The sequence below is a fragment of the Ruditapes philippinarum genome, unplaced genomic scaffold (genome assembly GCF_026571515.1).
Source record: "Ruditapes philippinarum isolate M1 unplaced genomic scaffold, ASM2657151v2 ctg836_1_1_1_1, whole genome shotgun sequence".
NCBI lineage: Eukaryota > Metazoa > Mollusca > Bivalvia > Venerida > Veneridae > Ruditapes > Ruditapes philippinarum.
This window is the reverse complement of record NW_026858646.1, coordinates 544-288,901: the sequence shown is the minus strand read 5'-3', so window position 1 is coordinate 288,901 and position 288,358 is coordinate 544. Positions and strand designations below refer to the sequence as shown.

The 288,358-nt window shown below is 32.4% G+C and overlaps 8 protein-coding genes across 11 annotated transcripts; 4 read left to right on the top strand and 4 right to left on the bottom strand.

Annotated features, from left to right (window-relative positions):
• Positions 1 to 80,116: 80,116 nt before the first annotated feature.
• Positions 80,117 to 98,721, bottom strand: LOC132753832 (zinc finger protein ZIC 4-like). Its single transcript, XM_060744371.1, has 2 exons — positions 97,340 to 98,721; positions 80,117 to 83,029 (listed from the first exon to the last, which is right to left on the bottom strand). Exons 1-2 carry the CDS (start codon positions 98,199 to 98,201, stop codon positions 82,476 to 82,478), a joined length of 1,416 nt encoding a protein of 471 aa, XP_060600354.1. The 5' UTR covers positions 98,202 to 98,721; the 3' UTR covers positions 80,117 to 82,475.
• Positions 98,722 to 114,560: 15,839 nt separating this feature from the next.
• LOC132753835 (Na(+)/H(+) exchanger protein 7-like) lies at positions 114,561 to 156,765 on the top strand. Its single transcript, XM_060744373.1, has 22 exons — positions 114,561 to 114,647; positions 121,849 to 122,171; positions 122,960 to 123,001; positions 123,639 to 123,707; positions 125,196 to 125,277; positions 126,135 to 126,162; positions 143,297 to 143,406; positions 143,792 to 143,867; positions 144,322 to 144,392; positions 144,984 to 145,095; positions 145,982 to 146,159; positions 146,608 to 146,729; positions 147,505 to 147,587; positions 148,055 to 148,183; positions 148,506 to 148,598; positions 148,923 to 148,991; positions 149,893 to 150,002; positions 150,503 to 150,562; positions 150,860 to 150,945; positions 154,099 to 154,202; positions 154,704 to 154,916; positions 155,287 to 156,765. Exons 1-22 carry the CDS (start codon positions 114,627 to 114,629, stop codon positions 155,401 to 155,403), a joined length of 2,298 nt encoding a protein of 765 aa, XP_060600356.1. The 5' UTR covers positions 114,561 to 114,626; the 3' UTR covers positions 155,404 to 156,765.
• A 3,258-nt stretch (positions 156,766 to 160,023) lies between these two features.
• LOC132753830 (Na(+)/H(+) exchanger protein 7-like) lies at positions 160,024 to 188,677 on the top strand. Of its 4 annotated transcripts, none has more exons than XM_060744368.1 (22): positions 160,024 to 160,131; positions 170,495 to 170,988; positions 171,995 to 172,036; positions 172,676 to 172,744; positions 173,327 to 173,408; positions 173,909 to 173,936; positions 174,334 to 174,443; positions 174,993 to 175,068; positions 176,901 to 176,971; positions 177,455 to 177,566; positions 178,269 to 178,446; positions 179,018 to 179,139; positions 179,723 to 179,805; positions 180,267 to 180,395; positions 181,534 to 181,626; positions 182,501 to 182,569; positions 183,372 to 183,481; positions 184,598 to 184,660; positions 185,240 to 185,325; positions 185,688 to 185,791; positions 186,542 to 186,772; positions 187,189 to 188,677. In XM_060744368.1, exons 2-22 carry the CDS (start codon positions 170,495 to 170,497, stop codon positions 187,309 to 187,311), a joined length of 2,475 nt encoding a protein of 824 aa, XP_060600351.1. In that variant the 5' UTR covers positions 160,024 to 160,131; the 3' UTR covers positions 187,312 to 188,677. The 4 variants fall into 4 exon arrangements, with proteins under 4 accessions (XP_060600351.1, XP_060600350.1, XP_060600352.1 ...); XM_060744367.1 differs by lacking the exon at positions 160,024 to 160,131 and adding an exon at positions 167,983 to 168,108; XM_060744366.1 differs by lacking the exon at positions 160,024 to 160,131 and adding an exon at positions 168,001 to 168,289.
• A 147-nt stretch (positions 188,678 to 188,824) lies between these two features.
• Positions 188,825 to 194,051, bottom strand: LOC132753831 (uncharacterized). The gene is made up of 2 exons (XM_060744370.1): positions 193,894 to 194,051; positions 188,825 to 191,939 (listed from the first exon to the last, which is right to left on the bottom strand). The coding sequence occupies exon 2, from the start codon at positions 191,930 to 191,932 to the stop codon at positions 190,703 to 190,705; it is 1,230 nt and encodes a 409-aa protein (XP_060600353.1). The 5' UTR covers positions 191,933 to 191,939; positions 193,894 to 194,051; the 3' UTR covers positions 188,825 to 190,702.
• A 2,030-nt stretch (positions 194,052 to 196,081) lies between these two features.
• LOC132753829 (zinc finger B-box domain-containing protein 1-like) lies at positions 196,082 to 214,855 on the top strand. Its single transcript, XM_060744365.1, has 21 exons — positions 196,082 to 196,207; positions 197,694 to 197,774; positions 199,832 to 199,945; positions 200,434 to 200,524; positions 201,195 to 201,240; positions 202,116 to 202,240; positions 202,836 to 202,931; positions 203,374 to 203,426; positions 203,725 to 203,794; positions 204,456 to 204,681; positions 205,338 to 205,613; positions 206,234 to 206,352; positions 207,047 to 207,126; positions 207,664 to 208,434; positions 209,449 to 209,639; positions 210,455 to 210,584; positions 211,453 to 211,596; positions 211,927 to 212,183; positions 212,674 to 212,799; positions 213,557 to 213,689; positions 214,635 to 214,855. The coding sequence occupies exons 2-21, from the start codon at positions 197,701 to 197,703 to the stop codon at positions 214,699 to 214,701; spliced, it is 3,189 nt and encodes a 1,062-aa protein (XP_060600348.1). The 5' UTR covers positions 196,082 to 196,207; positions 197,694 to 197,700; the 3' UTR covers positions 214,702 to 214,855.
• A 2,760-nt stretch (positions 214,856 to 217,615) lies between these two features.
• Positions 217,616 to 274,653, top strand: LOC132753828 (4'-phosphopantetheine phosphatase-like). Its single transcript, XM_060744364.1, has 17 exons — positions 217,616 to 217,764; positions 243,082 to 243,197; positions 243,591 to 243,670; positions 245,337 to 245,551; positions 247,921 to 248,104; positions 249,451 to 249,543; positions 251,264 to 251,432; positions 252,312 to 252,502; positions 253,027 to 253,108; positions 253,675 to 253,772; positions 255,236 to 255,391; positions 264,255 to 264,373; positions 265,212 to 265,299; positions 266,583 to 266,790; positions 267,539 to 267,696; positions 268,426 to 268,595; positions 269,436 to 274,653. The coding sequence occupies exons 2-17, from the start codon at positions 243,104 to 243,106 to the stop codon at positions 269,668 to 269,670; spliced, it is 2,340 nt and encodes a 779-aa protein (XP_060600347.1). The 5' UTR covers positions 217,616 to 217,764; positions 243,082 to 243,103; the 3' UTR covers positions 269,671 to 274,653.
• On the bottom strand, positions 218,396 to 220,585 carry LOC132753834 (uncharacterized). The gene is made up of 2 exons (XM_060744372.1): positions 219,011 to 220,585; positions 218,396 to 218,443 (listed from the first exon to the last, which is right to left on the bottom strand). Exons 1-2 carry the CDS (start codon positions 220,583 to 220,585, stop codon positions 218,396 to 218,398), a joined length of 1,623 nt encoding a protein of 540 aa, XP_060600355.1.
• Positions 274,654 to 277,160: 2,507 nt separating the features above from the next.
• LOC132753827 (ankyrin-3-like) lies at positions 277,161 to 287,391 on the bottom strand. The gene is made up of 3 exons (XM_060744362.1): positions 287,318 to 287,391; positions 283,845 to 285,167; positions 277,161 to 279,833 (listed from the first exon to the last, which is right to left on the bottom strand). The coding sequence occupies exons 2-3, from the start codon at positions 285,118 to 285,120 to the stop codon at positions 278,599 to 278,601; spliced, it is 2,511 nt and encodes an 836-aa protein (XP_060600345.1). The 5' UTR covers positions 285,121 to 285,167; positions 287,318 to 287,391; the 3' UTR covers positions 277,161 to 278,598.
• Positions 287,392 to 288,358: the final 967 nt, after the last annotated feature.

Sequence of the window (288,358 nt, the reverse complement as noted above, 5' to 3'; positions counted from 1 at the left end):
TAAATTCTAGACATGCCTGTGAACGTCATCAGTTTTTTACCTTCTATAAATACATAAAGACATTGCCATTAAGATAAATACTTCATTTTTCCCGTAATCGATAAACAACAACCAAAATATCAAAATGTATTATTTGACTAACAGCTACCTGATATTTTTGTACTCGTTAATTTTTAATGGAAAAATGTGTATTTTTGTATGTTTACGTTGTAATCATGAGATTTAGAGCAGGATACAAGTGGAACCTTCAATTAAAATATATTATATTATATATATATTCAATTAAATATAATATTTTATTTGACTTTAACTTACAGTAGCATGTAACCAAGAATACATATATGTACATAATGCATCTAGGTGTTGTATATAAATATGTTTACAATCAGTTGCTTATTTAAAATTATAGAAATCTACTACCAATATTATTATTATTATTTTTATTATTACGACATAAAAACAAAGTTTTCATTTTTCTGAAAATTTGGTCGCTGCAAAAAGGAATATTTCGAAAATAGTTTATTGGTTATATTATATTTTGGACAGACCAGTAAAAAAATGGAATTCATTTTCAATTACATTCACATAACATTGTTGGCATTTTCTTTTTTCTCTTAAACTTGCTCCATTACACCTACCAAACTCAACTGAATATCTAAACATCGAGTTCATTTGCATAAATCTTATATTCTATTCCTGGGTTGATATATTTATTAAGTGTTATTTAGCTAGAACGCCAAGTCATCCTCCCCCTAAACAAACAAAATAACAATATTCAAGCTCCACATTGCACTGTATTGCACAATAGATTAGTCAACCTGTTGCGCTTATTATCAAAATTGTAAATGTTAAAGATTGCTTGTACCCGGCTGAGCTGGCGAAAAAACCCTAAAATATTCTTAATTCCGGAGTGAGTCTATTCCAAATTGCTGTAGAATGTCGGCTCAATGTTCACAGTCATAAATTGAATTAGCTTCTTTTAAATCCACCAGATTCCTTGCTCTGTCACACTTAGAACTAAACAACAGAGGGCGTATTTGTTCACAGATGGGTGGCTGAAGAAAGTAAACACTTGCAGCACCGTGACAAATTATCATCCTTTAGAACGTATAATTCCCTTTCATTTTCTTTTCTTTTTTCCCCTAAGAATTCCTTACCTTTTGACAATAATAGAAAGGTCCAGGACAGTAAAAAGGGAGTTCTATCATTAGTTTGATAGGGGAAGCTGGTGGAATAAATACTGGTCATATTTTTTTTCTAAATCGTCTTAAACGCTATGGCCGTCTAAAGACCTCTTGTCTCTAAGCTCAAGATGGAGGCGGATTGTTGAAAGGTACTTCAGCATCTTTCACGAGGATCTGGAAATGTGGGTAAAATCTCGTGAAGATATCTTCATCCCTAATCAACCAATGGTTAAAGAGTTTTATAAAGAAAAAAGACAATATCTTTTGTTGTTATGTATGAGGAATTATATCTATGGAACGCCGGATCCGCTTTCTTTACTCGGGGAGGTATATTTGTCATGAAATATTCCTCCAGTCTCACTCAAAGAATTGATCATACCTTTTAAACTATTACACGAATGATGAATAGTATGACATAGTATACATGTATACGTCTGGTGTAACAATTTCTCTTTTTTATAAGAGAATAAATAGTGCACATCTCAGCAACAGTTTGAGTGATCAAATATCTATATGTTATTGTTTAATATATTGAGGATATTTGCTTGTTTTTAAAGAAAATTGGTCATATCTGCGATTATCGTGTTTTTGTTTGCTTGTTTTGAGAGGATGTGAAAAATGGTAAAACACAAAAATACGACAAAGTCCAACTTCTTGTTTTCGTATTTTCATGACCAGAAAGCAAAAATACAGCATGGCGTTAATCAGCCACTATATGAATCACTGTGCATTACATTGTTCTTTACAAATTAATTCAAACTGTGTGATATGACTTATATTTCACTGATATTTTTCAATATCTCACCGAAAAACGTAAGATAAATAGAAAATATTTCATTTTTTCTACATAATGTCATATTTGCTTCATTCTACAGAAGAAAATTGTATCTTTAATTAACAACATGCCAGTTGCAAATTTTGTAAAGGAAATATGCCTTTAACGCGCATCATGCTTCGGCTAACACTTTTGGCATAAAATTTTGGATATTTTATGTTTTATTTCCTTTCTTTCTTAAAGTTTAAATTGAAGTCTGGTTAAAAGTAACATATTGTAACCTTTTATTACAAGAGCATGAATTCACGTGCATTGTTTGACAAATTGCGTATTGTTTAACTAACACAGGGTTGATTTTGTTCCAAAAGTCAAAATTTAAGTTTTATAATTGCACGTGTTCTATGTAAGGTTATGAGTATCACTGCTGCGTGACATTACGGCGCGTGCGCAGTGTAAACCACACGAAAACCACGTGAGCCTTTGAGACGCCTTCCTTAAGAAGTTCATTAATAGATAAAATTTTCTGTTGAAGATATATCAAATTGCGAGAAATGCTGTAAAAATATCCAACCCTCATTGTTATACCAGTGTCGACAATTACAACAAATAGCCGGCACTATTTTGCCTGCACGTGCGCAGAGTTAAACTTCTTGTGTGTGAACCGGTTCACGTGCTGAGTTAAATATACCCCTACGTGTTGTCGTAGAAATAAACATTAGCACCACCCGTGTCCCCTGCGTTCCAGTTGACAACTGAGCCTGGGCGGATTATTTAAAATTACCGCTCGACAATTAGTTGGGAAATAGAACCAATTATTCTGTTATTATCATAATTTTTCATTGTTTGGTAACATGTTATTTCCTGCTATCTCTTTTCTTTCCTAACTTGCCTTCCCAACGTTACCCATCACTTCTTCTTGATGATCAGGAAAATTAATGTTTAAAAATTCATTAAACCGCATGCATTAACCATTGACTTCTTAAACAAGCCGGTCGGATACGGGTATCGAATTTCGTCAAATTACGGGTTTGTTAATTTAGTAAACCCAGTTACGATCATAGACTCGAGGTTTCAAAAAGTTTTCCCAAATTTGTTATAAATCAAGACTGGCGAAAAAAGGGAAAAAATAGCCAAAAAACATGGGATGAAAATTATTTCTTTGAATTGAGAAATTAGCGGCATACATCAAAGATATCTGTCATCGGTGAATTATCTACGACCAATATAGGGTCTGTTATTCTAATTCAAGGATCTCAATCAAATATTAATGATTGGTAAATTGCTTATTTCTCCTAATTTCTTTGAGATGTCTTTTCCATGGTCTCCGTAATTGAAAGTAATATTTTCTTATGATTTTCAGATGAGATTTTGTCTTCGTCTGCTATTTGTTATTCATTTAATAACGTGTATTGGAAAACAAGTGAAAATTGGGAATACTTTGAAATATCAGCAGTTCCACGTACTTTAAGCTACTACATTGGTTGTTTCAATGATTTTTAGTGTATTGCGGCTTGTACGTTTGTCCGTCAGTGTGCACTAGAATTATCTAAAAGATTTGCTAGACGTAAAGGAGAAAAAAGTCCTGTCCTAAGTTAGATTCGAACTTTCGCCAGTAGCATCAAGTGACACAAATATCCCTACAGTATCAAGTCAAGTGTCATTAAAGACGTATGCAATGTTTACAACTCGAAGCGAGGTCGGTGATTCCCAATTATCTATCTATCTACCAATGTAGACCAAGATCAGTCGCTACACCCGTGCCGCCTGGTCATGATCAAGATATGCGGTGTTCGTACCTAGTCTGTACTTACTTTGAAAATTTCCCCCTAAAGAATGAGTGGTTTCGTCGTATGAAAAAGACAAGCATATTTAATAAATTTAGCGTGGTGAGTGTTAATGACTAATTTTAATGTGATTACCTCAAACCTCAATCGTACAAGCCAGATCGTGCAAGAATTCATATATATATTCAAGGTAGATTAATTCTAAAAAATCAGGGAAATATACCGATTGTTTACATTCAATGTGATTAAACTAAATAATATGATAAAGAGTATTGTATTGTATTGTATTGTATTGTATTGTATAACTAGCATTTTTGGTAATCAAAAGCAATTTTAATTAGTTTTGTAACTTTAACTGTTAAAATTTCTTTGTCTTTAAAACATACCCAGAGATATCAACATTGTTTTATATACAAGTCTTTTGTTCTATCCAAAATTGTCCACTTTGCAGCTGTGATACAAAACCGTACAGAGCGCTATCGTCGTGTGTGGATTTTTTCTTGCTGTACAACTGGGGGAAATATTTGAAGATCATTTGTTATCCGGGAGATATGGTGATAATAATTTTCCAGTATTACAGTAATATTTTGGAAATAAAGCCAGATGAACCCTAATATTTAGTCGATTTCAAACTGAGACCCGCGGAGAAAACAGCGCGCGTTATGAGACGAGTGCGCAGTAAATAACGTATCAGGTGCTTTCTGGCGAGATTAAACGAGACTCCTGGATAGCGCGTGCTGCGCGCGAGGTTGACTGCGCAGTTGGTGAAACTGATGTATTTTCGAGCATTTTTCAAGAATGAAACAAAAATGACTGAAGTATGCGAAAACCCATTGTTGTTTGAATAAAAAATAACTTTCGTACACAAAACAAAAATGCACTTTATTTTGAAGGTTCCGTAATTGGGGTAGATAAGTTTCAATAAGCCACCTTCAGGGCTGCATCTATTTTATATATTGATTACAGATTTGATGTGGGGAAAATGGCCGAGATAAGGTTAAATATTTATCAGTTTAGGACTTACTTAATTAATGCAAGAAGAGTCTAGAAGTTCATGTTGCGAAGAAAACGCACATTTGTCAGATTCTTTCTCTGTATTCAAACTATGTTAAAAATGTGTCGTTTATTTTTCACTCTTTTCATGGATTAATACATTAATGTATCGCATATCTGTATTTCGCAGGTGCTTGATACTCGCATTATTGGGGAAACGTCTCCAATTAAATGTCCTGTACTGCCCTCTACTCAAATACGTCCTAAATAAAACGCCTACTAACAAAATACGCGACCTCTTAATTTACATATTTTCGGATAGAACCAAAATGGCGTATCCGACAGAACGCTGGTGCGCAATATAGCTTCGGTGTGAATTAAATCAGCTCTTAAATTCCTAAGAATAATAACGATAGTATGATTTATAGCTGTAGAAACAACACTATATGGTTTATTTTCAGGTTAATATTCATGCGGTATGGACCGAAATATAAAATGGGTGTATCCGGCAGTCAATAAAAAGCTCATCAAAGACAAATTATAACCATGAAAGGCCGAACAAAATAAATGACGAGAGGGCTATAACAAAGTGTGTATGGGCAAAAATAAATTAAATTCCAATTCCGTTTCAAGTTGAAAATAATAGACGAAACGTTGCTCTCTTTGTATGTTAGCGTTTGATTTGATTGCTCTATTCGGAATACCTCTGTTTTAATAAAACGCGCCTCATCAATTGGATGGGTGATTATTTTCTCGCGTTTTTTATACGCGAATAACTAAATGGGTGACAAATGTGGTGAAATTATTTGTAAGCCGAGTCCATAATTTTATTGTTACCAGGTTTACTGCAGAGATTTGATATATCGGTAAGCAGGTGGGAATTGGGTAGGGTTCACTAGAATAATTTATGACCTTTTTTGCATTTTAAACATCTTTATTACTGACTGTTGAAAAAGTAATACATCTTTGTGACTTTAAACTAAATGAGCATGAACCTTTAAAGAAACGGTTAAAATTTTCCTCTCCATTTTTCTGTAAGTAAGCTGATACCATTTTTACACCTTCAATTTTCATTTGAGGTTGACTATCTAATGAGAGGTGACTGTAGTGAGGTGTACGCGGTCGAGTGGTTAAGATTGTTGACTGAAAACCACTTGCCTATCACCGCTGTGGGTTCGAATCCAGACATGAATTTTACAAATCTACTAGGGTGTCTGTTCGTGCCTGAAAATGCACGGATGGACACCTGAGGTTTTCCTCCACAGTAAAGCTGGAATGTCGCCCAACGTTCTGGTACGACAAATAAATGTTTAAAAGGTGACTTTGGTTGTCTCGGAAAAAAAAACAGGAAAAAAATCACCTTTCATCATCAGTATTCAGTATATATTATTACCATCATTTGCACATCATCACAATCAGCATCATTTTAATTTACGTGTATATCAAATATAGCTAAATTTCGCTTATGTCTTTGCGCCTTGCAAAATATAACTGCACAACCTTGCAAAGTATTTTTATAGTTTCTATTCATTCATTTATCTTTTTTTTGTTATTTTTTAATAAAACCATTTGCAATAAAATTGCCTGTAAGGCTTAAAAGAGAATCAGTTTAGGATTGTCCAAATAATTTACAAGTCTGTCGATGACGTCATGTTTTACATAAGATTTCAGCTTAAATAAAGAATAATGTTAGCGGCCAAACGGTCAATCTATCGTAGCTGTCTCGGACCACCGTAGTTTCGCTCCGCGGTCGGTACAAATACCGTGAAATTCCGGTATGTAATTTAACACATATCTCTGAAAAGTGTAAATTGCTACACAAATAGAATTATTCCTGACATTGATACAACCAAACAAACAAAAACTATTGTGTGGGGAACTTGTTTCTATTTTTGACAGGCTCGCATTTACAATGTACATGTTTTTAACATTTTTTGTTGTAACCTGTTATATAAGCCTTTGTCATAGGGGTTGGTCTTTTAAAATTCAGAGAAGCACGTCATTTTGCTATAATTGCTATAATATAAATTACAGAACTTTTAATAAATACATACGTATAATCTGTATTAAAGCTGTAAACTATTTTTATTAAAAGATCAAACTTGAGAATATGTTTTAACATGGCAAGAAAAGTAAAGCGATTCAAGCTCCAAATAAAATTTACATGTTATGTGCCATTAATGATTTAATTTTGCAGAAATTATCATCCTATATTTACTGCATGGACTATTTTTTATATTTTGACCTTTTTGGTTATTTACGTGGATTTGCAGTGTGTAAATTACTTTCTTTGTTCACTTAACAATATTTTACATGTACTTTGAAATAAATTTTCAAAACCTACATGAAAATTAGCATTAATCTGGAGGTATTCGACATAAATAACAACAGGTGTATTTTGCCATTAAAAAATGTTTGTTTTTATGTATAACTAAAACACACAATAGAAATACAATTGAAACAATGTATATAATGATTAAGTAGAACAAATGAATATGTTTTGTTTTATAAAACACCTATAATTTCAAGAGTATGATGTATTTATGCAGTAGCTCACATACTTTCTTCACATAGTTTGATAGTAGAAGAAATGTTGATATGTTACATAATTTCAAGAGTATGATGTATTTATGCAGTAGCTATCATACTTTCTTCACATATTTCGATAGTAGAAGAAATGTTGACAGAAATATACATAATAAAGCATATTAACAGGTACATTTGTACAAAGTCATCATATATAGTTTTAGGTTATGTTTCTTGTTTACGGATATGATGAAAAATAAGGAAGCCCTGTCTGATCGATTAAGATATCCCAAAGATTGATATTGTAATAAATAGCCTCCGTTTATTAGGCTCATTTGCTGCAAGATTTTGCAGGAAATATCATGCCGACTTTTGTGATTTGAACATCTTATATGACGGGAACCAGATATCATTTTATAGAATGTTAAAATCGCCACTTGTCAATTATAATTTCAACGAGCTGGTACCCCGTCACAGTAACACTGTTTCAAACTTTACAGCACCGACATCAAAGAGACGAATGGTGAAGTTTTGACATTAACTAAATTAGCAATTAGAAAATCCACCTCATGGACCGAACGCAGAGATACAATATTGTTAAACTCTATGGGAAATTTCGGAAACAACATGTTTTAATATCCATTTCAACAAAAAATTTAAAACCTAAATGTCAGACTTGATTTTCAACTTAAAACGCAGATGCTCGATTACGATGTTTAGTGTACTCGTAGGAATATGTTCCTGTGGCGTTTTGAGACGGAACTTGATGAAAATGGCGACCAGATCAGTGATGACGTAGGAGATGGCGTTAACTTGAGACCATTTATCTTTAATTTAACATACATCTAATCTGTATAATATCTTCTGTAATACACTGTGTGTCTTGCGCTAACATTTATGATTTTGTAGACCACACTTTGTCATTTAGTAGAATTCCAAATGGAAAATGGGATGAAAAATATGTCGTATAAAAAGTTTTGGCCATCTGCAAATTTTGTTACAGCATAATATAGCTAGGAAGACGCCCTTTTTCTAAGATGAAAGTGTATTTATCTATCTGCTCGAAATAAACATTGTAATAATGATATTCTTTTTTGCAAATGCAATCGGAATGAAAATGTATAACAACTTAGAAAGGTTTTCTTAATTATTTTCTTAACGCCCTCAAAATCATTCTTGCTTAATTGTATCTTTAATGGCGTCCCATAATAGATGTTGTCACATTCAGGATTTCCAAGTACTTCAATTTGGTTAATTGTTATACAAATTCGCTATTAACAATTGGTAATGTATAATTGAATAGAATCCGCGTTTGTACTTGAAAATAATTGACTTTACTCTGCATAAGCCAGAGGGTCTTGTTCGGGAACAAACTGAAATAAAATCACTTAAAACTACTTAATTACCAAAAAAAGAAAGAATGAACTTTTTAAATAATTGTGTTGAAAAAGAATGAAAACAACTGTCTTCCAGATAAGGAAACGTCTGGTTACGACACTGACTTTTAATTGGTTTCCTGGAAAATCATTAAAGATCGTACACAAAACTGGCTGACGCATTCTTGAAATGGAACCAAACGCACGATAATATGGTTATGTTGGATTGTGAAATATATTTAGTTATTTTTGTACGTTTTAGTTAAATACATTCGCATTTTTTCCTAAAGAAAAAAAAATGTGCCACGACAATCATCAGTATTCCGCTCGGGAAAGCATTCATTATTGTACGGACTCATTAATTTTCTGCGGCGCTATTTGGTTCCGCAGATTGATTGCTGGTCCGGCCCCTAATCCGACAATAAGCGATTTAATAGTATCTCAAATACGCAAAGGCGTATAAATGCATTCAAGAGGCAATATTTGCTATTTTATTTAACTTCCCCGGCAATTGAATACAAATAATGGCGAACAATTTAACGTTTGTTTCCAAGATTGCACATTTGCCAGTTTTAAGGGTTTAATTCAGAAATGCGCTTCTTTTTAATGAAGTAATTCATTCATTATAACCAACAAAACAGGTGGGGTTATTTAGAAACTTAAATTGCAAATGTGTATTTTACTTGAATACGTAATGAAGAAACAAATTTAAGACGTGTGAGAAAAACATAATAATGAAAAGAATAAAAAGACAACATAGAAAAATAAATGTCTTTTAACGCCTTTTTTTTTGACAAATCGAGGTCAGTGGGTGCATCTGTCATGTAATACACGTTGAATTGATATAGTGAAACTGTTAAAGGGACTCAACTGTGATGTTAGTCTAGACCAACAAATTGTGTGCAAATTTTCGATCATCCGTTCACTTCCTTTTTTTTCAGAATATTTATTGTAATTGTGAAAAAAAAACTCAAAAATGAAAAGCGTTGCAACGCTTTTCACTCAAATCGGACTTAGAATATCATAAGAATGCGCTTTTCAATTTATTTCTGAGTATATTTTATCTTGTAACTTATCTGTTGCATATCTTCCTGTTGTATGTGCCAAATTGATGACTGTAAGAAATACTTTTATTTTATTTTTTATTTTTTTTTGGGGGGGGGCGGGGAGGGGGGGGGGGCTATGTTCCTTTAAAAGAGACATCACCAGAATAAATCAGAACATTAAAAAAACATGTTACAAAGCCGACCCAAACTCACACGAGCTTATTTTAACACTAACCATTTTGACGTGCATTGCTCATACACGTGTATTATTCGATGTTAAGACGCAACATGTTGGAGAAAAAATACCTGTTCCATTACACGTAATGCAAGCTTTCTTTCGATCACTTGGACTTTGGACCTATTTTTTCATGAACTACTTTTACTGATAAAGCCATTGTTTTGCGGGAATCGTGTTCAATTTCCTGTGGTCCAAATTATTTATATATTGAGTGAAAAGTAATGAAAACAGCGTTATTTATAGTGTACTATACAACTAAAATTGTATCTTTCTTGATGGTATACTGGAGGGTGGAAAACAATTAGCACACTTACGAAGGGAAAAGATATCTCATAGAAACATACAGAATCTAATTGAGCTGTCTAACACAGATTTGCTAGATGCATGAATTTACCGCCTTTATTGTAATAGTTTATTTCTCAAATTCCCCCAAAAGCAACTTAACGTAGTGTGCATTTGACACGTTTGTAAGATGTCGGACTGGTAATACGCGTTATGAGTCGAAACCGACAGCGCACGTTGAATACAAGTCACTGATTTTGATAGAAAAATTCAACTTTCAAACAGCGCTCGTGCAGGGTTCGTGCCGAGCTGGGACGGAAGATGTATGGTACTCGCCCTGGGAGGGGAAGTTTGATTTGTATAAATAAATCTGAGAAATCTCGAGTCTTGTTATTCTTAACTTTTGTGTCAATATTGAGTGATGAAACGAAACGTTTGTAAAGGGTTTTTTCATTAAAATTTTAGTTATAGAATCTTTCCGATGTATTTTCCTTACATAATGGATGTGTAAATACGTTTAAATTGGCTTGCAAATACGAAATTGAATTATGTGATATTTTGTTACAGTTTGTTACTAGTGAAAGGAGAGAAAAATTAAAATCTAGGTCGAGTGGATTTTTAAAAAAAAAAATATATGGCATTTTTTTCTGTAAGTGTATTATGTTAAATGTTACATTTTTCTAAAGGATATTAAAAAAATCATCTTTGAAGAATCAAGTGTTTGTTGAATACCGAATTAAACATTGAGCTGAATAGTGAATTGTGAATGAGTCATACTAGTGGAGAAAAATGAATAACTGGTTATTTCCGGTTTGGTGATCTGCGACAACATACATATTCTTTCCTCATAATTGGATTTATTGAATAAATATGAAAGACAAATATGTTATAAAAACAACATTTGATTTGTACAAATTTCAGTCTAAATAAAAGATATAAAGACAATTTTTTAAATTGCTTTTATTAATTTCGCTTGTACTTATTATATAGATGGTTGTAAAAAAGTGACGATTCACAAAGCCAATGGAATTAAGCGCAGGTACCGGAGATCGAAGATCGATATTTGGTCCATTATTGAATTTCAATTTCACTTCCGATTTTGCTTCAACAATCAAATTACTCATTTTGTGTCAACACAGTTATTTCTCTTTTTTTAATTATCTGTTATCTAAGACTGCAAAAAACATCAAAATTAAAGTATATAGTATCAATTTAGTTTGGGGTTTGCACATATATATTATTTATTTTATTTCTTTATGATAGACTATTTGTTTCGCCGCATGGCCTTATAAAAAAATTTCAACTAATAAAGCTAAGCTATAAATTTTACCTGCATTTCTCCTTTTCCATTTTTCCAAATATTAATTACTTATAGTAGTTCAATATATTATATAATTATAATATATTTTTTATATATGCATAAGAATTATTAGTTTTAAAAAATTAAAGGAGAAAGGGGACATGAAAATGTATGTGAAAAAAATAATTATAGTTTATATACCATACATGAAATAAATTGGCAATATAATTATTTGATATATGATACATGTACATGGAAATAAGTGCAAAAGTACATGTTACCGAATAAATAAAATGAAAAAAAGTGAAATTTGTGACTGCAAAAGTTTTTATTATGCTTGAAATAATTTCATTTATCAAACCCTAGATTTGTCTAATTGACATCGTTAAGTTGCATTTAAATAAAATAATTTAAAATGTGAAATTAAAGGCACATTATGTCTCAGAAACGAATGCATTTTCACTTCTTTAGGAAATGGCAAACATAAAAAAAATACTGTTTAAATATTTGTGTTAGAGCATGTTAGATGCATATTACCCAAAGAAAGAAATACTTTGTCTTTAAAGTAGAAAATATTAATAAAGAAGTGTTTTAACTTCCATACAAAATACTAAATCAATATAGCTAAACATCAACAGAAGAAAAGCTGGTTCAGGTAATTGGCCAATGAGAAACTATCTGGAACCTTTAAAAGAGCACCAAAAATAAAAAGCTTGTGAGAAATAAATAATAAAAACATTTTTGGACATTCTGGTCTTTAAGATAAAAAAGTTTTTGGACATGATATTTTTCACCTTTTCCTGAATGATATCAAAATAACATAAAACAATGCAATTATATATTCCAATCACTCATTTAAAAATTGACATAAATGATAAACTTTGAACTATTTAATACAATTGCTGCTATCTAAATGAATGAAATTAAAATAGAATATAACAACCATTCATATATATGTATATTTTATTGTAAAATAAAATCACTTATTTTTTTTAAAAAACATTTACAAATATATAAATGATAATTTGACAAATAATAGGTTCTTAAAATATTCAATGAAAATGCACATCTTTTGAAGAACTCTAAATCATAGGAAAAGCCAATTAGCCTATACCAAAAAAAAAATGTAAAGTAAATTTATACATCATTTTCTTTAGTAATTAATACCATTTATTGTATCCATTTTATGAATATACAAACCATATATTTTGCTATGAAATATGTTGAAAATCATACAAAAAGACATATTAAAGTGCAATGTGCAACATAAAAAATATATGTTATTTTTTTCATTTTTCCCAATATATTTCGCCTATACCAAAACAAGTATTATGTATAACAAGTTCTTAGAAATATTGATTACAAATTAAGAAGACGACAACGTCTCTTGAATATTCGCAAATAATTAAAAGACCGCTGCGCCGAGGAAACTAGCTTCTGCGTGGATAATTGGCTTAAATTGCATAAAAAATACAAAATTCACTAAACATCACACCGGCAATGTAAATATCATTTATCATCATGTATAATACTATGAGATGACAATGAAAAACATAAATTTTGATAAAATTTTCCCAATTAATAGTGTTGTAGTTTTTATTATGGTTAACTTGTATTAATTGTGAGGAAGGAACATGCAATTTCAATTCCTTATTGTAAATAAATCTGTTCTGTTCATTAGAATTCTAAGCACGTGTTTCTAAACAAAACTTTTAAACTTTAGCATAATAATTGGAACCAAAATAGCCTTTACAATGTATTATATTTTGTATTTAATGGTAATTTAGTATATATATTTTTTACAAAAAAAAATCAACAAAAACATGAATTTAATATACCATATTAATATGGTAGTAACATCTCGGTTCCAATGAGTCTGGCTGGAGATAGGTGATAGGTTAAATATACATGTACAAATATAACTTAAGTCAGTTCAAACAGGCAGTAGTAGGATTGCAGTATTAGTCTTGCTCCCAGTGTTTTTAGTTGTTTTATCCTTTGTCTTTTTCTTTCGCTATTAACATTTTAACCATGACTAAAATACCTTTCCAGTCTCACATTCCTGGCATACATTTATAATGCATGGACTATTTTGCTTTTATTCACCTTTTACTAACAATCGGACGTGCATTCAATTCCTGTCTGGAACACTAGCAAATATAAGATAAAAGCAATATGAGTGTACATGTATGTATGACAGTGTCATTTAAATATTCATTACTGATTTTATTGTTCTGCTATAACAAGCGGCGCTTCTTTTCTTAAAACGTCATTTATCTGTTCTAGATATTCCGTATTTTGTTTTCAACTTACGTGTGGCGGCCTAGAACTACTCTCTCCCTCTATATTTCATTCCGCGGAATAATTAATGACCCCTATTTTCAAACGGACAATTTATCTTTTTCTCAATATGAAATTATTAGTGTATAACAGTATAAATACATCAAAACTCTGGTTATCTCACAAACAACGTCATTTTTCACGAGACTCTAAATTGTTTCGGACATCGGACATGGGGGATGTAAAGATTTTTCCACTCGTATATCATATTTTTATCACTCCAAGTCCGTTGATCAAATGGTCTTCAAGCAATGTAGGAAGATAAAACTATAAACACTTGATAAAAATACCCGTCTAGTTCAATATGCTAGAAACATTTATTTGAAACAAGCAACATTTGAAGTGAGTTGTTGTGAACTGTTGATGAATGTCCTCCTCCAAAGTTATCGGAACTTTATTGAAAATTTATTTCCGAACTCTTCAAATATCATATCCATACAGATGTTAATATTAAACTCGGCGTTTATCAATCGCAGCTGTGTTGGTTCATATAATATAAAAAGTTTTTTTAATATTTAGAAATATTTACAAATTCGCCCGAGACTTCCATATCTTTAAGGTGGTCTCGTGATTTCAAATCATTAACCCGTTACTGCCTAAGTTCTAGTCACGCCAAGGACTGTGGATATCGTGACGTCATGGATTTATCTAGCTGACCTTTGCAAGCCCAAAGGTTCCTACTCAAGTGATGGGAATAAAGTATAAAAGGACATTTGAAGTGTACTTTCACTAGTAAAGCTGGATAATGGCCATATAACCTTTACAGTGCCAGTTTGACTTAACACCCAAAAATACAACAACCATGTCATCGCTTCCACGAACATTTCTAATGAATTCAAATCCTAAGTGTGTCAATTTACTTAAAAGATCGGCTCTTGAATATAAATTATTTAAGTATTGGAGAAGACCTACCGACGACATTCACAGTTTTTTCTGCTTCTTGTTCTGTTTTTTTTTTCTCCAACTCGCCTCCTTGTTTGAATTTCTTTCGTTTCTTGCTATTTAAATATTACATTAAATTTCATGTTGAGAATTTTGTTTGAAATGCCACAATCATTACTTACGAATAAAATCGACGTTTCGCTTGTGGTTCGTATGTATTCACCGTATTTCTCGTGGTGCCGTAATGACACACTTTTTGTCTACACCACTGATTGATTGTAACGAAGATTCCCATTGGCCAATCGTAGCATTTATATAATCTATATTTCACGTCAGCTGCAAATATGTATAGTATGTTTTATTCAAGTTAAAGAAAGCAATAGATATGGACTATGAATTCGTTATCAGGTTATATGGCTGTGTATTACCATTGCATGGTTTTGTCATATAACCACCACTTAGCCGATCTGGTTATATAACCAGTAGACCATTTATACTGAGTCATATGACCTTTTACATCTTATGATATGCATGTCTATTCAGAGAAAAAAAAAATTTATACATACAAATTACGACAGTGTTTTTTGCAAATTTCAATTCTGCAGCAACCTGGAGCCTTGAGTGCATTTCGCTTAATAAATATTAGATGGGAGAAACATTTTTTGACTTCAATCCGAACAAGAAAAAAACACATATCTGAATATATGGTATCTGAACATAACTTTCCGTGATCGTTTAAAACTAAATCTTAACAACGTTTTCATGATTTCGTAATGACTGACGCTACAGGAATAGCAAAATAAAAGACTATTTAGTTACGCAAAAAATATCTATGAATTTATCTGTTAAATGTTTCAGGTTTTTTTTATGACAAAATCCATTTATCCGGCATAATTCTCCAATCGTAGTATAATAACGAATGTATAGTATTTTTTCGCAAACCAGATCGTTATCGTAATTTTTATCCTTTATATTTTCAGGATATTTGAGTATGAAATACGTAATAAATCAAACAAATACTATGTTTTTCAGTGGATTAAATGTTTCTTCTCTGCGGGTCTAACAGCTTACTCGATTATTTTTTATAAAACTGGCGCCGATTTTACAGGGGTACGCGGCAGGTTACCAGCGGTGCTCCACGGAGATACGGAATTGAGTTCCGAAACAATTTCTTCGACAATGATTGCCTTTAATAAATGTTAGATTAAACAGAGAAATTGAGAAAAGAATTGAAATTATTGAAGCTGAGAAAAAAAATTTTCCACTCGATTAAACTGTAATTGTTATTAAAGAGATACTAGTTGATGTGGTTCTGAAAAGACATGTGTATATCGCTTATATACATGTATGTATACTATCTTCTTGAAAACTCCACCCCCAGCAGCGGCCTTTAAATATAACAAAAGAATAACTGAATAATTGAAAATATATCAATTTGCTCTTTCCGTTTATTTTTGTTCCATTGTATAAGTAATCTAAATGAACAGTGTACATAATTATGCTCACGAAAGGACGGTAAACGCTGAATTACGTTCTAAGCAGATATCGCAGCAAGAAAGTGTACCTTATGGAATTTATCGATGCTGTGGCGGACTCGTTATTTTGTTAGCAAATCCAACTTGTCACCTTGTCTTTTTAAAACAAACTAAAAATTCATCCTACATACGACACCAGCATTTGTCTCATGAGAATGGAGTTGATACCCTCATAAACTCATGACAGTTCATGTCATCAAACATTATTAAAACAAACCTGAATCATTGTTTATTTTGTTCTTTGTATACATTAAATTTCGGTGAAAATAAAGTAAAAATAATTCATGAACTATGTGCCTTTATCTTCAAAGCCAACAGAAGTACAAACAGAGCGAATAAGTCCGCGAGAATTATTTGGAATAGCCACTTACAACGTGGAACCTCGGTATTCGATCAATTTTAGATAAGAACTTATCTGAAAAATCGCAAAATTGCAAAATTCATGGTTCTTTTACTAATTTAGACTTATCTTAATCAACGCTGAAATGGGAAAACGTATATCAAATGATAGTTTTGTTATCAATAAACATATGGTCGTCATAGCAACGATATACTTGTCGAATTTGATCTAATACCCCGTGGTTACGTTCGCTGTGAGGGCAAGACTGATAAACATTCTCGAAGTTTTAATTAAGATCTCGCGTTATTAAACGAGAAGAGAAAAGAATAAAAGAATGATATAGATAGGCAAAGCTCTCAAACTGTGCAGTTTAATGGGGGTAGGGACTTACTCTTTATCTGCGCAGCAAGAAAACAAATCTTTTCATCGATACATACGATTTTGTCAGCAGGATTTGCTGTGGATAGCAATATATTCTAGAGTCAAGCTTGTTTTTGATACATGAGCCGGCGGAATAGTTGTAAAATCATCGCAGGAAACAGCCTATAAATCAACCTGCCAAATCATTTTTACAGAATTATTCAAAATTTGCCAATCATGTTATGAAATTGGTATAGGAGGAGAAATCCATTTATTGGAATTATTTATGAAGCATTTTTTCCTGTATTAAAATCTTTTTAATAATCTGCTTCCTCAAAGTACTTGATTGTGTCATTAATCAAATTTCATATTTATAAATCTATTTTCATTTAAAGAGAATCTAAATGCCTCGTCACTCTTGTAAATAAAGAAAAAAAAGATAATGCAGTAATCGGGGAAAAATGGACGATGATTTAATTAATAAAGTAATTTGATGGTTTACTTTAACAATAATTGAACTAGGTCTTGTCGTTCTATGTGCTTTCAGTATCATTTTCATTTTGTGACGTTGACGTTGGAAAAGTTAGTATTTTTATATCATAATTGTACACATTTATTTCTGACTCATTTGTAACATTTGTAAATATCTTTCTATTGGCAACACTTTTTGTAAATTTGGGAGTTCAAACCATTTCCAATCATCGATTTTATTTTGTTTTATTTATTTGTTTTTTGTATTTTTTAGTATGTTAGTATGATTACAAAACAAGATTTAAATATGTTTGACCACGCCCGTCCTTCACTGTTTAAAACCAAGGTTTTCAAGTTTATCTTAGTTTGGTTTTACGACACACCACACCTTCTCTATAAAGACCAAAAATGGCCACTTTCTAACTTTACTGTTAGAAGAAGACATCGAATGCTTTTCCGGGCGTTTTGAAGACCAAAATAGAATAGAATATACTGAGCACAGAATTCCAAATGTTTGTTAAAGAGATTGATCTAAAACGAGGTATTATTATTTCCATATTTCTAAATAATAATTATGAATCTAACTAAAACGATATTTAGCTCAGATAAAGTTTGGTTTTTATAGAAGATGAAGATTCGAAGGCATTTGTCCGAAACCTGAACGTGCACCTGGTATCAAAGAGATTGGTGCTTGTATCCATGTTAATGCAAAACATCTGTTTAAAAGTTTGCGTAAATATCATTTTAATACAAGCTCAGTCTAGAAATTTACCTCCTTCGGAATGACATGAAAACGGCGTTTTATTGCATTTATGCGTAAGTGTTCTTTCAATATAAATTACCGAAACATAATATTCCGCATTAATTAATGATATATTTAATGGTTTTTAAAGCCAAAGAATATAACACCATATTTTCCCATTAGGAACTTGGTTTAGGCGGATATTTGGGGCATTATGGGTATTTAAAATTACTGCCGTTCAAATGGTAAAATGTTTTGGGGGATATAGCTAGTTAAAGTATACTGGTTATAAACTTAAGTCGTAACATGTTGCATGTAATTCCTCGCATGTTGTGGTTATTATCAGAAGTCATCCGAACATGCTGTGACGTCACTGGGTACGTGCAATAAAGCAGCTGGTAAAAACTAGTTATGAAGCCTCCATTGAGAAGGTATCAATTATGTCACCACTTACCACCCTATCAATAATAGATCAAATTTAAAGAAATACCTTCACACCCCAAGGTATTTGTATGTTGATATCATGCAGTTCATTGCACGTTATTCACGCGTAAATACTTAATGTTTAGCTACAAGGATTTACAAAGCGATTAGACCAGAAAGATGTGTGGCACACCGTTTCGTTTCTGTAAAATGGTAACAAACCAATACATGATAATTTAAAGTATTGTAAAATAACTAAATTTGCATTCTGAAAAGCGATGTAAACAAACACATGTAAATCATATAATGGAACGTGTTTATGTGTATGTAAACTAACTAAGTTTGTTTACATCTCAAAACATTTGTTTTAAAACAACATTTTTATTGAATGAACGTAGTGTAAACTAACACGCTTGTTATATGAAAGGTTTTGTAATCGAACACCTGTATTGCATTTTAATAGTATAAACAAGTCAATTATTATAAAAAAAGGAAATGACAACAAACATGTTTATCACATAATTTCATAGACATAGTGAGTACTGGAAAATTTCCTTCATGAGGAAAATGAAGGGGTTTCTGCCACAATAAGAAGCATAAAACCCCACATGTCAAGAAATTTACACACGGTGTCATCCAACACGTTTCTTATAACTGATACATGACTCAAAAGACAACACGTTTCATAGAAAACGTGTTAAGTGGGTCCTAGACATTTTGAACAGTATTTCAAACAATTGGCAAAGAAAGTTGGATTTTGCAAATCTACTGCTCTGGCAGAGTTCTGACATATATAACTGCGTCTTTTTCATTTTAACAGAAGATTTAAACGTAATCCAGACTTTTATTTTTTCTCGTTTTTCATGCCAACGAAACAATATAGACAATTTTAATTGCATATTTCCCACTGGAGGCTGTAATTCAAAACTGTGCAAAAATTGAATTGTCTACAATTTTATGAGCAATTCTCATTAAACAGCTTTTGTCTGCGACTTTTAACCATAAAGATAATTTTACTTTGGAAAAAATGTCTATATTTGACAAGTAAAAAAATGAAATATCACCCATCACCCGGTAATTGAAGGTAAAACAAAAGGAAAGCCGGAGGTTAAACGTAAATTTCCGAAGTTGTCTGGAAAGCTGGCAAGGATAATAAATATATATACTTACAAAATGATGTTGTTTATATCACTGGAGAAAAATTAGAAGGTAACGAATGGTGATAAACTATATTTCATTAATAACCAAAAAGGGCAACAAAAGGCAGGTGATATAATAGTCCGAGTTTTCGTCTCTTCCCTAGCATAACCAGTAATATCCCAAACACAGGCGCTGAGAATCTCGGAAACGCAGCGGGGAGGGGGCAAAATATTAGACAATGCCAATAAATAATTCAATAGTGATCAGACTTTATTTCTAATAAAATCCGCTCGTATTTTACGCTAATTTTCTGCAAATGAGACAATTTCCGCTGAAAAGGGAGGTTCGAAGACTAATGACAATAGCAGGCGACACTGGTTTCCCATAAAAGCCATAGAAAAAAGTATCTATAAATTATACATATCTAAGTGGAGAAGGAAATATCCGGATTGCTTAGAACCGGTATTGAAAATTAAAACAGTTTCACTATTAAGAAGAAAGTGAACAATGAAATAATTAATGTTTTTTGCGCTACGATTGATTGATCGTGAAAATTGAATTTGCACTTGTGCACATCGCGTTTATCAGATGAGATGAGCTTATAGACTTTTATTTTTTTATGTACATATTTGTTGATTTTTTTAGAAATTAATAAAGTATTTTCTGGGTTTAAATATTTAAAAGCTTTAGATATGTTTGGTAGCAATTTGAATAATAATGAATTTTGTTGTTGTTGTCTTATAGATATGACATAGTTAAGAGAATGTATGTCATTTCATGTGTGGTGTCACGGAAATAGAAGTTAAATGAAACATGTGGAAAAGAGAGTTGCTTTACTTATTCTTCTAGTAGTATTTCATTTTTAAGGCTAAGTAAAAGTTTGATTAACATTGATTGCTTGGAAAACCACTTGCTAATTATGACTTTTTTCTTGCTTTTTGTTTATTTTATTTATTTTTTACATTTTGTCATTCATAATTATTTGTTTTGTTAAATTGTTTTCAAAGCACTGTTGGATTATATGGTCTGCGAAACGTGGCTTCGGTATTTTTAGACCAATCAAACCTTCTTTTCATGTAATCTAATGAGTTTTCCTGGAATTATTTTTGACGTTTTTCACGACAAATATTTCTGTCTTTTGTCTTACGCAGATGGCGCATGCGCGGGACAATAAAAAATATTGTCCGCCATATTTATATAAAGCAAACGGTAGCATTTTACTAATAAGGTATTTTCAATAAACTTACATATCATATGATTCAAGTTCCATAAACTTTCTTTATAAGATTGGACAGTTCTGAACTCAAAGGAGAACAAAGACTAATAATCATCTTATGAGCGCAAGCGCTTTCACACATGCATACATTTCTAATTACTTAAATATGGTCGTTTTCTTATTTTTTCTGACGACAAAATTAAATTTATATTATTCACTTTTGCATTTGTGTGTGTGTATTCTATGCTTAATGAGGGTCTACCCGCCCTTTCAGGCACCGAGAGAACGGACACATTTGTTATAGATATCCAACTTGAATATAAATCGTTTACCGCCCAGCGCCGTGGGCTTGAATCCTGCGTGGAAGTCTGGGAGGTCGGTGATTCTAAAAAAAAAATCGCAGGTAATTGGGGCGCCTGATTTCTTCCTCCAGTTTAGCAAGAAAGCCAGTATGACCTTTACGGTGTCGGTAAGACTTAAAAACCCTGAAAAAATAAATATGTATATTGAAATTTAATTGCATAAAGAGAATTAAATGATACGTTGGAGAATATGTTTAGTATATAAATCGTTTTGCGCTCACGCATGAATTTGCCAACTCATTCTATCTCACAGTATATAAACGATTTGTACCCCAACCGGATCTTGTGAGAAGATCTCAACATCAGTTCAGTACAAATAAGCGGGGTGACCAATAAAACTTTTTAAGACGTCTTGCATTTAATCTGTGACGGTATGTAAACATTTGAATCATATTATGAAATAATTTTTCTTTGCTTATAGATGCATCTATAACCAGCTTCTTTAAATTTATGCGCATAAAACGTTGTGCTCTTCGCTTCGTGTTTTGTTTATGTCAACACACGCCGATTACACAAGCAAATTTATGCCTAAAATTGTTTTATTTCACTATAACTCATATCTGAATCTTAACTTTATTGTCTTACCTTGTCTTACCGCACAGACACTTGTGTGGATATCTTTAAATATTGATAAATACATAGTAAATAATAGAGGCTTACATTCTGATAACTGTACCCGTCTTGCTAAAATAATTTTAATGATCTGTACCCTACTTGTGTTTTCACTGAACCATAACTTGCGAGTCACTTTTGATGATTTTTATTGTTTTTGTCTTATGTTCCAAATTATATCTTGCAGAATATGAAGTTATTGTGTCACAAGAGCATGACACATCTTTTAGTTCTATATTTAAGTAACTAATACTGCACATGAATGGACCTTCCTCATGTTTTCACTTTCCATTGAAATACCATCATGAAGTAGCTGGTAATACGAATTAGAAAGAAAATTATTTCTTGACTGGAACCAACAAATCTTATACTCATTTACCATTCATTTTTCTTTGAAAAGATACACAGCTAAGATATAACATAAGTACTATAAACGTTTCTACTATCAAGTTTAACGGCATTGTTGTTAGTTTTGACGTGACCGTTATATAACGTCACATATCAATCCATCCTCCTCGAAAGATCATCACAGGATTTTTTGGCAGATTACTTATTTCAACATGTTGAAAGCTTAACACCTACCGTTGATTTCATTATGCTTTTTGAAACAAGGTTTTATATTCTCATAAATGCCTTGAATTTCTATTTCTGACATGCGCGTCTAGGATCACTCTTAATAAATCATTTTTAGGAGTTTCCTGCATATTGTTAAATGTCTAAAAGGTAGTTTTCACTCTTGCAAGTTTATTTCCACTTATTTTTAAATAGTTTACAGTCTTGCCAGTGTCTAAGACAACCTGTTAGTTTTCTTTTTACACAACTTGAAAAGTTTATCATTGGCTATCATAAGTGATCTTAAGTCAAGAGATATATATAAATCCAGTTCCTTTCTATAAATTGCCATATACATGTATTTCAGATGGATTTGGATGAATCATTTGTAGTTGAGGGTCTTGACAGTAGCTTTCGTGTAACAAACATTCCCCTGAAAACACAACTTAAATGTGGGATCTGTGGAATAAGTTGACACCAAGTTTAAACTTAAACTCTTCGTCATCTGTACTAAAAACCTATCTTTTGTCGATGTGTGAACATCTTTAACAGACGTTTTGATCTTTTTTTGACATTTCTTGATTGGACATTATTTTTCAAGTCCTTCTTGTCTTAAAACTTTTACTGTTTTTGTAATATCATTTGCTTTTAAAGTCCTTTTTTATTATTTTTCAGTTCTTTTGGAATAATTCTTACGTCTTTGGAGTATGATTTTAATGTTTCTGTTATTGTTGTCAAACTGAGAAATTGTTATTTTAAGCTTTTGTTCTTATGTCAAAATTGTGAACAATGGTGTTTCCCATTTTTTTTAAGAGAAAGGGAGCAATGAAGACAACTGAATTCTTCCATTTTGCCTGTCAATAAACAAATAAATACGTTAAATAATAAACGTTCTCTCCATTAAATCTTTAACAATACTCACAAGTTAGGGTACAGATAAAATTCGTAAACTCACAAGTAGGGTTCACAATCACCAGCAAGTAACGTTCAGATTACGGAATTGACCTCCTTGGTTAAACTCTATTTTAATGTTCAAAATACAGCAATATTGTTTGCAGATGACTAAATTATCGTTTGTTATTGATTATTTTAGTAGTTCGATATCACAATTCAATGTTTAACAAAATAAACCTTGAAATAAGACGGATATTTGTTCGTGTTCAGTGTTGATCACCTGAAAGCAGTTCGTGAGTTTCGATTATTTTATAGCTTTAATGCTAACATTTATATTTTGCATAACTTAAACGATTAATAAAGTTTCTTTTCTACGATATAAATAAAGATTTACTAACCTTACGTCCATAAGAATCAATATAAATACCAATATATTAAATAAGTCAAGCGTCAGAAAATGGCTGACACTGACATCTTCTCACAAGATCCGGTTGGGGTTCAAATCGTTTATATACTGTGTATCTGTTGCTAAGGTATCAAAAACCAGTTAATATCAAATTGAAATATCAGAGCACACTTTTTATATGTATATATTTTGATGTATCATGGTTCGCATTAATAAATGATCGACTACAAAAATATAACGAGAACGCTTTTTGATGTATCTGTTGATTAACTATGCAATAAATAATGGATTTATTCTTAAATTAATATATTACATAAATGCTATTGAATGATATGATATTAGCATTTTAATATTTTCCCCTTTTTTTATATAAAAAACCGCCCCTTGAAAACTGACTTCATCACCGTCTTCATAGACCCAGCGGTACCCAGGACGCCTGGTGGGCATTAAAATGCAAAATTTTATGTGTAATTTGAATTCGAAAATTAAATTAAATCGCTCCCTATACATTAACACGAGAGATTGTGAAAGCATATCTGTAAGTAACTGACAGTTGGCTTTATAATTCATTCATGAATTTGATTTTGATATATTCAAGGTATAGAAAAAAAATGAAATCATCTCACAACATCATTTATGCAAACTATTTTAATCCGCTGTGCGTAAATACGCGTAACTGGCTTGCAAATTTCTAATAAACAGAATAAAACATTTTAGAAAGCAATGAGACACCCTGGCGTCAGAATTGTTTAAAATCACGACGAATTCACTGGGATTTATAATCGAATAAAATATTTCTTCATCGAATATTGTGTTTTAACGCGCGTGGTAAAATAGATCGGCGAAGTGTCATCAATCTTCGAGGATTATGCGGTGTAATTTCTATACGTACAAAGTAGTGCCTTTCTGTATTTATTTTGAGCCGTTCGCTTTATTTCATGTATGTATTAAATCGCTTTTAGGTCGATTACGTTTCATCAATGAAGTTTTAAACTGTGCTGAAAAAGTGCTAGATTAAATTCACACAAACTGATAATAGCACTCATGCGCACATAATCCTCAAATCTAACCATGTCTGCGCATAAACCGGAAGTGGACATAATTAATCAGTAATATCATCATATTTTAATTTTTATCTCCTTATGTTGTTAATTTCTTACAAACACGAACATATTCAAATCCAGTTTCTTTTCCCATATATTTGTCGCAACATTACATGATTTCTTAATGTTATACATGATATTTATATACATGCAAAGGAAACAATTAAAATCTTTAGATGCGTGTCTAGCCGATCAAGACTAGGGTCTTTCAAATTTGAAGACACTGTCAAGACATAATAAGAAAGGATACAAACATATCACTGGCAATCCTTACGTAAGAACAAGTGACATTACGTAACGTAAAATTTATGACATGCAAAATTGCATAAATATAGTTTATGCATAAGAAACAAGTAATAATAGTCGAAAACAGAGCGTCAAAGGCGCATAGCATGAGTTGTTATATTGTGAAATATAATTAGCAAATATCTGAAACAACGCTAATGGTTTGAAAGACATGTGTGAATTAAACTAGCTCTGTTTCTAACTCCATAGCAACCTTGGAGGCGCCAAAACGCAAGAGCACAGGATGCGGTCTTCCGAGCACGCGCGGTACCCGGTGCGTCAGTAAAAATATACCCAGCATTTAATAATGCCTCCGCGTAAATCGTGACTGTTTCAACTCTACGGTTGTCAGGCAATATTTCCAATTTTGACTTTGTAATATAAGGAGTACAAACAGGTTTAATTAAGATACATTAAGGTAAATGGAAAAGACGAACGCTAGCTTCCGACAGTTTCGAGACAGCGTTTCCGAAGGAGGCCTTTAAAATGGAAGTGGCGCGGTAGTCTTGATTATTTGGTGTTAACAAATCTAATATACGAGAATATGATTGTCGTAATAGCTTGAAATACGTGCTAGTTTGTATTAGTAACGTCCCATTTGCTACCAGAAATTAGCATCAATAGCGCTTTTAACATCTCACTAAGGACAAGATAATTTGTTCTGTAAAATGCGATTGTTAGGGGAAAAAAGGACGAGTTTGAAATGAAGAAACAAAGATGACAGGATAAATATACTGTACTCGTTCGATTGTTTTATATATGTTCCTATTTTCTTTTCTTTTTTTCTCTTTTTATGGCACTTCAAGTGGCGTTGTTGTCGTCATTTTGTTGCTGTTTTTTATTAATTTATTTCATTTTTTATTTAAATACTTGATAATGATACATTCCAACTTAATTTTTACTTTTTTCTTTTTTCATTCATTCATCATTTTTATTAGAAAATTCATTCAGTTATTTTATTTCTAATTCAATCTAATTTTTCTTTGCCTTCGTGACCTGTTTTAGAGTAGAAGGTACTTGAATCAAAAGATCTCACAATTAGAGGTACTCTAATTCCGCCTGAAAATATCTATAAAATAATTAACTAACACTTCGTGATTATGGCGCCACCGTTTAAGAACGTTACGGCACTCTCCTGTACTTGCGCAGACGCTGGTGGGTTCATCGGATGACGTAATCATTAAATGACCAATCAGCGGCTACTTTATACCTGTTCATGGCGTCTAATTAGCCATGTGACCTGGCAAATAAAGATTTTATCTAATTTCGGCGAGACTTCTTTGGAAATTTGAGATGCTAATTTCAAAGTGAGATATTAAATGATAAAATGATTTTATCAGCGTATAGCGCAGAGTTGTCCGATTTTTAAATGTAGTATGGCCGATGAAAGAAAGGTTTTTTTCGTCTCTAATTGATATATACATGTATTTATATGTTTTTTTATATTCGCTTTAATACCTTATCTGCGTTCTAGTACCGAACCACTAATCGTGCTTGTATTAATGCATTTGTCTTATCTCATGTTATAATGCATTCAAAACAGTACAGTACGTCATCAAATGTTATATCATAAAATTACAATGTGATTAATACGATACATTAAGGTAAGAAAGCATTCACGTATAATGAATTTCCTTCCATACATGTGGGGATTAATTAATTTGTACATTTTTTTTATGAAAAAATATCAAAATTTCCATCTAGATATGAGTTAGGCTTATTTGCATGCACGTCGGGTTTATAAGCAGTTAGTCGATTTTGTAATTCTTAGTTTTGCTTTGAATTGCTGTGTGTTTTGCATTGCTTATTGCTTTGTAATGCTTAGTATTGCTTGTTTTGCCTAGTTATGCTTTGTATTGCTAATTATTGCTTTGAATTTCTTAATTTTGCTTAGAATTGCTAAATTTTACTTTGTATTACTTTGTATGTATTTACATTGATTGGCATCGCTTAGTAAGGTTTGGTATATATAATACAAAATGTCAATGTTCGGCTCTTACTTGTAACTGATTGGTTTTCATTGTTATTGCTTTGTTCTAAATGGTATTTAAACAATGATATTTAAAAAAAACAATGCCCTTTCATGTTTTAATAGCGTATCATGATATACTTTATAATATATTTACATTATTAGTCACTGGTTGTTATCACATATTTTATCGACATAACGTTCCTTGGTCTCGAGATACCATATTTTAACAAAGTCCCCCACGTTGACGCGGCAAATATCTCGTACCTTTGGCAGATGTGTGAGACGCAGTACCGTACAATTTCCTTTCCGTCAATCACTTGCCTATGTCAGATAACGTTTTTGACTGTCCCGTTCAAAAAACAAGATAAAATTTTGGTGAAGTGGATGTAACGAATTCAAACTTTGCCATTTTTATCAGTCTCGATCGGAAAAAGGTCAAATATCGAGTTGAGCACGTGTGCAAAGTTGATGTCTTGATGTTCGGTGTTTTCGGTGTTCTGTTTTATCGTATTTGCTGTGAGAATTACAAAGTAAAATTTGAAGAAAAAAAATTGTAATGCTAAAACTCCGCTACTAACATATATACCTAAATAGCTAATAATGTTATTTTAAAGGCACATTATGCCTCAGAAACAAACAGATTTTACTTCTTAAGAAAGGGCAAACATGGATTTTATAATAAGTAAGAAATGATAAATATGACATAATTTGTCATAAAGTAGCCAAATGTAAACAGTGTAGTATTTTGACTTCAATACAAAATAATTATTCACTATAACTGTACTTATTGCCAACAAGCCACAGAGAAAAAGACAGTTCTGAGTAACTTTTTGGATACTGTAAGAGTACACCAAAATAAAAAAAAAAAGCTTAATGGGCATTTAAGGTGCATTTTAGGTATATTTAGATAAATTTTTGTATGTTTAGCATAAAATGTGTAATACCATGTATTTATACATTTGTACAAAGACATTTATTTCCAACAAAGGCCTGTTTTAAAGACAATGAAAATGTGATTCGAAACATCACTATTTATATATGAAAATACTGTATCTTATAATTATGCAATATCAGACCATATTTATTCTTTTCTTCTGTATATGTACATTAAAGGGGCTCCTCTGAGGTCTATTTGTCAGAAATAAATTGAAAATCGTATTGTGTGCCATTCTTATCCCGATTTGAGTGAAAAGCGTTGCAACGCTTTTCAATTTAGGGCCCTTCTTCATAATTAGAATAATCATTCTGCGAAAAAAGGAGTGTGCAAATAATCTGAATTATTGCACACAAGGTATGGGTCTAGACCTACATCGAACAGAAGATTAATCTCGAAAATTATTTCACGTCCCGTCATGTCAAAAAAAACTCAGTCAGTGGAGTCCCTTTAAGAAAACTCCCGACGTTCGAGTAAACTATCTTCATAATTAATCAGGACGATTTAAACCTTTTATTTATTAACCAAGTGTCTTTAATCCTACCACTGAAAACTGCAATATTCCCGTCTCATAATTCACGTGCACATCTTCATAAACTGCCAGCCTAATGGGCTTATCAGGTGATCCTTGCTGATGATGGGCCTTAATGATCCCTTAATCTGTTAACAGCCCTTAAAACTGATCTAAAGAGACCCACAGGGGCCTGGTGATTTGTTCAGTTCTCGAGATAGTACGAAGTGGCATCTGTAAGCAATTGAGATACAGATACGAATGATAAAATTATTATCAGGAATGACAAGACAAAAATTTGTTGAAACAAAACGATATTTCAAACCTTGCAGTCAGGTGATAGCTCTTAGTAATTGTCAAGTAACAACGTCTGGAGGGGGGACGTTTAAGAGTGTAATTGATAATTCGTGTAGTTCGTACACAGTTGCTCAGTGTAGTTAAGGAGTCCTTCCGTTTGTTACATTAAGAAAGTGTTTGCCGATGAACACCTGATTAAATTACCAGGTATTTAGAAATATAATCTTTCGAGGGTTTTCGGTACAATTAGGTCAAAAGCTTTTGTGAAGCACTCCGGAATTAATTATGATAACTCACGTGACCATTATCATTACAATTAGCAATAATGATAATAATATTGATGCATTTGCAGCTCCCTTTTATCTAGCATTACTCGTGTATAAGCAAAATCATTTTCTTCAAAATGGATCTACGAAGCTATTATTTTTTTCATTTTTATTTATTTATTTTAGCCATTTTTAATAAAGTAGTTTATCTATTTATTTTTTAATTCATTTTTTCATTTGATTTATTTATTTTTTTATTTTTATATATTTATTTATTTATTCATTCGTTCGTTCGTTCGTTCGTTCGTTCGTTCGTTCATTCATTGATTCATTCATTCATCCATTAATTCATTCGTTCATTTATTCGTTCGTTTTCTGTTCATGAACGCAATTTTCAATTAATCTGTTATAACAGGGTTTTGATTACAATTAATTGTAATTTAAGAACATTACTAACTAAAAAAGAACATTACTAATATTGCTATTATAACTAACAAACTAGCAATGTTAGTAATGTTCTTTTTATTACGTCATAGTTTACGAAATATCCCTACAACAGTAACGGTATTACATTTATATACTACAATATATAGCAGATATAGAAACAATAATTTATTATGCAAAATTGCGTGCTCCCTAAACTTCGTTCTTTTACTTAATTTTTCATTTTTGATTTCTGAAACCTCCCAGGAGAGAACACGTATTTAATTGAGGTTCACAGAATTTGTATTTTCCTATTAACAGTGGCCTTTTCTTCCTGACTTTCCGCAATGACATTAAAAGATAACAACGTTCTTACATTTGCAAAATTTACTCTTTAACGGAACCGACTTCAAAGATTTCAGTGCTTTTCCTAAAAGAAAAAGATACTTTTCCACATTTGAAGATTTAAAACACAGATAAGGGCGCCACCTGTGGGGTTTATCCGCTGATAGATGGCGCTATCAATTTTCGAATCATCGTGATCTTCAAGGCGCATTTGCGAGCGTTTGATGATAGTGATAGTATGCGATATTACTAAAAGTAAGTTTAACCTATCTATATGACTAGTCATAAAGATATAGTAGGGTCATTATGCGCCTGAATAAAAGACATGGAAGAAATGGACGAGAAATAAAGAGAACTTTGATATTGATAAAGATTCGGTTCAAAACTTGGAATATTTTGCATTGCATCTTTTCGAAAGACCCTGATTGCATACAGCAAATTTTGCCTAACGACAACGAACGAAGTACCAGTGACACCAGTCAAAGCTATATAAAACAATATGGTCAAATCTGTCATAATCAAGAACACTCATGCAAGAACAAATTAAGACTTTCATGAAAATTTAAACTCAAAGGTAGACCAAATTAAGATCGGCTGTTCATGATATGTGCACATTTGATTTTTTTATATTTCTTTTGTATATTTTTATTACTTTATCTGTACAATACTATTTATTATTGATACACTAATAAAAACAAATATTTAAAAAGTCCAAAATTTAAACATTAGTTGGAGAATTAAATATTGTCCAGGAATTATTCATCTGACCTTTGGTTGATAATAATGGTTTTTTCTGAAGCACTCTTCTATTAAATGTATTTTTGAATAAATATGCGTTTGTTTCACATGTAAATGAGCTTGGAATATGTTTCGAAGTTTTCATGTATATGTAATAGGGACGTGACCGCCTCATACCGGTATTTGATAATCTAGATTTTTTTTGTCATATATTTTTCATCGTGCAGGTTTTCTTTTACAACTATTTATGTACTCATTAAGGGCATTACTTCCCATTTGTTGCAAATAAAAAGATAAAATAAATACCCATAAAAACCCCGGTAGATGCAATCCTGCACATGTCCGAGATCTTGATCACAGAAACGCTTGATAACGCAAGATAAAGCCTCTATCTGATATTCTAAATGTCTTTTTGTGCTTATCGCATCTATGAAATTTTAATACAGAATTTTTAGGATGAAACACGTACTTGTAATAGATGTATGAAATTATATAACTCACACGTGTTCTTGTTTGTCATTTTTTTCGTATACAAGAAAATAAAACAAAGCGCGAAAAAAAAAACAAAGCGCGGAAAAAACTATCTTAAGTACCACAGCCGTCTGCTCTCCACCTGACAGTGCTTTTGTACTCATGTTTATGAAGCCGGTTATATTGTCACGTAACAGGTTACAATATCATTCTGGTACTTCTTTTTTTCGTTTCAGAAAAGCCACCTGCTTTGTTATCGTAAAAGACAAAGAGGTACTGGCTGTGTTGTAATTGTTCTACTGTTAGTGTAACAAACATTTTTCGATACCATATGATTTTATTTTGAGCAAATAATTTCTAAAGCGTACCTTAGCAATATTAGAAAGGTACAATGGTAATACAAAATAAAAAAAAGATAAGCAAAAACTTCACGCAACCCAAACAGTACCCGACCACATCGGGCCATCAGTAAGTCACCTATGATGGTAACTTAAGGACTATAGAAAAGACAAAGCAAAGTGTTCGCCCAACGATTGCAATCCAGCTGGTAGATTACGTTTAACTAATTGTTGAAGTGCATGGAAGTTACGGATGTTTTGGTCATCTTAGGAAGTATTGTTGAAGAACAATGTAGAAACGAGAGATCACACCAATTAAATTGGCCCGACAAAATTGAAATTTTGTTACAGGCTCGGTTTTTTTTAAGCCTGTTCAATTGCGGTTTTGTATATGCCGGCCTGCAAAGGCTTAGCACCTTCACGAGACTGTAAACAAAATTGTCAAATTGTTACCTCTAAAATTGGGTCTGATGTTAAAATGAAGCTCAATTAGCGCACTTGCAAAAGGAATAATTGGTCAATCAATGTTAGATGTTTCACCCATTTACTTTATAATTTGTTGTTTTATTTTTTTTTTGTTTGGTGACATGCTGGACACCTTGCCGGTAGCCCTGTGTAGCAGGGTCGTGTGGGAAAGCGTTGGATGTCACACTTCATTGTTGGTCTTATTTTAAATGTTATTATATTTTACGAAAACGAACGATCTCCCAAAACGAAATACGCTCTTTGGAAAATAATAAACACATTGCCGATTCCAAATATAAGTACATTTTTGTGGCAGCGTTTATGGTGGATTTGGCATTTGTATTACAGAACCACAAGCCTTAATAAACACGTGATAAATGTCATCAAATATATCAGCTATCGTCTGCTACACACTTTAAAGGTATCCATTTCTTGTCTGTTAATTGAAGACAGATTTAACGAATATCTAGTTTGATAAATTATTTTATAAGCCAAAAAAATATTGACGGATAATTGTTAACATTTAACATCATATTTCGGACAGTGCCGTCAAGCGCATATCAATGTCAGAAAATTCCATGCCAAGAAAAACAGAAACACATAAATCATATTTATCTGCACTTGACACGTATATCAATATTAAAACGAACACTTCAGAAAATGTCTTTCAAGCCCTTGAACTAATTACAATTCACGAAAAATGGCGGCGCCATGGTGCGGATTTTGTTAACTTGAACCTGATCCAAGATGGCGGCCGCACTTTGAAGTGATGGGTTAAGAAGATAGATGGTTGATATGGCGAAAGAAGGTCTTTATCGTTCTCATTAAGATTTACCCTTCACAAATATGTTTCTTTTTGATTGAAATTAACTCACTAAACTATCAGTCATAGGAAAATACTGTAGCAATTCATGTTTTAAGCTTATTGAATGAAGGTTTGTTATTTAAAGAATTGTTTGTCTGCAACGGATGCCTTTGATTTCTTTTTACATTTGCAGAAAGATTTTTTTTGAAAGAAAGTAACTATTTTAAAGGAGCGTGCGTAAGGTATACATTTGTATGAAATAAAGAATCACTGTTGAATTCAAGAAGAAATATCAAGTGCAAATGAATAAAATAAACACAAAGATAGATGTTATCAGGCGATCAATGAAACGTTCGTCATAGTATTTCCATTCATTACTTTTCTTTCTGTGATTTTAGTTACACAAATGTTTAAAGATTTTTAGCCAATTTATGTCTGAAAATAGTTCCTACGGTAAAAGTACAACCTTCCGGTAAAGCATTTTCCGTTTTTAAGAGCAAATCACAAAAGTATGACCCTCAATTAATAACTTTGACATTTACAATTAGTTGGTACAAACTTAACGGACTTGTATTAATATGAAATGCAGTGACTCATAATTATTTGTTGTAGAAAAGTGTACTTGTTAAATCAAAGGAATGTATAATGTAAAAAGTAGACCAAGAAACTTGGGAGAGGGCAAAAAAGCGAAAAGGTAATAAGCCGGGCACGAAATATTATGAATTGTTCTTTAACGTCGCACTCGTTAGAGTATCATTCTGCATTGTTCCACTTGTCGAGACGTACAATTTGTATATACTTTCCGGCCAAGGATGGTAAAAACGTCTCATTTTTGATATTTTACCATAGACAAACATCTTTTCTTCATCAAATAATCACTTTTGACGTGCAGATACATCTATTTCCTTGGTGATTTATGACCTCCACTGTCAGAATATTAACGTCCCATGTGTTTTAAACTCCCAGAATTCACCAGCTCAGCGACGTCACGTCACGTTCGCAGCACGCGCGCCATGGAAATACCCATAATCCTTTGTGGGAAGCATCTCAGAAACGCGCACCTGCTGAAAGCTTAATTAGATTTTACCATTGAGTAATTATAGAAATGCGAATGGTACTTCTTAGTAAATAGGAACAATATGAAATATAAGATTAAAATAATGGCGTTATTCGTCAGCTTTGATGTTAATAGGTGGGTATTATGTTGTATTTGGGGGAGTCAAAAGCCAGCACATTGTTTGCCTTAGGGGGATATGTAATAAAGCAGAGCATTGATACACTGAATTCCGAATAAACATCTGACTTCTCAGCTCATAAAACTTAACTCTTTTATTATACATAAATATTTCCGGGTGGTATAAAATGAAGTCAAAAAGTACTTGTTTTGAGTAATGTCCCTTTTATTGCATTGTGACACAACCCGTAGGGTTCTATCCGACATGAAAGTTTGTAAAGCAAATTGCGATTGTGAAACTTCCAAGAAAATGTAATAAACAATATATAGATATATGCTTATTATCCGAATACAGGCCGAATCAAATGAATTCGTCTAACAATATCAACGTTTTGAAGTTCAATCAACCTGCAACATTTACGAACGATTTATGAATCCCCGCCATTTGCCGCCATCCGCCCACTCTTCACCGGAATGAATTCACAAATTATATGTCCGTAGGCACGACACTCATGACGTGGTGCACAGGTTTGATGTATTGTATGTGTACAAGACACACATATCTTTGCTGTCTCCGTTGTTTTCTAATCAGACGAGTGATTTTCAAAGTTTTTCTTTAAATCAATCGTACAAAGGAAGTGCCAAAGTCTTGAAAGATAAAATATAACATATATTTACTTGATAAGATTTTCAGATTAGATTTGGAGTCGGTAATTTGGTAGACGGTATAATAAGATAAAGACAAACTATGCAATATGATGCAAGCATGGCATATATTTATCGACAGTGTTCGCCAGAAAATTGTAAAAACTGAAGTTAAAATGACAGCAAACCGACTATAATATATCGGTTATGAAACATGGAATCTTAACAAAGTTGAATGCATATATCCTATATTCCAACCAGCTTAATATATTTTAGATCTGTTGTCGGCGAATATTATATTCACAACTTACTTATTCGATCAATTATATGTTTTCTTTGAGTTCCTTGTCGGTTACAAATTATTTATCATTTTAGTGAGTGGCCTGTCCGTGCTCTGCCTTGTGCCCTGTCCTGTTTTTGTTTGGTGTCCGCCTGGGCTTCTTGCCGCTGGTTCTTGTTGCTAGGTCGTGTGGGGGTTGCGTTCATTAAACGCCGCCTTTCCTTGTTGATCTTGTTTATCATATTTTTACAGTATTAGCAGGTATGTAGCCGATATAAATAATTGCACATTCCTTCATCTTAATATTGTTATATTTGTCTGACCCTTGTGATCATTAAATTCGATACTTTCCTGTGGAAGATAAATGTCTGCTAAAACCGGTTCTGGGTGTGAGTGGACACGATACCTTCTTTTATCTCTTATCGACTAAACCTGCATTGTTGACACCATTTTTGTTTTGTTTTTGCCATTGCTCCTGAGGGATTCCTCAGAAATTTCCAAAATGTTCATATATTATACATGTATTCATCACAAAGATCAACAAGGAAGGGTTGCATTCAATGAACACGTTCCCCAAACACAACCAAGCAACACAGGGCCACCGGCAAACAGAACACCAAGCATATCCGATATTGGTTGGATAGAATCCTATTGAAAATCAAACATGTCTAAAAGTGGCTCATAACAGGATCAGAAAATTCAGGGAAAACCAAGTTAAGTGTATCTTTTAAGTTTGGGAACTAACTAGTATTTAAAATATGTTTGTTTTCGTTTCGTTGAATTACCATCACACCAGGTAAAATATGAAGAACAAGATGAACAAGGAAGGGCAGCATTTAGTGAACGCAGATAAGTCATCAGTCTTCATCAACAATGTAATCTTCTTTCAATCAAACGCGACCTTTTCCACGCAAGGATTATCCTTCATTTCTATTGATATAGTACGAATGATTCCAAATTATTATTTTATGTGCTAATATCAAACATTGAAGAAGATAGGTTGAATATGTCGGCGGACTTCAATGGCGATACAATATGGCTCACGTCACACAGCAAAAGCTTGTGATCTGTCCTGACTTTGTTTGTGTCCTGATGGAGCATTTCCGGTAGTCCCGAATTGCTTGGTCGTGTAGGGGGATGCGTCCATTGAATGCCATCCTTCCTTGTGGATTTTGTTTTTCATATTGTGTAGGTTATTCAATATTATAATCAGAAATATATTTCCAGAAATTGATAAAGCATTTCTGAAATTTGCTAAGAAACGGCTTTGTTTCTATACATTTCAAAAGGTACAGAACAGAGCAAAGTTCATTTAGACTGCCGCCATCAGCTAAATGACATATAAACGATTCTTAATTAATGTTTATAAAATCCACGATTATTTTAATTTTTGCAATATCCCACAAATGTCACAAATACTCTTAGATAATAGAAAAATGATAACCATAGAATCACAACAGTGTTGAGGCACACAATTGATGTATAATGCCGGAGATAAACCTTTCATTATATTTCAAACTGAAATGGAAAAGATTATATATATCAACGACAGAAAATATGGTATTTAAAAAGTATTAGTATCCCGTTGAGAAAATGCATAATGCAAAAGAAACGAAATTAGAGCGCCATTATTTTCCTATTAATACCGATAGGCGGGGATGTTGAAGATATTTTAAGTGATACATGAAAATGTTGAGACCTTTTCTTTGACTGGTAAGATATCTGGTTCAGCGGGTCGCATTCTTTAATTTCGCGTTTCTTATGAGCAGATATGTGGAGCGTATCATTTTAAATATTATCAGAAAAACATATTTGTTTCTGCTGCGAAAGATACATATAAACTTTGGCGAAAAATGATTACGGTATTTTGCACTTGACAGTACCGTCCACGTCCATGAACAGGCTCAATCTAACGGAGCCTGAACATTTTCAATTTTGCCGTTTTGGACTTTCTTAAGGGTTTCTTATTTTGTTTATTTGAAATAAATAGGTGTTTTGGTAAAAACGGCTTTTGGAAGAACAGAGAAATGAGAAATTCCTAAAAAATGACTAAAGCGACAACATTGAAGTTTGATTGAGTCTGTTCATGGACGGTACTGGAAATTGCAAGTTATCTTCCACGCCCCAAAGCACCGGCTAAAGCAGAATTAAAAATGGTGACTCTTTAATTTAGAAACATACGCAGATGTGTTCAAACGGCAGTTGTCATAGAACCTTCAACGTGACACTTTTGTGCCATTCCATGAAAAGTGGCGTATGGTCCCCAAGTAAAACACATATTTGTCTCAGCTGCTAAAGATGCATATAAATTATGGCGGAAAATGACTATTGAAAGAAATAGATCTATGTTTTAGTAGAAACAGCTTATGGTTGTCTATTAATCGATGTAAGAAGATTTTAGTGTTGTTTAGTGCATGCAACTAAAAGGTTTCATCGTGTTCGGTATGTAACACTGAAATGGTGTACCTGCATTCCTGAAGCGTTTTTGAATTACCAACACACGTATTAACGACGAAATCATTTCCATTGCACTTTGCAACAGTTACACTTTAAAGAAATTGTTTGGAAAGAAATCGACCTTAAAAAAGTGGTGATGAACAATACAAAATTTGAAATTGCACTTTTATATCATCATGTTTTTTCTAAATTCAAATGTTCACCATTTTCATGTTTAAACGTCTAATTCTGCTTAAGCCGGTGGTAATAGGCGTGAAAGGCAACTTGCAATTTGCAGTACTGTCATTGAACAGACTCAATCAAACAGAGCCTGCAATTATTTAGATTTTACCGTTTTGGACTTCGTTTAGGAATTCTGCCCCTCCCCACCCCTATTTAATTTAAGGAACAATAAGAAAAATGTACTTTTAAATCAGTTGGCCTTTAGTTTTCACTGTTACTGTTTATTATTGCATAGTAGTTTTCAATCAATGAAATGGAACAAAATTGATATATTTTGTAAACCCGACCATCCCATCCAACTGAATACATTTTTTATATATTTACAAAATATTAAGATGGACATAACCTGTGGGACCCCCGCGTTCCTGACCGTCATATAGTAGTCATATTTCTGATAATGGGAGCTACCCCGGGGTGATAACTCATTTGATATACGGTTTAACGGGCTGAAACAGGTCTTACACTTGAGTTTAATAGCTTTTTGGCCCATTGATAGCCCTACTTTAGCAATGTTTGAGAAAACCGTGGATAGGGGGGGAGTGCAAAGTGAAATGTGAATGAAAAACCGCAAAATGGAAGCATAGAATCACCATGTCTCTACGGGATTATGATAAAAACCCAGTTTGTCTGAAAAATGATGTTGTTTGTTATTTCAGAGAATGGGGTTTTGATATATCATCATCATTTTACTTTTGTAGTACGAATACAAAAGAAGAAAAATCATCAGACATAAGGGATAGGTATGTCAGGACGGATAAACTTATATGTTGGTTTGATTAATAGGTCTATGGTTTTGGTTTTCAGTGTTGTTTATTCAAATTAGACTGATTCTATATTTTGTCCCCAGTTTTGTGCTACAATCTCATGTACAAGAAAATTAGGGGAATTGGTAAATTCGTCATTTTCACATTGTTTAAAAATCCGGAGAAAGGGTGATCCCTCGGAGGCATTAATCAAAACAAAATTGCATGAAAATTAAAGACGCATTAAGCCTCGAAATGAGGAAACATTTATTTAACAATATTATAATAATGGATTAAGAACATGTGAGATTCTTATTACCTAAAGAAAATAGCGTTGAATGTGCAATAATTTGTGAAAAATGTAACAATATATAAATAAAGTACATGTAGTATTTTGACTTCAATTCAAAATACTAAATGACTTTAAGTTTACTAATTGTCAAAAGACAACAGAAGCAAAAATGTTACAGCTATATTTGGAAACTGTAATAAAACAAACAAACAAAAAATATGAAAAATAATACATTTTTTGAAAAATAAATAATGACGTTCAAGAATTTATATTGTGTATTAGTACAATGTTCCTACAATTATTTTGAATTGTCATTTACTTGTAAGGATACTTAGTAACCCCATGTCTTCATCCACCATGTCTTCACCCTGTCCTGTTTTTGTTTGGGATCCGCCTGGGCTCCTTGCCACTGGTTCTTGTTGCTAGGTCGTGTGGAGTTGCGTTCATTGAACGCCGCATTTCCTTGTTGATCTTGTTTATCATATTTTAACCTAAAACGTCGCCATATGACGTTTTGTTAAAATAAAATTATAAATACAGTAGAACTTCTATGAGTCGGACTTCGATTAGTCGACTTTCTCGATGTGTCGAAGTAAAATGAAAGTCCCGATTTTTTCTCTTATATATTCCATATAAAAACCTATTTATATGTCGAGATTTTTTTTGTGTCGAATTTTTCGATGTGTCGAAGTTTTTTCATGGTCCGTATAGAATAAATCTAGTACAATTTACCACAAATAAGTCGAAATCCTTCGACTATTTTGACACCTTCGATCTCGAGACATTTTTCACACCTTTTCTTGCCGCCAAGACGATTTCCGATCAACTTAAGTGACACGTGTTAATTACACAGCCAAGTGTTCAAACAACCTTTGAATGCGTTTAAATGTGTGAAAAAATGCTTTAATCGTTACTAATTTAATTGCCGTAGCGGTAATTGAAAGAACATGTAAACAGTAAGAACAAACATACTTCGTGACTCGGTGTCGCGTGTTAATCGCACGCTAAAATATTTACTATAAGCTGGTTAAGTTATTGCCCTTTCGAATTGTTACGCCTTTTGTAACTTCATTGTATACGTCAACAGGTAGTTCAAATCATTAGTCGTGAAAAAGTAATTAACATGTCATATTTATCATTGCATAAAGTAAAATATCAGATTAATAAATGAAAGAAAACATGAAATAGGTTACGTTATATATCTTATAATTAGGGCTACTAAGTCACAGATTGAAATTTTGTCATGGAATTCAGAACGATTCATGAGTCGAAGTCCCGATGTGTCGAAGTTTTTACGCAAGTCCCTCCAACTTCGACTTACCGAAGTTCTACTGTATTTTAATTCAAATGAAGTTGCTTGCAAAATTCATATGCTTCTTAAATGGGCAAAATCGAGTTTATTAATAAGCCAAATTCATTAACTTTTGTTGTTTACAGTATAGAAGACAAGCTATTCAATTATGTCCTTTAAACTTTTACAATTTCCAGGAATTATGAAAAAACAAAGTTGTCATTCTTAGAAGGTCTCCAAAATACAACCGTTCTAGTATTCCTTTGCGGATTAAAAACTTTGGGCCTCAAAACCAAACTAGTTTTTATCACTCTCAATTACTTCTTTCTGTAATTACAACATGCAATGATAAGGTAAAATAGCACCCCGGCACCGTATAATGCTATTGAAGCGATAACATGCATTTCCTCTGTGATCTAAGTAATTAGTTGCAATTTTCTTGCTCTATAAGAAATTAATGGTGTTACACTCAAGCTGTGATATGTATATTTATTTCATTACCAATGTGTTTAGACACTTACCTATGAAAATGAACACCCCATGCAAGATTAAATGCAAAATAAAATACTATTACATGCGAAGAACAAACAGTTCTTAATGACTGTTATGTGCCAAACTGGTAGTAAATTATATTGAAATAGATACGAAGAGATACGGCCAATTTTGCGACATTATTTTTTTTGAAATCACGGTACAGATTTTGGGAATTGTATAGGGATATTTCTTTAAGATTGTCTTTATCTTCTCTTAATGTCATTGAAATGATGTATACATCATATACGGTCTTGCGGAAATATTGAGCTGAGAGAGTAGCTCAGACCGCTGATTATGTGGCATGGAAGAAATCACCAACTTGGTGAGAACAACAAAGCTCAAAGATTAAATGTTATTATAAAATGTCTACAAGTCTTAAAAGCTGCGTCCTGTGAACGTTGCATTTTGTCTTGTTGATGTTTGTTATCTTTTTTTAACTGTGTTTTAATTACACTAGGATTGTGCTTTGTTTTACGTCCCTTTGTAACAGTCTCTACTTATATTAAAAAACATTAAATTGATTATGCTCCTGCAGAACAGATTGGTCTTCGCAAGTTCGTGTATGACCGTTACGTTTTGCATGTCCATAAAATAGCTTTGGCTTTTTAATAAAAGTTTTTAGTTTTTATCTTCTGTAAAAGAATGGTATTTAAGTTCTGCTTGTTTCGAATAACATTCAGAGAAGACTTCTGTGTCCTGCTGGACTCATTGATGATGGTCATGTGTTGGAGCATGCGTTCATGGAATACCACCCTTCCTTGTTGATCTTGTTCTTCATATTTTGAACATACCTGAATAAATAAAATAGTAAAAGATCCTTAACTGTAGTTCCACCGTTTACAGCCAATTGAAAATGTCTGAAGACTAGGTTTTCATTGAACCTATCTGGACGGCAGTTGCGTTCATGCCCCCTAACACCGTCTTAATCAGAATTCAACATGCAAAGGGAATGATGTATAAATTTGAATATAATAACAACCGCAGAAATGTTATACAGCGTTGATTATGAACACATTCATGCCATTCCTTGAAAAATTACTTATGGCCCTCATGCAAGTTAAAGAATGTGTGTATGCACAAGTAGAAAAAATATAGGCGGGTCTGAAAAAATGGAACTTTGAAAGAGACTAAGAAATAGATAATTATGTTCTACAAATCGTTCGTATTTTAAAAAACTATTTTATAATATTTTAGTGCGTAAATATCATGATGATCATATTGTTATCCGGACTATGCCAGTATCCGAAATATGGTACACAATGTACCATACGACAAACACCATTGCAAAACGCTTGTTTGTGATGAAATTTAAGTACAAAAGTCCATAAATAAATACAAGGAGCGTTATTAAACATAATCTACATCTTGCTGGAAGCTAGGTCAAAACGAAAATGATATAAATATAACCCCTGCTTTGTGAATTCCCACGAATAAATGGCCATTAAAGAAATGTTTCCAGAAAAATGGGCACCTTTCATAATTACAGTAAATCGAGGGTTAATCTTTATAGACGATTTACCTTTCAATGTCCCAGGCTACTTGAAAGTGAAAACTAGATGATAAATTTCTTTTTAATGATATCAGATATAAATACCCTCACTCACTGGTGGCCAAGAAAAGCAGTCAATTTATTTTGTGAACAAGTACATTAATTTTTCCATTGGATAAGCAGTATGTTTGAATACTAGATCACTTTCCTTTTGTCTTTTGTCTTTTCTTTCTATTTTTTATGTTTGATGTTTCATTGTGAACACACATACAGCAACAACATCAACAATACAAATCATGTTTTTTTGTGTATAGCGAAAAACCACGTTTTATATATTATTTAATCAATCAATGTTGAGCCAATCAAAACATATATATAAATAGCAATAATGTAACCATTACGTAAGCATACATCCATAAGAGTCAATAATTTTTAGCATTCCTTATTTAGTCCTATTTTAGTCTACATTTTCATTACTCGTAAAGATTGCAAGACACCTTGCAAATGCGTGACCTTAACGGCGTCATTTTTAAAAGTATGGAATTCCTTAAGGTATCAATTTTAATGGTTGATCATGTAGGAAATTCATCCGAACATCCAACACATGTATAAACAAATTACGTAACATATGATCACCCCATGTACATTTAATAACGGTTGAATGCTATTAAATTATCTAATAAATTTTCTACTTATTTTCAGTAGTTTTCTATAAATATGGAAAGTAATCGATCTTTTAATGAAGAGTTATTGCGATTAATTTTGTTTTCTTCAGTCTACAAATAAGCAGATAAATAAATCGCTCATTGTATCGTTTATTCGGTCCTTGTCTGTCGTTATTCACTTCCCGTAGTCGGGTTTTAATTTCCTTTCCCGCGGAGAGTTGCAATAAGCTAAAGTTTTGTGTCACAGTCTAAAACATGTTATTGCTTTTACGAAAACAAGATATTACTTTTGTTGAGTAAATCTTTCTACCCCTGCTGTTTGAAATAATGTGAAAAAGCCACCATTATAACGTATGATTTTTACGGCTTTTTCTAAACTCGGTGGGATAAATGATATTGCTGAATAAAATAGATTAGAAAGATAATGGAGAAATTTAGTGGCGTATTAATTGCAGTACGCTTTTCTCGGCGCAATATAATGTTTATGTATAGTTCTGTGAATGTCCTATGGAATCGGGGATTGATTGGGGTTGGCAAGCCTTTTTATTTCCCAGAAAGTTTTCACCGCATCATTAAATGTCTCTTTAAATTACCTAACAGAACAAATGTTTACATTTATAGATAATGAAAAAAGAAAACCGATGCAGTTTTAAAAGACGATATCCGTCGGTTATGGCAACAAATTAGTAATATAATTCTCACAAAACAGGGGATTTTAAAAGCATTCGAAAGGTCAAAAACGTATTAGAAGTATCGGCGTAGTAAACACAATTATATAACGCGTGTTTGCAATAAGACTAGTACGTATTAGTTTTGGTATTCTAAGACAAGTATTGTTTCTATTTTAGTGCATATCCCATATTATTACAATAGTAGCATGCCCCATTTTATTTATATTATTTCACTCTTAATGTGTCCGTTCTTTTCCCATATTATTTTAATATTCGTACGTCCCAAATTATTTTGAAATTAGCCTGTCCGTTCTTATCTTATATTATAAGAATATAAAACTGACCGTTGTTGTTCCATATCATTTTAATATTAGCCTGTTCGTTCTTTGACCATACTATTATAATAAAAGCCTTCCTTTCTTTTATCATATTGTTTTTAATATTCCATGTCCGTTCGTTTCCCATACAATTTTGATATTCGCATGACTGTTCTTTTCCCATTTATTTCAACATTAAAATGACCGATTTTCCCATATCATTATTTCAATATTCGCATGTCCGTTCTTAAACCATATGATTCTTATGTTCGACTTCTCGTTCTTTTACCATATTATTTTAATATCCGTATTACCGTTCCTTTTCCATTTTATTTTAACATTACCTTGTCCATTCTTTTGTTATCTTATTTGAATCAAAACTTGTCCTTTCTTTTTCCATATTATTTTAATATTGACCTGTTCTTTAACCTTATTATTTAAACATTATATCTGTTTTTTCTCGTATTAATTTAAAATTAGCCTGTCTGTTCTTTAATAATATTATTTGAATAAAATGCTCAACTTTCTTCTACAACGTTTTATTTTATATAAAAAAACTTTTAACATAAATGTTTTAGGCTTACTTTGAAGCATTTACATTTGGTACCCTTGAACTTCTAGGAACGGCAACACAAAAATATAATTTAAGTATATAAAATGGCTTTCCATTACTGGTTAACCTATTTTACAGAAATATAAATACTGAGTCTGTAAAAACATTACCTATAAGTTTTTTGACATTAAAACAACAAAAACAAAATTGTATGTACACATGTATATTATAATGTGTTATATGACTTGGTTAACTCAAAGTTGGATTCCAGACTAAAACTATAAACACAAAGGAGATAATGAAATCACGGAAAGTTACGTTCTGTTTCATTTCGAATTACATATAATGCTATGGATAACAATGATTTTGTTTTTGTTATGTTATCGTGATTATCCAATATTTTATTTCCACGCTTACTCTCATTTTTTCAGTTGTATGCAGCTTATGAAATTAAATCAAGTAGATTTGATAATAAATTCTATGTGCTTGAAGTTGATTGTTTCATTGTATTTCGTTATCATAATTATTATTATTATTAAATATATTATTTTTATCATCATCATCATCATCATCATCATCATCATCATCATCATCATCATCATCATCATTATTATTATTATTATTATTATTATTATTATTATTATAATTGTTATTATTATTATTATTTTTATTATTATTTTATTATTTTCTTTTTTTCTTATACTGTTTTATTTATTTATTTATTCATTTTGCCGTTGCAGCAAAATAAATCTTATTAGCATAATTATATATATATATTATTTTCATACGGATTCTGACATATTATCTGCAGGTTTCTTTCAGTATCAAATACGTTAGAAGGAAAACTACAAAACTACAACTCTTGAAGTGAGCGTAGTATTCCCACCTTGCTTACACTTGTACATCCGTGCTTGTAAGGCACTCAACTTTCCAAGTGTATCTGATACAATTTCAATCGTTCTCTGCCTAAATTCTCAAGACTCCTTCTCTCGAGATAATTCCCGTCTGCTATTGGTTGATTCGTTTGTTAGACAGTTTTCTGTTTATTCGTGATTACTGTCAGACTAATCGTTTGTTATGAATACAAATATCTTATTGTTGTCACTATTCGCTCCTTTGGGTTCGATTTCAAGTGCAGAGTGACTGGTTCTCGTCTTATATGAAAACGATATTATTTTAAATTTAATAGCGTTATTCCTTATTTTGATAGGGATTTATTCGAAGCAGATTTAATAATATTGCTTTTGTTTAAAAATAATTTTTAAAATATATACATGTTTTTTTGTTTGTTTTTTTTTGGAAATTATTTAATCCGTTTTGGTTTATATTTAAGATGTTTTATATATGCTTGCATATAGGTGATGTATTTCATTCTTTAAATGAGCGCTATAGTTTGGGTAGTAATGAAATTGTTACTTGTTGTTATACTTCTTGTCCTTTTATTTAAAAAAATCAAGTACATGTACATCTTATGCCAGATTCGTTCTTTTTCGCATTTCTTGAACATTTTTTTTTCTTCTTTAAAAGTTAATATCCACTGAGCTAAAGAAAAGTGTTTCAAAGGCACACCCAAACTTATGGAAAACTTAAAAAGCACTCATACAATTAGGACCGAGGTTTTAATTAGAATTCTCCTAATTAGATTACTTTCTTATGATGATGCCTGATTTCTTTATGCTCAAACTTTAGACGCCTTAAATGTGAATGAGATAAAAATTGATACACACTTTTTTTCCATTTTCATTTCCTTCCATATTACCCATAATGCGTCATAAATTATTTAACTCGAAGAAGCGCCATTGTTCATTTACTTGGTGTAAGAAGCTAATTGTCAAGTCTCGCGAGAATTAAGTCGCACAGATTATTAATTATCATAATGAGTGAAAGTGTGATGCAGTTTTAACCGAAATAATTCACGAGACGCTATATATAGAAATTGCGGGGAATTGGTGAGTTTTTTGCGCCATCTATTTCAATGTAATTCATCTTTTCTCTCATAATCAACACGATATTACTTTCCGCGAAAAGCTTCTCTTTGGACACATTTTCTTAATAATTAATTAAAATTGTTACTTTTTTCTCTAATTTAGTTTGTAATTAATTAAATTAGCTGATAGATGCTCTAATTATGACGTCATCGGGGATTAGAACGAGAAGTTATGCCGGAAATTTGTTGGCATTTTTTTGGATGTCGTAAAAGACCATGGATAAATGTTGTTTGCAAAATACTCTAGATAAATGAAGAAAATTGGTTTAATTGAGAAATGTGTTTGAAAAGGTTTGTTTGGATAAAAAACTATAAAGAAATATTAAAATAAATATAACGAAATGTTAGGGATTACGATTAAAAAGGAGCTTTTACTAGATTATACTATTTTTGAATAAGATGCTTAAAATATAAATTACTTTAATTTCATGTTTGTTTTGTGAATATTTAAAGAAAATACAAGTTTTTTTCTATAAATATGGAATTTATTTTATCGTGTAGTATAACAATAAATATTGCAAGATTGCGGTAGCCACGAGTGATATATGATAAGTATATATTACAAAATAATATATATATATACATGTATATATTTTCAAAAAAAAAAAACCATTATGTATCTAAGTATCTCTATTTTACACACGTTTGATTAAATCCAGCGGTGTTTTTTTTGTCATTTTCAGGTTTTCTAGGTTGGAAATAAATCTTAAATTCACTGTCATTTGATTTATTTTTAACGTTTTCGTAATGGGTTATAAAGCTCGCTGCCGGTTCAATAAATTACAGTTTCGTACACTCGTTCATTATCTTAAGTCTTTTGTGAAGATCTAACTATATGATCCACTCGGCTTTTGGAACAAACTAGTACTGGTGCGACATGAGGAAGCATGATCGTAACCCAACCAGTAGGACTTGAACCCATGATATATATACTACATGTCGTAAAAGTACACTAAAATTTCAAAAACCAATATGTTACCAATTAATGGCTCATTACTATAGATGTTCATTTTCCACCATAGGGCTCGAGCCCATGATATATACTAGTAATAAGTACCAACCAACATTTTACCACGTAATGGCCCATTACTAAAGGGATCATGTCTTGCGGCATTCCAATTGAGCAGCACTGTTGTCATAAGGAATCACGGTCCAAGAAAGCTCGAACCCACGCTTCCTGGAATGTGAGGTAGACACCTTAACCACTAGACCAACGCCATCACCCTTTCCCTCTATCCCTAAAACAGCTTAAAGTCCTGTCCCGCCATTTTATTTCTAGTCACGCCTCATCATTTCATTGTTAATTTCTTTTAAACCTTTATATGATTTCTGTTCCTATCGTTGTCATGGTAATCAACACATTATCTCTTATCTTGACAGGAACAATTCCCTATTTTCACGGGGTTATCTTAATGCTGGTTTGATTGGTTACATTTGACCTCGTGACACCTACAACAACAACAAATTAACGCTGATAAATTACTAATTAATTTCCGATCGGACCATATATTCCTCAGTCAATTATTACCTATTATAATCAAATCATGCGCTAAATCGCTGCAGCTTCTGACATAGACAAGCGTTCTACGTCAGACTAATTTAAGGAAGACCTTGACCTTCTAAAGGTAACAAAAGGCTTTCAGATGAATTCAAGTTCAAATTTTATTTGCAAATCGGCAAATCCCTGCCTTTGTCAATACATACAAAACATATACATATATAGATCTTGAAATATCGCACACATAAGTACAAGATACATTATATAAACATTTCAAATATCAGTATTCGTTTTTAAATTAACAAATAACAAAGTAGTAATAATAATATATCATTAATTTCGTCTATTTACCATTTGTTCCATGGTATTAGATTGTAAATCAAAAGCTTTGTGCAAGTATTTATTTATCAGTAATAATCTATGTTTATTATTAGATGACATGATATAATAAAACTTATTCAGTGTGGGAAAAGATGCATTATGAATAAAAAGTTTTCTTAATTCTGATAAAATGGACAACAAAGATACTCATTTTGTCCCTTTACATATGATTTAACCTTCGCGTATTTCTTTCTTTGTATTTCTTTATTATCACATACCTTCGATGTCTTTCCGAGTCTGTAGAAAAACGATATGGCACCGCCGTGCATATATTTTAACATGACGTCATATGCGTTGTACAAACAGCGTAAGCACACTATATATGTTAAAAGTGTTACGATATAAGAGCACCAATAAAAACAATGATGATAAATCCGCTAAATTTACATTAATGAATTATATGTTAGGAAAAGACCTTTATATGCATTATATGCTTTCGGATATGGTCCTTTTTCATCATTGTATATTATGTAAATAATCATATTATGTATTATATGTGTTTGTGCAAATGTTTGAAATAAAATATGTTTAAACTAGTTACTGGATTTTTCAAATTTCACTTACATTTTTGAAACAAACGAAAAGCATGAAGTCTAAACACGCAGTCGTACTATTTATTAAAACTAAGCTTATACATGTATATTTGAGATTACACCTTTAAAAGAAAACCGATGTAAGTTTCTTTAATATACATGTATAGGAGCATTTAAGAAAGAATCTGATATATTTTTTTATTAAATTCGTCAAAAACTTTATATCTTGCAACATTTCTAAAAGATTCATGTATTTCATAAAAGTAAACATTAAATATAGTAGTCATTATTATTTTGGTAACAAAAAAATATTATTATATTTTTACTTTGTCTTTTTAAGTATTAAAATATTTCAGAACGTCTGCTGCACGCTGTTTATAATGACGTCATAAACACAAATGTCACTCATGAATTACTCCTGACAAGCACTGTGTCATAATCAATTTCTATAGCGTCTAATTGGACACAAGTCAAGATGGTTTTAGTTTCCAACAATTATCACCGCCATTTTGAAATGGAACCCATGTGGTCAATTTCATCGGATTTATTATAAATGCACAATCAGTGCATTCAAAACTGATAAATTCCACACAAAGTCCAGGTTTTCTTGTCCAGCTCCCCGCGGTGACCCAATATATTTATGATGACATTAGCGTTGACGTAAATTTTGGCGCAATGTTTGAAAAACCCCGATGTGAATGAATTTTTCGGCAGACGGGTGTCATGCGCACTAGAAATGATTTACAGACGTAAGTTAGACGGATTTATTTTGTCATAGATATGATGTATTGATGACAAATCTCGGATAATGCGGCATTTTGACTACCTAGATTGACTGACAATAGTAGAAACACACTGATTGAATTATTGGAAGAATTATCGATCAACGATAATCAATTTTTTACGTCATAAATCTTTCGTTATCTTTCCACAATTTTTTTACCAATGGATTAAGTACGTAATAAATAAGGGTGGAAGGTGTTTACTACGTTGAAAAAAAATAGACGGGCGAGATTGTTAAAAGATTAAGACAGTTCCTAATCAAAGTTTTTTTCTCTCTCCCCCCCCCCCTCCATAATGATTCTTAATAGTTAATTACGAGGGAATATAAAGATAATTAGGGGACGTCATCTTCTGCTTCAGAAGTGGCGATATTTGATATTATTTACTTGATAATGTACAAATTATTGCTAATGCGTTATACACTTTTTATCTTTTGGTGCAGTAAAGAAAATTCATAATGTAAAAGCATTATCAGGTTTCGAAATAAATTGATAGATTATGTTGTACAAACAGTTTTGTATGTTGTAGGTCTAATACGTGCTGTTTATTTTCTTCTTCCTCTTTGTTGTTGTTGTTGTTGTTGTCGTTGTCGTCGTCGTCGTCGTCGTATGTAATCTATGTTTAATGACGGACTGCTGGTGTCAAGCAAAGGGCCTGCCATACAAGCCGTCATTCGTACTGCCGATGCCATGTGCCTTCTCAACGACGTGCACGTACCAAGGCTTGTCGTCGTCATAGATTTTAGATTTTTAGGTTAAACAGTAAAATCCCTTAATTAAGACCAACATCCTGACTGTTCCAAAGTGGTCTTAATAGCGAGGTGGTCTCGTTAGTGGATATTATCATCGAGGCATATATATTTTGTGACTATATTATGTATGAACATGTTCAAACAATGTTTTTTTATCATTTAAATGTTTTATAATCAAATACTACAATAAATAAAGATTTTATAAGAGTGCTGAACAAAATTCCTGAGAATTTGACATTCAAGCTAAATGCTCATAGATCTTGTTTTAATGTTAAAAGATATCTATGATTTTTATTTGAAAAATGAATAAACTAATGGGAATTGGGTCAAGAAAATACTCAAGAAATGAAGAAAATGGAAAGAAAAAATAGGAAAAGGTAAGATTTCATTAATGAGGAGAAAAGAGAGATAACCAAAAAACAAGATATTTAAACATGTAAAATGGACACAAGACATAGAAAAGGCCCTGCAAAATACTTCAGAAAGAGATGGTGGGACATGGACCTAGACATAGAAAAAGTCAAGAAAAGACTCCTTATAAAGAGGCAACAACACATAAAGGATAGAAAAATATTTTGAAACGAAGCAGAAAATTGAAACATCACATAATTAAGTCGAGAAATAAAAAATACTTTAGAAAAGGATGAAAAACGAAACTTGACATAGCAAAGGTAAAAGTAATTCAAATAAGTTAAGGACAAAAAAATGAAAATCAGACACAGAAAAGGTCAAGAAAGTACAATGAAATCCTAATGAATGAACAAGCAATCTACACGACTTGCTTATTCGCGCAAATAACACTGGTAATATTTCACCCGAGCACGTCTTATGTTTCCTGTACGCTGTCACGTGGAAATGTTCCAGTAATGACATGTGTCAAAATATTATAAGAAAAATCATCACTCAAAAACATTTTATTACATTTTTTCTAGAATTATGCTTAATTCAAAGCAGATACCTTTTAACATCGGCTAATGCGTCAAAAGTTGATAAAATGATAAACATGTAGATAAAAACTTGATAAAGTATCGCAGGAAAAATAAAGATAATATAAATTCATTCAACGGGTAAATAAAGCAATTATTATGTAAGATTTTATGCTCTGAAATCTCGTGAACACGGAAAAAGTGTCGTAAAATGTATGGTCTTATCGCATTCGTTAAATAATTTCATATGCGAAATAAAGTCTAATAAAATCTTGAAGGGAGCGAGGCCGCCACGGATTATTCTCAGAACAAATAGCCACATTGCTAAATAATTCAAACTGGTTCATTTTCAAGCATTATATTACAATAAAACAAAGAAAAATTACTTTACATTTTGGTAGAAGATGTTTAGATAAAAAATGTAACATAACAACATAAATTAAATTAACACTTTTGATCAACTTGAAACTTGTACCACGTATTTTGTTTGACAAAGACTCTTTCTGGATTTGTCTATGGATATGTCTATTTTTAGGATATTTCTAAACAAAACTGCTTAAATTAAGAATTCAACAGTAGAAGTGTATAAAGCCTTGCCAAGATTGCCCGGATGTTCAGGATGCTCTAAAAGTTTGGCATGCGCAACATAACTTTCGCTTGCACTCATTACACTCAAAGAGTTATAATGCACGCGTTTTTTTTACTTTGTAATTGATATTTTTATTTTGTGATGTTGATAAATCTTTGAAGAATCTGTAGAAGAATGAAATAATCCGTTTCATGATATGAGACCTTTGTAACATTTAATTACTTCACAATATCAAGTATTCGAATAAGCGGGAACGAATGAAATATGAACAATTTCTTTACTCTCTAATATAGCATCCAGGAAATTTTATGATATACTTTGATTCTCATTGATATATATCAAAGAAAATGTCATCAAAACGTTATTTAAAGGTACTTGCCTTCGACATGCACCAAAAAAGGTACATGCCTCCGAGATGAGCCAAAATATTTCAAGAAAAAATCAAACTTGAAAAAAAATGTACTTAGATTTTAAGACAGGTTCAAGATTCGGGTTTTCCAAAAGTCAATAACTATACAGGGATCGTCATACCGGGCTTAAATATATATATATTAAATGTAAAAGTAAGCATTGTAACAGAATTAAAATCCCTTAACAAATAACCACGAAGCCCCCAAGTAGAAATCACGACAATTGTTTCTCACGGGAGGTTGTCGTTAGTAAGAGGTGTCATTAAGGAAAGGTCATGTTGTAATAGTTTAACTGTAATTAGCGCTATTAAGAAAATGTAACCAATGCTCTGGTAGACCTTCATCTTATATTTGTACCGCCTTTTTTTAAACAAACGCATGTCAGTGTCTTTGACAAAGTATCTTTCGGTATGCATGGACCTTGCTAATGATTTCACGAGAAGGTTTCACATTCACAAAATTTCTTTCAGGCCCCTTTAACATCCATTTTCAATCATAGACATGACATGTGGAATTTGTTTATTGCCTTATTTCTCATCCTTGTTCGTTCTGATTTGACAGAAGGTAGATTCCACGGCAAAGGTTTGATGGTTAAGTAATAATTAAAGATGAGATGTGAGTTTGGGGGTTGTAGGGAAGCTATGTAACGGTTTTAGACGACTAAATAAATGCTGGCATTCCGATGGTCCATCAGTTTCCCTGCATCATTTACAATGGCGCCCTGAACATCGCTGGTACCCGATAATATGTTGCGTTTATAAAACGATCCTTAATAATGTCGTCAATGTTCGTGATCACGTAATATCATAATTATAAGTCTTTAAAATATTATCTTAAAGGCCCATTAAGCCTCAGAGATAATTTATAACACTCAGAAACATTTTTTTTAATTTTTGGTATCAGTTTCCAAAAATGCCACAGTGTTAAACAATCTGTTGTTACTTTTGCTCTATTTAAAGTTGGTTTTATTATAGTATGTATACTTTGTATGGAAGTAAATATACTATTTTTTTTATATATTTTCTTATATTTTGCTACAAATTTCTTTAGGTGATAAGCACGTAACAGGCCCAAAAGTCATTATGTAAGTATTATAAGTCATGTTTGTCCTTTCTAAAGAATGAAAAGAGTATTCGTTTCTGGGGCATAATGTGCCTTTAAAAGAAATATGCGACAAAATGGAAACCTGAAAACCTAGACGGGACATAATTATGATATTCCGTCGTCCATAATAATAAAACTCTAAAGGAAACCTCAAAACCATCGGTAAAAGTGAAATATTTTCACTGTTTTAGTTTATAAATGTTACAAAAAAGTTCTAAGACAAAGTCCAGAAATTCCAAATGTTGGTACGTCCGTTTGTCTGTCTGATTTTCCTACTCCCATTTATTCAGAACAGCTTTTTCATTCATTGTCACTGAGTTATTTTATAATCGTTCTGAAAAAAAATACGTGAAATAAAGCATGGTTTTATAAATTTGGTTTACTTTATAATTTTCACATATAAACAAGTTTTGATTGCACTAATACAATTGAAATACAACGTGCATTTCTTTTTAACAACGGTGATAAAAGGAAGAATTTTCGTTATTTAAACGTCATGAACTCCTGCCGCTAATTCTTTTTTTTCATGTCATTCAGTTCGTACATTTCACTCATAACTTAAATAGGAATATCTTGTTAATGAAAAATAAAGGAATTCATCAGATACATCTAACGGCAGGGCTTATCAGAGGATTTTTACTCCATTACGACTGTACGATATACAAATTCATACAACATTTAATTTCAGATTGAACGCATGAATCCAATTTGTTCAAATGTAAAAGCATTACTAGTAAATGGTTTTGGAATTACGCGGTTTCGCGCACTTGAAAACAAATACTCGAAAATTATGGATAGACGCCAGGAATTCTTTTTTTCAAATAAAGTGATTAGTACTTGTCATATTTCCACGAGAAATGAAAATTTTACAATAACTTATACAATATTTAAAACCATGTTTCCCGCAGACCTACTTATGATTTCACGTGGTGCACGGGAACACGAGGTTAAGCGCTTACAGCGTTATACGAAGAAACCGCAGGCGAAAAATTCAAACGATTTTGATTTGAAAATGTTCAATAAACTATCAACAATTTATCTGAAGAGTTCGTTTTAGAATAATATGTTTAACTTCATTTCTATCAAACGGGTGGTAAATCTAGATTTTTGCACTAAATATCTTGTTAGTGTGGTATCTAAGAATATCAGCACCCACGAATAAAACTCTCAAAATCTCAAAAACTCAGAAAATTATCGCTTTCCTGGAGAGGACCCCATCGATTTAAGAGCATTAGCTTTGCTGTCCCATTGCGTTCTTTACTGAGAACGCACTCTTACAAGTTACTAAAGCAATTAGGCAAAACTCCGGGAATAAGATTTTCACGCTATATTTCTATGTTTTTCTACATTTTATGCACCGCATGAGGTTCCAATATCTAAATATTCTTTGATAGGCATAAAAACGTTTCTAATGAAGTTGTTATATACTTTTTTCCCTATCAGAACATTTCCATTTTTCTTACTGTTGGGAATTATCTCCCCGGGAATTTGGGTAACAGAATGTACAAACAAAAGAAAACACAGCGGGAATTTGTTTTACTTTTGACAACTGTAGATCTTGAATAATTCCATCCGTCAAAGAAACAAAGCAGAATCGTATTTGAGCAATGAAAGATAGGTCGGAAATGAAAGGTTTGAGTGCATGAATGGCGGTATATTATACAAATTAAAAACAATACAATACAGTTTCTGCAAATTATGCCATTGAAGTTCTTAAAATACAAAGTTAACAATACAATATAGTGATTGCAATAATGTCATATAAGTCTTAGTGCTTGCAAAAATGTCATATAACGTGGGGAAAAGCAATATAGAGTACAATAATGGCATTATAGTTAAATTACCATACCATATTGCGGAATGTGACCGGAAGTCGGCGTTTCCAGCGTTCTAGGGGCTGCAAGGAATGGCCAACATGTCTTATAATTTCATACGTATCAGCTCGTTGATAAATTTACATATTTCTGGATTCGTACGTTCATCTTCGGTCATTTTCGTGTCTCAAACGAAACCTTGTTAATAGCAGAATTTACAAGAACATTTCTTTGTTTTATAGGGACAGGAAATAATGAATAATTTTCTTATTAAAACCAGGTGCTTATTCTAGTCATTAAACTTTAAAGGCACTAATTTGCATCAGTTTAGATGGTATTAAAACCAAGGTGTTCGGTGCTGTAATGATTTCAAATTTCTACCAACGTGTCATCTATTATATTTGAGCCGCGTCACGACAAAACCAACATAATGGGTTTGCGACCAGCATGGATCCAGACCAGCCTGCGCATCCGCGCAGTCTGATCAGGATCCATGCTGCTCGCTTACCAACTCTATTACAAGTAGAGAAACTAATAGCGAACAGCATGGATCCTGATCAGACTGCGCGGATGCGCAGGCTGGTCTGGATCCATGCTGGTCGCAAACCCACTATGTTGGTTTTGTCGTGACGCGGCTCATTTCATTTCTGTACACCAAGACATATCTTTTCAGTTTTATTCATTATATTCTAGCGATATATTAAAAAATATTGTTTCGAATAATTTTATATCATTATTTTCTGGGGAACTCCTCTTTTATAGGCCGGGATTTCAGTTTTCGCCATCTGTAAGCTACGGAACACATGGTAATGATATAAAAACACCAAACATTTCATCAAATTTCTCGGCTATAGTTTGATATCTCGGCACATTAATGAGTCATAAATTCACATCTACACATGTTTTGATAATTTCTATGTCATAATATTACTTCTGCTTCAATCTACAGCGTACGCACTTAATTAAATAGGCAGGAATTGTTCATTAAAAAATTTTCATAAAGATTTTTTTAAAAGTCAGTTATTCGAATTAAAGGCATCTTTGAACAGGCTGGGTGACCTTAAATTCAGTTTGTCTGTAAATTTATTTCCGTTCGATTTAAACGTGATGTGAACTGCGGATGAGCACTGAATTTTAAGGTATGAAACCAGTTTATTAAGTTAATAAGCTTTTACATTTTTTGCATATTGAAATTATATATTTTTTTTATATTGACGCTGTCCATGTAAAGAACAAGGGAAAGTTGACGTCATATGACCCTTCGGACTTTGTTGCAGGCACGGGCGGGCTTTTGGGAAGATCATGTTCAATCGATTGTGCTAGCTGGATAACTTCCATTCAATTAATAATCTTGACGTTTTGGCGAGATTCAAACCAAAAACGTTAATAAGAAAAATAATTGGCAGTCCTTTACATTCAGCAACACAGAACTCCTTTGTTTTATGGAACGGAAATCTCAATATATTAAGCAACGGAGGTCGAGGGCCTCTTAATATTGAGGGAGAGCCTTTATATATTTTATATTTTGCAACCGAGAGACTCTTTATATTTAGCAACCGAGAGCTTCTTTATATTGAGCAACCTAGGGTTTCTCTATATTGAGCAACTGAGGGCCTGTTTATATTGAGAAACCGATGGTCTCTTTTATTGAGCAACCGCGCTTCTCTTTAAATTCAGCAACAGAGGGCCTCTTGATATTGAACAATGGTTGTGCAATGAGGTTGTTTTACTTATTAAGAAACGGAGGACACATTTATATCTATCAACGGAGGGTCTGTACGTATATATTGAGTAAATGAGGGCCTCTTGATATATGCAAAAAAACTTCACTCGATTCAATAAACAAAAAACGAAATCGAGTTGTACACCTTTAATACTCATTGTGTTATTAGTAAACAGTGTTTCTAATTACAAAATATTCCTTTATGACATTATTGGGCGGGGAGAAAAGATATTATTAGAATTGTAAGGAAATTGCTGCCATAGGATGATAGATGTGGTCTCCTATAATATATCTTTCATTCATTTGATGCCTTGATTTTATTGTGAACTCGAGATTGAAACCTGCACTTAAACGTCTATTAAAAACAGCGAAAAGGGTAAAACAATAAACGAACTTATATAAGCAAGTACTTGCCGTATACATTTGAAACCTGATTCCGGTTATGCTCCATATTTGTATCTTGTTAAAAGTAAACGTATAAGATTTGTTGTTGTATAATATGGAACGTATGCTCAATGTCTTTATATATAGACTCATCATAAACTTAGAAGACGTGAAAGGAAGTGTGAAATGTGCAATGCTGGTGATATTGAAGATGAATATCACTTGATCTTCTATCTTGTGTTGTTATTTGAACAAAACCCGAAGAAAGCAATGCATATCAGGACAATAATACACAGCACCTAATATTGTAAACTTGTAAAGCTATTAACCCATAAAATAAAGTGTAAAATATAAAATATTATGTTGTTGAATATAAAGTATATTTTGTTTACTGTGCAATGATTTTTTAATAAACTGTCAGTAAAGTCTATTATTTTAGCATGTTAACAAAATCGTGCCAATTTTGAATAGTCATTTGATAATATATATACTAGATGTACAAGTATTCTTTTAAAATCATAAATCATAAAGTAATATTATATCCATATTTGTGTTTTATTTCATTCTTTTCTTCCTTATTTATTTCTTCCTTTTTTCAGGTGTCAGGGGTTAAGGGTGGGTTGGTGGAGGTTGGTAGGGAGTCATCTTAGATGCTGGCACATGCTTTATTTCAGGCATGGGCGCGTCATATAGGCAGTTGTTTTAACCGAAAGCTCGATTTTCTGCAACTTAGCTAGACGTTTCCTCCATTACTAATGTTCCTGATGCACGTACATGTATTTCCCGTGATGGACGACAAGCAAATTACGATGGTTAGGAAACTACCCGCCTATATGACTGAAATACTGTTGGGAAAAGGCGTAAAAATGAAGCAAACAAACAAACACGCAAATTATGGAAATATCGGCCTTTAAAAAGTATAAATGGTTTGCCCACTAAGACATGTCTCACTAATGTAAAATTTATTTAAATTTCATAATAAATTTTCCTTATATGAGTCATTATTGTTTTTGTTATTCGTGTAATAATATGCTAACATGTGTATTACATGATTTGGAAAATTGAATAGTCCGGACGTCACGTGCGATATAGCCTGACATTTCCGTTGACAGATGGCGCCAAAAACTCAATCACATCCGACAGTTGCAGAACATTTCTTCTATTAATACGACTTTTTAATCTTTAAAAAATGTCTGCATATATCAAGGGAGTTAATCACTTTAACAAATTATGATGTAATTGCGACTTTTCGGTAGACGTCACGTAAAACGGCGTTGCCAATACGTCCGTCCTATTATGCAATTACTAAAAGCTGTGTTTTTGTTGCTGTTGACATCCTGCTATCTTTTCATGTAGTACACAGAGTAATTCATACATTGTATTCTAATCTAACTGATTTTTCAATGTATATTTTGTAAAAATCTTGAAAAATTGGGTATAAGTTATTCCCCCTTAATTAAGCAACACCATTTTTACCTAATTATTGCCTTAAGCATTGAACTGCCCAGTAATGCAATAAAAACATAACACGTTAATTCCTTTATAAAGGAATCGTTCATTTATGCATGCTCTGGTTTGCAATAGAGCACTGTGCCTGTGGTTCTTGCTACTGTTCGTTTTTGTCAGTACATTGTCTCCAAACAAAACATTCAAAGAACTGCCATTCCATGGAAAAAAACATATCGGAGACATGTTCTTCTAACATTTCTATTTTTACCCAAGGAAATGTGATTTTTGTACAACACATCACAAAGCAGTTTTCATACCATACTGGTAACCATATTGGCAACTTGGAAATCAACTTCATTTCTAGAAATACCCGTATTCATTGGTTGGGGGCAAATAGGTCCCTCAAACCCAACCCCAACACTTTGTGCTTCATGGGTTTTCGGTTCCTCTAGGATCCGGACCTGAGCAATAGGACTCGTGTTCGTGATAAACACGTGTAATTTACATTTTACATTTTATGATACAATTGACTGACAATATACTCCATAAAGCACAGAATGAATAAAAATCAACAAATACACAACCGCACTATATACACAAACACTCATCACTTTTGCCACAAATAAATTACCAATTTTAACTTCTACTCTATATTTAAATAATGTTATTAACCACTTCAAAAGAAGCCGTCTTACACGTGTATTGTTATAACACGGCTGCACTTTATTCTTTAACGCTCTGTCTAAACAGGTGGACCCCCGTTTGTAATTGTAACTTAAAAGCCTCGAGGTATAGCACTATAAAGCAAGTGCTTACAAATTATTTTGAATGGAAAATCACTTTATTGAGGACTTGTAACAACTTTAGAAGAATGATAGTTATCTTACGTTACTAGAAGATGTAAAAAGAAAATGAGGTAATAGAAACAACAATTGTCGGCTTTGAAGTAGAGCTGCCGTTTATTGTAATTGATGTTAAACCGTATACACAATGTGTGTTCAAATTTCAATAAAATAAATCAAGTTTAGCTTAAGAGATGCAATTGAACGTTTAATTTTCATTGCCCTCCTTCAAGCTGGAGTGAGAGCAATTATTCATTGACTGACAGCAAAATCTTGAGAAAAAAAAAAGAAATATTCTGCTATTTTACGACATACAAATACAAATTTTGCTAAACATAACAACATAATCATTGTTTTATTTGTACAGTTTATATTCAATTAAGTATTTAGTATTATGTTACAGTGACAGTATCGTCTCATGGAACAGTATTGAACGAGGACAATCCAGTTTGTGATTGGAAATTATCCTTAACCAGAGATCGTTAGCACTTCAGACTCTTGGGTGTTTTGGTCGGTGCTAGGGAGGGTTGGGGAATGGACTTGAGAGATGCTTGATTTTGCATTAGGTGTCTAGAACAGACTCAATAAAACCGAGTCTACGACTTTTACATACTAAGTTCTGTTTCCTCTCTATACTTTGGGCATTTCAAAACTAGTACGATTTAATGCAGTTAAGTGCATTTCAGGCACCTGAGAAGTACATACCAGGCGACACAACCCGGGCTGTATGGATTTGATATTCACGAGCCCATTGCTGTTATTAGGTCATTGCTATAAAAGGAGTAGAACATGTTTTTGTTTTTCTTTTTTTTAATGTAAAGCCAAGGCAATCAAATCTATGGTATTTTTGATAGTATTACAGGTTGTTTGCGATCTATGATTTGAGCTAATTAAAATCAGATTCAACAATGTTTCCTTGGGTATTCATTTTCCGTGTCATTTGATGACAATGGCAAGAGAATCTGCTCCCTGAAGGGCTCGAAGCCACTATCGGACGGTTATGATTCACCTACGTTAACCATAATGCCATAGTTGATTTTTTCTTGATGGCGTTAAAATCTCGAAAAGATTTTTGTCCTCTAGGTTGTACAGCAAACAGTCAGGAATGTGGCCAATGTCCAATGTTTTTGACCCATTAAGTCAATGGACTCGGAAAGGACACTTATAAAGAAAAATGAATTAAGACATTATATGCATTGATGTACAAATGTATTGCCTTTTTTTCATGATTCTCAAAATACATTATAGATTCGTACGAAATTTTCTGCTCGACTTTTCCCAGGTGACAATCTCATCAATCTCGTTATTTCTCCCCGTCATCTTCCGCCTTTAATCCAAAAAGAACTGGAGAAATGCTCATTATATTAATAACCGAGTGTTGTATTTCAAATAGGTGTAAAGGAAATATGAAAATGGACCAAAATAGCTTTCACCTTTCCTTACAAATTAAATAAATTGCCTCAGTACCGTTGAATTCATCACAAAATTTATAAATCTCGTGTTACTGCCGCTTTACGCAGAGAAATTCCATAGACTGATTAAAAATTGTGACGTACACGGTTCACTTGTTTCCATCAACGTTAAACCTCAATCTCAGGAACTATTTTCGTCGCGCATGAATTCCCCGATGTCACATCTATCTTCCTCGGTAGATGGCGCTATTTGAAAACACATCAGGCGGCGCAGTGATTGAAAATATGCCGACTGCGCACATGCAGGGATCGAGCGTTTGATGCTGTGGCTTACAATGCGACAACATAATGTAGATTGCGGATCCCTACGCGACACGTCGATCAATCACGAGGCTAATTTACGTACCTGTCAAAATGTGAACATTACTTCACGTTCCTGACAATGAATCTACACCATTTCAATGCATTAGCAATAAAAGGGAAAGTTGATGATGTTGTTTTGAATGGATTTAGAAAATTGAAAATCCTTTGACAAGCATCCCTGGTAGACTATAACACAGTAGTATTCTGGGCAAAACTTCAGGATATTGTGTCATAAATCAAGTAAAACGCTCGATTACTGAATGAGTTTTCATACATATAATTTGCATCCATAATTCAACATGATTATAGCGACTCATTTTCCGCTTTTATATTAAATACTGGACGACGGGGGAGTGAATATTATAAACGAGTTAATATGGTAAATGTAACTGTACTTCGCATCTGCTGTGCAATCTTTTGAGACCAGATAAAATGGATTAAGCTACCTATTGTAACAAATTACACGTGCTACCTGGAATGAAATGTTGAATCTATGTGTCCCGAAAGAAAAATGCATATACAAATAGCATAAATTCATGATATTTTAACGGGGCTTATTTACAACCAGGGATTGATAGCAGAGTATTCTTTGCTACACCATTTGTCGTCTTCATGTCACTATAGCATTTCTCGTGCTCAAGAAACAACCCACGTGTTCGAACTCATGACAAAAGACATAATTTGGTTTTTGCATTAGGTCGATAATAATAGGGACTCCTCGGCAATTATTCATAATTATCCTTGTCCAAAGTTTGACGGAAAGGGCCGAGAAGATGCGATTGGGTCGATTATAGATTCGGTGCACGATCATACAACTATTGTTCTTTTTCTGCACCTGAACCTAATGTTACACGTGTAACACGTGTTACACGTGACACGTGATCCCTTAACGCATTGAATGTCAGTTTTCACCTCATGTCAGTTGTATATTATGGCTGAAAGCATTGTAAATAAATGTTGTTGTTGTTTTTGTTGTTGTTGTTGTTGTTGTTGTTGTTATTGAATGAACATGCTCAAAAATTTGCTTTGTACAATGGTACCATAGTAAATATTACGAGTGTTAATCATAGCAGCAAATAGATGAAGACTTATCAAAAACGAGAAAACAATCCCAAAGTACAACTTCGGCCTTTGGTATACCCATTTTTATGGTAGAGTTTAGAATCTTAATAACTTATGTATTGTTATAAAGTTATTACGAAGCTGTTAGAGGTGTTTTTGTGTTTGTGTGCTAGTGGTTGATTTTCCTTTTGTTGTTGTTGTTTTTTGTTGTTTTTTTTGTTTGTTTGTTTTGTATTATATATTTGTTTTGCTGCTGCTGTTGTTGTTTTATTGTTATTGTTGTTTTTGTTGTTGTTTTTCCCCGTTTATGTTGATGTTTTAATTGTAAGACATTTTCTCACGTGCAATTGCGTTCTTAAATGTCGTCTGGCCCGGTATGCCATCTTGTTTCATGTCTGTTATTAATTTCTTTAACTTAAACTAACTTAACGACACAAAACAAAGGGCTATAGTAATAAAATGATCACTGTTTAGATATCATATAACTTAATAATTAGATTTATTGCCATGACAAAAACAATCCGAATGTTTTGCAATAACATTAGCGAGTATTCTAAAGGCTTCGAAAGCTCACGTGCGAATTGCCAAGACAATCGGATAACTTCGTTTATCTTCGCAGCATGAATTGTAACATAATCGGATCTCCCCGGTGGTTATCACCTAACTTCACACATGGTTCTCGGCTTTTGTTGACATTCTCCTATCATTAAAAGTCATAACATGTGATGTAATATGTTAGTTAGAAAAATACAACAAGTAAGTGTTGACTCGGAGCGTGATAATGAACTTGTTAACAGATATAAACAAATCGTCAACCCTCCTCTCTCCCTATTCCGAAAAAAAACAGTTAAAAATGCGATAAAGTGTTTGAAAAATTAAACGAATGAACGGACAATCAAATGAATGAATAATGAATGAATGAGTGAGTGAATGAGTGAATGAATGAATGAATGAATGAATGAATGAATGAATGAATGAATAAATAAGTAAATGAATGAATGAACGAACGAACTAACGGACGGACGAACGAACGAACGAACGGACGGACGGACGGACGGACGGACAAATGAATATAAAATATAAAATTAAAAGCGCAAAATTAAGATAAAAACCAGCACACACACATTTTTTTCAGTTTGAAAGAAAAAAAATATATATTTTTATAGAGTTTATACATTATATCAGCAAGCTCTAAAATAATGTTATAAAGTTCTTGTTATGATCTACTATCTCTCTAAAGTCATATACAAAAATATTCAAGATTGATACCAGCCCAACCTTCGGAGAAGAAATTAATAAGATAACCAAAAAAAATCTTTAAAAAATCTCACTTCTTTAACTATTTATTAATAAAGTGAAAAAAGAACGTATAATGCTTTAAGATTTGGCTTTAAAAGAAATGCAGGAAATATCACCTTTGTATTTGTGTTGCAATTCTAAGAAAACTAAAGAAGGAAGTTACATCATCACATGGGAGATGTGAGAAAAAGATTGAGGCTGAAAAAATGGATAAGATATCTTATTACCATTTAACTGATATGAATTATATTTCACTATCATCTGCAAAGAATAGATCAAGCGTCATATATATATTTCTAAACTTCTAAATTTGACAACCTTGCTGATAATGGCTACTGACGTACATGCGGTTTATTAGGACCGACATGTTTCAAGATAGTCCCTGCGCAATCAAAACGTCTGACGGGATTTTTTACACTTGCATGACATTGTTACTTGCATTTAATATATTTTGACATGTATTCCTAAAATCAAGACTATCATTTCGAGAATCAAATACTTATTATCTATTTATCTTATCAAGAAAAAAACTAAACCTTTTTGTGATACGTCCATCTTAATTTTTCACGAAACACTCATCTTGTAGAAAGAGAATGTCATAGAAAGTTGCCAGTAGTTTGTTGATATATTAAGCGATTTATTTGAGGAATTAAAAAACGATATGGGTCTACAGATTGTTTTTGGCCTTGTGTCTAATTCCCGTGAAGTCCTGTGCATTCAACAACAATATTTCTTTCCCTAACCTGTTTCTTTCTGAAGATACTCTGGTTAAAACAAAATACTTTTTCACTTACTGTAATTACGAAATTAACAACTGAGTTTCTCCTAATTTCTCTGTTTAATTTTAGCTATGTTAGTTTCTCTGGTTAATGCAGTGTCTGTCTGTTTGCAAACTCCAAAGCCCCGTATGTTTCTCTCATATGTACATCTTGTCCGTCAAGCTATTAATCTGTTACATTGGGTCTTCTTTGGGGGTGTTGCCCATTCATAGATTTATACATGTATTTTTGTGTACATGGGTTCAAACAAAAACAGAAATTTTGCCTCATATTTGGCGGACATTGCTATTCTGAAGCAACATTTTTTTAAATGTTAGGTTTTACTGGTAGACCATCTGTGAACATAGTTCATAGATGTTCGATAAAATTTGACGCAAATTACATGGTAGAAATGGCGCGTGCAAGTTGTCCTCTTTGCAATATCAAAAGAGAAAAATGGCATAGGAAAAGGTGTAAAAGAATGGAAAAATACTTAGGCTATAAAGTTTGTAGCGAATGTGACCTCTAGGAATCCAATTATCCTGTGCTTTAAGTTCTGATATATATATAAATCTCTGCGGTTTCTATTGACCTACAAGGTTACCCAGATTCAGCGCAATCCGGTTATGGTTGGAGGACGAGCCATCTTCCTTCTAAAGTACTTGACCTTCGTAAAAGTCTCATGTTGTAGCACTTGGTTTAGAATTGTCACAGTATAGAAACATAAAGGTCGTAAGCAATACTAATTATGAACATTAAAACATACAATTTTATTCCCACTAGATGATCAAAATGTAAGTGTTCACAGTGGAAATTCAGCCCACTGTATATAATGTTCTGTTAATTTCTCTTTCGCACGCAATTTTTAGACTCACGGCTTTAGCTTTAAAGACAAAACTGGAATGAAAGACAGGTTATAGTTTTACTAATTGACCATTTATATTTTATGTTTTACGTTTAATGGGATGTAGGGAAAATTAAAATGGATTTATGTTAATTGAAATGGTGTAGCGTTACGAACCTGTTAGGCCATATACTAGTAGGTCATTGCAAGGTTGACGATGGCTGACGAGGTTGTAAACTTATGTACTTTGTTCTTGTCGTATTGTGTTGCGTTAACCCGCAGGTGGCTCTGTGGTTTCCCCCAAGAACATGTAGCATTTTGACCTCTGATGGAATTTTCCAAAGTATTCGAATTAGAACTTTCACAGAATTTGCGGTTTTGATCGTATGAAAAAACGTTACTTTTTGGCTCATTGCGACTGAATTTCTAGGAAAATTTAATTCATCATACAGGTGCTTTGGGCAAGGAGTTCCGTCAATTCACTTCTGTGTTGTTTTATTATTATTATTATTATTATTTAGTTTTTGCATTCTTATATCCACATGGCTTATTTAAATGTATGCATTTATTATGCTGTTTCTCTTTTTATGATTTTACATATAGCATTTTTTTTATACAATTCCACTCTTTTGACTCAAAATATGTTTATGATGTACCTTAAATTGGACATGATTTAACAAGATTTATCATGCTAAATCAAACAGTTAAGATTTTTTTTCAATTCGTTCATGTTAACATACCGGTACTATACAGATAAACCAAAAATATTTAATCATATATTTTTTATCGGCTTTTTGCCTCGCCTATCAAAACAGTAACAACGCTTTTTCCGGACAGGTCAATGTTCGGACAAAGATTATGCAGTGCGGTCGCTCATAAATGCATTTTGTAATACTTATTTTTTTTTCTTTTTTTTTTCTTTGCATGAACTCGATTGAATTGTTATCTTACATAAAAATTTGACAACTGATCATTTCATATTGAAATAAAAATAACCAAGTTGTACACCAGTCCAATCAAAAACAGCTGTTCGTATGATTTATAGATACTTGAATTACCAAAGTTATCAATTTATCACGGTTAATACAAACTAGAGAGGTTGTTAAAGATATGCTATCTACATTGATTGTTTACTAAAGAACAGAATATCATTCCTTTAATATTACTCATAATAACCAAAGTAAAGACACAAATACTAAATAAAGACCATGTTATATTTAGATAGGCTTAGTGTCAGAGCGGTTTTTGATCCGCGGATGAGTACAAATAACACGTTCCCGTATTTATGTATCTGCCAATTTTCATACGTATGTCAAGCGCCTTGGTGCTTTACAATAATTGAAGGGTCATGGAATTTCTAGAAATCTATCAAAGACGCCGTTTGTATTGTTTGAATAAATATACGCATGGTTTTCAGGAAATCGTAAATGTTCGGTTCTTCCGTCATTCTTCGATTGCCTCGAATAGACAGACCGGATATGGTACTTTGGTTTTAATCTACGCTACAAAAAATAAATATGTAAAATGAAATAAGGGATAACATGTTCTTACACAATGTATTATGTTTTGTCGACTTAAATTGTTTAAATTAAAAGATACAACGTAAAGCAAAATGTGGATTTTTTTTACTTTGCTGACTATTCAGTTTTGAAATAGAACTACTTTTATTTTTATTGTTACTGTGTATATTATGAGAAATCGGAAAGGGTTTCCAAATGGGAGTTCGGTATATGTGTTTGATACATTTAAATATTCTTAACATAGACATTATGAGCCGCGTCACGACAAAACCAACATGATGCGTTTGCGACCAGCATGGATCCAGACCAGCATGTGCATCCGCGAATTCTGATCAGGATCCATGCTGTCCGCTTACCAACTCTAATACAAGTAAAGAAACTGATAGCGAACAGCATGGATCCTGATCAGACTGCGCGGATGCGCAGGCTTGTCTGGATTAATGCTGGTCGCAAACGCACTGTGTTGGTTTTGTCGTGACGCGGCTCTAATATTAAATTCATCATGTTCTGCTGTGGCTGATGACGCAATGTAGACTACATGTATACAACAATAATCAAATGAACGGGAAAACAACAATATGGAAAGAAAGAAAAAACTTATACAATGTATATACAATTTTTTTATTTTTATAGAAAAAAAACATACATTGTATTGCTTCATTTTCATCTTTTTATATTTAAGTCATAGCGTTACGTGGGGAGACTAATAAAAAAATGCTTGTGAGAAAATAATATTGTTTTTCTAAAGCGTTCGTCACGGTATTACTTTCTGCTTGTCAATAACAGTTGATACCCACAATTCGGATTATATAATGGCTTAACATCAACTATTCATCTGAAAATTTGCATTTTCTTTAAACAATGCTTTCCTAAATTATTAAGAGTTAGTTGATCTTAGAGAAAGGTGAGTGTCACGTGACAAGTACCTTACGAACACCTGATCGTGATGATTTGATAAGATTCGAAGTTTTCGACCCCACTCACTGTAATCACGGCCGTATCGTGTCGGAAACAAATTAAACTCTAAGAGGTAAAAGTTATTTTCATGTATTTTAATTTATGGTCCCTAAGATGTTGAAATTGGAGGGGATGCCAGCAGTGTCCCTGCATTTCCGTATCTAAATCGTGTAGATAAGTCCTTCATCGTTTAATATTATCAAGATAATTTACCTAATTTTCAGTTTTATCGCATCGAAAGCTGTCGAAAAAACTAGAAACCGGAAGTTTGTAAGCATCGCTGCATTATAACGATACATTAATACACAGCTGGCCATAAAGCCTGGGAGCTCGAACTTATTATGTTATCGAGTGTTTTGTTTAATTAAAATCTTCGGGAAACAATAAACAACATCATTTTCCGCCATCCGTATCACTGCGACGCTCTCAGTTTATAATCCATAAAGCGCTGACACGACTTGACCTGAGCAGCGATTTGACAGATCAAAACATTCCTATGCATGATATTGTCGAATTGAAGTGTTGTAAATATCGTTATCGTCTACTGATTGAGTGGTTAGTTTATATCTATCACATCATCCTCACACCTGCGGGGTATCCAATGTTTACTTTCCTACCGTCACAGCGACACTTGATCTCTATGACGTGCTTTAAACGTGGTTACCGTCCCCCACCCACGGAATTCTGCTGGCGAAAAATCGATTTCGAATTCGTAGTTACAGAATTATCTTTTCGGAAATACTCCAACATTATACCGTGCATTGCGGACGGAAATGTTTGACAACTGAGTTAATTCTATTTAGGCAATAGCTTATCAAATTAAGATACCGTTGATATCTTAATAAAGCAACGGGACTTTGGAATCATAATGTAAGAGCTACCATGTTCATACAGGTCATTACAATGTAGCAAATAACACAGTCACATAACTCAAAGTCACATATTTTAACACATCTTCGGAAGGCTTTTGCTACATGATACAAGCAGCCACATATATTTTAACTTTTCTTTTGAAGGCTTTTGCTATAGGATAAAAGCAGCCACACGCACCGTTGCAACGCAGTTAAATGTATCGTAAGAATGGCGTGGCCGAGTGGTTAACGCGTTGGACTAGTTACCTAAGGATTGCTGGCCGTGTGGGTTCAAACCCCGCCACGACTAAGACGTTGTTTCCGCGAGCAAGAAACTTTACGCTCATTGGTTAGTACTGGTTGGTTTCATGAACGGATTCGAAAGTGTTTCAACAAGCTTATACCTTCCAACACAATCGAACTAAAAGTAATTTGGATAAACTAAAGGCATCGTTAAATGTTCTGCAAGGCTATCGTCACGTGCATAAAGAACTTTATTTAAAAGTCTCGCAGATGAACAGTTTTCCTTATAACAAAATACATATAATCATTGATTACGATATCGATGCACTTTTATGAATATTTATTCATAATGAAACAATTAATAACAAAGAGATGAGAAAAATACACAAAAAAAGTCCACTGAAACGTTCTTTTAAAATAATTATAACAAACAGATAAACATTGAAATATTTGTTACTCAAATGTAGTTGTTTTTATTATCATTGTTGTTGTTGTTGTTTTTGTTGTTGTTATTATTATTATTATTGTTATTATTAAAAATATTATTATTATTATTATTACATGTTTTATCATCATTATCATCATCATCGTCGTCGTCGTTGTTTCTGCTGCTGCTTCTGCAGCTTTCGAGAGTTCTGCATCGAGTCTAGCATTCATCTCATTTACTTCTTACATCGATCTTGTGCGTTTTACTAAAGATATACTATGCTTATCTTTGAGTAAAATAATTTTATCACAAATGTCTTTTATTTGAATCAAAGAATGTACAAACTGTGTATGGGAAGCTGCATTCCCTATTACAGGCGAAGAAAAGTTGGTCTTTCCTTTAAAACAAAACCAGCCAGATTTTTTAATGACACAGTATATTCATATTGTGGCCACCTTTAGCGTTTAGAGTTTAAAACCTAACATACCTACTTTGTGTGAAGTCAAAACATGTTTATCTTACATTACAAAGAGACTGTGTAGCAAATTTTTATATTTTCAAATATCAAATTTGAGCATAATATATCTTAAAACGTTAATAGTGAAATTCTAGAAATATGAAGACATTTGTTAATGTTTACCATAAGTGTTTTATATATTGATTAACGGCACATTTTTACATGTAGATTTATATTTCTCCACGTGAATTATTGTGCCATTATTAAGAAACAATATTACCAAAATGTGTAAAAACATATCAGTTCTGGTTATCAACATCACTAGTTTTTGCTAGTTGCAACTTGGAACCATGCTATGTAACACAGCACTAAATGTATTATTTCTTCCAATTCCATTCAAACATTAAAACGGACTATTTTTCTGATTTATTATTTTTTGTAAATTCCTGCGCTGTTGAAAATTATCATGAACATTGCTTAATCAGAGTGTCACTTATCCTTTAATGGGTTCCTTTCCCTGGGCGCTTGACCAGTGTCCAAGAAGGGTCAACTTAAACTAATTGGATATTTCTCCTAATCCGTACCGCTTACTAAAGGGTACGTTACGCCCGCTGACCCAGGCAATTGGACACACTATGGGCTAATCTAAGTATGTTTTTTACTTTAATGAGCTGAAGGTTTTGTCCGACTGTTAGAAGTAATTGTGTAAAAACGTCGTGCAATTAGTGTAGTGATTTTACAGATTTTAATCACATTGTAAGAGGGTATCTACATCCAATAGTGTTCAAGGTTATGTCGATGATTGACATAATGATTTGGACAGATGAAGAGGACAGAGAACTTCAATTTTTTGTATGTTTTTGTTGTTGTTGTTGTTGTTGTTGTTTGTGTGGGGGTGTTATTACATTTTTTTCTTATTTTTTTCATAATTATAATTTTTTTATCACTTAAAGCAATACAAAGAAATTTTATAAATCATAGCTGTACCATTTTTTTTGTTTGTTTCGTTGTTGTTTTTGGTTGTTGTTGTTTTGTTGTTGTTGTTTTTTTTGTTGTTGTGTTTTTTTTGGGGGGGGGGGGGGCGTGGGTCATTTTTGTGTTTTTTTTTTATTTTGTTTTTATTTTTATGTTGTTGTTTTATTTTTTATTTTATTTTATTTTTTCTTTCTTTCTTTCTTTCTTTCTTTTCTTTCTTTCTTTCTTTCTTTCTTTCTTTCTTTCTTTCTTTCTTTCTTTCTTTTTCTTTCTTTCTTTCTTTCTTTCTTTCTTTTTATTGGTTGATTTTGTTGGTGGTGGTGTTTTTTGTAAAATTCATCAGCATATCAATAATTTGACGGTATTATGTAAGTGTTAACCCTAGCCCCCTTTCTAAATCAAACGACTCACATAGACGCACGAATGGCCGAAAAATTAACTGAACACTTAATTATGTCATTTGGTTTAACTCTAGAAGCATAATTTTTAAAAATAAAAATAAATATTTTCGATGTCAGTTGCACATTTTTTACATACCGTATCTATTTATTACTCAAACAGTTTTATAAATTCGTTTAAAGATATCAAATTGCTCTTTCGAATGATTATAATATTATCAAATTAAGTCAATAGAATAACTTTCTACGATCCTGAGCCGTTGAAAATCTGTCTTGATATCTTGTCAATGTTTATAATTAGTTTTAAGGATAATACCCGCCCGCCGATTGAAAACCTGCGTTATGTAAGGAAGTGGCGAATCTTCAGCAGGGGCTTAGTTGGACGCCATTGTCAATACCCAGGTAACCATTATTTCGGACTAATCTAGTGTTCGGACATGCTGAGCTACCGGAGTTTTAATGAGGTCGCAGATATTTGACAAGTGTTCTTCGGTCACCGTCTTATTGAACGTATTCATATGTCAAATTACGGGGTTTTGTTCAGGCCAGATTAAATGAACTTCCCAAAAATGAACTCCTTTTAATCCTATTGTGATGGTCGAAAGGTGACCATGTTCGGGAATTGTGTCGGAATTTCTCCATTTTCTCACATTGACAGTAACAACAATTGCCCGTCCATCCTAACATGGATGATTGTAGACGATTTGTAAAGGGCCAGTGGATGAGGTTTCACAGTTTTCGGTTGGAGAATTTTTATCCGTTTTGCGGTTTTGATTTGTTACCTTTAAGTCGTGATAAAGTTTTGCTATGACAATACTAAATGCTAATTTATAAAGGAAGAAAAGTGCTAGTAGTTTCGTAATATTAGTTGGATGAGCGTAGATAACAGTACGATAAAAATAACTTAGACTATTGTACATTTTTAAGGCTATACTTTACAATGATAATAGCTTAGCGACCAATCTCCTTAATTTTGCAATGGCTTTAATATTTTTAGACATGGCCCAGTATATAGCTTCTATTGTACTTTTGTAATTTTAAAATAAATAAATTTATTATTACCACTTTCCTCACAAGAAAATTGAAATATTGATACCTCTTAAGGGATTGATATATGTTTTGCGCACATGTTATTACAAAATGTAACCTTGTAATCTGTGATTCTTCAATAAAGATTCTGTTCTATTCTGTTCTTATATTTTATCCATACCCCGCTAAATATCTTAAAGTGGATTGGTCTACATTTCCCATAAATATTTCAAATATTGATAAAAACAATAGAAATGTATCATTTGGATATTTTTTATATAAAATATTGTCTAAAATTAGGTTGATAAAGATGTAAGTGTTTTTTGTAAATAATGATATTTTGTTCTAAAACTTTTTATTATCTGCTATATGAATATAATTATATAATATCGGATCGTATATATCACACTTGCTAACAACTTCCATATATAATTCTTTTGCTTTGTTTTGTTGTTATGTCTGATATTAAATACTATCAACTTAATTATTTATTGTATTACAGTACTTCCTTTATAGACATTAAATTTAAATTGATTTGCTTATCATTCATTCTGGATAAAAACAATCATCATCATTTGATTTTTCCCCCAAATATTAAAAGTACTGGCTGAATAGTGACCAATGCAGATCATGATAAGACAGTACTGTACACTGGTCGCATGAATCGTAATTGTAATATTGAATGTTTTAAAACATACATGACTGAATAAACTAATAAACTTGCATGGCAATAATAAGAAAATTTGCATGACAGGCAAACAATATTTTATTTCATATTATTCTAATTTTTAAGTAAACACAATCTCTTCCATGAGAAAATTTCCGGTATTTAATTATGTATTGATACGAAACAGAGAAAGAATCAAGCCTCTCGTTTATGACATTTGTCTTTGGCACTTCTTTTTTCTAAGTAACTCTCACATGAATTAAGAATTTTTTTCATTTCTTTTTGTATCTTCTGTTTTATCATTTATGCACCATAAGAGTGACCAGAAGTACCAAAATCCATGTTTAGCTAAGAACCTAAAAGAGCTACTTTGCACATACAAGGTGTCTTGAAGATTTGGTATTTAGCGGCGGGGGACTAGCTTACACGCGCTCGTAGCGTTGATCTCAAGTACTTCGGTTTGTCCGCCTTTAAACTCACACAGCGCGACTAACCCTATTTTTGTGAAGATCTTAATACTCAATGGATATCTAAACAGCCAGAATAACTTGAATTTTCCCATTTTGCTTCTTTATGCACGTTTCAATACCCCATGAGGTAAAAGATTCTATTTTCAATGGTCCCTTTTAATTGAATAGCGAAAGTCAATGAAAAATAACCGAATCAGTCAGGCAGTCGCCAATGCTTGTGTGAATTAAAGGTAGTGTGTGGATATTTAAAAAATATATAATTATTTCTACTTTTTGAAAAGGGCAAGTTAAATATTACTTAAAAAGGACCTACTTCCAGGTTATTTGGTTGTAAGCTTATATTACCAGAACGCTGAGGTTATATAACAAATAACCAAGTCTACTCGATCATATAAATCTGTCTTTAGTCTTTCTAACTTTATAGATATGCAGGAGCCGTGATCCTAGATAATATAAACGTTATGATTGTCAAATGAAAAACGATCTTACAAACGTACAGTAATTCGGCGCATAAATACTAGTCTACATTTACAATTTTACAATCAGCAAACCCTTTGGCTACAAAGTAGTTGTTATACTTAAAATGCTCATTATACAAAATAAAATGAGCCACAAATATATGTTCTGAACTGTTCAAGTCTTTTTTATTGACTGTGTACTATCGACCCGTTTTTACTGAGCTTTGCCTGATTTGACTGAGCCTGCTTGTCATACATGCATTATACAATGTTTATCTACTTTAAGGAACTGTATTGTGCCAATCTTTAATATATGCAACACTATTGCACACAGCTCAAAACCTGTAAAACTATTTTAACGCTACGATTATCCAATGGAAAGCGACATTACAAACGTGCAGTATTATAAAAGCAATTATCAAATAAATAAAAGCAACGTTACAAACGTACAATATATTATAAATGGGTTTTATCATGTATTACATTTACGGCCCGAAATATTGCGGTTTCTACCTTTAAAGTGTCAACAGCAAATATTGAGCAAGCGGAATTGTTCAAATATTGATGAATTAAAAGTATCTCTAATTCTCTGTATAAAAATTTCAAGTAGCTACTTAAAAGATAATTTAATTTCGAAAACATGCATAGAAAACTTATTCCATTCAATTCATTTATCCCACCTTATTTGCGAACTAGTTAGGGTAGGGCCGACCAGTTCGATTTACACGTATTTAGTGGCCGCCAGGTAATCAAATTAGCATGTTACAGTTAAACAATTAATATAGTAAACAAATTAATTTTGACTCTGAAATAAATTGATACTTTTTGTTTGAGTACATTGATTTGTCAAGATAGATAATTAAAGAGCAAAATATAATTAAAACCATAATCATGACGGATAAAGTGTTTCAAAAAGAAGTGATTGTGACATGCTTAATGCGTATTTCTGTACTCATTCGAAATGTTGACTAAAACATGAATGCGAAATTCAATGAAGAGCAAAAAAAAAATGGACATAATAGCATAGAATACAATATATCTTCGTTGAAACTGATTTGAACTGCATTTTTCTATTGACATTGTCAACAGACCATTGCAGATGCCATATTGCCCGTGCATTTTTCTTCTGCAGCATGTTTATGCGATTATTTCACATAAAGGAAAAAAAGATATACATGTATAATTATAAATAGAACAGAACAAGCAATTCAGTCGAAACTTAATTTAACTGACATTGCCTGTTGAAAAGTATTCATTGCAGATGTGCAGGTATAATTCTTCTTTTCAAATACATGCACTAGCTTTTTTAAAATGGTAATGACAAATCACCACATTATAATTACAGATATGTTAAATGATATAGAATTATTACAAATTATAAAAACAATAACATATAAAGACATACTGACATTAAAACATCATTTGTTATTTTTATTAGAAACTCAATTATAAAAGTATTTTCAAATAATGTCTATAGAATATTTAAAGAGCTAGTCAAAGAACACTGAAAACACCGGCTAGCGCCATTCATTTATATATTGATGGCTATTATTTTCTTATTTTGGAAATTAATACACGACATGTTAAGAAGTCTTAAAACAGTTGAAGAGTTAAATGACTATTTCCACAATCATACATTCGTACCAGGCACACCAATGTCATGACCAATTGGAATTCATAAGACTCAAGCAAGCTTTGTGATATAGTAAAACTCTAAGTCTATTTCTAATGAACAACATGTTTAAATTATCAACACATGTACTGATAAATATATTATCACCACTGGAAAATAAATATAAAGATCTTATTTCCTCACACCATCTTGTTAAAATGTACAATAATGTTTCTTGCAAAGGCATATTCACAATCGCCCGTTGTCCAACTTCTCGAAGGTTCAAACGGACAAAATGTTGTTGTTGTTGTTGTTGTTTTGTTCAATGGAAATGCATGTACAGATAAATATAAATTACACCACTGGAAAATGAAAATACTATTTCCTCACACCATGTTGTTATGTACAATGTACAATAATGTTTCTTGCAAAGGTAAATGCACAATCACCCGTTGTCCAGCATCTCATAGCTTTAAACTGACAAATTGTTGTTCTGGTTGTTGTTGTTTTGTTCATAGGGCGTGCATTTGATATATGTAATATAGGGAATTAACATAAATAAAAATGACATGGTATGTTGCACTTTTGTTCCTGTAATTAGGTCAATGTCCCATTCATTCAATTAGACACAGGGAGAAAGTTTGATTTTAAGCATAACTAATATGTAAATCGTTAGCTCAGGGAACAATCTCATTCTTCTACATGTATACACACATACGACGAAGCTGTTTCGCCTATTGTTTCTTGCTAATATGTTAAAACATGACACTTTCCATTAAACTGAAAGCACAGTTTTGATTATGTATCAATCCTGGATCGTGTCTGATTCGCTGACAATAAAGGTTCATTATAAAAATGGAGTCAGCCGTTGGACACCGTGGTAACATTTGGCGGTAACAGTTCTCGTGCCTGATTAACTGTCGTCTGCCGTGTAAGTATGGTACCAATTTTGTAACCCCCTTCTTTATATTTGCAATCATTCATTAACATATGTAGATATTGTTGATATTTGATTAATACATTGCATACAAATATGCCAATTATATTACTTGTAAGCATTTGAAATGTCTGTTATACGTCTTTTATAAATGTACTCTCTTTCGAAAAATATGCATAACATTATATGAAATTATAAAAATAAAATTCGTTTGGATAGAAACAAAACTTCTGTATTTCTATTGGTTATCAGAAGTACTTAAAAGAAAATTGTCTGGTTATTTCTCAAAAGTTGGCTACCATTTATGGTTATTAAAATTGCAATGATTGCAAATATTTATTAAAGCAATACTTGTTTACTATATTAAAAGCTTCAATTTTCTTATGCACATTTCGGAATAATTTTCCTTATGCGGCACTTATTGGGTTCCCGTGCATGCTCGTATAGTACATAAGTGTGCTTATTTGAATATGACAACATTTTCTACTTTGCAACGTGTGTTTTTTTCCCTTTTGTCAAGGCTTTGTCCTTGCTTAAGTAGGCTTGTATGAGAAGGTATCAATACGGCCGGGGACATTTTTGTTTTGTTAAATTATTCAAAGTATCTTTCATTAGCTTTTTTTTACATAATGAAATATATTTGTATCGCCATATGCGTTATTATTTAGAAAAATATTTCCCCTTTTATCATTTGTCCGCAGAAAATAATGTTAATAAAACCACACAAATTATTGTTTGTTTTTATCAACAGGTTATATAATCTACTCCAATACCCTGCGAAGCAAGAAAATATAAGAATTAACTACGTATGATGCATTTCGTGATTTAATTAACTCGTAGTAAAGTATACCACTGGGTTCCTTATTTGATAGTATAATTGAAATACTGGCGCTTTCATGAAGAATTCTGCTCAATTGACTCTGGCTTCGCGTAGTGAAAAGTGGTAAAATCACTTACAATTACCAATGATTAATCGTGAAACGTGAATGGCTGATCCGCAATATTGGAAATGGGGAGTAAAGAATCACTATACCAACACTGCAACGCTGAAAGCGGCGCCCAGGAGGTTACAATAAATGGAATATGAATATTAGGGGCGGAGAAAAAACAGTTTATTAAATATCTTGAATAGCTGTTATGTTTATATATACAGGAAAACTATGGTGAATTTTATTTGGAGAAAAACTTCTAACAATGGTTTTGTTTCAAAATTCTCGGTGAATGCACGTGTTGAGTTTATTACCATGATTGTGCATTCTGTGACTATCTTTTCATTTCCTTATGATGGAATATGCTACAGGAGAAATCATGACTTAAATACTGTAATGAAATAATAGCATTAAGATAGACAAACTAATTTTTATGCAGGCGGAGTGAAAATTTTCAGCACGTGCTTAGAATGTAGCATATTTGGATACCAGACGAATAAAGAATTTATAAATGTACCAGTGACATATTTGCACAATACAGGTTGTCGGAAAAACCGTGCATGACATTGTTTTTCTGTCCTTCTTGCTGCATTGATAAGAGGTCAATGCATGACTTACCATTATACTTCGAATATTGATAAACTAATACATGTACTTTTATTAATACAAAACAAAAGTTTAAAAAACACCATCAAATTTCAGTGTTGTATTTCAGTCACGGTCTGAACTACCGGTCACCTATAAAGAACGTTACCCTGTCTGTAACGGTCATATTTGAGTCCAACAAAAAGAAATTTCATTATGTATACCCTGTTTAGACCTTGGCCATGTTTTACAAACTCAGAGGTCAATATAACACAAACCTATGTTGATAATTTAACGGTCAGAGGCAGAAAAATTACAAAATCTATTAAAATACACGACATGTTAGCATTACGGCATCTAGCAGGAAACGTCGAAGGGCTGATATACGCATTTACTGCTTATTTAGGAGACATCATTACAGCTTGCACTACAGTTTTTACTGATCATTTTAAGGAAGAAAATAAGTCATATTCGCTAAGGAAACGAAGTATATGTTACAACACAGTGATTTTCAAGTTTCCGCTACCCGGTCTGCGGTTATTAGGCCGATCTATGTCTGAATCCATTCATCTCTCGCGAGATTTAATCGATATATTGATAAATATACATTTACTATTCTTCATAAATATCAATACCGACGGTGAAATGTTGTAGCAGATATGTTTTTTTTCTCTCTCGTAATTTCAAACGTTGATAGAATGAAACAGCCAGGTTTTCATTGTTCTAAATTTGATTCTTTCTCTCTGCTAATAGCATTTATTTCAAATATATGAATGAATGTATTATTTGATAATTTATTGATAATTCTATTTTTATTTAGCGTCAATGTTTATTATCGTGGTTAGATTAATTCTGAATCACTTGCATATACATTGAAGTTTTGTGTCGTTGTCTTTATTTTTGCGCATTTAATTATCAGAACGTGGGTACAAACGTATGATGTCATTGTTTAATTAATTTATAGATGCTTTATAAATTTCGTCTTGTAAAATATTGTTTACTAGACATAATATACTATTTTTTGTGATCATGATTTCAAACTTTATAAGAATACTCCTCTTCAAGAACTGTCCTACTCGATGGCAAGGCAAAGCCACGTCAGTGGTCAACGGTCAGGTGAAATGGACACATCGTAAAGGTAGTATTTATCTTATGTATGAACCGCACTTTAACTTGTATACATTCATATGCTTAATATAACATATATAATATTTTACAGGTACAATGTACATGTATAATGCTGAATAAAAGAGCAAAGACGTGAGGGAAGAAAATAATTCGGTAAGAACGCCGGCTATAAAAAAATATCCACACAACTGGGTTTTTTTCTTCTGTATAAACGAATTTATAAAACTGCTCTTTTTGAAAGTTCATAAACATCGCCTTGATAAAATCAAATACATTTTACAGTTCTTAAAACATTTCTTCAAGCACCTAAAGATCTAATCGTTCGATTCAGTAAGTTTGTATGATATTTCTATGCACGATTTACAAGTAAAGCACGACAATCCCGAACAAAAGTTAATCCGCGAAAGATGGGGCGATATATTATATAACCGTAGAAGAATTATTACGCCATGAAATGAACAAAAAACAGTAGTAATTTTGTAAACGACGTTCCGTAATCTACGTTTTACACTGGCTTCCCATACCAAACCCTGTCATAAAACAGTTGTTTTGAGGTCAAGGTCGCAATTTACAAGCATATATCATTTCTATATCTAAGCTTTACCCGGCTGGATATGATAAAAGAATTATGGGGGATGTCGCCAGACGCTGGGTACAGTAAGCCTGCTCTGTTGATAACATTCCAAGAAATGACGTGTCTAGAGCTTAAACATTTTATACAATTCTTGAGAGAGAAAAAAAACAAAACATATGATTTAGGCAGAACTCACGTTTACAACTTTTCTTAGAAATATTTCCTTTGTTTATTCATTCATTCATTCGGTATGTCATTATTATGGTATTATTTTGATCACTATTTAGTGTTGTTGTCAGTTGTAATCATCATCACCATTATCATCATCGTAATCAACATCATCATCATCAACAACAACAACAACATCATCATCATCATCATCATCAACAACAACAACATCATCATCATTATTATCTGCAACAACAACTAACAGCTTACTAACGCCATCACAATCATTACCAGTACCATTATAACGATCATAAATCATTTATCATCAAAATCAACACCATCTCTAAGAATATACATGTATAAAATAAAAAATTACAAAACAAACGGATTTATTTTCATTTTTTTTATTTTTAATTATCACTTTTAAATATACAAGATCAGTTTCACAAGATAACTCTACAGACATACGTTGCGCAGTGCACCAATGACTTATGTCTGATAATAAATATTTATACATGGGATACTCTACAGTTTAAAGACAAAATAGTAACCATAAAACATATCTGTACTTTTCAAAAAACTCGCCACTTATAATTTACAATAACAAACTTCTCATTTGAAGCAAATGAAACAAAAAAATACAGAATGGTTTTATAATGCAGTTCTTTAAATATATGTGTTTATGTGTTTAAATTATATAGAAAAATTGTGTAATGAAAACCAAAACCCCTCTAATTTTATTTTTTTATTATTATGATGATGCAGACTTGTTTAAAAGGAAAAACAGCAACGAAGTGTTGCATATCTTGCGTAGAACTTTAAAATAAAGTTAAATGTATATATGAATTGTGTAATTTATTTTTTTTGCCGTGTATTCCTTTAAAGCTTTCTTATAAAAGCCAACATTCTTTTAAAATATGAAATTGATTTTAAGAGACGTAGTTCAAGATTAATGTCACCATTTTTCTTTGAAATGCAAAAGGCAAAAAAGGTACGTGGAGAACAATTCATAAACTATATTTTTTACTTGTGTGTATGTTACATAGCACATTAATTCCACCTACAATATTAATCATATAAATGGCAAGATATAGCGACATTTGCATGACCGGTAATATATATTCATCACTATGAGACGCCAAACAAAAAGGGACCATACAAAAAGTAATGTTGGGCTGTACATTTTCATATTAATACCTACAAAAAATCATATTGTATCGTGGGTTGAATATTATTGCTTTTATTACTTTGTTAGAAAGTTATTGTTTATAAAACTATTGCACTAGTAAACTTTTTACTAGTATTTAGGTCCCATTTCGTCTGACGTCTCACATAAACAATGGATATTGTTTCAAAGCAAACAATAAACATAATTTGCTACTTAACAAACTTAACAGAACTAAAAGAACAAAAGACATATTTTACTATCGCTATGAAATAACTTCAATACAAATATCTAACAACAAAAATAAAATTCTCCTTTCATTTGTTTCTTTTAATTAAAAAACAACATGTTTTGTTTTAATTTCATAAAACAAGGTATCTAGAGCTGACGATTATTTAGTGAATGTAATTTGTTCATCTTGAAAGATATTTCTTGTCTGCTAATTAGATATGCATTTATATATTGTTTCTTTCCATTAAAAAGTATATTTATTTTCAATTAACTTTATGAGCATTGTTGGGGTTAACTTAAGTAGACTTTTATGGTTAAGATACGGTTCAACAAAACAATGGTGTTTAATTCTTTATCTATCACATCTGTTACAATACTTAACTATTAATATAAAGCGAAAATGTATAAAGTACTAAACAATTTATAAATTTACATTTTTTGTTAGTTAATGACAAAATCATGGATAGAATTTTTATCAGGGATTAGGAAAACATCACGCCTACAGTAGTACGATAAATTATCCGAAAATGAAATGAATTATTACCATGACAAGTAAAAAGCTGGGTATCGGTGCATACCCGTGGAGCCCAAACGGCATATCTTATACATAGAAACATCAGGGGGCCCAAAACTCATTCAAAATAGATATCATCTCATTAAAAGAGACCATATGGATTTCAGAAGTCAATGAATAATCTAGAAAACACTCTATATATATTATATATATCATTCAAATAAATTTAAGGGAGAAAAATGGTATTCTTTTACAATATTTAAAAAATGTCCCCAAGTAAACAACAAAATATTTTTTTTTTCTTAAAGCAAAAACCGGAACAAGATATTCAATTTTAGAATACTGGCCTTGAAAATCAACCTATTTAAGTCGCGTGCATCTACATATTCTAGTAACATACAATATATTTACTTTCAAAAAAAAATAGTCAAGAAATCAGAACTTATTCTGCCTATATTCCTCTACATAAAAAAGAAAACAACCAAGCGTCTGCCTTATATATTATTCTCATAAGTGTAATTAAATAATCAAGCACAACCTGGCAGACAAATTGAAACGTTTCTCTTTATCAAATATTATATAATTGCACACTTAAATTCTCAGTTTATTAGCAGAGAGTGAAATTGTGACTGCATCAAAGAACTTGAACATAAATACACTCAAATGTACAGACTTACGACAATCATTTCACCACATTGTTCTCTATTTTCTTCATTATTTCCATAGAAACGTAACGAAGGACACAAAATTGAAGATACTTAACTTCCAAGCTAATGTTTGTATAACCAATTATGGTCCAATTTAGCGTCAAGTTTCGCCCTGCTTTTTACGACAACTACGTCTTTGTGACGTTTTACAGTCAGTACATTGTAATACACAGTCACGTGGTCTATCACGTGACCACAAAATTGTCAAATGTCTACAACTAAGCGAGGTTATTGACTGGTACTGAAAATTGTTTTAATGCATTTTCGCTATTAAAACAAATTATATTGAACACAAAATATGACTTGGTTTTATCAAATGTATGTCATTTGACTTCACTACTATTAACTTTGGATTTTATTGAGCACTTATGACGTCAGACGCTCCACCAATGTTCGTCATTTCCGGTGTTCTCGTGACCTACTTTAAACTGAACACGACTAAAATGTGTATAATATTCCTTCCTGTCATAACGAATGCATTATTTGCGCACATTTATCACGAGTACTGGACTAAAGATGGCGGATGCAATGCGGAGAGGTGAGAATGCATGTGATGCGAATGCGAACCAAGTCCTAACCCACCTATCGGTGAATGCTCGTTGCTGGGTGGTGTCGGCATACCGGCGGCACTCTGGCATACATACCACTCACTGAATTTAGTCTGTGGCTGGGTATCAACTAAACTAGAATGGGGATTTATTGTCAAAGGAGGGCTAGATGCAATAGATTGGTTAGAGGTTTGAGTGTTTGTGTTCACTGGCGTCGGGGTTTCAGACGAGATAGGTTTGATATCTGTTGGGCTTGACATTGACTCCTCATTACTATGGCAATCGTCATCCGAATCGTAATCTTCCGGAACTGGCGATGTTTTTCCGTGAACTTTCATGTGTTTCCGTAACGAACTCGGGTGAGTATAACTTTTGTCGCAGCCACGGATCTTACAGTTGTATGGTTTATCGCTCGTGTGCACGTGACTGTGCTTCTTCCGGTCGGAGCTGTTGGCGAATCGTCTGTCGCAACCCTCGAACTCGCATTTGAATGGTTTCTCACCTATAAATATATATAAAGAATATTTTAGTCTAGAATATTTATACAAAAGTATGCTCAAAACCTGGCAAGTAGCAAAACCATTATCATACAACAGCATTTTATGATAATAAAGTAACAAAAAGCAATCTTATGCAAGTAAGGCAAGGCAGTTTCAAAAATCTATATATGAAATGTCATTAAAAGGAAACATATTTGTACGTGTGTTAGCTAGAAATTTATATTTTATTTTTGTGTTTATTCGAACAGATAAGATTTATTTTGCAAGTTTTTTGTTTCGTTTTAAACGATTGAATTATTCTTACTTTTTGCTCTAGGATTTGAAAATAGAAACAGTTATTTATTTCCTCCGTGTTCCTTTTTATTTACAATATTGGATCGATGTGTGGAGTCATAAGTCAGACTTAATATGGATCTTTTTCTTTGAATTTTTACTTGTTTAATAACTTCTCTTAAACACCCATTAATATTTCTATAGAATAAGCATTAAATATTAATTGATATCGAAGATTTTTATACATTTTAAAACAGTGTCGGCGACAGTTATACTGAAATTCCTTGCGATAACAAAAGCTCGCAAAACAATGCCTCGCAAAAAAGGTAAATAGTAAGAGGAATTTATCCGTTTATTTATTTGATCAAAAACAAGCGCTCCGGTATTATTTTATTTACAGTATACCGGTTATATTCACCAGTGTGGGCTTAACAATGTGTCGCAAAGTCTACTATATCGCCCCTTCTGAAGTCTCCTCTGAAATTGTATGAATTTGTCTTCAAGCCATGTAACGTAAACATTTCCCATTCACAAGACCCCAAACATTTTCGACCAGAGGTTAATATAAGATACCCGGTGTTCGGTATTGTAATAAAGTTTCAATTATGTTATAGAATGAATAAATAAAGGCCCATTGTCCCGATGGGACGCCTATGCAAAACTATCGAAATTCCTCCGCTCAAGTTTTTATTCAGCATTTCGGTGTTTTTAATGTAAACTGAAAGGCGTATATTGTGACTCTGTCTGTTTGCATTTGAGAACCATTACAAATTTGATATAAGCAGAATAAAACGCTGCGGGTAACATTGAATTTAAGTATTTTTTGAAGTTTTGACACTTATAAATTACAATTGCTGAACATTTGAACAAGTGACATGGCATAGTGTTTAGTGTATTTTAATAATTTTCTGAAATAATTCCTGCAGAGAGGGTGAAAAATCGCCTAACAATTGACTTAATATCGAAATAAGTAATGCAGTATCAAATTGCCTGTGTTTAGATAGCGCGCACTCTAACATATATTGTAATTATTCATTCGTAGTGTGTAGTTTTTCAGGGTCGACACTGTCTTTTCGTGAAATAAACACACTTCGTTTGTTAAATAAGCATATTCACATGTATACAGTATTGATTAATATTCAAATTGATAAATCACGAAACAGTAACAAATATCGGAAAGTGTATTAGGCGAATTGATTGAAATCATAAATCGAAATATTTATTTATTCAGAAATTTATTCTGGAAAATTCTTCAGACAATGTTTCTGTAAATACGAAAGTTTGTTCCCATTAAGCGATAATTCATTGAGTTAATTAGATTTATCTCTGATATATGATTCACATTTTATAAATGATATAAGCGATTCCCTTCCCGATATGCATCACTCAAAGTGGACAGTATCATTCACTGAATCTAAGAATCCGCGAAATCAGTAATTAATTACCTAAATTAACACATGACCAAATTGTATCCCGAAACTGGCTACATTTTATCAAGATATAGAAATGATAAAAGAATTCACTAGCGTCAAATTGCACGTGCAAAAGAAATGACGGGTCAGTTCGGGCTTTTAAAGAATATTAAAATTAATTGTAAAAAAATATAACAAGATATGAAGAAAATGATATAACTGCTGAATTCCTTACATTTTCAAATTAAATATAAAAAAAATATTATTTTAGTGATATTTGTAAAAGAAATTTATTGAACACATAGAAGAGCTTTCTTAATTAATGTTTCTGAACACGTTTTTGAATTTTAATGGATTAATGATAAATCATTCGATGAATTTCATGTTGTTGTTGTTGTTTTTTGCATAATATTTAATCATAATTATTAGTTATTCATGAAAAGTTTGCACATTTCTGTCATAAATTATTATTTATGCGCTATTACATTACATAGTTTAAAACGTTATATATCCGATAAACAGAACATATACAATAATAATGAGATTTTTTAACAAAGAAAGACTTGATATGGATATTAGTTAAAATACTTATGTACATAATTATATTTTTCTTCAGACTTTTTTTTCGTTATTGAACTTGACTAGAGGGCATAAATAAATATGATACATTCTGGAAATAAATTTGATATAATATTTTCATTTATTTTCCTTTTTCCTTTCTTTGTTTGTAAGTATAATAGTATTTTTAGTTTAGTTCCCCTTTTCTTTCTACATTACCAACTGGGTCCAGTATCACATGGAACTGATTATCACGACGTGTCAAAATTATGGGCACTTAGAATCATAAAGTACTTGGCAAAACTGACATCTAAATTAATACCGTTTTGTCCATCTATATCAACACTAAGTGTCGGCTTCTCGAAAACGGAAATGTGCTACATGAAAGATGACCGGATATTTCTTGAACTTAAATATTTAATGTTAAAATTTCATTAAAATGGTTATATATTATTTTGAATATAAAAAGATACATTTTAAAATGGTTAATAACTTTTTAAAAAATATAGAAAAAACATATTGTGCAAGAAATACTAAGTAATTGAATGTAAAATAATCATGATATAAAAATTTGTTATTTTTTCTGTAATAACCAAAATAAATTGCCTAAACTTCATACAACAAACTAGAAAGAAAAAAATCAGTTTATTTTCTTCGTGTATTTTTATTATTATTAACATTATTTTTAAAAACTTTGTACAAACTATTAACTTTTAAACAGATAATTTTTACAGGAAAGAAACCTTTTTATTTACAAACTTTAACTTTCAGTAATATTTAACAGGAAATTATTTCAAGATATATTTTTAATGAAAATTTGTGCTAGCGTGCACATTTTCAACGTGGTCCGTGGCAAAACCTCATTTGCAACGCATTATTATAAACGTGTCAGATTGTAACATTCTGCAAACATTTCTCTCACAGAGTATTACAATAATTAAATTTTATATTCATAAAACTCATAAACATGGAACAATAAAATCCATGTTGTGTGTCAAATTTCATTTTCCCGCCATTTAGAAATACATCCGAATCGTTTATGTATATTTTTATACCCACTCGTTCGCCACTTACAATTGGCACATAATGCACGATGGGTTGTTAAGGAGTATTTCCATCCATCATTCTTCAAGAATGAGCCACGAAACTCTTGCTAATTCATTACTGTATACATTAAATGGTGTTTATTTTCAAGAGCTTTTAGGGTTCATGTGTATACATTTGTGTTGAGTGTTAACTATAAAAATGACAGACAGAAATGGTAAGAATCGGTACACATGTCAGCACGTGAAATTTCCCGCGTAAATACGAGTATGTAATTAAGCAGTTATTATATGACGTGCTCTTTCAGTGATCTGCCATACGTTAATGTGCCGAACTTAAGTGACATTTATTCTAAATCTAAAGATACATACAAAAGTGCTGGCCACCACATTCATGAAATTAATAAATGCACAATTCATTTGTTATTATAGCTCAGATACATATATAATTTTTAACTTTACACGTATTGTTTACATGTATCGTTAGAAATGTATTGTTTAATATATATCAATATAATTATATCTTTAAATGTACACACACATACTGTTTACACTTTTAAGTAGTAGCATTTTATTTGTATTTTATTTTAATAATTATATTTTAAAACCGAAAATTTTATTGTTGTCAGGAACGCAATATTTTGATCATGTTAATATATTAATATTTTATTTATCTATCTTTCTGTTGCTCTAAATGGTCATATTTACACACTTTAAATATATATGTGAAAAAACAAGCGTAATATTCATCCACAACATTCATTTCAAATTTGTAATACCATAAAATATACATGTATGATTAAAAAACCTCTTGATAGGAAAATATGTCTTAAATAAAAAATAATTCTAGATATTTGCCACCTTAATAAAAATTCTGTTTGTAAAATATTGATGTTACATTCTTAAAAGAACGGAGACATTTTTCTCTCTTATGTTGTTTGGAATATGTAATTCACATTTCTTTTTGGTTCTGCACATATTAGTTTCAATTATCAGGGCGGAATTCACAACAACAAAAAAACAACTTCAGAAAACAACTTGCTAGAAAATGCAGGCAGTCAAAGGAAGTTTTGGATCAAGAAGGAAAAGAAGAAGAAGAAAAGTTAATTAAAACATTTAGAGTATGTAAAATCGTAATTGTTCCGGCAGAGGTTGGTCAATTTTTTCACAGCATACTTCAAAGTGTTGCACGTTATGGGAGAGCCGAAATAAGACGAAAGCGGTGAAAGACAGCTTCATTGGATTTGGCAGCGTTAAGAGCTTACAAAGTGCTGTTTGTCAGTGTATTTCTCATGAAACATAAATAAAACGCGCGCGTAATGGAGGCTCTACAAACAGGTGCTTTCTTAATTCGTGGCTTTTATGATTTCCACTCAAATCATTATGTTATATAGTTGTTTTGAAGATATTATTAACAGAAACGGAATGTTATTATGTTCTTAAAAAATACTCAATTTCTGAGTTATACAAGATTTTGTAATTAATATATTTATTTATTATTTTACGTATCCCTTTTGCAATAGAAGTGAATTTATTAATAATATTGAAATAAAACAAAGATAATTTTAGTAATAACTTTTATAATAGCGTCATGTAATCTCATATCAGAAATTTATTACTATACAAGTTTCTAATTAACAGTACAGAATAGAACAGAAGTTCTACATGTTGTAATATTGAGTTAAATAATTAAAAGACACACAATTCTATTCATACTACATAAACAAACATAATCATAATAATTCATTATTCTACAGTTATCACTTAAGTGTTTCATCATTTATATACTATAGTTTATATCAGATTGAATATAAGGAAAAAGAAGTATTCAAACATGTAAATTTATCAGCAGTATAGTGCATATATAAAAATTTATAGATTTATTGAATTCAAAAATTTATCTTTGGATAATATAAAATTATTGTAAGACAATTTCTTGGCATTTTTATATATATTCTAAGAGTTATCACACATTTAAAGCTATTTTAAGTACAGTGTCATTTATTTTACACACTAAGAATTAGTATGGCCGTAAGATACAGTATATACATGCAATCTTGTTTATAAATAAAAAATATAATATATCCTGTAAGTGTTGCTTTTGTTGTCGTTCTTATATATTTCTCATTCATTATGACTTTTTATGGGGGTAGGGTGAGGGGTGTTTCGATATTTAAATAGTTTTACTTTACTAAAATTACTATGCCATTATATGTATCTTCTCCTTTTAATCAAATTAAACCAAATAAATATGATTGGCGTGCAGCCGTGTAGCTTAAATGTTTGAATAAAAAAAAATAGCATCCTTAAAACTGTATAATGATTACCCTGGACACAGAAACATATGTCCGCCAACGAAATATCTAATTTACTAGTTGCGAAAAAAAAAATTATTCGGACAACTGCCAATTGACCCTGATCTTTCACTTCCAGATTCAATCATCTGGTTGACATGGATTATTAGCTGCAGACGACAACTCAATCCATATCGAAATATTTCGACATTCCCTCAAGGTATTTCTGCGAGTGACAGATCGCCAAGTTCCGTCTGCAAATTATTTTGTTATCTCGTTTTCATGACATCTAAGCATCGACTTGAGGACCGAAGACGATCGTAACTCGTCGTCAGAAGTAGCGTCACGGAAGTTAAGGCTCGCGGCGAATTTTCATGGCGGAAAATTTACCGATACAAATTAGACTTAATTATCAGATTATTTGAAGGCTATAACTTGAAACAAGATAAGTGTAGTTCACAAGTCGATTCCTGTAAGTCAATTAAAGAGGTACAATCAACCAATTGTGACTGAAGTAATCTAAAGCTATTAATGGAATTGGCTTAATAAACTTCTTTAATTTGGCGGGAAACGAGTTTATTGTTCACAAAAAAAGACTTCATTGTTGTGCTGTTATACAATGTTTTAAATATACTTAATTTAAGGTCTTTATTTGATAAAATATTACGCATGAAGAATAAAAATTTCTTATTCATCACTTTAATTCTCCGGGAGTTGCTTTTTAATTGCAGGGGTCTCGTGTATTTTCCCATATTTTAATTGTTTTTTTTGGAATAGATTGTTGCTAATTTCATTATGATCTTTTATCATATTCCTTAGCAATAAATGGTCACATGTTTCGTTTTTGACGTTTTCAAATTCCATTCGTCCGAGTCGTGTGTAACTTTCAATGACCTTTAATTCAATCAACGAGCTATCGTCTGCCCTTTAATCTGTACACATGTCAACCTTACATTCAATTATTTTGCTATTGTAATATTCAATATGCACAAAAATCTATTTAGAAATTCATTGAACGGATTAAAACTTTCTTTTCGAAAATACGAATATTCCAAAATGTCGTCCAACCTCGTTTTCATTCAAATGAGAGAATCTCTTTCACACAGGCGCTTGACACCTTTTGTAAACATTTATAGCTCTTAAATGTAACAACAGGCCTTTTGTAGGATTTCGAGTATTAACATTTTCATTCTAGTTGATAGAGCTATAGACATTTTTCAACTTAATAACGCGGAGAACAAGAAAAAGTATCTTTTAATTTTATTTGTGGTTAAATTATGCAGTCACTCTCAGTTGAACAAATTATATTTGTAGTGAAAAATAAACACTGGATTATTTGAATTGAACCATTGGTTACATTTATGGTTTCTGAAAAGCAGCATAAGAAATAAAGAAATGAATTCATGGTGTCGTCTGCTTTTGCCTTGAAAATTAAGTACATGTATATGGTAAATTCTAATACTTTAGCAGTCTCGCCAATTGCAATTGTGTGCGCCAATTTTAAATTATAACAAAATAGAATAGATAGATAGATAAAATAGATTTTATAATAAAATAGGTTCAATGCCAATATGATTAAAACATATATGCATGTGTGCGTAAAAAGCAATGATCAAATTAACTTTTCTGAAACTTCCCTTGAAATAATCTTGGAAATTGCTATGCTTCTCCCTGAGTTGAGAAAAATTCTACATTGAGTAATATTTTGCTCAAATTTAATCGGACAAACAGTTGATGCGTGCCAAATTTGTTTCGGCAGTTTTGCAGCAAATTTAATGAATTAACGATTAAAAATGACCCCTGTGGACCCCGTAATGACCCCGCAGTGCAAGTCATCGTTTCCCACCGAGGAGTTTTGCCAGGTTGTTAGCCTAAATTGATGTCTTCATCAAAATTCTTAAATCCTCTTTTTAGCTTTAATTCCAGATTGAGCCGACATCCCTCTCCACATAAAATAAGTTATGGTCTTTTAGGTGTTACACAATGAATTACAAACTTTATCTCTACCAATCTGATTAGATGCAGATTTGGGAAGAGCTGGTTTGAGAGTTTAGCGTGAACTGTTCAAGCATACGAGAGGAAGTCGTCCAAAACTATTTTAAATCCTTAAGCTTTTAATTCTGTTACAACAGAAAAAAAGAGAGATGTATTTTTAAAAATTAGAATTCACCAAATGATTAGAATTTACCAAAAAGGTATATCAACTGCCTTCATTTGTATTTACAATTGAATATACAAAAAATGATATTTCAAAAGTTAAAGTAATAAAATAAGATACAAGAGGTTATTTATGTTTGATATTGAAAATGTCAGCGTCATGAAGATATGATGCATTTAATCTTTTATTGAAAAAGTAAAAGTAACTTTCAAAATATTTAGTTAGATGACAAAATTTAATTTGATATTGATTGATACTAGCTAAATGCACTAGTTCTTAGGATATTCAGCTGAGTGTACGTGTTTGAAATGGCCTCCAGAGAAAATGCGCAAAACACGACAAAAGAGCTATAAAATGATATAACGTGAATATGCATTTTACTGAATGCCCATTCAGCTGTATCCACAGATTTTACAGTTTCATTGTATAACTGAAATCCTATTAATTCGAACCAGAAAGTACATTTAGAAAAATACTTCTATTTGCCAAGAAGTCAGACTTCAGGCTCCAGAATATCTACTTCAAACCTTCTTAAAGACTGGTTTAGTTTTTTAAACAAACAGATCAATGAGTTAATACCCTTAAATGGACATAAAACAGAATGTTTTCACACTAGCTAGCCTGGTTTTACCGCCCTCGTCTGAGGAATTTCCAACCATTTTACGACTTAATTCCAATATATGGCAAATCATTTAACAATCTAACATCCCACCCTCATTATAACTCTATTCTGGGGAATATTGTCAGATTAGCGTTTTATTATCAGATCTCGCGTTTCCTAAATGACGGGTTAACGCAATGAAAGGAAAGTAAAAGTGCCAAATCGCATTTCATTGCCTTTCCATGTATAATGGATTACCAAACGCATTGTAAACTAATCATGGTTTTGCAAACGTTTTGAAAAGGCGGTGTTCGCAGGTAAAATACAATTGCGTGAAAATCGCACCCATTGTAAACATTTCGTTAAAATGATGTAATGTCTCTTTTTCCCTGGTGCCAAGAAAAAAGAAGTGTATTACAGTAATAAAACCGTAAATTTTCAACAATTTTAACGCAGGAAAGAAAAAATGTTATTTATGTAAACGATGCTTTATGAAAATTTACAATTACCTTCCGAAATTTATTCATTTAACTGTTAGGCAAGGAAACAAGGAAAGTGTTCATCAAAATTTGTCAGCCGAAAAAAAATATCTTGAAAGGAATACCTTTCTGTTTATCTAAATGAAAGTTCTTTTGATGATGGGCTTATATTAATGCGATGGGAATAGAGTTCTGTTTAATCTACCAAATGTAAAATAATGCATGAAAAACTATATAATGCAGATAATATCGCAAACAAATAAAATGCAACAATCGTAAAAATCGTAATTTCAATACAAGCTGTGTACTTTATTGGCCGTATCCGAAATATATACAACATGTTTTATAAAGTGCGAGTAACACGAAGAAATAGATAGCAGAATTATTCCCAAATGATTTCTTATTAAGACATCAAAGGGCTTTTCGTCGGTTCGGGTTGAAGAAAAAAGATCAAGAAAATATATGTTGAATTCATCAGGGAATGGAAAAGTAATCAAGTACTACTACATGTGAAGTCGCGAAAATCGGTTAAGCAGACGACATCACTCGTACATCAAAAGCTAATAGGGATGTCTAAATAATATCAGTTCATTTACAAACTATTTTTTTCGGAAATAAATATATTTATAAAGAATGACGATGGTGATAAATGAATTTTCAATATTGAATATCTTTTTTCCGGCGTTTATCGTCTGCTGTTTCAAACACGAAACCCCAAATCGTCAGTACTTCAAACATTATTATATATCTATACATTATATTCTTATATATGTATTATTCTTATGAATCATTTTTATGTTATACCGTTATCAAGTTATTTAGATTATTTATATGTTGCCTTAGTAACAAAAATGTCTCAAGAACTTGATTCATGAAAATTACTTATTATGCATGTACGTCATTGCAAATGCAAAATAAACTTTATTCGTAACAATAATACATAGGGAAAAATGTTCTATTCTTTTACAAGAATTTTTGTAACATATTTCTTAATTCTAAATTCAAAACGCTTTATATTTATTTTCTTTGGTATTCTTTTCACACAAAATGACAATACTTTTCGGTTATTATACCTCCGTTCGTTCTATTTTACAATCCCCTGCAGAGAAAATAGAAAGCTGAATTATTAACCACTGAGAAATGCATCATGAAAATTTATATTCTTGGTGGAACAACTTGAAAAGTTTTATGGCAAATATTTCAAACTGATGATGTAAGTTTTTTCGATTACCCATAACTTTCCTTTAATGATTCTCTTTACATCTGGTGGCTGATATAAATTCCAGTTACCGTCCCGTTTACCGTGAAGTGCGACCACTGGGAAAAAGCAAACCTCTTTTATCTAAATGTCACTCGAAACATGCAGAAAATTGCACAATATTATTTTTGTCATGTTTAACTGCGTTTTCATTTTCACAAACCAAAATATGATAGTTAAGAATAGTTTTTTTATACACACAGAAATTTCTTATACTTTTTCCTGGTTTAAGACGTCTTAATGTCATATTTTATAAGCGTTTTCAAAATTGTTTAAAAAAGATTTGTTGTTTTCCTAATATTAATCAGGAATTCATGCATAAGTGATGGCTTTTTTAAAATTATATATGTGTGCTTTCCACGTTCAATGCCACCTTTATTGTCTTTATTATTCAGACCATTATAATATGTTGCAACATTATTTTTTTTTAATGCGGGAATCTCTATAGCTTATGTTTTTTATATCCTTTACTGAATTTAAAATCTTCATATTCTGATCTCATATAATTAATATTCATGATATTATAATTCATATTTTGTATATAAAACTAGTAAAATAATGCATAATATATAAAAGATACATATGCATAAGTAATGAACAAGAAATGAGATGTGAAATAACCTGTGGTCATTTTATGTCCAGGGATTTATTTAACTTCACAGACTTCTAACATATCACTGAAAAACAGGTAACTTATAGATGTCACGTTTTCCACCAAGAAAAAAAACATATCTCATAGCGTATGGACAATACTTTTGAGTTTTGCACCATTTATACCGTACTGCTACGGTAAAACGTTTAAGAAATCATGAATGAAAATTAGAATGCGTTCACCAGAAAACGCTTCCTTGAAAAACACGTGTTCTCATCTATGATGTTGGTCCACCAAAAAGTTTTTCCTGGTGATAATTACAACATCTGAAGATTCCCAACACATGTAAATCTGGGTATGAAAAATTAATGGCTAACAAACGCGACTTTTACCCCACCCACAAAAAGCTTTTAACAAATTAAGTTAACATAATGTGTAACACTGTATACATCATTTTCAATTTTCTCTGACAGATATAGTTATCGTCTCCTCGTTATTTTAGTTTTACTTAGTTAAAAGTTATTAGTTAGATGGTTCCTAAAAAGAGGTCTTCCTACCTTAAGAATTACATGTATGTTTTTACATTTATTATACGAACAATGTTAATTTTTCCCTACAGATTTTATGTATCAAATATATATCTATTCAAAGAACAAATATGGTTTCAAATCAATTTATTTTATTCTTCTTTGATAGGTTCTCCGAAACCTTATTTTCAATATCATGCATGTATTCAAAAGTGTTTTTTTGTTGTTAATCAATTAATACATGTATAAGAAAAAGAAACATGGCCGATGGTTCATAGTTAACGATTCTTTCGCTTTTTTTAGTTTAATCAATCTGAGGATCTAGTTTTAAATAATCAAATATTTTGCAGACGCTTGGATCACTGAGAATTTTGAACTGACTGTATCAACGAAATTATTTCCTTATTAAATGACCGTTTCTTTTCGCATATTGTAATAAGAACAGGAAGGAGAAAATATTGGGTGAAAAACGCGGAAATATGTGTTATCAGTAGCGATACTTGCCCTTGCTAATAAATGGTCAGATAAATGGTGCGAACAACAAGGAAGATAAGGGTCCTTGGGGAGTCGTACAGCCACTGTAAAGATGCAGCACTTGTTGTAATTATTGTTGTTCTCGTATGCATAACATGTCAGAAATAATCGGCTTTCCGAGCTTATTAAAATCATCTGGGTTAGATTTACACGTCCATCAAAATTTTCTACGTTCCGTTTGCGTGTCACACTGGAGTATTTAGTTATGATTTGCCAGTAACTTATAGCAGTCTTTATTACTTCGGTATAATTCAAAACCTTTTAGTTGGGTCTTGGTTAAACACACAATTCTCACACGGTTATATAGCATTTAGCATGTCACTGTAGTACTGAATTAGGGTAATGGATGGAAAGCAAAATATGCGCAATTTGAAAAAAAAAGAATCCACATTAGTTAAGTTTCAGTTTATTTTCATAGCGGTTTTCATATGGACTGAATGACGGTATGCAATTATAACATACGTTTTTAATTTCGGTTTGCTAAGACGAAATATTTGAGAAGAAACATTCTAAGCATTTTGATACCGTAGTTTGCTTTTTTATGTTTCTGTGTGTGTGAGAAAGTAATACAGTTTAAGAACGTAGAAAATAGTGTACAGAAGCATGGATTGCAATATATCATTTTTATGCATATTTTACAAGCAATTAGGGAACCTGTCTTTCGTCAGTTTTGAATGCCTATAAATCAATGTTTTATTCATAGCGCTGTGAAAATGTGTCATTTAGGTTTTCATTCTTTACAATACTCTTAGAATGAAGTTATTCCCTTAAGTGTCAAAAGTACATCCCTTAGTAAGTAAATAAGAATAGTGACTAAGTTATCATTTAACAAAGTGTTACTTTCTTTTCTTGATAGAAAGTCAGTAAGAATACATACTTTAATTTAGGTCAATTTATTTTCAATTCAAAACAAACCATTAAACTGAAATTTATTCTGTACAACCTAAATGTTTTCACTGCTTCAATTTTCATATAATTGTTAATGATCAAATCTAAGAAGATTTTCAAATGTGTGTAATTTAAGGCGAGTGCTTTGTGTTATTCTATTGAATTTTTCATCTTCGCTTGTTGTATGAACAGTGTAGTAATTTCAATTATTTTCAAATCTTATTCTCCTTTTAGAGAATTGAATTTGTCAGTCTGAACAAAATATATTGAAACATTTGTAGCTCATTTGTGAAAGAAATAGATTAGATTTCAAAAAATAAAATTTAAATCATGGTTACCGTTTTTACTGTATTTTAACACTTGATTTAGTTGAAAGTTTTTTAACACTTAATTTACAAGTTTGATTATCAATAATTTATAAATATTAAGCGAAAGTTTGCTCTGTATTTAAACAAAAATAAACATTTTAAAATTAACTTTAAACTAGAATTAAAGAAATTTAAACAGTATTCTACCAAACAGAATTAAGATATACATTATGAAATTTTGTTTTTAAGTAGATGAAACATCAGACATTTTCAAAAACATTGGTTAACCAACAAGAGAATATGAGCATTTTCTTGCTCTGATCTAAACTTAAATTATTCAAATTATATATTAACCGTCACCGCATAACTTTGCATAAGTCCAGAAGAAAACAAGCAAAACAAAAATCCTTAACATTCAAAAAATTTAAAACTATTTAAAAAAATAAATATTTTACCCATATTTAACCAGGCTTTGTATTTTAAACTCAAAAATGGTTTTATAATGCACGAGATAATAAGGATGTCCTAACGTTACAGGTAAATCTATACAGTGAGCGAATAGTTTATAATTCCAATGTAAACATTAGATGCTAAGTAAATATACAAGATAATGCAAAAATGTGTAAACACCGATACAGGGTTCACAATAAAATCTAAATCAAATAAAACAAATACATGAGCTATCTATATTTTTGACACAAAATGTGTGAAAAAGAATTTTCAAAAATTAGAATTTTATATTTTGCTTTTTTGAAATATTAGAAATAACAATACATTTTGGATGAAAATTTGGACTACATTGTTTGTTGAATTTATTTTCCTACACCACAATAAAACTCTTTACTGTTTATTTGTTTAAAAGTATCATTTAACCAATTAAGGAAATTCATTTTTTTAAATTATTCTTAAAAGACATAAAATTTGCAAGCTTAAAATCTATGAATGTTTTGTATGTATAATCATTAAAAATACTTTTAATGAAAATTAACAAATTGTGAACGATATTATTATTTAGAGGGCATATTAATTTTGAAAAATATATATTAAACGAAATGATATAGCCACATATATTTTAAAACATTATGATAGAACTATATCACTGACTAATATATTTAGTCCGTTTATCTGCCGCGACCGAACTGATTACCAAGTAGCCTGTGGTACCAGTATAGAGCCAGGCCAGCCTGCACTTCCGTGTAGTCTGACCAGGATCTATACTGTTTGTAGCTCATATTTTTTTTTGCATTTTGTTACTGACATCCCTTAGAATTTAAATTTATTCTTGCAATTTCAAAGCAGGGGAAATCAATTTACTTCTGTAAAATGGTTAAATGGGTCAAAGATGGGAAGTTGTAGTTTTAAAGGTATAAAAAGTTTTGTTACATACCGGTATGGGTTCTTTTGTGTATCTTGAGGTTTTCACTGCGGGCAAACACTTTACCACACCCAGGGAACGGGCATGGGAAGGGCTTCTCTCCCGTATGTACACGAATATGATTCACCAACTTATATTTGGCCTTGAAAGGTCGTCCGTCCCTTGGACAGTTCTGCCAGTAACAGGCGTGATCAGTTTGCTCGGGCCCACCAACATGTTCAACTGTAATATGTGTAACAATCTCGTGCATTGTAGTGAATGTCTTATTGCACGGTTTTTTGGGTTCAGGTTGATCTTTGTCTAGCCATAAGCACGTATGTTCCTGTTTTATTGGAGGTCTCATGTATCTAAAGAAGGCCCCCGGGCCGTGGGGTCCCATGCTCATATGATTCATAGCGTTCATCGGGTTCATAGAATTAAAATGTGACTGATGGGCGAAGTGATCCGTACGAGGCGCTGACATTTGATTAAAGTGGTCCCTTGAGTACATATCAGCACCCGTGAGTCCGAGCCTCATCTGGCTGTTCAATTGGCTACCCGGGTGAGATGTAGCGTCGTGAATCCCTGGAAATAACATATGACTGCTACCTGTGTCGTGGTGTGGGGTGTGGTAGCTACCCGACGACGGTATAAACATGCTATTCGATTCGTGACTCTGCAACCCCATATCCCTGCGTAGAAGATAATCCCGGGATGCGTAACTTGAGAGATGTGATGGTGGAACACCGACACTGTATCCGTTTGTTTGTGGCACATACTGGTTCAACTGGTTGTGAATACTTCCTCCATCCGACATATGATGCGGTGGGCTTAATTTCATTGCACCCGGCGGCAAGTGAGGAGTATGCGGTGTTTCCATGAATGGATTAATCATTTTGAAAGTTTTTTTGTAGTCCTAATTCAACACACAAATCCACAGAGATACGAACACTAACCACATTAAAGATGTCTTAGAGTAAAAAAACAAACCTCTATTACCACTTAATATACATAAAAATCCGTCTCTGATAAATAACATATAAGTAATGCACACGAATTTATATTTCCAAGTCAGTGTTCACTATTTTATTTCGGTGAAATATCTCTTAAGCTGTGATCTCCCGAATAATGGTGTAACACGCAGCTAGTGCTCAGTGGTGCCCCGTCCGTATCATAACATCATGCAGGGTCCGTGTTTTTGGAGAATCCTTTAGCGTTGTCGTCGCATACACGGAGAAACGTCAAATAATACGGTGTCTCACCGTGTCCGCTGTTTTTTCAGTTCTTCGATAAAGTTCTTTCAACACGTTTAATAAACTTGAAACATTTTAATTCACTCCCATTCTCAGCGGTTTTTAGCTTTTGAACAGTTTTGAGTCAGTAAAACTTCTGTATTTTTGAAACATAAACAGTTCGACAGTTAATTTTCACAGTAGGTTGTCGGACCTTAATGCTCTCGCATAATCTCGCGACGTGCCCCTACTGCGCGCGGATTGGCTCGCGGCGATTTGATTGACAGATTATCAATAAACAAACACTACGGGGTGCGCGTGATTCGCTGCGTGATCATTGGTAGGCGTAAACCTTTTAGAATAGGTGTATTCGTGCGCCGATTGAATAGAAAATTCGTCTGACTAGGCGGGGAGGCCTAAATCACTGATTTGTTGTATGATTTTATCAAATGAAGGAAAATATTGGGAAATCTTCTCATAAACTCTGTTGAGCAGATATATTCTAGCCCCTGCCATTTCAGTAGCGTAAACATTAAAACAATACGGCAATTATTCACGATAATAAAGATAATCTATTCATATTCACGCTGTTCTGATTAAATTTTATTAAGTTTTGTTGCTCCAATATTAATCTGGATTTTGATATTTTAAAGATAATTTAAGGTAATTTTTCACATTTAAAAATTAAATATTGTAATAGAATGACACAGGAAAAGTTTATAAAATTATTTATTTTTTATCATAAGTCAAGTTTTGTTAATTTGATTATGATTTTAAAATGGGATTTAATTTTTAAATATCTATTTAAAAGTAATATTCTCCTGTAGATAAATAGCTGTCAGTTAGAAAGTTTCAAGACAGAATAAAAATATACAAAATTTTTGTATAAATATAATAAACAACGCAGTTATAACTTTTCATTTTATGACAATGTTCACAATATAAGATATATTTAATTTTCATTAATGTACATATTAATTTTTATGAAGAGGATAGATGAAATCTTTGAATATATTATTTCTTATTATATGTATTAATATTTTTGTAAATATACAGAAAAAATATACAGAAAAATAAAAGAACAATACTTTGGAAATATGTATTTAATCAATTTTGCAGTTTTATATAGAATGGGAATCAATAAATTCATCAGGAGTTGTACATATATAATTATACAATATATGATTGATATAAACATGATATCTTTATCTGTGACACGGATTCAGCTGCATCCCCACCCCTACACCTTTCCTTTACCCAGTCCCTAAAAATTACAATATCTCGAAAATTTTGGAATTTCGAATGGCACATACGCATTCCTTACCTCTTATGTTATCAAGAAATACTACTTAAAGGTATCATTATTTGAAGATTATTATTGTTCGTTGAAAATATAAATTTTCATATTATCTAAAATTATTGGACAACTCATTTAACTATACATTTGAATTATCTAAATCACTAACTTTCATGATTAAGCTAAAGGGTTAAAGAACATTTCTGCAAATCAAAGCTCTAATATTTCTAATATTTACACGGTTCAACTGAAAAACGTCAGACCGCCTAGATGACTTTTTATGTATTTCATTCCAGTCCGGAATAAAATTGTTAAAACATCTGGAAATATTTCTCACTTCGTATGGTAGAAACATGTTTCATACTTACACATTAAACCGTTATATAAATACAGCAGCATCTTAAAAATGACACGGTATAGTCTTGTATCATGCTGTCAAAGTAAATATTTATTTATTTACATATACATGTACTTGAGATCTGCCCTTCCGAGACACGCGAACTATGAAAATGACAATTTCCCTTTTTTTCTGGAAATGTTCGATATTTATTACTTTTTTCCCAAATATTATTGCTTACTTAATGTCGACTGACAAATATTAATTCCTGAAATTTAGGGCGAAATGATGATGTTGTTTTGTATTGAAACACTATCACTATTTATAATTTTGATTATAGCTAATGATGATAATAAATAACTGGGAAATGATGAAGCCTTGATGTAAATTTGAAACGAACTTTCTTCCTCAAAAATGAGATCATATGCTTTTCAGTTATTTTATTTTCAACATCATATGGTAAAAACTTATTACAAATAACAACGTTAATATAAACCCATTATTTAATAGAATGAAACAAATAATTAGCAAATCTCAACACTAACTGGCTCATATGAAAATACAAAATTTAACAATCTAGTTAGAATCGTTTTAAACATAAAACTGAACCAGCAGTTGTTGTTGTTTCTGTCTATGCTTAATGAGGGTCCATCCGCCCTTTCAGGCACTGAGAGTGCGGACCCCGGGCATGTCACAGTTCATAGCCTTAAATGTTATTATTTACCTAAATTTTGATTTCAGTAATCCACTGAAAGATACTAAATATGTGTATGCAAGTCGATTTTTATGACGGAACTATCATGCTGCACGGAAGGCCGATGAGACCAATATATGCCACTATATCATGGAGAAAAAAAAATAAGGTGTTGCTGCCATGTTACCAGTCATGCCCTCAAATAGTATTTATCGTCCTAAGTGATGAACTTATTTGAACCGACATTTTCCCTAATTATTTGATATACTATATTTTTCACTTAAGACCTGTGCCTTGAATTGTCTTTGGGTGAAAAAGATCTCTCGTAAAAAGAGAAGAAATTTGATTTATAATAATCAGTACGCAAAATATATTCGAACTTGTTGTTTTTTATAAAGTACTGAAACGTTCAACTAAAATATGACTTAGTCAAACTAAAACCTTTTTAATTTCTTTATATTTGTTTTACCAATTTTCCTTTTAGTTATTGTGTAAATATGCCGGTGTAATAAAGGTTGCAATTTATTCGGCATAAAATTATATATTATTATAATAAATATGATACATATGTAGTGTTCTTATACAAAATAAAGCACAAAATCAAAATATGTTATTTGTTGTCGTAAATGACCCTCGTTACAAATGATGTGTCAACCATGCGTTGTTAATTAATCCAAGATTTTTAGGATATGCGAAGTGGTCAGTTGTGAATTTGCAGCAGTAGCAAATATCTGAAGTGACACTTATGTGTTTTGGTATATTAGTCAGTGTATATTGAAGAGGTTTGGATGTACATAGCACATGTCATAAAAGATGGTCCGTTAAAGACATACAGCGTGGTAACAAGTAGCTGTCAGATTACGTAATATTACGTCATATCCGCTACTGGTTTGCAGCATATTGCCACCATGTTATGTTATTAAAATATGTTCATATTTTAATTCAATTGTTAAGAATTGCAACTTTTAATTACATATTCGTTGATATTACACATATTACAAAGACTTAATTGAAGTTCTTGTAGATTTTATGAAAAATTGAAAATATATTCCTAACACTTTTAAATATTTTTAGATATTCTGAAAATATCTTAATATTTGGAAAGAATTTTTCAGTCATATAATGCATTGAAATAGATTATTTCATGCTTGTAGAAAAAAACGTAGAAAAATGGCATATAAACGGCTACAATAACAAGAAAAGGCAAACACATAATATATTTTATTGTCGTATACATAAAATTTATTAACAGAACAGAACATACGTTTTATTTGGAAGACAAAATATTAGATTCTGCAATAACACGTGTGGAAATTTATAAACAAAATTATAGACATACATTAAAATAATGTACATGGTCGTAAATATGAAACATATTATTGTACACGGTAGATAAACTGTCAATTTTATTACAAAACATTTTTACAAGGTTTTTTTTTAAATATATCTATCTGAAAGACCCTGATTTTATCAAAAATATACTAGGGGTTAAATACATGACAATTTTATATAACGGTAAATGTGATTTTGTTTGTTTTGTGGATATAAAAGCAGAGTTTGATAAGAAGAACAATAATATCTGTGTATTGCATGATTTAGCAACTAAATTGAGAATGTTTGGTAATTAAGCTGCTAAGACAGTGCAAGAATATAAACCATAAAGTAATAATCACTAAGCAAAATCTCTTGTTGTTGTATTTTTTAAATAAAATGAAAAAAAAAACAACAGAAAACAAAAAAAACAACATACAACAAAACTTATGTTTATATGGAACAGACACATATATCGCCTTTTCCAAGAACCCTCATCTCCCTAGAGTCAAAAAACGTACCACTGACAATCACCCCCCAACCCCCCACCCACCATCGCCCATCCACCTGCGTTCCCCTTTTTCACCATCATTTTTTCTTTGTCCATATTAATGATAATTGATAAGTTTTACACATCATTAAATTTTAACTATACTCCATTTTCTACTCCTCTCCAAGGATTATTCAATCATGTTGAAAATTCATAAATAAATTAAAAACGGAATCACTTTCATCAATAAATTATAAATTGATGGATAACTTCCTATGTGATCATCATCATCATGATCGATGATATATCAGTCATCTATTTAAAGAATTGTGAAGCTATATGACCCGGAAGGTTCATGGATATCAAAATGAAAAAGGAATATTAAAAAAAGAATTATTGTGTTGAAGTGTTAGAACCTCCCACAATCCACAATAAACCGTATCTACATATAATAATGATGACTTTCTGTAAAAAAGGGAGGAAAAAACATACGGGCAAAACAAATATAATAAATGTAGTGGCTTTATAAAGCGTAATAATTTCTAAATAAGGAAGGAAAGAAGAAAGAAAGAAAGAAAGAAAGAAAGAAAGAAGAAAGAAAGAAAGAAAGAAAGAAAGAAAGAAAGAAAGAAAGAAAGAAAGAAAGAAAGAAAGAAGGAAATAATGAATGAAGGAAGGAATGAAGGAATGAATGAAGGAAGGAAAGAAAGAAAGAAAGAAAGAAAGAAAGAAAGAAAGAAAGAAAGAAAGAAGGAAGGAAGGAAGGAAGGAAGGAAGGAAGGAAAGAAAGAAAGAAAGAAAGAAAGAAAGAAAGAAAGAAAGAAAGAATGAATGAATGAATGAATGAATGAATGAATGAATGAATGAATGAAATGAAATGAAATGAAATGAAATGAAATGAAATGAAATGAAATGAAAGAATGAAATGAAAGAATGAAATGAAATGAAATGAAATGAAATGATTGAATGAAAGTGCATTTTCTCATGTTGCTTTAGTCTGTTATAAACAGAATGAAAGACGAAAATAAACTGAAAATTATTCCGTATTTCCTATCCTTGAGTTAGTTTAATTCTACGGATATATAGATAGCACGCATAGAAAATTAAATTATTTTTTCATTTGATGTCACAGACGTAATTGGTAAATAAAAAAAATGTCGAACAAATTGTTAAACACGGAAGGACGGTTTACTTCTTAAAAGTTGGGAAGCTGTTATCTTCTATATATTTTACCGTAATAACATATAAAATGGATGAATGTGTCTTTACAGAAAAGCGAAGGACTAAAAGACTAAAAGGCTAAAAGACCGAACTTACAAAAAAGAATATATATATGTTGTAACTAGACCTAATAGTTATGTTCCATTTGTTACTTAGCATTATGGTCCTCGGAAAAAAGATATTAGTACGTTTCTAAATAAATCAGTATTCGGACAAATCTTTTCCGGACGTAAGGAAGGCTTTAAGCTTTAGATTATTAAAAATCTGTTCTACGAGGAAAAAGAACAACAACAACGATCAACGTCGTGGGAAAAAACTAACAATCAACAGACATACTAGATCACTCATGGACGAACACATTACGGTTCTCTGATTTTTACATCTTCCGTTTTAAGAACAACATTAAGGTTAAAGCTACAGTAACAACGGTAATAAATTGTCGCTATTGTTGCGAAAAATCGCGTCTGAAATTGAAAGGTGGGGTAATAGAAACTGAAAATAAACATTTAACAATAAAATTCTCATTTAATGTGCGATTTTCGGCGAGTTACATTATCAAAAGGTGAAAAGCTATAGAAGTAACCATACATAAAGGACTTTAGTATACAAAGAAGTCAATATTTTAAAAGCAACTAACTTGTAAACCTAATTGAAACATTTAATTCAGCGTGGTGGGTAATACAATCTACTGGGCGTGGATACAATTGTATAAATTAGGGAGGGGGTAATAATACCCCCTGGGGATGGAGACAGGGAAATAAAAGGGTTTAAGGTAGGATATAATAGGTAAATAGTCTACTTAATGTCAACATGTACTGCGTGTTGAAATAATTACGGGATAATTATTTGGCGCTGCATTTTGTGCGCAATTTTTAAAAGTGGTTACAGAGGTTCTCTTATTTGATTTTTTTTAAAATCGCTTTACAGTGTACCTTTTAAATGATACACGGACCCAGGAAACTGGATAAAAAAATATAAAGCAATTTTGATAATTATTTTATATGTTTCCTCTTTTACAGATTTTATTGTTTTTTATTTTCTTGTTTCAAAAACAACAAATTTAATCCCCAGCCCTGTATCGGATTCCAATTGCTTTCAGATCGTCCCTTTGTCGGTGCAAATACATACATTGTATATTCTCACGTCGGAAAAAAAAATCGCGGAATTCTTCAAAATAAATATATATATATATAGTATACACACATTTATTTATTATTTATTATCACCTATTTCCAGCTAAACTTCAATTTAAAGGAGGCGGTCATTAGCTTGTACCCTATTTTCGGTTGTTGTTGATTTTTGATAATTTACGTATATATGTTATCGAAAATAGATTGTTCTCAATAGGTATTAATTTGAATTAATCAGCACATCGGCAGGATCAAACGCGGTAACAGCTACGCTGCAAATCTTCGAGAAATTGTTGTTGATATTCAACAGTATCGTGACAATAAGGTGTAATACACTTTGTATTTAAATCGGCGAACCCGCAAATTATAAAAAGGCGCGACGTTCCTTTATTTTCATTTGCAGTTTTGTCATGTATACGCAGAAACTGCGAAATTCACGCATAGTGATATCATTGGTGTTGATAATTTATATGATAGATGCGCATACTTTGTTTATAATAGACCCACGCTTTTTATCAACTTTTGTCCAGCCATTTTATTGAATTTTAAATTTCATACAATTTGTTATTGTATGATAATATCAACGGATAGAAATATTTATCAATTTCATTTACATTATTTTGTAGTGTACCTTTATTATTTCCAAAAAGTTGCACATTGGCCAATTAAGTACACCATCTTTATATTCCGTTGATTTTAAGCAATTAGTACAGTTATAGCGATTTAGCTTTTTGTATGGAAGTTCAAAATATTTATTTGTTTACATTTTGCTACTATCGTGACAAAGAATTTCACATTTAGCGCTACTTTCTTCAGATAATAAGCATCTAATATGCTCTATAACCAATATTTAGAAGGGCTTAATCTTATGTTGCTAGAACCTGTTGCACAACTCATTTGCTTCTTGTTATATACTCATCATTTTTAGTCTAATATTTGACATGTATTTGATGCTATAAAATATGTTTTAACTTAACTCTAAAATCAATATTTAAAGAGTGTAAAATTTAAGTTTGTCTTTTCTAAAGAAGCGAAAATGCATTCGTTTCTGAGGCATAATGTGCCTTTAATGTTTCCGGGATGACTTTAATGGTATAAAGCTACATAGTATGAAACATTTTTTTTATAAAATTTATCTATACAGTAAAATTATATTGGTTCCATAATCTTATTGTCGATTCTCGAAAGACTTGTAACAATACATAGAATGTCTCACACGTGAATATTGTACGTAAACAGAATAATTTTCCGGATCTGCTATTTAAATTCAGGTTTACCCGCTTAGAAGTGATTTAATGCACGAGATTTCATGCACGTGCCATTCGCTTTTAAGGAAATTTACTACCACATATTTCATTCAAGCAATTTTGAAGTATTCTATTTTGAAATTCAAAAAATATTTATTGCAAGCAGCAGACATACAATACAGTATTACATTCTACACTTTAATATAAGTATACATTGTACAAATAAAATGAGGATGCCTCTAAGTTCTTCTTTATGTTTGATGCTATAAATTCAGAAAACACCGATAACCTTGAGAGTGATATATTGTATATATTTAAAGGCACATAATGCTTCAGAAATAAATATAATTTTACTTATTAAGAAAGGGAAAACATGAATATAATAGTGTTTATATAATGGTTTTAACTTTTACAAAGTGCTACGATTTGATATGACAGAGTTCTTCTTCTTCTTCTTCGATGCTTATTACATGAAGAATGTAGCGATACATGTGAAAGTATTTGTCATAAAGGTTGCAAATTGTAAACAAAGCAGTATTTTGTCTTCCATACACTTGAGGTACTTATGGACTGTAAGTGTACTTTTAGTCAAAAAGCAATAGATGAAAAAGATAGTTTATGTTATTGGCTAATGAGTAACTGTTTTGATAATATAAAAGTACATGTACATCAAAATTAAAAAGTTTTGGAGAAATGGAAATAAAAAAAAACTTTCTGTGGCATAATGGGCCTTTAATGCGTGTTATGAATAGAATAGGTATTTTATAAGTATTGTATGATAAATTACGTGAACAATCCACGCCGTGTAATAAAAGTGCACATTTGGGCGATACACCTGTATTTGTATTATAATAATATTTGTAAAAAATAGGTATTGTTAGAAACTCGCTGAGAATATTCCTTTGAGTCCACGTGATAATAATTCTTTCGTACCCTTATCAACAACCAAGGTGGAGCCAAAGGTTACGCAAAGTTTCTATTGCAGGTGCGACAATCTTAAAATACACCTTCAAACACAATTCCTGCAACTGTCTTGTCAAACTATGCATAAACTTGTCTGTTCTGTACCTAACAAACACATCACATAAAAGACCTAAGTTTGATAAATTGAAACAAGTCAACGCTTTACTGACAGGCATTTTATCACAAAAGTCCTGACAGATTTTTATTAATTTTAGCATGAATTTCATAAGTGTCAAAAAGCCCTCTTATAGGTTTGACCAATGACACTGAATTCCAGAAATTACCAAACGTATCTGTAATGATGTCAAAGTTTACATTCTACCCGCAAGTAACGAAATACCCAAAATCGGCGATAAGTCACGAAATGCGTATCAAACTCTCTCGTATTGTTTAACTACTGATAAAAGTCAGTGAAAAATTACACATGATCTATCAATTTCGAATCAGATTGCTGAAAAGTAAAGTAAATTATAATGTGAAAAAATATTTCAAATGCTTATTTTCCCACAGAGGGGTATGTAAGTGGTTTTCTGTCAAATATTTTGGATTTAAAGTGCAACCGTTTGAAGACGTTTAAACATCAAACACTTTACGTTTGACCTCTATTTTTTTATATTTTTTTTGTAATTGTTAAAAGACACCTGTTTAATGTACTTTGCATACTGAAAATAATCTTAAAATTGTCTTTTAGATATATTTTTTAATTTTTTCTTTTTCTTACATGGAACCTGAGATAAAAAATACCTTTTGTCCCAGACGGAACATATTAATATGAACGTATGTGACGAGGAGGCACTTTATTCGTAAATCAAAGGGAAACAATTCAGTGTAAATGGCCTGTTTTATCTCAGTCCGAGTTGTCTACCGTAATACGCTTTTTGTCTACCGTTAAACGCTTTTACTACAACTTACATCTAATTACCGTTATCATATGAAACAACCGGAAGTTTCTAAAATTCCATTTTTTAAATAAAATACATTTAAATGTTTTCTATCAAATATAGCATCAAATATTTAAGATAAATTGTAATAATTCAAGTTTCTATATTTAGAAATGACATACAGTCTAATTAAAACCGCCGAAAGGCCACGTTTCTTTATTACGTACTGTATGGAGAGACGTCCACGTGTAAATCAAAGATGCATAAATAAGCTTACTTCGTTGTTCGTTTGCCTATATACTTCGTCTTCAAAATCATCGTTTAAATATTGTGCATTTGTCCATTTTATGATAAAAATAACGCTATTTGTATAATTATAAAGCAAGGATTTGATAGTACTTTGAATGTAAAAACTAGAAGCTGGACTTGCTTAATTTCAAAGCTATAGAAATTTAATGTAAGTATACCTTTGGTTTAACAAATGAATTTTGTTTTGATATGAATTATTTATTTTATAAACCAATTATGATTAATTTTTCTTAAAAAATATCTTATCTAAGGGAAACTACTCTTACATAGTGCATTTGATTTGTTATGCCAGAGTTCTTCTTCTTGTCAAAGTTTAGTTGAGATCGGTGAATATTTTTAAATAGCCCCTGGTAAAATATGCAGTAATAGATTTGGAGTTTAATTAAATTGTATCCCGATAAAAAAGCAAACTCTGTCACATTATTTACAAAACTAGAAAGCTTATTTTGGTATTTATGGAATGAGCTTATGTAACAATTATATACCCGTTTTTTGTTTGTTTGTTTATTTTCTGGGAAGGGGTGATTGGGAGGGGGGGGGGGTCGGTAGGTGGACAAGGGCTCCTTGTAGATGCGACATCATGCGTGCGGCTTAAACGCTCAATTTCAAATCTTTTTTTCTTTTTAACTCAAAATGATTGTTTTTATTCAATTACTTTAGATGAGCCGGATGAAGTCTGACGAACTCTTAGGTGGCAATTCTACAAAATCACAAACAGAAATGGACCGATCTACGAAAAGGTACACGTGTTGTGACGTATTATTTGTCGTTGCCTTGGTAATAATCGGACAAGGCATCTGCTTCCTGGGAGTGTCTATGCTTTTAGATGACGTCACTGTCTTGCCGCATGACCCTATGACACTGATCGGGTCAATGTATTTGACTACGGGGATAGCTTTTATATTAATTTCAAAAGTGTTTAGACGGACTTATATGCCATCCGAAAATATATCCACTAAAGGAAACTCTTTTGAAAGTGGAAATGGCACTTGCAAGTCACGTGTTGCCTTGAAAAATAACCAAGAAGAAAACTGCAAAAACAATGTAAATATCAGCGGAAGTGAAGCTATCAATTTGAATTCTGACGTAAAATCTGATCAAAGCTGCGCAGACGAGAAAGAATTAAGTGAACGGAAGTTGGAAGAGTCGTCAGATCAGCAATGGGATATCGTAGGTACTTCCGGTGACGTCACGGATGAGGCGGATTCAGTTATAAATAAAGACACAATAACTCTCGGCTGTGACTCTGCAGTTATTCTGACATCTAAATAAAGATGATTTGAACTTACTACGTAACTTAATTGTGTTCATTCTTTAAGTTTGTATATTAAGCTTTGTTTATTATTTGTATATTATTCTTTAGCCATGCAATGCCCGAAATATGCATAATTAATATTATAGATGTTTTGTATTTTCTTTACTTTTATTGTACAATTTTAAACGGTTTTATAAAAAATAAAAATTGATATGAATCTTTTGTTAATCTTGTGGTAAATCATATGTTAAACATTTCTAGCGATCGTTTGTCATATATGTAATGTAGAAATCTAAAGCAATAGCATGTAGTCCGAGTTTAAATAAAAAAATGTTCAGAAAGAACAGGTAGTATCTACCGAAACATTACTGACATAATTAGTTCATTCCTGTTTTTTTTCTAAAGCAATAATATGAAAAAGGCAAAGCCTCAAAGCGAGCTCGATGTACTTTTTACGTGAAATAGTATGAAATAATCGCTCATTTTTATTTCACATGCAGTGACGAGTGCGTGTGACGTCACACGTACTGTGTTAAATATGGCTCCGCCCCTGTCGTGAAATGAATAACGAGTTTTGAAAACGTTTATAAAACTATGTTTATTTTATTTCACTCTATAATTATTAAGCGTAATAAAGATTATTTAAAGTGAAATAAATGTAAAACTTAAAACGTTTGCGACATGAAAATAGCGAACTTGATTTGTTTGTTTTGCACGCGCTGTTTGGCGCTACATCGTGACGTCACGTAAACAATACTTTGAATCCGAACACCAATATCTTTTATTCAGTCGTTAATTCAGTCGTTAACGCTGTACAGACGTTTATTTTCTTAGTTAGACCATTTTCTTTCATTCTAGATAGTTTTCACAACAAAATTCGACAAAAAAATTGTTTTTATTTATCAGATTTCAAACAAAATGGCGCCTTCGATTTTCATTTTTTATACACAGCTTCCGTTATTCTGGTTCCCTGTCCAATTATGGTTCCCATAGACGTGCGCGGGTGACCAGTCTACACATCCGTTTTCAGTCAGAATTCCTCAGTTTTTATCGTTATCTTTAAATTCGAAAGGTTGCGATGTGTCCAAATTCGGTACTTTGGACGAAAAAAACGTTAAAACGTTTGCGACATTAAAAGAGCGTACTTGATTTGTTGGTTTAGCACGTGCTGTTTGGCGCTACATTGTGACGTCACGTAAACAATACTTTAAACGTCTGTACAGCGTTAACGACTGAATAAAAGATATTGGTGTTCGGATTCATTTTCTTAGTTAGACCATTTTCTTTCATTCTAGATAGTTTTCACAACAAAATTCGACAAAAAATTGTTTTTATTTTTCAGATTTTTCAAACAAAATGACGCCTTCAATTTTCATTTTACATTTCCGTTTTAAAACTCTCATTCGATATTTTATCGACAGCTTCCGTCATCTGGTTCCCTGTCCAATTATGGTTCCCATAGACCAATCTCCACGCAGTGATCTCCCCTTAATTCTTCGGCATAGATCTCTGCCACCAAGGTCCCGATATATCAGAATTTCTGATATACTATATTTTTTTCAAAAATTGTTTTATTTACTGCTTTTATCTATCAGTAAAGTTTTTTCTCATTGATTAAACAATGTTTATGGATAAATAAATAAATAATATGAATATTTAGAAATAATTTTAAAATTATGAGAATATTTTCTACCGAGACAATATTTTGATATTTTATATTTTTTAGCTTTTGAATTTATTTTTCGTTATTTTGTACACTTTTTGTTAATTTTTTGATAAACTATATCGAACGTAGGCACTAAAAGTTAAAAATAAAACAGAAAGAGAAAAATGACGTTAGATTTTCTATGTAACGGTTGAATTTACATTTGAATTTCGACGTTACGTCATGTGACTTTCATCATCATGTGACGTCTTTGAAGGCAGTGATTACAATTCTGCCAAGGGAGGTAATCACTGTGAGGAGTTTGCCCATAGACGTGCGCGGATGACCAGTCTACACATCCGTTTTCAGTCAGAATTCCTCAGTTTTTATGGTTATCTTTATATTCGAAAAGTTGCGATGTGTCCAATTCGGTACTTCGGACGAAAGTTTTCAAAACCATCACTTAGCAGGTACTCGCGTTACCGTAAAGCTCGCTTTGCGAGCAGGCCCTTCGGGCCAGCTCGTCGAGCTCGCTATTACGAGGTGTAATTGCAATACATGTAAAGATCTTAACAATAATACAAGTTTGTGAAATGTTTAAAATGGATACGCCCACAAAACATCCGGTTCGAGCCCCCCCCCCCCCTCCGGTTGTAACGTATACAGCTTACGACGTGTATAGCTTACGTCTGAGCTGTACACGTTGACTGTAACACCGTATACAGCCTACCAGGAATACAGCCTACCGTTAGCTGTATACGCTCAGATGCTGCATTTAGCCATATTTAGCTCATTGCCGTATGATTACCAAGATGGCGATGATCATCATGGTGTTCGTCCGGACTACGACCACGACGACTACGATAACTACGTCAACGCCGATTACCACGATTATGACTATGGTCATGACCAATACTACGACTTTTTTACGACTACGAAATCGGCTTCGACCATGACGACGAATGTGTCACAAAAACGTCTTCTAAGACTTAAATGACATTAAGGATAGCAACGACTACGACAACGACTGTTACGACTACGCCGACGACTTCGACAACGACCATCATAACTTCTACCATAACAATGGCATTAGCGACAACGATCATGACGATATCGACGACTTCGACCCCAAATACGACCTCTACGACTTACATGACTTTAAGTACAGCTACGACGACTCCCTCAACTACGACTTTGTACGTGAACAGCAAATACTACGGCGACATATTCGTATTTTATGTCTCCGTCGATGACTACGGCCACAACCTCGACCAGACTTTTACGACTAAAATATAACGACGGCGACTAAGATCACGAATACGACTTATATTACTTCTACAAAAACTTATACAGCTACACAAACTACAATTTCTACGAGTAAGGTAGCAATTCGACTTTTTTCGACTACGAAAAAGAAAACAACTGTAGCATCTCTGAATTTAAACACATAAACAACCACCAATGTCACCAAAAAAACGGCATTTAATTTCACTGTCTGGTCAATGATTACTTTTTAACGGGGTTTGAAAGGAAAGCGGTGTCCTTGTTGGTACGGAGCCTGCCTCTCTCAACCAAACGATTTTGGGTTTGAGCCCCATTGTGGTCACGATGTTCCCTCATTTGACGCAGTACAGGGTAGTTCAAGGGACGGACGCGAGTGTGGCAAAATAAGCTACAGGCTTAATTCACAATCGAGCTAGATAAACAATGTTTAAACTAAATGCATTTATCAGTTTTGATCCTGTAATCCGTTATCCAAAGAGAAATCACTCTGGTTTATTAAGGTCAAGGTTTCCAATACAGTTATCTTTCTTGTTAAAAAAATCAGAAAGCTTTAGCTTAGGTATACCGAGTTCTTCCCCTTGCTTAAGTTGTCTCAGTATTTTGATTGATATATTATAATTTTTTGTATGGAAATGTAAAACAGTTTCTGGCCAATATCAAAAGAAAGTACTGAAATATCAAAGAGATTTAAAAAAAAATTATTGTTCCATAGAAATTAAACTAAGACTTAGAGGTGTTGCTCTGGAGGGTTTAACCTATACATGAGGGTACATGAGTAGAACCACGGACATTGTGTAAGCTAGTTGGAAACCTTCCTCACATGAAAATGAAATAATCCAAAGGACCTGTCGGGCTTCGAACCTAGAGCTATGAGGGGCAAATGGAAGTGGTTTGAAGTCAACGACCTTGACCACTCGGCCAGAATTTGAAACGATCGTTGTAAAGAGGTAGATGCTGTACAGATGGCTGTTCTGTGAAGTTGCACTGTATAACCTTTGAATTAGCGTTCAATACGTTCATACATAAAGTTGGGTCTGTCTGCAAAAAAAAAGAAGAAAGAAACTTCACAAGAAAAATGTTATCTTCTTATCATGCTCGTTTCATTCATTCATTTTGTCGGCCATTATTCATTATCAATCAATCGATAGATACGTTATCCTTATCAGTTGGATAGACTAATTATAGGCAAAAATGCTATAAAGACTCTCAATTTTATTCTGTATACGATTTAGGAGTTTCAGTTACCTTGTAAAAACAAACAAATCAATTCTGCTTGTCAAAAACTTGGGTCTGTATAATATATATCTACTACATGTACATAATTATATACATGTAAATGTAATTACAAAACCATGATGAAATATACATTTTTGAAGAGCAATTTCGTCCGTCCGTTCATTCATCCGTCCGTCCGTTCGTCCATCCGGGCGGTCCATCCATCCATCAATAAACAACATTTGCAAGCAAGGGCCGTATATGTTTGATAATTTTAGACTCAATACTTTAAGCAATTAAACAAAATTCAAATTTAGTCAAAATGATATTGAAAAGGAACTTATTACACGCACAAGAACATATATATCTTTACTGTACCTACAAAATGTATCAACTTTTAAATAATCGTTTAAACTTTAAAATATTTAGACAACAAAAAGACAACACTTTAAAGCTTTATCATTTTAGGTAGATGTTTTGTAAGCTGCGGTTATCTTAAGTTAATAAAGAACTTCTTTATTGCCAAAAAAGCACAATGTACCCCCATAAACGGTATTTGAAAATAAACACTGAAATTTAACACGGTGTCATGAGTATATAGTTTAATTTTATGTTTTGTGCGCGAATTGACTTCGGTACAAAAATGTTATTCAAAGAGGATCTGAGTACCGGTGAAAAAGGGGACATAAAATAAAAAATTCATGACTTCGATATATATCAAGGAATAAAAGAATTGAGATTATTAAAATTTTATATTTATAAATTAGTATACACGTATTGCAATTGTGTAAATCTGATGGATTAAATTAATGACAATCTACTACACAATGGTAAGAATTGATTTCATTTTCATACTTTAAAGGGACTCCACTGGCGTTTTTCTGACAGGCAGGAACTGATTGTTTTCTCTCTCAAGATTCGTGTACCATTTGATGTAGGTCTGGGCTAATAATTTGTGTGCAAAATTGTAGATCATTCTTCCGGAATAATCATTTTTATTCTGCAAAAAGGCGCAAAAATGAAAAGCGTTGCAACGCTTTTTCTTAAAGCGGACTAAAGCATCTCATTTAGAATAAAGTTTCAATTAAACTCTTAAAGGTATATGAGCCGTGTCACGACAAAACCAACATAATGGGTTTGCGACCAGCATGGATCCAGACCAGCCTGCGCATCCGCGCAGTCTGATCAGGATCCATGCTGTTCGCTTACAAACCCTATAACAAGTAGAAAAACTGATAGCGAACAGCATGGCTCCTGATCAGACTGCGCGGATGCGCAGGCTGGTCTGGATCCATGCTGGTCGCAAACCCATTATGTTGGTTTGGTCGTGACGCGGCTCATATGCCTTCAGATTTTTCAATTTTAAGTACATCATGATCTACGTAAGAATTATAATTTTTTATGTTTTTAGACTTTTTGACGTCGGTGGAGTTCCTTTAAAGTTCAGAGAACTTTGTGAAAGTCAGAAAAGAAACGATAGCATCATGCCATTAATTATTTGTTTGATTCCATGGCTAGTTTTACATGTATATATGATATTTTAGTAACACATTGCAGTTAGACTACTTGCTTTTTTACGCAACATAAAAAATGAATAATTAAACAAATGTGCCAAACTCCTCACAGTGATTCGATTGGCTTCGCTCAAATATCTGCCTCTTCGCAAGTTTCACGTTACCATAGAATGTGGCACGTAACTTCAAAATTGAGGATTTCAAAACTACGCCAACGAAAATGTTTTAGTCGAAAAACGTCTTTTTTTGTGACAAAAAAAAACAACAATCATTACGTTAATTTGTGGAAAGAAGCGAATGAAACCAAACTTATTCATGAACTGACAAAAGTATATGCAAGTATCCTACTTTCACTTTACTTAGAATAACACTTTTGCGTACAGAACCGAAAGTATCCGCATAATAATACATATATCAATATTTTTTATTTTTCTTATTCAATTTAAGCAATCTATCAGCGAAAAGTTAACAATAAATAACATATACAACAAAATAAACCACAATCAAAATAATTATTCTATATTGCACCCTATCAAAAATTTGATAAAAAAAAACGTGTGATGACAGTGGCCTGTGCATTCGGAACTGCCTCGGCTATTATCTATAATAACCTTATTCGAAGACTGACGGAAAGGGCCGAGTAGTTGCGATTGTGGTGTGTGTAGCGAAGCAAAGGGGGACCACTGTGTAGGAATTTATAAATGTGCTACAAATGCGCTACGACTATTAAAGATAATTGCCGGGCTAAAGTAAAATCAAATAAGTATAAAATATTAGACATTTTGGCTCTTTTCCATTGATAATACTTTGGATTTTAATTAAAGGCCTATTAGTACCTGATATAATGCACGAACTTTCTCGGCCATGCAGTAGAGCTGGGAATTCGCCATATGACCATTTCAATTGTCAATGTCACTTGAAACCCAAAAGATAAATGTTATGAAATAATCATTTAACTGTTGTACATGTTTTATATACGATACATAATGCACAACGGCATTGTAATGTTAGCGTAACAATCCAGTTTTAAATTTTATATTTTGAAGAAAGGGAAAAACAACAATCATTTTAAACATACAAAATTAAGCACTAAATCAAGTTTCTGCACAATGGTGGCGCCAAATAGCGATTAAATTAAACATCTGAGCCGCGTCACGACACAACCAATGGGTTTGCGACCAGCATGGATCCAGACCTGCCTGAGCATCCGCGCAGTGAGATCAGGATCCATGCTGTTCGCTTGCAAACTCTATAATACGTAGAGAAACTGATAGCGAACAGCATGGATCCTGATCAGACTGCGCGGATGCGCAGGCTGGTCTGGATCCATGCTGGTCGCAACCCCATTATGTTGGTTTGGTCGTGACGCGGCTCATTTACCCTTAAGAGAGATCGTCTATTAGAGGTAGTCGCACATTGCCAAATTTAGATGAACAGAACAGAACATTATTGTATTTTTGACTTGTACATAGTACATAATGATACATAATGTGGTAATTTATTGATCAAAATGCATTTAAACAATACATTTTCAATACTAATTTTCAATTAATTATAGCACAATTTAATTACGTTTATATATCATTAGTAATTATTCTAGAACGTTATTTCAAATCAACAAAAAATGATATCATAGTGTTGAGGATAAAAATCAAAGTACATTGACCTACTTAAATTGTTGTTTCTATTCTAATGGTCACCTTTAAAATTCCAAAGGTTTCGCTCTCTTGTATATTTCGTTAAAAATGAACAAACGCAATGAAATATAATATGCGTGTTCACGCATGACATTGTATGCCCCTTGTAAACTTTAAACAATACCTATATCATTATAATTGTCCATCTGTTATTTTAAAGGCCCATGATGTATGTTGTTACACTTTCAACAAAAAGCAGAAAATAATATTCATTAATTTTGAAATACAGATAAACTTTATTTTGCTTCTTTTGGTTTTACTTCTTTTTTAGCATTTCTATGATTAAAGTGGATTTTTAAGTGAAATATTTAGTATCAAAGTCAAAATCCTACTTTGTTTACATTTTGCTACCTTTACGACACATTACTGCAAGTTCAACGCTACTTTCTTCAGCTGTTGAACATTTAACTTGCTTGAAATCATATTTTAGAAAACATGAATTTGTCATTTCTAAACATATATATATTTTTGAGGAAGAATGGGCCTTTAAAGGGTCAAATAATACAAGATGGGATATATGATTACATTTGATTGTACTTGAAATGAATGGACATAGAAATAAACACACAGGAGATATTTAGCCCCATATGTATCAATTACAAAATTGCCAAGGTCGGGGAATGACCTTTGTACACAAAGTTGAACTATATATTTTTTATTATTAATGACGCTCTGTAAAATAAAGTATTGCGTTGCGGATAGATTTTAACGCCCCATTACACCGAGAAAAACTAATAGAACAAATGTCTGAGTACAGGCGTGACTTGACATCATTGATTTCATTTTAATTGTTTTGTTCCTGCTGCTGCTGTTGCTGCTGCTGCTGCTGTCGTCGTCGTTGTTGTTGTTGTTGTTGTTGTTGTTATTGTTATTATTATTATTATTATTATTATCATTATTATTTTTATTTTTATTGTTGTTGTTGTTGTTGTTGTTGTTGTTGTTGTTGTTGCTGCTGCTGCTGCTGCTGCTGCCAACATTGCTGTTGTGTAGTCCTTAGCAATAGATACTCAGGAATAGCATAAGCGGTTTGTTTAATGTCTGTTTCACTGACTTCGTGGCTGCCAATCCGTCCGTCTGTTCGTTCGTCGTGCGATTAAAACAGAGTGAGGTTATATAACTCCCTCGACTGTATTGTATTAAACTCAGCATAGCTCCAAATATAGGATTAAAATGGTTTATTTCTTACTAGTGTATATATATCTCAAGTTATCCGGGTATTTATGAGGAAAAATAAGGTAAAAAATACCCAGTGCGTTTTCATATTATTTTCTTTTTCAATGAATAGTTACGCAAACCGGATATATAAATTTCTTTAAATATAATCTTATTAAAAAAAACCTAGGACATAAGAGCTATACAAATGAGTTCTCCCATAACTGTTATGATAATGCACGGACGCACGTGTTAATGAGTTTTGAAATTTAAACGCCTTGAATAGATAGATGCACTTAAATACACCAGCTCAATTTTACTGTCTGTATCGTTATACTCGATTTAAAGGTAAAATGCTTAAATGTAGAAATAAAATAAGGATATATCTAAATGAAAAGTATTACATAACATTTATTTTTGCAAGTACACTTGACCATTATTTGTCAATAAAACAAAAACACAAAACATAAATGTATGCGTCCTGCAAACGTATTTATTTACACGATTTATGTACACATGTAATTTCATATTTTACAATATACATGTATGGTAAATGCATGTCGATATCAAAGTGCAGATGAACCATAAAACGTAAATTGGCCGTGACATACAAACAATTTTTATTTGTATCATATATAAAATATTTTCTTTTAAAAGTAGCTAATTTCTGGTACATCTTCTGGTACATCTTATAAGTTCTGTAAGCAAATATCTTATGTAAAACAGAATAGGATGGGGGTTTTATGTAATCAAAAATAGATTTTACTATAGGATAATATTAAACTGCTGATTTTTTGCGTTGTTTTTAATCAAGGTTATCCAGGATTAATCGATCACGTTTTTTGGAACACAAACGTAATGTAAACGTGCCCGTGCCACGTGAATATGAATAATTTGAATAACAGAATGTACAAACGATGTACAGGAAGCTACATTCCATTTTATGGATCAGGTAAAATTGGCTTTTTAAAAAAAACAGTTTTTTGAATGACACTATATATTAATTTTGTGCGCACCTATAGTATGTAGGGTTTAAAACAAAACATAACATATCTACTTTGTATGAAGTCAAAACACGTTTATTTTATATTTATAAAGAGACTGTGTTAGCAATTATCAATGTTTTCTAATATCAAATTTGAGCATAGTATATATCTTTAAGAACTACTAATGTAGTATGAATTTTCTCTTTACAAGAAAAAAAACAACAACAAACGAACAAACAAACAAACTTTCAAGCTAACATTGTCATTTGAATCTTTGATGATGTGTGTATATTTTGTTACAATGATATTGTACACAATAAAAGTAAACCCTAGTACACCATGATTCGCAAGCCGGATAGCCTTATTTATATTTGAATTCACAAATGCATCTCGGGTAAATAAAATCAAATATCAACAGTAAAAGAAATGTGTTCGGATAAAAAAATAAATATCCGCCAACGAATGCATGCACGTGCTTTGTTAAAATATCGTTAAGGACAATGTTAAGCAGTATATAGTTTTTATAATATATAAAATTTCAACGGATTTGGTTTATTATCACATATTGTTCAAACCAGGATGTATTTTTTACTAATTTGGTAATATGGTATGTTTAAGTCACGGAAAATACTGAAAATTTAGTCTTTCATACATTCGTTGTTTATTATACAGTTATAGATATACTAATTAATGGACGAATGTGATATTAAAAGGAGGATTAAATATGGTAAGGACGTATTATACGTGTGCATATCGATATATTTATTATGTTGATTATTATCTGACTATTACATACAATTTGTAATGTTCATTAAAAGTTTAAATCTGAGAAGTTTCACTTTCTGGCGACTTTCACAATTTTGACTGGCACAGAAAGGATTTATTGACATTTTCCATAAAGGATTACGAACCATTATGAATCGGTGAATTTCGGGCAATATCGTAATATCACGATGCTGCTTTCGTCTATTTTTTCGGCATTTTTCAAAATACAAATATACCTATTTTTTATATGTCACGTGAGAGGGTGTTTTCCAACGTGACGTCACTGTTTAAGATAAAACCAAACTATGGCGACTCTATAAATACAATTAGGTACAATTACACTCCATTCGGGATATCACTCTTCTCACCCCCTATCCCCCCGTCGGACCGTGCACGTCGCTGAGATGCCACAAAGCATCGACAGATTTGAAGACTTGGAATCTTGGAATGGCGAAAATAGACCAGGACTTACTGCTGACCAGCTCATGTGTCCTGACTGATGCTGGGGTGGGGTTGGGGGGGGGGGAACAAAGTAGGTAGATTCGCAAGAATGGTGTACAAGGGTGTGTGAGCCCCTAGTGTCTATGTCCTGGTTAAAGCACATACATATCATATGTAGAAATTATTCATTATCGTAAGACTCTTCATAAGAATAAAATGTTCAGGATTCTGGCAGTTTGAGAAGCAGACGACTTCCAGCGTTTGTATCGGAAATCGACAAGCACGTTCGCGGCGCATGTATCGGAACAATCCTCGTACACCCAACAACCTTTGCTGTAGATGTTTTTTCTCTTCACTTAGACTTTTCTATTACCTGATTAAAACTATGCTTTCTTATAATTCAAATACTCGATGGGGGTTTCCCTTGCCTGATAAGACAACAACAAAAAATGGAAAATATGTGGTTAGCGAACATTATTGTAAGATGTCGTTTAAGAAAGGGAAATATTTAATCGAACACAATTACATGGTTACGCCCAATCCTATATCAAGTTACAATTATTTTGATTAGCCGAAATCGTGTTCTTCCTAATGTTAAAAATTTGTCTTTATTTGAAATTTAAAAATTACAAGAAGTGTTTAAACAATAACAACAACAACAACAACAATTAAACAACAACAACAATAAGACACCACCACCAACAACAAAACAAACTTAAAAAACACGGTATTTTAGTAGTAAGCAGTGCTAATACTATATGTTTAGCAGTTATACACATGTGCTTTTATGTTATTTCTTTTTAATTTAAATTAAAGGGCCTTAGAATTAAAGGAATAAAAAAAACAATGTTTGAATTTCAATGCGAATTTAAACTAAACTTAAAATATTAATTATTTTAATTGATGGGTAAAAGTATAGGATTTTAATTTTATAATATTTGAACAGATTTATCGAAATTGGCCGGTAAGAATATGTACGGTAACGTTAGCATATTGATCGATAATATGTGCTGATTATTACACTCTAAACCTATAGGATTGGTTATTCCACTTCCTGTTTTTATCTAGAGTATATTCTAATGTGAAGGGCAGTTTTCTGAGACAGAAATTTCTCCTATGACGTCATTGAGAGCATGATTTACATCCAGCGTTCTTTTAATTCAGAAATGATGCACATCTCACCGAGAGAATAAAAATAGAATCGATCATGGCTCTCTTCAAAATCAGCAGTAGATTGTATTACGCTACGATACGCTATAGTTACTCGTATAACAGGGTGGATAAAAGTTACAGTACTGAGTATATAGTTATTATACAGGGTGGAATAAAGTGGATAAAAATGAATAGGATATTATAGAGCATCTAGTAGTAATTTAAGGTGAACTATATCAGTGGGAGAATAGGAAATAAATTAAAATGATATAGATCTAATTAGTAATGTGTAAGAGAATCTTTTGTAAATTTATTTTTCAGAAACCTTCAACTTTACCGGTCACGCTTTTAATTTTGATATCACAGTGTCTAACCGTTCAAAGTCAAACATCATCCATTGCGCCAGAATTTACTACCCTGCATAATGGCACACACAAAAACGAGACAGGAAATCTACATGACAATCAGTCTTCGAACATTCATGAGGAGGAAGGGCACGGGCACAAGGGAATTATTCTTATACCCCTGCACTTTTCGCACGTGGAATATCCTCTTATATTCTCCCTGGTAGTGATATTTGCGGGATTAAGTAAACTCGGATTTCATTACTCACACTTCTTGTCCTCAAAAGTTCCGGAATCATGGTGAGTAAAATGCGCACATGATATAAAATGATATTTTTATTAAATTCAATTTTATAATACTGCACGTTTGTGACGTAAGCCTAGCGGCTCGGGTTATATTTCAAAAACAACCGTTTGTTAATTGTGATACATGGGTTTGATAATTTAATACCTACAATTAATGAATTGTTACATGAATTTACAGAATAAAGTAAGACAATTCCATGAATTGTAGTTATTAAAATGACGTCAAATCCTGACATCCATGTATCACAATTTATTGATTAAAATATTACGCACGATCATAGATTCCAAAGTATGCTTTTACATTTTTAATCTTTAGATGGATATCTTTTCTGAATATCAATAACCACATTATCAGCAAAAATAGCAAGGAATTTAGTACATTTCGGTGGGAACATTTCATTTTCTTGAATTCCCGATTTCATCTTCGTAAACTGACAATTTCAACTTCGTGAATTCGTGAGGTTGAATTCGTAAATTCATGAAGTTGAATTCCCGAATTCGCGAAATTGAAATCGTGAAGTTGAAATCGTGAATTCGTGAAGTTGAAATTGTGAATTCGTGAAGTTGAATTCCTGAATTCGTGAAATTTAAATTTCTGAATTCATAAAATTGAAATCGTGAATTCGTAAAATTGAAATCGTGAATTCATGAAGTTGAAATACCGAGTTCCGTATGTTAAAAATGTAAATTCACGAAGATGAATTCGGGAATTAACGAGGTTGAAATGTCTTTCGTAATTTCATCTGATATAGTATACACGTAATTGAATGTCTTTTTTACAGTGTGTTGATAATTCTGGGTCTCATCTTTGGAGTTATCTTGCAGTAAGTATTTTATTTATTTATTTATTTATTTATTTATTTATTTATTTATTTATTTATTTATTTATTTATTTATTTATTTATTTATTTATTTATTTATTTATTTATTTTTTTTTTATTTATTTATTTTTTTTTTTATTTATTTCGATTTCGCTTTCAAGTTGCAAAGGCATTGTAACTTTAGGAACATGGCAACATTGTAGAACAATTGGTTAAGGAAGATCTCATGCCCTCGTCCGTGCATTATTTTAGGACAACCGACTGTCCGGGATCAAGAAACGTTGCTTCTTGCAGGATTCGAACCCACTGCGATGAGGAGAAGTGATCCAAATTTAGCTACCCACGGAGACCGATAATCTTATAAGCAGTGATGTAATAAAATTATCATGTCCATAATGTCTCAGTGCTCTAGGTGCATTTTAACTTTCCAACTTCGATACGGGTTCAAATCCGACACTGGAAAGCTGCCATACCCGTGTCGGTGTCACTTACAACCAATACATTTTCAAATTTAACAAAATTATGCATTGTCCTTTATATACTAGAAGAATGCCTGTTAAATATGATAACGATGCAGACGGGGGATGTTATAAGTCTGCAAATGAAGGGAAGTAATTGAATTATTTTGGTGTATTTGCAGCTACTCTGGTGAGGCAGATAATGTAAAACTGTACGCTCCACATGAATTCTTCCTGTTTCTTCTACCACCGTAAGTAATTGGAAATACTGACGTTAGGAAATCATAAAAATGTCTGTCTTAATACAAAAACAGAATACAGTATATCAAGAAAAAAAGATTTCTAAATATTTTCATTTTTTTCTAATTGTGTTTTATATACACTATAAAGTAATTATAGAAGGCGGGCGGTGACCTACTGGTTATGGTATCTGCCTCTCAACCCAGGGATCGTGGGTTCGGGCTAATCAGATCACGACCATGTTTCTTCATCTGACACCAGTACAGGTTGGTTCCAGGAAGCGGACTCGAAAGTGATTAATATAAGTTGCAAGAACTTGTTTCGCAATCGAGCTTAAATAAATTAGTTTAAACCAAAGTAATTATAAAGAAGTAACTGTTGTAATTCGTAGGACTTCTGCTGTTTTTTTTATTTTCGTTTGCTTTATAACGATTTCATTGATTTAGAAAATTTCTTATTTTCCTGTTTGAATAAATAAAATTCATTAAAGTGAATTGGTCTTCAATGGCCACATTTTCTGTAAGTATTTTCAAATATTGATGAAGAAACACAACAGAAATATGGCATTTTAGAAAGAAAAATGTTGTTAGAGTTCAAAAGTGATTAAAGGCGCAATGTGCATAAGATTGTTCATTTAAATGGCAAATGAATCATGATTTCAAAAATGAAAAGTTTTTGGGATATAAAATTGATAGCATTTCTGAGGCGACATGAGCCTTTAAGTACGAACATTTATATGATGAATAATCATATTTTGTTCTATCTGCTATATATTGATATCATATGACATTTTGTATCATGTATCTGACACAAACAGTATGAATATACAATTCTTTGGTAGTTTGTCCAAATTCAATCATGAATTGCGGCCTGACCGACTGGTTAACGCGTCGGACTAGTAATAGCAGGATTGTTGGCCGCGTGGGTTTTGTTTTCGTGCGCAAGAAACTTTACACTCATTGCTTAGTACTGGTTGATTCCAGGACCAGATTCGAGAGTGTTTTAATAAGCTTATAGCTTCCAACACAATCGGACAAAAATAAACTAGTATGAACTAAACTAAATAATTATCAACAATTAACATATTAATCAATCATTCAGGTATTACCGACCTTACGTTATAGACCAGTCCACTTTAAGCTATCTTTTGTGAGGCAATAAAACCTGATTGTGACGCAACAAGATTTCTTCGTGTATGAATAGAGTAGGACACTGAAATCTCATCATTTTGACTCAGAATTATCTTTCGTCTTTTTCCAAAATAGGTATAATAGGTATAAAATACTGAAATTAACATGTACAGCAATATTATATAAACAGGTTTAGAATTGGGAAATCCAATGATTTTCGTTTTCAACCTACGCTATTAATAGTATACGCTTAATCAAAGAGGAAAATATATGTGTGTGGAGGGAGGTAGGGTATCACTACAGTAATGGCGGGAAAGTAATTGAAAAAAACAACATAAAATTTATAATTTTGATAAATTTTTATTTCAGAATTATATTAGAGTCTGCATTTAGCCTTCATGATCGTACGTTTGCAGAAAACATAGGTGGGGTGCTACTATTTGCGGTGCTGGTGAGTATTATTATGAAGTTTAAACATTTATAGAAAATAACCACATATCCTTGATATTTAAGCCAGATGTAGTATTAAACTCTTACCACGCTATGTTTCCCTTCTGGCTGAGGGATGGCCTTTAGGGGTTGAGTCATCACAATTGCAGCCACCGTTTATCCCTGCGTGAACGTTTAAGAGCCTTCTAATTTCGAACTAGTTCGAATTACTGGAGTCTATACATCTCAAGCAGGTGATGTGGTTTTGAACCTTGGTGTTGCTTTAAGTTTGTAACACCCGAGATTTCTAAAAAAAATCATCTTTCTTGTTTCAGCATCATATGACTTTAATTGTTTTGGTGCGCCGTGAAACCAAACAAAACATCACGCTTAATATCTAAAATGGACTTGTACCATCTTTCAATCTGTACTGAACTATTCATCTTCTTTTGGGTTTTTTTTTTAAATATGTACTACCTGAATAACGAGCAGCGACGGCAATAATGTGCCGGCGGATCTCGGTCTGCACTTGTCGCATTGGTAGAATCAGTTGCCTTTAGCTGGCTAAAAGTTCAAATGTTCTGCTATTATCCAAAGGCACTGTCTACATATTATCACGTGTTATCACGCACTTACAGTTTATTTTAACGCTGTTAATATCCTAAATGACCGGGAAAAAGATATATTATGACGTCATTGAACCAAAAGATGTCAGATAAATAACTTCTCTGCTGAATTTATCATCTAAATATTTAAATTAAAACTAAAATAGAAACGATTCAGATTGTTTTGTTAGTTTATGAATATATTGCTGTATAATTTCCCACTTATATGGCAAATGATGAATTATTAACAATTTTCTCATTTCTCTATTTCCAGGGAACAATCCTCAATTGTTTTCTTATTGGTAAGTAACAAAAACATGCTAAGTCTTTTGATTTAGATTCAATGGTTTTGTGTATTAGTTTTCGTAGATATAATTATAAATTATAAAATTTAATAAGGATCTTTCGTAAAACGTTATTCCTATTAATATCAATTTGGGACTGAATTTAGTTGGGATTTAGTTTGTTTGCATGTGCGGTGAAAATGCAGTGTCTGAATGTAAAATGTAATAACGGATGAAATAGTCAAATTCTATAAAAAAAAATAACCAAGGCCGAGCAACTATAACAATTATAAAATACTTTACTAATAACATTTACTGAATTTACATAGAATTGAATTTCTTGCTATTAGTAAATATTAGGGCTGAAAACCCGTTCTGGCGGAAAGTCTTATGTATTTTTTACAAATTCTCTTTGTCCAGGCATAAGAATTTAAAATTCTGGATAAGGAACCATATACAATGTAAGCCCACATAAATGATAAAAATATATTAAAGGGTAGAGGACTCATATATATTATAATTCTTACAAAATATAAGACTAAAAAGGTCAAATATACAGTGAAAGCCTAAATGGAAACACATAACAAAGTCAAAGTTTGATACTTTTCATGTATAGCATAGAAAAATTAAAGTAAAATGGTCTATAATGAAAAAGTACCACTCAAGCCAGTGCTAGGGATGTTACACCTTTTTATTATTCCTAATGTACAGACTCAATCAAACAAAGTCTGTAATTTTTATACAATTTTGTTGTGATTAATGCTTCGGAGGCACCATCTTTCTTTCATATATTTGTAATACAATAAATAAATACGTTGACGATGTTAAACATCAAACAACAAACCGCAAAATAATTATATATGGACCTTTGCTGGCAAGTGTAAGATACAGAAAACAAAACATTATTCATCATATAAATGTTCATATTAAATCATCTAAAACTTTATCAAGATTTTTTTTTCGAGTAATATTTTATAAGTATATCCCAATGATACATTTCTATTGTTTTCATCAACATTTGAAATACGTATGAAAAAAGTGCCCATTGTAGACCAATCCACTTTAATTATATATATTGGTAATATCTACATATATTTATTCGCCTACTAGTATATCCCTTGACAGTGACAAATTGATTGAATGCTTTGAACACTTTAAACATTATTATAGTTAATGGTTCCAGGGTGTAGCCGTCTCCAGGGAAAATATCCACTTATTATCTACAGGCTACTCTCAATGTTACATGTTATGAAAATTTTCATTTCTATAATTAAATCTCTAATACATTACCATACACGCAATTCAATTATATATAAAGGAGTTCAGTGCTTTTTGGACCTAATAATACAAGGCTTGTGAACATTGCCTTTTCCTTGTTTATCTTGTGGACGTTGCTTTTGCCTTTGCTTTTTGTTCTCATTTTTTTTCTTTCATTTTTCAAATTGACAAAAATGTTTAAAGTGAGAATCTCCCGGAAAATTGAGAAAAGTTCTTCAAATTGGTTCAACTCATTAGTTTACGTTTTTATATCTAAAAAGGGAATGATTTAACATGTTTAACAAATTCTCATATTTTCTTACTATAAAATTTTAGAATTCAAGTTGTTGCAAACATAGGTACTAATATGTAAAAGATTACCAATAATACTGAAAGCATCACCAAGAAAAGTGGTCTGGAACAAAATCTAATGTAAAGTAATATGCAAATGCACATATATTAGTTACGTCATTTTTTCGGATGTTTTAAAATTAATAAGTTGCCCTAATCAAAGTCAGTTAATACATGTATACTTGTATATTTTCAAGCGAATGTACATTTCACGTCTTACATATCCATTTTATTTGACAATCCATAAGTACAAAACAGTAACAAATGTGCCGTAAAAGAGGAGGGGCACATTGTCGTGCTTTAATGGATCATTTATTTAGCATAATGAGTGACTGATCACTATTTTGTCCCCAGAAATGAAGTCTTTGAGAAATGAATTGTGATGAACACTTTGTCAATAGTTCATGATTACAGTCAATCGGAACATCTCAGCTATTATCAATAATAACTTAGCGGAAAATTGAAGGAAAGGGCCGAGCAGATGCGGTTGAACTACAGTATGCAAATAGTCTACTTCGACATTTGTTACACATAAGAATGCTCCTAGAGAGAACAAGAAAAAAATCTGACATTAAGAAAGAAATAAAAATAATATTACAGTTATAAATATTCTAGGAGGAATCAAATAGCAAATTTCCCAGCATGTCCCACTTGCTAGACACGACTTTAGGTGATTTCAGCATTGATTTCCGATGTAACTGATCCAGTTACAGGACACCTGCATCACAAATAGTAACTTTTCACTATGTCGATTAGCAGTGGCATTGGTTTGCCCTCTAAGACGTTTTAAAGACATAATTAGTGTTTCCTATTTTGTTTAGAAGATTTTTAGAAGAAAATGACACGAAACATTTTAATGCATTTCCTAAAGTTGTTGACTATCATTAATTTTGCTCTGAAAGTTTTTAATATTTTCCCATTGATTCTAATACGTTTTAAGATTAAGTTTGAACTCTGCTAAAGTCGGTGCCAGAGGGGCTGTTAGAGATGCCGCACATTTGGAAAGACTTGATCAAACGGTGTCACTGATCTCCACATAATCATTTATGTTTTCATCACTCTAGAGGGGATTTCCTTTTAATTTCATATCTTACATGGACACATGAAACATAGTCAATGTTTGAGTCAATGTTTGATACATTTATGAACTTTAAGCTGACCTTTAGATTATATCTATAGGGCGTCCGTGGCCTAGTGGTTAAGGTCGTTGACTTCAAATCACTTGCCCCTCACCGCTGTGGGTTCGAATCCCGACAGGAACTTTGGATTCTTTCATGTGAGGAAGCTATCCAGGTAGCTTACGGAACGTCAGTGGTTCTACTCAGGTGCCCGTTCGTGCCTGAAATAATGCACGGAAGGGCACCTGAGGTCTTCCTCCACCAGTAAAGCTGGAACGTCGCGATATGACCTATACTGAGTCGATGTGACGTAAAACCCAAAACAAACAAAAGATTATATCTATTGTCAATATCTATATTTATTCATCTATATCTCTGAGGTTGGCAAATTAATTGAATGCTTTGAAATTGTTGAACGAGATACTACATGTGACACTGTCTCCTGGGTGAAATATCCATTTATTATCACTGTTACATCTTATCAAAATGGTCATTAATGTTTTTAACATATCAATAATTTATTTTGTTATATATTCCGCTGATGTCTTTATACGTGCAATTCAATTACACATTTATACATCACCCGTGATATGTGGACCGAATATGCGTCTTTTTAAAATTGACAAAAATATAAAAAATCTCAAATCTTATAAGAGAGTTTCTGAAATTAAATCAGCGCCACTGTCAGGAGTTTTGTTTTAATCAGGTAAATGCTTGAAGGCTTCGACTTATGAAACGCAACATTTTTATGAGTGTTTTTATGATTTAAAATGGTATATATGCTTTAACACATTCTTTTACGTTTCCTTTTATTGTTAAAATGTTACCTGATGTGGTTTATGCCACAGGGGGGATTCTGTCATTTTTTTTCCTTTCCCACTATATATATATATATATATATATATATATATATATATATATATATATATATATATATATATATATATATATAAGCAAAAACGCTATTTAAATTTGCCGTAGCTTTCGGCCTTGCTGCCTTCTTCAGCAGCATTTATTTCACATACAAATATATCAAACAAAACAATGGAAGTGACGTAACGTCAATGAACGACGCCCGCCGTGGCGTTGGTTGCCGCCTGCCGCGTTATTCTTTTGTATTAACTCCATACGGTCTATAGGTTCTTAATTTATTTTTCCACAAATTTTCTATTGTTTTTCTGTATTGGTCATTCCCGTATAGCTTTTCCAGCCCCATTATCGAAAAATCTTTAAACAACCACTTCCGGCAGGAACAATTCTTTTCTGTTTAGACGTGAAAGCTCTGTACCCAAGTGTCCCACGGGCAGAGGCACGAGATGCGGTTGCACGTGCATTAAATCAACGTGCCAACCCTAACATACCCACAGAAGATGTTCTTAATATGATGGACACTGTCCTTGAAAATAACACTATTTCATTTGATGGAAGAAAATTTACGCAGACAGAAGGAACAGCGATTGGCTCACGATTAGGGATGAATTACGCATCTACATATCTTGGATCATTGGAATCACAGCTGATGACGATAACAGATAAACTTCCGCTTGAGTATTTCCGGTATGTTGATGACGTTTGGGGCCTTTGGACTCACGGTATCGAGTCGTTAAAAACATTCCATGAGCTTGGGAATAACCTTCATCCAAGAATAAAATTAGAATTAAGATATTCAGCTGAAAAACTTGAGTTTCTCGACGTAATGACGAAGATTCAGAATGGCATTTTAATAACAGACCTATACACTAAACCCACAGATAAACACCTGTACTTGCATAAAAATTCGTCTCATCCGGAATCGACAAAAAAATCAATACCATATGGACTTGCCCTCCGTGCTAAGCGAATATGTACTAATGAATCGACTTGCAAACAACATAGAGAAAATATTAAAACTCAGTTACAGAAACGAGGCTATGAAGATCGACATATTGAAACAGAATTAAATAAAGTAGATAGTAAGAAAAGAAGTGACCTATTACAGTATAATGAAGATAAAGAAAACACTTTAGAGGTACGGACAATCATGGAGGTATTTTGATTTATGTTAAAAACACTATCCCTGCAATTCGAAGATACGACCTAGAGATTCAAGGTGTGGAATGTATTTGGTTGGAGATTTTTCTTAAAAATAAGAAACTTCTTTTTGGTACTTTCTATCGTCCTCCGAATTCTTCCCCTTCTGTGCTCTCTCAGATAGAAATGTCAATCGGTCTCGCTTTTGACACAACTATATCTGATATAGTTATAACTGGAGATTTCAACTTAGACATGCAAAAACATACATCGGCAGCAAAAATCAATAGCATTGCAACACAATACAATTTGACTCAAGTTATACAACAACCAACACATTATACTGTTTCTTCAAACTCCCTTATAGATCTATTTTTAGTCTCGATGAATTGCAGAGTTTCTGTATCTGGCGTCGCTGACCCCTTTCTTGATCAAGTCTGTAGATATCACTGCCCTATTTTCTGTATTCTTGACTCCTCCAAACCATCTTCGCAAAATTTCAAAAGAAAAGTATGGCTATATGATAAAGGTGATTATGTAGGATTGAGAAGGGAGATTTCTTCTTTCCAATGGGATACAATTCATAATGATGACATAGACATCTATACACAGCAATTAACAGACACAATCAATCTCATTGCAGCTAAATATATACCTAACAAAATAGTGACAATACGCCAATCATCACCACCATGGATGCATAATGAATTAAGGAAACAAATCAGAAAACGTAAACGCGCATATGATAAAGCACAAAAAACACAAACTCCACATCACTGGCATCTTTACAGACAGATCAGAATAAAACAACCACGTTACTCAGACAAGCAAAGCAGCAACAAACACAGAAACTTGCAGACAAACTTAAAAATGAAAATTTATCACCTTCAGATTTCTGGAAAATTCTAAAACAACATATATCAACTTCGACAAGAAATAAGGGTATACAAATATTAGAAGATAATGGAAACATTTTAACTTCCGAATATGATAAAGCCAACCTTCTTAATAAATTCTTTCATTCACAGACATTACTAAATGATTCCAATAAAATAATTCCCAACATGCATTTACATTCAAATAAACCACAGTTAGAAAAAATAGTTATCACACAGCAGGAAGTAATAGATACATTAAAGTCATTAACATTAGGAAAGGCAGCAGGTCCCGACATGATCAACAACAGAATACTTAAAGAACTATCTCAAGAATTGGCACATCCACTTTCTCATCTTTTTAATAAATCAATAGAAACTGGTAAGGTCCCATCTCAATGCAAACTGGCAAATGTCTGTGCTATTTTTAAGAAGAACGATCCCACTATTGCCTCTAATTATAGGCCGATCTCTTTACTAAGTACAATCAGCAAAGTGCTAGAACGTTTATTCACAAACACGTCTTTAATTTCTTCATATCTAATAACTGCATAACACCTTTGCAATCTGGATTTATAAAGAACGATTCAACAAACCAATCAACTAGTTTCTATCTATCACACATTTTTGTCAAGCTCTAGACGAAGGAAAAGAAGTCCGTGCTATCTTTTGCGATATTTCCAAAGCATTTGACCGCGTCTGGCACCGTGGTCTCATTCATAAACTTAAAGTAAATGGCTTATCTGGTGTTCTTCTTAACTGGTTTCAGGATTATCTTTCTGGACGCTCTCAGCGTGTTGTACTTTCCGGTACGTATTCCGAAGTCCTACCAATATGTTCCGGTGTTCCACAGGGTTCTATTCTTGGTCCTCTGCTGTTTCTTGTATATATTAATGACATTGTTGAGGATATAAATTCAACCATTCGACTCTTTGCTGATGATACTAGTCTCTACATTATTGTCGATGAGCCACACGCATCTGCTAATATCTTAAATTCTGACCTCTGTAAAGTTTCGAAATGGGCTAATGACTGGCTTGTCGATTTCAAACCCAGCAAAAACTGAGTCTCTTCTTATTTTCTCGTAAGGTAAACAAACCGTTTCATCCACCACTATATATGAACAATGTCCAATCCAAGAAGTAAAATGTCATAAGCATTTGGGTGTAACCTTTTCAAGTGATGGATCTTGGCATGAGCATGTGGAAAATATAAAAACTAAATCTTGGCAGAGAATAAGTATCATGAGAGGTCTCAAATTTGTGCTTGATCGAAAATCCTTGGAGATCATTTACACTGCCTTTATAAGACCCTTACTTGAATATTCGGATGTTGTCTGGGACAATTTGTCTTATCACGACGAACAAGAACTCGAAAAAAAATCCAACTTGAAGCTCTTCGTATTATCTCTGGTTGTACTAAACTTGTGTCTATCCAAAATCTGTATGAAGAAACCTGCTTCCAACCTCTTAAGGAACGACGAAAGAAGCACAGATTAACTCTTTTTCTATAAAATGTCAAAATTACCTATCACCCTCTTTTCTTACAACATTAGTTCCAAACCATGTCGGAAGTACCACAGCCTACAACCTAAGAAATGCAGACAACCTAAGAAACTTTCAATGTAATACTCGCCTATTTTTCTTCTTCATTTGTTCCTCAAACAGTTTACTGATTGGAACCTTTTATCTCTTGAAGAGCGAAATGCACCGACTCTTAACAATTTTAAATCCAAACTTCACAAGGATATAAGGAAGGTTCCAGTTCATTTTACTATGGAGATAGAAAATTACAAATCCACCACACACGCCTTAGAAATCACTGCAGTTCATTAAACGAGCACCTATTCTCAAAAAAACATCATAAATAGTCCCTTTGCACATGTGGTGAAATCGAAACTACATATCACTACTTTTTTTAAATGTTTACTATTTGAAACTCAAAAAACACAGCTAATTGACAATATCAATGCACTTGAAAATGCAACCCCTACACTTTCTCTTGTCTTATATGGTGATAGTGACAACCCACAAATTAACAAATTTGTCTTTGAATATGTTCACTATTATATTCAACAGACAAAGAGATTCTCATAAAGAGGCCCACACAATCCAATACCGTAAGCAACCTTAAACTCTCTCTCTCCCTCTCTCTCTCTCTCTCTCTCTCATCTATAACTTATTCTATACCGATTTTATTATTCCCCCCCCCCCCTTTTTTTTCATAAAATAAAAAAAAAAACTATTTGCTAAATTTTCTTTTAATGTATATCAATGTCTTAATGTTCATCTTAATTTATTTAGTTTCATTTTCATAATTTTTGTACTTGGATTATTATTGAACTCTTAGAATTACAAGCATACAATATTTTGTTTATATATGAATGTTATCATTAATAACTACTGTTTCATTTCAAGGAGAGAGTTTCTAAAAAAGCTTCTAGCTTTCTACTCAATCCTTTTTGCATTTTATTGTAATATATTGTGTGTATATATATATATTATATATATATATATATATATATATATATATATATATATATATTTGCTGAAATAAAATATTGTTTAAACCAAAGAAAACACTGAAAAGAATCCCCTTGGTACTGACATTTTCCAGAGCGCTCCCGAATGTAGGACAAATAGTACGAAAACACCTACCTGAATTACACACCTCAGATAGAATGAAGGAAATATTCCCGAATCCACCAATTGCGGCATTTAGAAGAGATAATAATCTACAAGACATTCTCGTTCATAAGAAACACAATAAACTATTTTTTCAACAGCCGAATTCCTGTGCTCCTTGCAGATCCAAAAAGTGTGCGATTTGTCCGTACGTTATTGAAGCAGACACATTCATTGGTGTGAACGGGGCCTCGTATAAGGTTCGAAATCAGATCACGTGCAAATCTACGAATGTTGTGTATGCAGTTTATTGTAAGCGTTGCGAACGTTATATTTATGTTGGAGAAACAGGGGATACGTTGTACCAAAGACACCTTCTAAATTTATCCAGAAAACGAACCAAGTACAACGATCCGTTAGCGGCGCATTTTTACACGAATGACCACACAGTTAAAGAATTTTTCGATAATGGGGCTGGAAAAGCTATACGGGAATGACCAATACAGAAAAACAATAGAAAATTTGTGGAAAAATAAATTAAGAACCTATAGACCGTATGGAGTTAATACAAAAGAATAACGCGGCAGACGGCAACCAACGCCACGGCGGGCGTCGTTCATTGACGTTACGTCACTTCCATTGTTTTGTTTGATATATTTGTATGTGAAATAAATGCTGCTGAAGAAGGCCGCAAGGCCGAAAGCTACGGCAAATTTAAATAGCGGTTTTGCTTATATACGGCAAGTTAGAGATTTTACTTATATATATATATATATATAATATAACAAGGGATACAACTCAACATTGCTCAATTCATGAAAAAGTAAATACAACGCAGTATACAACAGTTTTTTTCTTTTGATTGTTGGACATTGATGAAAGAATCGATACTTTCAAAAAAATGACTCACTTTGTTACATGGACAAGACATTATTAAAAATAACCTTTCATGTTTCATTTTTACACACGTTCGTAAAATTTCGGTTTGTAAAATAACACGTGTAAAACGATATCTAATGCAAACGTATGCTCATATAAGAAAGTTTAATCATGTAATCGGTAAAATATCAATTATCCACCACCATCAATGATGCAATCATTAACATCTGGTACAAATTAATGTAACAATTTTTGTTTGTTTTGATAATTTCTATCCTCGGCTTCCATTTTGATGTTGCCCGTATGTTCCATGCGTAAATCCAACTTCTGTTAGTGACTGTCAATTTCATTGGCTAATGAATAATAATAATGCGGATAATAACGGCATATAGCCGCGACGAATAGCGGTTTTTTCATCAGCCAATAAAAATACTCAGAACATAAACACACCTGCAAAATGGACGACAACTTGACAGCCAATGTAAATATTGAAATGTTAGCTATTTCCTGCTATGTTACAGGTTTTAATGAAGTGTTTGTAGTAGAACTTGGGTAATGACTCGTTCATATATTAACTTCTACAATAACTGTAATGGAATAGAGGATATTTTATACAGTTTACAAGTGTGAATGCATATTATGAACCCATGTTGGTAGTGTGAGGCCACTACTTGTATCCCTTGTTTATATTATATATATAGATTTAATAAAATAATGACAGATTTCCTTGTGGTTTATGCAATAGGTTAAGATGTCACATATAATAATTAATCAAAGTGATCTGTAGTATCAAGAATGATCAGAATATAAATGTTCATATACATATTTGTTCAATGGTAATCAATGATTTGTCACAATTACAGTGAGTAAATATACATATATATTTCAATCAAATACATTACACGTTACTTTTGCTTGTTCATGTCATTCGAAAAGCAATAAATAGATAACTGTAGAAACGAGACGTATTGCCACAAATAGTGACTTATCAAAGAAATACGTTTATTGTTTGATGAATTGTGATGAACAGATTGTCAAATTATGTCAATTTTTCAGAATTATATACACGGTCTATTTCAACGTCAGTTACGCACCATAATGCTTCTAGGCTTGTACGGAGAAAAAAATATAATATTTTGGTAAATATTTGGCATTAAGAATGCAAATGTTGAATGTACTTTATATAAAAACTAAAATGTATAAATCTTCTAACAATGAGGCCGCCGAGTTGAATATAACACAATTATGAAATAAATTCGTTATAAATTTAAAATGAATTTTATGTCTGAGAGAGTAAATTCTATAAAGAGAAACAAAAAGTAACAAGTTGTTTAACGGAAATTTGTTAAAGGAAATTTGTTATTTCTCTTTATCCTCGTAATTTTTATTACAAGACGGCGTTTTTGAGTTATAAAGGCAGAATCCAACAGTAAATTTCCTTGCATGGCCCACTTGCAAGACAAGCTTTTTAATAGGTGATTCCAGTATTGATTCCCGATGGAACTGATCCACTTATAGGACATCCACACTACAGACATTATAATTTCTCTATGTCGATTAGTAGTGTCATTGGTTTGTCCTCTAGGCCATAATAAAGAAATATTTAGAAATATTTATGTTTCCCATTTTGTAAAGATGGTTTTAGAAGGTAATGAGAGCCGAAAGTTGAGAAAAGAAATTCTCCAGCGTTATTACATGTATATTTCCTAATTGTAACAGAGTTGTGATATTTTTGGATCTGTTAAGATCAATTATTCACAAATAAAAAGAATAAAGCCCTAATTGTCATCAAACTATATTGAAAATGTTGCAGATTGTTGCAAGCTTTCCCAGGCATAATTTATATAAGAAAGTAAGACTTTAGAAACATTAGCAGGCTTGTTAATTCCCCTATGATAGGAAATAATTATTAAAAGTGGCAACGGTCTAAGATCAGCAGCTCAGAGTAAAACCGGTATTTGAAATCATGGTCCTTCCTTCACAAGAGGCTTTATCAAACGAAGTCCGCAATATGTGTTCATTGATCTTGAGGAAACTTCATTGTACAAAATTTTGATATGTAATGCAGACCAATAAATGTTAACAACACGAACTCTATTCTAACAAGAAGACGCTCAGAAAAACCAAACTGCCGTGTCCGCCGCCTGCAACATTTCAATCTTGCCGTTTAGGGCGTTCTGTAGAGATTCCATTTTAAGAAATGGATGTGAACGATGCTACCTGTTACACGTCATATCTCTTCTCATCACTATTATATGCTAAGTGGTACGTTTGATTGATATTTAAACGTTCTAAAGAACATATTCGTGACATCTAAATGGAAGTAATGATATACCTTAATAAACAGTCTGAGAGAGTTAATCGATTAAAGTTTAAGAAGACGTTTTTAACTACACTTAATCTTGTACGTCACTTCCTGTCTCGGTCTAAGCAAAGTGGTATGCTTGATTGATATTTGAAAGTTCAAAAATGTTTTTGGTACTTTTATTTTCATATGAAGTAAGATCTTAATTGATGGTCTTGCAGTCTTGAAATCGGCAAAAGTTCAACATATCCAGGAATACAGTTTTGATAACACAAAAATAGTATGTTTATGACCAAATCTTTTATATAGAGAAACGGAATCCCTAAATAACGCTGGACAACTGGATGCCAACTGGAACAAGTCATTAAATGGTTAAGTGTGATAGTCAAAAGAATTTGTTCAAATATGTGTTGTTTTATATACAATGGTACTTTTTCTATGTTTTCGTTCATTTATCAAAAGTAATATTAAGTAGTGGCATACACATATGTCATTTAATAGAATTGATTTGTTGATATCTATGGGCAAGTCATGAATTTATTTTTGATTGAATTTGTAGTCTGATCATGAAGGTAATTTTGTCATCAATTGATTGTAAAGTAACCGGTTACATAATGTCCTGTATAATCACACAGCAAAATGAAAGAAGTTAATCTGAAATAATACCATAGCTTCATAGCATTTTATAGCAATGAAGCATATAACAAGTATAACCGAACATTAAGCTGCACTTCTTATCAACATTTCATTTGCATTTGATATTTAGACGAATCAGAACTTTAAAATTATTAGCAAGTCATTTATTTCTTTGAGGACAAAAAATATACTAACTTTTCTTAATTTTTGAGGGGAATTGGCCTAATGAAGGTATCTGCCTCTCAACCAAATGCTCATTGGTTAGGCCTTACATAATCATGGCCATGTTTCCTCAAATGACACCAATACTTATTATTCTCGAAAACGGACCTTGTTGCAAATCCATGGGACTTTCCAGTTGTCCTGTGATACTGACGTTATCGGGGACTGCTTTCCATGAACAGTTTTCTTCCCTGCTGATTTTAATATTTAAGTTTTAACTTGTTCAAGAAACCTACAAGTTTTCATTACAATCGAGTCCCACTCGGGTCTCCACCATGTTAACCTATTTTACACCAGTACAAGTCTCAAGTTTTGGTTTACAAAAGAGATAACAGCCTTATTTTGTAAAATTATTTTTATCATATACATTTCATTTATTACGGTATTTTATTACAGTGAAAGCGACACGCATTGCATGCTGTAATGGATCTTTTATTGAGCACAGGGAGTGACTGATCACTTTTTTGTTGTTCCTAGAAATGCATTCTTTATGTGATGAATTGGATAATGTTTGTTCATTGCCCACATATATACTTGTATATACAGTCTAGCTAGACATAAGGTTCTTACATAAAGAACAGTTCATAAGAAAACAAGAAAGAAATTTATTATATATTTGACATTAAGAAAAGCGAGTTGGAATTATTTAGACAATCTTATTGGGTTATGCATAACACAAGGAATTTCTATTTAGCTTTTATGCCCGCCCCGCCCCCTTGTGGCTGAGGGGTTGCCTTAAAGAGTTGAGGCATCAGAATTGCAGCCACCGTTTATTGCTGCGTGATCATAAGAGGCGAATAAATGTGTTCGAATTGCTAGAGTTCATGCATCTTTTAGCTCCAGCAGGTGAGGTGTTTTTGACCCCTGGTATAGCACCCGAGCTTAGCCAAAATCATATTTCCTGTTTCGGCATCATATGATATAAATTGTGTTGCAGCGCCGTAAAACCAAACATAAAAAGGATATAAAGAAAAATAAAATAGATGCTTATGTAATTTATTCTACCAAAGGAAATAAAAGATAGGATTTGTTGTAAAATCCAAATTTGTTATTTCTTTCTTCTTCGAAATTTGATTGTAAGTCGTCAAGGAATAATAATAAATATGAATGATAGGAGTAGAACACTGATTATGTCCTTACCAAGCATGCCACTTTCAGACTCGCTTTAAAAAGGTGATCATGGTATTGATTTTTCCGACGAAACAGATCCAGATATAAGCCAACTGCAACAAAGAGCTTGACTTTTTCTCTAAGTTGATTAGAAGAGCAATTGGTTTGTCCTTGCAGGCGTAATAAAGAAATATTTAGAGTTTTTAATTTGTTGTTTGCATAATTCTAGACGGCGGACTATTCCCCCTCACCCGTCGATTTGTAGATTCTATGAATTCCCACAAATGTTGGTGTCAAAAATATGAAAAACAAGATCAACAAGGTAAGGCGGAGCTCAATAAACGCAACATCTACACTATTCAGCAACATAGGACCACCGACAAGAAGCCCAGCAGGACACCAAACCCAAACAGTCCTGTGTGGCAGTTGTAAATTTTGCCCAATTCTTCATTATATATTTTATGGGCTCTTTTGAGGTCATGTATTCCAGTAGAGAATAAAATCCAATAGCTTGGTGTTGAAATTGAATATGGCGTCCGGGAATACCTATGTGTCTTGTACTATTTGAACTCCTTACTGGTAGTCCCATGTTAGGGGATGTGTTTGTTGAATGCCATCCTTTCATTGTTAATCATGTTTTTCATATTTCAATATGTTCTAGGCGACCGGCTCTTATTGTCCTCTATAAGCATATTCAATCAATTCAAGCCTGCAAAATTCACAGAATTATTTTTGTTTTAAAATTCTACAGATATCTTTAAAATGTTAATAAGATCACGAAAAACATTTGATTCTGACAAGCTTAGAATTAATTGTTTCAACACTAAGAGACTCTGAAAACATTAAACTGACATGTGCGCCTTAAAGAAATCGTTGTTAACGATGGTGTAGGTAACATGATTTTATCTCATCTCACTCTTTGCTAAGTGGTGCATTTGAATGATATTAAAAAGTTATAAAGAAAGTATTTTTTATCACCTTTATTATAACGTTTTAATAAAACAGTCTGAGAGTCTATAAATCGGCTGTTGTACGTCATTTCCATTTCTTACTTTTCTCCTTCTCTGTAAAGTGATGTGCTTGATTGATATTGGAAAAAATGGCAGTGATTTTATTATCTTTACTTATATCTAACTTACACTTTTGTTTGCTTTTATTCAAACGTATTCATTCAAATGTAGTTTTGTAGAAATGGTAAATATAGTTTGTCAATGTTTATATTTTATTGATTTATCAAAGGTTATATTTCAGTGTTTACTTGAATTCAGTTTGTAATCTGATAATGAATATAAATCAATCATTTATTACTATAAAATTAATTAATGAAAGAATAACTTTGTGATCAGACTGTAAGCTTGAAGTGGAACTCAAAGTGCCCGCAACATATACATTCCTTGTTTAAGCAATCATTACATTTCGAAAGACACACAACATATTTATCATGTTTACAATGTTCGCAACGTATAGAAATATGGACTAAGACAACGTTACATTTCTCGGGACCAGCAACTTATAATTATGTTGGTTGTGTGAACATTTTATTTGTAAATGCTCGCATTTAGTGTAAATATTTCAATATCTTAGAAACAATGCATTAGTCTGCAGAGATGGATAATGTCCTTTAGTTCGATTGCTTCATTTGCATCGTAAAACAATGTATTTATAGGATATCTGCTTAATATGTATTTGTTATGTTGAAGACGAATGGATAATTTGCATTTGCTTCGATTTTTTATCATGTCCAAACAAACATGAATTCTTAGGCATTTTTTTATCCGTTTTGTTTCCAACTTTACATTATAAATGTATATTCTTATATATTTTATAAAATATCTTTCAGATATGCGACTGCCGTTCTCATATATTAGTACTACTGATTATATATTATTTGATATACTTGGAAAGTTTTGTAGACCTTATTTACTTTCTTAGTTTCTAATAGATTATATATACATAGTTTCTAATAATTATATAAAATTCAGCAGGCATGGAGTTGTTTATGAAAATATTAAATTATTTAAGACCGATACAATTGTATCACAAGAAAACTTGCATAGATAAAATTACGTTTTACATAATATTCAAAGATATCCTTTAAAGTGTCCTTCCTTTTACTAACCCGACGCGTTAAGCACTCGGCCAAATCGCCACTTCTGCTTTTTGGGGCCATTAGGTCAAATATAGTGAATTTGTATACCAAAAATACCAACTTTGTATAAGATTTGCTACTTTAATGACAAATAATTTCGCATTCAACAGTGTTCTTTAGGCGTGGTCAGCATCTTACATGCCATAAATCAATTCATAAAACATTCACCGTATTCATCTCTGTGTCTTTGTGGCTTCAAGTATGTATAAGGATCGTATATCTGACAAATTGGCTGTAGTTTTTTAGTTATCTTTTGAAATTGAATAAACTTTATAAAAGACGAATGAAAGCCATTAAACTGCATTGAATTGGGGAGATGAGTTTGCGAAAATTCCGGGAGCTGTTAACTTTACATTAAGCAATATTTAATGGCAAATTTCTGGCTTTCACTCATAAAATTATTTCTGATACAAGTAAATGTAATGCACTGATTGTCACTCGTTGAAATTGGTTAAAATGAAAAAAGTCAAACGCAGTTTAGAAACCGTTTAATTATATACAGTAGGCAAACAATTTAAACCGTTTAATTAGATAGGTAAGGCATTTTCATACACGTTTATTTCTATTATTTAAAATAGCTAAATGCTAAAATTCTGGAAAAGGGGTAATCCCTCGGAAGCATTAATCATAACAAATTCACATGAACATTGCAGACTCGTTTGGTTGAGACTGCAAATTAATACTTGCATTTTCTTAAAAGTGAAATATCAAAATTCTAGAAAAACATAAATTCATTTGTAACATTTGAAACTAAAAAGGTATAAAAACATTAATACTATGTAAATGTGTATAATTACGGAAGCTTATCAGTGCCTCCACTTATCTAAAGGTTTCACGTCATGTCAACTTGTTTCTTCTCGTTTTGACCAAAAACATTCCATGAAGACGTTATAATTAATACGTAATACATAAAACATTCCATGAAGACGTTATGATAAAATACGTAATAAGTACAAGTTTTTAATCATTGCAAAAAAACTTTGTTGAATTACGTGAGCTATTTGTCAATACGAGTAACGTCTTTGCGTCTTACTAAATATTTCAGCAAAGTCGTGAAATCGAGAAGTTTCGACAGTTTTTTTGTCGAAGAGACAAAAGCTTCAAGCATATTGAGAAAAAATCAGTTGCAATGCCTAAAAGCTTCGCATCTTTGTCAGTAAATTTTATTGAGAAATGCAAAAACGTCTTATCAATGCGAATAAAAATTAGTCGACTTAGCGCAAAACATCTCACCAACTGTAGGCCCTGATACGCTTCCGTATATAATTTATCAAAACAAAATGTTCGAAATTAATTAGTATTGTTATGATATTGTATATTACATATCTGAATTAAAATGCTGACAGAAAAGTAAATAATGAAAAACAGCAAGTCATGAAAGCTTACTGTTTCAATCTTCTGGAAGGAAATAAAATAATTATTACTGTCCTCTTAAATAGTGCATTGATTGTTCTTGTATCAAATGCATTTTGAAGAAATTCATCAAATCAAACACGCTTATACATATATCATGAGATGATAACAAATGTCAAAATAATTGAATCCAAGACTTTAAAAAAGATAATTTTAAAAAACAAGATAACCTTTTATCTAGAAAAATTGTTAATATTTTACAGGATTGAGTATGTATGGACTGTATAAAGCCGGTGCCATGGAGGACGTTAATACCTCACTTGTACAGATGTTAGTGTTTAGTGCCTTAATTGTAGCAGTAGATCCAGTTGCGGTAAGAAATAAATATGTAAACTCTTAATGACCTTTCAAAATGGTTGATAATGATTTATGCATTTGTATTCTGTATTTTCTGGAAGATGTTGGTATTTCATAAATAAGTTCGTATTTTGGGAATGAGGTTGTCATATCATATTATATTCAATTTGTTTTCCTTATTGCTTTCTTTATTGACCTGAATTATTGTCACACCAGATAAAGGATCCAAGTTAACCTGATTGATGTGTACATTGAAATGAGAGATGTTAAAACCTTCTTAGGGCACTGGCCATCACTCAATGCTATCGTTCCGATTTTCATTTCCCTCTTGAGGTTTTCAGTAGTGTTTCTGATTAGTCTAGACATTTGAACGACATTGGTTTTCGTCTCTGTGTTTTCAGGTTCTGGCCGTTTTCCAAGAAGTTGGCGTTAACAATACATTATACTTCTTGGTCTTTGGAGAATCTTTGCTGAACGGTAAGTTGATAAAAAAAGTATCAAAAATGATTCATATATTACGTAGGGAATCTTTGTGTTATTTGTTTTATTTACATAAAAACTCCATTTGTTTATATTGTTCCACAACATGATTATTCAGAATAAGAGATAAATAAATTCCCTTGGCTTTATTTGTCTATGTTTATTCAATATGTTATTGATATAAGTTGTATCAAATGTTGACTCAGTTCATTCTTCTTGACAGTTTTGTTCGCACATTCTGTCTTGCCATTTCTTTATGGTCTGCTGATAGAAAAATGTTATAAAGCTTTGAGAAAATGATATTTTAACTTTTTGAAAAAGGACATATGCTTTCATAATTTTCTACAATTTTCACTGCAATATGAACTGACGAGTTGATCAGAATCCTCGGTTATTAAAAAAAAAACATTTACAGTTCATACATACATGCATATAACTTAATTTGTTTCAGATGGAGTAACCGTAGTTTTGTACAATGTTATGCAAATATTCAATACCATGCCTACCATCACTGTTGATCAGGTAAGGAAGTTTGCAAATGAAAAGATTATAGATAATCCATACCTCACTATTTAATCAGATTTATTAATACTACAGTTTGTTCATTCCCTTTTACCTAGATAATTTAATCGCTTGATATGTTAGTAGTTGCATTTAATCCAAATCGATTTGTATAGAAAGCAAATGACCCGTAAACGTATTGATACTAGCTCATCGTTTTTGCTCAGATAGTTTATGTTTACTTCCGGGAGTCATGGTGCGGCAGTTAGGTACTATGATTTTAATGAGACTATAAGTTCCTATAGACAACTTTTGAATAGAATAATCCAAACCATTAGTGTACCTTTTTGGACTCAGATACATATCCATAAAGATGCAATATTAAACAATCAGCACAGGTAAATGTAAAACCAGCAATGAAATGAGCATAGAGAAGGACGGACGTAGATCGGACAGTTGTAGAATAAAAATGTTTGATCATATGACTGAACGTTTTAAGGAAACTGATAGTTGAACCAATCAAGATATCATATTCTAATGTACTGTTTATATTAATCAGTATTACTTTTGTCTTACAAAGTTACCTACGTTTACTTATGTCTTTTCTTTCAGATTTTTCTAGGTATTGCCAAATTCTTCATTGTGGTATTCTTCGGGCTGGCAATAGGTATAATTTGTGGCCTGTTGTCGTCATTTATCACCAAATATACCAATTCAGTTAAAGGTAGGCCCAATTGCTAAGTGTACACATTTTATAAATAATTTATCGATTCTGACATTCAATTATTGAAAAATTAAAGTGATAAACACAAGAGCTACATCCGTGGTTGCATGTAATTTATAAAGTACATGTAAATGTTTCGACATTGGCGGAAGATGCTTATCTTTGTCATTATATAAAATTTGTCATAAGCTTTCTTACAATGTCTAGACTAATAATACATTGAACAATTTATATTTCAGCATAACGACATAAGTAGAAGCACTTATATGTGAAACATTTGTTTATATTTCCCGACGGGACCATCAATATGGCTTTCTCGCGAATTATTGCATTGATTGACCTTATGTATTTCTAATTTATAAAATGTTTTGTCACCCCTTCATTTCTTGTCCGTGATTAATATATGTCTGACATTTTCTTTACTGTTATGTGTTAGTCAACTTACATTAATTTCATCTGCTTTGGCAGTTCCTGGCAGTAACTTTTTTTACCTATTTCACGTAGGGCTCAAAATAGGCGCAATCAATTTATAAACAATGTACCCCATCTCACTGGTTTGAGTCTTAATGATTTAATTAGAAAGGGGTCTAGTCTTTATCATTTACGTTGGAAAGGGTCAAGTCTTTATACTTTAAGGTAGTGATCGAGTCTCTATGCTTTACTTAGGAAGGGGTCGAGTCTTTGTGTTTTACTTTGGAAGGGGTTAAGTCTCTATTTAGACATTAATGTTATTTCAATTAAATTTGTTTATATTTGTTTGTTAAAAAGAAAACACTTGTTTTTAGTTTTTCTCATTGGTTTACTGTAGTGAAACAGGATTTTTCTTTAAGGATTTAATTTCACTCTATTCTGCCATTGTAATGTAACATGTTTACTTTCTTTTCAGTGGTTGAGCCGCTCATTGTGTTTGGTTTTGCCTACCTCTCATATATTCTGTCCGAACTTTTTGAATTCTCTGGAATAGTCAGTATAATAGCGTGTGGCATTATCCAAGTCCATTACGCTTTCCATAATGTCACCAACAAGTCCCGCCTTGCCATCAAGTTCTTTGCTAAAGTCATGGCGTAAGTATTGAATAGAACATTCGTTTCATTTTAAAATTGTTTAAGATTTCAATTTTTTTAGTCTAGTATGTATCTTTTTTAATTCATACGTGGAAAATCTGTAAGTTTTCCTAATTCAAATAATTTGCTAACGAGTTTAACATACAATGACATATAAAGCACGCTTACCAGAACGTGTTCTTAGCTCAGATTACAGCAAATACTTCCCGCAACAATATACTTTCAATCAAATCGATGTTGCTTAATATGTATGCCAACTTTTGTTGTTCATATTTTATCATCATTTTGTTTTGTAAAATGCAAAAGATTTGCCTTTTGCTTATGTTAAGACATATGATATTCTTTTACAACTTCGTATTTGTTAAGAATTTGTAGTATTTATAGAATAGTCATTCAGTTTCAGTAATGAAATATGATTGGAAGGTATTTGACTTGACTTTATTTTCAGCACCGCTAGCGAAATCATCATATTCCTGTTCTTGGGTATCGTCACCATCAAACAAACACATGACTGGAAAACCGGGTTTACCTTGTGGGCACTGTTCTTTTGCATTTTGTACAGGTTTGCAGGTAATTATTGATTTACTGATAACATCTATAAATTTGAAAACCAATATTTTTCAAAGATTACGTAAGTAACAAAATACATTGTATCATATTTTGGTGAACAAATCGGTTACAACTTTTTGGTACTTTTCCTATTTTCAAGTAACCATTATGGCGGCATGACCGAGTTGTTAACGCATGGGTTCAAACCCTGTCAAGGGCAAGTCGTTGTTTCATGGAGCAAGAGGCTTTACACTCATTGCTTAGTATTGGTTGGTTCCAGGTGTGTCTATAAGCTTATAGCTTCCTACACAATCGAGCTAAAATAAATTCTGTATAAAGCAAGTAACCATATACATTTTTTTTCAGGCCCACATTTATTCGCTCCGTTACATCACCATTTGTGGGTCGGAGCACATCCAAAAGTGGTTTAACAAATCATTTTTGACGTTAAATGTAACATACATATTGATAATATAACTTCTACCTCTTAGCTTCTTTGGCAAAGATGTGGTTCCGTTTTAGTGATTTTATAATCGTAGTTATATTTGTATGTGCTGCAACTTACATTAGGAAACAACATTTTGAATATCAATGACGAAGATTTGGTTGCTTCTGGTTCGTCAGTTTTATTGCCTTCAATGTTTGCCGTTCGATTTCTAATATTCCCGCTTAGCATTGAAATGTACAGGGCTTTGAGATTTATTATTTCATTGAAAATTTTGATGTTTGATTCAGGTCTTTAGAATGTATCTATATGTATCATGTTATGCTATGTAGGATTTTTACTTGTTTTCAGTGACGTATGGTCTGTCACTTTGTATCAATAAGTTTTCTACGGGCAGAATACGAAAAATCCGTCTAGACGAAATGTTTATGATTGTAAGTTTTTTTGTTTCATTTACATTGTATTAAAATAATTAATGTGTTTAAAACTTAATTTAACTTGAATATATTAAGAACGATATAAGAATAGAATTGTACCTGTCGATCGATACATTGTTTAATTTGAACATGAAACTTGAATATTTAATATATGAGGTTAATATATGAAGAAATGCGACGATTTTGAGCAAAAAAAGTAACACTTGGTATATATTTAGATCAAATATTGCTGTAGAAATATACACATATATTTTTAGAAATTAATTTAATTGGGTTTACATAGCAAGAACAATTTAGTTTTCCATGACACAGACAGTGTACAAGTCATAAGACAATTTTCTTGATATACTTGTAAAGTAAGATCAAATGTGCACGAGTTTAAATCCAACAAAACACATGCTGAGCGAAAATATCTATATTCTTATATAAATTGGCGGTGTACAACAAACGTTTTCTTGCCTCAGAGTTATGGTGGATTGCGAGGAGCAGTTTGTTTCTCATTGGTGGCATTGGTGGACGAAAACGAGATACCAATGAAGAACATGTTTGTTACTACAACTCTGTTTGTTATATTTTTCACCGTGTTTGTACAGGTAATAATTTTATTGTTGAACACTATAATTTACACATATTCATTTATTCAATGTAAATCAGTTTATATAGCGTATGAGCATATCTTCAGAATTTCTGATTCTATGAATGTAGCATTTACTAATTTCAATGTTGAATTTGTCATAAACCGGCGCAAGAGGACACGGACGACTGTTTGCATTAACAACTTCCGTCTATGACAGACCCAAACAAACGTTCAATTTTGACATGTTAGGTGACTTTTTTACCATGTTTTACATGAATTTGTTTAACATGAACTGTTACATTGAGCTTTAGTCTGAAAATTTGTTTTTATGCTAATAGGGTGGCACTATTAAATGGCTAGTAAGAAAACTGCGGGTGAAGTTAGCTGAAAGTACACCAGACATGCAAATAACAGAAGAACTGTCCAATCATGTGAGTATCCTGTTATTTTTGTTTATACATCTTGGAAAATGCCAGCAAAATCCCTTTAATGTTTCATCTGTGAAGAAAATGTGTCACCATTTCAATAATGACAGAAATCTATTCAGTAAATCATCCTTTTTGATTAATCCAAATACATATATTAGTTCAAATTGTTACTCAGTAGGATCACGGATTTGTGGTAGGATTTATATCATATAACGGAACGTTATTGGCTTCAATTTCCGTCTTAAAAACTAATATTGCGAAGACTTATAGTTTAACTTCCTTCAGTATATTTGTATTTTATAATTTCATATTTCTATTTATTGACAGGTATTTGATCATATTATGGCTGGTATCGAAGAAATTGTAGGATACACAACTGGTGAACATCATATTAAAGTAAGTTTGTTGAGTTACCTTTCCGTCATCGTCTTGTAGTATAATCTGTATTTCAAACAGCCCAATTTTGTTTCTCATTGCCATAGAATAGTCTTCATGACTTTATGAGGTTTTCATATGTTTCCGTATTATACAAATTTAGGAAAAGGCCTTTATAAGCATTTGATGCATTGGATCTGATCCTTTTTCAGCATCGTATTGTGTGATTCATTATTGTATTTAAATTTTGTGTGTGCAAAATGTTTGAAAAAATGTTTATACTAAACAAATCGATTATAACTGATTTACATATATAGTTTAACTAAAGTACAATTTTATCACCTTGTACATACATGTATGCTGTTATTATGTATGTTTGTTTTGTTGATTTTTAACGACACTGTGAAAGTCATATGGCAGTTTCCCTGGATGATATCATGTGCCTTAGAAGGAGAACCACTGACCATACGTAAGCTAGCCAGATAATATCCTCACACGAGACAATTACCCACAGTGGTGAAGGGCCAGCGACTTTTAAGTCAATGACTTTAACTATTCGGCCTAGGAAGCCCCACTGTCATCATTCTTATCATATTTTTATACAATATTTGGTTACTGAAATAAATTATTTATTTCTATATTTGTATCTTTTAACTTTCTGCGACATAGTTTTAAAGAACTCAACTGAGGTCATAATTTTGAACAATACAATTTGAAATAAGAGAAACACTTCTTGTAAATACGGGGTGAGGGAATGTTCTGAAAATGTGCACACAAGTTATTGATCCAGACCTTCATAACCTGGTTCACATATATCGGACAAATATTTCCAGTCCCATCGAGTCAAAATACATGAGTTGAGTCCCTTTAGTTGATGTCAGTACATAATAAGGAAGACATCATTAAATTATTGTTTTTACAGGAGAAACTTGATCATATAGACGATACAGTAATGAGACCAAAACTTCTGAGAAACGCTACAAAGTCGGACCTCGACGATATTTCACATTTTTACGAGAAACTTGTTATGAAGTAAGTACTGATTTTAGTTATTTCTGACGGGGATATCTCTACTCACTTTTTAACACATTGAAAGTCATGACATTTTGTTTGCTTAAATTGTAGTCATGAGATTTTGTTTTCTATGTAAAGTTTATTTCTGCTTATACTGTAATGGAAATGTTGTCTTCAATTAATTGTATAATTTGTAAAATTCATATTTTGTTGAAAGAATAAAAATAAATGATTTACTTTAACCTTAAACTGAATACTGGTGATGTATTTAGAATGTAAGATGGATTAGAAAGTATCATTGTCATTATTGTTAACAGTGTTGTGTTCACATTGATTACTTTTATTATTATTTGTTGAATGAAGTTCATATTATAATGATTGCTTAGGACAGCTTCGCCTTTCAGAAACTGGAAAATTTGGGTGATATGACACACTCACAGGACAACTTTGGCGTTCTTTTACATGTCAAATAGAAAAAAGGAGGAAACTTTAACCTTACTCACTTTATTTCGTTTCAGAGAGCATTATAAAAATCTCCAGTTATGTGGAGCTAAACTCCCACGAGTGAAGACAGAAATGTAAGTTAGATTAGTGTTCATGCTTAAATGTTTTCAATTCATGAGAAAAAAACCTTGAAATGTACTTGACCTTTTTCATAGTCAGAGAATTAATGTTTCCTTGTGTACATGTATGAATGTAATTTCTTGAAAAAATTGTACTTATGTTCGGAAGTAACCTAAGAAAAGATCTGCAGATGCTTTTACATTCTAAACCTACCACTTTTTCAAAGTTACTATTTCTTCGACTGCGTAAAGTACGAAATTATTTCGTCTGGCAGATGATTTATATATTTATTACTATTTCCGTACTTGCAGACGACATTTAGACAGTGAACTAGCGCTAGACAAGCTAGACAAGCTAGGTCACGATACAGATGAACACGAGGCTCATCAAACACACGGTATGCTTATATAGTATTCTTTGACTACGTAACTAGAAAATAATTAATACAATAGTATGCATAAATATTCACTTCATAGAAAGTAATTCTTATACATTCTCATTCAATCATCACTTGTAAGTACATTGATTTTGTCTCTTTTTAAAAACTCATTTTGATATATCAAGCTCGCTAATATAGATATACTTATTGAACAGAAAATGTTTTACTACAATACAATTTGTAATCTGTTGCATCCACACTGTTCCGCTTAATCTGATTCTTCAGATTCATTTAAGAAATATTTGCAATGTTGTACTGTTATTTCAGCAATCTAATCAGTGCATTATTCATTGGGGATGTTGTTACGGTGTTTTTATATTCAAGGTTGCTTCTGAGTTACACCTATCTCTTTCAAATATTGATTTGAATTGGAGTTTGTGTTATAGCTCTTAAGGCTGTAGTATGAGTATTAAGATGATCTGACAATAAACTAGCTGAACCAAAAATTATATCAGGTTATTCTATGAGTGCCATCTTGGAAAACCTTTAGTGTAAGAAAATGTCAAAGTTTGTTCCAAGCCAAACCGAGTTCAAAAGTTTGTGTGATTGCTGTATTAGAACCGAGTCCAATGGTGTGCATGGTTGCTGTATTGCATAACCCATTTTGTAAAAATACCATAGTTTGTACCATGCCAAACTGATTCCAATAATTTGTATGATTGCTGTATTGGACAAGCCATAGGGTACTAATACTATAGTTTGTTCCAAGCCAAACCGAGTCCGATAATTTGTATGATTGCTATATTAATGAAGCCAAAGTAAGTTGTAACATTGTGCGCATGCTTTTTTGGATTATCTATAGGGTTATCATATCTTTGCATTATCTATTTTACGGTTAATGATTTTACAGAAAAGGGTATTGAGAGAGAAGACAGTTGTGCCACTTTTTCGTCGGATATTGAAACTTCTTCCCTTGGAAATGGAATTCAAATAAATATCAGTAATCACTATAAGTGTCAGTTTATTTCAAAGCATCTTTAATTTGCTTTGTCACACCCGTGTTTTTATTCCTGCATATTTCTTGTCGCTAATAGTGTCCTTGATATAAATGACATATTAGAAATGGTTTAGAATGATTAAATGTTATATGATTTTGCACAACGCATTAGTATTTTTACTTTTTACTTTTTAATCTTGCACACTCTGTAAAGTGCATATCGGTTTCTTTCTTTTTCTGTTTTTCGATTGATACATGGTTGACACAACATACGAATAATTGGTTCACATTTTGCTAGTTACTTCATGTATTTCTTGTATTTGACGTTGGGAGAGTAATAATTATTTTGTCATATAACATGGAAACAAGCTTTGCGTTGTCATGAACCAGTGTCTTATCGGCATGTTGTTTTCGTTTACATTTCTATACCTTGTTGATTATGCCCCCACAAAGTGGGGGGCATATAGCGTTGCACTTGTCCGTCCGTCCGTCTGTACGTCTGTCTGTCCGAGCAAACATTTTGGGTTTAGGGGCTATATAACAGTAAAGAGAACAAAAGAGAACAATAGGTTCATTCCGTGATCAAAGGGTTTAGGGGCTAGTAGCCCTTAAGAAAACAAAGAAAATAACAAAGAAAATAGCCCCTAAAGCCAAAATGTTGGAACGTCCGTACGTCCCGAAATCTTGTGAACGCAACTCCTCTTAAACCGGATGGCAGATTTTGCTTAAACTTCCAGGGATGAACAACCTTAATGTGTAGATGGTAGTAAAGGAAGGAATTTTCGCTGCGACCAAATTTAACAGAATTATGGCCCTTTGTTGATTTTTTCACTATATACTATGTAGAAATTTTGTGAACGCAACTCCTCTTAAACCGGATGGCAGATTTTGCTTAAACTTCCAGGGATGAACAACCTTAATGTGTAGATGGAAGTAAAGGAAGGAATTTTTGCTGCGACCAAATTTAACAGAATTATGGCCCTTTGTTGATTTTTTCACTATATACTATGTAGAAATTTTGTGAACGCAACTCCTCTTAAACCGGATGGCAGATTTTGCTTAAACTTCCAGGGATGAACAACCTTAATGTGTAGATGGAAGTAAAGGAAGGAATTTTTGCTGCGACCGAATTTAACAGAATTATGGCCCTTTGTTGATTTTTTCACTATATACAATATAAACGTTGTCAGTGGGGGCATCCGTGTCCTTTGGACACAGTTCTAGTTTTTGTTTTATGTTCTACTGTTACATTTTGTTTGTTTGGATTGTACAATTTAGGTCATATGAAAGGAAATTTAATCTTGACTTTCCTCGGGTGTTACAAACTTACAACACCAGGAGCCCAAACCACCCCCACTTTCTGAAGCTAAGCGATGCATAGACTTTAGTAATTCGAACACATTTAGTCGCCTCTCACGATCACGCTGGGATAAACTGTGGCTGCAATTCTTATGCCTCAACCCTTAAAGGCAACACCTTTGCCACAAGGGGTTTCTACTTATATAAATATCATTCTATTTGATTTAACAAATAACAAGTACATTGTTTTCTTCACTTATGTCATCTCACTAACGTAACTCTTACACATTACTTTCCCTTCCAGTGAATAAATTTGCACTTTGTTTTGTTCTCAATGAAAAGCTTGATGTATGATTATCTGTAAGAATGATTTTTGCATGATTTTGTCTATTGCAACAATACGCAAACTTATTTTGTGACTTCGTTTCTTTGATGAACAAATATCTTTTTTCCTAAATCAAATTTTAGAAAGGTATCAATAGTGGAAGAAATTAAATAACTGACAGGCTTACCGAAAGGAGCTTTTTATTAGTGTTTTTAGTTCACATAAGCACGGGAAATCTGTTTTGATTGAATATGACCAATCAATACAGTTGTTCATAAGTAAATTTTATATCCTTTTTTGAAATATCTAAATATGCTACATACTTGAGATTATTTAAAGATGAATTAATTTTAGTAAATTCGACAATTACATATTGCTTACTCATAATATTAGAGAAAATACAAAGAACAGTATATAGGCAAGTGTTTCAAGCATATTTTAGCACATTATCAGACTGCAAAAAGGTAGCTGATTCAATTTTGACAACAAATAGTTCATTTCAAGCATTGTTTTGTTTTCAAAGAAGTAAAATATGTTGATTTTTATACAGATGATATAGTATCAAGAAGGGACCAAGAAAACATGGACGAAAACAAGTCGCATGGTGATAATGTACATAAGTTCTTCGCAAATACATTACATTCTGTGCGAAGCGTAAGTATTTGAAATTATATATTTGAACTTTGAATTAATACTGCATTGCTTGAAATGTTATTTTTAAAAGGTATAAATGCTATAAAACTGTATCTTATGAAATATTATCAAATCTAAAATCAGTAAAATAATGTTGCTTCCAGGAGCTACATGATCGATTATTGTAACAGATATAACATGGACGGTTTTTGCTATTTAAAACACATGATTTATGAATGTAAACAGAATAAAAGTGAACATATTATTATGCTACTTTTGTATGGCTGTTACAATTTTTCAATGATTATGTGCATGTACCATTCGCTGTTAAAGATATAATTATTTCTTTCATACATGCATAAAATATATAAATATACGTGAAATACAGTATTTGGTTTCAAAATACAAACAATAATATTTAAGCAGATATATAGCTATATACACTTTCAAGACTTGAAATGAAATTTTAAAAACACATCATTAACGTATATAACTTTATAATAAATTTTATTTTCTCATCAGCGGCTTCATCTAAAAGTGCATGACAAAAACTTGGTGCACGACCACAAACATCATTTGATTTCACATCTGCGTCGGAAACATCGGCAGAACAAAGTGCTTCGTGACATGCGCACAAAGGTGGAAGAAGGCGAAATGTCACCGAAATTACCCCCGAAGAGTCTATCGTTTAATCTAGATGGGACCCGTGCTTTTGAAGAGCGGAAACCCAGTCAGGTATAACATAAAGTTAAAGTCTCCAGAAACTTTTTATATATGATATTCATTTGATTCCAATCGATTTCAAATGTAACATCTTCTAAATCTTTAAATTCACTTTACTAACTTACCATAATAATTTTTTCATCATTAGATTCATCCAAACGAATGATTCCAAATAACTTAAGACATGTTATTTAACATATGTCCAGCTCATTCTTGAAATCTAAGTAAAGTAGCTGCAGGCTTGGTTATATTTTATTGAATATTCCTTCTATTTTTAGATATTCATATCAATTTCCTTTTGACAATGTAAAAACACATTTCATGCTTTATATTTTGATTGAATTGTACCTTTCTAATACGGTAATTGTTGGTAAATTTGTAGGTACAGTTTACTCTTGAAGATACGGTGATTGAAGAAGATGAAACGGGACACGCGAGTGGTGAAGACGAGGAAAACTCAGATGATGTAAAGAACGGCAAGGTTACATTCACGTTGTGATGGAATATGTGCAAATCAAAATTGAAAAATTATAATGTATTGCTGTGACAAAATGCTAAATGTTTTCAACATTGTTCAAATGGTTCAAATACAAAAATAAGATCCCAGACATGAGGGTAGATGCACAATCATGTTAACATTACAATCCGAATTACAAGACGAGAAAAACACGAGCATAAAATAGAAAGAAATAAAGACTCCTTAGAACATCCTAAACGGCAAAATTGAAAATATTGCTGGCTCGGATTGATTTGGCCTGTTTATGGAGGATGCTCGAAGTGAAAGCTACTGTCCCAGCCCCTTAGCACCGGGTTTAGCAGAATTCAACATTCAATATGAAAATTTAGAAACATTCAACAGATGTGCACGGCCGTAGGGTAACCATCTCATTGGTAGACAAATATGTGTATAAACTGTATTTTAATCATGGTGTGTGTCTTTAATTTTAAATGGAATCAAGCAAAAGTAAAAAAATCTCTTTAAAATGAACCGATGTCATACGAAAGAAAGTATTGAAGTTGAGAACAACTGACGAGAAATAAGGACAGAATAGGAATTTGAATCACACATGAAGGATAGAAGATAGAGAAGCAGACGACGAATTTAGTATTGGTTTGGTATTAGAAGTGTTATATCTATATTCCAAAGACAGAGCAGTGTATGCTCAAACTAAGAGGGAGAAGTGTGAGACCGACCATACTACCTACATTTTCATGTCATTTTTGTAAAAGTACATGAATCGTAAAAATAAACTTTTTGAGAATAGAAATGTTATTTTTATATGGTTGTGATAAATGATTTGTAGATTCGACAATCATTATAAAATCAATTTTAATTTTAGACATTGCATTTTGTTTTTTTGTTTTATACATAAATTTGTTTTAAATTTCCATTGTCAAAAACAATTCACTGAACTAAACTCATCACTATGTACAGAGAAACGTCTATGGACCAAGTCGACACATGAACTTTCACTGTCTCTTCTTGGTTTTGTTGCTTTATGTTGGTAAAGATATAACTTTTATCATCTTATCAGTGAACTATATAAAGAATCCTGATGTAACCTGTTTGAAGCAAGTAACTAGATGTATTATAATCTAGGTACGCATGATATATAATCTTGTACAGATACAACTCCAACATTTCAAGTGTTTAACATTTGGGTAAGGGGAATTACTGGTATATTTGGTAGGGTTTTTTGTTAACTTTGCCAAACGTAAATAGGATATAAAAAAAAAGTTTTAAAGATAACACATATTAGTTTTTATGATGTACGTATTTGTATGTTTGTTAATAAATTACTAGAATCATAATGTTTATGATATAACATGAAGCGTTAATAAAATCTACAATAAATACGTATTTCAAGAATATTGTGTACTGATGACAAGGTCCTTTTACTAATTATACAAGGAGATTAGAAATAATAACCCTCTTGCAGAATAAAATGAAAGCGTGTGCATGACAAAGTTTACGCACTCTCATAGCATAACCTTTCTTAATATTTTCAAAGAATCGAAAATAGTTAAAGAAGTTGATTTTTTTTGTAAATTTTGCGTAACTTATCAAATATTATTATCGGTACTTTGACTTATAGAGAACAATATGACTTTCTACACCGCAGAACATGTAAAATTAAATAGTATAAATATCTAATAATGCACAGTTTACATTCCATAAATAAGTAGTAGGCCAAATTTATCAATTACATGTACCTTTCTAATCAATGCCTGTTAAAATAGGTGTTATCTGGTTCTCGATTGTCTGCATTCGTGCACTTTTGGCTACAACCAATCAGCAATCAGGTTACTATTCAACGATCACAACGGTTATCAATCAAATCCGTCCTGATTTTGGACGATTTATATCTGTGAATATTGGATTTAACGAAAGAGATCAGATATGAATAAGATTTCGAAAAGAAAGGAGAAAATTATAGGGCATATTCCTACTTACAATGAAACACTTTATTGCCTCATAGATTATCAAATTAATTTACAAGTTACCTGTTATGTTATATATATTAATTAAGAACAGATAAATATCTGATTAATTATAAATATATTTTCTGTAAAACAATGTTTAATGACGAGTAAATATTTTATATAAAAAGTAAAAAGTGCCTAAAACTGCCAGCACTTACAAAGTAAGCACATCATTTTTATCTATTCATTTACATGTTATTGTTTTCTAATTAATATTAATATTAAGTGCTTATCGGCTAGCAAAAGTATGCCATTATATTTATGGACCAAACTTTAAAACAAAACAACTAGTACATGTAAAACATTTACTGGTTGAAAAAGAAATTTCCATCGAACAAATTAATATATTCGTACCAAATAATGTACAAGTATATAAGTATCTGTGAAAAAGTGATCCCTCTGAAGCATTAAAGACAGCAAAATTACATGAAAATTGCAGACTCGGTTTGATTGAGTCTGCACATGAGGGAAAATGAAACAGTGCAACATCACCCACGCCCCCTTGCACCGACTTGAACGGTACTCATTTCTCAATACTTAAAAGTGCTGGCCTCAATGATCCCGAAGGACCAGAGAAATACAGAAATACAACTACACTGAAGTGAGGTACAGGGCAACTTTTTTTAGGTTGCCATACATTTGGAAATTGTCATTCTTTAATTGTTTTCTGATGATATTTGTCAACGTAAACATTCAATATAAGAAATAAACAGGCATTTAAACGGTGTGCGTAGGAATACTGAGCGTATACAAAACTGTATACACGACAAAAAATTGATACGAGAGCTGTTCGAAAAGAATTGCTTATTGTCCTCTATCTCGTGATCCACGTGGCACAAGATAAAAACTAATACATACCTGTATAGGGTAATTCAATACCTACACAACGGTGTATAAATGTACATGTTAGACTAAGTGTAAGACATACAATTTGCCATTTAAATACACGCAGTCATTGACCACTGTTGTAATAATGGTTGGTAGAAGCTTCGACAAAAAAGATACAACACGGGCCTACATCAAAGCTCGCTCAAAACTGGGTTGCTCTTTGAAGCAGTTGATAACTGAACTCTCTACTGCTTATGGGCCTTCTTATGTGTCTTATGACACAGTTAGGCGATGGAAAAAGAAATTTGAGTCTGGTGTAGAGTGCATCAAAAATGCACCAAAATCAGGTAGGCCAAAATCTGCATCTCGTAACGAAATCGTTTCCAAAATAAAGGATATCATTGAAGGAGATGCCAGATTTACAGTTCGTGATATTGCACGAAAGGTAGGCATATCACTATCAACGGTTCACTTTATTTTGAAGAAGCATTTGAAAGTCAGAAAGATTTCTGCTAGATGGGTGCCACATCTGTTGACCGATGAGCAAAAGAGGCAACGGGTTAAGGTGGCCAAAAAGCTGCTTCAAATGTTTCCAAAATATGACAAAAAACAGTTTGCCAATGTCGTCACAGGTGATGAAACTTGGGTCCATTATTTTGAGCCCGTCAGAAAAGTTAGCAACAAAATCTGGGCCACTAAACACAACAAACGCCCAATAATTGCCAAAATTGTTAATCTTGTTTATCATATGTGTATGCAATTTTCTTCTCTGGTGAAGGAGTCGCAAAAAAGTGCCGGTGAAAAAGGGCAAAAGTATCATTGGGAAGTACTACAAAGACGTAGTACTTAAGAAACTGAAAACGTATTATAAGAAACGACGCCCTGACACTGGTTTTAAGCATATCCGTCTTCTACATGACAATGCCCCCGCTCATACCTCCGCAATAGTTTCGGCGTTTTTGAAAAAAGAAAAAGTAACTGTTTTGCCTCACCCCCCGTATTCTCCAGACCTTTCCCCATGTGATATCTTTTTGTTTCCGCAATTGAAATCCTTCCTTGCTGGGCGTAAATACAAGTCCCGACAGGCACTTGGATCTGCCATTCATCAGTACCTTATTACTGTGCCCAAATCAGCGTACCGTGACGCTTTCAAGAAGTGGATACATCGGCTGAAACTTTGCATTTCTAGCCATGGGGAGTACTTCAAGGGCATGAGGGGCGTCCGTGGCCGAGTGGTTAAGGTCGTTTACTTCAAACCACTTGCCCCTCACCGCTGTGGGTTCGAATCCCGACAGGGACTTTGGATTATTTCATGTGAGGAAGCTATCCAGCTAGCTTACGGAACGTCGGTGGTTCTACTCAGGTGCCCGTTCGTGCCTGAAATAATGCACGGAAGGGCACCTGAGGTCTTCCTCCACCAGTAAAGCTGGAACGTCGCGATATGACCTATACTGTGTCGATGTGACGTAAAACCCAAAACAAAACAAAACAAAAATCAAGGGCATGAAATGAACACTTTTGAGCTAACTTGAAATTTGAAGTCTCCAGATAGAAATAAGCAATACATTTCGAACATCCCTCGTACATGTATTGTACCAGTATTTTACACCAATAACTCCTAAGTTCATGTATAGTAAAATATGTACCTTCTTATCGGCATCTTTCTACCTGATCTAATCATCTAAGTTCAATTATTTTCTAAAGTTACAGGCCAAGCGTGCAACACGCTTACTTCGTGCATTTTACACGGAATAAAAGATCATATTGTCGCAAATATGGCTTTATATTTTTGTTCAGTCCGGTAAATTCTCTGCATAGTAGTTGAATAGGTTTGCTTAAATAGCGTAGGATATTAAAATTTCAGTTTCTTTTTTACCAAGACACACATTAAGAGGATTATCAACTGTATCACAATGTAAGTCTCTATTTTTGGTTTTTGTAATTTCAAAGTGTAGAGCGGATGGATAAACTGGATAGAAAAGTGCGTTGCAGTCTATATTTACCCTTTAAAACATACGTTTTTAATCGTAATTGTTGAAGTGCAATTTGTGATTTAGCTGGGCGTCTATAGTTTCGTTTTTTAAGTAACTATAGTAGAACACTCACAGAACGGCACAGAACTGTGTGCAGTTCTCATTAAACATCCATTAATGTTTAAGTTATACATTTTTGTGCCAAATATGCTCGAAAAGGAGGACTCGCCTTGGCCGTTTGGTTAATGTTACTTGCCTTGAACTAGTTGCGCCATAGCAAATTATGTAATCAGAGGTTTAATCAAACTATCAGATTGTTTAGAGCCCATCCTGCTAGGGAAAGGACATATTCATGTGCAGTGTTGTTTCTTATCCGTTCAGCAAAACTTGAGAATCGTCAGCCACTTGTAGATTGAGTAATCCGTAAACCGGTAATATGGAGCGTTGTTCTATTGTCCACGTTTTCACTTGAACAGATTTAATCATCCCGAGTTTTGCGATTTCTGCCTATTGATTGTTACATTATACTCCTTGCATCTGGTGGATTCCCTTTTTTCAGGATATGGTATTTTTATTTTAAGTCCATAAGAAAACCCTCCAAAGAGAATGTGGTGTTCGATTGAAATGATTTGCCGTTCGGTTCCTGTAAATAACACATCCAGGGAAAGGAACATCTTCATTTAAAGAATATATAGCTCACTTGAACGTATGTTTAAAGTTTCCTCATACTACAAACAATCGCAAACTCAGCTCAGATTATTAAAGTAGAGTATTTGTTGTAAAATAGTTTTAGCATTATAATAACTGGCCCTGCTGGTAGCCAAATTATTTACCTTTGCGACCAATATCGTGCTAGGCAAGTCTGTACGTCTGTGCAATCTGACCAGACTATTTAATGTTGGCTGACCAATTTTCTCTATGATATCCCAAAAACAGATATAATTTTTTCCAAAACTTTTAGTGAGACAAAACCATTAAAGAAAGAGTAAAGTACAGTATTCAAATAAAATTTACGTTTCCGTTAAAACACTGTACACGTAGCCTTTTGACTATATATATTCTACAGAGAGATAATTACAATTTTAAAACAAGATGCCAAAACTTACCAATTTGTATATTGATGAAGTTTAAGCAAGGCGGCATCTTGTTCAAGCTTTGACTTATTGACGGAGATTGTATCAGTATAACTGTTGACAGATTTGCCATACTAAAATCTTACAAACTGATTTCACAATCAACATATTAATAGTTATAAATAATGATAGCAAATGAAGTCTGAAGTGTTATAAAAAGTCAGTTAATAAATCAAAGCTTGCTAAAACTACATCATTATTTTACTTTTAAACGTTAACATACAAATTAACACACAATTGCGTCAGGTTAGTAATAGGATATAATTCAAATTAAGTTAGGTGTATTTCATTTTCTGTTGCGACTTTGTTGTTTACGAAGGACAAAGTATAAATCAAAATTACATTTGCACATGTTTTAAACCAGGAAGAGGAAGTTAGTATTGTTAAAAGTACGGCGGTGCTGATTGGCTGATGTCCTGAACTATAAATAGATAATCACTGATTTAATATTCATATCTACGAGCGTGTTTGTATTCATAATATACGGTTCAAACTTGTGTTTATTGCGACAGCTATCGGCGCGGTTTAGGTGATTTGGGTTTAAAAGTCATTTTTATTTATACATTGCACTAATAATATAAACTTACGTGTCAGACCTTTTTACGCTACAAATCTCATTAAATATTCGAGTCACGAAAACTCTCTTTACATTTATGAAAAATATGGTCAGGTAGTTTTAATTGATTTTTTTTTTGCTCGTGGACCATGCTTTCCTAGAATTTTATTATTTAACGTTTTCGGAAATCACTTGCACTTTTATTATGCTCCCCGAAAAATTTCGGGGGAGCATATAGTCGCCGCCTTGTCCGTCCGTCCATCCGTCCGTCCGTCCGACTTTCCGTCCGTCCGTCCGTCCCCTTTTCTTGTCCGGGACATAACTTTGAAACAACAAGAGGTATCAACATGAAACTTTGTAGGTAGATAGATCTCATTGAGTAGGTGTGCAGTGCACGAGAACTGTAACTCTGCCTTGCCTAATTTTTGAATTATTCCCCTTTGTTTATTTTTACACTTTGAACTTTGTCCGGGACATAACTCTAAAAGTATAAGAGGTATCAACATGAAACTTTGTAGGTAGATAGATCTCATTGAGTAGGTGTGCAGTGAACAAGAACCGTAACTCTGCCTTGCCTAATTTTTGAAGTATCCCCCTTTGTTTATTTTACACTTTGAACTTCGTCCAGGACATAACTCTTAAACTATAAGAGGTATCAACATGAAACTTTGTAGGTAGATAGATCTCATTAAATAGGTTTGCAGTGCACAAGAACTGTAACACTGTCTTGCCTACTTTTGGAGTTATTGCCCTTTGTTCATTTTGACACTTTGAACTTTGTCCGGGACATTACTCTAAAATTATAAGAGATATCAACATGAAACTTTGTAGATAGATAGGTCTCATTAGGTGGAAGTGCAGTGTTTAAGAATCATTACTCTGCCTTGCCTTATTTTGAAGTTATTGCCCTTTGGTTTTTTTTTTTACTTTTTGACTTTTGTCCGGGACATAACTTTAAAACTATTAGAGATATCAACATGAAACTTTGTAGGTAGCTAGATATAATTGGATAGAACTGCAATGCTTAAAGAACCTTAACAAAGCCTGGTCTAATTTTGGAGTTATTGTCCTTTGTTCATTTTTACACTTTGAATTTTACACGGGACATAACTCTGATATCATCAGGAAACTTTATAGATAGATAGATCTCATTGAATGGAAGTGCAGTGCAAAAAACATAACTACGCCTTGCCTAATTTTGGAATTTTTGCCCTTTGTTCATTTTTTTTTATACTTTCCTGTGTCCAGAACCTTCTCGGGGAGCATCATCCGGTTCAACCGGTTCTTGTTCAAGGCCGTTTGCGAAACATGCATTTCCCACTCCCCGGTTTTTATGTAAAAGGTGTTTAATCTTTAAAAGCATGCAGTTCCAAGGCCATTACGTAGTTCATTCTGTGCATTACGTGCCGATTCTAAAATAAAAGAAAATAAGTTTTTGTGAAATTTAAATGATTTACGATAAAACATTTAAAATTCTTATCTGAAGTTTTGATAATGTGCGCTTTTTCGCATGATCGTTTAATGTCTATGTATTTCATGTGCATATCTTTTTTGTAGCATTTTGATTTGACTAAACTTTAATTGAAGATTGATAACCTGCCCTGCTATAATTTGCTGATCCATTTCGTTCTTAGTCTTCGTCGTTCTTTTTCATCCAATGACAAGACCTAAATTAAAGAATTTCAGACAGTCTATTCCGCAAAACTGTTACCAATAGCGTTTATTTTAACCGTCTATTTAAAAGTCGCGTCTATCTTTTCAAACAAAGCGGGTACATAACTACATACGAACTAAATTAGTTAGACGCTTATAATGAAAAAAATAAACGGGTTAAACAGCTACAATCGCTCCTACGCCGATTCTTTTGATCTGTTTAAATTAGTTTTTTTACTTATTATTACATTTTGTAAGGTTTACAGGCACAGCTATGAATGAATGGGTTATGCTTCTCGGCAGGTTCTTCAAAAGTGTCTCTGCTAATCGATTATTATTTTTTACAAGGCTAAGATACTGCATTAAAGGCACAATTTTAAATAATAAGCTAGTTTCTAAATGTATCTTCATATAATAAAATGTTTCAAAATATATTGCCTTACATTTTATCAAAATCAAACATTGATTCAGTCTAAGATTTAAATTGGTATACAATGGAGGGTCTGTAATTCTATAGATAATTATGTTGAAAGTATTTTCTGTCATACATTACAACATGTATGGATATGGATTTTGTTGGTAAATGCGAGATACTACATATCTTTTGTTAGCAAATAATAAATTGTTCTAGAACAAAGCATTATTATTTGTCATTCATATAAATGTTTATACTAAATCACCAACAAGTCTTACGAACTTTTTTTAATATAAATTTTATAACAATAAACAAATGATACATTTCAATTGTTTTGATCATTATCTGAAATACATAATGGAACATTTGCTCATTGTAGACCATTCCACGTTAACAGGATCACATTATTGTTCATGAGCTGTAGTCGCTTAAGGTAAGATTAAATTAATTTTGGTATAATGTACGTACATACATGGTATTATAACATATAGAGTGAGACATAACATAAACATGAGCACAAAAAACCTTGACATGCACACCAGTAGAAGGAATAACACAAAAAGCGTAAACCCTTAATTCAATTGCGATCCATAAGGCAGCACGACGCCAGATTCGTGGGTTTTTTATTCATTAAAAAAACTATTCTAAGGAATACTTATGTTGCAAAAATGTTTTAATCAGGTTATTAAGTGATTTAGCATTTAACTTAGCCTACGTCATTTACTTTCACTCAAAAGAAAATACTTAGTATTCGCCTAAGTGTATAGACATTTCTCACATTTCTCTGGCCCCGATAGTAACAAGGTAACACTTTGAATATAAAAAATAGTAAGTTATGATTACATTTTTCATAAAACAGTTTTTAAGTTACACATGTTCTGTTTATTTTGATATATTCTTTATATAAGTATAAATATATTTTTAATCAAGCTTGGTTATTTTCATTCATTCTATTTCAGTTATTTATATTCATTTTGATGCATGTCGCTTTAGATACACTCCATCAATTGACAACATTTGTAGCTATTTATAGATATGCGTAATACAAACATGTTAAATATTTTGTTTATTATTGATGCAACATTGATAACTTTAATGCGTGTTATATTTGGCTATAAAAAGAGATGTTTTTAAACATTTCCCGGTCTTTTATCACAACATCTCGATCATAACATATTGCGGTGACGCATTTTATTAATTTTCTAAAAACTGAACATGACAACAAAGTATTTTCATAAAAACGCCCACGAATTGAAAATGAATGAAGTTATTCAGTTTTCAAAAAAACATGTTCAGGCCTTTTCCTAGTGTCACCACGTGTCAGAATATCAGAGCCATTCCCAATGGCAAATCAAGCTGAAATTCCAAATATCCAACCAGAGTTCCTGATGTTCATTCCGGTATCTAACAACAGATGTTTCCTCACATTTTATCTTCAAATATTATTGTTTGTATAATGCTTTGATGGATATTTATGTTTTTAGAATAAACATTGTCGTACAATTCAAATACTGTGCCAAAAGAGCCTGAAAGGAGGTTTCAAATGGTACCAAAAGAGGGTACCAAATAGTTTTCCATAAAAAAAAAACAATTTTACAACGCAAAATTTCCTAAACTGGGCCAGGTACTTTTCTTTTTTTAAAAAGCTAGGAAAAGGCCTGATTTTAAAGTATTTGGATGGAATCCTATTCATTTGGAAATGCGTCTTGAGATAATAAAAATTAAAAATTTTAAAGGAAAAATATTGTGTTTTTCATGTAAGAATCTTAACCCTATCTTTGATAATGTTCTTTATTTAATAACAAAACTGAAAATAAGCGGAAAGCAAACACAAAGACATAGTTTTTTTGCCTTAGAATTGTTTAAGTAAATGAAAGATTGTAGAAACAAAAAATGACATATTTAATAGTTTGCCCCTTTTTATTTTCCGTATTTAAGCCATCAAAACGCTTATCAATAAGCGCAACAAGATTTAATTTTGCTAGGCTGTTAAACTTTATTGTACAAGTTAAGTGCACTTGAAAAACACGAGTTTGAATTTATACGGGTTTGAGATCTGGTTCATTTTGTAAGTCATAAATCAACACGTAATGACGAAAACATATTTCCTATGAAATGTCATTCTGTTTCTAACAGTCAATGAGTAACAACTAAATTCGGTGAGGCGGTAGGCATACTTAAACGTAATAAATTGTGAATGATTTCAAGGTTGGGAGTGGGTGTTATTAGTATTTTCAAAATTGAAACTTCAGTAAGCTACATTAAGTAATCCTTTACGCAAAGACATAATGATCCTAATAACTGTCTTGTTAGTAATATGTTTATATATACATGTATAAGTAAAGGGTAGTTTTTGTTGTGCAATTTAGAGAAGCGGACAGTGCATTCTGATCTTTGGTCTGCGCTGGTCACACGAGTAGATTTTTTGCCGCCAAGTAGCAATGGGTAAACGCAAGTCAAGAGCGCTTCGACAATTATTCTGTGAAATGCAATTTAAGGAATATATTGCATCGCAAGATGCCCTATACTTTACTTTAAAAAGCTTGTTTTAAACCTTCAATTTTTAGCTTGAATTCAAACTGACTCAAAGTTCAGTATTTCTCAACACCAAATAAGTGTTCGAAAACCCTTGTGTTTTTCATGGTGTTTCTTTTGTTCTGTGTGCTTACTTATTTATTTCATTTTATTTAATTTTATTGTTGTTATTGTTTGGTGGGTATACTTTATTCCTTTGTTTGTTTTTGGTATTCTTGGGTTGGGGGTTGTTGTATCGATGGTTTGTTTCAAAAAAAATATAGTTATTTCTAAAAGTTTAAAACTTAATGTTCAAAAATAAACAAAACAAACGGTGAAACGAAAGTACAAATATTAAACACGTTTCTCTATAGCGTGAACACATATATATTGATATAGATCGTTTATTTTTTATATCATGCATTTGGGTATTCCATACTAACTATATATTTAAACCCATGTACAGTATTAACGTATTTTTAATATGCAATTATACCTGCAAAATATTGGCTTTTTGCATTACTGTAGATATATCCACAGTCAATGTATGTGAGTAAAATAATTATATATGTGCTTTGAATCATATTTCGTTATTATTTATTGCATAGTACATGTATATATGAAATATATTATAATTTTGTGTTTCTCTTTGCTGTCCAAGGTGCTTATTGTATATTATGTAAATTCGCATGTATGGTCTCTTTTATTTGTATGTATGCATACAGAGAACATGTTAATAAAACTAGAAACTTGAAAACTTAAAATATAATCATCAATAAATGTAACACGGTCAGTAATATGCCATTGCAATCATCTATTGAAATAATTGTTAAACATTTGAAAATGGTACGCAAGTGCATTTAGTTTAAAGTGAATTTATTTTAGTTCGATTTGTTTGGACGCTATAAGCTCTATTCAGCTACTCGACAGATTGTGTTATTCTGCCACATTGGCACTCACATTTGTTTGAAATAATACAATAAAGGGCTTCAAAAGTCTTTTTCTACTACAATAAAGCAAGATTTACACACATGACCTCCGAAATGTGGCTCTTAAAACCGGGCAAAATAAACGAATGAATAGATTTAAAATGGCAATATATATTATAAGTTCGACATGGTTAAACTATTATAAAACTGTGTTTGTTTTGTATTTCTAAATCAAACGTTGAAATATTTAAATGTAATGTTATTAAAATAATAAAATTACAAAATCTTAATTTCTTAATATTTAGTACTATTGTACGTTAGAAAATCGTGTACGCATTTTTAAATATAGTTGAGTTAAATGCATGATTTATTTATAAACATATAGCCAAAAAAATAATATATTTCCGATACTTTCGAAACAGGTAATTGTTTTGTTTTTGTTTACAAGTAATATATTCATTAGTGTAACCACATCCTAGAAACTAGTTTTATTTGCACCTTCCTAAATAAGAAATTAAGTGATTTGTGACTGCTATTAACCAATGGAGAACATCCACAGCATGCATGTCATGTCTTTTCAAATTTAAATACTTAAGTCATTCAGTTTTGAAAACATATTTGCCGAATTTTAGTCAATATCAGGGTATTAACAAAATAAATGCATGATGCGTGTGCATGATACAATTGTGTAAGGAAAACCGATACGCGCTTTAAATACGGTGAGTTACGGGTAGTTACGGCGTATGAAATATAACCCAAACTTCAAAATTTATTACAGCTAGATACAATATTTCAAGGGGCTTTCGGTTTTCAAAGATATTTTCAAAGATATTGTGATGACACTTCTAAAGGATTTTGTACTTTAATTAACATTAAAGGCAGTTTCAATACGTGTAAAATGTGAGTAAAATTAAATAGTTACAAATCAATAAATATAAATGTCAATGGTTAAAAATGTGTGTTATTATGTTTCTAAATTTAAAACATATTGTATTTTATTATGGTTATGTACATTTAACATTGCATTTGCTAAATATAGTAAACTAAACAAATGTATCATTTTGTGAATAATCGAAATAAATTGAACAAAGGCTTAATCGGATACTTGTGACGTTCAGAAACTTTGTTTAATTAATATCGGTATAATATATATCCTAATCTAAAACATGTATCTAAGTTTATCTTAGTGCATTTTAATTTTGATTCCAGAATAACTTGAATGGCGTTAACAAAAGCGAGGTACAAAAGGTTGAAAGCGAACCCGTGCATTCGACTTTAGTCATACAATTAAAACAAAAAAGAACTGCTAAGATTTTAGGGATATCTGTGTTAATTTAAATGAAATTAAGATAAAGGTGCATTGATATGATAATGCAATTGATTTTTAAATAGATTTATGTGGACATATGTGTTAACGGGATATCCAATAAACTTGTTTGTAAATGTTGATTGTTTGAACAAGCACAAATATATGGAATTAGATAAACATAGCTGGATAGCTCATCAATGTGTTGTTAAAAAATAATCCTGAATGCTAGAAATGCACATTATACATTTAAATTAAAGTTGAGGATAATTTTTCTCAAAATTTATTGATGTTAACTTGGAATTTTATCTCGAAGACGGTGATAATTGTCCAAAGACAAAACTGCTGTCGTCTAAGAAAATGTAGTTTAAGCAATGATTATTATAGTGTAACGTATTGTGCAATAAGTAAGGGGTATGGGCATAATTCTGATATTAACAAGGACATTGTTATATTAATACTAGATATTTTTCATATAGCATGTATAAATAATATCCAGTGGCCGCCATTTATGGAGGTCGTTTACTAAATATTTCATGCGTAAGATTCCATGATAAATCTCTTACAAAATATAAAATATTGATGCTTTAATAATAAAATAAAAATAATAATAATAATAATAAAAACGATAATTATAATAATAATTATAATACTAATAATAAATGAATAAATAAATAATAATAATATAAATAATAATAATAATAAGAGCAATAATAATACATGTAATAATAATAATAATAAAGATGATAATAATGATAGTAATAAGAATAATAATCATAATAACAATAATAATAATAATAACAATAATGATACTATTAATGATATTGATGATAATTATGATAATAATAATGATAATAATTTCCTTCATTTGAAAACATAATTTGACAAAAATGATTTAATCAAATATTTATATTGCCTTTTGCACATTACGTTTTAAACCCAGAATATTGAACACCAAAATGGCTGCCATTTTTTGACAAGGGAAGTAAATATTGTAAAATCAATCTATTCCAAAACAATGCACCTACTCAATGCAAACTGATGACCACTCCAAACCATACTGAGATTGCATAACAAAGGGATAAGATACTGGACCTAGACATTATTTGAACAACTTTATTTTAAGACCTATATGCATAGTGAAATAAATAGAATAACCATACATTGGAATATCTTATTTTTGTACTATTCAATTGTCACCTATAAACCAAAGAAATGATGTCAGCAAAGTTGAATTATGAAATGCATCACAACAAAAGTAAACATGATTGAATAAATTATAGCATTTGAAAGATTAAAAAAAAATATAATAATTACACAGAACTGAATCTTAACACTGCAGCTCAATATTTTAAAAAAAAATACTAGTAATTATTAATTTTTTCATCTTATCTCTTTTTCATCTCAACAGCACCACAAGAATATTACATTTATTGTTGTTTAGTTGTGTTCTGTTAAGTTGTTGTTGTTTGTGTTTGGTCTTTTTCTTTTGTTTTGGTTATTTTAGTTTCTTCTTTACTACACCTTAATTAGCATAGTCATAGTTAATCGAATATTATCTATCTATATATTTATTTTTATAATTATTTTCTCTGTCAGCACAACCATCCGATTGTGAACACAGATTACATTGTGAATCACATAAAACTACTTAGTGGTAAAAAAATCTTTTTGTTCCATATAATCGTTTCATTTTTTCAATTCCTTTGGTTCATTTATTTTTTAAATTGGCACCAGTTCTTTGTTAAATACTGTTCCTTTAAATTAGAGATGATAAGGATGTGTATTTTATTTCTTAGATGAATGCGAGTATTCTAACAACTAGCATAGTTTTGCTGGCTGCCTTAGTGTATCGGGATGTCGTTGTCGCAAGGGTTACTTCTACACAAGCACCAAATTCAACAAATATACTCAACACTACAGGCCAGGGCATTATTACCACTTCTCAACCATTAGCTAACAACTCAACAACTGATCTACCTCGTGTTAACACTACAATTTTCGATGAAGCATATCCAAACGCAACAGAAAGTACAAAAGCAAACCAAGGCACTGACAGTTCACAAGCATTGCCAGGAAATAGTTCGACTTTAGAAAACGCAACAGATAACGGTGTTGAAGAAAGAGGTAAAGAAGAGTGGGACCATGAACATCCAGGGGTTGAGCTTATTGTTTTAAATTGGAAAGATGTGGAATATCCCTTCATAGTCACCCTCGTGCTGATATTTGCTGGTTTAAGCAAACTTGTTTTCCACTTCTCACATTTTCTGTCGTCGAAGGTACCAGAATCTTGGTGAGTCTTAAAATACTGATATTTTTTGTTCTTGTTATTTTGTTTTAATGTATAGGAATAATGGAATATTTAAACTTTTACGAATTTCAGATTCACATTTAAAGCATATTGGTTTATGTTCTAGAACAAAATATTATTTTTCAGTATACATCTTGGTCATCATAAATAACTTAGAACTTTATGAACATTTTTATGGAAAATGTACAGCGAATTGATCTACAGTGCGCAAATTTCAAATATTGATAAAAATAAAAAGTGGTATCTATTTGATTTTCTTATAAAATATTGCTTAAAAATTGTTATTGAAAAAAAGTTATATAGAATGGCCAAGTTATATGATGAAACATGATATTCTGTTTTCGAACATTTTACCTGCTGTATGTAGCATCGAATCATATTAATTAACACACATATACTTTTCTTTCATGTCTGATATAAAATACTGTCAAGGTACTTATTAGTTGTGCTACAGACCTTACATTATAGATCAGTTCACTTGAAGTAGGTTTGAAAGACACTTTAAGGATAAGGTTCCTTTTTTTATTCTCACTTATGTTTTTGGTTGAATTCCATATTTTGCTGTTGCAGTCAAAATCATTTTAGTATGATGCAAAATTTAATGTTAAAATGCAATTTGGTAATTTTTTATTCAGTACATAGACTGATTGAATCGAGCATGAAGCAAAATAAATTTTCTGAGTGATAGTTACGAATTGCATGTATAATGTATTTGTTTTATTCTACCCACTGTTTCAAAATTTGAAGAAAAAATAGTTACTTTGCCATTCTTTCTTATAATATATAAATACGACAATAAAATTGTGTTTTGTTCAATGAACTTGAAACTATTTAAATAATTATTATTGTTTTTATAACCAAAATATTGATTCTTTATTGCTTTTAAATCAACAGTGTTTTAGGTTTTTGTTGTTGTTGTTGTTTATGTTGTTTTAATATTAAGGGTTCTATTTAATAGTTAATATTAGATAATCTTGTTGGTTTACAGCGTTCTGATTGTACTTGGCGTCATTTCCGGACTAATTCTTTAGTAAGTATTTCAATCTCCTTATCTTTTTACATCTCTGATCTACTGCTAAACTTTTGATAACGATTTCTCTGTTTAGCCGTTTCAGTTTGGATATCTCAAAATCAAAAAAATTCTCTTTTGCAACACATTTCTTACTTCAATGACAAGTTTTCTAGTTTTCACAAATCTCTAAGTGAATTCGGATACAAAGTGGAAATGTTGCTTCATACTCTATCACACTTTTGTCCAATGCTTCAAGCTAGTCATGTAAAAATAAATGATGTGAAAGTTAACTGAAATATGTTATATACTAATCTTTAGGTAAAATGTTTTGTTTTTTAAGAAATTTATTGAAATCTATGAAATTCATATTGAATATGTCTAATTTGAATAAGAAGTTGCACAAACTTTTATTTGGAAACTGCACCCTCTTTTACTAGACAATTTAACTTGACCAGTAAGAGCGAATGCAGTTTCAGTAAAAATATACTAGATTTCAAAAAATTTCGGCAATAACAAAATTTTACCAAAACATGAGCATAATATTTCTTTATCAATGCACATTCTCCTGTAAAAAAATGGATAAAATCATTACTTTATATGTTATATGATATTTTTAAGTCTTTTTATTAATTTTTTATATCTTGCTTTGTATTATAGTTATACTGGTGTTACAAAAGACGTTAAGCTGTACGAACCTAACCTATTCTTTATGTACCTTTTACCTCCGTAAGTTTTGCATTTTCACCAAAAATTCAAATATTTCAAATTTCTTTTCATGTTTACTTTCAAAACAAACATTCATTTAAATTAACATAATTCTAATTTGGTAAGAAATACACTTAAAAAAAGCAAAGATTTTTTACACAATTAATGTTTTTACACCATGGTAAGGCAAAATTATTATGTAATAAAATCAACAAACATTTTACGGCAATTCAACTTGCACGTTTCTTTTTTTCTTTCAATGGCTTTGGATTTTAATACAAATATTCTTCATTATTTGTCCTGATTACTGTAATGTACGTATTTGAAGATTATCATGTTGTATTATACAATGCTAGTTTTAAACAATATTCATGACAAAAATACAATGAATAATTATGTAACAAATTTTAGCCTTTCAATATTTATAATTTTTCTTAGGCTTATTCATATTCAAAATTCACAAACTTTTATTCATATATTAACAAATTAGAATTTTAAGACTTTGAATAAATGCTATTCACATTAGTCTTTTTGTACAGTGACCATTATGAATGGTCATATAACACAATGGTAATATAATATGTCTGAGATCTTTGCTTGTAGAATTATCTTGGAAGCAGCATACAGTCTGTATGATCGTACGTTTGCGGAGAACATTGGTGGGGTTATCCTCTTTGCTGTACTGGTGAGGAACAAATGTATTTAGAAAACAGATATATCATTTAAAATATGCGCTTGTTTGATTGTTTAAAGCAACACTAGGGCATCAAAACCACTATACCTGCTGGAGAGAGATGCATAGACTGCAGTTATTCGGAGCCATTTAAACGATTCTAAGATCACGCAGGGATAAACGGTGACTGCAAATCTTATGCCTCTACCGTTAAGGGCAACCCCTCAGCCACGAGGGGCTTAAACATGCGTATTTTATACTAAGATTTAAGTTCCTGTATGACGATTTGCAATAGAGCGTGTATTTATCATGCATTTTTTCTTTTGGGTAATTGATCAATGGCATTAATATTGAATTTGGTTTGGTAACAATTGTACACTTAGGTCTTTAATTCTGTACAGAATAAGTTTCAAAAGAGGTATATAGAAATCTATATCTGGTATAAATACTGTTAAATGTTTAATTTTTACTACTGTGAACAATTTATTCATTTCATTGATATCTTCTTTCAGGGAACAGTTCTTAATTGTTTCTTAATTGGTAAGTATGCACTTAACTTATCAACTTGAATATCAAAATTATTTCTCCATTGCCTTGAACAAAATACTCGTACATCTGTACTAAGAATGGTAGATTATTCAATATGGTCTTGCAGTTATAGTTTGAGATATTAATGTTGCATAAAGTCAAATGATCTTTCCTATTCTGTACTATTTAAATACACACCCGATCTGTGCTGTGCCTTGTTGTCTGTCCTGCTTTTGTTTGGTGTCTTACTAGGCTCCTTGCCGATGGTCCTTCTGGTTTGTATGGTGGATGCGTTCCATGAACGCCACCTTCCTTGTTGATCTTGCTCTTTTTCAAATTTTGCGCTTTTAGATTTATTCTTAGCCTTTGCCTTGCTATTGTAGTTCAGACTGAGTTTATTATGTTCTAGGTTTAAGCATGTATGGACTATATATGGTAGGGGCAATGGAAGACGTGCACACTTCTTTTGTACAGATGCTCCTGTTTGCTGCCTTAATTGTTGCCGTTGACCCTGTAGCAGTACGTACTTGTTGACATTGACATTTTTCGTTAATTTATACTAAAAATTACACTTAATCTTGACACAGACAAAAGCAAAGATAATAAATTAAAGTGATAGAAAAAAAACTTATCTAAAATTTATGACCAGTTATATCCTGTTGCATGGGTTTAATGGTTATATATCGTTACAAATATTCAGTACGCATGGCTAACATTTTTTTTTTACATTTGTCATTTGTCATTTTTTTCTACAAAGCTAACATATTTTTTGGACTTATTGATAAATGATCAAATTATGTGTATCAAATTTGTCATTAATTAAAATGCCAATCAGTTAAGCAGTTAGTAAAAATGCAAATTATCGCGGTTTTTTTTATTTCTTAATAAAAACAATCAATATTTACAACAACCTTGTCTATTTTTTCTCTGTTTCTTCAGAAAGGTTTTTTTCTCTCTCATCTCACCATTTGATTTATTTCTTTTTTTCAATTTCAATTTTCTCTCACCATTTCAATATCAATCTATTTTTCATATAAAATCAAATATTTATATTTTATTTTATTCTAGGTATTAGCTGTGTTCCAAGAGGTCGGTGTTAACAACATGTTGTACTTCCTGGTTTTTGGTGAATCACTTCTCAACGGTGATTATTTATTAAATTCAATAAATTACTAAAGTTTGAACGAACTCAAATAAATTAAATGAATGAGAAGATTTCGCATGTTTAAATCGACAAGAAAGGTCCTTTCATAAGATGGGCTTTCACAAAACATGCTGATTACATAACATGATCTAAGCTTAACAAAACTTATTCTAGATTATGCTATAATAACAAAGTCTTCTAAAGGATTATTTGCATATGCATTTTCAACAAAACGCCAATGAATAACGATGACTTTAAAGAGAACTGAGAAAAAAATCTGGGTTCACGCGTGAATATATCACGCTATCATGAAGCTATCATGTGTGAATTATAGTCATGTATGTCAAGTAAGATGGAAAAAAAAATCGCAGACGCTTCTGCATTCACGTATTTGAAAAGTAAATACACAAGTATATAGTATATTTTAACTTTTCAAGGTAATTTTTTTTTGTCCACTGTTTGATAGCCCATGTTTAAAGCGATGAAAATATCTTCAAAATTATACACGCCCTAATTTCCCCTTTTTACCTTTTCAATCTTCTTATCTTTACTATTTTCTAAATACACTATGACTTATTTTTAACTACATAAAAAAATTTACTCTAAAACAAAAATAAAATACCATGTCATGTTTATTTGTATATAAAATAGTTGCATTGTATACTCATGTACTTGCAAAAAGTTTTGAGTTTGTAAAAGATATGATCAGTTCTCAAAAACATACAGACATCGTGGTTTTCATGGTGTATATATTTTATATATCTGCAGTTATTATCACTATGTTCTGTTCAAACACTTCCTTTTTCCATTTATTTATGGCTTTTAGTAGTTATATTCCTGCGCGCCTGAACTCGTTTATTTGCATTTTTAGTAGATGATTAAAATCTAATAAATCACTCCACTAAGGTTGTTTTATATGACGAGACTGGCAATAGTTTTTTTTCGAGATTAATGTTACATTACGTCTGGACAATTTATTTTATATACAAAGATTTAAGATCATTCCCTGACAATTTAATTGTGGAAACAAGAAAGGCAAAAGGCATATAGATGTTTTGAGTTCCGATCGGTCTTTTGAACATGATTTTCAATTTAATTCTGAGTATATTTCTTTTTAACTTTTGCATACCTGTTCTTGTTTCGATCGGAATGGTAAATTTCGTGCAAAATGATAAAATTCGGTTCTTATAATAAATTTCGATCCCAATAATAAGTTTCTGGTCTGTTTTATTTAGATTTAGTCAAAATTTAATCATAATATTTTATTCAAAAACCCGTCTCAGATAAGAAAATAATGATTGAATACATGAATACTGTATATATTTATATAGGATATTGTAGCTGTTATCTCGGCCAATTAGAAATAAAATATATATAGTATTTCACGTTTATAACCTCGATTTTTATTGGAAAATAATGATGTTTATATCATCTATATAAACCGCCAGTGCAAGGTTGTATTTTTTTATCAAACCAAATAAAACAATAGTGCAATATTATGAATTCGATATTAGGAATACGATATGTTATATGGTCGTGTTTTTTTTAAATATTAGTACCTAATCATTGTGACATTATTACCGGTCATTTTATTATATTATTTCTTGAAACAATAAGGTACTTTATGCACACAATTTAGAAATAAACTTTTCTTCTTCTTCTTCTTCTTCTTCTTCTTCTTTTATAAACGGCTGCTTGCCATATAATCCTTGCCTGTGTGCTCGTGGTATATAAGCTTACAAAAGTTAAATTTGGCCATATAATCTGTCAAAATTCATTTTGGCTTTAATAGTATTTATAAACTAGTTTGAAATATTTTTCTATTGTTTCAGATGGTGTGACTGTTGTACTTTATGACGTGATGCAAATATTTATAACAATGCCTGAAATAACAGTTGGTCAGGTAAAAATGCTTTTATTGCTTTGATTTTGTTTTTTTATACAAAAACAAAGGGTATTCGGGAATGATTTTATTATCTCTTGGTTATGAGAAAACCTTGTTTTGGTGTTGACATTATTCTTGATTTTATGCCATTTTTAGCCTAGTATATTCACTGTTTAATAGCCATTATGCCTCAGAAATGCTTTCATTTTTATTTCTCAAAAGCTTTATAATTTTGGTGTACTATAGTATTCTTAAGTTACTGATTGGCCAATTTTACTTGAATCCTGTTTTTCTTATGTTGCTTTCTTTGGAAAAAGGCTTTAAGTGCCTTTAAGATATCTTATTCAAATACCATTACTATTTTAAATGAAAAAAAAACAACAAACTGTTAACTAGAATCATACATTATTCTCTGAAACAGCAAACTTAATTTAATGTACGAAACTGTTATTATTTGAAATAGCTAACTTCATTTAATGAACACTACAATTATTATTTCAGATATTCCTAGGAATCGCCAAGTTTTTTGTTGTTGTGATATTTGGGGTGCTAATTGGTGTTGTATGTGGAATGATGTCATCATTTATTACAAAGTTTACAAACTCAGTGAAGGGTATGTATTTTCAGATACATCATGTATTGAAAATTGATTGGATGTCAAGAATTTAGATTATTAAAAAAGGTCAATAGTGTAAAGTGTTTTGTTTTATTTAGTTCATAAATAGACTAAAATATACATTATTTTATTATTGGTATTATTATTAAAGGTTTTTTGAAAACAAAAATTAAATAAAAAAATCTAATAAATAATTAGTTTTTAAAATAATTTAAAATATTTAATTACAATTGTTAACGTTTAAGTATACTCTTTAAGAGTATATGTATATACATGAATGAACATTTGGTAATTGTTTACATTCTTTCACACACAAAAAAAGTACCTTTGAAAAAAAAATCTCAACAATTTTAATTGATAAAAGTGCATTGAATTTTCCAGTATTTATCACCATATCTCTACTGCGTAATTAAGCAGTAGGGGCTATTTTTGCATATGTTGACTTTTTCTGGTATTTTCTTTATGTCATTTTTGGTGACGTATGTAATTTGTGAATTGTTTTCTTTGTTAACTTCAAAATAATAAAATTTTCATGAAAAGCATGAATTCTGAGGCAAGCCTTCTTATATGGCTTAGCTGATAGTTGAATGAGATTAAAATTTTATGTTTGCAGACTTTTGGACCTCACTGGAGGTGTTTCTTTTGTATTTTCGTATAAATAGAGTTGATTTATTTCAATATGTTCTCTGATGTTTTCAGTTGTTGAGCCCCTAATCGTATTCGGGTTTGCCTACATGTCATACGTGTTGTCTGATATGTTCGAGTTTTCTGGCATCATAAGTATTATAACTTGTGGAATTGTACAGGCCCATTACACGTTCCATAATGTCACCAAGAAATCAAGGCTTGCAATCAAATTTCTATCCAAAGTAATGGCGTAGGTATTTTATAGTTATTTGCTAGTGGAGTTGGATTGTTTATATTAGTAGGGCTGGAATGTCTACATAAAATGTTTGTATACATCAAAAGCTAGAACATTGTATGATTAATGGTTTTAATTATTTTAAGTTTGACAACTTTTATTCATTTAAGTTTTGGTACATGAAGATTTCTGTTCTTTTGTTTTCTAACACACTTGCGACAATAATTCAATTCATATACGTAAAGTCAACTACTCCGAATTTCTAAACATAGTAAACGAACAAAAACCACGAACAAGAACTAAAAAATGAAAGTGACACAGAGGAACGCTACCTTAAAGCAGAAAATGGCTAAAGTAACTATCGGGAGAAATACAAGGGACATTATGTTTATTTATATTTAACTAAACTCCAAAGGCTATACACGGTAAAAACTTCCTAGCGTTGCCAATGGTACTGTCGTGAGGTATGTCGACCAATTTTAACAGTTGATAACACTTTTGAATTAATAACACACTGTTTAAATGTCTCTAATGGACAAGACCTCACAATTACTTGTAATAATTGACTGTTTCCAATACATTCCAGGAATGCAAGTGAGATAATCGTTTTCCTGGACCTTGGAATTGTAACTATCAACCTTGACTATGACTGGAAGACAGGGTTTTCTCTTTGGGCTCTCCTCTTCTGTATTGTTTACAGATTTATAGGTATCTACACATTTTTATATAGGAGTGAATCTTTATATAGAAAACATAAAAATTGTAACAAAGCAAATCTAAGTTTAATAATGTTTTATTGCTCTTTGAATACAATTAAAGAACATTATTTTACATATAACAACAATTTTAACGAAGGACATAGGATTGAACAATATTAGCAACTGTCCGTCCCTTAAGTATTGTAAGATATAGAAACGAAAACATGTTTAAACAAGCAAATATAAGAAAAGTTTTTTTAAAAAAAACACTACACATAAATACATTAATTCATGGGCATTAAGTATGAAAACAAGATCAACAAGGAAGGACGGCGTTCAATGAACGCAACCCACATACGACCCAGCAACAGAAGACCACTGGCAAGGAGCCCAGCAGGACCCAAAATAAGTTCGTGATTTTGCCCATAAAAGACATTGTAATGTTTGAGAGCTATTGTGTGGAATACAAGGCATCCAACAGAAACGATTTAAAATATCACTTTTAATAATAAGCCTGTTCAATATGTCATTATCTTCATACATGTAATATGGATTATGTGCATGTAAAATACATTCTACTTACTTACTTACAGTGACCTACAGCCTGTCCGCTTGCCTCAATAAATTTTCAGCTGGAAGAGTTCGGAAAATAAGACTCGACGAAATGTTTATGATTGTAAGTGTGGTTCTTTTTGTAGTTGACTTTGCACACATCTTATACTTAATTAAACTATATGCACATATAATGTTAGATTCTGCTTAAGTCGGTGCTAGGGGGTGAACAGCAGACTGCGTTTACCACTATAGTCCGTTAACAGACTCATTCAAATCAAACAGGCAACATTTACAATCATTCTTTAGTCGTCCCATTTTATTTATATAACATGCATTTGACTATTTATACAAATCCATCATTGAGTTAGAAATGTTAGTAAATTTTAAAGAAATGTACGACGTACATAAATATACTCTGAAGGTTTTAGACTTAGTCATACATAAAATGTACATTTGTCAATTACTTTATAAGGAATTTTTACGTATTTTGGTAACACTAACTGGCGCCATATGACCTTAACTGTGTTTGAATGCCGTAAAACCAAACAACCAAACACTAACTGGTATCTTTAACGTTTGTAGAGTTATGGAGGACTAAGAGGGGCAGTTTGTTTCTCGCTGGTGGCTCTGATAGACGAGTCTCACGTTCCTATGAAGAACTTGTTTGTCACCACTACACTCTTCATAATATTCTTTACTGTATTTGTGCAGGTAAATTTATACATATAATTTATTGTGTATGTAATAAGCATTTTTTAAAGGAACTCCACTGAGGCCTAAAATCATAACATTTGAATTTCTTACATAGATCAGCTGTGGAATTTTAGATAGAAAGATGTTCCAAAAGATATTGTAGAAATATAATCAGAAATAAATTGAAAATCGCATTTTTGTGCTATACATATCTCGATTTGAGGTAGGGGCGTTTCCGTGGCCGAGTGGTTAAGGTCGTTGACTTCAAACCACTTGCTCTTCACCGCTGTGGGTTCGAATCCCGTCGGGACTTTGGATTCTGTCATGTGAGGAAGCTATCCAGCTAGCTTACGGAACGTCGGTGGTTCTACTCAGGTGCCCATTCGTGCCTGAAATAATGCACGGAAGGGCACCTGAGGTCTTCCTCAACCAGTAAAGCTGGAACGTCGCCAAATGACCTATACTGTGTCGGTGTGACGTAAAACGCAAAACAAACAAACAAATCTCGATTTGATTGAAAAGCGTTAGAACGCTTTTCAATTTTGGGTCATTTCTTACATCAAATAGAATATTTATCTGAAAAATAATTTCCATTCCCATCCCATCATGTCAAAAAAACTCAGTGGAGTCCCTTTAAATGTTTGTACTTTTCATGTAATTCGCTTGACAACAGTTTTAATCAATTTTGTCGATTTAGGAAAACGAAAATAATTTATCAATGTATAATTTATCAATGCATTACTTTTGTGAGGATGAATTACTGCGTACGCATACATATATTTGTCTGGTATTTAATTATTTGATTGATATGTTAAATATTTTGGTCATTTTGGAAAATAAACTGGTGTCATTTTCTCTTCATTTCAATTAAATTTTCAGAAAAATGAAACTTACATCAAATCTGTTTGTTTATATAAATCAACAATTAAACCTGACATGGTGATTATTAAACCAATATCTTTAAAATAAAAAAGAAAAAGAAAAAATCTTTAGAACATCACTATAGTCAGACGAAGAAAGACCACCAGTGTCCTTCCATGTATTACTTCGGGCACATAAGTAAAATAAAACATATCTTTATCTGTATAAAACTTTGTTTTAAAAATGACTGAATTTTGTAATGTATTGAATGGTGTTTGATATTTTTTATGTACAGGGTGGTACTATAAAATGGCTTGTGAAGAAACTACGTGTGAAACTTGCAGAAGGTGACCCGGAAATGAATCTCAATAGAGAGCTAGCATCCCATGTAAGAATCTTATATTTATGCATGTAAATGGTCGAACTAAGGGGCCATACACCGCTATTCATGAAATAGCAGAAAATGTGTCGTTATCACGTATATAATTACTTTTAAAACGTACATAGATTTTCAGTATATCAAAATACAACTATCGAGCTACCAGTCGTGCAATGTCTGAACGGATGTACAGGCCTGCCTAGCTCTGTACTTGTGGCAAAGGCTAATATTTCTTTCGGCTTTTCCAGGATAAGGACTATAAGTTGGTTGCTGAAAATGTGTTACGGTTTTGCTGAAACAACATATAATAGAATTGTTTATATAAGATAGCAAAGTGGTAAAATTAAGCACATTTAGGGTACCATAATTTTCTCCAGTCAACCAATCGGTTTCTCATTTAGGATTGGAAAAAAAGAAAGACGACAAATATGTTAATTAACAATGCATGTTTAAGTTTATTCATATTGACATTTTATTGAAATACAGAATGTCCAATGCATTCAAATAATATAATACTATTTACCGTATACATTAGACATTGGAATCTAATAGGTTTGGTCACATATATTGTATGAAGGAGTATAAACGGTTCTGAATATGGCTTCGTAGAATATTTTCAACACATATTTATTTGGCTTTCTTCCTAGGATGTATGTACAGAAGTTATCAGTTCCTTGCGAAAGTGAAGGCAACTTGTACAGGTAAAATGCTTTACAGCATGCCCAGGATGGCTAAACTGTGCTCTGGTAAATTCAATGAGCTTACTTCCGTCATTCGCAGTGAAAACTTCCGTGATCCAGAGTAAAAACTGCCACTGCCACCACCACTGGTCAGGTGTCTGTATTAACTATATTAATTTACAATAAAAACATTTTTATTACAGGTATTTGATTACATCCTAGCCGGTGTTGAACAAATTGTTGGTTATACAACAGGAGACCATCATATAAAAGTAATTAACCGTTTTCTTATTCTCATTATTCGTCTTATTCTCATCCATTTTCTTATTCTCATTAATTTTCTTATCCTCATCCGTTTATGATATTTTCCTCTGTTTAATACATGTATTTTTATTTTATGGAATATCGGGGAAAATCGACCAATTCAGAACAAAAATAACCGACGCAACGATTAAAACTTAAAAGTCCACCAAACTATCTTTTTACTGTTACCTTCATAGATTTATTAGTATGAGAACAAATCCCCTTTAATTCCAAAATGATAATTTTGTATGGGAAAGGGATGAACATTAAAATGCAAATAAGACTGAATAACATGAACTGTTGCTTTCTGTGGCTCCTTATTGCCGTCCGTTCTGTTCTGAACGGCGACATTGTCGATTTCTAGCCATATAACGCCTGTCATAAGCCAATCAAAATGGAATCAAAATTTAATACCGCATGATAACAAAATGGAGGACATTCTTACGAAGCTCGAAACCAGTGTGTAGGCTCCAAAGGGGTGAACAATTCACGGAAATTTCTCTTAAAAGAAAAGCATTAGCTTTATTGTTCAGGAAGGAGTCTATTACACGAAAAGAAAAATTGAGGACCCGGCTGAACGACAACTCGTAGGATGTTTTGAAAATTCGGGATCATGAGAAATGTACGGTTTACTGAGGAATCCGGATAAGTGGAGACCCGGTTTTGAGGGTTTCTGTTGTATATGCATACTTAAGCTGAATCTTGGCTTATGTATAACACTATGTAAGTATACCCATACATACTAACTGATTTAGATATTTATAATTGCAGAAGAAACTGGATAAACTGGATGATAAATTGATCAAACCAAAACTTCTTAAACATGCAACTAGAACAGAATTAAGTGATATATCAAGATGCTATGAGAAAGTTGTCATGAAGTGAGTATACATGCTTCATTATTACTCATCAAATATTTATTCTGTATTAACATTTGATGGTTAACTCACCTTTCACGAAAAAAATATTCATAAATAATTAAAAACTATTCTTGCATAAAAGTATACATAGGGACTGCGTTTCGAAGAAAGTCTTTTAATGTATCCTAAGTCATAGGACATAAAATCAACTTTAGGTCTAACATAAGACCGTTTCAATAAATGATTTTACATTAAGACTAAAATCAAATACAATGACAGACCATTTTATTTGCAATGTGTTATTGGTTATCTTTATTGCAATTCAAAATTTAAAACAGGAATCACTATTTAAGACGTTTTCTTTGATATGAAAATTGTATCAGTTTTGCAGACCTGGGACTTTCTATGAAACACAGATTTGGTAATTCCGCGTTTCGTGTAAAGAAACCGGTTTTGGCATGCTTTTCTCGTGCGAGTGCTATGTTATTTGACAGTTATTGTTTTGATAATGAAAAATACTTGGGTTGTCATTGCAATCAGCTATCGCTTATGGCGCCCTAAGTAATGTATATTAAAAATACGTGCTCGCATGATTTTTTTTCCGTAAATGGATGTTTTCTTCTCCGAAATGTATAGCTACATTACATGCAAGGTCATGTGTACATATTTGTTTACCATGGTTATTCATTACTATTAATAAACATTCGTTTCTAATCGTTTATTTTTACTACACTGTCTATGCTTATTAAAGCGCAACGCCCATAATTTTTTGGCCAACTTTTCATTCACATTCATTTGTACATCAATAGACTTATATTGTAGCAAATATTGAAAGTAGCAAATATTGAAATCGAAATCAACCTTCTTCTTAATCTTATTACTTTGAAAAGCTAATCCTTTCTTTTTTTAATAGCGCTTTACAAACTATATAAACATGTAACTTATTTAGCTTTAGATGACAAGATTACCTTTTTTACTTATAAAATAGGAAATAGGAGTCCGAACTCGTGTTAATATGTCTTTTTTTCTTTTTCTTTTTTTTCATTTGTGTTTTTCTTTTTGTGTGGGGTAGGGGTGTTGTTTTTTTGTTGTTGTTGGTAATTAACATTGATTTGTTGGTGTTTTTCATCTTTTCAGGGAGCATTATAAGAATTTGCATTGTTCTGGTGCCAAACTTCCAAAGGTCGATTCCGACATGCTGTAAGATTTCTTGGTTACTTGTAAAGTATTATTGTAGATAATAGAGATGTAATCGATATTGAATAAAGTATTATTGAAAGATTGTATATAATTTATCTATAGTTTAAAGGCACATTTAGTCTCAGAAATGAATACATTTTTCTTTCTGTACAAACCATGAATCGATAATATGTAAGATGCTTATCACTTGAAGAAAAATATCCTAAAATGTAAAGATTTTAATAATTTTTGTTAAAGCTATCAAATAGTAAAGAAAATAGTTTTTTGACTCCATTCAAAATACTTAATCATTATGATAACAATTTCGTTTAATTGTACGATTTGCCAAAATGCAAAAGATAGCCCAGCTTTATGTCTAAAGTGTTATGTTTGTTTTTTTTCTCAATCAATTTAATTAACTGCACGTGTGATCGGAAAATAACTTTTCTAAAAGTATATGTAACAACAAACGATATCTATATATATTTTTGTATACATGTATATAATAAGTATTGCTTTTAGCGAGTGGATAATATGACAATATAAAACAAAGGCCAATGTAAAAAGAAAGCCTTTAATTACAACATTTGAAACTTTCAGGCATAAACTGGAACATGTACTGAATCCGAACAGACAGAGTGACGACGATTTCTCCAGCAGTGGTACAGGAACCTGTGATAGCTACCGTACGTACTATTTATAGATTTACATATATTTTTCTATAATCACCTTATTCCTGATTTTAAAGAATTGGAGATTTGAGCAGAATGTCTTCAGAGCGGTACTATTTTTGTGAAAAATGAATATTTATTCTGTTGAGTAAAAGGAATATATATTTCTAGCTCTCTGATGAATATGAGTGCCTTGTCCGTTGTACTAGTTTTTCTGACTCCCTGGCATACATGTACTTCCTGTTGTGTAACTCTCTTAAATTACTGTAAAATACACCGGTTACTCGGTTACTTGTTACTTTTATCATTAGTACAGGTATTTGCAACAAATGTGTTTATTGTGTTCAACCATTTTTTTCCCAACTTATTATTTGCAGAGAGTTTAGTTTCTAGATTTGAAAAGCAGCTCGCTGAGGATAATCTTGCCTATGGTGATGACGTTCACAAGTTTTTCAAGTACACCCTGGAGAACGTTAAAGACGTAAGTATCTTTATTCAGCTTGTAGAAAATAAGGTATATAGACGTTTTACTACATGTATTTAAAATTAGTATAGGCCGTTTCCAGATTTTAGATTAGCAAAACCATGATAATAATAATATAGTGGCAATGTTATAGTTTTTAATATTTAGTGTGCAAATCAGTATCTTTTGCCTTTTTTATATATAGATATAATAAGTAGCATGTTACCGAATAGACTTGTTTGTATTTCGTCCACATAATGCAAGTTTAGTAAAAAATATACCAAAATTGAATTTATGGCGTTTGAAACAGTCATCAGGCGGAGTACCCGAGCCTTATTGCAACTATAGTGTGACCCCCTGCAGAGCGACCCTTTGTAGAGGAATTACCACTTTACAATTACAGGAACCTTTTATTTTTCAAACTAATGCTTCAAATACATTAGATTCATCCGGAGAAACACCTCTAAGCTAAACCAAAGTCATTATCCCCCGGCGGGTGTTGTGTTGCAAAGATTGTACTCCATGAGTGAGGGTGGTAGAGGGATGTGTCGAGAAAAGGCTCGTCCTAGGAAATTTCGTACACAGTACACAAAATAGTGCTGGGGCGGGTTGGGGTCGGGAAAAGGCTCGTCCTAGAAATTTTCGTATACCATGCATAAAACAGTGCAATTTTTGACGTATGAACCTTTTGATAATAATCATAATATACATTATTATGTAGAGGAGCTTAGCAAACTTTAGTATTTTAGTATTTAACTTTGCTTGTAGAATTTGCATGTTAAAATTCATGACAAAAATCTGGTGCACGATCACGACGAGCACACGATGACTCAATATCGTCGTCAACAAAGAAACAATGGTATCGCCGGCATGCGTCGGAGTCAGACATTTGATGTAGTAAGAGACTATTCTAGGCTACAACCAAGTCTTGAGAGGGTGTCTCCTAAAGACATTAAAGTACGAATAAATCAAGATAGTCAAGGCACAACTCCAAACAAGGTTGTCTTTCTTTTTAAACATGAAGAGTAATTTATAAGATATATATGTTCATGCTTACGTAACGTCGATGGTCGTACTCAGGTGTCCGTTCGTGCCTTAAGACAATGCACGGAGGGCACCTGCATGATGTCCTCCTCCGCCAATTAAGCGTGATAGTCGCCGTATGACGTCTACTGTGTTGGTGCGACGTAAACCTCAACTAAGAATATGTTCATGGTCTTTGATATTTTATATATATCTGCCGGAAAAGCAACTACACTAATGCAAATAACACTTGCTTAATGCTTAAATTGTTGTTAAAGGAAAATTGTTTTTCTATTGCACATTTTAATTTGTTTGTAACATTAATTAAGCATGACCACAACATTTTACTCCACTTAATTGATATAGAATTAAGTGTACATTGTATTTTCCAGAAAATATTGTCGACAGACGCCCATGTACACGATGAGCACGAGAGAGAGCGTGTAAATAAAGGCAGGACGATAAACGAGGAGGGCGTGGAAACTGAGACTGGAACTATAGTGTTCACATTATAATAATTTATGTTAAAATGACACTGGGAAAGCTGCAAAGAACTTTGGAAATACATGTATTGTTATAATATATGTCTCAAATGTACATTAATATATTGCTCACGTCAGAAGGAGAAAAGCACACGTGTCTTTCCGGAGAAGCTCGAAGTCCAGTGCTTACGAAAAACTTGAAGCTCGAAGTCCAGTGCTTACGAAAAACTTCTATATTTTTTTTAATCAATCTTGCTATTTTTAAAGGGATGCGCTCGTGATACCCCCATGAGCAATGTACAAGTGACAATCTTTTTATTGTCTTATTTATTCTATTGTGGTTATTCATTAGTGCTATTTTGAACTGTTAACAATGAACCTTCTGAATTTGGACAGTACCTTTACCAGCTTTGAATTTGGAACTTTCAGATCGAATTTTAAGATTTTTCAAAATTCAAATATTGAGTGACGACAATATGCAGTACGGTCATAGTTCTTTACAATCGCATCTTGTCGGCTCTTTCCGTCAAACTCGAGAAAGGAATAATCGCCGATGTGTTCCGATTGGGTTCTTTACTGGTGGCAAAGTTTAATAACTTCCGGTTTCGGGAGCAGTTTGAGCTTTAAAGGGACTCCACTGAGATTTTTTGACTTGGCGGATCTGGAAGAACTTTTTCTAGATTTGTGTACAATATGATGAAGGTCTTGACCAAAAAAATGTGTGTGCAAAATTTCAGATCATACGCTTTGACACCAAATCACACATTTTTTGCAATAATTTAATTTTTTTTTGTATATTTAAAATTTTAACTCACCGAAACAAAGTTCGGTTCAAATACTTTATGTCACACTACAAGAATTATTTATGGAAATAGAATCTGGTACTTCTTTAAGGCCCTGATTGGGGTATCCAAAACATGGTCTTTTACCTCCCAGCAGTAGATAAGATCTTACGTCAAAAATAGCAGGAAGATCAGCAGCAATCATTTATTTTTCATTTTATTTGTTTGATATATCTTTTGTTGATACTTCAATTGTTTTTCAAACTTGTTACCCAAGTCGGCGGTCTGTGAACAAGACAATTCTAACTACAATGTACCTTATTGTAATTTAGTAAAAAAAACGTTTAGGGACAGTTTGTGTGTACAAACGGTTTAATGTTATTTGTTACACACTAAAAGGTTTACTAACTTTAAAATTATCAACATATTATGTCCTGCTTATATAATTCTAGGTGATCTAGCTTGTTTCTTGAAAAACAAAGTTAAAACAAAAATATTTATCAATGGTCGGTGTTATCTATGCGTCGGAGTTATCTCCCCAACCAGTATATATTTCTTTATATCATATTTTGCTCATTGTTTTAGTTTAAAGTGTCCTGGTTGATGTTTTTTTTTTTTTTTAAAAAAAGGGTTTTAGACTTCTTCGCCTCGGCGGAGTTCCTTTAGCATGTTTATTTAAAAAGAAAAGAACAACAACAAAAACACAGGACCTGTGGCGTTGTGTTGTCTTTGTAAAGGACATGACAATAAAGAAAAAGGAAATAGAAGCATTGATATTATATGTGATGCGATGTTCCATGTAAAATTGTCTTAATTTTTATTGTGTAATTTTGATTATATTGTATTTTGCAAAGACAATGTGATAATGAAATACATAAAATTATTTCTTTTAGGAAATAATTATAAGCATGTAAAATTAAAAGATCCTACACAAAATGTGTAATGTTAGTGGTCATAATGAAGTACGTATATATACATCAAGAAACGCATTTTTTATCTAACTTATACATATATATGTGCTTTTAATTCTCTATACTTCGTCAAAACTAATACAATTAATCGTTTAAATATGGTTGGTATTTAATATAACAACAAGAGCACCGCTAGGCGGAGCATTATATACCCGAAAGTGATTTTTTTTAGTAAAGATGAAGCATTTGTAAGACTTTGGAATTAAATAAAGTAGTACCTCCTTCAAATAACAATCCTCCTATATGAATATTGTGGTCCAAATGGAACTTAAGTTATTCCCCGGAAACTCTTTTCAGTTTTAAGGTAATAGTGACCTTGACCTTGTGACCCCAACATCAATAGGGGTCTTCTACCTATCAAAAAACGAAGCGGGGAACCAATTTTTGTAGTGCGTTTTCGCTGTTTAATACTAACTGATCCCTTTCGGTGCAGACGTAAAAATCACCTCATGGAAAAGATCCGATCTAACATCTTGATACTCTGCCTTGAAAAAAGCTGTTACTAGCTCTATATATAACAACAACGAACATGTTCTCTCTTGCACAATGAGCAACTGTCATTTTTATTTTTTAAATCAACTCATTTTTGAAGATCTTTCAGAAAAAGTATGCATGTGGCATACTGTATGCGGCGGATTTTGAGATATTTTGCCTCAAACTTGGCCTTTTTACTATACGTTATATATTGGGGGAATATTTGGTAGTCATTAACCTCCACATGATCGGATTAGTTTTCGTAGTATCAGATTTGTGAACACCGGTCAGGGAGCGGTTATTATTTTAACATTTTTACCAGTTATTCCCCGTTGATTAAAAGGGCCAATTCTAGCGCTTTAAAATAACCTTATTAATTTTGAATTATACTTCGAAACTCTTAGTGTGCTATGCAAACTGCTGTTTCGAATACATGATACACAATGTCAGCATGGGACTAAAATTACCATGATGTTTGTAAAATAAATACTGAAACACTGTAAGAATAAAATGTGTGTCAAATTAATTTTAGAAAGCAAATTCAAATAAGGGAACAATATTTGAAAGCCAGCAAATTAAATATCTAATTATAGTTTGCATGTTTACAGCCTTAGAACTGAAGTGTAAATTGAATATTCGCATATTTCAATAAGAATTCGAGTTACGTCAGCAAGTACAACATCTTAATATTGCATAATGATTACAACGTATTAATAATAATGTCTTCATATTAATAATAATGTTTTCATAATAATAATAATGTCTTCCTATCAATAAGAATGTCTTCAAAATAATAAGAATGTCTTCATATTAATTACAATGTATTCATATTAATTAGAGTGGCGGATAATCCCTTCCATAAAACTGTCCTTTCTTTAAAGTTTTACGTGTACTGTAGGCCTACTTGAGAAGGGTTTTTTTTCTTTTATTCTTTAAGCAAGTGATGATATCTACCAGTTATAAACATAAAATAAGCTGTGTTTTATTTAGAAAACAAAACACTAATCCATTTATACGGTTATGATCTGTGAAATCTAATCCTTCTGTATCCAGAATATTCTTCGCAAAATATATGCACGACCGTGCAATACCATTTGTACGGAGTCGCAAAAGCGATAAACAATGATTATAATGAATTATAAAGATCAATGGGTATCACAGAAATAGATTAGCTGGTCAAACTTTGTTTCAATAGTGCTACCTAGCATGGTCTTTGTTGTTATTGTCGTTGTTACCATGGTTACAGTTGTTATTAATACTATGTCGAATAGCTTCATCGTAACTGGGAGGCGCATCGGAAAAGCCTGCAGAACTTGTTGCTTGTACTTCGTCGTAACTTGGAGGGCTTAATTGCAAGTGGAAGTTCGGATTTGTAAATGCATTAGTACTACCGTCTTCATTACCAGAAACAGTGAATATTCTTGATTCCCGTCTTTCCCTTTCTCTGTTACGTTTACGCGCAAATTTCAATATAACACACGTGAATAAAGAGCCAATAAGAAACGGTAACACACCGAATATTAGAATATACATATATACTCTTGGTTTGCACATGCTTATAACAGATATATCGGCCATCTCCTCATTGTCTGGCACGTAGTAAACAATGGTCTCCTTAGATTCAGGGGCTAAAGACACTGTGCATTCCCTAGAAGCTAAACACTTTATCGTTGACACATTTGGAAAAATGCCGTAGTACTTCCTTTGTAACATAAAGTCAACGTTGATATTAGTTAATTGCTCGTTGCTTAGTAACGAATTATAGAAAAGCAAGTAATATTGCGCTGATTCAGTTGCTGTAATTTCTATAACTGTTGGACTATACATGTCTGACGTACACTCATTCACAACACGGGAACCATCATAACTTTTCCTATCAGATCCGGCTATCCATTTGTCTAGTTTATCCTTTCCAACAATTTTATAAAGATATGCACGACCACATACATGTACACGAGCAGTCATTGTTGACCCCTTTAAAAGATAGAAACCCCAGTACTGGTATTCATCCAAATTATTCAAAGAAGTTGAAACTCTATGATATTTTACTTCGGATAACTTCTTTATTTTAGGCGTTTTAAAGAATTTTATTATATTTACAGGCGCGGAAGATTTAACCGTCACTGTTTCACAAAAGGATGCGGAGACCATGTCGATTTTTCTCATGTCTCCAGGAGACGCGGTCAGTTCGTTCCTATAGTGATACTTCGCAACTAGACCACCAGAAACGCATGCGCAAATTATTACGTAAAACCATGTCAATGTAATTCTGGTTCTCGTTTTCATCTTTGTAAGGCATAGTAAAAAGCAGACGATATAACATGGGGCACACAATGCTCTTCCGTCGTGTCCAGCTCCATCTCGCCGTCGGCTACCATGGTTACGCTGCCGAATACGCAAATCGATGTCGTCTTCACTGGAGAGCATTATCAATCTGAAATAATAAAAAAAACTAGAACTGTATCCAAAGGACACGGATGCCCCCACTGTGCAGATGTGCTCGTAAACAAGAGCATGCATATCTGTATGTAAGATTTTTATGTGGAACTTTTTCATTCCACTGTTTCATTTCTGTACATATACCTCAAATGATCTACAGGTAACCTTATGTACATGTAAATTAAATTGCAAATGTAAAATTTATATGTTCAATTATTTATATCGTATATAGTGAAAAAATCAACAAAGGGCCATAATTCTGTTAAATTTGGTCACAGCAAAATTCCTTCCTTTACTACCATCTACACATTAAAGCTGTTCATCCCTGGAAGTTAAGCAAAATCTGCCATCCGGTTTAAGAGGAGTTGCGTTCACAAAATTTCTATATTGTATATAGTGAAAAAATCAACAAAGGGCCATAATCTTTTAAATTTGGTCGCAGCGAAAATTCCTTCCTTTTCTACCATCTACACATTAAGGTTGTTCATCCCTGTAAGTTTAAGCAAAATCTGCCAACGAACTAACTAACTTACTACCTAACTAGTAAACGCCTTATTATGTCATAATAAGTAAAAAATTAACCGACAAATTGCTAAATGTGTGGCACTAAATTAAAACAAAGAAGAAAATAAATATTTCTTGAGACATATATCATAATGAATTTAAAAATTGTCATTTCTAGATTTTATAGCTTTTTATAACGGCAAAACAATAAATGTTGCATTTTAAACAGAATTATCACCGAAAACTATAATCATACAGTGTTGCTTAGGTAATAAATACTGTCATGGATGCAATTGTCACCGCCTCCTAACTACCACCAATGAATAATGAGATTGTACATGTATAAAAAAACAAGAAGTACCTTTATAAAGATATTTGGCCGAAGTAAAACAGGTTAACATGCAAAATTATATGTTATTTCTAAGTTTTAAATACAAAAAGAAATGTTAGCAATGTTTGCATAACAATATCATAATAACTATTTCTTGTAGCTAAGAAAAACCCATTTGTAAACATTGAAATTAAATTATAACATATTGATATTGATTATTTTTCAAAGTAGGACAACTTCTATTTAAGGTGTCCCTTTTACTTTTTTTAAGTTTGACTTTATAAATTTTGTTATCATGTACAAGTTAATCTAAAAGTTGAAGAACTATCCTCATTCCTGTACAATTTATTTTAGAACTATCCTTTACATTTTTTTACAGTGGCAAAACTATCACTTACATTTTATCTTAGAGCTATCCTTAATATTTCATTTTAGAATGGTTCGAACTATCATTTACATTTTATTTTAGAATGGTTAGAACTGTCCTTTACATTTTATTTAAGATTGACCAATGAGATTCACCGTTTTCAGATTATGATTTTTAAATTACCAATGAAATTTTTTCTTATATTCAGCCCTTCCCTTTTAATTTTACAGGAAGTCAAACTTATGACAGACGGACTTTGTCCGAAAAAGGCAGCATGACACTTCTTCACCGCTGATGAAGATATGAACACAGGACCAGCAAGTGCTCTAATATTCTGGCCCATATGGTTAATTCCTGTCGCAAGTTTAAAATAGAAACATGCTGGATCAATATACATTAACCTGCCAAACTCTATAAACTTTGCACTATAGACTACAAGTATATTTATCTGAAAGCCTGGTGAATGAGTCGTGTGTAAGAAATATTATCTAAAATGTTAAACATTAATAACCCTTACTTCATCAAATATCTTAAACAGTCTGTTTATCTTTTAATCTAGGCAAAACCATTAATCAATTTTAGGAGAAAAAAATTAAAATAATTAATTGAATAGCGAAGAGTGCAGACCATGTTCAAACTGGACGGACAAGTCGGCTGACCATGATCTGCGCTGGTCGCATGCCGACAATAGACTTAAATTTAAGGAAATTAAATGTAAGTAAATTGATCGATATAATTGTATAATACCTTTTTGTTTAATATTCCTCATTTGTAAACATTTTTTTCTTCTAAATAACTATTACTATTCCAATATTTTCAAATGAGATCGTAACAAAATTATATTGAAGTAGGTCACATTCAAAGTTAGTGTTCGTCGAGTGTCAACAATCCACACATTTTTATCAGTAGCGTCGTGATAACACAAGGGCGATCAAAGTATTTCAATTCATATCAGGACCAAAAAAAATCATAAGGACTCGTGCATCTGCAAGTAGATACTTTATGTATAGGTCCGTGTTGATGAAATTAATATTAACGTGATAGTTGTTGCAGATTTTTAAAAAAAACTACACGTACCTACAGAATTTAAAATGGAACTGTCCTATTAGTCAAAATATAATTTCAACCACTTAAGACGAACAATGTAGTATATATATATAGTTTATTTAAAGCAGCATTAAATAAATTTTATAAAAGATAGAAATAGTAACATTCCTTAAATAAAAGGCGTTTCTTAGCGACATATTTTGTTGTTCAGATGATGAAACTATATTTTATTCTCATCCAGTACATGTACCTTTTATACAAATACACATTCAATAAAACTTAAAATACATGTAAATGGTCATGCTTATAAAGACTTTTAGGACAAAAATATAACTTACCCTGCTAGATTATTAACTCCGTAAACATCGTTGTTGTGTGTCAATTGAATATTTCTTAGTGGCACATTAAGTTTAAATCATATCAAGTTCGGTTTATAGCATTAAATGACATCATCTTATTTATTTCAATATTTGTGATATAACAATTGCAAATTTATATTTATACTAAACGTGTTAAACAAGGGTCTTTCAAATCTGAAAGACCTTGCTTAAACTATACTGATCAACGGAAAAAACTGCTGCAAGGCGTTTTGGAAAAACTGTATCTTTTACCAAAAATAAGATAATCTACATTATACATGTGTATATATATATAGTCAAAAAATATATATTCTAACAAACTTTGGTAATTTAAAGACACTATACAAGAATGACTTAAACAAACTATTTCATTAAAGGGCAAATATACAGATGGCAAGACGTGGATGCCGTTTGAACATTAGAAAGTGGGGTGTAAACCCGTGCTTTAATGAAGAAATACGCTGTTTTACAAATCATAACAATCTACTTTAAGATAAACACATTTTGAACGTTCTTCATGGGATGAACTGTATATATGTATCACATGTAATATCATATTTATCTACATCCGTGATGTCACTATAGTGTATACCTGTCACCAACTGTATTTACATGAAATATATCAATAATAGTTATCACCAGATGACGTTTGAAATAGGACAATTTTGAAATAATGTTATCATATACATTATTTAACTTAAATGATTATATAAACACACAAAATAGTCAAACAGTAATACATATATTGCTGAACGTTGGAAATGACTACATTGTAAATAATTATGAATAATGAATAGTTAACGCGTCGAAGTCTGTTCCCTACCTACTATTCTGTGAGTGTTAAATAACGTAGAAACAGGGGCAGGTAATCCAGAATAGGAACGAATTTGAGAATGCGACTAAAATACATTTCGTAAAATTGAACTATGAATAATTTCCGGTAATCTGCCCATTAAATACATGTAATATTCAAAAGGCATGGTGTTATTGTGTATTATAAAGGTGCATAGATCTACTTAAAAATGCAATTGTCTATATTTTTACATAAAAATGAGAACATCCAAGCTTTAGGGCCTTAAAGTCTAGTTAATCTTTTAAGAAAATCTATGTACATTTTAAATGCATTTTCCCGTACTGTACACAATTTAAAATTCTCGTTTCTGCTGATCATGTCTGAAAAAAAGCTTTCTGTACTTAAAGGTTGTGGGGTTATTAAACAATTAATTAAAATGATATAAAATGGTACATGCATTTTTCTCATAGATATTTAAAGTTTCACTTCTTTGGCTGTTGAAATTCAATTTATATTTGCCAAATGTGTACAGTATCGTTACAATAATTTTGATGAACACGAGAAGTAGAAGAAGTAGTTGGGTCTATGTAGTGTAAAATAACTTTTTTATTTCCTTTAATTGTTAAAAAAAGTCATGAAGTCATTTTCAAGTACACGTATATTTCCTCGCGTGTAATTTATCAATAAAACCTTTTCGTTTAGAAAGAATATTTCGTTTTAATACTATTTTTCGCATATTAAGTAACAGGTACGTCTCGGAGATCCTCGTTAACTTACGAGGTTACCAAAGTTGTTTACCTTGGATGCTTAAGACGCTGATTTTGTTTTCTGCCGGTTTTAACTTTTGAAATTGATGTCTTGAGTGAGTGAAATGTTTATACAATTATATAAACTCCATGTAGATTTTTTACTATGTAATGTACACGATAAAACGAGAGTCTATCAACATTTTCTAACACTAGATAGCAAAATTTTACCAAAAAACATGCCGAACTAGACATTTCACATCGGTCATAATATTGTTATCGGAATGTAGACTCCACCTATGAACAACGGTTTTGACCATATTTTTTTTACATTCTTTATTATTATGTTATAGGGTGCCTATGTTATACAATGGTACCGTTCCTAAAGACGCCTTGAATCTAAATCAGAAATGCTATCATTACATCTTGAAATAAATCAATCACTGAACACAAATATACTATTTCAATAAACAGGGTTTGACCCTTGAAATGACTCTTTGACCCTTCAAATTTCCAAAAGGCCTGATTTGACCGTCATGGTTTCAATTGGAGGGTTAAATTTTGTTAAAATCATGGGGATTTTGCCTTGTAGTCGGTAAAACTTAGTCAAAATGACCCTCAGGATTTCCTGGCTGCTGAACACCTAGTCCAAATTTTTAGACGTAACCGCAGATTTGAAGCTACTTTTTACATGGGTCAAATCCGCTTTAACATCTTAATATATCTATTTAAAAGTCCATAGCAAAATGAAAAACAATAAACATGCACAATCATTCAAACTTCCCATGTAAAATGTTACAAATAATCATAATCCTACCACAAATGTGTATTTTCCTTCTGAAAAACAACTTTTTCAAATTTTAAACAAATCCCGTGTAAAAATCGTGTAAACAGCCTCCATATTCATTATTGGTGTCTACTACGCAATGCGGTGATTACTGGAACAAATTTTTTAGACAAAATTTTTACTGTGAGCACTGTCAGCGTCTTAAATCACACCAGAAATTTTTTTTGTTCAGACTAATTTCCTACTATTGTTTTTTGAGTGACGTCACAGCATGACCGGGAATTTCCAATATGGGGGCAACACAAAATGTCTTTTATGTGTCTTCTTAAATATATGGATAAATAAACTACTTATCGTGAGTAATTTTTGCATATTTTTACAGTTTTTTTTTGGAAAATATGCTTCCGTCTTTTATGCAATCAATTGCTTTTTTTTGATAAATAGCATTTAAGTTGTGATTTACCGGTAAATTCAAATCGACTCGTGAAGCGTGTCGATTTGTGCTATGGGAAATTAGCCAGTTATGGAAAGACTTCACATTTTCCTGTAAAAAAAGAAAATGCAAGGTCTTTCAATGAAGGACTACTGAACACCCTGATGAAACTTAAAATTCCAGGATAAAAACATTGTTGTAGACCCATTCATCATTAGAATTGCCATGTGCATACTGGCTATGCTTAACACAAAGTATTTAGCTGAATGACCTGGCTCCCATAATTACTTACAAACTTGATGCTTGTATAATAATAAATATAAGTCAAATTTAATCTGTTAATTAGATTTTTCATATGTTTAAATTTTTCACAATTTTACAGATCAAGGATGAACACATCCACAGGTCCATTATTTAATCTGTCAACGAAGAAAGAAGATGTCTCGACCAGACTTAAAACACAGTAAGTTCTTGACCTTCCTTTATTCTTGATTTCATACCCTTAGGCTTGATTTGATAATTATACTTATCCTATAATATACATGTATGTATTATAGTCATACCAAGTGAATGTTAATGATGATGAATAATGATGGAATGCTAGATGAAATTTTTGGCATGGTTAAAACTAAATTTGTATGTACGATACAGCAATTTCTCTTTACCAACCTTGAACTTCAACTTGAAATTTTCAAGCATCTCCTAAAATTTATGCATGTATTTGTAATTTCAAGTGAATAGTTTTACATAAAATCTATCCGTTGAAAGGGTCAAAGATTCATGTTTCAAAACTTATTTAAAAAAAAAATAATTCATGAAAAAATGCAAACTTTGATTATATATCATTTTGTTCATTCTACTTAAAATTAAGTTTTTAATTTCAAGATTTACATGAAAGATACACAAAAAATGCAAAACCCGATAAATTGTATTTGTTTCACATAATAAAAATGCTGTTACAATTTTAAATGAAATTTTAGTGAATTAAAAAAACACTCACTATTTTTAAAAAAATAATCCTTTCTTACTTTTTATTATACATGTATAAAATGATTTTAGGAATTTTGTAGCGTGAGTAAGCACATAATTATGATCATAAAATAAAAGTAAAAATATACACTATGTTGATAGCAATATTTCACCAGTCTATTTTACTGCCCCATGCATGCCATTTTCCATTTATTTCAATTTATTTGTAAACACATATACATGTTGATGTATACATAATAAGTTCGGGTTTGCACATGGTTGAAATATCTTGTAACATATCTTTTGATAAAGCTTCACTCTTTTTACAGAGTTTGGTAAAATGATGTCATTATCTATTTATCTAGTACATTCTACTGAAATACAAGAGTTCATAAAATGATACACATAATATTAAAAAGTATTTTGATACTAATTTGTTTATATTTTGCTACTTTTATGACTAATATAATTTCACATTTGGCGCTTCTTCAGTTAATAAGCATCTTACATGCTCAAAAACTGAGCATTGAAAAGTGATAAAACTCATGTTTGCTATTTATAAAAGAAGGGAAAAAAATATTTTTCTGAGGCATGACATGCCTTTAAGCAATTATAACCTAGAAAGAAGATATTAAGCATCTTGTCTAAGAGTGATTTTTGAACCAGTTAATGATAATCATAAAGTATTGTTACAAGGCAAACATATTATTTACAGTTAAGTCTTCAGTCCTAAATTCTATTTTCTTTAGACACTAGATATACACATATAAAGTAAGTTAAGTGAGCATGACATATATGTAACTTTCTGCCTTTTAATGATTTTTACAAACTTATTTTTAAAAAATTGTATATCAATATTTTGGATCCACTTTTTTGAATATACATATTTGTAAAATATTCACCTTTATTTTAGTTTTGCATGCGTTAAAAAAAAATATTTCAAAGCCTCGCAGCCTCATTATGTTGCGACATTCAGTATTGTTATACACTACTGTATTCCACATTTTTACTTTGTTTGCAATAACAGTACTCTGAATATTTTGCATTAAATGTTTTGTAAAAATTAAAACAGTTTAATTATTAATTAAGATGTATTATTCATCAAATAAACATTATTGTGAATGTCTCTTATTGAAATTGAATTTGCATCATATTTAACAATGCAATGCCATAAAAATTTGATTTGTTAGTCAAAATCGTGTTTTGAAATTGTATTGAATAAGGTAAAGTTCTTCCCATTGTTGTCATAATGCCACTAGATTTGGCACAGTTTTGTGTAAAATTAAGTCTGTTATATATATTTCAAAATTTTGATAGCTAGAACTTTAATTATAATAAGTTCGGGTTAGCACATGATTGAAATTTACTAGAATAAAACTGAGGCTTATTAATAAACAGATTTCATGATCTTAATCAAATTGAAGTAATTTCCCATTCATTATTATGTAACTTGGCTGCATAGTTTTTGTAATTATAAGAATTGGATACAGTGTACCTAATTTTGTTTAATCAACACCATTTTTTAAATGATTTCGGATTTTTTCTGAACAGAAATTTAAAAAGAGCGAAACATGAGACGAAGAAGTTGGAGGAAGAAGGGAGGAAGATGGAAGAGCGACTTATTGAGCTTAAGATGGCTATGAATAGAGAAAAGGAAGAAAGAGAGTAAGTTTTAACCCTCTATCTGCTGAATATCTTAAATGGATCTGCTCAGCTTCAATATTTAAAGCCCAGGATTTCATAGAATTGCCTGGTTTTATAGATGGGTTATTACAAGAATAGGCTAGAAATGGAAGAAATCAGGTAGTTAATCATATATTTTTATTAGCTCGACTATTCCGAGAACAGGGTCCAGTGTTATTGTACTTAACCATGCATGGATGTCTGAATAGGCTCACACTTTGTTATGTTTTTGTGTGCAAGTTGGTATCTCCAAGACTTTTATAGAGAATGGGTTGAAAATTCACACATTTTTTGAAAACATAAAAGGAGGTCATTGTCCATTAACATAGATTTTAGTAGAATTATGGCAATTTTTTAACTTAAAAAATTCTATATTACACAGACTTTTGTTTTACTATCAAGCACTTGGAATAGTCAAGCACATTTACCTACAGATAGGTCTTGTTTATATTTGTGTTTTAATGTTACAGAAGACAAGGCGGCGGTTTCTGGAAGAAAGGTCAAACAGGTACACTTAATAACTATGCTGAAGAAGTGCTGTCCAAGAAAAAGAACAAAAGTGTAAGAGTATTGATATATAGTGTCAAACTCTTTTTTAAAAGCTTTTCGTCTATTTGTGACAATAATGTACATGTATATTGCATATAATTTTGTACTGATGATGCACATATTACAAATTCAAAATAAAATTCTGCGAAATTCTGCTTAAATTATGAAAATATGCACACTTTCAGATTTATTTTTAATATTTTCAAAACGAAATATTTTTACTGACTGGCTAAAATTGACAAAAATATTCTTTTTTGTTTTGATGGAATTACACTGTTTAGAATATTATTATTAAAAAAGGTCTGAAAACTTAAAATGGGCAGCAAACAGCATAGAGTCTTGTCTGATACCAAATGTGCACCAGGCAACATTGAAAAGTTATTTCCCTGTACCCAGTAAATGTTGAAATAGTTGACTTGATTTTCCTAAAAATTTAATAGCATTGGATTTTATTTTCCATTCTTATTATTGGATTTTATTTTCCATTCATTGTTATTATTGGATTTTATTTTCCATTCTCATTATTGAATTTTATTTTCCATTGTAATTATTAGAATGCTTATAACACTATAGTGTTTAGTTAAATTGCATAGATATGCATTGCCTTGTTCATATTTCTTTAAGCTTTTTAAGAGTTAATTTGCTTTACCAAAAATTGACCGTTGAAAATTTTAATTTTCAGGCTTCATCTAAAGGCAAGGTGAAAATATTGCGAGACAAACCATTAGGTGAGTTAATGATGTCATTATTGATATTAACATAAATGTCATTATACTGTACATGTTTATGTATATGTATTTTGTTTTATTAAGTTTTTTTTTATATTTTTCGTGATTTTATCATTTTAGTAACATAATAAATGTATGTCACAGTCTTGTTATGATAAGAATTATAAGGATAACTTATGTAGCTATAAAAATACCCTGGCTAAACCAATGATATCTAGGCAATGGATACATAGCAATAATAAATAATTGAAAGATTTTTAGTGCTTCAAATTGTTGTTAGTTGAAAATTTCCTAATAAAGTATCTAGTAATAAATTTTCAATATTTTTAACATTTTTCTTTGCTGAAAATACGTCATCTAAAAATTGTTACATAGTATTACAAATAAATGTGGTTATGTTGCCCAGTTCTTAACATAAAAGACTAGTTATTTATGGGTGGCAGGCTGCATGGGTTCAAACCCAGTCAGGGGCAAGCAGACTTGTTTCCACAAGCAAGAAACTTTACACTCATAGCTTTGAACTGGTTTGTTCCAGGAACAGGTTGCAGAGTGTGACTATAACCTCATAACTTCCTACACAATGAAACTTAAATAAGTTCTGTATATAGTAAATATATACGTGTTAATGGTCAGTGACTGCACCACTTAACCCCCACCACTGTGCCAGAGATATGGTATATTCCTCCATGTTATGAAGCTATTTGGCTAACCTATGGAAGGTAGGTGGTTCTACTCAAGTGACCACATGTGCCTGAAATAATGTCCAGTATAACACATGATGTCTTCCTGTACTAGTAAAGCTGGAAAGTTGTCTTATTTTCTGACAATTGTTGGTGTATTTATAAACCTAAACAAATAATGTTTATATATTTCAGAATTACCAGAGAGAAGTAACCAGCCCGGTACAATGGCTTACATTGCCCAGAAAGGGGCACATACACCTAGAGATAAACCTAAAGGTCCTAAATGTGGCCAATGTGAGGAAAGAACTGCAGCCGTGGTTAGTATTCAAAATTTGTTGTCAGTACATGTACATTTGTTGTTGCCCAAAAACGGCAAGTAAATACACTGGTCATGCTTTTAAATTAATTTTGTATTAAGGGCACTGATAATATTTTAAATGTGATTGTCTGTTTGAATGAAAGGTTTTCATGTGGAAACAGAATAATTTGCTTGTGAAGTCATTAACAGTGTGCTTCACATATATAAGTCAATGAGATGAGGAGACGACAAAGTTATGTGTATGTCAGCACTAGGACAGAATTGCTGTCGTTTAACTGAATCTGGTTGCGTTGAAAATACCGGAAATATACTGGAAATACATGTGGAGAATCTTCTGAATTGTAGTCAGGACTTTTGGTGGTTGGGTTATCAAGTCAATAATCCAACATAATTATATATCAGTTTTGTTGTCATGATTGATATATGATTTACAATAAGAAACAATAAAGGAATAAATGTTTTATGTTTTTATTGCACTGGGCAGGTACAAATGGAGTTGATTAAGTTAAGGGGGATAACTTTTACCCAATTTTACAAGATTTTTACAGAAGGGAGACTACTTTTACTTACAATATATATGTAACTTATTTCAGTCATGTGTCCAATGTTCAGAGGATTATTGTGCTGGATGTTTTGCTGCCTTCCATCTGAAAGGAAATCTCAAGAAGCATAGATCTGTACCTCTTACTGTATGTTATCTTAACCCATGTTTTATGAACTTGTATTATTAACTGATCCTGCTTTGATGTTTATTTTTAGAAATTTCAACTGTATTGCAGACATCAAAGTATTGAAATTGAGCAGTTAACAATATAGAGTCATTCTTGTCAATAGTGAACATATTTGCAGAAAATGCGAAGTGAAATAGGTTTATAATAACTACTGGTAGCATTGAAAGTGGTTTCAATTATCAGTTCATTCAAGATTAATATTAAGTATCTTTCCAATAATGAAAATCCTACGGTCAGAAAAAAAAACTAATAGAAATCAATAAATTTGAGTGAAAAAGATGTGCTCAATAATAACCTCTTTTTTGAGGTAAAAAATGCTGTATAAATTATATTTATGGTATTTTAATTAAACCCTTACAAGTTAGTGGAGCAATGATGTTAGTGTTTTTCTACATTACAGGCGACACCAAGACAGTGCTTTGCCTCTCCTAGAGTTTCTCAAAGTTATAGCCAGTAAGTATTTTGTTTTGTTATGATTTCATGTTTTTGTTATCCAAGCCTTTTTCCATAAATTTGTATTCTGTTATCATGATTTCAGTAACATTTTGCATCTTTAAGTCAGTCTCACACAGTTATACTCACTCAGTAAATGTTACTATTGTTAAATTAATACTTTACTTTAATTGTAGGGAATCAAAATGTAAGCTCAACTTTTGCTTTTAACATCAAAGCTTTTTAACTATTTAATTGTTTCCAATTGTTTTTTTCTACTTTTTTACATATAGTCTGATATTGTTTTTTATTATTTCAGTTCTTACGACTTTGATCATGGAGACGGGGATGGTGCCACTGAATTATATGTACCAGAAAGTGCTAGAAAGGTAGGGTCGATTTTATAGAGAAAATTTATATTGCACAAGTTTTGAAGGCATAAGACAAATCTCAATTTTGTTGTTGATATGGATTCACGAAATACTAAATTTATTTATAATCAGGAATACAATGTCCATAGGGATTGTAATAAAAATTTAAATTCTGAACATATCTTGATGACTGCAGGAGGTGTTAACATAGCACTTTTATATGTGGATAGATCTCATTTAAGAAAAGTGCAGTGTCAAAGAGCAAAAGTGTTCTTCTGCTTCTTTGAGTGCCTTCCCTTGGTAAATTTTATTTTTGCACAATGCTTGAGTTATTGTCCTTTGTAAATTTTACTTCTGCATCTTTGCGTGACTTCCCTTGGTTATTTTTTCTTCTGCGTCATGTCTGAATTACTGCCCTTGGTAATTTTTACTTCTGCATAACACTTGAGTAACTACCTCGGTAATTTTACTTTCTGTATGTTTGAGTGACTTCTCCTTGAAATTTTTAATCGTGCATAATATTTGGATTACTGTCCTTGATCATTTCTACTTCTGCATGTTTGAGTTACTGCCCTTGACAATGTTTATTTTTTAAAATCCTACCAACAAAGTTGCATGTGAGAGATCTTGGCTATGCCAGTGGCAAGACTACATGTGAATCTTTATTATATCATTACAGAAGGATAGAAATAGTCCTGAGGGTGCTAGTGGTAATTATGAGAACAGTTTGTTACAAGGGTCGTACAATGAAGCAGAACAGGCCGCGTCCTTCCAGGATGCTCTCATTGCATGGAGGACTGGGGGCAAACCAGCTGACCATAACTCAAACAGTGGAGGTAGTAGACCATCCACAGACAGGTCCAGCAAACGTGGTGGGGTACCATATTCTCCTGTACAAACTCCAAGTAAGTTTGATTTGTTAAATTATTTATACATTAATAAACATAGCCTTTTAAACTTGATGTTTGTTAGTAGGACCTCAATGGCTTATTGGGTAAAGTTCCTGAAATTAAATCACTGACTCTCACTGCTGTTAGTTTGAATCCCACCCAAGACTTTGAAGTCTGTCATGTGAGGAAGCTATCCAGCTAGCCTACAGCATGTCATTTGTTTCAAAATTAGTTCATGAAGGCTGTTTCAGGTCTTCTTTTACAAAGTAAGGCTTGAAAATCCTGGTATCATATGTGACAGTGGGCCCAATAAAAAAAAAATAATAATGATAAGTAATTAGTGTTAAAAAAAAGACGAAATGTTTGTTACATCATTGAAATGAAATGAAACGAACCAATATATTGAAAAGACCAGTTTTTAATAAAAATTCAAGTATAAAATGAATTTGTTGTTGCAATAAACATATAAAATTTAATCAGAAGCGATATAAAAGCTGATGTGTTCAATGGCTGGCAAATAACTTCATTTTCTAGTGTAGTAGATATACTTTTAATAATTTAATCAAAGATTTCAATTTAATTTTGAAATTCTATTTTGAAGTAGTATTTAAAGGTGTACTGTACATTTTATAATGAATTTACAAAATGTGATTTTGTTTTTCTCATTTCAGCTGTTAATGTAGACACCTCCACCGGTACTGCTGACTCTTCACAAGAAGTGGAGATTAAATTTAACACAGCCTCAATGACATATGCTGAGAGACTTATGCTGAAGAAGCACAGACGGACAGACGTTGACAGAATTTTCACACCCAGGGAGAATGGGGATGTGAATGCCAGCCCTACACCACGAAGAACACCAAGAGAAAGGCCACCATCTTACAAACCTCAACGTGAATTATCCAATATCTCGTTGAAAATTGTAGACTTTAGTGATGGGGATTTTGGTAAAAAAATTTTTTTTATCAACAATGTATATCTATTTGAGATCAGAATGAATCATCCCATTTCCAATTAAAGTGGAATGCCTCCATATGAGCCAAAAAAATTCAAGAAAATCAATATTGAGAAAAATGTACTAAAATTTAAAGAAGGTAAAAGCATTCAAGATCCAAGTTATATTTTCCATGTAATGTGCCGTTTAAAACTGATTTTTTTACCATATTTCTACTGCGTTACCAAAGCAGTAATGGCTATTTTTGCATATGTAGACAACCTTTTGGTAATTTTCTTGGACTGTAAGTGCCGATTGCAATGCGTAAATTACTTAATTTGTTCAATTGTACAATATTTTACTTTAAATTACATTACCAAAATGTTCATGAAAATAAACATCAATCTGGCGTGCTGCCCCAAGCTTTTCACAGAAGGTGCACAATTACTTCACTGATTTCTTTGACTAGTTCAGAATCTTCCACCACAATGAAGATTGGGAATATTTTTTTGACTCCATTAGAATGGACTTTTCTCAAAAGTTTTATCAGAATCAACACAAACTATAATTTGTGATTAGACATGTAGTTATTTTATAAATTGATTTTACTTGTTATTTTTCTCACTTTACTAGATGCTGAGGAAAGAGTAGATTTTGGTTCCCTGCTTGAAGTTGTTAGGATGGTAGATGGGGAGCCAGTTCATCACAAGGATCCAGATACAATATCTATAGTGGAAGTTCAAGATTCTATAGTAAGTTTATGAAAGGAAATATACTGAGATCCAAAAGCCTAAAATCATGATATTTGAATTTCTTACATACATGTAGATCAGCTGGGGCACATTAAAACAGAAAGATATGCAGAAGATAATTAAGAAAAACACTCGGAAATAAATTGAAAATCATAATTTTCTGCTATTCTTAACCCAAATTTAGAGAAAAATGTTTCACACACTATTCAGTTTTTGGTCATTTTTCACAATTTGAAAAATTATTCTGAATAAACAGAAAGATAACCAAAAATTGGTATACATTATATTATATAAGGATGCCATTTTAAAAGAGCAAATAATTCCTCAAATAATTTTTTGCAGGTTGTGCCCCTTTACAGCTTAGATTTTTTGCCCGTTTTAACCTTTTTGTTGCTTTCAACATATCTACTTTTAAGTTCCATTCTAATTGATTTGTTCAAACTTGGTATACATGCTTACTTTCAAAATATGACACTTCTTCACAAGAACAGATAATCCTAAAAAAAAGTTTTTTTCAAAGTTTTGCCCCTTTTTTTTTTACATAATTTGTTTTAACTAAGGTCAATTTCTCAAAGACTGTCAAAATAGACAATTTAGCAATAATTCTCAACTGTACTATGAGAAGCAACAAAGAACTGACATGCATTACAACATTTGTATTCAATCATAATATAAACTCCCAATTGTTTTACAGGTTGATAAGAGTATAGAGCAGGCTGTGGCTTATAAGGTTCAGGAAGATGGTGAGGAGGAGGCTTGGTCTTCCGAGGCTCGGTATGTGTACTTTATACTACCTGCTAGCATCTAGGTTTTCCCTCTGATAAATACCTTATGAAAAGTCTTACGACAGTATTCAACTTCTCTGTCATCAAGCTTGTGAAAGAAAACTTAGAACTGTGTTATAATCTTGTCAGTTGCAAACACTGTCTACTTTATTTCAATACACAGGTATTAGGTAACTCTTCTGTTGTTACTGTATACATGTATTATTGCCATTGATGATTTTGAAGAAACTGCGTCTAATATTTTCGGATTATCAGTATGTTTGGTAAAAAAAATTATATATATTTACTCTCTGACTCCTGGTGGGAACTGATTTTACCAGTGGGACAAGTTCAAACCAGTTCTAACCAGTATCAGAGTCAGAGGGCCATGTGATCATGGTATGCAATGTTTTACTATACAGTCAGTACCTATTTTGAAATTTTTTACCTAAAATGATGAATGGTTTTGTCAAGATTGAAAGATGGACAAATCCATTTCAGATATTTAGCATTGAATGGGTTAATCTTTTGAATTATTATCTTGTAGGGGTCAGGAATCGGGAAAGTTAAATTTTGAAGTGAAGCCACCTAGTTCTGGAAAAGCCTCGAGAAGAAAATCAGGTAGAAAGAGTGCAAGATCTAGTATTGATGCAACAACCAAAGAAACACAATCTGTAGAGTCAGCAAGATTAAAATCTTCTAGGACGGATAGAAATGATGCTGAATCAAGATTAAAATCTTCTAGGACGGATAGAAATGATGCTGAATCAAGATTAAAATCTTCTAGGACGGATAGAAATGATGCTGAATCAAGATTAAAATCTTCTAGGACAGACAGAAATGATACTGAATCAAGATTAAAATCTTCTAGGACGGAAAGAAATGATAATGAGGCAAGATTAAAATCTTCGCGGACTGATAGAAATGATAGTGACACTGTGTCAAGTAAAGATTCTCATATTCTAGGTTCTAGATTAAAAGACATTGAGAACGAGGTGAAAAAAGAAGACTTCTACGCATCTTCAGGACGGAAGGAGAAATCCAGATTATTAAAAGAAAAGTCAAGCCTGTCTCAAAAAGAGAAAAGTATTTATAGAGAAAATTCTGAGTTAGCGAGGGAGGAGACTATAGTATTTAAGGACCGCCCAGATTCAGGTCAGTCACGGTCATCAAATACGAAGCCCCGCCCACAGACTGGTAATAAAGCTAAAAATAGACAAGGGACACAGTCTAGAACAACCAGTAGACAAGGGTCAAGACCAGGTTCAAGGACTACTAGTAGAATAGGTTCCAGCCGGGCTGCATCTAGAAAAGAAAAGTAAGATTTAAAAATGATTTGGGTCAGTATTTTTACACTTCCCTGCGCTTAAAATTATTTCTTATTGACCAAACTGGATACAAAATGAAGATAATATGTAAATACCAAAACAATATAAAACGTTGAAATATTTACAGCTAATCACGCCAACAGCAAAAAGTAACATTCAACTTGTTGAACAGATTTTAGTAGAAAAAGTTTGCTTTTTACAAGAATTATGATTGAATTTTAGTGACTTTGTTACTTTAAGTGTGGTTATGCTAATTTTTTCATTGTCAAGTTGAGCTGAACTGACTATATTTTCACAAGATTGACTGTTACCAACAGTTGATATTGAAAAATGATGAAGATAAAATATAAATCTATAGGCCCACTCTTTCTATAAATTGGACATTACAGGTAACTTTTGATGGATATTTACATCAATTTCTTTTTGCCATATGAGCTATTTATCATTCATGTGAAATAAATGAGCCGCGCCATGACAAAACCAACATAATGGGTTTGCGACCAGCATGGATATAGACCAGCCTGCGCATCCTCGCAGTCTGATCAGGATCCATGCTGTTCGCTTACAAACTCTATAACAAGTAGAAATACTGATAGCGAACAGCAAGGATCCTGATCAGACTGCACGGACGTGCAGGCTGGTCTGGATCCGTGCTGTTCGCAAACGCTTTATGTTGGTTTTGTCGTGACGCGGCTCAAATAATAGAATAGAAAGGGATTATACCACAATGTAAACTTACTTTGACTTTCAACTCTGCATTCACTATAGTTCCTTTGAATGAGCATCATGCCACTTTGATAAAAGTAAAGTTGTTTTTTTTTACCAAATAATATATAAGAAGCTGAAAAGTTAATTATTTCAGTAAATTTCATTAAAATTTGAATTGAAACCACAAAAATTTATATAGTCTTAGAATATAACACTTCTGATATAAAACTTCTGAAATCTGATTTTTGCATGTGATGAACTTGATTTGAAAATAATTTTTTTTGTTGCACTTTCAGTCCAGGTTTACTAACTAAATCACCAAGTGATGCTCTCAAAGAGATAGCTAGAATGACCCCTAGTCAGGATACATACAAGGGTATAGACAGCTTCTTCATGGTTGGCGTACAACCCTCACAACAAGAGGAGAGAACCCTTACACCTACAAAACATAAAAATAAGGAAGAAAAAATCAAAGTCAGTTATCAATGTAAGTTGTTTTCTTTATTTATTTCATCTTTGCTACTCTTAAGGTAATTCTTGGTCTCTGTGGCTCAATAGGTTAAGTCGCTTATCTCTCACCATTTAGGTTTCAAACCTTGCTAGGGACTTGGAGTTCTTTCATGTATCCTTAGAGATGTTGAGTGATTTATCTGCCAATTCAATGCATGTAAAGTATGAAAAACTTATTCAGATGCTTAACAATTTTTACTATCAAATGAGTTAGTCCTTGCATAGATTGCAATTGGTAATTGTATGAAAAAAAGTCATTTTAGTTTAAGTTTATTATATAAGAAACTGATAATGCTTTGATAGAAAAATAAAGTTGAATATTGGTTTTTCGTGCAGCTATTAAGAGATTTTTTGTATATTTTATTTAAGAAATAATAAATCATAAACAATGATTTGAATTATCACTAGATAAAGTCACTGTTTGGAGTTTGGATGCAAGGAATTACATCATGAAGGCGCATGTGAACGACAAACAATGATTTTATCAAGCGATAAAATCACCAATTTGGATATATTATTTTGATTCTTACTTTAGATCAACAATTAAATGCTGCTGTACCAGATATTAAGCTAAACTGTGTCTGATTGTTTACATACTTATTTTCAGTGCGTCACATTTTTAGTGGTTATGTCACATGTCTAATCATAAAATGGTTATGTCACATGTCTAAAATATAAAATGTCAACAGTGATTTTATTGCATAATAACACACACCAACAGTCCTTCCATGTTCAATAGGGAAAAATGCAGGTTGTGATAGACTGATAAATAGTGGAAAATATTTCTTTCAGTGTACAACATGGCACCGCGATCATGGAAACCAGATTTTAGTTTGACGGATACAGTTGATGTAGATGATGTTGCTAAAGATGAGGCTGAAGATGACAGGGCTCATTCTGTGATGGCTTATCATGCATACAGGTCAGTATACACTCAGACCTTGTCAAAGCAATATACACATAGGCCTTGTGAAAGCAACCCACAACCATTACACCTATTGTTTGAGACTTTATACACACCCACTGATATGATAAATTCATAAAAATGTCTAACAGGATATTTTAATTAATTTTGCGAGAATGGTTTTACCTATTTTACAATATTTTACAATAGACTTTTTCCGACTGTCAAACTGGCATGGCTTATCCAAAATTATCTCATTGCCTCTTACAAGTCTGATTAATTGAACATAGTCAATTTACCAATTAACCAATTCAAACCTTGTGATATAATTTGTCTAAAGACTATATTTGAGATCTTACATTTATCATTTTACAAAGACTAGCATTGAATGTGTCCAAGTAATGTTATAAAATGTGAGCAACTGTGGCGATATTAATTTCTCTGGGAAAACTATCAAGCAAGCTTACGAAATGTCGCTGGTTCTACTCCGGTTTCCATTTGTGCCTGGAATAATGCACAGAAGGGGCACCTGAGGTTCTTCCTCCACCAGTTAAGCTGGAAGGTCACCATATGACCTATACTGTGTTGATGCGATGTGAAACCCAACAAAGTAGGCTAACAAAGTAGGCTCTTTTGTATTCATTTAATTACATAATATTATAAAACAAAATAATGGTACAAATCAACAAAATCATCAATACGTGGGTTACAATCTAACTGAAATTTCTAGTTAATTCAATATGAACTCAAATACTGTCATGTTTATTTTATCATCATTTACAAGTATTTTCCCTACTATGTGGCATGAATGAAACCAATTTTGGATTTAATCAGTAAAACATGTTAGAAGGACATCTTTATATTATATTTGTCTCATATTTTACAGTGAGCAATTGGTATCTGATATAACAGAAAGAATGATCAGTAGATTTGGAGAGCTCCCTCTTGATGATGATTCTCTTTCTGATCAGAGTAGCGGGGGAGCTTACAGGAGTCTTGGCGAGGAATATAAAACATTTACACCTAGAAGGTAATGTATTTGTTAATGAAATAGATACTTTTTCTGCCCCTATAGAGCGGCATATTATAAAAAAATGCACTGTCTGTATTATATTTATATTTTTATTAGATTATTTTGTGATTAGGATAGAAGCATTTAGTTAAAATTTAGATTTTATGTTTGTGATTTTGATAGTTAATTACACAAGAATAAAAATATTGTCCAATAGAATGTTTTAATTTATGGGGAAATATTGTTAAATAATACAGTAGATTTTGTTTGTGTGTATGTTTTTGCAACATGTATTTACTTATCATTATATCACAATTTTTAAAATTGCATCATCTATCTTATCTTCAGCCATGGATCAAGTGTTCAGAATTCACCTAGCATGTCTGGACGTGCTACACCTATCCAGTCAACACGGTCACAAATCCGAGACAGTTCCCAGACGCCCAGAAAACCTCCGGTACAGCCACCATCCCAGACACCTAGACAGTCTGCCAGGTCCAGAGCACAAACGCCAAGACTGACAAAATCAAGAGCAGAAGTTAAAACACCCAGAAGATCTAAAACATTCCATGGAGAAATAGAAAGACCAGAGTCTAGAGCAATAGGTATAAAAGAATTTTGCAAATGAACAGGAAAGCTTTTAAGATTAACTGAAAGGCATAACAATTTTTCACAATAAGACAAGGCAACATCAGTATAATAATGTTTAAGTAATGTTTTTCGAACATGTTAGATGTTTTATGCACGAAGATAAGAGCGCTTAATGTAACATTAATTGTTCATAAAAGTAGCAAAATGTAAGCAAAGTAGTATTTTATTATTTATCTTACACTAGTGTTATAACACTTTGACATGACATCATTTGCCTTACATACAAACATATTGTTAAAGCTTAGTGCTAAACTAAGCCTTACACTATAGGTGTGTCAACCAAAAATAACTCATTTTAACTTTAAACCTTTTATTTTTAGATAAATGTGATAAATTGAATATTATGTTCGTGTAGAGGCTTGCATAATATGATTTTATTCTACTTGTTCAATAAATTTAGTATTAAATCTACATTCATTCAATCTCCACTATTTGATATTTCAGTTATGGAAGGTACAGATCTGAGTATATTTGATCATGTTGGCGAGAAAGACAACAGGGACCAGGAAGATGAAGATGCCCTAGGTCAGCTGGAGTGGGAACTGGCCTCACAATCCGGCAGGGTCACTGGTATGAGACCAAATTTAACATTTTCTACCAACAGCTATATTTGTTAATATTCTGGGTTTTTCATTGGTTATTAGTTTGATATATATCAGTGGGAAACTGGGCATAAATTTCTTACATGTGCAGTATCTCCTCTACCTTTTGTTTCTGAGGCGAGTTCATTCAAACTTTCACAAAAATGATAATTGTCATAAACTCAAATTTTACGCATACTTTAATAAAAAATAAATAAATTGAAGTCATACAACTTATTTTCATAAAATTACAGTTACAATAGAAAAAAGTACTAGAGATTAATAATTTTATTACAAAATTACTTGGGGCGTCTGTGGCCAGGTGGTTACGGTCGTTGACTTCAAACCACTTGGCTGTCATTACTGTGTCGGTTCCAATCCTGCACATGAAATATTGCACGGAAGGGCACCTGAGGACTTCCTCAACCAGTAAAACTGGAATGTTGCCATATGACCTATACTATGTCAGTGTGACGTAAAACCCAAACAAACAAACAAAATTACTTTTAAACTTCATCCTGTCGATTGATTCTACCTATGCAACCATTTCAGGCCTGATCATGGTCTGCACTGTTTGCTATTCAGTCAGTACATCCTATTCAATTTTCCCTAAAAATGGTTTTGTCCAGCTTGAATGATGGACAAGTGCATTTAAGATATTTTGTGGTAATGTTTACTTAAACTATTACATATATTGTAATTGTGTCACATTATAAAAGTAAAAATTGAGATAACGTTTGTTACAGCGGAAGGCAAGATATCCCGGATGGAAATGCCAGAGGACATGTCAGATGATTCTATAAATAGCAGTCTGGAAAGTTTCCGATCAATGAGCAGGCTCGGACAAGACCAGGGATATGATATTAACAGTAGACTAAGGTATGTTGTCAGTGATTTTTCTCGCTTAATTGGGTGAAGCCTTAGCCTCTTGATTATGGAAAAATTATCGCTAAAATTGCTAATTTGAGAAGAAAAAAGCATGTTTCAGTTCAGATTTTTGGGAAAACTGCATGATTTTAAAGAAAATTTCAATTGGGAAGAGGCCCTTTTTCGGAGTCTTTTATATAAGTAGGAAAATCACTGGTTGTTGAATTAGAACCTAGGGTTGGATTGTGTAATAAGATTCATGTGTTTAAATGCTTTTAAGTAAATCTAGTCGTTTTAAGAATGTCACAAAAAAATGAATAAACGCAGTTTAATCAGTAGTACATTTATTTGTCATTTTGTTTTATGTGCCCCAGATGATCTTTGTTAGTTTTATGCAGGGATATCAGTTTTCTGCAGATTTCAAGGTCATCAGGACCACTTTTGTAAACGACGTAAATCTCTATCTCCGAGTTTGCTACCGTGTATTGTCCCATTGTAAATATTTTGGACAGTACCATGTTCGGATATGTTCAGTTATTGTCGCTATTACATTAAGCAAATGAACGCTAGTGTTACATATACCAACCAATAGTAATGTAGCGTCTTTCTGTAGTTGAAGGAAGAAAAACAAAATGTTGGCCGATTAGCAAAGGTCATATTAGATAATGAGAATGTTTGATAAAGCACTACACAGTAATGAATTCTAGACCATCTGAAAGGATGGAAAACCAGGAGCTTCCCCTAGTCCCCCACCATAACCCTTCAAGGCCGCCATGACCCCTTGCGTTCATTTTGCTCTTTTTTTCAAATTACCTGTTGGCATCCTTGGTTTTATGTTTTTAGGCTTTTGGATCTCAGTGGACCTCCTTTAAAGTTTCTTCTTAATTTGATACCTTGGAAAAATTATTAATTTTTGAGAATGCTGCTTTAATTACAGATATTTTATATGTATTACAGGAAAGATGAATTGGAGGATGAGGACACAATAACAGATGATGAAAATGATGTCAGGAATCTCATGTGATAAAAATGTTTATTATGACTCATTTGGAATGAAAAAAAGCAGCTACAGATTCAACGTTATTTACAAAAGCATTAAAGAAAAAAGGGGAACACAATGTTTTAAACACATCAAATACCATATAACAGTTAATTAAAGTGTGTGCAATGAAATTATAATGTGTGGTGATATTTAATTACGTTAACTATTATTTGATAATGGATTTCGTATTTTGACAGATATTTTTTGTTCTTAGAGTTGGCCTTGTGAAATTTAAATGTTGTTCTTTCAGCTTTTTTTTGCTAGCAAAAGTCTTTGTTAAATTGTAGGTACAAATGAGTATAAGTCTATTTATGTATAAGATGACCATATTGTCAAACACTTGTTCTTTTTAGGAGTAATTTAAGTCTGCTATTAAAAATTTTGTGTAATGAAGTATTCATTGAAATACCATCAAAGGTTGTAAAACTTGATTCATTAATATTGTCATTATCATTCAAATACCATCAGATTTTGTCAAATTTGATTTATTTATTATTCTACATGGTTCACAATCATGTTTCTTTTTATGACACCTGATTACTGGTCTGTTCTAGGATTCGGAATAGAGAGTAATTCAAATAATTTAAAAGCTTCCTTTGCAATTTTGATATGTTTATAACTACTTAAAGGCCGATCTGTATACATTTCATACTTTTTAAAAATTTGCAAAACATTTCATCATATTCAGTAGATAACTTACCATATTGTGTTCTGATAGAAAATTATAATATACTTTAAAGGGACTGCACTGAGGGTTTTTGACATGACGGGACTGGAAATAATTTTTCTGGGTTTATGTTCCATTTGATGTAGGTCCAGACCAATAACTTGTGTCTAAAATTTCAGAGCATTTGCTTACTCCAGAATAATTATAATAAATGTGGAAAATGACCAAAAATAGGCTTTTCATTCAAATCTGGATATATAAATAGCACAACAATACAATTTTCAATTTATTTCTGAGTATATTTCTTTACTTTCTTTAATATATGTTTGTTTTAAGTGCCCCAGCTGATATATGTAAGAAATTTAAATTTTACTTTTTTAGACTTTTTGACCCCTCAGTGGAGTTCCTTTAATGAAGAGATACTGTTTTATCTTATAGTATTTGTCAATTATCTGCAGCTGAGTTGATGTGTAGAAAGGTTTATACATGTAACTGAACAAATATAACTGAAATTACTGTTGTGAAAGCTAACAAATGGAGAAAATATTTATATTGTGTTATTGTTTTTAAACTTTTTTTTGCATTTATTAAAGAATGGTTGAAATATCTCTCTCACTTTGTTGTTATTTTTAGCTCGCCTGAGCAGTAGCATATGAGAGCTATTATCATAAGCCAATGACACATCAGAACAGATAAATACAGACACAGTTTTGACTTCATCAAATTTAATCAGAATGTTCAAATTAATGATTATACCTTCAGTGAGTTTAGATATGGGTCATCTTGAAAGCAGGTCAAATTTAAGAATAAACTTTTGAACAGCTATTACTTGATCTTTATCAAACTTTGCAAGTGATATAGTGTCAAAAACTACCATTCATACATAAAAGGCAAGCTCGCTTATAAAACCTACCTAAATCATGGACTGGCAAATGGAGGGATTCAAAGAATACCTTAATGGCCTATTGCAGCCCTTCTTATGACCAGTTACTTGCAATGAAATGGAAAGGAAACGTTGAACCTGAGTAAAGTACAGCGATTTTTGTTCACTTTGATATCGGGCTTGTTTTCTTGAAAAATGAGATTGAAAACTTGCCAAATGAAGAATTCAAATTTGATTATATTTGGTGAAAATCGTATTTGCTGTATAGGTTTGGATATTCACCTCATCATATGATAATTGTTCACTAATCGTATTCCCCAGAAATGAAATTTTCTTGCTGACAACTAGTTTCAAATTGTGTTTTCATGAGATAAATCTCAAATTACTGTCCCCTGTCAGAAATTGCATCTCTGAAATCAGAACAGGTAGTGCTTGAAACTTAAATTATTAAATATATCTATGATGGGCCATAATTATGCAAGGTCAACAGGCCAAGTTGCACAATTTTTAATTGCATTTTGACAAAGTTACGCCTCTTTCCTAACTTCGCTGCTTCTTTGTTTCAATAAATGGGCACAATCAAAGGTTATTCAGCTTTCTGTACATTGGTGATCTTGTTTTATATATTGGCTACATTTGTTGTCTGTTGCAAGAAATATCAATACATAATTGCAAGTTTCAAAATGATATTTCACCATCATATGAAACATTTTAAGGACCCTGGCTTTTCAGTTCTCATAAACTTTGTAATTTAAAATAAAAATAATTAAGTACCTAAATGTTTAGGCCCATCTTGGTAACTCACAGATATCAGGGAACACCCACAGGCGTTTGTCTCATTTGTTTTGTCAATAATGGTAAAATTATCATAAAATTATCTCCCTTGATCATCAAGAACAAAATTACTTATCCATCACTCGTTTACAAAATATTATATGATTAAAGTAAACAGGTGCTCAGTTCGCAAGACAAATTAGCGAAAATCCTATGGGTCAATCAAGTAATACATGTCACTCTAACATCTTGTCAGTGACTCGTTAATAGATGAGGATACATTTTCACAAGTCAATGAATTTAAATCTAATATAGTATTTCAAGTCAGCACAGTAAGTTAATAAGACATTATATTACATGAAACTATTAATTATGACCACAGAGCTATATTTAAGTTTGTATGCTAGTCTTATTTCTGACTACATGATTATATATCAGCTGTCGGTGTTTTCTGAACATGAGCTCTATTTTCGAGTCTTTTTGGTAATTTTTTATTCTTTCCGGTTGTTGTTTTTGTAAACAAATCGAGAGATAACAACAAATTATTAAAACCATAACATTTAGCCAATTATCGAATTTTAATATCTACTATTTACATAAGAAAGCTTTAAGTTAAAGTAAGAAATAAGAAAATATTTTGTTTTTATGCAAGATTTATGCATTTAAACATTATTTAGCGACAAGTGCAGCAGTACTCGGATAGTCGGATGTTTAGCTCTAGGTAAGTCATTCCATGACACGGATTCAAATGAAAGGTTTTATGTAAAAGATCTACCTAAAAGAAACATGCAAATGGCTTTATTTTCAATACAACTATGTAATACTATTGCAATGACATATCTTTATTTCAAAGTAAAAGGACACTGTCTTCATTTATAATCAATTTATTGTCGATACAAAATAACAAAATAAATTGTTTGGTCCCATAATTCTGACCCACATAATTTGTTAAATTTTAGAGGAACTACAGTAAAGTCATAGAGATATAGGGGAAATCCGGATAAATACGGACGACTTTTGCACTTTGGTGCTCAATAACTTAGAGCAGAACGCATAGCTTCGATCGACATACCAACACAAACTTATTTGTTCGGAAAACTATTTACACGGATATTTAGCATCTCATAAAGGCAGACATGTGTCCGAGATATTGCTAGTTATCAAAAATAAATTACCTCTTAAAACCGGGATAGTACGGACACACGAGTAGAACTACGGACACAAGACGGGGAAATACGGACAATAAATATTTCAAAGGGGGAAGTACGGACACTTATGTCTTTTTAAAAAAAAGTCAATTCCACGCGTTTTGATACTCTATTGTCTATTCTAAACATGTACAAATGAGAAAATCAACTTTGCTGGAAATCTCCGCCTGCCCATTTCGTCGTTTTAATGCCCTGCAAGAACAACGTGAATGCATAATTAACATGTTATATATGAAATACATCAAGTATGCTTTTTATATATTTTGGTCAATTTTATTAATACTTTTCAGTTAGTAATTAAGAAGTTGTTAATATTCACATCATATGTATTGATTATTTTTAAGTACAGAAATACGTAAAAAAGGAATAATTAAATATATACTTTATGAATGAAAATAATTCATTATAAGTAGACAATAGGTAAGTACGACAGCATAGGTTAGTACGACAGCATAGGTAAGTACGACAGCATACAAACTAATTAACTTAAAAATCTATCAAACTATTTAGAACTAAATGTTAAGTAATTAATGTAGTACGCATGAAAGGAATGAAGAAAGTGCTGAGCGAGTAGGTATTAGTTAAATTACCATTAGCTATGATAGGTTTGTAGCATCATGCACTGGCAGTCTCTACCAACTCTACAACTGTTTTTCTTCCCTTTTTGGTCTTTCTGTTTTCTTTGAGTTCCGATTTTATTTCATTACTTTGTTCTTTCTTAATTCTTTTACTGTTTTGTTTCATTTGCGTCTTGAGTACCCTTTGCAACTTTTGTGTCTGTAGAAGCCTTTTCTCTTCCAAAATCTCCATGCTTGTTAGAAGTTTATGTCCTGTTACTTTTTTCACTCTTGATGACTGTGGACGGCTTTTTGCTACTTTTGGTGTAAACAACTCATCAAGGCATTGACTAACTGACTCGTCAGATTCGATAGGTTGTGGGTTATTATTTTCAAGTACATTTGTGTTAATGGACGACACTTCATCGTAAGGGAATGATGTATCAAGATCTTGTACAAATACATCTCCACTGTTGATCAAATCCATTAGCTGTGACGGGTCACTGATGTCAAGAACAGAACTTAAACCTAAATCACTGGACGAATCTACTGGACATATCTCACTTGTTGTCTGGGATTCATTGTGTAAAGATAAAGTTGGGCTTATGTCTGTTGGTTTACTTGGCAAGAAGGCACTTGAGGGTATAACATTTCTGTTAAATGGCACGATGCCACAGGCTCTAAATCCAGACATAATGTTTGATTCATTAAGAGCTGTACTCCAAGCCTCTTTTAATAATGCAGGGAATGTCCACTTATTTACTAAATGTAATGGATGATCCTGCATAAATGCAGAACAGGCCTCATTGTATGCACGCTTAAGAGGACCAAAAACAGTTCTGTCTAAAGGCTGGAGGTAATGAGTGCAATGAGGTGGTAGAGTAAGGAGCATAATATTCTCATCGATAGCCCTTTCAATTATAGCTAAAGATTCATGACTGGAGTGGCCATCGATTATCAATAATTGGGGGCGTTCTGGACCACAGTTTCTGAGAAAAAGCTCATCAAACCACTGCTCTCCTATTTCGTCAGTTATCCAACCGTTCTTCTGATATGTCCAAACAGTACCAGACGGACTGGCAGTGGTGTTAAAAGAGTGTAGTGACCTCTTTGTTTTGCCTTTTGCAATTAACATAGGTGGCATTTGCTGACCACATGCATTTACACATGCCATTGCTGTTATGTTAGTTGAACGGTTGGTTGTTTTGCTGACAACCGTGCGTGTACCTTTCTCAGCAACAACTTTCACAGGACAGTGCTCGAAATTGAACCCAGTTTCGTCCGCATTCCATATTTGATGCGGTTCAAGGTTACTACTAGAGATAATTTGACCAAGATCGTCAAAGTACTTTCCAATTACCTCAGCATTAAGCATTCTTGAACGCACTGATGAAAGCTTCTCAGGGGATCTGATAACAAGTTCGGGATGCCTCTTGCGCACACCCTCCCACCAGTCCTTGCCAGCGTGAAAGTCTTTATATGAAGACTGGAGCTTTATACGCTTACAAAGAACGTTTGTTCTAAGCAAGATCTGCTTGCGACTTAGACCTATGCCTAACTGAGAGGCAACTTTTACACTGTTTACTATTTTATCCTCTATATAAGAAGGAAGAGCTGGAGGTCGACCGTGCGTAACAGATAAAGCGTGTTTTCCAGATATTCGATCTGCTATTGTTGACTTAGGAATTGCATAAGCTTCACTAGCTTTTCTTATGCTCATTTGTCCGGACTGTACAACCTCAACTGCTTCTTGTAGAGAAGACTGGTTATACTGCATGGTTTTACCCCTTTTAGTATATACATATTTTTTGGGCATTTCTGGAATAAAAAGCATGTGATAGTGTATGCCACGAGAACATGTGTCGACACTGATCGAAATAGATTAGGAAGAACGGGTTTCCTCCACCATTAAAGCTAGAGAGCCGCAAATAGGCCTTTAGTGTGATGGTGCAACGTTAAACCGAATAACAAGAAGAAAATTATTCATGAAATAGTTACAGCTATGATATTTTAGACAGAGGGACGGACGGACGGGAACAGGCTTTAAAAGGAATAAAAAAGCTGCTACCCATGTCGACCGCTAAACATCAATGCATTTTAACGATCAAATCTTGTTATTAATATCATAAGACTATTTTATTTCTACATCATTAAAGTATATTAACTTGATCATACTTAAACTACAGATGACAGTTGTTGGTAGTAACATTGATATATTGAGTAAGATAAAACAACGGGTATATTTTATCATTTTGTATCTTTAATATTTGAAACGTATTTTCTTTATCTTTATTTTGAAATATGTTACAATGTCTTTTTTATATTAGAACTACATCGAACTCATTTTTATTTCATCAATGATTTTTGAAAGTTGAAAATCTTCTGTTTCATTTGCATAGTAAGATGCTGTCCACACTATACTTCTGTCAGGATCAAATTTTGTGGTTTCAAAGTATTCGTGCAGTAATTTCATGGCACTCAGATCATTATCACATTTGTCTACTAAATAATTATACAGTAAAATCAGGGAAGGGTGCTCAAAAAGGTATTCATTCTCGTACATATAAAATAGGTGATTCTCCACCATTGTTTTCATCTGAAAAAGTTTTGATAAGCCTGTAATTTCTGCTGTTCCGAGTATTTGAGGAATTGAGTTTGTTCTACAAATGTTCATTCTTCCTAAAATGCAGAACAATACTACATTTAGTGAAAAATTTCGTATCTTAAAAAAGTTGGAAATAATCTGCATGCAAAGCCTCGTTTCATTTAAAAATTTGTTAACTCCTGTCCGTATTTACCCTAACTTATGTAATATCCATGGGGAAAATACGGACAGTACAAAATTGCTTATTTTCTACCTTATCGTGTTATAATATATAAAAAGAGACCCATTTACATGTCACTCTACCCCTGCGAAAACATCAAGACTAAAATGTACTAGGGGTACATGTCAAAAAATTACAAGTTTCGGGAAATTTACCGGCGTTTGAATTTTCCCGCTTCCAAACTTAGACTTGCGCACACAAAGGAAGTAGACACCTATACACTTTAGGCATGCGCATGATGACGTTATGTTGCAATGACGTATTTCCGCTTTTATGAAGAGTCATAATAAAACCCAAAGATTCCTTGACTAAACAAAGAGAGAGTATATCGTAAGTGGTACGAAAGTTACGAAGGAGAAAAGAACAAATGTCCGCATTTACCCATATGTCCGTATTTTAACGGATTTCCCCTACTACCGGCTACTAAGTCATGATGCCAATAATTGCATTATTTTTTTGTTTTATAATATAGATTGTCACACAGATATATATAATATATATACAATGGATAGGAAGCTCTGAGAATAGACGATAGTCAAATTCAGACTCACAATCTTTTGCACGCTTTGGTGATAAGCTGGAATTCCTGCTAGTCTCTGATTTTTGCCCTCTCGTTAAAATTGAGTGATATCCGTGAATTATTGTTTACATTGCCAACATGGATTTTCATTGGAGAAATATTTGTGTGGAAAAGCGTGTTTTCTTATATAAGAAGAAAATGATTCCCCTTTTTTGTCGATGTAATAAGAAGAAAATGATTCCCCTTTTTTGTCAATGTACATCTGAGAATTAAATATGGCGGTATTTTGGCTACTTTTATCCAGGATGCATCAAATCTCGGAAAATCCCGCGACATATGATAACTTGCATGAACACAATTCCTCCTATACTGTATTTAACTGTGTGACGTCACAGTTTCTTCTCCATCTATATTTAGCTCCATGATTGTCATTGGTATGTTTTAAAGATGACAGGTTTTTTGTTTTTGTTTCTTTTTATAATTGAGAACAGCAAGACTTAGTGGTTTAGCCCAATTAATTTGGCCTGAATGGTTTTGCCCACTTTACAGGCTCAGCATACATATTTTGCTATGTCGAACCGAACAGATATTATCACAGGGTTGTCATAAAGATTTCTATTAGACAGTCCATTTGATTTGAAGGCATTTTTAGTTTTATCATATATACAAGTTAGAAGTAGTGTGTTAATTTATAAGACTCTATGACAACCTTGCATTATGCATGCATTGATAATCTTCATGTATCTTTGACATGTTTAATTATTTAGACTACCAGTGGTATTAAATCATTTTTCAATTTGATTGGTAGTCGAACTGAGCAAAAATAGGAGAGGCAACAATGGCAGATAAAAAAAGGGCATACCAGTTACATGAACTGTTAATAATTAACATGTCAGAAAATCAAAGGAATTTACATAAGAACATTAAAGAATATAGTTGATTAATTAAAAGGCATTGAAGAACAGATATAAAGGGGTATATAAGGGACAAAAATTCAGAGGGGAAGTTGTAACAACAATAACTGTGACAAAGGAAATACTAAAAACTGGTAAATGGGTATATAGGAATACAGAGGGGCACAGCTACTGGAGAGTTGTAACAGATTAAAGTTGCACTAGACCTCTCTCTTATTGCCACTGGCCCAGTATGTTCCTGTAAGAGAAGACAGCGTAAAAGTAATGTTTCTTCCTCTGAAGCATAATTCAAAAAACAGATTCTTTGGTTACAAAAGGTTAATTGAAATAATACAAAAATGCTTCTGTACAAACATACACATTGAATACATACAAAAGTAAAACAAATTGAATATATGCAAAAGTAATCAATGCCTTGAAGGCAGACAGAGCTGTTAGCAAGAAAATTACCTTTAAGAGCTGAACAAAACAAAGCAAAAGAAAAAAATCAAATTATCATATCATTTTTAGATACATGTATATATATACATGTAGCAGGTGAAATTATTTGTTTCTTACTTTAATAAATAGAAGTTATTATTTTCGCAACATTAAACAAGTTAGGAAAATCATAATTGCACAACACAAATTCAATCCAGTTTCTAAATATCAATTTTATTTTAAAAATGTGTGACTATTTGAATATATATTTAGTTTTTTCCGTATGTAGTAAACATGTATTTTGCGTATAATGTTTGCTCTGTTTATCATACACAAAAATAACTAAGAATGTATTTTTTTCTAATACTTAGTTTTATTACATATTTTAAATCCATGATATTATTTAATAAATTATTTTAAATTTAATGTCTGTTCTGTATTGTGTTTTGAAATTCATTTTCCTGTCAAAAAAATGGCCAGTTCCTGAAAATAGAAGTCAAAATTAAAATAATGTACAGTCTAATGTACTGTATAAATAAATAATGAACAGTCTATATTAATAAATTCATGTACAGTCTAAATAAATTAATTTTCAGATGCAAGTTAAGGAATTCATGTTTGCATTTTATTAGTTTTCTTTGCTTTGGTTTTTTTTTGCAGCTGCGCGACCAATTCAATTTTGTAAATACATACTAAATAAATAAATTTTAACCAGCTTAGTGTTTTAAATTATTTTTATAAACAGCGATTTACTAGACTGATTAACAGATTGCCGATATACCAAAGTAAATGTGTTACGTTTCTTTTGAAATACTGCAATAAAATACTTAAATTGGACGAAAAATAATTTCAAACACTAAATAGTACTGGCGATCATTATATTACTTAACTCACATACAGCTAGAAGTTTTGGCTTAGTAGTCTAATGCTTAATATGATATTTCTTGCCTCCTGGAAGGTTATACATATAACTATAATTTTATATAGCATTATAAGTTATGAATTGTAGTAATACAGGATGTCAATTTTGATAAACTCAGTTGTTTATTAAAATATCTTTAAGTCATAATTAAAAAACATGGTATAGGTTGTTCGACCGTTGTTGAAAAGTTTGTTGATGAAGTACATATTATTTTCATTATCACTCTTCTGGAACAAAAAATAGATGGTTTCCTTTAGCTCTCAAGGTAAAATAGAATAGGGTAGTTTTTACACTTGACCAATAATATCCTGTTGGAATTGTAAAAAGTAATTGGCCTTTGGTATCAGTAAAAACCAAGGGTGGATGTCTCGAAAGCCTCGTATCCCTTACAATGACTGTAACACTGACGTAAGACTATCGTAGCATTTTTTCTGATTGTCTCGAACAGTTCGTAATTTAAGAATCATCATAAACATCTAGTAAAGATACGGTTAAAAAATTGACCCCATAAGAACATCGTAAGTCTACGATAACGAATATAATTGGATTCCATCTTGTCAATGTAGCCTCATTTTCATTTTAAGAGTAAAAGAAAATCCATGTCAAATGTATAATATTGTACTTAATCAAGCCTCTTTTTCATTTTTACAGTCCAAAGAGTCTGTATCAAATGCATATTGAACTCAAGACAGCCTCATTTTTATTTTGCAAGTCCAAACACTACATATAAAATCCATATTGTACGCAAATAAACCAAGTTCTGTCAAAACATTGATGGTGTGAAATGAAGATGTCATTGACAATACTCTGGTTTTATTGACCTTAAATTTGACAAGGGGATAGAATTCATTATTTAACACAACAACTTCATATTAATAACCTCATATTATCATTGAAATAAAATCCATATCTTGCACAGTATATCACTCACACTGGGACCAGATTGTACTGATAAGGGGATATCACTGCTTAGGAGATTGCTGAACTTGATTTGGCGAACATTTTAATTTTTATTATTTCCATAATAAGTGATTGTAGTGTTTTGTTCTAAATGGCACATTTCTCGATTCAAATGTTGTTATTTCTTTGTTTAATTAAAGTTAAAAATAACGCCGTGATTGTGACTATAAATTTAAAATAACATTTCTTTATGTATAGTCCACGCAGCAGTTGAACGTCTGACGTTATCTTTATACGTGAGTCTGTTTCCCGCGTGTTATCGAAAACAAATGAAAATTGCTGTTAGTTAGTCTTTCGTGAATATGGACTTGAAAAAAACATTGCAATTTTATTGGAATTTATAGCATCTTCGCTCACAATTAACAAATATGCTGTATTTATTATGTACTTATAAATGAAATGAAATATTGAGAAATATTGATGCAATAAACTGCATATTTTCATTTTCCGTATTTTCACTGAAAACAATTATTTTACACTACAGTGAAACATATTTTCTGTATTTTCACTGGTGTATAGCCGGACTACTTTTTCTAAATTCAGCCAATAAACAAAATTTAAGAGTAAATCTTTCAAATTGTAATATCAAAGAGAAAAATGTGAAATATTTATTTTCATACCACTCGATGAAAATAAATCCTGTATTTATAGAAAAAAACTTGAATATCCTCAATCTGTTTAATGCTAACCTAAGTGAAAACTGAGTTATATTAGTGAAATAAAATCCATATCACCCACAGGCCATCACTCACACTATGCCTGAAGTAGCTTTGCCGAACCTTTGGCATACGTACCTTTTAATGTTCTAATTCAGTAAAGTTGTTAGTTTACATAATAAGTAATTGTTGCTTTTGGTTGGCATATTTCTCGCTTCAAATATCAACTAAAAATAACACCGCAATCAGATGACAATAAACTTGAATTACTTTTTTCCGCAGCCGTTGAATGTCTGACATCATCTTTTTTTACGGGCATAGGTTACCACCGCTCCATTGAAAACAGTTGAAAATTGCTGTTTTCTTCACTTTAACAGATTTAATAAGAAATTATTTGTTGTTCATGATAATGTCACACGTCACTCCACTTCTTTCTTACTTCTGTGCAGCTTCTTTCGCAGGTCGAAACAGAATTCACTTTTGCTATTATCTGGACCCATTTTTTGTTTTCTTTTTATTTGTGATTATTTCAGAAAATTGCTGAAAAGAAGTGATTTGCTCTCTGAGTTTCCTCTCTTGCAAGTACCTGAAGTTCATTTGTAGAAAAATTTGTCCTCAATTTTCTTGACTCGGACATTTTTTAAAACTTATTTCAACTATGATATAAAATACTGCAAAAATATGTATGCATCAAAGTCAAAACCAGGCTATGCTTTTATTGTTTCTACTCAAAATGTTTGACATATTTATAAAAATGTTACCCTACCCCACACATTTTAAATTGTTGTTTGACCATTTTCCTACTTGGAATGCCTTGTTCAAAATATCCCTAAAATTTACCAAAATGAGGGCCTGTTTACAAAGATTGACCAAATTTTCTAAAAATTACATGTAAATTTGTTGGTCTTTGTCAAATATAAAATACTTTTATCGTCAAGTGTTTAATTTATTAGACTTTGAAAATGTCAGGTATTTGATAATACATTTGGCATTATTTAGCCAATAAATGCTGATAATAATTTTATATTTAAAATGAAACACTTTTTTCTTACCAAGAGTGATACGAGAGACATATAAATAATATTCTAAGAAAAAAAAAATCAAAAAAAAATCTGCCTCATCTGGGGCTTGAACCCCCGTCCCTCAGTTTCTATACAGTAGACCGTAGTTCTAGCCTCTTCAAAGTCGAGTTAATGCATCAGGTCCGGGTCATGCGTTAACTACACAAAGTCACCTTTGCATATATACGATGTCGTAAATTACATTTGAGAAACGAGATCTTTAAGGTGTCCTTCCAGACAATGAAATAAGGACATCTTAGTTATATCGTAGCAATCTCGTAAGTTTAGTCACAACTTTAAGATACAAGAATATTTCGAGACAACCACCCCAGGCTAATAGTTACAGTAACTGTTGGAACATGCACGTCAATTTTATTTTGTTGATACTTATATAATAGCCCCTTATAACTGACATGAACTGCTCCAAATTCAATGCAGGACTAAACCATTACACAAATTTAGGGCAAATTTAAAATTAAATGTGTTTTGCTTGGTCTCTTTTTAGCTTACCTGTAAACCAGAGCTGAAGTTTGTCTTTCTGTGTTTTAAGTACGTCATGTGAACGCAGAATATATTTTACCTAATTCTGTCAAGGTGATGTCATTGTAGGGTTTGTTTCATACATGTATATAGAGATTTTCACGTGATACTAGATGCATCATTACCATAATGTTAAATTAATGCATATAAGAAGTTTGTAATTATTGCTCATGACTCTTTAAACTGTCAAATTATATGGGAAAAACTTGCATAATTTTTACAAGATAACTTTTTTTAAAATTTGTTCAGTGTTCATTGAATTGTGTAGACTTTTTATACTAAATATATATATACCGGATATATTCGCATATCAGCGGCTTGCTTTTATATGTAGCAAACAAGGAGATAGATCTAGCTGTTTGAAACTCAGGAATAGGCTATTTTTGCTTTCTTTTTAAAGAGATAAGAGGTTAACTAATTTCTGAAATATACAGTTAAAGGTCAGCATCTTCATAAAATAATGATTAAAGACTATTTAAGTTTATGTCTTAAACATAGTTTGATGATACAAATAATTGTAAATATTAATTCAAAGAATTTCAGAAATTTTTTATCATGCTGAAACAATTTCAGAAATTAAAGTAATTGCACTTTGTGATTCATGTATCTGAAATACTTTGTTTTTAGTCTGTAAATACTGACTGACACAGTTGTAGGAGTTTTCATATGCCTATTTTTAAAAACCAGATGTATTATGGGATGGCAATGGGCCAGTAAGTGGATGAGTAAGGTATCGAGTTTTGTATGGAGCATATCAAAAATGGTTATAGTTATGAGGCAAAGTGTTACAAGCATAATCGGATCCAGGTCAATATAATTACGCACGGTCAAGGTTACCAGAGATAATGAAATGTTCAAAACATATTTTCTATATGCATGGATTGATTTTTGGATAATATTCACCATCAGAATATGTAGTTTTGTATGCATGAAGCAGATCTCTAGGTCAAAGGTAAAGGTCACAATTAAAAGTCATTAAGAACGGTTTGTCCATAGCAAAATTTCTACATGTACATAAAGAGATTTTAATATTACTCGGCACAAAGTTCACTGTGGCCATTGTCAAGGTCACACATAGAGGTCAAAGGTCAGATAATATCATATTAAAATGTGTATGATTAGACTATTTAAAAGTCATGAGATGGAATAATGTCAGCATAAATCAGGTAAATATAATATATAAAATTATAATGTCAAGGCCACCAGAGATGATTAAATGTAAAGACTTTGTTCAGAACATATCTTCTACATACATGGAGATGCAGCTTATTGCCCACAATAGTTTCTAAATAAATATTTCAGTTCTTTAATATGACACATAAATAAACCTTTACTTAGATGTTATGTCTAGTTTATGTATAATTCATTCATGCGTGATTTAGGTTTCATTCATTGCCATGTTTTTATGTTATATCAAATATTATTTATATGTTTAATGTTATATGAAATATTTTTTATATGTTTAATCTTATATGAAATATTTTTATATGTTTAATGTTACATGAATTTTTTTTTATGTATTTAATGTTATATGAAGTTTTTTTTATATGTTTAATGTTATATGAAATATTTTTATCTCAGAAAATCTAAGCACTGTTAAAAGATCTATAGAGCAGGATATGGGGTCTGGTTAGGCTCTATACTGCTGGTACATCAATTTTTGTATTCTTATATTGATACCCCATAAACTTCGAGTAGACTGTTCCAAATTCAAAGCAGGGCAAATCCATTACACAGGTTCAGTAGGTCAAGGGTTAAAGTATGATTGATTAAAAAAATAATGTTATACAATAATACAAGGAATCACAGTATTGACCACAGGAGTTGTCAAACCCTGCAGTTAGTTTGATGAGAGGTAGGCTAATCAAAATATTGCACTTAATACGGTCTCAGATGAGAGGTAGGCTGTTCAAAGTATTGCACTTAATAGAGTCTCAGATGAGAGGTAGGCTGTTCAAAGTATTGCACTTAATAGAGTCTCAGATGAGAGGTAGGCTGTTCAAAGTATTGCACTTAATAGAGTCTCAGATGAGAGATAGGCTGTTCAAAGTATTGCACTAAATAGAGTCTCAGATGAGAGGTAGGCTGTTCAAAATATTGCACTTAATAGAGTCTCAGATGAGAGGTAGGCTGTTCAAAGTATTGCACTTCATAGAGTCTCAGATGAGAGGTAGGCTGTTCAATGAATTGCACTTAATAGAGTCTCAGATGAGAGGTAGGCTGTTCGAAGTATTGTACTTAATAGAGTCTCAGATGAGAGGTAGGCTGTTCGAAGTAAATTTGCACTTAATAGAGTCTCAGATGAGAGGTAGGCTGTTCAAAATATTGCACTTAATAAGCAACTTCTCCCCCTTGTAAAATCTGGTATATCACAGTGCCTGTACCTGGGGACATTTTGCGATATGTATGGGGCAGTAAATCATTACAAATAATGGTCCATGATGTACATGTTTTTTCAACGATAGCGTCAAAATATTTCATTATTTTACAAGAGACCAAATGTAGGGCAAACTCGTACTAGTGAGTAATCCATACTTATAATACTTTTTAAGAAAAACTAATTTTCTTTTATTTTGAAAGTGAAACCTCATGTTTACACATTCAGAACTTTACGAGGTTTAAATTTACAAAAGAAATACTGATTATTTTCCCATGAAACATTCTTATAATGTATCAGTTACTTATTAGAATACTTTAAGTTGGCTCTACACTTTATCTCATGTTAAATAATGAAACATTTAAAACATCACAGCAGAAATACTACCTGGACAATAATTTTTTTTAAGCACCACTATTCGATAAGAATAAGTAGAGCTAGCATAGACGTTACAAACCACTTAATATGTTAAAGTTTTTGTAATACCTCAAATATTTTCAAAGTCCATTGACATATGGCTTCGAAACTTTGCACACTTGTTCACCATCATGACCCCAACCTGTAGACAAGAGGAGATAACTCTATCTAGCATTTTAACAGAATTATGCCCCCTTTTCAACTTAGAATTAACATTAAACTTTGCGTACTACCTTGGATATTTTGAAAGTCAATTGACATATGACTTTGAAAATTCATACACTTGTTCAGCATAATGACCCCAACCTGTAGACAGGAGGAGGTAACTTTATTAAGCATATTGACAGAATTAAGCCCATTTTTCGTCATAGAATTTGTTTTAAAGTTTGCATACCACCTTAGATATTTCAAAGTCCATTAACATATGGCTTTGAAACTTGGCACACTAAGTCTTATGTTCACCATCATGCCTGCAATCTGTAGACAAGAGGAAGTAACTCTATCAAGCATTGTGACAGAATGATGACATGCCCCTTTTTCAACTTAGAATTTACAATAAAGTTTGCGTACCTCCTCAGATATTTTCATATTTCATTGATATCTTGCTTTATAAATAACAAGTTGAAATTTTAAACACTTCTTTGAGAGCATAATAGGACTCTCTCCAAGGCCTATAACTTAACATGAATTTGAAAAAAATTGGCCCTTTTGTGAACTTAGAAAATTTTACATTATCAAGGGTTTTTTACTATAAAGCACTAAGAGTAGTCGAGCGTGCTGTCCTACTAAGAGCTCTTGTTTTGTACCTGCAATTATCTGCCCGACCCAGATCACAAAAAGTCAGGTGATATATGTATGGTGTATATGCTATAGATGGGTCTCTACAGAATAGGTGTTCAGTGTATGCACGTGATACAAGGATACGTGCTTGAACAATAAAAATAGAATCATGTGAATATAAGTGCCGAATGGCAGTGACCTCTGATGCACATTAGATAGTGTTTGAACAATGATATTATTGATAAATATTCGAAGTATGAAATCTTTATTAGGTCATCATCATTTGTACATTTTCATTTATTAACAAAACGAACTTTACAATATAAAATTTCACATTTTCATGACTTCCTTAATTGTTTAATGGACGGAATTGTTTTAAAAGGCAACAACCTTTTATTCAAAATCATTGCTAAACTTTAATTAAATTTCAAATCATGAAAATTTAAATTCACAATATTAAATCATTTTCTTCTACGTACAAGCTGCTAGGTATTTATGACTTTAAAATTAGAACATTTAATTATTAACATATTGTTGTGGTGCATTTACACGACATTGCTAGACTGTCAAGATGTTTAAAAATGTCCCGTATTTTATCTTGTTTACATCATTCGACTGATAGGTTAATATCTAGAATTAGATTAATGATAGATTCATTAATATTCATGGTGTATAAATTATAATCTACGTGAGTGAGACAGTTTTATCAATGTATGGAATTTGAATTCTTCTTCAATTTAAAGCAGCACTCATACACTGGATTATGATGAAAAGTGGATGATACTAAAAATCTTGAAGTATAGTTGGCTGAACGCAACACTGGTCTAACTTGATTTTTTTCCAAAAATGACTTTTTTGCATTTTTTAGTGTAATTGCATGAAATACATCAGTAAATAAAATATTAGAAATATTTGTGAAATTTTATGGGTTTTATTTACCACTTGGCATTTTGCTCTATCTCAAATGTGATTATAACTTAAATGCAACAGAGAGCTAACTCAAGTTAGAACTGTGTTGCATTAATCAAAATTTACTTATTGGATGATTACACTGTACTAACTCTAGTTAGCACAGTGTTGCTGTTAAATTTCAATACAATAAATTTTAGTATTGTTATATTTGCAGATATTAAGTTAGGTCTGGCATATTCATAAACTCTTATTTCTACATTTTACCCATTTTTGTTGCCAAAATTGCAGAATTGTAAATCCAAAGCTCTTAATTAATTCTATTTTGTTTTCAAGGAACATTTATAAGTTTAAAATTGCTATATTATCTCTACATAGTCATATAAGATTGAAATAAAAAATAATAGTAAATTAACCTTTCAAAAAGTTTTTATTACAATATTTAAATCATATAATTCACTGTTGATGAAAATTATTTACAAGACAATTTGTGTTGTTTTTTGTTGTTATTGTTATTAATCATAGTGATCTATTAATACTGATGAAACAAGATCTCCCACCCTTTAAAAATTTCAAGATTTTATAATATTTCAATACAATTTGCTCCTAATTCTTAAAGGGACTCCAATTTTGGCATCATGGGACTTAAAATATATTTTCGAGATTTATGTACAATTTGATGACGGTCTGGACAAATAACTTGTGGTGTTAAAACTTTCAGATTATTTGCTAAGTTTTTTCCAGAGCAATTATGTGAACTATAAAAATGACCGGATATTGAAAAGCATATTAATGCAGCTTTAAACTCAAATTAGATTCTAATAGAACCATGATAAAATTTTCAATTTCATGTTAAGTATAATTTCTTTATATCTCTTGTGTATCTTTTTGTTTATGTGGCCCGAGTTGATTCATTTCAGAAACTCAAATCTTTATGTTTTTGGACCTCAGTGAAGTTTCTTTAAGTATCTGTATGTATAAGGCTTGTAATCATTTAAATAAAAATTTTGGTTTGGTTGGTTTTACAGCACACCAACACAATTGAGGTCCTATGTCGCTGAAACAGGAAAGATTTTTTCTTGCACATCAGATAGGATTATTATCTTCTGTTTACACTGGTGCTAGAAAAACCTGTCTTACATCCCCCATGTAAGACAAGTCAATGTTTTTAAATGAAGTCATTCCCAAGCGCCTTTTATGAATGAATTGCTTTCTGAAGATGACATCATGTTGCCATAACAAATGAAATTGTAAAGTAAATGTCAATGTTAGTGATATTATAGTAAATGGGAACATAATGCTGGTGATATCATAGTAAATTGGGACAATGCTGGTGATATGAGGGGTTAGTTTGGACAATGCTGGTGATATCATAGTAAATGGGGACAATGCTGGTGATATCATCGTAAATGGGGACAATGCTGGTGATATGAGGGGTTAGTTGGGACAGTGCTGATGATATGAGGGTTAGTTGGGACAATGCTGATGATATCATAGTAAATGGGGACAATGCTGGTGATATCATAGTAAATGGGGACAATGCTTGTGATATGAGGGGTTAGTTGGGACAGTGCTGATGATATGAGGGTTAGTTGGGACAATGCTGATGATATCATAGTAAATGGGGACAATGCTGGTGATATCATAGTAAATTGGGACAATGCTGGTGATATCATAGTAAATGGGGACAATGCTGGTGATATGAGGGGTTAGTTGGGACAGTGCTGATGATATGAGGGTTAGTTGGGACAATGCTGATGATATCATAGTAAATGGGGACAATGCTGATGATATTATAGTTAGTGGGGACAATTCTAGTAATATTACAACTGGTGGGGACAATGCTGGTGATATCATAGTTAGTGGAGACAATGCTGGTAATATGAGTGTTTAAGTGGGGACAATGTTAGTGATATTATAGTTAGTTGGGGCAATACTGGTATTATAAGGGTTAGTGGGGACACTACTGGTGATATTTTAATTAATGGTGAGGACATTGTTGGTATCATAAGGGTAGTGGAGACAATGGTGATATAATTATAGTTAGAGGCGGATGTGCTGAGGATGACAATGCTGGTGATAAAAGTGTGATTGATGACAATACTGATGTAATGAGGTCTAATTTGGTGGCAATGCTGCTTATATAGGTGGTGAGGAAGATAGTGGTGGTGAGATGAGCTTTCAGAATAGTAATGTTGGTTAATAAGGGCTAGTGGAGACAATGCTGTTTATATAAGAGCCGTGATGGTGAAAAAAATACTGTTAATCATTTTGAAGGTGAAATTAGGGTTTTTGATAACATTAATTATGCTGGTGATGAGTGCTGGCAAGTTACAGAGAATGGTTAAAATGATAGTTTATGTAATATAGAAAATAGTTATTAAAAGGGGAAAATATTTATAAAAAAGTTGGAATTATGATAGATAAAAGAGAAATGTAATGAATTACTGTAATAGGAATATGGGAAAAAAATTATGTTTAAAAATCTGACAAAAAATTGAGTATAACGGATGATGAGAAAGGAAGGTGGACAAAGCTATAGATACAAGTGCCATGCCAAGTTTAATTACAAAGTGAGGCAAAAGTTTTTTTTCTTTGGCAACTTGGAGAGATAACCTTAGTTTATGCAAAATGGTCCTAAAGTTAACATTTTTCTTGAAATTCTGACTACATAAATAAACTTGAAAATATAAATGAAGATCCAATAGGCAAAAATTAGGTTCATTTTTGAATAATATTGCCTGTGTTTTTAGAATTGCAAGTTTTATATACATGCTTCTATTTTGTGCTTCAATTTTAATGTTAAATTGAATAATGCTTAATGTAAAAAATCTTATCTTGTCTACAAAACATTCATTCTGAACTAAAACTTTATAATTAGAATTTTTTATGTGATAAAACGACTGACTTTTAAGATTGTCTGATTTCTAGTATGTTATGCAAAAGTATTTTGTATAAATTAATATTTCGGTTTCCTTAGAAAAGTTGTTTTCTTTTAAAATAATACTAAAATATGGTTATAGTTACAGCTTTTTATACGCCCGTTTGAAAAACGGGACGTATTATGGGAACGCCCCTGGCGGGCGGTCGGGCGGGCGGGCGGCGTCCAATTTTGTCCGGAGCATATCTCCTACATGTATGGAGGGATTTTAATGAAACTTCATATAAATGTTCACCACTATGAGGAGCAGTGTCGCGCACATGAACCAGGTCTCTAGGTCAAAGGTCAAGGTCACACTTAGAGCTCATTGAAAAATGCTTGTCCGGAGCAAAACTTCCACATGTATAGAGGGATTTCAATATTACTTGGAACAAATGTTCACCATTGTGAGGCGGAGTGTCGCGTGCAAGATTCAGGTCCTTGCGGCCAAGGTCAAGGTCACACATAGAGGTCAAAGTTCAGATAAAAATATGAAGATGTGTATATGGACCATTTAGTCATCATTTATTGAGGGATTGTAACACAAATGGTCATTATCAAGACTATGGCTGTGATACATATAATTTAGGTCAATATATACAAGGTCAAGGTCACTAAAGATGATGAGATATCCAGATTTTGTAAATAGAATTTAATCAAAGGGAGACAACAAAGTTATTACTTTGTTCATAAATGACTTACACAATTACTCCCCTTGATCTATTTTTCTAAAAATAGAATTTAATCAAAGGGCATGAAATAATCCTCTTTCTTGGACTTGAGTATGTTGTAAAGAATGTAACATTTATTTACACATGTTTCATTCATTGGTCAAGATACTTAACTGTGATAACTATGGTGTTCTGTAGACTTGGTATTTGTTCATAAAGATCATACAGTAATTACCTTATCAAATGTAAATACTTTCTCATAGAAATTTAATTATATTTTAATTTTCAAGTAAATATCAGTTCAGCTCATTCAAAGATTAAGAATTGTAATGAAATGTATTTCCCTAGAATAAAATCTTAAATCAGAATTTTTTAGTTATTAAATTACATGTACTTTTTATACGCCCGTTTAAAAAAAGATAAAAATATGAAGATGTGTATAGGGACGATTTAATCATCATTTATTGAGGGATTGTAACACAAATGGTCATTATAATGACTACGGCTGTGACACATGTACTTTAGGTCAATATATGCAAGGTCAAGGTCACTAAAGATGGTGAAATATCCAGGTTTTGTCTGGAGCATATCTCCTACATGTATGGAAGAATTTTTATAATACTTTATGGAAATGCTCACCACCATGATATGTATTGCTCCATGCATGATCCAGGTCTCCAGGTCAAAGGTCAAGGTCACACTTAGAGCTCATTGAAAAACGCTTGTCCGGAGCAAAACTTCTACATTCATAGGGGGTTTTCAATATAACTTGGCACAAATGTTCACCATTGTGAGGCTGAGTGTTGCATGCAAAATTCAGATCCCTGCGACCAAAGTCAAGGTTACACATAGAGGTCAAAGTTCAGATAAAAATTTGAAGATGGTTATAGGGACCATTTAGTCATCATTTATTGATGGATTGTAGCACAAATGGTAACTATCATGACTACAGGTGTTACACATTTAATTTAGGTTAATATTTGCAAGGTCAAGGTCACTGGAGATGATTAAATATCCAGATGTTGTCCGGAGCATATTTTCTACATGCATGGAGGAATTTTAATGTTACTTTTATAGAATTGTTCACCACCATGAGACGTAGTGCCCTGCACATAAACCAAGTCTCTAGGTCAAAGGTGAAGGTCACAGTTAGAGCTCATAGAAAAACACTTGTCTGGAGCAAAACTTCTACATGCATAGAGGGATTTCAATATAATTTGGCACAAATGTTCATCATTGTGAGGCTGAGTGCCGTGCATAAAATTCAGGTCCCTGCGACCAAGGTCAAGGTCACACATTCTGTGCATATCTTCCCTATTGATTTGTTTTAAGGTTCATTTAACAACACAGTGCCAAGAATAAAAACTTGCTTGCTAGATAACACTTATCCATAATGCCCCCATCTCCATCTAAAGCTTTTTCGTAAACGGGCGTATTTTGTGACTATGGCACCCTTGCTTCTATTATATTATCCTATTTTTTCAAACATAGCACTTACTGATTATTCTTTTGGCCTTATTGAACTCATTTTATAAATGCAACATAGGGCTAAGTCAAGTTAGACCAGTTTTGCTGAAAATTTATCATTGAAATTTGGTGATTTATAAATGGAAAACTGATCTAACTCATATCTTTTCAAATATCTTTTTTATTTAACAATATTAATTTATGAAACTCCTTTTAACTAAAATTTTAACTTATATGGATATAAAAAATCTAAAAATAATAACAAAAAATGTCCAATTTATAGAATTAATTAAGTTTTTATAGCCTCCTTGAAAATTTGTAAAAATCAAGTTAGACCAGTGTTGCGTTCAGCCATCCATTATTACAATATTGTTTACAATAAAATGCCCCCTCCCCCCCCCCTCTGATAAGTGCCCCTCCCCCACCAAACACACACACACCCATGCACATTTTGTAATTTTGTAGAAAAAATGTTACCATATAGATTTATAATCCATAATGAAAGAGCAATCCAAAAAATTCAAATATTTAAAAAAAAAATCATTAAAAAAATAATCTTGTATGATATCATTAGATCATAATAATGAATAATGACTTTTATAATTGAATTGTGTCTTAAATAAACATATTTTAAGTACATCTTTGTAGATCTCATTTAAAAAAATTAAGCCCCCAGGGGCGGTGTTAAAAGAAGACAAATCGATAGGTTAGTGTTAATTAGTAAGCACTTACAAAATCTAAATTGGTCAATTAGAACGGTGCATCCATTTGACTAGATTAATTATATTTAGTAAATGCTTACTAATGAAAACTGAACTAAATTATTTTTATGCCCCCGCCATGTAATGGCCGGGGCATATAGTGTTATTATGCCCCCGCCATGTAATGGCCGGGGCATATAGTGTTACCCTGTTCCGTCATTCCGTCCTTCCATCCTTCCATCCTTCCGTCCTTCCATCCTTCCGTCATTCTGTCATTCCGTCATCATCAGTTTCCGTTCATTATCTTAAGAACGGTTGCACACATTGAACTCAAATTTGACATATGGATATGTCATGACAAAATACAGGCCAAGTTCGAATTTGGTCATGGTTCAATGATTTTTGGCAGAGTTATGCCCCTTTTACTTTAAAAATAATATGAAATTTCAGTTTCCGTTCATTATCTCCCCAACGGTACAACACATTCAACTCAAACTTGACATATGGATATGTCATGAGAAAATACATGCCAAGTTCGAATTTGGTCATGCTTCGATGATTTTTGGCAGAGTTATGCCCCTTTTACTTTGAAAATAATATGAATTTTTCAGTTTCCGTTCATTATCTCCCCAACGGTACAACACATTCAACTCAAACTTGAAATATGGATATGTCATGAGAAAATACAGGTCAAGTTCGAATTTGGTCATGGTTCGATGATTTTTGGCAGAGTTATGCCCCTTTTACTTTGAAAATAATATGAAATTTTCAGTTTCCGTTCATTATCTCCCCATCGGTACAACACCTTCAACTAAAACTTGACATATGGATGCGTCAAAAGAAAGCGCAGGTCAAGTTCAAATTTGGTCATGGTTCAATGATTTTTGGCAGAGTTATGCCCCTTTCACTTTGAAAGTAATATGAAATTTTCAGTTTCCTTTTATTATCTCCCCAACAGTACAACACATTCAACTCAAATTTGACATATGGATATGTTTTTGGAATGCCCAGACCAAGTTCGAATTTGGTCATGGTTCAATGATTTTTGGCAGAGTAATGCCCCTTTCACTTTGAAAATAATATGAAATTTTCAGTTTCTGTTCATTATCTACCCAACAGTGTTACATATTCTACTTAAATTTGACATATGGATATGTCAAAGGAATGGACAGGTCAAGTTGGAATTTGGTCATGGTTTGATGATTTTTTTTGCAGAGTTATATCCTTTCACTTTGAAAAATAATATAGATACATCTTAGGAATAAGCAGTTTAAGTTTGAATTTGGTTGTGGTTCAATGATTTTAGACAAAACTTATCTTTCCTGAATGTTGGAAAAATTTTGAACTTTCAGTTTCAGCACTCATACTTTTAGCCATTATTTTGGCTACAAATATGCAATATGCTATTTTTAAAAAGGTTAAGACTGAATAATTTCAGTGCCTTGAACATTGTATGAAAATGGTTTGTGTTAACATTGAAACTTAAAATGAAAAAAATAATTAATGCACCATCTGAAATTTTGGCTGCATGCGGGGGCATCCGTGGCATGATGACACATTTCTAGTTTGAAATTATTTCTATAAAACCATCAATTTGCCATTAATTGAGGGACAGTATTAAAATCACGTAATTTGTACTCTTGACACATAAGAACAATCGGTCAAGTTTTCGTAAAAATTTACACACAACTCTTGAGGTGTGCTGCTTTAAAGTATGTCACATAATGTTTCCTGTTGCGTGACAATTATGGTACATAATATTTTAATTCCTCCCCTGGCCATTCCCCTCTTCACCAAGAGTTGATTCACCATTCACCATATTAAGTGTAACATTTTGTAGAACAAAGTCTAGAAAATTTGATTGTAAACAACTAAGTAATAACTAATAAATTTAAATTAAATTCAAATTTTAAGGTCGGCTTTAGTGAATAACAATTGTATTTCATTGGATATGAATTGAGTATTTACAACTGTTTTGCATGCTAAGCAATTGACACTGTCATATTTCAACGAATTTAACGAGAAATTTAAGACAGTGCGGTGATGCATCCTTTATTTAATATTTTCAGCGCACTCGGAATACAAAAAAAAATATTAAAGATTTAAGGAATGTTTTCAATATTTTATAACACATTTCGTTGATGTTAATGATGGTTAACACTATATCAATGGAGGAAATGAAATAAGTGACGTTAAAGAATGAAAATGAAATAAATCTTTTTTAAAATTCTGTGGATGAAATTATTAATTTAATTATCTCACATATATGGACACAAAGTTGCAAGCTTTTTAAAGGACATCAATAATTTTTAAAAACAAGCAAATGGACCTGACTTTTGAAGCATGTGAGTAAAAGAGATCATGTGGGTAAAAAAGATAAAAAGCTTTGGATGAAATTCACTATTATAATTCATTGGATGAAAATACTGGTAAGGTCAAATAATTTTACCAGTATATGGAATAAAGTTTTTTAATCAAGGGAGATAATAAAAAAAGGAGGAAATAAACTGCCTGATGAAACAATGGATTATAAATAATGATATAGTACATATTAAGAAGTAATTATTGGTTTACTGTAGTTTGTAGTTTCACTTGAAAAAAAAGAACTTTAATTTATAGTTATTCAGGGACATATTATTAAAACAAAGAAAATACTTAATAAATTTTGAAGCATGGATTATAGTAGCACTTAATAATTAAAGATAAAAATTTTGAACGCATTTATTGATATCGTCACATATTTTGATAAGATAGTTTTAAAAATTTAGGTTAAATTTTTTAACTGTCAAATAAGTCTTTAATGTCTTTAATAATTAAGGTTTGCTTGATTAATAAATGATGTAGCAAGTACAGTGTTATAACATTCCTAAAGGTTGGTATAATAAATTAAATTTTTTTAATCAACCTAATTTGTAACTTTAGTTCAGTAACGGTTTAACTCTCATTAAAATTCAATAGGAGTTAACTTGTTACTGCATTAAGGAGATGAATTATGTTCAGGTGATTTAATGAATTATAATATCACATGATCTAGAATAGGTAACACTCTTGGTCTTTGTGAACTAATGTGTAATAAATCAGGAGTTTTTTTCAGTATTTTAGATAAATGCTTGCTACAAGAATTTAGGTATTTGTTTATAAATATTATTATTCTTTAAGTATAGGTTAAAGTTTATAAGTACGTATTTACACGATTAAATTGGTCGCTGATTAAATTGGTCGCTCGGCTAATGAATTTTAACCAGCTTAACCCTTTCCCCCATGAGCATATTGTGAAAAATGGCCGTTTTCACTGAAAAGCCATCTGTTACAATTTCAAACTGCTATAAAACTATGAAAAATGCTTCAATACTAATCAAACTTAGCATAAATGTTGACCATTTCCTTTGTAACGACATGCTCAGTCTTAAATTTCCTGTTACCATGGCAACAAAGGGACATCTCAAAATTGCCTAAAATCACTATTTTGCCTTGATTTTTTCCATCAAAATTTATTTCAAAGTGCTGCAACTGCTCAAGGAATTGAGATAGAATCAAACTTTGATTCTATCTCAATTCCTTGAGCAGTTGCAGCACTTTGAAATAAATTAATATTATGTTTTTATATTTGTTTGTTTTTTCCCCTCCAAATTAACTGGAAGGACCTAAATTTCCCCTACCTGTGGAAAAGATCCACCAGTAAAATCAATTTGTGCATAGTTTCAGTCCTTGAACAATTAGAGTACATTGAAATAATAATGATTCAAGGCAAACATATAAAGAAATCTGGAAATAAAAACACATATTATTATATTAATAACAGTCATGTTGGGTTTCCTGTTTTATGTATGTCAATGTGATTCCAGTGGTTTATTTCCAGCTAAAACTGTCAGTTGACACATTGACAATATATATTCATCCAGAGCACAAAGTATTGCCAGTAAAAACAGTACCTAAGTATGTGCATGTTTTTTTCATTGACAACACATTTTTTATTGTATGATAATAAATATACATTTACTATAACAACATGTTGTCAGTTTGTTGTCAGTGTTTATCCATCAGATCACTCAATATTCTACAGACTAGCCTGATAGTAGTGGTAGTTTAAGTTTGTTTATACTCTGTGCTGGAATAACATAGTGGTAGTTTAAGTTTGTTTATACTCTGTGCTGGAATAACATAGTGGTAGTTTAAGTTTGTTTATACTCTGTGCTGGAATAACATAGTGGTAGTTTAAGTTTGTTTATACTCTGTGCTGGAATAACATAGTGGTAGTTTAAGTTTGTTTATACTCTGTGCTGGAATAACATAGTGGTAGTTTAAGTTTGTTTATACTCTGTGCTGGAATAACATAGTGGTAGTTTAAGTTTGTTTATACTCTGTGCTGGAATAACATAGTGGTAGTTTAAGTTTGTTTATACTCTGTGCTGGAATAACATAGTGGTAGTTTAAGTTTGTTTATACTCTGTGCTGGAATAACATAGTGGTAGTTTAAGTTTGTTTATACTCTGTGCTGGAATAACATAGTGGTAGTTTAAGTTTGTTTATACTCTGTGCTGGAATAACATAGTGGTAGTTTAAGTTTGTTTATACTCTGTGCTGGAATAACATAGTGGTAGTTTAAGTTTGTTTATACTCTGTGCTGGAATAACATAGTGGTAGTTTAAGTTTGTTTATACTCTGTGCTGGAATAACATAGTGGTAGTTTAAGTTTGTTAATACTCTGTGCTGGAATAACATAGTGGTAGTTTAAGTTTGTTTATACTCTGTGCTGGAATAACATAGTGGTAGTTTAAGTTTGTTTATACTCTGTGCTGGAATAACCATAGGTCCGAGATTATAGCATCCTTGCCAGTCTGCTGTTGTTGTCACATCAGGGACGTCTTTTCATGCAGAATCTCCCTGAATCCTGTTCTTCACTTGTTGGTGGTTAAAGAAGAGGACAATTCTACCAAGGCATCAGCTTTCCTACGGCCTTCTTACAAAAACGACCCTTGTTAGTGTCACCCTCCAGAGTAAGTCACAACAGGTCTTTGGCACTTGAGAACTTGACCATGACCTGCTGTGTGCCTTCTCCGTGACTTGCATGACTCTGGCTTGCACTAGCCTGATTATTTTTAATGTTACTTTTAAATTAAGAAAAAAAAAAATAGAAAAATGAAGGCTGTTGCATTTGATATTCTATATGAATATTGTACAGTTGTGGATAATTAATTTTGTCATTATTTCAGGTGAAAGAAACTTGATGTAAGAATGACAGAGAAAAGCTATGCCAGGAGCATCTGCCTCCCTAATGAGAATGTGTTCCGTAACCTTCAAACTGCCAGAAGATTTGCCATAGATGTAGGTTGGTAAGATTTCTATGTCACTTTATTTTCTGGTAGGGTTTTATTTCGCACCAACACAGTATAGGTGGTCATTTGACAACTTTCCGGCTTTACTGGCGGAGTAAAATCTCTGGTGCCCCACCCTCAATTATTTCAGGCCCAAGTGAGCAGCTGAGTAAGAACCTACTATATTCTGTAAGAGCTTGCTTTCTTAGGTGTGAGAGGCAATTTTGATTTTTTAAAATAATGCATTTTTCCAAAAAAAAAAATCAAGTTTAAATAAAAAAGATTAAGAAAGGGGACTGCTGTGAGCTTTTCAGATTCAAGCTTTTAAATAGATGTTAAGGTGCTTCGATTACCTGCATACAAAATTACATCTCTATAATTTTGCATGATTGACATTTTTCCAACAGGTGGTTCCCTGGCCAAACTGGCATACACAGCCACAGTACAGAGAAAAACTTCCCTTGTCTCTGATGACACAGAAATAAATGTATGTATATTTTTAAAGTTGGAATATTTTTAGTTAAGTGTTTTGTTTTGGTCTACTTGTATTTGTTTCAGTATAGTAGATGTACATGTACAATAGGCGATGTTAATATAATATGTGCCCCTTATGCTTGGTCTGCAGTGGTCACATTGGTAGAATCAGTTACTTCAAACTTTTTGTGCCCCCGCATTAGTGGCGGGCATTTAGATTTAACCTTGTCCGTCCGTCCGTCCGTTCACTTTTGTGTCGCATGTAACTCAAAAAGTATTTGACCTAGAGTCATGAAACTTTACAGGAATGTTGATCAGCATGTGTAGTTGTGCACCTGGGTATTTTCATCTGGATATTTTTAGTATTTTCAGAGTTATTGCCCTTGACTTAGTAAAATTTTGCAATTTTCAACTTGTGTCGCATGTAACTCAAAAAGTTTTTGACCTAGAGTCATGAAACTTTACAGGAATGTTGATCAGCATGTGTAGTTGTGCACCTGGGTATTTTCGTCTGGATATTTTTAGTATTTTCAGAGTTATTGCCCTTGACTTAGTAAAATTTTGCAATTTTCAACTTGTGTCGCGCGTAACTCAAAAAGAATTTTACCTAGAGTCATGAAACTTTACAGGAATGTTGATCAGCATATGTAGTTGTGCACCTGGGTATTTTCATCTGGATATTTTTAGTATTTTTAGAGTTATTGCCCTTGACTTAGTAAAATTTTGCAATTTTCAACATGTGTCGCACGTAACTCAAAAAGTATTTGACCTAGAGTCATGTAACTTTACAGAAATATTGATCAGCATGTGCAGTTGTGCACCAGGTATTTTCGTCTGGATTTATTTAGTATTTTTAGAGTTATTGCCCTTCACTTAGAAATTTTTTGCAATTTTCAACTTGGATTTGACATAGTCATTAAACCTTATGGGCAGGTTGCTCAGCATATTTTAGATTTGCACCTGGGGTTTCGCTTGTGGATTTATCAAATATTTGTAGAGTTATTTCCCTTGACTTAGTAAAAAGATTGACAGAACAGTGGCGCGGTGGGGGCACCCGTGTCATATGGACACATTTCTAGTTTCTTTACGATTTACAATGTATTGTTCGAACCTGCCCATTTGTATACATTATCCTTTGATTGGCTGCAGTATTTTAAGCTATTTCACAAAATTGTTTTAACAACAAGGGGATACCCATTGTTAAGTACATTGTTTACAGAAGTATTCAGGTATCTCTTTACCAAGAACTGATAATTAAACAAGTAGAAATAGCTCTGTGGTCAAGTGCAGCCATTCATGTAAAAGCTATATTGTTTGAGCCCTTAAATAGTTCCAAACTTTACTGTTTGTTTTATACTGCGGTACCTTTTTACCTTTTTCGTTAAGAAGGATATCAAAATCAAGTGTAATACAGTACAACCTCTACAAAGGGACACCCTTTGGGAGACAAAGCTTGTGGTTGTTACTGACAGGTGTTGTTCTATAAAGGATAAACATATTGCATGTTTCACATAATTATTGGTACTGTTCTTGTAATGAGGTCATTGCACAGTACAGGGAGCCATTCAACAAATGTTACACTTGGGTCTTGCGAGATTTAAATTTTCCAACACTGCTCTTAGCAAAATAAAAAGTGCCAGAAAGGTACTACAACATAATAATCTGTAATTATTTTTCAGGAGGATGGTCCGATATATCAAGTATCGGATGCTGATGAGACAATTGTGCGGCTGCATTTTGTCAAGTTCGAGACTAAATTTATAGAAACCTGCCTTGATTTTATTCAAGATCATTCTAGTGGCTTAGGGAAACCTGTGCCAGAGAGGTGCATCAAAGTTACAGGAGGTGGTGGTTATAAATATACTGATCTCATTACCAAAAAATTAGGAGTGTGGTAAGTGTTTTCATGCTTTTATGGTAGAAAAAAGGTAAAATAGTTTTAGATTGTGTACCAGTCTTGAACTCTTGTCTGGGGCTTCCGTTAATGGGATTTTGGGAGTCATTTACTCCTTGAAGTTGGCTTGTGATTGCTTTTCATTCTTTACCTATATTATGTGACTTCCAATATCAGAGATTTTGCAGTCTTTGACTTCCAAATTTTGAATCTTAATGGAAGCCTGCTTGTCTTCTGATTGGTTGATTTATATTTGAAAGTTGACCAATGGTAGAGCTTTATTGTTAGACTGGTTTTAATAATCAGAAATATTGTTTGAATGTTTATAATCTTTGGAAATCTGACCATAAGCCCTCTGAATAAATTGTTCTGCACTTGGTCACATATACCAAAAAAAAAAAAAAAAAAAAAAACAAAAAATATCAGTAAAAACCTTCTAACAACTTTTTCTCAAGATCCAATGGAGGGATCATTATGAAATCATGTGAAGCATAAAAAGATGGTCTTTTATCTAGTTAGTTTTACTTTTTCTAACTTTCACTTTTCAGGAATAATTTTGTTTCAAACTATAAAGGGGTTATTTGAGCTTAAATAAGAATTCTTTAACACAACTCTTTCTTCATATAAATGAATAGAAAAGATTGCTACATACAAATATATGTTGAATCTGGCTTGTAAGATTTCAAGATAGTGTCACACTTATTGAAAGGCTTTCAGTGCCAAAAAAGATATATTTTAAGTTATAACATACCATTAAGTGACTCCTCTGCATAAAACACTATATTGCTATGGATCATGCCGTAACTTGGAACCTCGGATACATGTATTTCTGTTCTTAAGTTTATTCAAATAAATGTAATTTGGACCTATTAGGAGTTAATCAGTGCTAAATATAGAATAATAAAAATATGTTTTAGCAGTTTCAGCGACATTTATTCATGTTAGCACTTTATAAGACATTTAAAGAAGCACGCCTCTAGATTCAAGTTAAATTTCATGAAAATTTTGATAATGTATTTGACAGTAAAATAGTGCGAGGTGAACAAATAAAGTTATTTACATATTGCACTTGGCACTTACAATCCAGGTTAATAACCAAAAAGATGTCAAAATGTGCAAAAAAAAAAGCCCTTACTGTGTTAGTAAGGCAGTAGAAATATGGTGATAAAATACTACAAAATCAGTCCTAAATCGCAAATAACATGTAAACTTTGATATTGATCTTGATTGTTGTTACCCTTATTGAAATATTAGTAGATTTTTCTCAATTTTCATTTTCTTGAAATATTTTGGGTCATCTGGAGGTGTGCAGCTTTAAATAAATCGTTCAAAACTCAATGCAAGGCACATCTATTACACATGTACAAGCTAAGTAGATCATTAAAGGTTAATTTATTGTAATTTTTTTTTTTTAATAATGTATGATATTTATCTATCAGTTATGTAATTTATCAGGAAGGCTTGAGACTATACTGTAACATGATATAGCACAAAATAATTTAAATCTTATTTTTAGTAAGTAGGCTCATGAATTCATCATCATTTGCATGCATCTATCTAATTATTATAAAGTCAATTTATAACAAATTAAAATAAACTCTGCTCAATTAATAGCATGGATTTATACTAATAATGGCAAGGGGCATAATAGTGTTATCCTGTCCATCTGTGCACATATGTGTACCAAAATGTTGTTCATTCCATAACTCTGTCATGATTCCAAGGTCTAGGTCACACTTAGAGGTCAAAGGTCAGGAGTTAGAAAATCTTGTCAGGCCCATAACTCTGTTATGCATCAATAGATTTTGAAACAGATTGACATAAATGTGTAGCATGATGAGAGATTGTGTCATCACAAAATCTAAGGTCAAGGTCACACTTAGAGGTGTTGTCAAAGGTCAGCAGTTAGAAAATCTTGGCCAGTCAATAACTCTATCATGCATCAAAAGATTTTGAAGTAAGTTGTTACCACACCTTGTCAGTTCCTATCCTAGATCCTAGTAAAAACACTTTGATCTAGTTTTGTGTCTCCAAAACAACCGAAGGAGATTGGTTGAAACTTCACACACTTGTTCCTAGTGATAATTAAACATAATGGGCATGAACCATAACTTTGAGTTGCTTTTTACAAAGTTATGTCCCTTCCTTACTGTCAAGCACTGAGCTGAGCACACTGTCTTAAAGACAGCTTTTGTTCTTTTATCTAGAAAAATTAAGTAATCTTTTAGATGTGTCATATTTCATGAATATTCACTTTTGATATTGCAACTAAAATATTGTAGCTAGATAATAATGTAAAACCAAGAATTTTGCAACAGAACTTACTTTAAACCATTCAAATTTTAATCATTTGTTGTTAAATGTTTCAGTGTGGACAAAGAGGACGAGATTTCTTGCCTTATAAAGGGTTGTAACTTTCTGCTGAAGAACATACCTGATGAAGTGTTTATATACCAGCGGCACGATTCACCAGAATATAAGTTCCTCGGAGTTGATCATAATACATTCCCCTATCTTCTAGTCAACATTGGCTCCGGTGTTAGTTTGATAAAGGTACGGTGAAAATTTATTTAGTTTTACTTTGTTTTACTTGCAAATACTGTGTTTGACCTGAAAGTGTTTTCTGTTAGCCTCTGTCATCAGTATTGACTTAGGTTAGCCTCGGTATCTGTGGCTGAGTGGTTAACCACTTGCCTCTCATAGTTGTAGGTTCCACCGCAACAAGGTGTTCAAATTCTTTCATGTGAGAAAGATATCCAGCTGGCTAATAGAATGTTGTTGGTTCTACTCAGGTGTCTGTTCTACTCAGGTGTCTGTTAATGTGCCTGAAATAATGCTGAAAGGGGCACCTTCAAGGTCTTCAACTAAAAGTAAAGCTGGAATGTTGTCATATGACTGTGTTGATGCAATGTAAAAGTTTTGATACCTCACCTGTAGAAAAGTTTTAAATACTGTGACTTGATTTCTATGTTAAATCTTGTAGTATTACACCAGTAAAGTTACCTGACAACCCGTATGTCATTGAAATTCTAGTGCTATCATAAACAGGTGTTGATCCAGACAGATTTGAAGTTTTAATTTGAATGTGAAACAGTTTTTCATGGAAGAACAAGCTGAAACAACTTGTAAGAGAAAATAGGTTTTTTAGGTCTATTGCAGTTGTCTCCCTTAGACCAGTAAACAAATAATTGTCATCAGTTCACATCAAAGTCATCAGTAGTAGATATGAATTATATTGTTAGTTATAAAGATTTTTGACAGGTTATATGGCCCTATATAAATGGTTGTTTGGAAATAGAACCCGCGCCAGTAGGGGAGGGTTGGTGGTGGTAGTTTTCACTCTGGATCACGACAGTAAGCCTCATTGAATTTACCAGAGCACAGTTCAACCACCGCATCCTTCCTGGGCAGGCTGTCAAGCAATTTAACAGTACTAGTTGCCTTCACTTTCGCAAGGAACTGAAACTTCTGTACAATCAAGAGCAGAGGTACAGTGCGAATGACAGTAGAAAGTATTTCATGATCAATCACAACGAAAGTGACCTGCGCAATCCGGGAATCAAACCCAGGTCACTCACTTCACAGTCCAATGTTCTACCTATTGAGCTAACCGGACGGCTTAGGCAAGGGTTATATTGCAAACAACCATTTATATATAGTCATATAACCTACAGGAATATTTATAACGAATTTATAATACCGCAAACTTCCTTTTTGAGAAAATAGTGAGATTTCTTAGAAAATTGACAGCAGCCGGGTATATAAAAATATATTAACATCACGATTATCCAATGAAAAGTGACGTTTCAAACATGCAGTATTATAAAATTTTATGAAAGGGTCCAAAATAATTTTTAACAAAAATAATGTATTTGTCGACAGTGTTTGTAATATTTCAGGTAGAAGCAGAGGATAAGTTTGAACGTATTGGTGGAACAGCCACAGGTGGAGGCACATTTTGGGGACTAGGCTCACTTCTCACAAAAGCTAGGGTGATTATCTTATCTTTTGGTGCACATTTAGATAAATAGAAAATCAAAAATGGTCTCATATCATTTCCTAAGTGCAGTAACAGGTTAAATCTCGTTGAAATTTAGATATATGAAAGGATAGTTATTGACCACTTTTGCTATTGTAAGAAAATAGTTACGGAGAAAATGACTTTAATTTCCATGGAAAATTGTTTTATTCGGGTCATTAATTTGAAATTTGATAGGATATGGTAGAATATGCAAGGAAAAATATCTGTCAAAGTAAGTACATGTAAAATTATTGTCATTTTGTTACATTAAACTGCACTGTGCCAAAGAAAATTGTATTCTTGCATTCCAAATTGTAATATATGCTTATAAGTGAAATATAAAAGGAATTTAATTTACAAAATATTTGATTTCTTTGTCTTATTTGATGTATACAATATGTTGTCATATTTTTTCACGATTTGTCAGAAATTCCCAATTCTTTGGGTTGGGTCATATTCCCAAAGTGCTGAGGAAAAAAACCCTGTATGTTGTTGGCTGCTTTATTTTTGCATCTTGTTATCCCTCTCATCAATATTAGACAATTCCATTATACACATTAAGGGCAGTCAGGGTGAAATGAACATATACATGTAATTCTAACACAACCTGCATTTTCTCCATTGAACATAGAAGAACCAATAGTGGATGTTATTTTGCAATAAATTTACTGTTTGACGTTATATATTTAGACATGTGATGTAATCATTATACACATGTCGTAACCACTAAAAATGTGATGCGCTGAAATCATTTCGGAAACAAATCAGGCGCAATTTAGCTTAATATCAGGTTTGACAGCATTTGTTTGTTGATGTCGTGTTAGAATTGAAATAATTTATCCAAATCAGTGATTTTATTGCTCAATAAATGCTGTTTGTCATTCGGATGTGCATCATTATATCACTAGGGCTACGACTTCGTGATATAATTCCTCGCATCCGAACTCCAAACAGTGATTTTATGAGCGATAAAACCATTGTTTAGGATATATTATTTCTTAATTATCTCACATTTGACTTATAACATTAATGTGTCATTATATATGTCAATGTAAGGATATATATTTTAAGTGAACAGGTGAAGGTAAAAATAAGTAAATATTTTGTCATAATTCCTTTCAATATTATAATTTACTTTACATGAACAATTAATAATTCATGTGACCAAAGGAAATTTGAGCCGCGTCACGACAAAACCAACATAATGAGTTTGCGACCAGCATTGATCCAGACCAGCCTGTGGATCCGCGCAGTCTGATCAGGATCCATGCTGTTCGCTTGCAAACCCTTTTACAAGTAGAGAAACTGATAGGGAACAGCATGGATCCTGATCAGACTGCGCGGAAGCGCAGGCTTGTCGGGATCCATGCTGGTCGCAAACCCACTATGTTGGTTTTGTCGTGACCCGACTCATTTCTATAAATATCATTCGGAAATTACTTATAACATTTAGTTTATAAAAAAAGAGTCTTTTTATATTTTAGGCAGATTTGTATTTTATTGCAAACATTTTTCAATATAATCTATTGGCCAATCATCATTAAAACAGTCAATCTTTTGAAATATACAGTCAATTCAGTTAAACTTCACTATGAAAAATGAACATAATGTCACTTTAAAAGCTGTAATTAAGTGAATTTTTTCTGTTATCTTATTTGCTGATATTAGTTTTGCTGATTTTATTATTTTAGACGTTTGATGACTTGTTGAATCTAGCTGAGAAAGGCGATCATCGTAATGTGGACATGTTGGTTCGTGATATATATGGCGGGGCATACTCTACGATAGGTTTGAAGGAAGACATTATAGCCAGTAGTTTTGGAAAAGCAGCTCGATCTCCTAGATCTACTTCACAGTCTGGTAGGTATTTTATTTTTGAGTGCAGTTAGAAAAGTAATTAGGAATATATTTTATTGAATTTGAGTGGTCATTGTCAAACAAAATTGCATAGTTACAAAATTGTATAAAAATTAATCATCCATGATGTTTTTAGTGCACATATTGTTAGCTATAACTCATTTACCGTTTCCTTGATTCTCAAAAAGTGCTGTGACAAATAAAGCATGATATAACACTTATCATGCTGGAAGCGAAAATGACTTTGTCATAATATTAGAGACAGGCCAGCCTACTGTCATTGCAGTTTGTCCACACTCTGAGCTGTTGGCATGTCAATTTTTAGCTCTACTATTTTAAGAATAAGGAGAGCTACTTTACATATCCATGCATCGGTGCTGCAGTCACAGTTTTGCGCACAAGTTGGTATCTCCAAATCTTCCAAAGGGAATGGGTTGAAACTTCACATACTTATCTTAGGTCATATTTGGTGGTGACTGTTGAAGGCCCATAACTCTAATTTAAGTTTTGATTGAATTATTGCTCTTTTTAAATTTAGAAAATACTACATTATCCAGGCTTTTGTTTTACTATCAAGCAGTGAGAATAGTTGGAAATTTTTTCCTTTGGAAATGTGTGTAGGATTTTGCTGATTATTTTTAGCAGAGTTATGAAATGAACTTGTCCATCTTTCAACATGGACTAAACCACTAATTATTTTATGAGAAAAGTACAAAACATCTACTGACTGAATAGAGAACAGTGCAGACCATCATCAGATAGCATGGGGTGTGCCAGCTGATCTTGGTCTGCACTCGGGTCACATAGGTAGAATCTGTTTGCTGCCAACAGCCAGAGAGTTTACTAAAAATGTGAAACAATATATTTATTTTATTTTTTCAGAGGAGCATAATTTTAAAGAAGAGGATGTGGCAAGGAGTTTGTTACTGTCAATAAGTAATGATATTGGCCAGATAGCCTGTCTACATGCTAAACTTCATTCCTTAAAGAAAATCTATTTCGGAGGTTATTTCATAAGAGGACATCCACTCACAATGCACACTATCACATATGCTATAAAGTTCTGGTCAAAGGTAAGGCACATGTATAATACCTATGTTGATACTTTTGGGTCATTAAGGTCATTTTTTAAACATTTTACAGTGTATAATGCTATTATGCTATAAATTTGTTGTCTATAGATAGTAAAATTATTGTTTGTGTTTGAATTAAAATGGTAATAGAGTGCATAGAATGCAAAAAAATTTATCAGTAGTGTATAAGTGGTTAAGTTAGTGATGCTGCAAATTTCGCAATTTTCGCGAATTGTGGAATATCACTTAAATTTACTCTAGTGTAAATTTAAACCAACCTGTCATTAAATTCTACCCTTGCACGATTCGCAAATATTTCCACATTGGAAATGTCTGGAATTTTAAATTGGGTAACTTTTCGATTCTTATGTACCATTGATTTTTACTGAATTACTTTATGCACTTTCTGTATAACTCTTGGTTTACTATGAAGCACCTAGAGTAGCCGAGTGTACTGTCAGAATAGAGGTGTTTGTTATATATTTTGGAGTTTTATCAATTTTATTATTTTATTTATTCTTCAGGGTGATATACAGCCCCTGTTTCTGAGACATGAAGGGTACTTAGGGGCAATTGGAGCATTTCTAAAAGGGGCAGAGGAAGAGGGTATGATACTTATAGTACTGATTTATATATTAAGGAATCATGCAGCATAGTTTCACAAAACATTCTACAAGAATCATTTGCCTCATTGTTAATGCATGAATTCTTTTTTTTATATGAAAAATATTAGATTTAAGAATAAAACTCGATTCATTTTCATTAAGGAGCTGCACACCTCAATGCTAATTTAATCTTGAAACACTTTTCCATTAACGGAAAGTTGTGTCAGCCTAGAATGTTTATCAATACAAACTACCCTGACTTAATGCTTTATCATTTTTGTCATCTGATATTAAAATACTAAAAAAGTAAGACATTTAAGGGTGCTGTGGCCTTATGGTTAAGGTGTCTGCCTCTCTACCTAGGGATTTTGTGTACAAGCCTTACTCAGGTCAGGATCTTTTTACCTCATTTTGTACCAGTTCTTAGTCTACTGGTGTCAGGACGATTTTCCCATGTGTTCTTTTTGTCCATATGTGATTGAAATCTTTTTACAAAACAAAACATTTTGTTAAAAATGAAGATGATTTGGCCATTACAATATGATTTGACTGTTTTGTCATTAACAGATGCAGAATTATATTCTTGGGAAGAGAACTTTGCAGGAAGCTCAGGTCTAGCTGATCCAAAACCCTCCCCTCTAATTATCCAGCAGGCAAAGTCTGAGGTAAGTAATGACTGATCCAAAACCCTCCCCTCCTATAATCCAGCAGGCAAAGTCCAAGGATAGTAATGGCTGTTCAAAAAAAACTCCCCTCTTATAATTAAGCAGGCAAAGTCTGAGGATAGTAATGGCTGTACGAAAATACTCCCCTCTTATAATCCAGCAAGCAAAGTCCAAGGATAGTAATGGCTGATCCAAAATGCTCCCCTCTTATTATCCAGCAGGCAAGATCCAAGGATAGTAATGGCTGATCCAAAACCCTCACCTTTTAATATCCAGCAGGCAAAGTCAGAGGTAAATAATGGCTGATCCAAAACCCTTACATCTCATAACACAGCAGACAAGGTCCGAGGTTAGTAATGGCTGATCCAAAATACTCCCCTGTTGTCATCTAGCAGGCAAAGTTTGAGGTTAGTAATGGCTGATCCAAAACCGCTCCCGTCTTATAATTCAGCAGTCAAAGTCTGAGGTAAGTTATGGTTGATCCAAAACCGTCCCCTCTTATAATCCAGCAGGCAAAGTCTGAGGTAAGTTATTGCAGATCCCAAATTCTCCCCTCTTATAATCCAGCAGGCAAAGTCTGAGGTAAGTAATGGTTGATCCAAAACCGCTCCCGTCTTATAATTCAGCAGTCAAAGTCTGAGGTAAGTTATGGCTGATCCAAAACCGTCCCCTCTTATAATCCAGCAGGCAAAGTCTGAGGTAAGTTATTGCAGATCCCAAATTCTCCCCTCTTATAATCCAGCAGGCAAAGTCTGAGGTAAGTTATGGCAGATCCAAAATTCTCCCCTCTTATAATCCAGCAGGCAAAGTCTGAGGTAAGTAATGGTTGATCCAAAACCCTCCCGTCTTATAATCCAGCAGCCAACGTCTGAGGTAAGTAATGGCTGATCCAAAATACTACCTATGACTTAGCTATCAGTCAGCTTTTGAGGTGAGTAATGACTGATCAAAAAACTGTCCCCTGTTATCATGTAGCAGGCAAAAACTGAGGTAGGTCATGGCTAATGCAAAACCCTCATTATTGTTCATTTATTCACATACACTTGGGGTGTGGAGCTCCAAACACCTTAAAATCAAAATAAAATGTATTTTTGTCAATCCCAGCTCATAAACTTTTTATAATCTGTTTTGAAAAAAAAATCTTATTTCAACATTTAAAAATTATAGATGTTGAAATATAAAATTTTTCAAGTATACATTTTATTTGGATTTAAAGGTGTTTAAAGCTCCACACACCAAATGCCTGTGCATTTATTTGGTTTTGATTACATCATTTTGTACTTAAATTCTTCAAAGCAAGTGACTGAATAATGATTTTCTAAAGTGAGTTGCAGACTTTAGCTTTGATATTTCTTAATGATTTAATCATATGAAACTATTTTCTGGACTATATTACTTATTTATTATTAATATTCTAGGTGGACATGTATTTTGTAATGTTCCACATATTGTTTTTATTTCAGTTTGACATGCTAGAACTGGACAGACTTGAGAAAACCTTATTACCTTGTCCCCTACTGTTGAACGCTGAGACCTACCTCCCGGATACTGTAGATCTAACTCAGGACCCCCATGCTAGAGCATATTGGCTGCAATGTTTTGTTGACAGTATAGACAAGGTAAGATTAATATAGTTGTAAATATCCAGCTAGTTTATGAGACATCGGTGGTTCTACTAAGTAGCCTATTTGTGCCTGAAATAATGTACAGAGAGGCACCGGATGTAATCCTCCACCAGTAAAGCAGGAGAGTCACCATTATGACATGATTGTACTGTATTGGTGCAACGTTAAATCCAACCAAAAAAGAAGATATCAAAACATTGAAAATAAGCTGCCTCATAAGTTTTAACCAGAACTATGTGTATGTTCTAAGTTTTAAAAGTGTCCACGGGCCCTTTCAGGCACTGAGAGTACGGATCTGGGACATGTTACCAATCATGTCCTTAAATAGTATCAAATTGACCAAATGGTGACCTATTATTTTGAATCCAGTAATTCACAGGATGTGTCTAAATATAGGTTATTTTTTCTTTTCCGTTTGGTATGCAATAATAATTTATACATGACGACCAAGTGATGTAATGGGGCCCATGAGGCTATTATACGCATCATATACTAAAATGTTAAATGTTGTTGAAGTTGCCAAAATTCTTTGCCAAAGTACAGGCTAGCCTGACTCAATAATGTTGCCGTAGGAAATTCATCACTACCATTGGTATATAAATATATTAATATTAAAAATTTTTAAAAAAAAAAAAATTTGAAGTGAAAAAATTCCTAAAATTTCCGTATTATTTTATAAAAATTCCAATAATAAGTTTGTCTAACATTTTTATTTTTTATCATTTTAAAATTGAAGGAAAGGGGGAAAAAATATTAAAGGCGGCCATTTTCCCAAAAATTACGTTTAACCGCAGTCATGAAATTTATTTTTAAACTTTTCCCTTTTTAATAAAGGCTTTTTTTTTTACTCCCCCAAAAATTGGAAAAAAATAAAATATACGACACAAGAGGGAGCTTTTTATTTCAGGAAAAAACTTTAATTAATGGAACTGTTTATTCTGGAAAATCTCAATTATAGAACTTTCTAAGGTTTCTTCTTGGTTATTTAAATTGCCACCCGGGTTTTTCTAAATATATGGCTAATTCCCTAAGAAAAGGGTTTACTTCATATGTACTAAAAAAAAACAAACTAAAAATTTTTTTTTAAGTGCTACAAAAACGAAACATGGAATTTTGTAACAAAAAGGAAGTAAAGAACTTAAACTTTATTTTTAGTAGCTGTCACACGTAACATAGACTTTGTAACAATAAGGAAGTAAAGCAAACAAAAAATATATTTCAGGACAATAGTAAATAAGGAAAATAAAGTAAAATGAAACCACGTAACCAGAACATGCCTAATTATCTTAAATACAACACAGTTATACATGTATTTCCTGCTGACTGAACAAAAAATTATGAAACATCTACGCAACTAACAGGTTGTATACATGAACATTTTTTTTTATATTTTGAATAAGTTTATTTTAGCATTTATAAAATCTGGTTGTTTTGCCCATTTTGTTATAAATTCATCTAGAACATGCAATTTCATATGCTTTCCCGTTTTCTTTCCTTAAACTATTCTGCCCTTCACATCTACAAACATGTAAAAACCTTTTAATCCGGAAACCTTTCAAATCCAAACTTTTTTTCTGGTCCAAACGAGTTCGAATTAGACAGGTTCCACTGTATGTATAAAAGTGAATCCACTAAGGTTTCTGACAAGATGTAGCTAGAAAAAATATTGATGATACAGTTAGTGAACATTTGTGATAAAAATAAATCATTTTATGACCAGTGAATGGTCTGTACACACATTTTGATACTATATATCTGACCTACATGTATGATGCATAAGGTGAGACCTTTACCTTGGCCATAGGAACCACAATTTTGCATGTGACACTTCCACTCACAATGGTGAACATTACATTTTATGCAAAGTCATATTAAAACCTGTCAATGCATGTTTTGCTCCAGGGAAGTATTTACCTTTGACCTTTTAGTGTGAATTTGACCTTTGTCCTAGAGATGTGATTAATTACCAAGCCATCAAATCACATGATGATTGTTTGAAGCATACCACAAAATGTACACTCTTTAACAGGTTAAAGTCTACCATAAACTGTACACTCTTTGACAGGTTAAAGCCTACCATAAACTGTACACTCTTTAATAAGTTAAAGCTTACTCTGAACTGTACACTCTTTAAAAGATTAAAGCAAACCATGGACAAACTATACTCTTTTTAATAGGTTGAAGCATACAATTGAAATGTTACACTTTTTTATAGGTTTGCACAAACATAGACAAAGCCAACGCTCTTTAATAGGTTGAAGCATGCCATAAATTGTACACTCTTTAAATGGGTTAAAGCATACCATAAACTGTACACACTTTAAATGGGTTAAAGTATACCATAAACTGTATGCACTTTCATAATATGTTAAAGCATACCTTAAACTGTACACTTTATAGGTTGAAGCATGCCATATACTGTACACTTTTTACAAGGATGAAGCATACCTTAAGATAAACTGTACACTCTTTAATAAGTTAAAGCATGCCATAAACTTTACACACTTTAAAGGTTGAAGCATGCCATAAACTGTGCACTCTTTAATTGGTTGAAGCCAATGACTGCACATCAACCAAACTTTACAGAAATGATCCTTGGGTGGTCCCCTTTCAAAGTTGTTCAAATGGCTCCGGTCTGTTGCATATGTAGGTCATAGGGCCAGAAAAGGATTTCAAAAAACACAAAATTAAAAAATCTTCTTGTCTGAAAGTAGCCATTAACTGTACACACTTTTATAATATGTTAAAGCATACCATAAACTGTACACTTTCTAGGTTGAAGCATGCTATAAACTGTAGATACTTAAATAGGTTGAAACATGCCATAAACTGTACACTCTTTAATAGATTGAAGCATGCCATAAACTGTACACTCTGTAATAGGTTGAATCATGCCATAAACTGTGCACTCTAACAGATTTAAGCATACCATAAACTGTACACTCTTTAATAGGTTAAAGCATACCATAAACTGTACACTCTTTTATAGGTTAAAGCATACCATAAACTGTACACTCTTTTTATAGGTTAAAGCATACCATAAACTGTACACTCTTTTTATAGGTTAAAGCATACCATAAACTGTACACTCTTTAATAGGTTAAAGCATACCATAAACTGTACACAATTTACTTGGATGAAGCATGCCATAAACTGCACACTCTTTTATAGGTTGAAGCATACCATAGACAAATCAGTGAAGAAATGTTTCTAACAGATCACTGTAATCATTTTAGAACCTCCTAAAGGATTTTCAGAAATCAGAACATTGGAGGTCTGTGTGTCGAAGCAAATTGCTCGTGAACTCTGACCCTTTGTCAGCGTGAACAGTCTTGGGTGTAAAACAGTCATACCATATTCATCAACTTCAATCACTTTGTCCAGTAGATAGTTTGTAACAAGAACAGTTCCTGTACTGGAAACACATAAGCCATATGCTCCCTTTGTGTCATATGTTTCAAGGGTTGACAAGACATCTCCATCTAGATCCAATGTTATCAAGCCTTTGTCAATATCAGTCACGTAAATGGTCTTTGTCTCTTTTCCAATGGCAATATTTCTGACTGATTGAAACAACGATCCTCTTATGTATGTTTTGATTTCTTTCTGGCATACTCCATTAATGTCATACACATAAACTGTAAAGGCGTGGTCCGAGATATAGTACTTCCTGTCGTAATAAGCCAGTCCACAAGTACGATGGTTGAATGTCAAGTCTTGTGTTGGAACGCGAGTGATGTCTGTATCTATCAGGAATACATGTAACTTGCTGTTCAAACTGACGGCTATGTGGTTTGGTTCTGTATTGCAAACTGCTGAGGGTGCTTCGGGCAAAGCTACAGTCTCTTTCAATTTGTAAGAGGTAGACAACCATACCAGGCAAAAATTCGCTGAATCAGTTAATATAAATGAACCATCACATATTTGACATATTCCTTCTACATAGCCTTCTAAAGGTTCTATCTTTATCCATTCCTCATTGAGACCAAAGCCTTCTATAGGACTTTCTTTGTTGATCCATTCCTTATTGAGACCAAAGTATTCTAAAGGACATTTTTTGTATGTGCATTCCTTATAGAGACCAATTTTTTTATGACTTTCTTTGTGTATCCATTCCTTATTGAGACCAATTCTTTTAAGACTTCCTTTGGGTATGCATTCCCTATCGAGACCAAATTTTTTATGACTTTCTTTGTGTATGCATTCCTCATTGAGACCAATTTTTGTAAAGGGAAGTCTGCAGCTTACTTGACCTCCTTTGCTGTGTTGGAGAATTTGGTATAAGCCTGTATCAGGCGTAGAATTAAACTCCTGTACAGCTAGCAAACATTCACTTTTGTCTAAAGGTATTTTATCTATCTCTTCTTTGGCCCAGGTTTCATGATTTTCTGCCTTAACTACATCAATTAACACATGACACTCATCTTTGTTATCAGAATTTTGAAGTTTTTCTTTTATTGAACGCATTTCAAGGGTCAAGTCATCACATGCCACAATATTTTCACTGATGTTTCCATGGAGAGTATTTGCAAGGGAAGTTACTCTTCTCTCCATCTCATTAAAAATGTCGTTTGCTTGTTTTCTCATATCAGTTATCTGGCCTAGGAAGGTCGTCTGCTTTGTGTTAAGGACATCTAGAGAGTAATTGAGTTTATCTTTTAGATATGATGCTTCGTTGCTTCTTTTCTGTATTTTGTTTATAATATCCTGTTTTCTGCTGGATTGTAGAATAGTTTTAGCTGCAGTCGGAATAACCTCTATACTATCACACTCGCTGAAATATACACATGGACAAACATTGATTTTGTAAATTTGAATACATGTATACCAAGGATTCATGGTCATTTGGTGTCACAACTGTAAAAACTTGATCTGGTGTTATTTTTTTAGACGTTTATACAAAGTTTTATTGTATACTAATATTATTATCTAATATGAAAGAGTTAAATGTCTAAACTATGAAAATTTATGCTTCTTTATATTCAGGGCTTGAATTGTAATGTTTTATGAATGGCAAAGGTGGCATTGATATGTTATAACAGCTTTTAAGCAAAGGTGGCATTGATATGTTATAACGGCTTTTAAGCAAAGGTGGCATTGATATGTTATAACGGCTTTTAAGCAAAGGTGGCATTGATATGTTATAAGGGCTTTTAAGCAAAGGTAGCATTGGTATGTTATAACGGCTTTTAAGCAAAGGTGGCATTGATATGAGCCATGCCATGACAAAACCAACATAATGGGTTTGCGACCAGCATGGATCCAGACCAGCCTGCGCATCCGCGCAGTCTGATCAGGATCCATGCTGTTTGCTTACCAACCCTATTACAAGTAGAGAAACTGATAGCGAACAGCATGGATCCTGATCAGACTGCACAGATGCGTAGGCTGGTCTGGATCCATGCTGGTCGCAAACCCATTATGTTGGTTTTGTTATAAGGGCTTTTAAGCAAAGGTAGCATTGGTATGTTATAACGGCTTTTAAGCAAAGGTGGCATTGATATGAGCCATGCCATGACAAAACCAACATAATGGGTTTGCGACCAGCATGGATCCAGACCAGCCTACGCATCCGCGCAGTCTGATCAGGATCCATGCTGTTTGCTTACCAACCCTATTACAAGTAGAGAAACTGATAGCGAACAGCATGGATCCTGATCAGACTGCACAGATGTGCAGGCTGGTCTGGATCCATGCTGGTCGCAAACGCACTATGTTGGTTTTGTCATGTCGAGGCTCATATGTAATAATGGTAAATGGTAAACATCAGTTAAGTTGGAAAGTCATCATAAAAACAATAAAGGTGTTGCTATGACTTAATAATAAAAAGCAAGAATACAGAAGCTTTGAAGTAAGGTTTCTGTAAATACTTACCTATGATTTATAGAAATACAGACATGGCAGCACAATTCATTACATTTTAAACACACCATGGTGATTAATTCAGTAGGGTGTTTGACACATTTTTCCTTTAGTTTGGTAGAAGTTAGTTCTCTGTCCCCACTTGTCCATGTCTGATTTTCCGTACAAAGTATGGTATCTCAATAAGGCCTTTCTTTTATGAAAGGTAACACATTCCTCGCAATAGTATTCTTCACATATCGGACAGTAGTGTTGTGCCTCGGTCATAGTCTTGTTCTCTTTATATGTACAAGGATTACATGGATACTTGATGCCCACACTGTCCACGGCCTCTGCTGATGCATTTTGCTGGTTTTCCTGGTCACCGTTAGTGTTACTAATGCAAAGTGTCTTCAATTTTCCACCTGTAGCCATTCTGATGAAGAGAATTTTAAAGTTTGTTGAAATTTCTTATAATTTGCTGTGGGTTCGAATCTTGCCAGGCACTTCGAATTTTTTTTAACGTGAGAAAGCTATCCAGCTAAGCTTACAGAACATGAAGGCTTTTAACTGAAGTGATCATTATGCATTTTGACAAGATCTAAAGAGGAAAACATTTGTTGTTTGGTATGAATTAAAATGATATATTTTTATATACTGGTCAGGGACCATCAACCGGACACTTTTTGAACATTTTTCCATACAGATGTCATAATTTCAAAGCTACAGACACAGTACAGCTAGGTTCTTCTCCTAACTAACAAATTAGTTTGTTTAGTTCTGATTATGTTGACACTTATGTCTAAGGCCTGTCAAGGAGGGTACATGTATCTAAATTACCTAAATTGTACAAAGTTTAGTACCATATGTCCGGTCAGATATGTAATGACATTGATTTAATTAAGATAAAAGCTTAATTAGGTGTTCAAATTTAACATGATATACAATTTATCAGCAGCAAATTGTGAAGTTTTTGATATTCCATTGTTTATTCTGCAAATGATTATAGCTAGTATAAGAGGTCAGGCATTGCACTTTTGATGTCTAAATTTCCCACATTAATGATCTTGAAATAGACATTAAAATTGTGGGATTTTGTCAGCCTTGTCACTTTTTGATGGGAGGGCTTTTGTCCAAATGGGGGTTATGTCCTACACTCATTACAGGTCATTCCGATGAATATTTACAGAATCTTCCTTGGGCCATGTAAAGTATTAAGTTTATTGTTCTTGCAGAGTAAATAACAAAATTGAATGGAATTATGATAAAATATAAACTTATTTTGACTTTCACCTTTTCACTCTCTATATAATTACATGTAGTAAATATATGACCTTTGATGACACTAATAAACTGGGTCATAATGAAAGTATTTTTTTGTATTTTCACTATTAGCAGGTATAAGAAATGTTTTGGGCTGGGTGAGAGGAAAGTATTAAGTTTAGGGCACTTGTCTTTCTTACTTTATACTAAAAATTATTTTAAAAATTAAAATGGGTTTAAAGCCTCACCCATTTTAAAGTGTTGCAGGAAAATAAAATTTCAAACCATCCTGAATTAAGCTTTAATTAGTGCATTTTTTTTTTTCTTACCAAATTACTAAATTTAAGGAAAATTTAGGACATACCTCTTGTACCACTTTATACATATATCCTGTTCAGAATAAGACACTTCACAAAATATATATATATCAAGATAAAATATTTTCTATGTAGCTAAATTAATCACTGTATAACTCACAAGATAAAAAACAATGTATATCATGATTCATCCAAGGTCATCATAGCCAATGCAATGCTGCAGCTTTGTTACAAAAGTAACACAAAAGTCACGACATTGAGTGGTCGTTCCAATAAATTATTACAATTGACAACTAAATAAAGAAACCCCTATATATCAAAGCCATTTAAAAACATTTTTAAAAGCAAGTGAAAAAAAATACAATTGCATATATAAAATTTTCAAGGATAACTGTGACTAATCAATATGATTTTGTTGAATCCTTTGGCAGTTTAAAAATATTATTTGACTGAAAAAAAAATTTGGAATCCAAAAATGTGTGAACTTAAAGTAAGTTAACTGTAATGCACTTGAACAAGATATTTTCCTGTATTGAAATTTTATTTGAGAACATGCAAATTCAAACATTTACACAGTATTGAAAAATAAATATTTTGTCTTGTTTTGTGAACTTCAAAACATTCAGATGTTAATAAATGAGCATAAAAATCGCCCTGGACTGTCACTTGTGTAATCTCAAAATACACTGTATGTACATATCCATTTTATATCTTCAATAACATTGCATATCAGAAGCTAGGAAGCTGAGACCTTAAACCAAGTGTGCCATAAACATTGTTTTAAGGATTAGGCATATTAAAGAATTTTAAATAACATATCAACCCACTTACCTGAAGAAAATACGTGCAAGCGTTAGTAATATTCATGACTCGGTAGCCATTTTGTCAAGTTTGCAACCAATTTTCTCTCTTGAACCAAGTATGCAACCATTTCACATCCTGCCCCTTGACTAGGGTAATTAATAACACTTTGGCGTGATGTCAGTATTACACTCACCAAAGGCTCGCATAATATGATTTTATTCATTTTGTTCAATAAATTTAGTATTAAAGGAACTCCACTGAGGTTAAAAAACTAAAAAGATAAAATTAAAATTTCCTACATACATTGGTTGAGGCATTTTAAGCACAGAAAGATTAGCAATAGATGATTAAAAATATACTTAAAAACAAATTGAAAATCATATTTCTGTGCTATATTAGCCAAATTTAAGTAAAAAAGGCATTGCAACGCTTTTCAATTTATAATAAGTATAATCATTCTGGAACAATGGAATGAGCTAATGATTTTGAAATTTTGCACACAAGATATTTATCTAATCATATATCGAATGCACTATTGATCTCGAAAAAAAAAATATTTCCAATTCCTTTGTGTCAAAAATCCTCAGGGGAGTCCCTTTAAAATCTACATTTTTCAATATTCTCTATTCCAGCAAGAAGAGCAAGCAATAAAATCTCAAGCTTCCATTAACTCAGAAGATGTTCGCTATAGAGCTGCCCAATTTAAACAAAAATATCTCCAGAGACTGGAAAATTTAAAAAGAAACCCTTGGTAAGTTTCGAATCAATTGTTTCGAGATGAAAAAAAAATGTAAGGACCTCTGTGACTGAGAGAGGTTTAAGTACTGACTCAGAACCACTTGCCCCTCACTGCTTGGGGTTTGAATCATGCCATGGTTATTTTGAATCCTTTCATACAACAAAGCTATCCTGCCATGATACTTAAGATAATGGTTCTACTTTAATACAAATATTTCGTGAAGATGCAGGGGTGTCCATGGTCGAGTGGTTCAGGTCAATGACTTTTAACCACTTGCCTATCACCTCTGTAGGTTTGAGCCACACTAGCGTCTTTGGATTCTTCATGAGAGAAAGCTATCCAGCTAGCTTAAGAAAATTCATTGGTTCTACTCAGGTGCCGGCTTGTGCCTTATATAATGTGCAAATGGCACTTAGGTCTTCCTTCACCAGTAAAGCTTGAACGTTGCCATATGACCTATGCTGTGTTGGTGCAACGTTAAACCCAATTGAATAAAAAACACAAAACAAATAACCAACATGTAAATGCATCTGAGATTTTTCTCCATCACCAAGGGGGAGGAGAGTTTTGCTTTTGGGAGCATCCATATTTTTCATTGTTTATTTTATGATTTCAGTGCATATGGATCTCTTATTTATCATTGTTTATTTTATGATGTCAGTGCATATGGATCTCTTATAGATTTTCATTGCTTATTTTATGATTTCAGTGCATAGGGATCTTTTAAAGTTTTTCATTGCTTATTTTATGATTTCATTGCATATGGATCTCTTAATTTTCATTGCTTATTTTATGATTTCATTGCATATGGATCTCTTATAGTTTTTCATTGCTTATTTTATGATTTCAGTGCGTATGGATCTCTTAATGTTCGTGGTTTACTGGATATGAGAAGTCATTGTCTGAAGGAGTTTGATTTCACTGATCCTTATTCACAGGTAAATATCTCTGTCCTTGCTGGAACCAAAAGTAATATTAGCATTAATAATACTAGCATTAATAATATAAGATTTGCTACCAGTTATAATGGAGCAAGGGCAGCCAGTACACCTGTGCAGTCTGACCAGGCTCTATACTGTTGGCTGACCAACTTTATATCTTCATTTTGTTTTCCTTAAAAATGGTATTAGACGTTCAAAAAAAAAAGGAAGCTAGACAAGTCTATGTAAGGATGTTCACAGGCATACACATTATTTGTAGATCTTCATTCAGGGAATTACAATTATAACATTTGTTTTTTCTGTCAACTTAAGTTTAAAACATTATCTCTTCCAAAGTACTTGATTGTGATAAACAATAAAAGAATGATGATTGTAACTACATGTTTGTTGGTAGATGGCCCATGGCTAATGTTCTTTGTTATTTGAGATATATTTATGTAAATACTGACTGGGCCTGTGTGCAGGTTATGGTCACAACATCAGGAATTTACTGCTGTGGGTTTGAAATCCGGCCAGGGACTTTGGATTCTTTTATGTGCATAAGTTATCATAGATAGCTTCCTTACATGGAGAATCCAATCTGCCTTGCTTACGGAAACGTCGGTGGTACTACTCAGGTTCTTGCTCATCCATAAAATGGTGCACTTCCTCCTCCAGTAAAGCTGGAAAGTCAACATATGACCTTTACAGTGATGATGTGATTTAAATCCAACCAACCAAAAACATATTTACTGACAGTAAATTAATTTTCTTGTGTCTTAATTGTTCTCTACAAAGAAGCTAAATTTGTTCTGATTTGATGAACAAAATGAAGGTCACATGAGCTATACGTAGCGAAAGCTTTTCCTGAATTTGAACCATAGCTTAAATTTTCACAAAGACTGATGTTGATGAGATATTATACTATATAAAAAGCTAAACATGAAATGGAAGGCTGTCTTGTATAATAATGTATTGCAATCAATATACAGTCAAACCTGTGAAAAAAGGTCACGCAAAGGGAGAGATTGAACATGGCCTTTATAGACAGGTGGTCTTTATTTTGAGAATATTCTATTCTACCAAACCATTGGAGGGTTGTGGAGAAATGGTCTTTATTTACAGGGTGTTCTTTATTTGGAGGTGGTCCTTAACATGAGTTTTACTAGTAAATATTTTTCAGGGAAATATCCCTTTTAAAGTAAAGTATTTTAAAGAGTTGATAATCATTTTCAAATACATATGTTGTTTGAAATTAATCATTTTGATTTTATTTTTTACATTTTATTTATTGCATGTAGCAAAAGCAGTTTGAAAATGAGCAAGCATTGAAGTATCTGCCAAGTCGACTACAGAAGTTAGATGCTATAGAAGACAAAAATGAACTTATTTTAGAGCTTTCTAAGGGGCTACTAGCGGGGAATGTGTTTGATTGGGGCGCCAAAGAGGTGGCAGAGATCATGGAGAAGGGAGAATTCAAGTTTGAGGACGCTCAAGATAAGTTACAAGGTAGGAACCAAAAGTAACTAGAAGGAAAAGTGAATAATTTGGTCCAGTCGTTTTTTAACCCTACCATTCCCCACCCCCTTACCCCATCCTAATTATTGCTATGTTAATATGCATTGGTATTGTTTTGTGCAAAAAATACTGATATATGTTCAACTTTCACTGCAGTGTTAAAGAGAATTTGTCCCAGCTGACGGTTCCCTGCAGGTCAGGGTCTTATCAGCATTTTTAGTGGTTACATCACATGTATAATGATTATGTCACATGTCTAAATATAGAACGTCAACAGTGATTATATTGCATAATAACTCACACTTTTGGTTGTTCTATGTTCATTAAGAAAAGCATGCATGCGGGTCATGCTAGAATATGAAATCTTACATCTCTTCCCCTATACCTATGGAGGATATTTTTTACCAGAAAATCTAACATTATTCCCTATGGAGGGCATGAATTGCTATGTTAGCTCACAGTACATCCTATTGAGGTCCGGTATTGAGGTGAAATTTTACATTATTCACTATGCAGGGGTTATTATCTATAAAATCTTACATTATCCCTAATGGAGAACTTGTATTACAGTGGAATTTTGAATTATTCCCCTTGGATTGCTACATCTTGGTATTGTTCTGACATAAGCACAAGATAATACATGTTAATTATTTATTGATATGCTTCAAGCCATTTATATTCTTACTCTAGAAAAGTAAAAAATGTTATGAATGCAACAACTCAAATTTTTATTTTACAGTTAGACCATGGTTAATGGACAACTTTGAAGAGTGGAAGAATAAACAGTTAGGGTCTAACAGTTATAAATGTGCAGCAATATTCTGTGACAACAGCGGAGCTGATATCATACTAGGGGTTTTACCGTTTGCTAGAGATTTGCTCAAATCTGGCACAAAAGTGAGATTTTTATATAATGTTGATTTTTTGTTTGTTGTTGTTGTTTGTTTGTTGTTTTTTTTGTGGGGGGGGGGGGCAAATAAACCTTTTCATTTGCAGTTTTATCTTTCCTCACTTTTTAAAGCTGTAAGAATTTGCATGATTTATTTTAAGTGAGTACTGGAAAGTTATGGTACAAAAGAAAAGCTTAGATATTGAAATTTGATATTTTGTCAACAATAGTTTATGCTCTGTTAGTGATTCAGATTATACAGTTATATTCAATTAGATGACTGTTAATAAGTTTGCATTAAATATACTTTGAAATAGCTAAATACATGCATATCAATAAATCAGCACAAACAAGAATTTTTTTCACTGTACTGGTGAAAGAAGACCCCAGATGCCACTTGGTGCATTATTTCAGGCAAAAGTGTGCTTGAGAGTGTGTTGCAAGCTGGACTAATGCTGTCTAATATGAGAGAATCCAAAGGAGCCTATTGAGGGATTCAAACTTAATACAGACAGGGGCTTTTTGAGATCTTACGTCTGACTCAGCAAAAAAATCACTTGACCGTAGGGGCCCTGTTAAAAGAGAATATATACATAATTATATAGTTATAAAAAAAAATGTACATGTGCACTTTTAATTTGTTTCGATTAAACTAAAATTTATTATTATTATACACATGAATGATTGCAGTTTACTTTGAGGTATTTGAATGTTAATTTTTATTCCGTTATTTTCAGGTAATTTTTTGTGCCAACTCGAAACCGACTTTAAATGATGTAACCTATCAGGAATTGATGATACTGGTTAAACGTGTAGCTCAGATCTGTCCTGTGATTGGTCAAGCTACACTCAAAGGTCAACTGGTTGTCATGGCATCAGGTCAAGGGTCACCTTGTTTAGATCTCAGGTTGGTGAAATGAAACAATTGTTTGAAATTTTTCCTCAAAAGAAAAATGCAAAAACCATTGTCCTTATTGTGCTGTGGTTGCAATTGACTGATGCATTAAAGTAATCATGTTGAATTGAGATTAGCTAAAAATTTGTTTTTGTTAATGTTACGTTTGACTGTTTTTTCATTTGAAACTTTCAATGTTTTTTATGCTGTGCACCATCATGACACAAGAAAATTATATGAATGCTTGAGTTTTCTAGCTCGACTATTTGAAGAATAAGTAAAGCTTTTGTACTCACCCTGGCCTCAGTGTCACTATCACACTTTGGTTATGATTTTGCATACAGTTTAGTTTTTCCAAAATTACTAAAGGGAATGAGTTGAATCTTTCAGACACTTGTTCTCTGCGATTATGTTGAATCGCATAGGTCCTATAACTCTGAGTTATGTTTTTACAGAGTTATGCCCCTTTTCTTAATGTCAAGCTCTGAGAATCGTTAATTTTCCTGTCTTGCTGACAGCTCTTGTTGTTTGTGTAAAGGTATTTGTTATTATTTGTTATAAGCAAACCTCAGTCTGGTCAATGTACATTTGTGGTTTTTAGAAAATCAAACACTTGAAGGTACTAGGATTCAGTTGTAAAGAATTAAAACAGTTGTAAAAATGTTATTATAAGTATATTGTTGCAATATATATTACAGTTTGATTGCAAAGCATAAGGTAATTAAACACTTTATGTCATGGGTGTTTGATGGAATAGTTAACACTGTTGTCCCTCAGTATCAGGGGTGACATTTTATGAAATAAGTATATACTATTGTATTGTATTAAATGGTTACAACATTAATATTTCAGGTTAATAGACAAAGACTTGGTTCAGAAAATGAAAACCGAGGGCACTGACCTGATCGTCATAGAGGGAATGGGGCGGGCAATTCATACAAACTTTGATGCCCATTTTAATTGTGACTCATTAAAAGTGGCAGTGTTAAAGAACAGGTGGTTAGCTAAAAGACTCGGAGGGGATATGTTTAGTGTGGTGTTCAAGTTTGAAGAAAGCAAGAAAGTACAGAATTCTACCAATACTTGACAAAATGTACAGATATTGTTTGCAGATGTTGTTTGAAGCCATTTTTCTAGTATTAACAAAAAGATAACTACAGTGTAACCTGTGCTAAGCAGCCATCTATAGAACAATAACTTGTTTAAAGCCACATGCCTCCCTCCAGATAAGCCAAAATATTTTTAAAAAAAAAAAGAAAAAGAAAAGGTTTTAAGAAAAGTAAAATTGATTCAAGATCTAAGTAATAATTTATATGGTATGTTAGGTTAATGGCTGATTTAGCATCATTTATCACCCAAATTCTACTATGTTACTAACACAGGGCTATTTTTGGCATATATTGACCTTTATTTGGTAATTTTCAATGTACCTGGATTGAAAGTACCATTTGCATTGTGTAAATTAATTTCTATGCCCCCACAAAGTGGGGTGCATATAGCGTTGCACTTGTCTGTCCGTCCGTCCATCTGTCAGTCCGTCCGTACGTCCCGAAATCTTGTGAACGCAACTCCTCTTAAACCGGATGGCAGATTTTGCTTAAACTTACAGGGATGAACAACCTTAATGTGTAGATGGTAGTAAAGGAAGGAATTTTCGTGGCGACAAAATTTAACAGAATTATGGCCCTTTGTTGATTTGTTCACTATATACCATATAGAAATTTTGTGAACGCAACTCCTCTTAAAACGGATGGCAGATTTTGCTTAAACTTCTAGGGATTAACAAGCTTAATGTGTAGATGGTAGTAAAGGAAGGAATTTTTGCTGCGACCAAATTTAACAGAATTATGGCCCTTTGTTGATTTTTAGTTTTCAACTTGTGGCACATGTAGTCCAAAAAATATTTGACCTAGAGTCATAAGATTGACAGAACAGTGGCGTGTGGGGGCATCCGTGTCCTATGGACACATTTCTAGTTTTGTTCTCTTTGCATTATTTTCTACTTTTTTATGCATAACAAAATTTTTCTTGAAAATAAGCATGAATCTGAAGGCATGCTGCTTTAAATTTTCCATCTTTGCCAAGGAATGAAATTATTGGAAAAGTTTCTAAATTAATGAGAAACAAAAGTCTGGTAGAATTTAGATGATACATTGTTACAACACTGTCTACATGATCTATGTGATTCATGTTTAAGATAAAAAATGAACCCACCCCCTCCCCCCATGTTATTTCTAGTCAAAGTATTGGGTAGCCATTTCTTAAAATCTGGCGAGCAAAAATTCTATAGTTTAACATTCATGTAAACAGTTTTAATTTTTCCGTGTTTTGCAACCTTAAAGAGTTTTCTTTTTGTTTCTAATTTTCTTTTTTTTTCTAATTTTCTCTTTGTTTCTAATCAATTTTAAACAAGAATGAATTCTTATTGATTTAGACTTAAAGAATAATATGTGAAATAAAAAATAATTTGTGTGCTAAATTTTAAGTTTTATTTTTTTTTATTGAGCCTTATTCTCTGCTTGTTGGTTTAATTTATTAAAGATTTAGAATTATGTTAGAGAAAACTGTTATGACTGTAACAATAATTTTTTTATCAATTTTGTTTTATTTTATGATATAATTTTCTATTTTTATGCTCCCCGAAAAATTTCGGGGGAGCATATAGTCGGCGCCTTGTCCGTCTGTCCGTCCGTCCGTCTGTCCGTCCGTTGTCTTGTCCGGAGCATAACTTGAAAACCCTTGGAGATAATTTGTTGAAACTTCATACAGTGGTAGAGGGCATTGAGGGGGAGTGCAGTGTCAAAGAACCATAACTCTATTTTGCCCGGTTTTTGAATTATCTCCCCTTATAGAAAAATCTTGTCCGGGGCATAACTCTAAAACTATAAGAGATATCAACATGAAACTTAGTAGGTGAATAGATCTCAATGGGTAGATGTGCAGTGCATAAGAACAATAACTCTTTTCATCCTAATTTTGGAGTTATTGCCCTTTGTTAATTTTAATACTTTGAACTTTGTCCGGAGCATAACTTGAAAACCCTTGGAGATAATTTGTTGAAACTTCATACAGTGGTAGAGGGCATCGAGGGGGAGTGCAGTGTCAAAGAACCATAACTCTATTTTGCCCGGTTTTTGAATTATCTCCCCTTATAGAAAAATCTTGTCCGGGGCATAACTCTAAAACTATAAGAGATATCAACATGAAACTTTGTAGGTGAATAGATCTCAATGGGTAGATGTGCAGTGCATAAGAACAATAACTCTTTTTGTCCTAATTTTGGAGTTATTGCCCTTTGTTAATTTTAATACTTTGAACTTGAACTTTGTCCGGAACATAACTTGAAAACCCTTGGAGATAATTTGTTGAAACTTCATACAGTGGTAGAGGGCATCGAGGGGGAGTGCAGTGTCAAAGAACCATAACTCTATTTTGCCTGGTTTTTGAATTATCTCCCCTTATAGAAAAATCATGTCCGGGGCATAACTCTAAAACTATAAGAGATATCAACATGAAACATTGTAGGTAGATAGATCTCATTGAGTAGAGGTGCAGTGCAAAAGAACCATAACTCTGTTAAGCCTTATTTTTGAATAATCTCCCCTTTTAGTAAAATCTTGTCCAGGACATAGCTGTAAAACTATAAGAGATATCAACATGAAACTTTGTAGGTAGATAAATCTCAATGGGTAGATGTGCAGTGCACAAGAATCATAACTCTACCTTGCCTTATTCTGGAGTTATTGCCCTTTGTTTATTTTTACTTTTTGAATTGTCCAGGACATAACTTGGAAATCATAAGAGATATCATCAAGAAACTTTGTAGGTTGATAGATCAGATTGATTAGAAGTGCAGTGCAAAGAACTGTAACTCTGCCTTGCCTAATTTTGGAATTATTGCACTTTGAACTTTTTCCACGGACATAACTCTGAAACTACAAGAGGTGTACTTTCCTGTGTCCAAAACCTATTCGGGGAGCATCACCCGGCTCAAACCGGGCTCTTGTTTTAATAATATTTTATTTTATGATATTTTTTTTTCAGTGTGATAAGATTCTCTTTAACTTTCAATATTTCCTTCTTTTTTTTCTTCAGCTTTCAGTATTCAAGTAACAACTTACATGTTCTAAAGCCATAGCCTTGCCAATGTTAGAAGTGCTAAGCAAGTTTAATTAAAGGGACTGTACTTTTTTGGTATGATAGGACTGGAAATACTTTTCCGAGAATTTGTGTACCATTTGATGTAGGCCTGAACAGATTACTTGAAAAGCATTGCAAAACTTTTCACTCAAATCAGGCTAAAAATTGCACTTACTATCTATTTTCAATTTATTATCCTTTCACAATTTTAAGAGTTACACTTGATCTATGTATACATTTCAAATTTGATGTTATTTTACCTCAGTGGAGCTCCTTTAAGGTTTATCTTGTTTATGGATCACCTTGCTTTATGTTCAAGTAAGAAGTATAATCAGGGCTTGATGATTTTTTTCTAAGGTCACTCGTCCTGCAGGGTGAGAGATTCTACAAATCGATATGATTGGGAGAATCTATTCGCCCAAATGGGCAAGTTTGATGAACTTTTTTCTCGTCCGACTCAAAGTTTTACTTGCAAATGCAAGCTAGCGAGTGGAAATGTCAAGGAAAGAATAATGATTATGTTTGTAAAATTTTTGGCATAACTCTCATAATGTTTTAATAATTACTCAGGTTACAAAGAAGTCCAGGGTAATCTTACGTCTGCCAGGAATCATGGATTCGAGCCCAACTTGGGTCATGACCATATTTCCACATATTATAGCAGTATTAGTAAGTTTAAGGCACCAGAGTGGTTCAGATAAGTGTCATCATAGTGGTGCTAGAATAAACATGCACCAGAAAATCATGGGTTCGAGCCCTTTTAGGATGACGACCATATCTCCTCATATGACACCAATATTGGTTAGTTCCACTGTTTCAGGAATCAGACTCAATAGTTCTTCAAATATGCTTTAGACTTTAATAATTAGGGCACTAATATAAATATGTACCTGGAAATTGTGGGTTCGAGCCCTATAAGGGTGACAACCATGTTTATACATATGACACCAATATTGGTTAGGTCAAGGAAGAACACTCATGTTTTTTTTTCAAATAAACTTCTAGTTTCCATCATAATCAAGCTAAAATATAGATATAAAGAGTGATCGACTGGTATTTGGGTGGCAAAGATCTGTTAGGATTACCTCTTGTTTTTTGGTAATTTCTTAAAACCCTTATCTTTCAACATATTTGAAACTTTCAGGGAAACTTCACATTTATATGACTTGTGATGTTAAGAAAATGTAAACATTTTAAAGGGGCACTCCTCCAGATTAGTGAAACAGATCTAATACCAAATGAAATAAATAATAACAATAATAGTTATAAGAAATGTATATATTTATATGGTAGACTCAAAATCCAAGTATAACTTTGAATGTACTATGTAATATTTATATCAAGCAGAATTTAATATTTATTTCACCTAGGGGAGAAAGAGAAATTCCTGCATATTTTTCAAAAGTTAGATATTATATAGATAATGAGAACCTAAGGCTAGATTGATAAAATTAGTGGATTAGTACGCTTTAAAACAACTTCACTTCATCACATTAGTGCAGTAACAGGTTAACTCCTATTGAATTATATTAAGGACTTAACTCATTACTGCACTAAGAGTCTTGTTTGAACAAATTTCAAATTTTCATAAAAATTAACTCAAACCTGGAGGTGTGCTGCTTTAAAATGATATTATAACATATTGTTTATTACTTTTTATTAGATACAAAATGTATTTTGTTATTGATTAATGTTAGTTTTGCATTGTATTTTATTTTTTTGAACAGCAAAGATTAAACAGCAAGTTTTGTATCAGCTTGATTTTTTGCAAATGGGTTGTCTCCCTTACACCGTTTTATAATTTGTTTTTATTCTGTATAGATAAATTATAAATTGTTTTATAATTATGTTAACATTTTAAATATTTTGAAATAAGTAATGTTTCTAATTATAAAAATATCACTAGTAATATATGACATGCATTTACTTTTGTTGTTGTTATTGTTATTTTTTATCCGAGCTTTTAGTGACCTGCCTCAAGGTCAGACAAAGGGTTAAAGGGACTCCACTCAAGTTTTTTAACCAGGTTTTCAATTTTGAAAATCCTGGTTATTAGATTGGGGTATGGCGGGCGGATGGGCGGGCGGTCGTCAAACGAAATTGTGTCCGCTCTGTAACTCTTCAACCCTTTGAAGAATTTTGATGAAACTTCAGACAAATGTTTACCACATCAAGATGACGTGCAGAACGCATGTTCCGCATGGCTGGCTCCAAGGTCAAGGTCACAGTGACATTAACATTGAAAATCCTGTCCGCTCTGTAACTCTTCAACCCTTTGAAGAATTTTGATGAAACTTCAGACAAATGTTTACCACATCAAGATGACGTGCAGAACGCATGTTCCGCATGGCTGGCTCCAAGGTCAAGGTCACAGTGACATTAACATTGAAAATCCTGTTTACATGATTTTTTATTTTTACACTTTGAACTTTGTCCGGGACATAATTCTAAAAGTATAAGAGGTATCAACATGAAACTTTGTAGGTAGATAGATCTCATTGAGTAGAAGTGCAGTGCACAAGAACCGTAACTCTGCCTTGCCTAATTTTTGAATTATCCCCCTTTGTTTATTTTACACTTTGAACTTTGTCCAGGACATAACTCTAAAAGTATAAGAGGTATCAACATGAAACTTTGTAGGTAGATAGATCTCATTGAGTAGGTGTGCAGTGCACAAGAACTGTAACTATGCCTTGCCTAATTTTTGAATTATCCCCCTTTGTTTATTTTACACTTTGAAATTTGTCCGGGACATAACTCTAAAACTATAAGAGGTATCAACATGAAACTTTGTAGGTAGATAGTTCTCATTGAGTAGGTATGCAGTGCACAAGAACCGTAACTCTGCCTTGTCTAATTTTTGAATTATCCCCCTTTGTTTATTTTACACTTTGAACTTTGTCCGGGACATAACTCTAAAAGTATAAGAGGTATCAACATGAAACTTTGTAGGTATATAGATCTCATTGAGTAGGTGTGCAGTGAACAAGAACCTTAACTCTGCCTTGCCTAATTTTTGAATTATCCCCTTTGTTTATTTTTTACACTTTGAACTTTGTCCGGGACATATTTCTTAATGTATAAGAGATATCAACATGAAACTTTGTAGGTAGATAGATCTCATTGAGTAAGTTTGCAGTGCACAAGAACTGTAACACTGTCTTGCCTTCTTTTGTAGTTATTGCCCTTTGTTCATTTTGACACTTTGAACTTTGTCTGGGACATTATTCTAAAATTATAAGAGATATCAACATGAAACTTTGTAGATAGATAGGTCTCATTGGGTGGAAGTGCAGTGCTTAAGAATCATTACTCTGCCTTGCCTTATTTTGAAGTAATTGCCCTTTGTTTATTTTTACTTTTTGACTTTTGTCCTGGACATTACTTTAAAACTATTAGAGATATCAACATGAAACTTTGTAGGTAGCTAGATATAATTGGATAGAACTGCAACGCTTCAAGAACCTAAACAAAGCATGGTGTAATTTGGAGTTATTGCCCTTTGTTCATTTTTTTTTATACTTTCCTGTGTCCAGAACCTTCTCGGGGAGCATCACCCGGTTCAACCGGTTCTTGTTTTCCTTATACAGAATATATATAGTGAACACTTCTTCTGTGCGCAATTCCTCCTACATTATTCATGTTTTACATTGCACATAGTTACATTGTTTGTTGCTTGTATTTGTATTTCAAATACAACATATTTATCTACAATGGTGATAATTGAAAACCTGGTTTCATGGCATTGCCATGTTTCTTGTTTTACAAGATGGGACTGGAATATTTTTTTTCGAGATTAATGTTCTATTGTATGTATGTCTTGACCAGTAACTTTTGTGCAAAATTTCAGATCATTTAGTCACTCTATTCTGCATAACATTTATTCTAATTGTGAAAAATGGCCAAAAATTGAAAAGTGTTGCAACACTTTTCACTCAATCTGGCCAAGAATAGCACAAAAATATGATTTTCAATTTATTTCTGGGTATTTGTCTGAAATATCTTTGGCATATATTTTTTGTATTGAGTGCCCCAGCTGATCTGTGTAAGAAATTCAAATTTTATGTTTTCAAGCTTTTGGACCTCAGTGGAGTTCCTTTTAAACTCAATATACCCCAAATATCACCAGCACTTGCCCAGTTCTTTTATCTTATATAATCACATAGTATAACATCGAAATGTTATCAAATAGTAAAACACATTGGCATTATACAAGTATACACTTGATTTAATTTTTGTACAATGAACTGTAGCTTTTTTGTACAGGTTGGCTGTAAATCCAGAATTAGAAATTGGAGAGGTGTCCTAGAAAATAAGGTATCTTCATCTCAAGGACTATAGGTTTGAGCCTTTATCAGATCACAGCCGTGTTTCCTCCGATGACAACAGTTCTGGGTAGATCCAGAAAGTAGAATTGAGATTGCATGGTTAATTGAGTTATAAGATTCATTGTTATGAATTGAACAACCCTTGCAAATTGATTTATAATTGAAATAAAAAAAAATCATTTACAATTTCATTTTGTAATATTCTAAACACCCAAACGATTATGAATTATTATAACTATAAGGTATTTAACATCATTTTTGCATGGTATAGGTTAATATAAATGTAAAGATATAGATCTCTTTACCTAATAAATAATTGTACTGAAAAAGTTTGCATAAAACATACAGCTGTTACAACATACAATTATAATTAATCACAATAGATTTATATATACTGCACTTATATAAAAGTTAAAACTGAATCGTCATTCTCACCTAGTAAATTTTAAGGAAAAAATAAAACAACACAAAATAATGTTTTGTTTTTTTATAAAACATCTGACATTTTGTGAGAGCATATAATGTAATTGTGTGGTGATGACACTTTTATCATTTTAACAAGTATCTGACAATCTAATCAATGTCATAGTAAATCATAACTGTAATTGTGCTAGCTATAATTGTGTTTACATTTCGGGCCCCAACTCTTTCTCTCTTGTCCTCATTCAAATTGTTTCTCAATAATGAACACCTCTAAAAGCAAACAGTTTAAAACAAAAAATTGTTATGAGAAAATATGGTTGAGACCCAAGTAGAATGGGAAAAATAGAATAAATAAATTAAAAATTGATTTTTTGTGCAATTTAGCCCAATCTGAGTAAAAAGTTTAAACTTTTTTTGGGGGTCAAAATTCATAATGAAAACCATTTTTCTGAAAAATTTGAAAGTGGAAATCATCATAATTTTTGCACACTAGTTCTAAATGGTCCATTCCTACATGTACTTGAAAAAGTACAGAAATCTCACCAAACACAAAATTGGTCTCATCATGTAAAATAAACTTGGAAGAGTCCCTTTAAATTGTGTATAATGGAACCAGTATTATTTTATGTTCAATGTTAGAAAGAAGAAAAATACTGCAATAATATGACATTAAAAACATGTTTACATTCTATGAAAATAAATATATTCAATATTGCATTCTTGTACCATAAATAAATATAATCAATATTGGATAAACCAGCAAGCCTGCATAGCTCATTCGGTTAGAGCACGAAACTTGTAATCTCAACATTGTGGGTTCGATTCCCGGGCTGGTCAATTAAAATTACTAATCAGTCTTTCAGATGAGACTTTAAATTGAGGTCCTGTGTATGAGTGCTTAAACACTTGGCACATTAAAGAACCAGGAGAAGCTTCTGGAATTGGGGCATCTTTCTGTATCTGTATCTTGCACTATCCTCCAAAATATAAAATGACTAATACTCTTCTGGAGGACTCACCCATATGGGCAACCGGTGGCGAGTATAAATAAACTCAAATACACACACAACACACACACTTGTAAATAATATTCATGCATAATGACAATGTCAGCATCTTAAGTGCTATAAATCCTTAAGCAATATCAAGTCTTTCAACAATCTTGGGTACTTTAACTGATCTACTGTGAAAATAATGTTACTTCTGGAATTTGACAACAACTGGCGTACCTTCATTCTACAAATATTCTTTAGCGAAATTGTATCAATGTCCTGAATGAGCTGTGGAAATTCATCAATGGGCTCTGAATTCTTATTCATTTTATAAAGAAATGCTAATTTACGCTGAAGGAGTGTTTTTAATGAAAGTAGACTCTCATCCTCAAAGTGCCAGCACTCTGTTTTAACAATCACATTTCTATCAATTTTTTCCGAAACAGCTTGAATTATAAGATCAAGTATCTCGAAAGATCTTTTTGCCTTGTCTAAATCTTCTGTGGTAGCTTTCTGATGAGCTGCTTTTAAGGCTAGTTGTAAATAATTAACTTTTGAAGCACTTGCACCTTTTTCCAATAAAATTTGAACCATTTCTAATCTTCCCTTAGCTACAGCAGCTTGCAAAGGGTATCGGTATCTGGATCTCGATCCTTTGTTAAAATCACATTTACGAAAAATTAGTTCATCAAAAATGTTTTGATGCCCGGACATAACTGATAAATAGAGGGCAGTTCTTCCTGTTTTATCTTGGCTATTAATGTCGGCCCCACACTTTAAGATTAGCTTTAGTAAGTGAAGGCGGGAACTAGTGGCGCAAACATGAATTGGTAAAAGACCATCTTTATCTGCTATGTTAGGATCAGCTCCATGTTGCAGCAATAGTATGGAAATTCTATGTTTTTTTAATACAGACTTCAGCAGGGCTGTTCTGTTTAAGACACCGCTTCTTGCATTTATGTCCATTTTGTACTTAAGTAATAAAGTCAGCTGTGATTCAAGACACTTTGGGTTGTGAGATTTCAAGCAAACTCTATCCTTAAGTTTATTTCCAAAAATATTCATTAAAAGGATATTCCCCATATTATCTTTAACATTGGCATCCATTCCTAATTCCAAAATATACTGTATACAGTCTAAGTGGTGATGAAAAACGGCGACATGAAGCAATGTTTTTCCATTCCGTCTGACGTCTTTGATTTCAAGTTCAGGGTTGGAGTCTACAATACTTTTTAATTCGTGAACATTTCCTGAGTCAACAGCTTGAAACAAATTGAAGTTATCATCTTTGGTCTCTGGAAGTGCATACATGTATTTCTGTAAGCTTATTAGAATCTGACCCATTCTTTCAATAACTTTCAACAACACTGGGAGTCACCTGTATTCTAAAAATTCCATAATTGTCATGTTTGTATACAGTACATGTTAGGAAACTACTTCATATTGCAATTCACGAATGGATAGAATTGAAAAGCTGTTTTAGTTTGGCTGTTTTCGACTGAACTGTCAATATTCAGAAATAGTACTCACATATACTTTGTTAGATAAATCGACTTTGTTGCTAACAATGTGTTTTGACAGCTGTCAAATATAGAACCGAAGATATCCGAATGGTTGAGATGAAACTACCAGAAAGAAATAAAATTGGCAGCAAGATAATATAAAAACTTTATAGATAAACTTAAAGTACATGCACTGTGCATAAAGGTGACATAGAATCTAAGATGGGTAAAGTAGATACCACAGTGATTCAATTTGCAAAGTTCCGTCTTTTGTATTAGTATACCACTGAGTAGTGTATGTGATGTATTGGTAGGATTTAACGTTCAAACAGGGGAGGTAATTAGAGGAAAAAAAAGGTACTGCACATTTTTACAAACTAAACTTATGACCTTTGCAGTGGTTAGTGTGTGAAGGGATGTATATTAATTATTAACAACAACTTTGTCTACCCTAGTCAGCAAGAGTTGACCAATGGCCGAAAAAGTTTGTATTTTCGTCTACTATAGACTATATTCCATGTCCCTGAAATAAACATTCCTGGTATATATGCAGCCATTGCTATTGTTGTAATATCAAACTTGCCAAAATTTGTTAACCAAAAAAATACGCAAAAGTTAATCGATTGATTAGAGTTTATGAAACAGACAATGTCTAGGCCAAATGGTGGCTCTAGCTTTACTGGGGCAGGAAAACCTCAGGTGTCCGTCTGTGCATTTCTTTTTTCAGACAAAAGTGGTCAAATGAATGGAACCACAAACATTCCATAAGCTACATGTACCTGGATAGCTTTCTAAAAAGAATGAAAACCAAGTCTCTGACTGTACTAGTATCCTTACCAATAGCAGTGAAAAGGGAAGTAACTGGGGTAAATTGGATACTGCAATTAATTCACTTGCTACAGTCATTGCCTAGGTACAGATACTTGTTAATATGTATGAAGCCAGATTAAAGATGAACATGTAACTTAACAGAAAAAAGCATATTTAGCTTAAACAAGAGCTGACAGAGGAGACAGCACACTTCACTTATTGAACACTGGACTAAACTATGAAAAAAGTCATTTATGATATAAATATATTTCTGTATCAATACTGTACACAAATGTTCAAACATTTTTGCAGCACAAGACATGCTTGTGCCCATATCAATAAAAGTTAGATTGTCATTCCTATGCTTTGATGGAAAAGAAAACAATTTGAAATTTAAAGTCAATCACCTCAGCAAAATAAATTTCAAGTTCAAAATGGTAATAATTTTGGAAATAAAGGTGTTAGACTTAGAAAGTTTACCACAGGTGTTTATAACAAACATATACTTGAAATTAGAAGTAAATCTTTGAAGAAAAAATGTAACAGATAAAAAATAAGGAAAATACCAAGTTGTAGGGGAAGATCATTCTGGAAATATTGACATAAGAGTTATAAATCTTGTCATGTTATACTGATATGGGTGATGGTATCAAATTTAAATTTCAAGTGTCAAGTAAATCATTTGAAAATAATGAAGTTAAGAGTTAACAAAAAAATCAGACAAATTTCAGAAAATAAGAGCCATAAACCTTATCACATATGATGTGGTTGATGATAAATATTTGAAGTTTAAAGGAGATCAAGTAATAGTAAAAAAAATGGAAATTTTTAAGTTCAAGGGGAGATAAATATAGCTTCTGGAGTTATTAACCTTGTCAAGATGTGGTTGATGATAAGGAACATAATTATATTTGAGTTTGAATTAGATTTCTTAAAAAATAAATTTGTTGTGACAAACAAATGTTGTCATAATTGTGACATACTCATTATGTCAAACTTGTGTTGTGACATACTCATGATTTCATACTTGTGTTCTGACAAACTAATGTTGTCATACTTGTGACAAACTGATCGTGTTAGACTTGTGTTGTGACATACTCATGTTTTGTCACAGTTGTGTTCCAACAAACTGATTTTGGTATACTTATGTTTTGACAAACTAATGTTGTCATAATTGTGTAGTGATAAACTAATGTTGTTATACTGTGTTGTGACCCTTGGATTTTGTTATTTTGGTCTTGTGACACACTCATGAGTTTATACTTATGTTGTGACACACTCATGGTGATAAATGTTGATTTATGTTATTTTGGTGTTGTGACAACAATCATTGTTTGTTATACTTGTGACACACCAATTTTGTTATTTTGGTGTTGTGACACACTCATGTTGTTTTGTGGCACATAATGTTATACTCATGTTGGAACACACTCATGCTGTTATACTTGTGTTGTGACATACTCAAGTTGTTATACTTGTGATGTGACACACTCATGTTGTTATACTTGTGTTGTGACACACTCATGTTGTTACATGGCCATGTTGTCATACTTGTGTTTTAAAACTTGTTTTGTGGCACATAATGTTATACTCATGTTGGAACGCACTCATGTTGTTATACTTGTGTTGTGACATACTCATGTTGTCATACTTGTGTTGTTACATGGTCATGTTGTTATACTTGTGATGTGACACACTCAAGTTGTTATACTTGTGATGTGACACACTCATGTTGTCATACTTGTGTTGTTACATGGTCATGTTGTTATACTTGTGATGTGACACACTCATGTTGTTATACTTGTGTTGTGATACACTCATGTTGTCAAACTTGTGTTGTTACATGGCCATGTTGTTATACTTGTGATGTGACACACTCATGGTGTTATACTTGTGATGTGACACACTCATGTTGTTATACTTGTGATGTGACACACTCATGGTGTTATACTTGTGTTGTGACACACTCATTATGTTATACTTGTGTTGTGATACACTCATGTTGTCAAACTTGTGTTGTTACATGGCCATGTTGTTATACTTGTGATGTGACACACTCATGTTGTTATACTTGTGATGTGACACACTCATGGTGTTATACTTGTGTTGTGACACACTCATTATGTTATACTTGTGTTGTGATACACTCATGTTGTCAAACTTGTGTTGTTACATGGCCATGTTGTTATACTTGTGATGTGACAACACTCATGTTGTTATACTTGTGTTGTGACACACTCATGTTGTCAAACTTGTGTTGTTACATGGTCATGTTGTTATGCTTGTGATGTGACACACTCATGTTGTTATGCTTGTGATGTGACACACTCATGTTGTTATGCTTGTGATGTGACACACTCATGTTGTCATACTTGTGTTGTTACATGGTCATGTTGTTATACTTGTGATGTGACACACTCAAGTTGTTATACTTGTGATGTGACACACTCATGTTGTTATAATTGTGTTGTTACAATGGTCATGTTGTCATACTTGTGATGTGACACACTCATGTTGTCATACTTGTGATGTGACACACTCATGTTGTCATAGCTTGTGATGTGACACACTCATGTTGTTATACTTGTGTTGTGACACACTCATGTTGTTATACTTGTGTTGTGACACACTCATGTTGTTATACTTGTGTTGTGACACACTCATGTTGTCATAATTGTGTTGTGACACACTCATGTTGTCATAATTGTGTTGTGACACACTCATGTTGTTATACTTGTGTTGTGACACACTCATGTTGTCAAACTTGTGTTGTTACATGGTCATGTTGTTATGCTTGTGATGTGACACACTCATGTTGTTATGCTTGTGATGTGACACACTCATGTTGTTATGCTTGTGATGTGACACACTCATGTTGTTATGCTTGTGTTGTTACATGGTCATGTTGTTATACTTGTGTTGTGACACAATCATGTTGTTATATATATTGTGGGAAATACTTTGTGATGTTACATGCTTATGTTGAACGCTGTGAAAAAATGATATTATTTAAAAACAAGCATTAAATTCATTAAAACCAGTCATACTGTATAAAACATTTTCAACATATATCTTTTAACAATATTAAGTCTTTTAAAAATGTTGGACAATCCAAGTTCTTGACTGCAAAAATAATGTTAGTTTTAGAGTTTGACATCAACTGGCGTACCCTCATTCTACAGATATTCTGTAACGAATTTGTATCAATGTCCGAATCAAGTTTCGGAAGACCATCGACAGGTTTGGAATTTTTACCCATTTTGTAAACAAATGCCAATTTGCGAAGAAGAAGAGCTATCATTTTATTCAATGCAAGTAGATTCTCTTCCTCAAATGGCTGGCGTCTGGTTTTCACAAACGCGTTTCTACCAAGGTTTTCGGAATAACTTACAGCTTGAATAATAAGATACAGTATCTGTAAAGATCGTTTTGCTTTATCTATGTCTTTCGCGGTAGACATAGCTGGAATGGTTGTTTTTGTATGAGCTGCGATTAAGGCAAGATACAAATAGTCACTGGTCCTTGAATATGGCTGCCGAAACTCACATACTTTAGACTGAACATCCGCACCATTATCAAGTAAAGCTTGAACCATTTCTAACCGCCCCTTAACTACGGCAGTTTGTAATGGGAATCCATACTTGGATCCTTTATTGATGTCACATTGATGAGAAATCAATTCATTAAATATGTCTTGATGTCCAGCTAGCACTGAGAAATAGAGGGCTGTTCTTCCTTTACTGTCTTGTCCATTTATGTCAGCCCCGCATTTCAAGATCTGCTTTAGTAACTGAAGGCAAGAATATGTGGCGCAAACATGAATTGGTAACAGGCCATCTTTGTCTGCTAAATTAGGGTCAGCTCCATGTTGTAGCAATAGCTCAGTAAGTGGATGTCTGTAAATAATAGATTTCAGCAAGGCTGTCCTTCCGACAGTACTTATTGCATTTATGTCTGCCTTGAATTTCAGTAATAGAATAAGCTGTATCTCTAGGCACCTGGGATTATGAGATGCCAGGCAAACTCTATCCTTAGCTTTATTTTCAATAAGTTCTATTAAAGCTGAGCGCCTGAAGCTATCCTGGACATTTGCATCCAAGCCTAATTCCAAAATATATCGCATACAGTCTAACTGGTGATGAATAACGGCAGTGTGTAGCAGTGATTTTCCTTCCTTTCTAATATCTTCAATTTTAAGTCCAGGTTTCAAGTCTACAAAACGTTTTAACTGGTGAACATTACCAGATTGAACTGCCTTAAACAAGTACTGGTTCCCGTCTTCTGTATCTGGAGATGCATTTTTTTGACTGCTCTTTGCTGATCTTAATAACAACTGACCCATTATTTCAATAATTATTTACTGTAAATTTGTTAACCAAGCATTTCCATCTGAAATAAAGTATAAAAGATATTATTTTCATTTTGTTATTGATTCGAAGAGTATTATATTATTTCGGTTCCAACTTGCTGGAAACTTCTTACTTATTAATAAAATATATTTAAAGATCCTGTATGCTGTGATCAAAGTGGTAAACCACACTAAGTGAAATATTAATATATTGTACATAATTATTTATGCAAATAAAACAATTTTCAAACATCAAAGAATATGTAAAATATGTACTGAAAATATTTGTGCATATTATATGTTATCATTTAATATATGCATTCATTTCTTATTGTAAAATTTGACTTAAACTTTATAGAAAATATTTTTTTTATTACCTCCCTTTATTCATATGAAATGTTAAAATCGGTAATATCTTTATAAATAATGCTTTTTGGAACCTACAATATTGATAAATCTTACTTTGAGCATCATATTTACGATTTAAAACCATAAAAAAATTTTTGTCACAGGATCTTTAAATTTTAGTTCAACTTATTTTCTTTTTTTAAAATTCCAGATGTTGGGAGGTTTCTAATTTTTTAAATAGAAAATGAGTCGCACCCCTATGATATATCAATGAATCATGATAACATGTATGCCTTCACAATACAGTATCATGATACAATTTTGAGGTATTGTTATCTGGTGACAATATTGTTGATACAGTTTCAGCAGCAATGCCCAACTCTAAATTGTTCAAATTGCATGGACAATGTCTGATTACTTGTATCTTATTTAGTAATGTCCACTGTCTATTAGTTTGTTAATTTATCTAATTTTTGCAAAATGTTTTCAATCACAGACTTTAATGACAATAATGTCAATTAAAGTCCTAGTCAAAATACATTGATGTGCCAAAGCTAAATTCTGAGATATGTCTGTTCTGGGTCAGAATCTCACTTCTAGAGAGGGGTGATATTGCCATGCTCAAAAATAGCACAATATCTTGATTGTCGCGTGGTACAATTGGACCAGTAAAATTTAATATAAAGAATTACATGAGAATTACACAAACTGCATTCATTTGGTTTAAATGCAAGTATCAATGTAACTTAACCAAGATCAGAAGATACTGTGATAATATAGTTGTACATTTTTCAGCAGCAATGCCCAACTCTAGTCTAAATTGTATATATGTATCTCATTTCACTGAAATTTTCAGTGGACATTTCAATTAGTTTTGTCATTTATCCAATCTTAACAAATACATAAGATACATGTCATGAACCAAAAAGTACTAATAGCAGACAACGGCATTCGCTTATTATGTCAATACACCCATAAACATTTTTCATATGAACTACATGTATAAATAACCGAGGTATATTAAGTGAAAAAAATATGAGTTGTTTCCCTTATCTTCGAGTAAAATCAATATCTCTTACGCTAAACCAATAAAAATTAAGCCATATTTAAACCGCTAGTTTGTTGTGATTAAATGTTTGATCACAGGAACCCAAAATTCTATCCTAAAAAAAAATAATGATTTAAAAATAAAATCTCATATAAATACTATAAAAAAACATATACATTGGATTTTCTTTAATAGTTATTTTTTTTTTGGGATAGAATTTGGGGTTCCTGTGGTCTGATTTTTAAAAAATCATTACATCAATGGAAAGCTTGGGATCTTGGTACATGTATTTGTCACAGTATATAATTTAACACATCTTTTGACACTAACTGTTAAACCTACCATAGTCCATACACAGGCGCTAGTCACATAATCAAATATTTTACATAATCGGTCTATATATGTATATAAAGATATATACATATATAGACCGATTATGTAAAATATTTGATTATGTGACTAGCGCCTGTGAGTCCATATGCCAGACCATTTTACCTACGATTTATACAATGAGATACGCAACCGATTATCTGTAATGATAAGAATAGCCTGTCGTCTGCTAGTTGGGAAAATGTTTATCGGTGTATTAATTTAACAGTTCAATATGTTTTTGTTATCAGTGGTTATCACTGACCAATTTACTAATTTTTATTCAGTGTAAACAGCTGAATATCGTGTTACTGAACAAGAAGTTTACATAACTGACAATTCTAAATTATCAATCACAAGGATAGTTTAACTTATGGTCCTTTAAAATGAAGTGTCAATTCACAAAAATACTTAATAAATACCCACACATTCAGACAGTAAATTATTTTAATGTCAAAATTTTCAGTGTCCCAATTAACCCGTCAAAAACTGAGGTCATCCGAATGATTGAAATAAAACCACCAAAAAGAAAGAAAATAAGAGGCAAGATGAATAATTTACATCAAGTAGGCACTACCTTAGTTATAACAGATCACGCGCTTGCTTAGAAAATATATATAATAAAATTTATGCAAACTAGTATAGGGTAAAAATACGTTACGAATATATGAGAAAGATAATGATGTATGTAAGGTTAAGAAAAACAGTCACTGGTAAAATCTGGGACGAAAGATACACTCGTGTCCCAGGTAATATATACTTGGCATCAATTTCAACCGAAATCAAGTAGTCGAGCCCGACTTGTACTTGATATAATGTGGCTTCTATATTTCTTATAACACTAAGCTGAAAAAGAATATCAGATACAAACAATTTTATTTATAACTGATCGGGAACAGCGTTGACATGTATGCAAAGGGCCATTAATTGTATGATCTAAACCACACAATGCGGTAGTACTTAATTATCTCCGTTAATGTTGTAATACATGTGACTTGTGAAAAACACGTCAGCTTTTGGTCAACATAACTTAGCACCACCAACACTACAAAGCATTAAGCAAAACAATTACCTAGCGCCACTACTACAAAGCAGCAGTAAACAGCAGATACACCGTCACCAATAGACAGCACAACCACCATCATGACTACAACAACAATTTAGAACCGCACTAAGCAGCGCAACCAACAAGCACCACCACCACAAAGCACCACCACAATGCAACACCACAATCATCAAAAGTATTATACAGCAGATGCACCATCACCACCACCACCACAAGGCAGCACTACAATCCCCACCAGTACCAAAATGCAGATGCACCACCACCACCACTACCGCCACCACCATCAAGACTAGTGGTAGCAGGAGCACTATTAAAAGAATCAAGCATCAACACCACCAAACACATCCGCTGTGGTCATTATGATCTAGACATTATTTTAACCATCATTATCAAAATAATAC

Coding starts and splice junctions, on each gene's coding strand:
- LOC132753835 (XM_060744373.1), top strand. CDS start 114,627: ATGACAATCTACTACACAATG. Junction 146,160..146,607: donor TTCTTTGCTAAAGTCATGGC/GTAAGTATTGAA, acceptor CTTTATTTTCAG/CACCGCTAGCGAAATCATCA. Junction 148,599..148,922: donor CAGAAGAACTGTCCAATCAT/GTGAGTATCCTG, acceptor ATTTATTGACAG/GTATTTGATCATATTATGGC.
- LOC132753830 (XM_060744368.1), top strand. CDS start 170,495: ATGAATGCGAGTATTCTAACAACTAGCATAGTTTTGCTGGCTGCCTTA. Junction 172,745..173,326: donor TTTATGTACCTTTTACCTCC/GTAAGTTTTGCA, acceptor CTTTGCTTGTAG/AATTATCTTGGAAGCAGCAT. Junction 179,806..180,266: donor TCGACGAAATGTTTATGATT/GTAAGTGTGGTT, acceptor TAACGTTTGTAG/AGTTATGGAGGACTAAGAGG.
- LOC132753832 (XM_060744371.1), bottom strand. CDS start 98,201: ATGATTAATCCATTCATGGAAACACCGCATACTCCTCACTTGCCGCCG. Junction 83,030..97,339: donor ACACAAAAGAACCCATACCG/GTATGTAACAAA, acceptor ATATATTTATAG/GTGAGAAACCATTCAAATGC.
- LOC132753828 (XM_060744364.1), top strand. CDS start 243,104: ATGACAGAGAAAAGCTATGCCAGGAGCATCTGCCTCCCTAATGAGAAT. Junction 248,105..249,450: donor CCGGTGTTAGTTTGATAAAG/GTACGGTGAAAA, acceptor GTAATATTTCAG/GTAGAAGCAGAGGATAAGTT. Junction 264,374..265,211: donor AATTTAAAAAGAAACCCTTG/GTAAGTTTCGAA, acceptor TTATGATTTCAG/TGCGTATGGATCTCTTAATG.
- LOC132753827 (XM_060744362.1), bottom strand. CDS start 285,120: ATGGGTCAGTTGTTATTAAGATCAGCAAAGAGCAGTCAAAAAAATGCA. Junction 279,834..283,844: donor AATATTGTTAAAAGATATAT/GTTGAAAATGTT, acceptor GGTGACTCCCAG/TGTTGTTGAAAGTTATTGAA.
- LOC132753829 (XM_060744365.1), top strand. CDS start 197,701: ATGAACACATCCACAGGTCCATTATTTAATCTGTCAACGAAGAAAGAA. Junction 206,353..207,046: donor TGGAAGTTCAAGATTCTATA/GTAAGTTTATGA, acceptor ATTGTTTTACAG/GTTGATAAGAGTATAGAGCA. Junction 212,800..213,556: donor ACAATCCGGCAGGGTCACTG/GTATGAGACCAA, acceptor CGTTTGTTACAG/CGGAAGGCAAGATATCCCGG.
- LOC132753831 (XM_060744370.1), bottom strand. CDS start 191,932: ATGCTCTCCAGTGAAGACGACATCGATTTGCGTATTCGGCAGCGTAAC.
- LOC132753834 (XM_060744372.1), bottom strand. CDS start 220,585: ATGCAGTATAACCAGTCTTCTCTACAAGAAGCAGTTGAGGTTGTACAG. Junction 218,444..219,010: donor AGACACAAAAGTTGCAAAGG/GTACTCAAGACG, acceptor TTGTTCTTGCAG/GGCATTAAAACGACGAAATG.